Source organism: Sinohyriopsis cumingii, chromosome 2 (assembly GCF_028554795.1).
Source record: "Sinohyriopsis cumingii isolate HCF-2022 chromosome 2, ASM2855479v2, whole genome shotgun sequence".
Classification (NCBI taxonomy): Eukaryota; Metazoa; Mollusca; class Bivalvia; order Unionida; family Unionidae; genus Sinohyriopsis; species Sinohyriopsis cumingii.
In genome coordinates, this window is record NC_142962.1 from 5,216,659 (window position 1) to 5,427,650 (window position 210,992).

At 36.6% G+C, this 210,992-nt stretch overlaps 4 protein-coding genes across 5 annotated transcripts; 2 read left to right on the forward strand and 2 right to left on the reverse strand.

Moving 5' to 3' along the window:
• Window positions 1-53,472: 53,472 nt before the first annotated feature.
• On the forward strand, window positions 53,473-64,716 carry LOC149804270 (coiled-coil domain-containing protein 167-like). The gene is made up of 4 exons (XM_089938285.1): window positions 53,473-53,604; window positions 59,706-59,800; window positions 62,050-62,102; window positions 62,855-64,716. The coding sequence occupies exons 1-4, from the start codon at window positions 53,584-53,586 to the stop codon at window positions 62,959-62,961; spliced, it is 276 nt and encodes a 91-aa protein (XP_089794411.1). The 5' UTR covers window positions 53,473-53,583; the 3' UTR covers window positions 62,962-64,716.
• Window positions 64,717-65,357: 641 nt separating this feature from the next.
• On the reverse strand, window positions 65,358-76,357 carry LOC149804271 (uncharacterized). Its single transcript, XM_089938261.1, has 6 exons — window positions 76,245-76,357; window positions 75,252-75,511; window positions 73,763-73,887; window positions 72,860-73,014; window positions 69,478-69,651; window positions 65,358-65,913 (listed from the first exon to the last, which is right to left on the reverse strand). The coding sequence occupies exons 1-6, from the start codon at window positions 76,338-76,340 to the stop codon at window positions 65,869-65,871; spliced, it is 855 nt and encodes a 284-aa protein (XP_089794387.1). The 5' UTR covers window positions 76,341-76,357; the 3' UTR covers window positions 65,358-65,868.
• Window positions 76,358-76,439: 82 nt separating this feature from the next.
• Window positions 76,440-93,097, forward strand: LOC149804272 (protein Churchill-like). Of its 2 annotated transcripts, XM_089938276.1 has the most exons (5): window positions 76,440-76,554; window positions 82,568-82,709; window positions 83,247-83,317; window positions 88,189-88,299; window positions 92,689-93,097. In XM_089938276.1, exons 1-4 carry the CDS (start codon window positions 76,516-76,518, stop codon window positions 88,273-88,275), a joined length of 339 nt encoding a protein of 112 aa, XP_089794402.1. In that variant the 5' UTR covers window positions 76,440-76,515; the 3' UTR covers window positions 88,276-88,299; window positions 92,689-93,097. The 2 variants fall into 2 exon arrangements, with proteins under 2 accessions (XP_089794402.1, XP_089794392.1); XM_089938266.1 differs by lacking the exon at window positions 92,689-93,097 and having other exon boundaries at window positions 88,189-88,637.
• A 3,781-nt stretch (window positions 93,098-96,878) lies between these two features.
• Window positions 96,879-192,021, reverse strand: LOC149804273 (C-1-tetrahydrofolate synthase, cytoplasmic-like). Its single transcript, XM_089938250.1, has 24 exons — window positions 191,892-192,021; window positions 179,314-179,398; window positions 178,019-178,132; window positions 172,027-172,086; window positions 166,086-166,162; window positions 158,655-158,755; window positions 153,554-153,690; window positions 150,084-150,195; window positions 144,375-144,544; window positions 143,254-143,312; window positions 141,331-141,504; window positions 137,580-137,716; window positions 135,130-135,359; window positions 131,123-131,225; window positions 123,486-123,562; window positions 121,450-121,590; window positions 120,312-120,380; window positions 117,417-117,528; window positions 115,364-115,545; window positions 110,383-110,483; window positions 106,269-106,446; window positions 103,157-103,264; window positions 100,707-100,859; window positions 96,879-99,072 (listed from the first exon to the last, which is right to left on the reverse strand). The coding sequence occupies exons 1-24, from the start codon at window positions 191,924-191,926 to the stop codon at window positions 98,983-98,985; spliced, it is 2,805 nt and encodes a 934-aa protein (XP_089794376.1). The 5' UTR covers window positions 191,927-192,021; the 3' UTR covers window positions 96,879-98,982.
• Between the last annotated feature and the right edge of the window lie 18,971 nt (window positions 192,022-210,992).

The window sequence follows — 210,992 nt, forward strand, 5'->3', positions numbered from 1 at the left end:
AAAATCTTTTACATTATCAAATTTTGTCTGTAGAGGAAAATTCTGTGCGATGAGTGGTGTGTGAACTAGTGACTAAAACGTTTGGATTTGCAACTGGAGTACGATCAGTTCTGTGCAAAAAGTATACTTATTACCTCCGACAAAAGAGGGCATGAAAACGGGCTACCATGCCACAACCTTTATCACTCGTGATACAATAAAATTCCGTGGAAGAAGCTCAGTTACACTATTCAGACAGTGGAGGATTGCCAACACGTATTACACGAACCGTGTCTATTGAATTGGGGTCGACGTGTGGTTTGTGTCTTCGTTACTTCCTTTCTGGGATTTCGTTTACCAGCCGATTCCTTGTGGACTCTTTACGAACAGTACTTACCACCCACAAAAAACATGAAAGTGGTCCCTTAAAATTAGCACTAGAAATTCATTTTGTTCAAAGCCTTGCCTTTTCATCTGGATAATTCTCGACCTCTACGGGAAAAAAAGATTCGTCAATATTTAGGTCCCGAAGATGTGTATAACGACGTGTGTGTAGCTTGTGACTTACACCCCCATTGGACAGATGTCCGTGACTGGAACAGTTGGGGCTTTGAGGCTTGAACCAAAGAAGTGGCCAATTATGCCCAAGAGGTGTGATTCTCAATTCAAACATAGATGGAAAAAAGTAACTTTTAAACCAGTGTTAGTGACAGTGCCAGAAGAACCTGTCACCGAGGACAACCACTCCATTCAGGACAGAACTGTCATGGCCATTGCCAAAAGACCATTTCGGGAGGAAACCTGTGTGACTGTACCCAAAGTAGAGACTGTAAGAACATTACACACTGTCCCTAGGACACCTTGGTTGCCAAAAACATGTTGTACTGTGACTTGTTTATATTCCACTCTGATCGTTTTTGATGTATATTTTATCGTTATATTTAACCATTTGGCTTTTATGTATTTTTGTCTTTCTTGTTGTTCCATTTTAACTCGCAATAAATGTGTCCTGAAAAAAAGTATAAAAACTCTTGTCTTGTCTGTCTTCGTGTCAAAAGTGACATTCTCTACATTATGGCTACCTTTACTATCTCTGCTCCCTCTTCCTCCACTTTCAAAGTCATGGACGAGCACTTAGATCGTGCCAGTTGGAAGGCCTTGTATCTTCGCCATCCCTTTAACATGTTAATTCCTGCACTTAGTGGTTCAGACAAAACCGAATTTGTCAAACGTTTGATCGAACATAAAGATCATTTGATCGATCGTCCACCTCAACGGACCGTGTGGTGTTACAAAGAGTGTCAAACGGCGTACAGCCTCCTGCGAGAAAGTCAAGGTGATTCAATCGTGTTTGTGGAAGGCATTCCTAGCGAAAATTAAGGAATCGTGTCTGACCCCAGTCAAACCTATCTGGTCATTTTCGACGACATGTTAGGAGCAGACGAAGAAGAAATTAAACTGTGGTTTAGGCGCAAAGGGCATCATCGTAATGCCAGTGTCATTTACATTACCCACAATTTGTTTCAACAAAGTTAAGCCCATCGTACCAACAGTCACAATGCTCATTACGTGGTCTTGTTTGAAAGCCTCAGAGATAAATCGCAAGTGGAGTCTTAGCCAAAACAGATAGGACCGCCTTGACTGACCTATGCGTACGACGATGCTACTCAAACCCCACACGCGTATTTACTCGTGGATTTATCCCCCCCCCCATTATTTGCGATTGCGTACCTATCTGGTTCACCGCTGGTGCCAAGACGGAGAGCCTGTCGTGTACACGTCCTCGTCGTCCACTTAACAAAAAATTCGATAAAAACCTCTGACACTTTGGGTCTGTCTCATACAGCATCATCATGACGTCCCTTCAGTCTCATCTTCCCGTCAAATTGAATCGTGCCTTGTACGGCATCAGTCGCAAACAAAATCCACAAATACGTGCTCGTGTCTTAGAAGCGAGTCTCAAAGAAGTCTTATGATGGTTTACGGTGACAGCACGTCAATTACTGCAAGGTATCATTCACATTCCTTCTCAAACCAAACGCTTTTTTGAGAGAAACAAAGTATCCTTGACGCAACTGTCCGATCTCCGCATCGACACTCAAACCAAAAAGATAATCATTTTGAAACATGGAGGTAGCGGTTCTCTAGGAGGTGTCATCATTTACTCCCTCTTAAAATAGGATCCTAATGCCCCAGAAAGACTCCCCAAGAAAAAAGTCACTCCCAAAAAAGCCAAACAAACCCGAAAAAAGAAAAAGAGCAACTGTGTCAAGACCAGGTCACAACCCCAGAAAACAAAAAGCCCACGAAAAAAGAAAAAAGTCTCCGCAGAAAAAAAGCCCACAGAAAACAGCTTCTACCCGCATGAGACACACTTCGGCCCGCATTCGGAAAACACAACCTTCAGCGACGGTGACCGCGTCTCCAGTAGCCTCATTTTCTTCCACTTCTCCGTTGCTGGTAATGCCAGCCAAACCGAATTTGACACCCGTTCTTCCTCGTTTGATGAAGCAATGGAAACCCGCGTATCCAAAAACTCTTCCAATGGTGACACCCTTCTCCTCTTCAGCTGCAGTAAGAGCTGCTCACAATGTACCTGCCCCCAAAATCAAAGTCCAAGAGAGATCAGGCATGTTACAGAGTTTACTGGATTTGTCTAAGCAAGAATTGTATCGATTTAGTCAGTTGCGAATCCCTCCACGACCCGTGATGCCTGTCATCAAGTTGATACGACGTAAAGACAATCAGTGGCGACGCATTCCAGTATAAAAAGACCTGCGGTAAAGAATGGGAATCGGTGTTTTTGTGCTCCTGAACACCCAAAGATGTCACACAGCCCCAGAAGCCATTCATCTTCTAACCCCAAAGGAAAGAAAAGGAAAGGACTACCTCCTCGTTTAGTCAAACATGGAGACATGTTGTCCGTCCTGTCCAGAGCTTCTCCACCCATGCTAAAAACAACAACATTCAAACAGCTTCCAAAACGTCGTCGATACCGTGTGCGAATGTTGTTGGTGTTGGTGTTGTGTGGTTTACTCCATTTTTCATCACACGATGGGCTATATATGGCGGCCAGTATTAATGGTGGAGGAAGAACCCGGGAAAATCCCGGAAAGAACCACCGACCCACGAGAAGCTACTGGCAAGCTTTCTCACATACCCACATTCGCCGAATCCAAGACTCGAACCCACGCAGACAGAGGTGAGATGGCAGTGATCCGTAACGGAGAGCGCTTTAGACCACTCGGCCACTCGGGGCCCCGCGAATGTTATTTGAACGTCTTGAAAGGCAAGATACCTTTGTCTAAACACCAGAAAAATGCTTAGCCAAACATCGTCACGTTCTTCGCTAAATAGTTCAAAACTACTCATTCATTAGAAAAAGAAGATGTTGGTACAACGCGTAGGAATTTTGCCCCTATTGTCAGGACCCTTGATGAAAGGGGTATTGGGAACAATGTTTGGAGAACTCATGTGAGCAAGATAAAAAGGGAACAAGAAGATAAAAGGGACCTCTGGAGTCCAAAGATCTCACATTGGACCCCGCATTTGCCTCCCAATCTGAATTCGACCGAGATGTCCCAGTTACAACACGAATTACAGTCGTTGATGGATCGCAACGATTTGGCCGAAACAGAACAATCGCGAAAGTTCGATCAACTCTTGCAACGACTACAACCTTTTCACCTGAAAGCTTTAGACGAAACAGCTCTACCCACTCTGAAAGATTTTAAGGCCTTGATGAAAAGTTCATCACCATCACCACCACCACCACCCGCAGAGGTCAAGACAGACGCAGCCCCACAAATGCTCAAGGAAGAAGAGGTACGAGAAGTCTTTCAAACATAGTCAGCAGCTCCCATTCCCAGTAAGATTGCAGCGTTCTTGTTGACCCCTTCCCCCACTCACCCACGAGTTGAACTGAAAGCTTGGGTTAAAAAGATGATGTCCACTCCTCCTTCGACAAAAGTGAAAAAGAAAGAAGGGAAACCAGAAGTGAGAAAGGAAAAGAAGACCAAAGCCATCCCATTACCACCTCCACCGCCACCACTACCTTCGACTTTTACTCGGTATCACATCGGACACGTAAAGCCGTTTCCAAGCCACCATTTCGCCCCATCCAAAGTAGTATCAGCCAAAAGTGGGTGACTTATTTGGATTTTTAACATAGCTTTAACAATTATTCCAGTCATATCGGTACAATGTCTTCAGTGTGACAGTTTATAGTGATGTCTCGCACTGGGACATCATGCCGCAGACATGCATCATAGTGTCCCACCAAGTCACTTTATCCTGACATCGGCCGACCAGTCCTAACACTAATCTCTTAATGTTGCGCGTCAAGCGAGGGGTAGCTGTTAGTACCATTTTTGTAAGTCTTTGGTATGACTCGGCTGGGCATCGAACCCACGAACTTCCTCATCCAAGGCGGACGTCCTAACCACTAGACCACCGGAGTTGTGGGTGACTTATTAAAAATGGAGAAAGTGTTAGTCAGCATCTACTACGATTCATCCCATCCTGAAAGTTAAGGAGGAGTTCAGAAATTGTATCGTGCTGCCTAAACCCGTCTGAAAAGTCTCCGTTTACCTCAAATGCAACGATGGTTACAAGAACAAGCCACGTAAACTTTACATAAACCATTCGACGAAATTTTTCCAGAAGTCGGACCCGAGTGGAGGGCATCGATTATGAATGGCAAGCAGATTTAGCCGATGTTTCTCCTTTGGCCACCTACAATCGTGGCAACAAATATTTGTTTTGTGTCATCGACGTCTTTTCCAAATTTACCTGGGTCGTACCATTGACTTCCAAATCGAGCAGTGAGTTAGTGTGAGCCCTCAAACTGGTGTTGAAACAAAGCGGTCGTCACCCTCTTCGATTGCAAACCGACAAAGGCACCGAATTTCTGAACCCAGCTTTCCGAAAAGAATCAAAGAAACGTGACATTCAATTTTTTTTACCACCGTGAATCCCGAAACCAAAGCTAGCATCGTAGAACGTTTTCAACGCGCCTTGAAGAAACGCATGTGGAAATATTTTACGCATCATCACACTCTCAAGTACATCGACGTCTTACTGCACTTGGTCCAAGCGTACAACCGATCTTACCATCGAATAGTCGGACGTGCCTCCCAAGACGTAACTCCCGACAAAGACGAGACCGTTTCTGAGCGTCTGTTTGGTTCGTCGCCGATAGTGGCTGTGCCCAAGAAAAATCAAGTGTTGGCATCAGGAGATTGGGTGCGCAGTCTAAAAATTAGAAGACGTGAACGGGGAAATGTTAAAAGGAACGTTTTACTTGCCCGAGTTACAACGGTAACCAAAAAGGAAGACGAAGTGTACGACATCGAAAGCATTCTTGAACGAAAAACCCGTAAAGTCGGAAAACGACGTGTCAAAGTGCGTTGGAAAGGATATCTTCCCAGTTTTGATTCTTAGATCGACGCTTCGCAAGTCATCGACTATAAAAAAGAAGTGACCATCATGCCCTTCCACATAGCCTCAGCTACCGATACCACTTCAGTGACCACTCCTTTACCCAGTTCTTCTCTGCAAGATCTACAAAAACAACCCTTGTGGGTGTGGTATGGAGAACGTGTGTCTAAAACGCAAATCGTCTTTTTCTGCCAAATCTTTGTTGTGTATTGTGTCATCGGTGCGGCCATTGCCAATTTGAGTTTGCAGCAAGGAGACAAACAATTGTGTACTATTTTAATGAGCAGTTGCATCGGTTACCTTCTTCCCAATCCTTCCCTGAAATACTCCTCGAACGGAAACAACGGGAGCCTTGCTCCCAACGTTAGTCACCACCACAGCAACAACATTGTTGTTGCTGTTGTTGTGGGGTTTAACGCCATTTTCAGCATACGATAGGCTATGCGTGGCGGACAGTATTAATGGTGGAGGAAGAACCCGGGAAAACCCCGGGAAGAACCAATGACCCACGAGAAGCTACTGGCTTAGCTTTCTCACATACCCACGTTGGCCGAATCCTAGACTCGAACCCACGCAGACAGAGTGAGATGGCAGTGATCCGTAACGGAGAGCGCTTTAGACCACTCGGCCACTCGCCCCCCCCCCCGCCCCCCGTAACAATATCATTTTTGACGGAGACGCTCCTCTCACTTCGAGTGACTCCTCGGACAGCAGCAGAACTCTGGAAATATGAACAACAACAACCAATTTTACTTAACGTTACCCAGTGACAGTGCCATGGAGGTATTTCCCAACAAGACTTTGTGTTGTTACACGGCCAAATTACCCCAGACTATCCAATCGGATCACAAAACCCACTGGGAAGTAGCTTTGGTGGAAATGATTCAACCTACACGTATAAAAACATCACTGAAACTCAAAACACTGTTGAGGTCGAAGTTCTGGACGACACATTGCAACAAGCTATAATTAGCACTAAACACCAAAAATTCACTGTGAAACGACCAGTACCCAACACTGATCCTGTATTGAACATCTATCCGATTAAAATTAACACAGGCCATTAACATGTGGTGGACGAAACTGCTAATAGATTCAATGCAACATTTGACAAAGCCCTAGAAAAAGTGAACAAACGTGCCATCATTGAGTACCATAAAGTGGCTCGTGGCCTACTGATAAAATTTGAAAGTGAGGAAAAAGGTATTGGTATTAGATTTGGTCCTTAATTGTATGACATTTTAGGTGGAGACTTCAATATGGCCACGAATAAGACAGCAAAATGATCACCATAATAACCATTGCCAACAACCTGGATTTTGCATAATATTTTTTTCCCCCGGTAGAACTGAACCAATGACTGACTTTGATCTTTGTATACTCCGATGTGGTGGAGGACAATGGGGTGGGACATACCACCGTACCGTTACTGCGTGACATTCCTTTTAAAGTGGATTCTGCCACGAACGCCGATGAGGAAGGTGGAAACACCTATCACGTTCACCGCAAATTTGTACATCCTCACTATTTACTTGCCAGCAAGTCGTATTTTGACACTGTCAACATTACTATAAAAGGACATCTGAGGCAAAATATTGCATTCACCAAAAGGGTAGTCACAGTCAAGTTGCATTTTCGAAAGCGATTCCCTAACGACTCGTAATTCATGTATTCAGTGTACCGAGGCGTCGCTCGACAGAGAGGACATGGTTAGGAGATATGTTGAAATCAGCCCCGAATTGATGGCGACATGCAGATATCACGCCTTGAAAGATTCTGCATTGACGCACGGTAAAGAATTTCTCCAAAATGTCATCATTCACAAACAAAACCCAAAAGAAGCTTTCTTAAGAGCAGGCGAAAACGGCTTGCTGCAAACGGGCAAATACATATTGGGTCGACGAGAAACTCTTACAAATGCCCTGAAGGACAGAAATCCATGATCGAAGATCACCTGTTCCAAGGACAGTCATCCAAACGTTTAATCATTGGTATCGTTGAGAATGAAGCCTTACACGGTGCCCTTACAAATAATCCTTTCAACTTTCAGCACTTTGACGGGTCCAAGATCGAAGTCAGTCGCGATGGCAAGACCCTGTGTACCAGACCTTTAGAACCTAACTTTACCCAGAAGAATTACTTGAGATCGTACTTGCCTCTGTACGAAGCCACCGGACAGTTAGGGAACAACAACAGTCACGGCATTACGTACGATGAGTACGCAAGAGGCTATGCTTTTGGGGCTTTTTGATTTCACCCCAGACCAAGGCAGCGACGATGGACATTTCCACCCTATAAAATCCGGCCAAATTCGTGTGGAACTTCAGTTTGCAACCCGAGATCCTGATGTAAAGGTAAACGTCATCTTGTGTGCCGAATTCGACAATACCATATAAATCAACAGTTTGAGAGAAGTCATTCTAGACTATTAGAAGCAATGGAAGACTGTAAACCCTCTTTGAATAGTGGGTAATCTATGGAAATTTAATGGGAGGATACCGTGGAAGGAGAACCATCCACCAAAAAAGAGAAAGACGAAGAGGACATAATGATGAGGTACAGATGGCCAGAACAAGAACAACATTTAGTCTCCTGTTTTGCCAAACACCTGGCAGAACAAATTACAGAATTCATGAAGAGAAATTGCTATGGACGTCAAAACGATCGTCCCAGTCAAATTTAACATGTAAAATGTCTGACGCTGAGTCAAGATGAAAAATTGTACGAGTATCTGGACGAAACTTGGAGTCTCATCTTAGAAGTAGTATAAAGACTTGTGTGATCATTCCTCTCCTCCATTGATGACTCTAGAGATCCATCACATCGTAGCTGTCTTGTCTCAGAGTGCCGAGACGAAACAAAGAAACGGTTACTTCTCAGATATTTTCAAGCAAAAAGTTTGGATTGAATTGATAACTTATCATTACCTGTGAAGAAACAAAACAAGAAAAACAAAATAACACAAAAATGGATACATTGGAACTTTATTACCTTTTGAACCACATTTCGTATAGTGCTTCTTGGAATCATGTAGTGTGTGGTAAAGATGAGCTGCCTCATCGCAATCCTCAAGATCACGAAGCTTACGTCATCAAGACGGACGACAGTCATTTCACACGAACCAACTGGGTAGCCGTCTAATTTCCTAAAGAAGGTTGTGTGGAGTATTTTGATTCGCATGGATTGCTAGCTTTAGAAGACGACATCATTGACTTTATGAGAAGAAATACCCAGACGACACGATTCAATGACGTAAAATTATAAGGCACAGATTCCATGGTGTGTGGACAATATTGTGTGTATTTTCTTCATCAACGCAGTCTTGGATATTCTTTAGAACATTTAGTGGCTTGTTTTGATCGTCACTCTTCTAGAAACGATGACAAAGTAGATCAATGGTTTTGTGACCATTATGGTTATCTTTTGTCATTAGCTAGGAAGCGTAGTGTAAATCAATGGCCCAATGACTTCCATCAGCGGAAGTCTAGCTTGACTTCACAACGTTGTCAGCCTTGTCCAAAACTAGGTTGTTATTTGAAAAATGTTTGATTGTTTGTTTAAAAAATTGTTACTTGTTTTTTGTTAGTTATTTGAATAAAAAGTGTTGTGTTTTGAAAAAATGCGTATGTCGTTTGTTTGCAATTTTTCTGATTAACCATGCTCTTTGACTTCTCTCTATCCCTCACCCTCAAATCAAACTATCCTAGTGTTCCGACTCTAAACATTGTAGGGATGTTTTCTATCGCGTCCGCGCTTGAACGTTATAAAGAGAGTCAGTCTCCTGTCTGACCATCACTGAGTGTGTGCTGGGTCCAATCCCACTCTCCCTAGGCCTTACAATCAGATCGTTATGTACACATTAGTACCTCGATCTGACGGCCAATCAGTAAGTGTTCCGTAAACACATTAAAGCCTGGAGGAAGTGGCACCATTCCTTCCCACAGGAGTAATCAAAAAGGTGCATGTGGCATCATAAACCAGTGGTACATGCTCAATGCGAGCGCACACCACTTTAATTCAATTAATCAATCAAATCAATCTGTCTCACCATCATTCTCATTCAGATTTGATTCACGTTGAGACCGAGCAAGAAGCAACAGTGATGGAAATCAACACTGCAGTACAAAGCATGCCAAGCGTGGCTCCAAGATGGCTACAAGCAAACACAGTAATACCCGCACTAGCACTAAGGGCCGTTAAAGCTATTGGGTTATCTCTAGCTTCAAATTGGGGCCTAAGAGCTGGAGCAAGAAGAACAACATTATTACTGGTATGGGACTCTAACACTGAGGGAGCGAACCTTAATATCAGAGAGGGAGGCTTCAGTACAGCCAAAAGAAAGAAAAGCAAGAATAGTAACCAGAGAAGGAAACCTGCTCACAACGAGGCGGGTAGCCACTCCGTTACTCCTGCTTCTAACTTAGGCGGTACACAATGCCACAAACAACCGGTAAAGCGCCCCAAATGATTAGAACTACATCTATCGCAACCCAGACTAAGGATAAGCAGTTAAAAAAAGGAAGGACGCAGTAACACAGATGGACATATCCACAAGGGAGGCTACCATTATGACTGAGAAATTATCAACTCAGCTACTGGAAGAAGAAACAGAAGCGACGGAAGGAAATAATGAAGAGATTTTATCTGAGAGGGAGGAGCTTGAGAACTATTTCGGTACGCTAGGTGTACATGAAACCCTCAGTGACCCTAAAAAGGCTAAGAATTACATGAGCTCTGTAAGGTATATGGCGTAGAGGTCATGGCGTGGAGGTCACTGAGGACGAAGAAGAAACTGTCTCAAAAGCAATGGTTGTTTGCTCAACGCAACCTCTCTTCTCACTATCCTAAGGCTTACCAAGACTTTCCACTCAAGTTCCTTGTGAATACGGCAGGCCTACTAGCAGGAACGTATGGGTACGAGGCATTCCCTGAAAAGTCATACGAGGAGCACTATACGGCGGAGCAAACGTGGGCATATGAAAACCGCCGTAATAGGCCTACTAGCAGGAACGTATGGGTACGAGGCATTCCCTGAAAAGTCATACGAGGAGCACTATACGGCGGAGCAAACGTGGGCATATGAAAACCGCCGTAATACCTTCCGACTGCCGACATAAAAGCCCTTTTTAGGGCTCCAAATTGCCTCTTAATTTATAGGGAACCAAATTGGCTTGGTATCCCTCCTTGATAAAAATATATCCACAACAAACTTGATCCCTTTGACTACCACAACAAACTTAAACACTTTTATGACCTAACAGTGACCAAACTTTTAAATTTCGCTTAGACATATTAGTTAGATATGAAAATTTAGGGCAATTGTATGTACGTTATGTACTAGTATTAGATAAATTTAATAGGAAGTAGAAAAATATTTAGACGTTGGATTTGATCTAATTGCACAGGTGGCTAACACATTATTGGTATTGCTCTGTCCATTATATAACTGGACTCGATTTGAAATAAGTACGGGCTGGCGTTTTGGAGAGTACACAACGTTCATGTCTAGCTTGCCGAGCACCTTTTCCTCCTTTACCTAGCTCGGACAATCGTACCAGTGACGTAATGTGGGACTATTTCCACCCGTCACAAAACCAGGTGTCCTAATGTGACGTTATCGCTGCCGACCAATCGTAGAGGACGTTACATACTGCTTGGGTGAGTTCAATCGCAACCAAATCTCTTGATAAGATGAGTGTGTGTGGTTCTATTCCCTCTCGTGTAATAGCCATTCAGTCAGGTTGTTAAGGACTCTAATTAGTCCTACAATCTGAAGGCATGTTTAATAAATGTTCTGTGAACACATACAAGCCTGAGGGATGTGGCTCTCCTTCCTTCCCCCAGGAGCAATTAAATAGCACGCGGTGCGTGCATACAACAATTGCACATGTCCGGCAGGACGAAAGCGACTTTAATCCAACTAAGTAAGTAAGTACTGTCTGACCATCCATTGCTGACTAATCCTGCTATAAGATGTGCTCAAGACTAGCCAAGCTGAACGACGCCTACGTGAATTCACGTCGTGTTAGGCAAAATCTGATACATAAGCCTGAAGAGATAGAGAATTTCAGAATGTTGAAAGTGACTGAAGACCTGATAGAAGAGCTCATCAGAGAGGAAATCAAGAAAGAAAAGGAAGAATGGGCTACCCAATACTCTAGAAAAGAGATACTAATTCAATTGCCAATGGTATGTTAGTAAGTTAAAAATAGAAGTATGTCTATAAGCGCTTAGTTTGTTTGACTTTTTAGAAGTGTGTCTATAAGCACTTCGTTTCCGTAGCTCGTCAAAAATCAATCAGTATGTGACTGTATTTGTAGCTAGTGATTGTAAGTAAAAAAGTGAGTGTTTCTTTCAAGTCCGCGCCTTCCATGTTTTGGGGTAATGATATTGTCCTTGTACGCTTTGGTGTCAGGGGGTGTTTTCTTCCCGTAATTGCTCGACACTATGAAAGTGAGAACTCGTCAGTCTAGCTACCCATTGTTGATTCATCAGCTGTGAAGAATGAGCAGCAGACTCACAAAACTGATTAAACTACAGATGCACCTGGAAAATGCCAGGCGACTCCTGGATGAGCTGGCCATGGAGGCAGTCCAGGAAAGGGACAGGATACAAGAAGAAGAGGATAAAAGAAGAAAGAAGAGGAAAGGAAAAGAAAGAAATTATCCTGCCTCACTTGATGCTAAGACAGAGCTGTGAAGTTAAGCCCATGGTGAGGACACCTCCAGAGACACTTTCAGCACCACAGACACAACCAGAACAGATGCCTGTCGTCCCACAAATAGAGGTCTGGGACAACGAATTGCAGAGGCAAGAGCAGGAGCCTCAGCGGACTCAGGAGTAAAGAAGGCAGCATCCACGTGTGCAGAACAGGAGGAGGGAAGTCTTCGCGATCCCTCAAAGTGAAGACTGGGAGAGTGAAGCCAGTCAACCTCCCTCAGCGCTCCCAACCACACGCATCAATTGGGAGCAGGACTGGAGCAGACGATGTGTGTGTGGGGCTAGACCTGGGACGTGCCGACATTAAGTCGTGCATTTGGAGTTCTAAAAACAACCCTTCTCTGGGCTACCCAAATCTCTAGAAAAGAGACACTATTCAAGTTGCCAATTTGTGTGAATGTGGAGTAGTGTGATTATAAACACTCACTACTTTACTGATGTGATTGTGTGTGTGTGTGTGTGTGTGTGTGTGTGTGTGTGCGTGCGTGCGTATGGGTTTCTATGAGCTCACGTACGTTTGCGTGGATAGTAGAGTGTGTGCTTGAATAAGTGCGCATACGTTTGTGTGGATATCAGATTAATGGGTTTTGTAAGAGTTCACATATGTTTGTGTGGATAGTAGATATTGTGGTTTTTGATAGTATAATTTGGGTTTGATTTTTCTCCTTCTCGTGTGTGGATAATATATTTTGGTTTGTTTTTTATCCTTCCCCTGTGTAGATAGTAGATATTGTTTTTTTTTTAAATAGTATATTGTGGGTTTGTTTTTTCTCCTTCTCGTGTGTGGATAGTAGATATTGGGGTTTATGATAGTATAATGTGGGTTTGTTTTTTTTCCTTCCCGTGTGTATGGATAGTAGATGATATGTGAAGTGAGTGTAAGGGATGTTTTCCTTCACGTTCGTGCTTGACACATAAATTCAAAGCGTTCATTGTTCGCGCCTCGTTCATTCATTCCATTCCATTCCATTCAGCAAGACGATGTCGACCAGGCAACATCGTGGAGCACTCTAACATGTCGTCCGCGTGGCGGCTATAAGATTTACCACGAAGATAGCGGATAATGATGAACCACCAGCCATACATGGACTAATTGTATGCCCGGGACAGCCAATAACAGTGCAGGAACACCCTACTAGATGTGTTATTATACGGTTTGCATCATAACCTTCTTCTCATCTCTTGCTATGAGAAGGGATTACTAAGTTAAGAAATGTCTTTGCCCATGGAGAGAGAGAGAGAGAGAGAGAGAGAGATGAAGGAGTTCAGGCTCTCTAACAAGCGTGTCACTAATAACCGTGTAGATACGGCTACATCTTAGGGAATGGGGTACGGAATCGCTGTAATGTAAAGAGAGCTGTTCTGACTCGAGGAACGAGCTTTGTATTGATATATAATATACTGCATTCTAAAGATACATTTATAAAGCCTTTATATTTAGAATACACGAAATATTTATAAACTTACACTTTCCCATCGACCTTACCAACTTCATTTGTATAATTTCTGCGTTTTAGAATGTAATACAGATAGTTAAATCTCGATTAACTTCATGATATCCAATGAGTATAAAATTCAATAGTTGCGATTAATGCAACAATCATTTTGAAGAAATGTATTTTACTAAATTTAAAATAGAATACAAATTTGGAATTAGTTGCTAAACATTATTCATTATTATTTAAAGAATCTTTTATTTCCAAATTAAATCTAAACATGAAGTTGGCAGCGAATTCATCTTTTTCAATAATACTTACCACAAATACAATTAAACATACCATTATATTATAATATAAAATATAAAGAACTCATAAAAATGTTGGGAAATGAATTTTACCGTTAAAATCTCAAATATTAAAAAGTGTCCATTCTTTAACGAAGTTTGCGAACACAGACGATTCTTACCTGTAAGGAAAATACAGAGCTGTTCTGACTCGAGGAACGAACTAACCCTTCGTAAGCCCGCTTCTCTATTTATGAAGTGATTGGTTTCGTCAGTCCAGTCAGAACAAGACTCTTGACCTTTCCCAGGGCCATCGTGTGAACCATCTGCGTAACTCATCCATTATTGATTTAGCAGCTTCCCCCAAATCTAAATTTCTGACATTTAGATACGAGCGAAATGTATTTTATGCTGGCAATTGCTGATATTTATATACAAGCAAAATGTATTTTATGGATTTCTGCACCAGGAAATTATAAAAATTATAAAACTTATGAAAGAACAAAAATTGCCCTATGCAACTGCCAAATCAACTCTCCAATCGAAACGCACCGTGCAGGAAAAGGAACAAATTCCACAAATACCTAGTATAACTGTGCCAAACCCCCGAACAAAACCATAAGCCCGCCCCTACCCAAGCCCTCCATTATTCAACAAATCAGCTGACAACAGGAACCACCCGCTTGTCTTCAAGCATCAATAAAACAAAAACAGGTGGATCTTAAACCAAAAATAGTAGCCAAGGTTAACAATATTACTACTAAACCAACCAAATCAGACATATTGACCTTTATTCGGGAGGTTCGAAACCAAGCAAAAACTGAAATTGCAGACCCACCACTACCAAGCAATGCAAGTAACAAGGGCGAAAGTAATGCAGGTAACACAAGTGCGCCCCTACATGATCAATTCTCACATAACACCATTGTTCACTACTTAAAGGACCTCATGGTGGGAATTACATACATCGCTCAAAATTATCACACACCTTGTATCCCATTCTTCATGTTATTAAAAAACTTGTTGGAAAAACACCTCCGAACCAAACGCTAATATGACCCTATAACTTACTAACATAATTAATTATAACATTAGAAATGAATACAACTAGGAAAAAGAATATAATAATCTGGCAATAGAATAGCCGATAATTAAATATGAGTAAATCGGAATTAATGATCAAACTTCAACAATCTAAAATTAAACCTGATTTGATAGGTATTCAAGAAACACTTATCCATCAAAAAATAAAAATATACCAAAAATCCCGGTTTATTCAGCCAGCAATTTCACTACGAGAGATAATGAGCAAAGGGGTGGTTTAGACATCTTTGTCAGTGATACACTCCCAAATACATCATTTCAACAGCACCCTGTAGCCACAAATGACTCCAACAATCCCACACTCCTTGAGTATCAATCGATACTCATCCACAGTGGGCAATTTCTATTCGAAATTTTTAATATTTATGAGCCGGTGAAGCCTCATTCCGTCTCCGCTCTTAATTATGCTCAACTTACCAGCACAACAAATGAATACATGATATGCAGCGACTTCAACGCACATAGCAAAAGATGGGGAGGAAAGGACCTAAACAAGAGAGGCAAATTAATCGAAGAATGGATCACCAACAACAATCTGGTCATATTTAATGATGGTACTAAAACCAGAATTTCACCAGAGGATGGATCACTATCGGCAACTGACCTAACAATTTGCACACCCAGATTATCATCTATATCTAATTATGAAGTAGATAGAGATTCCACGTTGTGCAGTGAACATTTCCCCATAATTATTAATATTAATTTCACCAATCCAGCTGCCACTTCCTGTAAAGTTTCCAAGTGGAGACTAGACAAAGCCAACTGGCATTTATTCAATTCCTTGCTCGCCGGAATGGCTATAGCCAACCTGCGGGAAGACGACATTAACAAATACAATTAAAAAAATCCTTGAAGCGATCAATGCAGCCGCCACTCAAAGTACTCCCACTACTGGAACAAAAACACCGCAAATGCAAAACAACCGATCCTATGGTGGAATTACGACTGCAACAATATAATCAAGTAAATAAAGAAAACCCTCAACAAATTTTGCCATACAGGTCATTCAACTGATTATACAAACTATAAAATAAAATTAAAATAAGCAAAGAATATCATTAAAAGAGCAAAGGAAAAATCTTGGCAAAGTTTTTGCTCCACCCTTGAAATTAACCAATGCAATTAAAAACAGGTTTGGAATAAACTAAAACCAATGCGAGGCGCAGATAGTAACAGTTTTCCAAACGTCAAGGGTGGAATAACTGATAAAGAAAAAGCGGAACAACTAGCAATACACTTCGCTGGAATAAGCAAAAATGACAACCATACAGCCTAATTCCAAGTACATAGAATAACAATAGAGTATAAATATCCTTACCTATTTACTGACCTAGATCCAAGGATTTCTCCCCTAAACGAACTATTTAGCTTGGACGAATGGAAATCAGCACTTAAAAATAAGAAATCCACCTCCCCCAAGAAAAGATAATCTAGGATATGAAATATATAAGAAAATACCATCCAACATGGAAGAAATCATATTAGATTTGATTAATCAATCATGGCAAACAGGACAAATTCCCCACAAATGGAAACAGGCTACATTTATCCCGATCCCTAAAGCTGGCAAGGACCCCACGGAAGTATCCCTCCTACAGACCGATCTCTCTTACCGATACCATATGCAAGGTGATGGAGACAATGATAAGCAACAGACTCAAACATCACCTTGAAAGTAACAATCTTCTCTCACAAAACCAGTGTGGCTTCCGCAATAAAATATCCACCCTAGATCAACTAATAACGCTCGAGTCCCGTATCAAACTAGCTTTTAATGCTAAAAGAAAATGCGACAGACACCTCATGGCTATTTTCTTAGACCTTGAGAAAGCTTTCGATTTAGTTTGGACTGATGGCCTAATTGCCAAATTGAACCATTATGGAATCAATGGCAACATGCATAAATGGATTAAACCTTTTTAAAAGACAGACACATCAGAACAAGAAATGGGGCACATTATTCAGAAGAATATGTGCTAGAGAATGACACCCCACAAGGAAGTGTCCCGAGTCCGACCCTATTTAACATCATGATAAACGATCTAGAACGCTCTGTTGACCTCAGCAAAATAGACCTATCGCAATTTGATGACGACAGCGGCTTATGGAAAGCGGGCAACCCACACAGCCAACAACTATTAACAAAACTACAAGTCAGTTTAACCAATATCGGCAAATAGGCCGACAAATGGGGGTTCAAATTATCAGAAGGAAAGACAACGGGAATACTAGTCTCCCCCCATAAAGGATACAACATAGAACCAACAAACCTATATATCCAAGGCGAACCAATCAAATCTGAAAGAGTTGCAAAAATTTTAGGCATGTACTACGACCAACATCTCACTTGGGATCATCATATTACCGAATTATTACGAAAATGTAGCGGAGACCTCAATCTCCTGAAAAACATCAAAGGTTTACAATGGGGTGCAGACCAAAATACACTGGTAACACTTTACAGGGCCTTAATCAGATCCAGACTGGATTATGGATGCCAGATCTATGCATCTGCCAAACCATCAATTCTCAAACGTCTTGACATAATCCAAGCAAAAGCTATGTGTATATGTACAGGCACACTCCGAAATACCTCTAAAGAAGAACAACATATCCTAACACTTAACAGACCAAACATCTTTAACATTAAGGAGAGAAGAATTGACATTAAGATATGCAGCCAGAATTTCTATACAAAATCCGACCCATCCAACAAGGAACATCATTAACAAATGCAACATTCCATTTAGCCGGAGACTCGTCCCTTTCCCACCATCTGGGAAAACGATCCACATATTATGTAAAGAATACAACTCGACTGCCTTCGCGCAGAAATAATACGATATCCAGACCCTACTCCATGGTCAAGGAAAAAACAAAACAATTATCAACACCCTAGCAACAACTTTCAGATCCAAAGAAGAACATCCTTTAGAAATAAGATCAAAGATCCTTACTATATTAAACAATTCTTACAATGGTATTGTCAAAATATAAACATACGGGTCTAAATCAAACAACCCAGACAGAACTGCTGCATCACTCATTATCCCTGAAATGAATAACGAAATAGGAAGCCGACTCCCGGATAAATGTTCAATATACACAGCAGAATTCTGGGCCATATTTGAAGTAGTAAAGACAGCCTATCAACAGAGAATTCAGAAAATACTACTAATAAGCGACTCAGTGTGCTTAAAACACTGGAAACAGGCAACTCAAAGGGGCGTGAAAACCTCCTTAAAGAAACCTACTTAATATTAAACAACATGGAAAAACAAGACCAAATTGTAGAATTCGGGTGGGTTCCATCGCATATAAACATTCCAGGTAACGAGAAGGCCGACCAAGCAGCAAAGAACGCACTGAGCAACCTAGAACCAGCCCGCATCGATTACAGCGTCCCATAATTATATAGCATGATAACCAAAAAAATATATCTAAATGGCAAACACAATGGGATATATGCCCTAAAAGACGTGCGCTATACTCGATTAAAAAACACTGAGTCGCAGAACCAAAGCACCAAAAACAAATATCAAACATCATCAACGGATCATTAACCGAATCAATACAGGAAAAACCTTACTTGCAAGCAGTATGGGGATATATGTCCTGGCTAATTGTGGATTTGGAGCAAAATGCCCCAATTGCGCTGATGATGAAGACCTTAGGCATGTTTTCAATATATGTCTGAAATATGACGAACAAAGGAAACAATTGGTCACTACATTAAAGAAAATTGCTTTGTCAGATACCTACCCCGAACTTCTATACCAATCCAGTCCCAATCCCAATCAAACAAATGATGTCATGTTAATCTTCCTTATGGAAATTGACAAAATCAATAAAATATAAGCCAACGAATACATATACCAAGACCGACCTGACAACTACGGTGATTACATAATCAATGAAGTTTAGACACAGTTTTACAAGTAGGACTTAATCAATACATCCATACAACATTAGATTGTGCATTACCGGGCATCCCTCTTAGTGCGGCTGAGTTGGAAATTGGGGGGGGGGGGAGTAGCATATGGTTTACAGCCCGAGTAGGGGCGAGTACCACCAGTGCGCGGGCTGATGCTACACTTGCACCTATCACTCACTTCGGCGCCTTGAGCTATCCGGATGTATACTCTGTTAAGCAAAGCAATAGGTGATCAGTAATTAAGTAACCATAATTCATGTTAACATCTATCTGCTCTATCGGTACTTAAGTCAAGATGAATCGTCTTAAAATATACTAATTAAGACTGGCCAACAAATATAACAGTTATACGATGGCTTAAATTCCAGCCATCGGGGCCCGCTGCACAATGCGGCAACTAATTGACTCATAAACTAATTAGAAATGAGAGTAACAACCAAAATTTAGATCTATAAGGTGGCTAAAATCTCAAAGCCATCAAGACCAGCCACACACGGTTGTACCAAATTATAGAATTAGGAAATATGTCCTTAAAATATTTAACTATAAGGTGACTAAATCCCAGTCATCAGGCACCCCGCACAAGGCGGAAATATTTATTTTTAGAATAGAAACACCAAATATTACTCGATTAAATAATATTCCCATAAATAGATTAGGAGATTAATCTTGCCATATATATATATATATATATATATATATATATATATATATATATATATATATATATATATATATATATATATATTCTACAAACAGCACAAATGATTTTCCAAATTATAAATACGGCAAACGACACCATTTACTATTCGGAAATTGGGGCACAAAAATCGATACCGGATGTAGGGCTCATCCCTTCCACAGAGTCCGACCCTCTTTTGCCACCTCAAGACATTTACCATCTAGGTGAGTGCGTGTGGACCATTCCCACTCACCACTAGTCCCGTGAGACATTAATGTCTCGAAATCGGATTAATCAAATAGCACTTCCTAAGTGCATTAATACGTTGGGGGAAGTGACACCATTCCTTCCCTCTCGAAAAAAATCAACCATTCCCCATTCCCAAATGGTAAATTAAAGAGTCATACATGCCCGCAAGGGCGAACTTTACTATAATCAAAACGACCGACCTTGTTTGCGCCAAACTAAACGGTTATTTAACTTCATCGAGAACTTCCTAACTGACCTCAAAATTATAACTAGAGCTGGGGACACTGACTCTGACATATACTCACTCGAGAATGGTACCCCACACGGGAGCGTACTCAGCCCCACACTTTTTAACATCATGATTAATGACTTTGATCAAGATATAATTTCAAACCAGATAGAAATGTCACAATTTACGGATGACAGTGGAATATGGAGAGCAAGTAACCCTACAAGTCACACGATCATCAGTGAAATCCAAGATAGTTTAAACAATATAGATAGATGGGCAGATAAATGGGGATTTAAACTATCACATGGAAAAACTATTGCAGTCCTCTTTATAACCAAAGATAGTTTTAAATTCAAGTACCTCGAACTCACCATCCCAAATAAAATGATCGAATTCGTAAAAGTAGCACGATTTCTAGGCATGTATTATAATGAACATCTTAATTGGGGACACCACATAAATGACCTAGTAAATAGATGCAATAAGGATATAAACTTATTAAGGAACCTTAAAGGAACCAATGGGGATCCAAGCAAGAAACGCTGTTAACACTATACAGGGCATTAATAAGATCAAAATTTGACTATGGGTGTCAAATATATAATTCAGCTCCACACAGACACCTTACACAATTAGATCAGATACAAAGAAAAGTGCCGTCTGTATCCCTAGCTGAACTCCAAATCCTAACTGGAGAACTGCCCCCACACATATGAAGGTAGGAATTAACCCCAAGATATACAGCTATAGTAACTATCCACCCTATCACACACCCCACCCGTATAGCCATCAATAAATGCAACACACCTTTCAGTAACAAACGAGTAACTACCGTCCATGCAGAAACACTTATGCACCAATTGATTAACCAACTACCAGTTGAGGATTACCAAGCCGAATCAACAACAAGCTACGACACAACGGCATGGACCAATTTGAAACCATCAACTAACACACAAAACACGGAATTTGGCAATAAAAATGACCAGGAACTCAAACTTAAAACAATTATCACAACTGAAAGTATGACAAAATACCCTAACTCAATTAAAATATGCACTGACGGGTCCAAAATATCAGAGCCTCCCCCACACACCCCCACCCCGAACAGCAGCAGCAGTGGTAATACCCGAGCTGAACATTAAAATGGGCAAAAGGCTACCTAACCACTGCTCTATTTACACAGCAGAATTCTGGGCCATCCTGGAAGCCCTCAGATGGATTAAGGACAACAATATACCAAAAGCGGTGATTATAAGTGACTCGCTGAGCTTCATAACATCTATACTAAATAATAAGACTAAATCAAGAGAAAATTTCCTCAGGCAAACATACTTATTAATTAAAGAATTATAAAACAAAAAAAACAAAATTCGAATTCATGTGGATACCATCCCACATTGACATTCAAGGGAATGAGTTAGCTGACCAAATAGCGAAACAAAAACTAAATGAACCAACTCACATAGCCATTAATTACAGTGTCAGCGAACTCCAAAGCATAACCAAAAACTTTATTGAAAGCAAATGGCAGGAATGCTGGAACCAAAACACCAAAGGCAGGAAACTATACTCTATTCTAAAAGATCTAAACATGAATAAGAAACCACCTAAATTCAACAACAATGATAACAATAAAACATAACTAGGATCTATACCGGAAAAACCAAATTGGCCAGTAGCTTTGGGCAATACATAGGAAACCAACCCCACAACCCAAACTGCTACCACTGCCGGGTTCCAGAAGACCAGACACACACATATTTAACACCTGCATAAACTATAAAAAAAAGAACCAAACTAAAAATGGAGCAATATAAGATTGGATCCCAAGAAACATACTCAGAATTGTTCATGAATAATAACCCTAACCTTAATCTCACATATATAAATATAATTAACTTTATACACGAATGTGGGTTACAAAACAAAATATAAAAATAAATAACGTCACACAACTAGTACAGGCTAACAAACTTAAATATAGGGAATAAATAAGATCAGATGTATTTGACACGTCTTAGCGACCCGATTAATCGGCAAAGATATATGTCTTATCCAAATAGATTTAGCCTGGAAATAAACAAGTCATAACTAGTATTCAGGCTAAGAAACTCAAATTTGGGGTGGGTGGGGGAATAAGATCAGATGTCTTTGACACGTTTTAGCGATCCGAGTAATCGGCAAAGATATATGTTTTAATCAAATAGACTTAGCCGAAAATAAAACAAACACCTAACAAATCTAAGCACATAAAATAACACCCGACAAATAAGGCAACTAGGAACAGAAATAGGAAGGGAAAAAAAAATAATAAAAAGGGGAATTTGTTGTTTTCCACCCTTTTTCTTCCGAGAAAAGGAAAAAAATAGAAATCTTCGTTTTAGTTAAAAAAATAATTTCTTATAATTATTTCTCTTTTATATATTCAATCTAACCACTCATTTCCCCCTTTCTCTAAACAATACTTGACAACCTAGCATGCACGTAACACCACTAATACCTCTGGGAATACTCTAGCCGAAGGTGACAGTAATATATATACCACGAGAAATTCTAGGCCCCCAAAATTACAGCGTATAAGGTGGTACAACATCCAAAGTAGCAAAACTATAAACAACCAGTGACGTCGCTAGGGGGGTGCGGACCGCACCGGGTGACACCATCTCAGAGGGGTGACACCAAAATGAAAAATTGCAAATTTTACAGAGCACACACTGCTCGGTCTAGTCGGATTTCATAAGCGGATAACCGATCATAGTTAAATACATGACTAGCAGGCACAGGGTGCCACCATGCAGTCTGCAGAGCGTCTGGTGCTTATTTGAATGAGACTCAGAGCTGGTCGGAGCAAAATTTGGAGTTATTTTAAGAAGAAGAAATCCATGGTGGTAGTCTGGAGGGGTGACACCATGAGTTTACCGCACTGGGTGACACCAACCCTAGCGACGCCGCTGTAAACAACTTTAGGAAAGAAGGACCCCAAATTAGCATCTATAAGGTGGTCTAAACACCAAACACCATCAAGCCCAGCAGCACGAGGCTGCAAATAAAAAACAACAATTTAGACAAGTAAGACCCTAAAAACAGAATTCTTCATATAAGGTGGTCTCAAAAGTCCAAGACCATCAGGACCAGCCCGACAAGGTGGCAAACTTTGCTAAAAGCGGTCACCTAAAATACCTCTTCTAAGCTCAATTCTAAACTCAAAACAGCACAGTTTTTTAAAAAATTGTGTAGGACGACAATTTAGACCCAATACCCTGAAGTCTAGGAGCACCGACCTGTGACGTTGGAGCCGCCTTTCCACCCTCTCCTCCCTTGCCACGGTCAGACATCAAAACAAACAGCGTGCAGTGCACGCCCTTAATACTACTGAAAATTCAGTACCAAACATGTGAGTGTGTGATAGGTCCATTCCCACTCATACATACCTAAATGCAGCTTAGTAGCGACGACTGAATAGGTTGAGTGTGTGCTGGGTCTATTCCTATTCGCCTTCAAGCCCTCCAATCAGACAGTTAGAACCTCTTGTAAGGTCCACTGCCTGGCGGCTTTAATTAAAAAGTGCTTCCTGAGCACATAAATGCTCTGAGGAAGTGGCTCAAAGTCCTTCCCCTAGGAGCAATTAAATAGCCTAGCGTGCTGGCATAAAGCAGAGGTACGTGCTCGAAAGAGCGTAAACCTCTTTACTCCAGCATAGATATATAGTTGTTCGCGCCATTCAACATTGAATAAACGAAGATGGCAATAGAGTTGTTCAACAAATTGAAGAAATGTTGGTACTAGATCATGGATGCAGCCTATGTGGTGGAAAGAAATGGAAGTATCGAGATAGCCTGTGCTTTGTGACTAGCCCGAATGTAGCCATGGATCGGGTACAAGTTATGATAGAGGAGGAAGCAGAAAAGTTAAGAGGTTTCATTCAACCTCCATATGTGAGAGTGGGAACCTTGAAGAAGGCACTTGATGGTGTCATGAAAGTTAGGTGCTTTCTAGAAGACACATTGCATTGTGAGGTGGGGGCTGGACAAGCTAAAGAAAGGAGAAGAAATGATGAGAAAAGTGCTGGAAGAAGAGGTGAAGAAGTTTAAAGATAAATGGACTAAAGAAAGAAATGGCAACGAAAACAGAAAGAAAAAGAGGAATTTGAAAGAATGAATGTAAATTGGATGAAGATAATGAAAACTTTAGATTGATGGGACGTACTGACTGGAATCCAGAGACGGAAATGAAGAAGAAGAAAGGAATCATTGAGAAAGCGAAGAGATGGTGGAAGAACTGGAGAAAATAGAAGAACCCAAAGGCCCTTTTCAGGGCCACTCATATGCCTCGAAATATTTGCTTTCTTGCCTAATTTTTGTTAGTCGTTTGTATAGTTGTTTGTGTTTGTATGTTGTATATGTTATAATGTCTCTGTTGCGCCAAAACGTTCTTGGGATTTTTCCCGCTCTTGGTCCAGATGGAGGTCAGCCGCTTGCTACATTGTTGCCAATCTTCAGTACTGTGACGTCACCTTACCTGTAATGTATTTTCCTATTGTCGCTATATCGTCCCGGGGGTGGGTTGGGGGGGGGGGGGCTTGTAATGATAATTCCCATTGTCGCTATAAATCTCGTCGCTATATCGTCCCGGTGTGTGTGTGTGTGTGTGTGTGTGTGTGTGTGTGTGTGTGTGTTGTAATGCTATTTCCCATTGTCGCTATATCGCCCCCTTCACTACTCACCTTCAAATGCAAGAATTACGCACCAAAGCAACCCGTACTATAGCCTTTTTAAGACATAAACTATAAACTCTCTGACAAAATACTAAAAGAAACTTAGGTTACAATGGTATCGTTAGACTTATTTTAGAATATTCTTGTACATTTTGGGATATTCATTCAAATGTTTTAGTAGATGAAACCAGAAAAAATCCAGAAGTGAGCAGCTAGATTTGTTACCTCGGATTATGATTACACCACAGGAGACGACTCCGGTGGCAATATTGGTTATAGCGTCCACCTCAGATGCGGGAGGCCACCGGATCCAATCAACATTAAGTTGTTCAAATTTGAACACTGTTCCTACAAGGGGAGCACACAACTTGAATGGACTCATAAATAAGCAATGTTCCACTGCCGGTCCGTGTTTGTACAGATAATTTTCACTCAGATACACCTGTAATGGACTCTATCACAAAAAATGATTTGGGAGCTTTGCCCTCAAAGCAATGTTCCACTGCCGGTCCGTGTTTGTACAGATAATTTTCACTCAGATACACCTGTAATGGCTTCTCTCTGGTACGTAGTCATACTTGCAATGGTAAACTTACAAAGTATCCTTTTGAGGTCAGTTGTCTCCACCATTTTCGGCCTTTATACAATACACACCATAGGTTAGTTGGCATCACATACAGTGGGAGGCATCTCATGAAATTCAATGGATGTCACTTGGACAAAGCACTATAAAATCTGCTCGATCCGCTTAGGTGTAGATATAGTTATCATATCGGAACATTGGCAAGCGAAGATGAGGGAATGACTTCTTTAAACTCGTACGAATCGAAGTTTCATCATCTGAGTTTTAAGTTTTTTATTGTTTCGTATTGAAATGACTGGCAGTTTGTGAGAAGAAAGCATTGTAACTTTCAAAGTCAGATTTGCCATGTAATAGACGGGCATGGTACCCGAACAAGATGTCAGCAGCAATCTCATTTACTGGTAGATTGGGATGTTTAGCAGACTGCAAGTACAATTCCTTTCATCAATCAACAAAGCCTCCCACTCAACAGGAGCTTTTAGCTTTTCAAGTTCAATATTAGCAGCTTGTTGTGATGAGACAAATAAAAAAATTAAAGTTATAAACATTTATACTTTTGTGGAATATCAGTGTGAAACACAGGTTTTCTAACACGAATGTCTTCAGAAAGGATACTTTTTATCAAATGCAAACGAAACTATATCAATGTACTGTCAAAAATGAAATAGATAATGTCAACCAGATGCATAATATACTGTTGATTTTTTTTCACCCGTTTTGAAACAGTAGATATATTGTTAAAATGAAATAATATTACATGTTATACGGCGGTGGTAATGGTCAATGGATCTTTTAACCTATAGTTGTGGTCAGTTTATTTGACTAATGGTCTTTTCGTAGTGCCCAATTTATTGATGGGACAAGTATCAGAGAGAGAGAGAGAGAGAGAGAGAGAGAGAGAGAGAATTCTGGCCTCCATTTACAAAGGGTGTCACTCCTTGCGATTTTCGATGTGGGTGTTACATCGCTATTTTTTGGGAGGTTTAGGGTTCGAACTGTAGAAAGGAAGCCAGAACCTAAAGTAAGCAACGCAGCAATTCTGATTAGGCTGTCGAAAGCGGACTGTGTGTGTGTGTGTGTGTGTGTGTGTATATATATATATATATATATATATATATATATATATATATATATATATATATATATATATATATATATATATATATATATATAGCTTTTCTGTCCTGATAGAATGTCTTCCTTGTCTTTAATAGGTCATGGATTATAACAACTAGCTTCATCTTTCGTGGTTTTGGAGATCGGAGAGCTATTCGTGCTACCGAAAACCACGAAGGGTGCTCCATTGAACATTATACTTCCAGGAATACTATTTCCCATCGAAAAGTTTCACAGAGTGCAAACTTAGACTCTGACTGCATAATTTCTCTCAGTATGCCTGTAACGTAAGGGGCGTGGAATCTTGCTGGAAAAAAAATAGTTTTTATGTATGTACTGTATTGTTACCTTTCTTTATTATAATAAACAAGAAACACAGTAATATATTTGGTGTAATGTATAAATGCTGTGTTCATAAGAACAATGATCATCTCTACTAAAGATATACAGTTTGGGTTACAATAATACAATTCTAACAATTATAGTCTTTGTTAAAGGTGTACACAATCCAAAAATTCTGATAATCATCATCATTATTAACATTATGCAAATTTAAATTACAATTCTAAACAATGGCATTAAAAAAAATTACTCAAATTTTCAATCGTGATAAATGGACTCTGCAATAACAGAATGTTAATATTATAAATACAAATAAGTATGTTCACATATAACTATACTTACTAAAGTAACATAATGATTAAAACCAAATTACAGTTAGTCTCATTATTGTTGAAATATTCTCAAATTAAAGTTCATTACAGTCAAATATACATTTTTTATCTCATGAAAAGTTGTAAGAAATTGAAATCGAGGTTATAAAATATAAGTATACCATTACACATTTTTTGGCTAAACCTATCGACCGACCTAGAAAAGAATCAATTAAATCCTTGTAAAATAATATACTGCTGGTTAAGTCGTGTGAGTAGTATATGGGGATACTTCAGCGACAATGGAAAATTCATTACAGACCCGCCCCATTTTGGGAATGTTTAGCGACACGAATTTTCAGCTCACCCTGGGATTGTTTAGCGACAAGGGGAATTGAACATGGGGAATATTAGGACTGTATATCGACAAGGGAAAGTTGGGTTATTGTATACGGATAGTAGGAATGGAACAGGTGAGGTGACGTCACGGTACTGGACATTGGTAACAATACTGCAAGGGGCTGATCTCAGTCGGACCAAACAGCGGGGAAAAACCTAGAACGATTGGCCGGCCAGGACTGGAGGGACATAGACATGTATAATACATATAACAAACATATATAGATTGATGAACATCAGTCTATCACACCTAAGCTATAAAATCGAGTAAACAAATTTTTACGGCAAGAGAATAAATATCTTTTCGAGACCGTGGAGAGGCCCTGAAAAGGGCTTTTTGTATTCTTCTAATTTCTTCTTTTCCTCCACCATCTTCTTAGTTTTGTTATTGCTTCTGTCTTCTTTTTTCCTCCTCCTGTTTTTCTTCTCTTTTCTTCCTCTTTCTTCTTCTTCCCATTCTCCTCTTCATTTTCTATCTTTTAATTCCATTCACTCATTCGTATTCCATCCTCTTCATCCTCTTTCTCCTCTTTTACTTCTTTAACATGTCCTTTGATTTTCTTAGATGATTGTATTCGATCTTAACTCGATGGGAACTATAAGAATAAAAATCGTCATCCAGTTTGACCAGCATTTCTTCGATCATTCCCAAATTATCCAGAACGTCCTGCAGGTTCTTCATTTTATCAAGGTAGTTACTTGCCATCTTGGTTTATTCAATGTTGAATGGCACGAATGAATGAATGAATGATAAAAAAAAATTTAAGTGGCCTATGCATAGTTTGCTTTTGCGACTGGTTAAGTCTCGAATGTCGAGAATTTTAATTAGTCGGAACTGTAGGAATGGTGCCGCTACAGTTCCGTGTTTATGTGTGAGTGTCAAACTTCTTAATTGGTCTGTCTGGACAAGGCAAAAGTGGCAAGAAATTTAGGATCGGCGTTCAAACCCAAACAAACAGTTTCCAATCCGCCAACTAATAAGTGCGTTTTATTCAGTTCAATTAGTATTTCCATTCTTAGTTAACACCACATATTCCCAACAAAAGAATTAAGTTATTAGTTGAGAATTCAGCCCTCAATTAGATTTATTCAATCATGGTTGTACATAACAAGTTAAATTTCAACAAGAGTATTAAACTACCAATCATATTTGAGTTAATACATCGAACCTTAAAAGTTGCGAAACCAGCCAAAGAATTCAACCTCCAATCAGATGCAGCCTTCCATAATTAGTCTGTTCGAGTTAGCCCAAGTAGAAAAAATAGCCAAAGGTATCAACTTCAATCAAATTCGAGTCGACATATCTGATACATCTAAGCTGGAAAACCAACCAAAAGATTCAACTACCAATCAAATTCGGTTTTACAAAACTGATACCACCAATTATGAGTACGAACCAAAATTTTCAACTGCCAATCGTTTTAGTTTTACGTAGTTATTTCAATCAATTAATACACCGAGCACGCACTAACAGCCCTAAAACGCCAGGACGTACTTTTAATTTCAAATCATGTCCAGTTATACTAGTGGACGATAAATAAGCCCAATAATGTGTAAGCCACCTGTGCAATTGATCAAATATATTTAGTTAAAGAATTTCAAAAGTGACTCATACATTAATAAGTTGGAATTTTGTGTACTGAGTGTACATATGATATACTAATAAATACCAATCAGTGAAGGCAAATTGACTTATGTGCATTTTGAGTCACACATTGGATAAAAGAAATGTGAAATTTTAATGGCGGCTGTCGAATAGATCAAAGTAGGTTATTAGACAGAGATATTATCAAAATAGGTTATCGAGCCAAATTGAGATCCAGATACATTAAGGCAATGTTAGCAACCTTTGATTCTGTGTTCTTCTCTGTGACTGCTACTGTGGAACGGGTATCTTCCGGAAAGTTGGTTAGCTGTTCTTGGTATAAGAGGGTGAGCATAACTTGTATTTTCGGTGACGTCACTGGACTTAGGCCTCCCTTTTTTAAAAAGACAACTTTGTGTTACGCCTTCCCTTTAAACATCTCTGCTGCCACTTCTTTCTTCGTACAGCTAAAGTTGTTCTCTACCGCTTTATAGACGTGGCAGTGTCTATTTGTGTAGATTCTTATCAGCAGCATTTGGGGTAGGTTCTTTGCAGCGAGGAGGATAATTTTGCTCTTCTTAATTCCTTATTCTGTGCTATGGACACATTCTTTGTTCTGTGCGAATGATGATGATGATAAAGAATTTAAGTCGCCTATGCATCGAGTACTTTTGCGACTGGTTAAGTCTCGAACGTCGAGATTTATAATTGGTCGGTACTGTAGGAATGGAGCCACTACAGTTCCGTGTTTATGTGTGAGCGTCACACTTCTTAATTAGTCTGTCTGGACGTGGCAAAGGTGGAAAGGTATCCAGGAACGACGCGCAAACCCAAACAAACAATTCCAATCCGCCAACTATTAAGGAGCATTTTGTTAAATTCAATCAGCCCTTTCAATACAAATTTTTTTAAAACATTCCAGAGATTTTAAATCGTAATCAAATTTGGCCTAATGAACACGCACAATGTACAAAACCCACCAAAAGAATCCAACTCCCAATCAGATTTGACTTTACATATCAGATACCAACAAACTAAATGACAAACGCTCGACTTTATATTTGTCAAGCACGGACGTGAAGGAAAACATTCCTTACACTGACTTCACATATTATCTACTATCCACACAAACGTACGCAAACTCGTACAATCACAACATGAACTATCCACACAAAGGTACGCAAACGCATACAAACCCCGAATATACTATCCACACATGGAAAGGAAAAAATACAACATGTCCTTTCCACACAAACGTACGCGAATGCATACAATACAATATCTACTATCCACACAAACGTAGGCGAATGCATACAAACAGATACTCTACTCTTCACACACGGGAAGAAAAAAGAAAACCAAACCCCAAATATACTATCCACATAACGTACGCGCACGCATACAAACAGAGAGAGAGACACACACACACACACACACACACATACACACAATCACATGAGTAAAGAAGTGAGTGTTTATAGTCACACTATTCCACATTCGCACACATTGGTAACTTGAATAATCTCTTTTCTAGAGATTTGGTTAACCCTGAGAAAGGCTGTTGTTTGAGCTTCAGATACACCTGCTTAATGCTGACATCTCACAGGCCTGGTCCCACACACGCAACGCCTACTCCAGTCCTGCTCCCAACTGACATTTATTCTTGGGAGAGCGAAGGCGGGTTGAGTGGCCTCATCATCCGAGTCTTCACTTTGTGGGATAGTGAAGACTACCCTCTGTCTTCTCTTTTGCGATCGGGGGTGATGAGATCTCTTTATCTATGGCACTGGTACCGGTGCCTGTAGCTGACGTTGTTGTGGTTGTGGTGCTGTTTGTCGTGCTGGTTATAGTGGTGGAGAGTCCTCACCTCAGGCTTGACCTTACACAGAGGTCTCAGCATGAGATGAGGCAGTATCCCTCTCTTCTTTTAATTCTCCTCTTCTTTCTTTTTCTCCTCTTACTCCTCCTCTGTCATAAATCTTTCTGCTATGACCTCCATGGTCAGTTTATCTAGTTTGTGCCAGGCATACTCCAGATGCATCTGAAGCTTCAACAAATTCGCTATTCCACTACTCATTTTCTCGAAGTTGATACGTCAACGATGGGTAGCCAGACTGACGAACGCCCCCCTTTATATTTGTGAAGCAAAGACGTGACGGAAAACATCCCCTGACACTAAAACTTACATTGTCCATATCATCACCCAAAATCATGAAACGCGCGGACCTAAAAGAAACGCTCACTCACTTATTTTTACTTACAATCACTAACTACAAACAAAAACATAGACTACTTGACAAGCTACGGAAACGAAATACGTATAGACACACTTATATTGATATTTTTGACATAAAATAAAGAAACGAACTTCTTATAGACACACATCTATTTATTTTAACGTACAGACAAACACAAATACACAAATTTTTTCCAATTGAACTAGTATGTCTTTTCTATACTTTTGGGGTAGCCCTAAAATGGCTGTTATTTTTTTGTGGACGGGGATTATTGCAATCTTTTATCGTCTAAGATTGCGTCCCCGTCTGGCGGCAGGCTTTCCCACAGGATAGGGTCTGCTTCTGCGGAAAGAGAACGAATACTCCTCGTGTCCACACGAGAGTCTATAAAACCTCTGTCTGGTTCCTGCTGCTATTGCTGCTGCTGTTGCTGCTCTCTCTGCTCTCTTTTCTTATGAAGTCGGTACTTCTCCGTCCAATCTTCCTTCTCTTTCTTCATTTCCTCTCTGAAGAGCTCTTCTATCAGTTCTTCGGTCACTTTCAACATTCTGACATTCTCTATCTCTTCAGGCTTGGGTATCAGGCTTTGCCTGACACGATGTTGTTACGTGTGTAGGCTCGAATAAACAGTAACACAAGAAAGAGTGAAATAAAATAAGCTTTGAAAATTTTTAACAAATAATTTATGTCCTTGGTAAAACTCTGTAAAAAATGAGATAATAAGGACTTACGGTTTTAAGAATCAAATCTAAAAATAATCCAAGAATAATGCACGAATCCAGTTGTATAAGTCCTAATAATTAAATGTTCTAATGAATTCAAGTTCGAATCACGATGAAAAACCCCAAAATGGAAGGTAATAACCTATATTCTGTCCTTTTTGGTGTTGTAAGGACAACAGTTTTGTGTTATTCACAAAAGATAATCCGGTGTTTAAATTAATGAAATGTTTTTGTCCAAGAATTCTGTATGAGCACTCATATATTTCCAGGAAAAAGAATTATCCTTTAGAATACATATAATTCGAATAAAAATTAAATTATAACTCCAACTGACACAACAAACACTTTCCAGTGTAAAGTAAAAGCTTTGACTGACGACATGTCTCAATGAACAAAGATTATACAGTAACTTGAAACGCAAAACAAATTCCCGGATGAGGGACAACTTTCCAGAATCTTCGAGAAGTATTTACGTTTAAAAACACGTAGTCCCAGTATTGCCATAATAGAAACCAATCATTTTACTCTAAGAATATGATAAAAATGAAAGGTTGTTTACTTGTCTCAGTGATTTTTGAAATCAAGATCGGGAACTAGGTCAGCTTTAGGTGTTTACAACTGAAGAGTCAAGATCAAACTATTTTCTCAAAAATATCGATTCCTAGTAAACAAAACTACACTATTTTGAAATGTAATGAAATTAAAAATAATAAAAAAAATTAAAAACTTACAAACAATTAAATTAAATCAAATATAAATTAAACCAAATATACGTAAAAATGTAAATTTACATAAGCTTCGTTCAGCTTGTCTAGTCTTGAACATATCTTCATAGGAGGATGGGTCAACAATGGATGGTCAGACTGTTTGTTTTGTTTATTTACTTGGATTATAGTGGCGTGCGTACTGATGTACATGTACCACTGGTTAATGTTCGTACAGGGGGCTGATAATTGTTCCTAGGGGGAAGGAATTCAAGCCTCATCACCCAGGCGTTAATGTGCTCAAGGTGCACTGTTAATTTAGCCATCAGGTCGTGGGACTAAATGTCCCTAACGACCTGAATGAATGGCTTTCATGCGTGAGAATGGACTCAACACACACTCATGGTAAAAAGAGTTGGATTACAGTCAGATATCGACTGTTCCAGGTTTCGACCCAAGCAGTATGTGACAGCCGTTGTGATTGGTCGCTACGATGATGTCACATCGGGACACCTGGATTGACGGGTGGAAATGGTTCCACATCTCCATCAAGGTACAACAGGGCCGGGAGAGGCAATGAAGGAAAGGTATCTGGCAGCAGGCGCAAACGCACAGAGCCCTTAAACGTCAGCCTGTACTTAAACAAGTTTTAGTCCAGTTATTCTAATGGACAATAAAGAATACCTAATTAAAGATATGTCGGCTGGACTCTTCATCACATAATTTCTCAGCCTTCCTGGTTTCCTTGTACCGCCAAGTTGGGGGGGGGGGGGTGTCTCTATCTCGTGGTGTTGAGCCAAGAATTCGGCGGTATCTATTAGGGTTGATCTCGGATGTTGAGTATAAGCTTCGTTGTAGTTGTGGTAGAGTATTCGCCTACCATGGTGCCATTGTTTTGGCCAGGTTTTCTGAGTCCTGAGTGATCTCCATGCCACACAAGTGACAGTCTGTATAAATTCTTCAGCTAGAGTTTGGTCTACAATTGCTTCATTTGAACCAAGTGAGTGGAATCGCATTATGTCTGGATCACTATCTTCCTCAATTTGGCATGTTTTTCCTTTTGTCGCCCCTTCACCGGATTCCTTAGTTTCATCTTCTGTATTGGAAGTACGTTTACCTGATATCCGTGCTGTATTCAATAGTAATTGGATATCGCTAAATACTTGCTTAGTGCTGACCTGCTGGATTCTTGCGGGTGTAGTAGGAGTGGATGTTTTAAATTTCGGTGGTGGTGGTGTCCTACTCTTAGGTGGGCTGGCAACAACGCTTGCAAAAGTTACATTTTGTTGCTGCTGTTGTTGTAATTTTGCCAGATCGTGATCCGGCCTCACCTGGGCATTCGTAGTCTTGAGTCCGGCCCCTGTTTTATGTATCAATAGTTGATACAGCTGGCTCAGTGGACTGTTGGGGATTGTTGATTCCTATATTCGAAGATTATGTCCGGGGTAACTGGGATTGCATTGGCTCCCTTTGTTTCCTCGTGTTTCCACATCTTCGACTCTTGAGTCTACTGTTCTTATCTTGAGTGTCGTTATCCCAAATTAAGAGCACTGTAGCGCGATTCGCTTGCGCTATTAAGTTTCATCCAGATGCCACTACAAGGCCGTGGCCCTTGAGTGCATTCAATGCTTGTGCTGATATTAATCCGTCGCTAGCTCCATTAATACTGCTCTGTTCGCAGCAGACTGCTGGTCAGACTGTTGTTGAATTGAATTAATGTCGATTTCGCCGGTTTGGCATGTTCGACCTTTATTCCAGCACAGCTGGATGTTTAATTACTCCTGGGGGAAGGAATTAGTGCCTCATCCCTGAGGCATTTCTGTGTTCAGAGAACACTAATAATTTTTGGCCATCAGATCGTGGGACTAACTAGTCCCTAACGACCTGAATATAGGGCAGTCATGAGTGGGAATGAACCCAACACGCACTTATGATTGAAAAACTGGAATTCAGTTGCGACTGAACGCACCAGGTGTCAACCCAAGCATTATGTAACGTCCACTACGATTGGTCGGCAGCGATGACGTCACATTAGAACACCTGGTTTCTTGACGGGTGGAAATGGTCCCAAATTCCGTCAATGGTACGATGTCCGATCGAGATCTGGAAGGAGGGCCTCGGAAGGCTAGCCATGGATGTTGTGTACTCCCCAAAATGTCAGCCCGTACTTATTTCAAATCTAGTCCAGTTTGCTAATGAACAATAAAAATGCCAATAATGTGTAAGCCACCTGTGCAATTGATCAAATCAAATAAGTGTTTAAATAATTCATTCAAAGTTGGAATTTAGTGCACAGAGTGTACATTCGATATACTAATTAAATACCAATCAGTAAAGTCGTAATGACTTATGAATATTTTGTACATAAGTGTAAATAAGAGAATAAAAGTTTTGATGGTGGTAAAGAAAACAGTCAAATTAGGATACTAGAAATAGAGATATTATCAAAAGCAGTTTCCAGCCAAATGGAAAAAGCATGACTCCCTACGGCAATTTTGTTAGGCACTCGATGTTTTAAATTCGAGTGATCCCGGGGTCTTCAGATGCAAGCAGCGCCTGATTTACAACGATGCTATCACTCAGTCCCAATACATCGGCGGTCCCACTCTTGAAAGGGCCTCTCCCGAGGGACCCAAACCGTGACCGGACTGCTGCTTCCCAGCCTGGTAGGTAATGGCTAGTACACAGCAGTACTCTCCACTATTATTCAATAGTAGAGACCGTTGACAAAATAGTTATTATCGGCCAGCTTTCTTTGTTCTTCCGTAATTCTACAGGTCCCCGTGCTCGCTCATGTCGCATGAATTTCATGGAGCTAATGCAACTGACAAAGTACCAGTCTGAGGCTCTGAAGAAAAGGACCCCTAAATGGCGCAGTAGGAAACCTGATTCCATCCATCCCCAAGATATAGTTTTCCGGTGAAGTGGTTTAACTATACTCATTGCCGTCCCGGGCAAAAATCTTAGTCCTTGCATGGCTGGTGGCTCATCAGTATCATTCTTCGTGGTAATTTCCTAGCCGCCACGTGGACGGCTCCGAAGTAGAGCTGTCGATGTTCACCGGTCGAAGTCTTGAGCTGGAAACGAATGAATGGAATGACTGGTCAGACTGATGATGATGAAATTTGATTAGCGTCGCTTGCCAACATAGTGCATGCACGACGATTTAAATTCCGCAATAGAGGACTAACTAACTGTTCGAGGGGGACGGAAAAAGAGCCTCATCTCCCAACGCTTTAATGCGCACAAAGCGGGAGTAGGAGCAACCAAGTTCATGGTTTTTAGTCTGTATCATCAGAGTAGTAGGTTTAATACGTGCTAGCATAGTATGACTGAATGTCTGGTTGAGGGTAGGAAGGTAGGGGTATAAATAGGACGGAAGCTGATTCTGACATTCAGAGTTAATTTTGATCCCAATTTCCAGAGTAAATAGCGTCTGACTGAAATTTTAAAGATTGTATATGTGCTGTTGGATATAGTGAAGAAAGAAGGAAAGGAATAGTAATAGTAATTTAAAAAATTTAATATATATTTATATATATTTTTTTTAAATTTGTAAATATATATTGTTTTGTTTGTGATTAAGTTCTACTTTATTTTCGTAGGGTTTTTATTTGTATCATTTGATAGTGTATGGCTCTAAGTGGAGTGGAGTGAGGGGATGATCATAAAGGGTTAAATTTTTCCTTGTTTGCCAATTTCTTTCAGGAAAAATAGGATATTATTATATGTAGAATTGATGTTAGGGTTACTGGATGACAGGAATTCCGGGTAGGTTGTTGGAGATCCTATGTGTTTTTTATTTGTCTTAAAGATGTATAGTTGTTCTTGATATTTGTTGCAATCATTAAATACATGGTGTAAATCTTCCGGGATGGGACAATGCGAGAAATTCACGCATCTAACATTGTTAATATGGATGTATTTTCCGAAACTGCTGACCAATAATGTATTTCCAGTTTTGATTCTGTTGATAACTTTCTGGTTTTGTTTGTTGGCCAGAGTCGGCGCTTTTATATTCCTGGATACTTCATTTTGTATGAGGTAAAGCGTGCGACCTTTTGTACTATTGTCCCATTCCTGGTGCCATTTCCCTAGAATTTTATTCCTGATTATGCTATAGTATTCTTTGCAGCTGTACTGGAGTATGATATGGTTGCTTTCTTTAAGTTTGTTTTTAGCTTCTTGGTCAGCTTTTTCGTTTCCTGGGATGTTGATATTGGATGGCACCCACATATATTCCATTTTTCCATTTGTCTCAGTAACAGGTTGGTCTCTTTGACGAAATTGTCGCAGCAGGTGGAGATGACGGATTTCAGTTGATTTTAAGACACTTAGCGAGTCACTGATAATTAGTGCTTTGCGAATTTTGTTGATTTCACCCAATTAATGGCTTCAATTATGGCCCAGAATTCTGCTGTGTAAATAGAGCAGTTATCTGGGAGTCTAGCTCCAAGCTCTGTTTTTATTCCGGTACTACTATAGCGGCTGATATTCTGATAGGATTGTTTGTTTTTTATCCATCGGTGTAAATCTTAATATAATCTTGTTATGAGTTTTCTATGTTTAGAGAGTATTGCAGATCTTATCTTTAGAGGTATGTCATTTCTAGGTCCAATCCTGGTTGCGCTGAAATTGATATGCACTGTGTTGCATGTTCATGGTATGGGATCAGGGTATACGATTTGTTCAGCTTGTTTGTTTGGAATTTCAAGATTTTTGGTTAATTCGTGAATCTTCTTTCCTCCTGGTGTCTCCGGGACTAACTTACGTCTAAAGGGGATGTTACATTTTGCTACACAGATCTTGGTTGGGTGTGAGTCTTCATGGATCGATAATCTGGACGCATATGCTAGTAATAGTTCTTCTCTTCGTAGACAAGGGGGGGGGTGTCTCCTGTTAAGATTTGTATTTCCTCTCTTGTGGTATTGTTATGCACACTTGTGCATATTCGGAGGGCTTTTGCATGAATGTCGTCTAGTTTTTTTAATAGGTACGACTTCGACTAGGCATACACCTGGCACCCATAATCCAACTTAGATCTTATTAATGATCTGTATAGGATTAAGAGGGTGTCTGCTCCCCAGTTTAATCATTTAATGTTTTTGAGGAAGTTCAAGTCCAGGCTACATCTTCTAATAAGCTCCTGGATATGATATTTCCAGGTGAGATGCTCAGCAACGTACATACTAAGGAATTTGGTGACTTTTCGAATTTAATTTGTGCATCTTGAATGTATAGGATTGGGTACTTTATTTTGAGCTTGGTTCTAGGTGTAAATAGAATTGCTACCGATTTTTCGTTTGAGATTTTGAAACCCCATTTATCAGCCCACTTCCCAATCTGATTTAAGTTCTACTGGATTTCTCTTATTATTTTATTGCTGGCAGGGTTCCCTGCCATCCATATACCGCTGTCGTCTGAAAATTGGGATAAATATATTTTATTGAGGTCAACAGTACGCTCCAGATCATTAATCATACTACAGAAGAGGGTGGGACTTAGGACACTGCCTTGTCGAGTGCCATTTTCTAATACGTGGTTGTCTGAATATTGGTCCCATATTCTTGTCCTAATTTCTCTGACCGTGAGGAAGGTAGACATCCACTGATGCATACGGCTGGTCAGACTGTACTTACTTACTTAGTTGGATCAAACTGATTTTCGCTCCAATAGAGCATGTATCACTGTTTAATACACGCACAGCGTGCTATTTAATTACTCCTGGGGGAAGGAAGGAGAGCCACATCCCCCAGGCTTTTATGTGCCCATGGAACACTTATTAATTAGGCCGTCAGATCGAGGTACTATTTAGTTCCTAGCGATCTGGATGTATGGCCGAGGTGAGTGGGATTGGACCCAGCACGCACTCATTGCTAAGGTTGCATTGCTTTGCTGATTGAGACGAGTGGGATTGGACCCAACGCACACTCGTGTATTTGGCTATGGGGGCGTGCACTGCAAGCGTGATGTTTGATGTCCGGTCGTGATAGAGGAGAAAGAGGCTTATGGATCGGGAGGCGGTTCGTGGCACAGTTTGTGCGTTTCTAAGCTGCAGGGTATAGTTCTAAAAGTGTCTTCCTGCATAGTTTGGAGGATAACTCTGTGCTGTTTTAGAGTAGGTTAAAGATAGATAGCCAGTTTGACAGCCATGTGTTTTGATGTTGCCACCTTGTGTAGCGGGCCCTGATGGTCTTGGGTATTTGAGACCACCTTGGTTGGTATTGGTTTTTAGGGTCTTAGTATTCTAATTATTGCTGTTTTCGTTGCAGCTTCGTGCTGCTGGATCTGATGGTCGTTGGGTTTTAGACCACCTTATACGTGTTAATTTGGTGTTATACTTCCTTATGCAGAGAGTTTATTATTTTGCAGCCTTGTGCTGTGCGGGATCTGATAGTCTTTGGAGTTTAGACCACCTTATATATTGATAATTTGGGGTCGTTTTGTTCCTAATCTGTTTTGGTGTGGACGATCCTGATGGTCTGGGTTCAAGACCAGCTTATACAATCTGGTTTTGGGTCCTATCGGTAACTCTAGGTATCTGTTGATGGCTGTCACCATGGGTTTGTGTGAGTGAGTTCGTAGAGGTGTTAATTTTCATTCCAGATGTTGTTTAAGAGACAAGGAGACGGTTAAGAGTAGAGCAGGAAGGCAGTATAGATAAATAATTTTTAAAAATTTTGTTATTAAATCAAAAAAAAATTATTGAAATTTTTGTTTGTTTTTTTAAAAAAAATTTTCGTCTTGAATTCCTTATTTGTTTTGATTCCTTATCTTATTGGTTTGGAGTGAAAACTTGTTTTATGGTTGTTTGTATGTTATTATGTAGTCCTGTTTTAATTAATTCCTATTTTCCTATTTCATTTTTTTGTGGTCTTAATTGGTTTTTTTGTAATTTTTTAAAAATATTTTTGTTAGATTCGTCCTTAACTGGTTTTTATTATTCGGGCTATGAACGGCTGTGTCAGTCTGTAAACCCACGAGACCGAGCCGGCCGTCATAATTCCCAAACAGTGATTTGTAATATTTTTAACTGGTCTTTGATTTATTTTCTTAGATTTTTTGATTAGATTGGATTCGTGTATAAAACTTATATTTTCGAATGTTAGATTAATATTGGGGTTTGTGTTCATCAAGAATTCTGGGTATGTTGCAGGGGATCCAATATTATGCTGTTTAACTTTAAACTTAGCCCTTTCTTTTTCAAGTGTGTGGCAGTTGTTAAAAATATGCTCTAGGTCTTCTGGGACCCTGCAGTGGTAGCAGTTAGGGTTAAGTGGTTGTGGTCCTATGTACTGTCCGAAGCTGTTAGCCAGCTTGGTTTTGCCCGTGAGTATTCTATTTATGAATTTTTGTTCATTGCCTTTTGTTTTGGGTGGTTTCCTATTTCTACAGACTTCTTTAATGATGGTTTTTAGTTTCCTGCCTTGAGTGCTTGTGTTCCATAATTCCTGCCATTTATTGTCAATGAGGGTTTTAGATATGCTATTGAGTTCGCATATGCTATAATCTAGGTTGATGCGAGTGGTTTCGTTTAGTTTTTGTTTAGCTGTTATATCTGCCATATCGTTACCTGGTATGTTAATATGGGATGGTATCCACATAAATTCTACTTGTAAGTTATTATTGTTCAGTTTTTTTTTTAAACAATAAATTGGTTTGCCTAAGATAGTTTTCTCTTGATTTGGTGTTGTTATTAAGTATTGAGTTTATGACGCTTAGCGAGTCACTTATTATTACCGCTTGGGGTATTTTGTTCTCTTTGATCCATTTGAGTGCTTCAAAAATGGCACAGAATTCAGCTGTGTATGTGAAGCAGAGGTTAGGTAATCTTCGTCCTACTTTAATGTTAAGTTCGGGGATTACGTAAGCTGCTGCTGTTCTAGGTGGTTCTGTTATTTTGGATCCATCAGTGTAAATCTTAATGTAGTTGCAATATTTTGAGTTGATTACTTCTGTACAGATTGTGTTTAGTTTGAGTTCCTGTTCGTTTTTATTGCCATATTTCGTAATGACGGTGTTAACTAAGGGGTTGATGTTTATCCATGGTTCTTTGTCATAGTGATTTGCAATTTCTGCTTGGAGGTTGTCTATAGGAAGTTGTTCAACTAATTGATGGACTAATTTCCCTGCTGGTATGTTTTGTGTTAATTTAGTTCTAAAAGGTATGTTGCATTTATTTATAGCTAGCCGGGTGGGGTGTGTGTCGGGCTGTGTTGTTAGCCTGGCTGCATATCTGAGGGTGAGTTCTTGTCTTCTAAGGTGGAGCGGCAGTTCTCCAGTTACGATTTGAAGCTCCACTAGTGATGTGGATGGTAGTACTCCAGTGCAAATAATTAGGGCCTTTCTTTGTATGCTGTCTAGTTTCTTGAGGTTATTTTGGGGTGCCGAGTTGTAAATTTGGCATCCGTAATCTAGTTTAGATCTAATTAATGATTTATATAATGCTAGTAAGGTTTCTTGATTGGATCCCCAGGTGGTTCCTTTAAGGTTTGTAAGGAGGTAAAGGTCTTTATTGCACCTTTTGACTAGTTCGTTTATGTGGTGTCCCCAGTTTAGCTTAAAGTCATAATGCATTCCTAAAAATCGTGCTACATTTACGAATTTAATTTCTTGATTTTGGATGGTGAGTTTTGGAGACTGATTTTGTAATTTACGTTTGGTTGCGAATAATACTTCTATGGTTTTTTCATGGGATAATTTGAAACCCCATTTATCAGCCCATTTCCCTATTTTGTTTAAACTTGTTTGAATATCGCTGATTACTTTGTGGTTGGAGGGGTTTCCTGCTCTCCATAGTCCACTATCATCAGCAAATTGTGAGAGTTCAATTAGTTTTGATGTTAAGTTGGTGTCCAAGTCATTAATCATGATGTTGAAAAGGGTTGGGCTGAGTACGCTCGCTTGTGGTGTACCGTTTTCAAGTGTGTGTGGTTCAGAGTAGGTGTCGCCGACTCTGGTTGATATTTTACGGTCAGCGAGGAAGTTTTCAATGAATTTAAACATTCGACCTGTGATGGCGTAGTGGCTGAGTTTGGCTAATAAGCCTTTGGTCCATACAAGGTCGAATGCCTTTTCGAGGACAATAAATACTGCAATTAAATTCCTATCAGCTTTGCGTTTGGAGTTGAACGCTAATTTGATTGCAGTTTCCAATCGTATTAGTTGATCCGTAGTGGATCTTTTGTTTCTAAATCCGCATTGATTATCGGAGATTAAATTATTGCTCTATAGGTCGTGTTTGAGTCAGTTGGTGACTATGGTTTCCATGATCTTAAAAATGTTGTTTGTTAGGGAAATGGGTCTGTAGGAGCTAATATCGTTAGGGTCTTTTCCTTGCTTGGGTATTGGACTTACTATTGCGTGCTTCCATTTATCGGGTAGTTTGCCTGAGGTCCAAATTTGGTTTAGTAATTTAATAATTGTTTGTTTAATGTTATTTGGGATATTTTTGTATATTGTGTATCCTAATTGATCTTCCACTGGGCTAGTTTCGTTTTTGGCTTTCAATGCTAGGTCCCATTCGTAAAGAGATTACTATGGGTTCTTTCTACTTTGTCCCTGTGTAATTGAAATGCTGGGGTGTGGTTGGTGTTGCTACTCATATCTGAGAAATGCTGAGCTAGTCGGTCAGCTTTTTCTTTATTAGTAATGGCTCCAGCTATTTTTGGGGTGGTGTTAGTTTTCTTCCCTCTAATTGATCTAATCTTATCCCAGACTTGTTTGGTAATAGTTGTGATATTGATATTTGTGCAGTAATTATGCCAAGTTGATTCCTTTGCCTGTTTAATTATGTTTTTAAGGTTTTTCTCCTTTTGTTTTTATATAGTGAAATCAATAGAGTTTTTAGTGCGTTTGAATTTATTGAGGGCTTTTATCTTATCAGCGATGGCTTGTTTGCATTCACCATTCCACCATGGGACTGCTTGTTAATTTTGGTTAACACTAGTTTTGGGTATGTTGGTGGTGGCTGCCTTTATTATGGTATCAATCAGATTTTCGTAATAGTTATTAATATTATCATTTTCTAGGTTTTTGGTGTCTACTTTGCTTAGTGTTTCATTAAATGTGGTCCTATCTGCTTTTGAATATATCCATCTAGGGGTTCTTTTTAGCGAGTTGTATTGGACCGTCATCTGCAGGGTGACTATTACTGGAAAGTGGTCACTGCCCAAGGGGTCAGTTTGATCCACTCTCCAGCCAGCCACCTGGGTTATTGATGGCGAGCAAATGGTGAGGTCGATGGCGGACATGATACCGTTTTCTGGGTTGAGGCGTGTTTTTGTACCGTCATTTAAAATGGTTAAGTTAGATTCTGCGGTCCATTCTTCAATCAATTTGCCTCTTTTGTCCGTCACATCCCCCCCCAGCTCGTTATGGGCATTGAAATCTCCACAGATGACGATCTGATCTACTCGTTTGTGATCATTTATTTGTTTGTAAGTAATTAAGTTGGCTGTGCCTGATTTTCCCCCGGGTCATAAATGTTGAATATTTGTATCAGACTGGAGACTGCATCGCTTCATATGGTTCAAAAGCGGACGCGATCGAAAACACCCCTACGATTTTTCTTGTGTCAGAACGCTTTGATTGGTGATTTTAAGAAGAGAGAAAGAGAAAGGTCAAAGAGAATGTATAATAATAAAAATTGAAAGCAAACGACAGACACACTTTTTTCAAAACACATTTTTTATTCAAACAATAAGCAACCAACAATTAACCATAAAACATTTTTTCAAATAACAAACTATTTTTGACAAGGCTGACAACGTGGTGAAGTGAAGTGAGATTTCCACTGATGGCAGTCATTGGCCATTGATGGACACTACGTTTTCTAGCTGAAGATAAAAGATAACCATAATGGTCACAAAATCATCGATCTACCTTGTCATCGTTTCTAGAAGAGAGACTGTCAAAAACAGTCACTAAATGGTCTACAACATATCCAAGACTGCGTTGACGAAGAAAATAGACACAATATTGTCCACACACCATGGAATATGTGCCTTTTAATTTCACATTAATCGATGTAATCTTCGGGCTGTCCTTTCATTTCAAAATCGACGGGAGCTAATCCTGAGTCCTTGACAGAGAAGACGGAATGAAATTCGACCCATTGGGATTCTTGCAGCGTCATCATGGTGGGTGGCATGGCAAATAGATCCAGTCCCAAGTTGGAAAATGCGCAAGACTCTCTGTGAATCTTTTTCTTTCTTTTTTCTCTCTGTTTTATAATCATCAAAAACGTCTAAGTCTCGGACGCTTCTTCTTTTCTTGGTCTTTCTAGCTCTAGGGGTGTGAAGGCCTCTGGAAGGGTTCTTGTTCTTGTAACCATCGTTGTACTTGAGGTAAACGGAGACTTTTCAGACGAGATTTGGCAGCACGATACAATTTCTGAACTCCTTCGTAACCTGCAGGATGGGCTGGATCGTAGTAAATACTGGCTAAGACCTTCTCCATTTTTTAAAAGTCACCCACTCTTCGCTGATGTTCCTTTGGATGGGATGAAATGGTGCTTTAGAAACGGCTTTAATTGTCCCATGTGCCACGGGAGTAGAAGTCGAGTGTAGTGGTGGCGGTGGTGTGGTAATGGGATGGCTTTGGTCTTCTTTTCTTTTTTCACTTTTGGTTTATTTTCTTTCTTTTTGACTTCTGTCAAAGGAGAAGTAGACATCATCTTTTTAACCTAAGTTTTAAGTTCTTCTCGTTGGGGAGTTGGGGGGGGGGAGAGGGGTCAACAGGGACGCTGAAATCTTAATAGGAATGGGAGCTGCTGACGGTGTTTGAAAGATTTCTCTTATCTCTTCTTCCTCGGGCATTCGTGGCACTGCGTCTGTCTTGACCGCTGAAGGTGGTGGCGATGATGGACTTTTCAGCAGGGCCTTAAAATCTTTCAGAGTTGGCACAGCGTTTTTGTCTAAAGCTTTCTGGTAAAAGAGTTGCAGTCGTTGCAGAAGTTGACAGTACCTTTAAGATTTTTCTGTTTCGGACAAATCTTTACGATCCATCAAAAATTGCAATTCGTGTTGTAACTGTTTCTCGTCAAATCAGGATTGGAAGGCAAATGCAGAATTCATTGTTCTTGCCAACGATGGTATTTTATCCATCGTTTGTAAGGTACTAGAGCCAGTTTTCGTCCTTTCATTCGATTCCAAAGGACACGTCTGAGATCTTTTGACTCCAGAGTTCCCTTTTATCTTCTTGGTCCTTTTATCTTGGACCCATCGGTAAAACACCTCACAGGAGTCCTCCCAGCATGTATCCCGCTATTCCTTGACAAGAAGCCATACAATAAATCCTCTGCGTTGCACAGTCGTCTTTTTATTTTGACGGATGGGTACTTGCTTTTGAACCATTTGACGAAGAACGTGTCGATGTTTGGCTAAGCATTATTTCTGTTGTTTATACAAAGGTATCGTTCCTTTCAAGACATTCAGACAACATTCGCTAACGTTATCGATGACATCTTTGGAGGCCGATTGAATAAGTTGTTTTCGCATGGGTGAAGGAGCTTTGGACAGGATAAACAACATGTCCCAATGTTCAGATAAACGATGAGGCAGTCCTTTCCTTTTCTTTCCATTTTTAGCCAGAGAGCGGTGTGAACTTCTTTTAGGGGACATATTTTGGTTCAAGAGCAAAACATACACTGAAGTCCATCGCTTTGGATGCATCGTTTTATCTTATTTGTCTAAAAAGGTTTGAAAAGAAACTCATCCCATTTGGTTGCTCTTCTTTTTCGTTGGACGACGCGTCTTTTCAATGGGTAACGTCGATGCGTTGCTAAGTGTTTTTTTTTTCACATGACGAGACTGTCCTTGTCCCCCCCCACACACACACACTTTTGGGGCAGGCAAACGACGATGGTAAAGGTTTGTGGGTTTGTGGCTCTTTAAGGGGACATCTTTAAGCATTCAGGAGCACAAAAACATCGATCTACATTCTTTTCCGCAGTTCTTTTTTATACTAGAATGCGTCGCCACTGATGGACTTTACGTCGTATCAACTTGATGACAGGCATCACACGTCGATGCGGGGCTGGGGGAAGTCGCAACGAACTAAATAGGGACAGTTTTTGTTTGGACAAATCCAGTAAACTCTGTAACTTGCCCGATGTCTCTTGGACTTGGATTTTGGGGAAGGTACTTTGAGAGCAGCTGCCACTGCAGCTAAAGAGGAAGAGGGTGTCACCTCTGGAGAAGATCTTGGAGAAGCAGGTTTCCATTATTTCATCAAATGAGAAAGAGCGGCCGTCAGATTGTGTTTAGGAGGCATCACCAGCAACGGAGAAGTGGAAGAACCTGAGGCTACTGGCGATGCTGTAGGTTGCGCATTGCGAATGTACGGTTGCGTCCTGGCCGAAGTGTGTCTCCAGTGGGTAGAAACTGTTTTCTGGGGTCTTTTCTTTTCCTTGGGCTGTAACCTGGTCTTGACATCACTGGTCTTTGTCTTTTGCGTCCGTTTGGCTTTTTGGGGAGTGGTTATTGAGAGTGGCTATTTTCTTTGGGAGGACTTTGGGGGCATTGGGATCCCATTTAAGAGGGAGCGAATGATGACACCTAAAAGATAACCTCTAATCTCCAGGATTCAAAATGATTTTTTGTTTTGGTTTGAGTGTTGATGCGAGGATCGGCCAGTTGCGTCAAGGATACTTTGTTTCTCTCATAAAAGCGCTCGGTTTTATGTGGAATGTGAATGATGCCTTGCAGTAATTGACGTGCTGTCACAGAAAACCATCTTAATACTTCTTTGAGACTTGCTTCTATGACACGAGGACGTATTTGTGGATTTTGTTCGAGACTGATGCCGTACAAGGGAAGAATCAATTTGACGGGAAGTAGAGACTGAAGGGACGTCATGTCGACGCTGTATGAGACAGACCCAAAGTGTCCGAAGTTTTTTAAAATATATTTTGTTGTTGTTAAGTCCACAAAAGGGACGTATATACGACAGGCCCTCCGTATTGGCACTAGTGGTGAAACAGATGGGTATGAAATCGCAAATAATCGGGAGTGGTTGTTTTTAAATCCACGAATAAATATGCTTGCGGGTTATGAGTGTCATCTTCGTACGGATGAGTCAGCGAAGTGATGTCTTACTACTCCCAGTAGTTCTCTTTCAATTTATTTTGGTCTTCAGGAGTGCGTCAGCAGGAAGGATAGTCGCTAGCTTCTTGTTTCAGTTTCAAAAAGGCATCCACGTAGTCTGCGAAAATGCCTTTCTGAGTTTGGTCACCCTTGTGGTATTGTTCTGTCTTGGGAAAGCGGTAAATTTCGTAAACTAATATTAATTGGTATCCCAAGTCCAGAGCTTTAAACAATTCCACGCTGATCCACGTTCCCGTCAAGGCGCTTTCTTCCTGGGTGTGCTAACAAGGCTGGTCTTGATTGTACGTTTCTGCACAAGTACGGCACAAGAGAAACGTCATTTTCTTTGGCAATGGTGAGGTAAAACGGGATGGTACAAGTCCATGGGAGGAAAGACTTTACATTTAATCAATCCTTCGTATTGTCAAATGTTGTCCAGGTCGATGTGCTATGTCAGCAATTGCCTGTGCCCTGCGGGAAAAGCGACATTATTTGCACACGTAGGGATACAGCGAACACACGTCCAAGTATTTGATTTCTTCTCCTTTCTCCTCGTCAGCGTGGTAGAGCAAACAGGTGGCATTCGTCCGTTCTCCGTACAAACTGTTCCGCGGGTTCAGAGGGTCCACCAATTTATAACTTTCCACGAAGCATTTTAACTAGGGATCGGTTGTCTAACGCTGATCGTACTCATGTTCCCACATTTCCACCACTTGGTATCCTTTTGGTTCTAACTTCAAGCGCTGCTGACAGGTGGCCTGGTACAAGTCTTCCATGGTTCGTTGTAAAAACTGATTTTTGGTGTCACATTGAGGGCAGAAGAGAGGACATCCGTGTAATAAGTATCCGTTAAATTCGTACAAGATCTGAGGGTTTTCTAAGTCACAGCCATCCACCTAATAAGTTCAGATGGTCTTTTCGCCTCCCCCGTTGAGGGCGTGTTTGATCCATTTATCTTCCTTGTCGCACAAGTAATGTAGCCAGCGGATGGCTTTGACCGAGTATTGACGTTTGACAATGTTCGTTGTTTGAGGGCTTATGACAGCCAGGGTGTTTTCGGGCATGAATCGTTGGCGGTACACTAAGGAACACGCTTTGGCAGTGGTTCAAGCTTCTTTCAAAGGATCAATTCCTCCGTGCTCCATGGACAGTTCTTGAAATTTTCCACAGCAATTCCGTAAAATGTCCACGTTGGAAGGACAATACTTTAACATTTCTTCCTGAAAGTCGAAGGGGTCCGAGGCATGAATCTGGTACCAAGCGGAGAAAGTTCTCGTTGTTCGGTACGCATGTTGCTTGGGTCGTAGTAGGCAAATGGGGTAGAACGGCGTGTTGATTGGCTTCGGTATTGAAAAAGTGCAGAAATAGCCTTTGACCATTCCTGTCATTCTAAACGGTTTTGGCATTCGGCTCAAAGACACGGCCAAGTAACTCAGCGTATCTATAAATAGTGCTTGTCTCACTTGCAACGAAATGATTTTGGCTCCGTTCAAAGTCATTTAGGACGTTCGGTACTTTGTTCCGTATAGTATCTTAAAAGAAACTGTCCATCGCATCCAGAGAAATTGTAAGCCATCACCGTGGGAAGGCGATGGCAATCTCCGTATCGTTCGATGTCCTCTTGGGTCCACGTCTCGTCGATGGGGTCTAAGATCCATTGGCAAAATCGGTTAGCTTGTTCGGTCGCCGAAAGATTTTTTCACGTCCTCCAGGATGCTTCCTACAGTGAGGGCAATGACTAAAGATAAGTTCTTGGATGCACTTCTCGCACGCTCGGTGAGCCACACAAAAATTAGGAATTTGAATGCCAGTGTGTTACATGCATTCGAAATAGAAAAAGATGAAATTACCTTTCTTCTTGTCATCTTCATCCTCTTGTTTGCAATGGTAATTTTGAATGTAGCATTCGTGTTCCATCAAGGGTTGCATATTTAGATAACTCGCCTTGCTTTGTCTTACTCTGAATAAGACTCACAGAAGTTCTTTTGTAAATATCTACCATTATACTGTAAAGATATGTTTAAAACGATGTACGGTTATACCGTCTACTTGTATAATCGTGCACGACTTTATGAGGTGGTATTGTGGATGATGACACAGCGTCTAGTACAGCAATTACTTCATGGCCACATATTGGCGGATCGGTTATTGTCTGTGTTGATAATGCTGAATACCAGAATGGAATATTTTGGCACTCTGCCGACAAATTTTAGAAATTCATACGAATAAAAAAAATATTCCACGTGGATCAATTGTTTGGGGAACCCAATGAGCACCTGTACCAGAACTCATATCGAGATTAATGGTACCGGTTTCAACACGGTGTGGTTGTTTTGGTAATTGGTCACGCATAAAAACACCTCTGTAGCTCTTGATGTTTTAGAAGCATCAAGTAAATCAAAGCTGGACATGGAATGGAGACGCTTTACGTCTAACGAAGTCTCCCGGGAAGTCTAGGACCTTTTAAGTACCACCAGTGGAGAGTTCCTGGTAGTCTTATACCCTTTCTCTTTTTTGGTAAGTTTTTATTCCGTGACCTGTTGCTTTCTTTAGTGCCATCCCAGCAGCAATTCCAACAGCGCCAAGCGCAGCTGATTTTTCAACAGCTGGGGCTACAACGGCTACTAACGCTGGTATAGCTGCAAGAAGTGGAAATATACCACCCGTCTTGACTTCGTCTTTAATGGCACCCGCAGAAAGATTAAGTCGTACGCCTGTCTTTGATTGTTTGGCTTCACTGAAGTGACTGAGTTGACGTTCTGACAATGATAGTTTATTTTGACCACCTTGGATTTGTTCTTTTTTAGTTTATTTTGACCACCTTGGATTTGTTCATTTTTAGTGATATTTTTATTCCACAGTTCTTTGCTGATTTCAATTGAAGATTTTTAATCTGACATGGGGTCAGAGTAACACTAACATGATGATATGACATTATAATATCATAAGCGATTCAATTACATGTTTGGAAAACATTACATGTTTTCTTGGTGATCGTCCTACACGAACTCGAAGTGTATATCAACGATAGATTGCCTGAGTAAGTCTAAATGTTCCAACGAAAAGTAATAGATTGGATACAGCGTTGTAAAATCACGCTGAGATATCTGCAAACCAGAATTATCTGCAAACCAGAATCAACATTCTGATCACGCCCCATAAATGTCATCAACCAATGATAAGCACGTGCTACATGGGTGTGATAAAAACTCAGTAATACTTCTTCGGATGGTTCCTGATGCCCATTTATCCCTATAGAAACTTCACTAACTCCAAGCGTGTCAAATACCATTGGATTTCGTGTTTGTGCGTTTTCTCGTACATTTTCCTGAAATGCGATAAATATATGTCGCGGTGCAGAAACACCCTGATGTGATGCTATATGCCATGTAAACAAACCAGCAACTTCATTTGAAATACTGTCTGTTGTCATCGTCAACCATGACAATGTTGATTTACCACCTTGACTCATATAAGAGAGTAGACGTTCTTCCCCAGATAGTGTTAGAGTCATTACTGGCAACCACAGCGGATGTTTTTTTTTAAATCTTACTTAACACGCACCAACTGCGTCGGGTCGCCAGATTGCATCACTGACGTTGTCTTTTCTAACAAGTACAAGTGTATGCTTTGCTCCGAAAATAACCTTCTGACATGTCTACAAAATCCAAATATGTGTGATAGTTGAATCACAAATGAATCACAAATGAAAATACTTACTCATCATTTAACATTAATCTACGTGCCGCAAATCCAAAGTTGAATTAATCGTTCATTGATATTAATGCATCAGTAGGTCCATCCCCTGCAGCATTTCTTACGTTACCTATATTTACGTTTCTGCCTTCCGGATGATCAGATGTATCCTATGCAAACATCACTGACGGACCAGCTGATCTCGAGTAAACATCGCTGTATCCTGCAAGGCCAGTATCGTTGTGGCAATATCAAGAATTTCCAGGCATGATTCAATGGGTCTTCCGTCAATCACGTATATGGCACTTTTAAATAACGCCATAATACCATTTTAAGAAAACCAGGTCGATCACCAATTCTGATTCCTGTACCATCTGCTTGTAAAAGTCTACTTTCTACTTCATTGAATGCCCCAGCGGGTAAAAAGTTTCTACTCGTATCCTGAACTTGCTGTTCGATTCGTCCACTCTGATTTGGCTCTCCTGCGTCATAAGAATAATACTGATAATCGCGCACAGATTCATCGTTGAGAACTGGTGCATCCATGTCAAATGCTGGGTCAAATACACGTTTGAATATTTTATTATAATTTTTATCGTCTAACGCGAAGACCATTTCCTGCTATTAGACTATCAGTTATATTTTTTCTTTTTCTGACAGGGGTACACCAGCGATTTCTGCTAGTATTTGATTTGCAGCCTGATTGATTATTTTACTAACATTTGCAGACCTAACTTCAGTGCTGGGTAATTTAACTGGCTGCGGTTTTCGTCGTTTGTATCGTGCTATTCTCCTTGATTGCTGAGAATGCTTTAACTTTCATTGATAATTGTTTTGCATTTGGTATTGCTTTTGGGGCTATCCTTCTGAACAGACCCTGAATAACATCACCTAGTCCATCACCGTAGATCGCTTTTGTATGTTTGTAATCGTGAATTTATCACTGTGACCATTACAGGTTCACGTTGCACATTATGTATGATCATCTTATTTTAGTCATTGTATTGAATTGCATACCCTCAATCACTGTGATAATCATCGGCGATTTCATCGATGAGGGACCGATAAACATTAATGTCCATGATACGCCTGTAAATAATCCTTGACAACTATCGGCTGCTCATTACTAATTTCTGGGGGATTATTACCTGCTCGTCTTCCGCCAATAAGAATTTCTAATCGCTCAACATCGGCAAGGATATTATTGGGACATGGAGTAGCAAGACCACTTCCAGTTGCTCCTTCTTCCTCACTTGTTGTTTTATCTGCTTTTTTCTTCCATGCTCTTGATGCTGATTTCCTTTCTGCTTTTGCTTTTTCAAGTTGCTGCTTCGTTTTTTCTTCTTTTAGTCTCCTTTTTTGCTTTACTTTTCCAATATACTCATATACTGTATTGTTGAAGAGGTCAAAACAATTAATATCTTGCTCAGATCTGATTTGCGGTAGTGATGCGATATATATCCCCGAGTATTAACATATTCAGGTTTCATATACCTATTTCTATCACGATATCCATATGCGGCAATATTAATTACTTGGTTTGGTCTTTGCGGACATTACCTTCAGGCGTGAATGTATCTGTAATGTTAATTCTGACTCTTGGCAGAGGTTGTGGTTGAACCATTGTGGTTGAGGAGGTTGCTGGGGTGGTGGTTGAGCTGCTTGAAGACGGCCAACAATATCAACAGGTAATGTCTCAAGAGCCTTTTCAGCCGCCTCAGTTGCTGTAACAATTTTTTTTTTGTTGGTTCGACAATTGGTTTAAATAACTGTTCTGTACCTTGTGCAAATTCCACCCGAGACTCCTGACGAGCTTGTAATTGTTGTTTGACGGCATCACGAACAGGATATATTTCTTAATTGCCTCTAGTCGTTCTCGAGCTAATCTAGCTGTGTGAGATTCCATTATTGATATAATAATGATTTAATTATTCACACACTACAGCAGCAGGGAGGGTGCGACCAAAAATGAGTGTCCGAAAGTTAAACAAAACACACATACAAATCTGAAAATACGAACGACAAAAATAAAGTAATAAAATGAGCTTACCCAATTAGAGCCAATCTCGGTCGGTAAGAGACTTCTGTTTGGCGTTATTGACCTTGTTTTTTCATTTTTTTGTTGTTGAAAAATTGTACGAAGCTTTATTTTCAAAGAAGACTTGCTCCAAAATTGGTCTGTTCACCCTAGCTGCTGCTAAAGGATATTTTTATTTATTTATACAATTCAACAAAATGGATAATAGATATATTCAAAGTCCATAATACCCATCTTACATTATTTTAATTCTTGGTCCATTAATACATTTCCTCTCTATTACTGTAACTAAATATATTAAATAAAAACTTAGAGGAAGAAAGAAAGAAAAAAAAAAAGATAAAAGGTCAAGAAGCTGGAGACATAAATAAATATACTTATGCTTAGTTCCATGCCTATACATTTATAAAAAGATATATTTGTTATCAATGTATATATACTTTTAGTCCGATAAATCACCCCCTCCCCTCGCCAATGTGTTGATAATGATGGACGATATCAATTTCGTCACGGGTGAGGGATAGTCCTAAAACATAAGACACATCACCCAATAAACAGCATATGCTATGTCTTACACTGTAGGACTAGGGTGAGGGACTGATTTATCGGCTTAATATACTATATAGGCCTACTATGAGTTGTTGAAGATGATACCTAACTGCACATTCAAGTTGTGGTTCCGTTACAATACACCAATGCCATAAATTTTCATTTAAATGTAAATAGTTAAAGAGTATCAACACCAAACTGTACCAAAAATTTACTCAATTCCTGTAATTTCTTTTACATTGCAGTATTTTCGTCACCTATTCATTAGGGCTACCGAACGTTGTCGTGTTCTGGGAGATCGACTAGTAAGTGACCCTAAACAAGCTTCTGTATAACATAGATCAAAGATGTATAACGTGTGTCGTGTCTGGGTGGTTATTTAACGAAAATAAATTAGAAATTGACTTTGACCATCCCTACCAAATCAACATTATGCCAACAATTGTACGACAGGTAACAATACGATAGTGTCTGCAAACGTCACTGTACGATAGTTATTTCTGATCTCACTACAAGTATAGTTGCGACCTCGCCTGCAGTCTGCTAGTTCACAAGGGGTCGTTACAAAGATAATTTGGAGTATCCGTCCTTGAATAAAGGGATGGGGGTTCTAACCTGTAACAATATATGTTATATTGTTACAGGTTAGAACCCCCATCCCTTGATTCAAGGACGGATACCCCAACTTGTCTTTGTAATGAGCCTCTGTGGCTAGTTCTACAACGTAACACACATCACCGGCTATTTTTGTTCTGGACTTCTTAGTACTCTTATACTGAATGACTCAAGCTAGTCACACGATTATTTTGTTGTAGCACTAAAACAAAAACTACATGTGCTGTGACTAGCAGTCTGCTTGACTTTAATAGTCTAGTCGTACAATGTAAGACGTATTACATGTTATTTATGTTTTGGTGCTACAACAAAAATATAATGTGACTAGCTTGAGTCATTCAGTGTAAGAGCACTAAGAAGTCCATTCTGTTATTTATAATGTGGAGTGTGCAGTGTGTTATTTCCAGTACATGCGGAGTCATTGAGCATATTCCCCGATAGTCCTACATGCAGGACCTCGACGCTGATAATGATATTTATGTTTTGGGCATCTAGGTCTTACTGCCCAAATAACGGAGCTATATAGCCTGTTCTGATGTCATTTAACATTGGAATGACTAGTCAGTTTTTCAGAAATATCTCAATTACTTGGCAGCCCATATTGGCACTTTTCTACAAATTAAAGTCAAACTTTACTTACTCTGATGTCTTCTTCCAGCTACATTCAATTTCCCACATAAGCAAAAGGACATACTGTGTAGTGTGTTCCAATGTTGATAACATTGGAACAAGAAGTCAGATTTTCAGGAATATCAGCGCTTTTGTACAGATTAAAGTTATAAATTCAGTACACAAAGAATTTTTTTTTAGGCACATTCCATGGGGTGTTGACTTAAACTGACTAAAAGGTCAACTCTAAAACTGGGAGAAAAACCTCCCAATATTGGGGGTATTTCCACACCTACCTCCCGATCTCATAACATCTCCTGATTTTTTGCAGACAACTCCCGGTTATTACATTGTCTGTCAATTTTGATTTCTCAACAACAAATAAACCCATTCATAAATATATATACATCATATGCACTCCATGGATGCCATATTCTGTTTTATCACTTGTAAATACTGTTGTGGCGAAATAATTATTATCACACAATTTTTTTTCTTCTTCAGTAAATAAAATGTTAAGATTAAACATTATTGATGTAAATTTTAAAAAAATTTAAAAGCCTACAACAGTACTATAGTCAAATTTTTTAAAAAAAAATTGTCACCAATTACTTTCAGTCCCATAAATGATCACTGTGAATGCTGTGTTATTTCTTTGCAAACAAAATCGCATCTGCATGTCTGCCAAAGAAACTCGGCACTAAATACCTGGCATTCCTCTACCGTATATGTCAACTCTAATTATCATGATTATCATCATTAAATTTAACGAAGGAATAAAACAAAATAAGCCATGCAGTGTATGTGTCCTTTGAGAATTTCACCCTTATTGGACTTGGAAGATGGTAAATATTTATTGAAACAATCATTTAAAAAATGCCACGTAAAATCTCCTCATTTTAGGTCCAAATCTCACTATTTTATTTGTTATTCTCACTACTTGGTTTTTGAAAAGTTGACAGGTATGCTGGACTCCAGTTTCCACAAGCCCAGAATTTCCCTTTTATTAAATATTGCCACACAGTGTTGCAATAGCTACATTTTGAATATAAATTAATAAAAATGAATTACACCTGAATACTGTTCCCATAACTGAAATGATCATGCTTTGTATTCTATATATGCAGTAAAATCCAACTCCAAAGAAACATTGCCGTTGTTCACAAACTTGTGAAAAATATAATACAAAGTGGTTTAAACATTCAAGGCAATAATATGTTATCATTTTTTTTCTTAACATGCATCTGTCATCTCTTTTGAGTTGCCTATAATGGGTTGCTCCACTTCCTGATCCTACCTTTGCAAATTAGCACAATGGGTTCACCCATTGCAACCTTCAACACATCTCACTAGCTATTCTCAGCCAGTTAAGGTGAAACTTTGGTTTTATCCCTGACCTCTTTTTCTTTAACTGCTGCTGTTTAAACTGCCCAAGGGATAGTTTTATATCAGTTCCAATCATTTACAGATTACTGTTTATACATACTACATATAATCAGCTTAGACTGAAAAAAAATTTATTTATGTTTTTTTAAGATTACTGAAAATTGTGATTTCTCCAAACATGACTGTGTCTGGGGGGTATGGGAGTACAAAATCGTATCTTTAGCAAAGCTTCCATTTGATTAAAATCAGATCTAAATTTCATGTAGGACAGTGGTAATCTGATTTTGATTGTGCCATGTTATGGCATGTATGTCAACAAAGTACATTTACTCTTTTCATTAGCGCAATCAGTTTCCTCAGCCAAACCTTTCTTTTTCGACAAGCCCAACTAAAATTTGAGGGACCCTGGGTGTCGGGCTGTCAGATTTTTTGAGCACTGAGTATTTTAATCAGACTACAGTGATGTTTTTTTCCTAATAAATTCAAATTCACACACAAACAAATGGACATTTTCAAGTTCTGTTGGCCTACCTTTCAGTTGGCTGGAATGTGATGGAAGCCGGAAATATAAGAATACGCATTTTGAACGAAACGATGCTATCTAAACACTTTCTTCAATGTTAATATATTTTAATCCATTCATTACAGAAATATACTTCATCCTAACCCGATTTTGGCATTCTTGGTTTCCATCACATTCCAGCCAACTGAAATGTAGGCCAACAAAACTTTTAAAGGGGTCCATTTTCTTGTGTGAGAATTTGAATTTATTAAATAAAGATAACAGAGCAAGTAAAGTCTACTAAAACATTACGACTTTAATTTATAGAAAAGTGTTGTTAATGGCTGCCAAATGTGTGAGATATTCCTGAAAATGTGAATTTAGTTACAATGTCAGTTGACATCAAAACATGCTACACAGCGTCATTATTTAAACAGTAAGACCTCAATGCCCAAAATATAAATATCAGAGTCAAGGGCTTATATTATAGGACTAGCAAGTGGACCTGTTTTCAAGTTCCATTAATATACATTGCATTAGTCAGTTTAAGTTTATTTAACAAAACAAAGATATCTAATTGCTTTATACAGCATTCCATGCTCAAAGAAAGTGTTGCTTTTTTTGACACAGGCCCAGGGCTGGTGACTTAAAAAAAAAAATCACAAGCCCTGACTCCATTTTCTATATGCCCAAATTTTACCCATTTTTAGTATAATTTGTAATTGCTACAATTCAAATATAAGTACAATAAGGGGTTTGAAGGTAATGCAAGTGTCATTAAGTGTTTATCACTACATTCACTAGAGACTGGATGTTCAATATGTTGAAACTTGGAGTGAATCCTGGTCAGAACCAAGTGGACATGTCAATATGTTGTTTGCAGAATGTGCAAAGAATTAATTGCCTTTCTCCCACCTTTTTTGTTTGCTGCCATGCTTCACAAAGTAAAACTTCGTCAACCAGTTCTGAAATTTATTTTTGTTGGGCTTTGCTAGTGCTGTTGATAGCCAATTGCTTCTTATATCGACTTAAAAAAGTTAATCACACTTGAACATGATTATGACAGTTGAAATGATTATGCTTTGTGTTATATATATGCAGTAAAATCCACCATCAAAGAAATGTTGCCTTTGTTCACAAACTTGTCAAAACCTATAAACCTATAATACATATGGCTTAAACATTTTCATTCAAAGCCATGATATGTAATTTGTTTCTCTTCAAACATCTAGCTTCTCTGATTTACATATATTCGGTTGTTCCATGTCTTGATTTTACCTTTGCAAATAAGCATAATGGGCTCACCCACTGCAGTCTTCAAAAATATATCACTAGCTATTGTCTGATCAGATTAAAAAATATGTGAAATGGTGGTTTATAGCTTGACCTATCTTTGAATTACCACTATTTAAACTGCCCAAAGGATACTTTTACGTCAGCTCCAGTCAAGACTGTCTACCATTTATATATGCTACATGTAATGGCATATACTCTAAGTGTTGGGTTTTTCTATTTTCAAAGATTACTAATGTCAGGGGCTTTGGGAGGGCAAAATTATGTTATAGCATGATATGCCATGTTACAGTTTGATTAAAATCAGATCTCCACTTTACACAGGAGACTGGTAATCTGATTTTAATCAGATTGCATTGTGTAATGGCAGGTATGTCAACATCTTGAAAATACATTTCCACATTTCATCAGCATGATCAAAGTTTTCTCTGACAAATTTTTTTTTTTTAAGAATACCAGATGGGCCTGATCTGAAATTAGAGGGGCATCAGGCTATCAGATTTTTTGAGTTCTGACATTAGTGTGCATTTCTTTGTTAAAATAATTTTCAACCAGATTTGGCATTCCTTTCTACAAAGTGAGATGTCACCCCATATCATAAAGATTTGGGTGGACATCTTACATGTTAGGACTATAGTTTGCATCTAATCCATATATTCTGAATAGTAACGAACCTTCAGTCATTTACCCCGATATTTATGTTCTTTGACTTTATGTCTCGCTACCTAAATAAATGGTGTTGTGTAGTGTGTTTCTCCATCAACTGACAGGAACAAGAAGCTAAATTTTTAGGAATAACTCCTACACTTGGCAGCCCATAATGACACTTTTCCACAAATTAAAGTCTAATTGCTTTAGTTGGACTATACTTATGCTGATGTCTTTTCCCAATGGGTTCAAGTTCTGACACAAGCAAATGGTTGTATTTTCAAGAATTGTTGACCTACATTTGTCTTGAATGCAACTGAAGCAGGGAATGCAAAAATTGTTTAAGTTGAAGTCTGTTTCTTAATTGAAATTAATAAAAATATTTTGATATTGCAGAAAGCAGTTAGACAGACTTTTTGTTAAAGATCATTATCATCTCTTTAGCCAGTTCATCCAACCAGGACCCAAGATGGCTGGCTGATCCAAGGTCACCTTTAGAGATCACTGACATCTCATCTCTCTCTCACTGTTTGAATCTTGGTCTTGGTCAGCATCTTCAGAAATCTTGACATCTGCTTCATGTGGGTTGGTGGTTGTTCTTAGTGTTGCCCAGGGTTCTTCACCAAATATACTGGCTGCCATGCAATGTTCCCTCTAAGGCATGTACACTAGTGAGCACCGAACAAAGGCCACTGAGCAGACTGCAAAACCTACTAAGCAGATTTTTTTATGGAAATTTTATCCTCAGGCAGGGTGCGTCAGAGTGGGTGGGGGGTTACGAGTCACTTTCACACTGTATAAGCTAGAAACGGCATGCATAGTTCTCTCTGGAGCTTCACAAGAAATCAAAAGAATTATCTCTGCACACAGAATACATTTAGCTGTGCTAAGACATCAAACAAGCTGCGCGCGCGCAGCTGAGCAGGAACATTGCTGCCATGTATAGCCTTTCTTGTGCTGAAAAATGGTGTTAAACACATAACAGCAACAAAATCCATCTCTTCATTGCTGTATTGGCTTGATAGTATAGCACATAATGCTTGTTTTGCACTTTTGTAAACTCATGCTTGATTCCTAGTTATGATGCATGCAGAGTTATTAGGTCACCTGCCCAAGGTCTTGCTTGTGTCCAGTGTCGGTACATAAAGAGTGCATTACTCCATTTTATGTCTGAGGTTTCAAGTGTACCTCATATAATTTTCAGAGAATTTGTTCATTCAGAGTAATGCAAACAAAATATCTTAGGACAAGTTTATTTTAGACTGCAGTCTTATTCAACATTATACATGCAATGTCCTTACATTAAGATCAGGTCAAAAATAAAGGTTACTTAGCCATTTCAGTCAGTAAAATTCATTACAGCTTTTATGTTAACCCTTTGTATCTTTTAATCTTCAGAATTGATTCTTTCATCAAGTTGGATTTGGATATTATTTAGTTGCAGTTTGATCTGCTCACATGTTTTGGTCGACATTATTGAAGGGTATATCGGTAATTTCAGATTGAAACAGTTGAAGGCCATATCCAGAAGTGTGAAGATGCTTTGGACAGAATTGAAAGGTCCCTGCGACTTGAGGTTTTGACTGAGAGTCAAAGGTCAGATATTTGTTTAAGTTGAAGAAAGTAGCATAATTAAACTGCCTGTTAAAGTATTTTTTTGCTTGTACATGTTTCTTGTTCTTTTTGTTTCCACTTTGACAAATGTTGATAATTGATCTGCACATGTAGTAATCTTCTCTTTTGGGACTTGGAATGATTTCAGTGCTTGAATTTTTTTTTGTTGCTAATCCACTGGGTCAGTATAATAAATTAGTTTACTGCCGATAGTTGCTAAATTTCACTGTCTGTGCATTTTCATATTTCTCAGAATGCTTAGTGCAGAATGTTCTCAACATCACATTGTTTTAAGCCATATTTCAGTCGTTCTGATTAATTTTGCAAGATTTCTAGTACTTTTTTACTCTATTCTCTTGATTATATTTATGATCGTGCTCTTTGGTATCATTGTAAATTTTTTTTACATGTTAATGGTTACTGTGACCTTGCAGGAACTTCCAGTCTTTCCTATTTTGACCTCACAATGCAGTGAATGTTTATTAACAGTGGTCTGGAAATAATGTATATTGAAACAGAAAAAATGCCTTTTTCAAATTGGCCATGTTTAGGTACTAGCCTATGCGTGTATATTTCGATTAGAGCCTCATGACACTGAATTCACCATATGCAACTATGGCTACAACTTTATACCCTACATAATTTTAAATAATCATTATTGAAATTTGTGTATTGGCCATGATACTAGGCCAGATTGGTATGCATTCTGACTGTCCTGACAATCAGCACTGGCCCATATTTACGTTATGCATGGAAAAAACACATGGCCATTTATGTTGTGGACATTTGTTTTATCTCTTCAGAGGAAATGAACCCTATTCATATTTTGATATATATATATACAATGCAATGCCTCTTCTTAATTAAGGACAGTGACCAGAACAAATTTTCTGTACTGATCAAACAGATTTGTGAGAGCATAGTGATCTGTTAACAAATTCATTGTTTGTGGATTAGCAAAATGGCATTAATTTTGAGCCCTGCATATGGCATAGTGTTCGTTCTCTTTTGACAAATATTGTTTGTATTACTGGTGCTAAAAATAGTAGCAGTTCATGTGGTCTTAGTGAAATTAGTTACATTTTAGTTCTGTTGTATACATCAAGGGACAGAACTAAAATTTAGGTAAATATTTAGACCTGATATGCACTATCTTCCTTTGATGTGTTTCACTGGTGATAATATTTTAAACAATCATAGAAAATGCTTTCAAAAGGAATTAATCACAGTAACTCGTTAAATGTTTCAGTTGTTGATATAAATTCTATATTGACATGAAAAAAACAAAATTTAGAATAATACTGTCGAGATAATGTACAGAAGTAGGTTTCTAATAGTAAAAAGGATCATGAATGGAAACATTCTGAGTTATGTTCTTCAATATGATATTATGTAAATTTTTATCACTTGAAACCTGTAATCAGTACAAGGATTTTTTGCAATCACATTTTAGTTAATTATTTTATTGTGATTTCAAGTCTGTTGTTTTATAATGATTTTAGAACAATGCATCGGTCAAATGCTGTGAAACTTAGAGCTCTCAGTAAATGCTTCCAGCACATATTGGATCTTCTGACTGTGCATCATATGGTCATTTAATAAGAAGCCCAGACTGCTGATGATCTGAAATTGATTTCTGTGGATGTATTTTTCCGTTGCATATTAAAAGAAAGTAGTCACATAAGCAGAAATAATTAATTTGCATAATAATATCAGAGTGTGATGAAGACAAAAGATTAATAATTATAGAAAGCAAGATTTATATTACAGTACAGTTTTATTAATTTGCCTTGACTATAATATTTAATTACTTGCTAATAGACTAACCCCATCTATATGGACCCCAGTTTTCATATTAAGGCCCACACTGATGGTCCACGACTCTCAGTATCAAAGGTTTAAAGAGAGCTCTGAAATTTACACATATCGATGTTATGGAGAACATAAAAGATCTCTATTGACAAATGAGCTGTGATTCCAAGGTCAACTCAATGAGTTAATAGATCAGTTATAAATGACATGAATTGGTATTTTCAGAGGATGGAATACTTATTATTACTATAAAAGATATTATATATAATATTCACCTCTTAAAGGGGATACAATTAAGTTTTCTACTTGATCCTTATTTGCTAATCCTAGTTAGTTTTAATGTTTATATCTTGACTATAAGGTGTCAGATTAAAAAAAATTCTTTCAAATATAAAGATGACAAAGAATACTTTTTACAGACAAAATCTACTAGAGGAAGAGAAGCAGCTGAAGAAAAAATTGAAATCCCATGGTAAGTAAAATATGTAAAGAATAGTGTGATCGGGCATTGCAAATGTCAGTATGTAAATTACTGTTAAATATAAATTGGGAAAACATGGATAAAACAAGCATGTGATCTGTGAAAAAAGGATGCAGATGTCCAAGGTAAGGGTAAAGTCTGTTTCCTAAATTGAGATTTTGTATCTGTGGTTTTTATTTTTCCTGTTAACTGTTGAAATATCATATGAAAAATCATATCACTCTACATCCAACTGTCAAAATTATTTAAGAATATTAAAATAGTATATGCTACATGTAGATCATGGACATTATGTCTTCAAACAAGGAGTCCCGTAAATAAATGAGATTGACATTAGAGGTGGCTAAATTTGTCAGTATCATATATTGCACATGTACATGGATTATTCAATATTGATTAAGATTTAGCATTATTAATTGACATATAACAATATTGTGATTTAACATGCCAAACTGGGATCTGTATTTAAGAAAAGCTCTATCTTCCTGGATATTTCACAAAATAGGTAGTAACAGGCAAATATTTTACAGTAACTGGGGGATGGGGTGGAGTGAGGGCTACTCCAAAGGGTGACAAGGGGAGGGGAGGGGCACACATTGGCTGGTTTAGTTGAAATCATCAGTAAGTAAGATGAACAGTATAGACCCTGACCTGTGAGTACATTATTTACTCTTCATCAATAAAATATGCACATTGTAGTCATCCGAATATGGTTACTGTATCTTCTCATCATTTGTTTTCAGAGCAAGAACTTCGAACCCTCAGGAAAGAGAATTGGAAAAGCATGGTTGTATCTGTGATACTTTTAGGTGTAGTCTACATTTCATACACTTTCTTCTTCCAATCATGACATGGAACACGCAATAAAAGTTGGACCATAGCAGATGTTCACAATCCGGAAACAATGTTTTCATTAATTGTATGCAAGTGCCAACTTTTACCAATTAAAATAATGAAAAAAACCCAACTTCTTCTTATTCAGACAGTAAATCTGTAGAATGCTTTGCTCTTGTACCACCCATGTATTTTAAAATCCTAGCGAGACCTCTGCATAAAATTTGACATTTGACCAGATTGGACTGATTTAGGAAGGCCAGCAGTTGTATATAAAAAAAAAAGACTTTATCAAAGCTTTTATTATAGTTAAAGTCTCAATATTTCTCAAATGAATTGCCTCTGGAAATTACGTGGACACACATTGGAGATCATGGAAATGCTTAATCACGAATATGTGGACACCAACTGTTTTATCTGGGACACAGAAAATCACTTGCATCGAAGTCCTTTGTACTCAAGCAATAGCTGGGTGGCAATTCATAGGCTTGCCAGTCCTGCTTCAACCACCTGCTGAGTAGGAAAATGTACTGATCATTTCAGCTGTGCTGATATTCATGAGAGAATTCAGTGGCTGAAAGACCCCCATATATGCATGTTGTCATTATAAGAATACATCAAAAGAACATGATGCAATAGCTGGCAGCAAGTTCAAAGACTTTTACATTTGCTGCTTAGTGGTGGGAAAATGTGATGATATTTACAATGACTGAATTCAGAGGCAGAAAGACCCAGAGATGTACATGTCGTCATTATAAGAGTACATCAGATGACCAAATTTAGCATTCATTCTTGTGTTGGTTTCTGAGTGTAGCCAAATAAGTAGTGCATGTGACTTTGAAATCAAGACATGCTGAGAGTTAGACAAAATGCTATTTGCAAATATGAATATGTATTTTGGGGATAATTGGCAAATTGACTAAAACTGTAATGAGATTTACAAGAGTGCTAAACTTTATAGAACTGACAGTTTGGATGGAATAGTAGCCAAGTGTAAGAAAGTATGTGATGCCTGGCTTAGTGTTTGGAGTAAGACCTTTCCTTCAACTGACAAAATTCAGTCTCACTCTAATGGACAAATAAGAGCTATATGTCAGTGGTGGAAAATTAAACCACTGGCAACCACTGGTTCTTCTCATCTGGACATTTAGCCACATTAGGTATTTCCAATATGCTTTTGAGAGGGGACTGCAACTTTTACTGGTGGGACTCCTGTTTTTACCAAAATAGGAGTCCTGGACTCCTAGTGAGACCTCTGGGTGTGCATTTATAATGGAAATTAAAAAACAAATGAGATTTTTAGACTTTCAAGAAACAAAGGCAGAGAAGAAATATACTGTAATTTTGTTATTAAATTTGGACAATGGTCATTTATAAAAAAGATTAAAGAGCAGACGTTGAGGGGGGTTCTAGAAATGTACACAATCATTTTAATATCAAAGGCGAAGTGTATATAGTATCTAATTTATAGGAGCTTCTTGGTCTGTACTTTTTTTTTAATTTGATGTATTTCATCAAATGATGGAGCTGATAGAATGTTCATTTTTTTGTTTACATATTACTTTACCAATTGCTGAATAAAGAAGGTGACATTGTGATGTTGAGATAGTGGTAGGGCTTAATAATTTTTATACTAATGGTTAAAACCCAGTGTATTCATTTGTATTTTTACAATTTTATGTGGTGATCTTAGCTTGGTCGTGTACAAAGAAGAAATTTTTCCAGTGGTATTCTTGGATTTTAAAAATGGAAATAAAAAAAAGACTTGGTAGTGGCCTTGGGTTCTTTGCATGTAAAAGAAGTATTCATTACAACAGCAAAAGCATCCAGAGAAAAGAAGCCTATATACTGTGTTATTGGCAATTTAATATTTACAATTATTTATCCCATTTTTACATTGTTTAAATGACATTGCAGGCCTATCCTTTAGATTTCCTTAATCATATCCAGGCCCTGTTGTCACAAAAATTAAACTCCATGGTAACCATCTATAAAGTCTTTATATATCTACGTTTCCTGAATTGAAAATCTTTATCATTAATACTCCACAATGGGTGAATCTACTGACATGGAGTTTTCATTAAGGACATAATATGTTGTATTATATACAGTAAGTCATAGCTAATATATAATGTTGTGAACACACCATAGCTCTGACAATTAGGAACAGATTTTGACCAGATTCAGTATCCTGGTATGTCTTGTCACTATTTGATCAGAGGCCCAAACAAAATTTGGGTCAAGTTCAGTGATCATTTCTTGTCTCGTATTATTTCACTGAGCTCTGGATTCTGACCAAACTTAAGATTGTCAGTGCTCTTTGACACTGTTTTAAGGTTTAAGCTGCTAACTCAGTTTTCTTCCATTTTTATATATGTAATGGCTTGTGAACATGATAACACAAACAGGTAATATAAATGTATTTTTATCAAACCTGGCTTTTTGATACATACAAAGAATACCTAGAATGAGTTAAATGGACACTACTGGTACTGGAGACTTTTGAACTATGCTGTCAATGTGAATATGGCAATACAAAACAAATAGTAGCTACTGTATTGGTTTTAATCAGCCTGAGCATGTGGGTATATTTTTACTGTATCGGGGACAGATTCAGTGATTTTCTATCCATGACATCAGATTTAAGATCAAAGGTTATAACTTTAACTTATTTTGTTAAAATGTTAAATGAAATCTGCTATTAAAGAAATAAAATTGGCAATGTTTTTCAAGAATACTTAAGACGGAGAAAAGAAAGACTTTTTGTTGATTCTTACAAATTCTGTTCAGCCAATAGAATATCAGTCCATTTATGGCAGTCTTGTTTACTGTAAGTTCATAAATTGTAAAAATGTTCAGAACTATCTTGCCTTATGAGAAAAGGGTTTATCAGCAATAATCTTGACACATTATATCAATAAATTCAAACTGGCACAAATTTTTCTATCTGCTTCCTCTCTCTAGTACTCTGAAAAAGAAATGAAAGGAAGAATAGTAAAAACATACATGTAATTTCCACCTGATAAGGCAATGTAACCCACTGCTGCCATTAGGGTACTTAAAACTTATGACACAGTTCAAAATCTATATTTTTTCTTTCAAGATATCACTAAAATGTTTTAATAAAATAAATGATTTAAATAAAAGACTGGAAATATGAAAACTGAGGAACATTTGGAACTTGTATAATACAAAGGTACAGTTCCCCTTTACAACACAGCTATAAGATGGGTATGGTCAGAGTTCATTTCATTATTTAACATTGATACACAGCATAAAATACCTTGGTATAATGACCGATAAGACAGTCCCTTTTCTTGACCATAAACACCATTATAGTAATGAAGTACTGGACTCGAGTTGCAAAGTCCTAGTTTCAGTAACATACTGTAATGATCAGACTTCTTTTTATTTCAGTGTGGAACTGAAATTAATTCGTAATGCCATTAGGACTATCTTTGGAATGTATTGCAAGATTTTTTTCTCATTTCAAATGCATCAATTCATTATTTATGTCAAAAACAGATGGATGAAGCAATCTCAAAATGCCAAATGTTACAAAATATCTGCCCAGTAATTCAAAAAGCCTGTTCAGAAGTTACATTGACTTTAAAAGAAAATCATCTCTGAAAATGACATTGCAAGGATTTACAAATTTTAGAAAAGTCAGCTCAGTGAAAGCTGACTGGAAAATTTAACCTGCCCATGGGAAGTCTGAGCCTGCTCCAAACATAATATCCCCACATGAGTAAAGAAAAAAACAAGAAAGATCAAATATGGAATATTTGAAGGAAATCGATTTATATTTAGTTTAATATTTGTTCTCTTGTTATTTTTGTTGGCACTTTAAAACCATAAGATATTAATTAAAGAGATCCAAACATATATGTATGTAAATAATACATTTAGATATTTAGGTGAGAAAGGGTTAGAATGCAGATATAAGAAGAATAAAACAAGGTGATGCTCAATTTATGCCGTACCGCTCCGGTGGCCTAGTGGTTAGAGCATCTGCCTTGGATGTGGGAGGTCGTGGGTTCGATCCCCGGCCGAGTCATACCAGAGACTTAAAAAATGGTACTAACAGCTGCCTCACTTGGCGTTCAGCATTAAGAGGTTAGTGTTAGGACTGGTCGGCCTGGTGTCAGGATAATGTGACTGGGTGGGACATCATGCTACATGTCTGCGGCATGATGCCCCAGTGATAGACATCACTATAAACTGCCACATTGCAGACATCGTAGCGATATGACTGAAAAATTGTTAAAGCTACGTTAAAAATCAAAATCACATCACATCACAGCACACCAATTTATGCCTGACATCCTCTAGACAAACAAGTTAGACTTGCTCATAAAATAACGATAGCCTTAACTTCATGAGCTTTAATCTCACAAAGGAAATGTCCTCTCAGTGAGGACTGATGAGCTGTCTTGATAGTGAGAACAATGCACCTGGAAATGGTGACTGATGAAATATCTGTGGAAACTTCTTGATCCCAGGAGAATTTGGTATTCTCCTCTGGGTTCTTAGGGGTTCAGAAGAAGGTCTCTTCAACAGAGAAAAGCATTTCTTGATTCCAGGAGAGTATGGGTTCAGAACAAGACTTTTTTTTTAAATAAGAGCACTCCTCTAACCCAGGAGAAAGAATGGAGGAGATCAGTTTTCTTCCCACAGGTGGTTGAGTAGCATTCTCATCCACCTGCAAAGTCTGCTTCCAGGGGCAGTCCTATCACTCCCTTTGACAAGTCATGGGATGAAGATACCCATACGAATAGGTTTCCCCCTCAATGGTCAGACATGGGGTTGGAAAATCAGCTTCTCAGCAGTGAGAGTAGGATGATGTCCTGTTGGTCTTAGTGGACTCTTTTAAGTTGGCCTAGAAACTCTGGCTGAAACAGCTCCTCCTCCTCCCTTCAGATCCCTTGCCTTCTTCCATCCATCATCCCAGTCGGGAAAAGAGGAAGAGAACTGATCTTTTGATACTTCTCGCACAAAAGTAACGAAACTTCATTTTACAGTTCTGGTGTTAATGCTTTATCAAAACAAAGCAACTGTGCGAATACAAGGGTCTAATTATTATTTTCCTTAAGTCAACCTATTTCATGGTTAAAATCATCCTGAAAAGCATGCGTCAGTTAATAGATAGTATTTTATCAAGATTACAATAATGAATACTAATAAAGAGAACTAATCTGAATACTCATTTCAGCGTGTTTAATATGTAACAGATGGTGCTCATATTTAGATGGATGTCATACACTCCAGAATGACGTAGTAGATATGTTCTTTTACTGTATGTGCAAAGAATAACTCCTCCCACCCTTTGCCTCTGTGCTTTACAAAGTAAAAATCTGTTGACCTAGAGTTAAGAAATTTATCTTTCATGGGCTTTGCTTGCATCTGATGATAGTTTATTGCTTCCTGAATCACCTTCAGAAATTAAACAAACTTGGACACTATTCATTTGAACACTATTCTGACAACTGAAATACTTATATATGGAGTAAAATCTGACCTCAAATAAATGTCACTTTTCACAAATTTACCAATAGTCTTAAACACAGATTTCTTAAATATTCTCATTCAAGGGAATGACGTGTAATAATTTGTATTCTTCTTGATGCATCTAGCACCTCTTGATGTACCTGTAACTTAATATGAATTGGGTTGTTCCATTTGTGAACTTTACCTATGCAAATTAGCACATCAGATTCCCCCACAGCAGTCCTCAAAGGACTTGATACATCACCCTAGCTCTCATCAGAAAATTATGTGCTACATGAAATGGAGGTTTGTTTATACCTGACTTCTTTGACTTTCAATTATTGTATAAGCTGACCCAAGGATAATTCTACATGAACTGTAAGCAGGACTGTTTACCATTTATACATGCTACATGTAGGCATACACTGAAGTGTCCCCACCCCACCAAAGATTAGTGAAAAGTGTTTTTTTTATAAACATGACAGTCTCTGAGGCTTTGGGAGTAAAAAATCATTTTTTTCATTGACATGTCATGTTATGGAGGTATGCTGTTTTCTTGCATAAATACAAAATAGATCAGAGTAGTGTTTTGGAGGTAATAATGCCAAATTTATTGGCAATGAAAATAAAACATGATATGTATTTGGTCTCAGATATAACAAGAGAGCCTGCACTAAGTGATTCTGGCTGTTTGAAGTGTCTCACCTGCTGGGGGCAACTTGTCTGGGAAAATGTGAGTTAACCTGAAATAATGTTGTTTTCAGAGATTTCCTTCTTAAGTCATTTTTTGGTGCAATTGGGCAACTATCCTGCATATAGGTGCATCTATAACAGAATATTCGATATGTGTAAAACCATGGACATTGATGACAGCAACTAGATTGCATGATTGAGCAATGAGGCAAAGAAGTTATTCATGTTAAATACTATAGTTCCTTTAACCATTAAATCGTGTTTTCTCCAGTGTTATCTTTACAACACTGGAAGAACATAGCAAAGATCTTTAATATCAGTTTTAATGAAAGCATGTTTTTCACAACATTACCCTTCTTGTTGCTGTTGATTCCTTTCTCTTGAACTTCTGTTTTCTCTCTTTCCTTCTTTCTTTTTCTTTCTCTTTTTGTATCCTTTTCAAAATTTCTCTTTCTTCAAACGTTAAAACTTTTGTATGCCTACCCTTTTTCTTTTCTCTGAATTTTTCTTCATCCTCCACAGATGGCTGAAATGATGAATCATAGCCTATTGAGATGGATGCATATGTCAATAACTTGGTACAGTATTTAAAAAATGTAAATGAGGTTTCAGTTTTGATGATGATGATGATGATGATGATAAAAATAATAACTGTTAGTTGTAGTTGTTGTAATAACAATAGTTGATACATTTAAATATTCTGTACATATGCTGGAATAATTTGTTTTCTTTTGGAAGTTTCACAATACAATTAAAATGAATAAAAAAAAATTACAGGATTTCTTCACATCTATATGTACAGTACAGTGAATGTTTTGAAAACCAAACATTCTCCAATCTGGAATTCTCCATAAGCAGCCTATTTTGATTGGGAATGGATGTTTCTTCATGATTTCTTTGTTTCAAAAATATCTACAAATAATAGAGACATTTTATGAATCATTTTTGCAAATTTAATGTAAACCTATTTCCAAACACTGAATTTGTTAATCTTGCTACCTGTAAAAATCACATGTCATGAGGAGTGTCAACATGTTAATTCAAAAACTGGAAAGTGGTTGCACAACATATGTTAATTGGGTTAGAACTTTTAAGTATTTATCTATGAGTGATCTGTTAAATGAAGCTATATAATATAGGTGCAAAATAAATGACCTAAAAACTGTTTATTTAGGAAATGAAAGGTTCACAAAAGGTGTAATAACAAGCAATTACAAATGTGCTATGTTATATTAAAATACATTCATTAAAATTTGCCAATACCAGCCTGGTCAGCTGCTTCAGTGTGTCATTGGGAAAAGGCATTTAGCTACCACTTCCATGGTAGGATATAGCCAATAACATGTTAAATGCTTCATTATAAAACAACAACACAACAAAATTAAAAGAGAAATTATTTTTTAAACCAAACAAAGAGGCAAAACCAAATTATTCAAAATGGCAATAATAATTACTCCAAAATTATTTGAAAATTACTTCTTCTGCAAACAATTTCTATATACTTGTAAAGAAAATTGCAATCTGGTCATTTAATGGGTTTGTTGGCTATAGTGTATTTGCATGTTCACTGAAAATCATTTCTCAAACATTAGTCTAACTTAAAGACAAAGCTGCTATGATATTGCAATTGGAATCAGTTTCTCAGCCATACCCAAAAGAATGTGGGATTGCTTTCGGTACTGAAAATCTAGTCTCTGATATTCTAAAATAGAAATCTGAATACATTAGAGAGTAAGAGAACAATATATATGGCACCAAATTGAGGGTTGTCTGAATTTGAAACTCTAAAAGAATTTGCTTATGATTGTTTTGGCAAGCACAATCCAAGATAATTCCTATTTCAGGTCCATAGTACAGCAAACAGGAAAAATTTGCATATTGGTTAGTCAATCCTGAGTTCAAGGTGTCTGAATGATGGTTCGGTAAAATTCACAGTTTGTTATTACATTGCCTGTCTAATAATGCAAAAGCATTAGAAATGCAAAGGAAAGACTTACGGCTTTGTTAGTATGTAGTGCTACCAGGTAGAAAATTAAATCATTACTTATTAGTAAATGATTGATGCCTTTCTGCTTTAAAACCAAAAAGCAAAGGCATTTTGCCTGTGATGTGGAATTATAACGGAACACCTTGGATGGATTTAAAAATATTCTGTGACTGGATTTTAAGTGATGATTGCAAAATGAAATATGGAAAACACAATTTAATCATTATGTTCATGAAAAAAGCTGTGTCATAATTGTATAAAATTCATATGGAAAATAATAGATTGCACTTCTTGCCTCTAAATATTACATTGCAGCTACTGGATAAAAGAGTGATATGCACTTTCAAAGCTCGCTTCATGAAGTTAATGCTAAAAACCACTCGTAACCAAATAACCAATGAGTTATGCTGATCTATCACAGTGCCATATGCAATTCACTGGATTGACGAGTACTAGCCCCAAAAACAATTCAAAAATTTGATTTAGTGCTGAATGTGATGAGGATGACAACATACCATTTTGTGTGAAACTAAGAAAGCAGGATGCTGCTGACAATGCTGGTGATACTCTGTTGTCAGAATCAGTAATAAGAAGAGTTCATTGCTTGTGATTGCATAGATACTGATGCAAGTAAACTCACAGAAATAATTCCAATGAATGTGATTAAAATTTATGTCTCAAAATAAAGTGCTATTTCTCGTTCAGCAAATTTAGAACTTTGTAATTCACAAAAATGATTTGTTATCTTGAGAGTATACAAAAGTATATGATGGATAGTAGTAAGGTTCAGCAGTGTGTTCAGCATTATAAACAACATTAACTTTCTGAATATGTTGTACTACTAATGTGAAGATATATCTGTTTTAACTTGTACAGCTATGCTTGTTGAACTCATATAATATGCAGACTTTGTAAAAAAAATAATGGGACAAAATTTAAAAAATGCCAATTCCTTCCTCATAACATGTCCTCAAAAAGGCAATAGAACGCACTCTTTTTACAACTGGATATTTCCAGCAGTTCCATAAGTGTCCAGTTTTCAGAAGTTATGCTGTACACAAAATAGAACTCAATCATTTCACTAATCACATTCTAACATGCATATCTTTCTATGAGCTGCACAATTTTAAATGTTAAATCCTTCATGAAAGAATTCTACAAAACTGCCCATTGACAACATCATTATGATTTAATGAGTTCATGTTATACAATGTTGTAGGACAATTTACATCAGAGGTTCAACTTTCAGAAATATGTACAAGTGACCATATGTTTACATATAGTAATATTTAAAATTTGCTGTTATTGTCGAAACACTGGCCAGATAAATTAGTGTTAGAAATTCTAGGATTATTTCGGATTTAATTCAAAATACTGTAAGTTCTTTTTAAATTTGTCACTCTGTATTTTAGGAAAATAAATTGTTGGTTTTCATTTTTTTCTGTTTATTTAAGACCATTGAATCATAGTAATAACTGTAAATTTTGTAGGCTTTCAGTAATTGTGGATTTTGTAGTTGTGCCAAACCATGAATTTAAGCACAAAATGAACAAAAATGTAACTGCGGAACCATGAGGACTTTGCATTTCGAACTCCACAAATTTAAGAACATGAAAATAAATAAACTCAGATGGATACATCACCAACCATGATCAGGGTGAGAACCAATTTTTTCTTGAAAATCTCCAGTAAATATGAACTAGGAAGATTAGGAAAACATTCAGTATGAAAATATAATCCACTGTACCTGTAATCTAGTCTGTGTTATCTCTTCCTGCAGATTGACTGGTTCAGGATATGTGACATTCAAAAGATAATCCACAACTGTTTCATCACTAAGTTCAATATCAGTATACATATTAATTTGTCTGTCAACACTGTCAATCTGACTATGATCATCATCTGCAAAATATTTACAAATCAGAAGTATGCTTATTCATTTAACTAATTAGTTCTATTAAACATTAACTGATACAGTAATTGCAGCTTGGAATGGTATATAATGTGTATCTATGCTTCAAACTTTTAATCCATGAAATTCTCTGATAATTTTAGGACAAACAATAAGCTTAATATCTGATAAATGAACAACCTGGATTGAAGTAATATTGTATTTATATACTATCCACATCTAATTGTTAAATTTGTCATTGGTATCAATATGTATTACTGCTGACTTAAGTCAATCTGTTAAATTGTGTCTTATTTTTTTTAGTATTGCAGGACAAAAAATACATTTATTAATAAGCACATCACTACATTCTAATTTCATTGCATGCAAAGGATAAAACCTTTTAAATTTGTTTTTAAATTGTGATATTTGTCTGTAGTCTAGGAAATTTTATTAAAGTTGATTGAAAAACAGAAAATGTTTTATAAATCTGTAATTTGGTGAGAAAGAAAAATACAGTGAAACTTCCCTTAACCAAACAAATTGGGACCACACAGTTTGGCTGTTTTATGGATGTGGCCAGTATAAGAGTGTGAGCAGCCATACTGGATCCGAAATAAATGGTCAGTCTGCAGAAAAGCCAATTACATGGGAAGGGTGGGGGGGATTTAGGCAAATTTCACTGTGTTTAACTATTCTACAAAATGATTTTGTCTGTTTCTCAAAAAACAAGAATATATTTCGTGATTCAAAATTTACCAATTAATTCCAGTATATCTGGATAATCTGTTGATGATGTGGTGAAATTATTAAAACTTGGTGTCATAAAAACCTGTAATGGATTTATGATCATTGGTGTACTAGGGACAAAGTCATGGGCAGTGCTGAAATGAGAAAAAGGACATATCAAAAGGAACTTGGATTTAACAATATGTACAGTATTATCCTCTTTTAATTAGTAAATTAGTGGTTACCCTGCTTTTAGTTACCAAGACATAAAAGGCACTGCCCAGTTTTGTAATAATGTGAATTCACTATATTTCATGGGGCACCAATTCTAACCACAACTTAAAAGACCCAATGAACACTGATCTTTCTGTGGACAAACAAGGTCACCATCATCCACATATATAAGTACCCATGATAATGTTCCTTCTTAACAAAACCATTAAGGTTGATACCCACAGAAATTAACACATTCACAGTAATATTTTGCCTGAAATTTATTATTGGGAGTGTTAATGGCTAACTATAACGATTTTAAATTTTATATAATCTGGATTATAAATGGACTTTCTTTCTCCTCAAAGTACTGTTACAAAATGAATTATAGACCAAAATTCTTCATATTATGTTCGTTAAACTATAGCAAAATGTATTGAAATTCTCTTGTTTGTTACATTTTCCCATGAACATTTCAAATTTTAACATTTTTTAAAATTCTTTTCAAAAATCAAACCACTGAGGGAAGATCTTTAATTCCCCTTATAACTGTAAATATGACATGCAACTTTTTTGTTCTTCTCTTATAGTTTGCATTTTGGGAAGGGTAGGCAATCAAAATATAGTTAATTTAAAAAAAATACAAAAAACCTGTTATAAAACATGATTAAGGCCTTTAAAATTTTCAGTTTGTGACTTGTTTTGCTGGAAACTTTACCCTGTCCTACAGCAGTTTTACTTGTGCAACACTTTTGCTTAATACTGTAGGCTTAAATTTGCACTAGTGCATTCAGATAAGAATTTGTCAAAAGTTACTTGCCCTTCATCACCTGCAACTCTTATGAGTAGATACATAGAATGTTCAAGACCTGCTGTCCTTGCCAGTATACATCATATGCACCCAACTATCAGCAGTGTAGATATTAATTTGCCATTGCATGTATGATGAACCTAAAAATCTTGATATGTGCTACATATGTAACTGAAAACAGAAATGGAAGTAACGGTGCTGACTCTTATATGCATTTACAATATATAACATCTAAGTGTACAGTCTGCAGTTGTGCCTACATTAAAAACAGTAAAATACTCTAATTCTGTACCAACACAATCTATTCTACATGTGAAATTGTGGAATTCAAACAAATTCCTTAAGCCCTTGTGGCAAACAAGTTAATAGCATGTTCCAAAATAATGCTTCATATTTGCAAAGCCTATCATTACTTGGTTAAATCCTCCTTAAATCACAAAAATCCCCCTAAATGTTCTATTTCAGAACAAACCATGATCCACAGAGAGTTCTTACCTTTGAGATAGTTTTGCATTGATACATGGTGTGGGGTGCTCAAGTATTAGCCTGGGACAAGGTGTTTTGGGAGTAGATGGCTGACTGTAGCTGAGATTAATCAGTTGATTTAATCCAAGAGGTGGAGTTTTTGATGTAGTCTTTTTACACATACTAGGTGCAATTGGAACTTTGAATGGTTCTTGGAAACCACTTGATGTTAATATTTTCTTGTCATTATATTCAAGAAGTCTTCCACTTTCTACTGCACTCTCATATTCCTGAAAAATAAAATATTTGTTTAAGCTGCAACATGTGCTTAATAAACTGCAGAAAGATTATGAAGCAATCAATATGTACAGTATTGCAATTTTGGAGTGTATAAATAAAAGTACAGTAAACCAGTCTTGAAAGACCATTGCTATGCCATTGTCTCGAAACTAGATCTCAGTGCAGACATTTATTTATTATAGTATTATGATCTGTTATGAAATACCACCTGTCTTGAGAGATCATGCCTAATTTTTTTTTAGGAAGGGTTGGTTTTACAAGACAGTTTATACAGTACATTTATTCTTATATTCTTGCAGGTTTTATAATCTTGCGGTAAATCATATTTCCATAATTTATCAAATTTAGTGACAAATATCAGTTGTTTATTGCAGCAATAACAAAAACAAGTAAGTTATCAAAGAATCCGTTTCTGCATTGCAAACAGCACCATCTACAATTATTGCGATTATGCAACGCCGGTCTATAAACAAATCTATGTTGTTCGTGCTTGATTATTTTGGTAGAATTTAGGGACTTTGATATTGATGCCAGCATATGATTTCCTTTAATATGTTGCTTTCCATTTGTTTAAAATAATTGCCCCTGCATGTTTTAAACAAAAGTCGATTTGCAACAACAAGAACAATGAACGCTGAAGTAGGATATCGGATATATATATGCTTATATTTAAAACTGAAATTAAAACTGGGGCTTTACAACTATGTATTCATAAATGTAGACCTTAATTGTATTTTCAACTTCATCAATACAAATTTCTTCCAAAGGTCGATGGGTTAAACCTTTTAGAAACGTCTGTTCTATTGTAGGAACTTTCATCCTTAAACCTCTTTGTAGCGTCGTCTGCTAGGATCCAAGCACGAGCTACGAAAGCAGTAAGGGTATTCCGAATGTATGGATACACAGTTGGAACGTTTCGGACTGGAGTGCTTTAACTTGTGAGAAAAATACTTCCTGTAGCAAGGGAGGAGGACTTTACTTATCCTATGTCAAGATGTGTTTGCAGTGCTTAAAGGAAAATTGTCCTGACAGGGTACACGCTGTTTATAGTTATTTAGATATTTGTGAAACATTTGTAAAAGCTACCTTGTTTTCTGGTGTAATTTACAATATTTAATGTATATCGCGAAAAAGATGGTAAATCCGAATTCGTCAGGGATCACGTTCGTTTAGTCCAATTGGCCTCAGACCATCCCACCTCAATTTAAATATTTCGTTAAAATGTAAAAATATCTAAAATGGAGTGTAAGGGTTAGAGGAAACTCGGACTAAACGCCATTTAGCTCCCCAGTTGTCAGGGTCGACGTCTATTCTGTTTCTAGGTGATAATTAGTCTTACAATGTACGAAGTATCACATGTTACATGTATTTATGTTTTGGAGCTACCAAAACAAAAATATCATTTGATGAGTTTTGCATTGTAGGACTAACCCCTTCTCCCAAGCAGCATTTAACTGGGAGAAGAGGTGTGTCTTTTATCCATAGTTTTCCGGTTTTGGGGGTCAATTTTTTTCAGACCTTATCTCTAGGTTATATATTTAAAAAGTTGGAACTTGGGGTTATTTTTCACACCCAACAATCCAGATGTCTCAGTTGGTGTGGAAAAAGACAGAGGAAACTTGGACTGTGTTTTAATCAAGGAAACAAAATGGCAAAAGAATAATTCTTCATTCTTACCTGTCTCCCATGGGAGCTTTTATGATTTATGGTTGTAATTCAACTCTCACAGTAAATCTATGGAAACACTGCGATATTTAAAAATTAAATAACTTTAAATTTCGAAATGCTTATTATTAAACTTGTATTTCTCAGTATAGATCCATTCTTAATGCAAGCTTCTATGATAACCATATGTTGCAGACATTGAAATATGCTAATGAGGTATTAAAAGAAAATTATACATGTAATATTTTAAAAATGTCAGACAGTAACTAATAACCATTTACAGTAGTAACATCTTATTGTATACTTGCAAATCAACAAATTAGAAGAAAAAAGACCAAACAAAAAATGCATAAAGAATGTTGGCATTGATAAATTGAAAGGAGAGGTAGATAAAGGACTTTTAACTCCAGCTTGGGTGGTATATATTTATGATAACCAAATAAATACCAGAAATGTAACAACTTAAAGTGAAGACAAAAGTATTGATCTTTTAATGGTAATTATGGAAGATCTCATTGACCTCAACCAATTGTAAAATTATATGTGTAATATGGGTCAATATTCCAATTGTAAGGGGTTACCCATTAATAACAAAGTTATATGTGTAATATGGGTCAGTATTCCAATTGTAAGGGGTTACCCATTAATAACAAAGTTATATGTGTAATATGGGTCAATATTCCAATTGTAAGGGGTTACCCATTAATAACAAAGTTATATGTGTAATGTAATATGGGTCAATATTCCAATTGTTTGGTTTCTATGAGTATCATATTTTGTACAGTCTAAGAGTAAATATTTTTCAGTTTCTGGTAAGCAGCATGAACGGATATTGCAAGATGACATGATTTTTGAAAGGATCATCATTTAATAAACTACAGCCAAGTTGAAGTCTATTGTGCATAATATGTGTTAGTCTTTCTCCTTAATAGAAAGGGATTGGGACTTTTTCTAGATTCATATTTAGGTGTGATTTTAAAGCATACAATGAAGGGTTGTTTGAAATTTCCACTGAGAGAAATATTTCATTCTGCAATAGACTTTGATAAAAAATGAACTGTGGTAAAGATTGTCCTTTCAAAGGGTTTTAGGAGTATTGTTCCATCATTAAGTTGTCTATTACTTGCCTGCTGGACACTTGATGGGATCTAAGCCTGCACGTGTCTTGGAGCCATATCCTGATACATTTTTAAAAAAAGTTATTATTCTATATTTGTGGTGAAACTCTTTCACATTTTGTCTTTTCCAGAGTTCTAGCTTATGATGTGGATTTTGTTGCTCCACAAATGCTTCAGCGTGTAATTTTTTTCTATTTCCTCTTTTTCATATTTGGTGCAGTTATCCGAGATAATATCCCCCATACTCCAAAACAGGTCTTGCACAAGTGAAATAAAGAAGTTCTAATGATTTTCTGTCAAATTTAAATTTCAGCATTCATAGTACTATGTCTAACTTTTTCCATGCTTTTGTAGTTATTTCCATTATATGTATATGCCAAGGTAAGGATTCATTTATCTTTAGGCCCAAGTGTTTATGAAAAGTGCCATACCTTATAACCATGTAAACAAAAGTTTTGGGTGTTATTCCCTGTGAGATTTTCTGGATATGGTCATCGATTCTGTTTTGTTTGGATTAAAATCAACTAACCATTGATCAGACCATAAAATGATTTTAAACAGGCCTTCATTCAAGACACCAGCAGCCAGAGTTGGGTCCTCAACAATGATTGACAAGACTGTATTATCAGCAAACTGCCTTGTACTAGACTGTATATCAGTGATAATGTAATAAATGTAAATTTAAAATAGCAGTGGTCTAAGTGTAGATCCCTTGGGCACACCACCCCAGACATACTGTTGGACTAAAGTGCAATCCTTCTATTACTGCATTTTGCATCCTGTTTGAGAGATCATTTTCAACGCATTCCAAAAGTCCAACACCAATTCCAATAATTCTTAGCTTATGAATTAAACCTTTGTGCCAGACTTTACTGAAGGCTTTGCTAATATCACATACTACTCTAATTGCATGCATTTTGCCTTCGTCAACCACCTTGCAAAAAGAATTGTACAAATCACACCATTGTACAGGAGCTCAATCTTTTAGAGTAAAACCAAATCTGTGATAACCAAGAAAATTGTACATTTTTCTAGTGTTTTGCTCAAGCAGCTTAGTAGTGAAATAGGTCTGTAATTTGAAAATTCATTTTTGCCCCTTGTTTATGAATAGGAATACCATTAGTCTTTCCCCATAATAGTGGAAAATATCATGATTTGAGTACATTATTTAACAGTTTTGATAAATGTCACTTTAATATTTGAGTGCATTCATTAAGCAACCTTGCATAGATGTTATCAGGGCCTTACAAATGTGGACATTTGAAAGAAACATCTACCGGTACATCATTTATGCCAATGGGAATATTATTAAGGCCAGTGTCAGAAAAAGGCAGGGTAGTGGAAGTACAATATTATCTACCAATGATTGTTCAGAAAAATACTTATTAAATTTATTAAAGAAGTTTGCTTTTTCACGAGTAGTGAAAATATTAGTTATTATATATCAGAAATGGATACCTCAATTTGTTATATTACTTTGAAAATGCATTAATTATATTTCACCATACTTTTGGACTTATATTGACATCCTGGTTGTTGTTGTTAAAGAGTTTAAGGCCATTTTTCTGCACATTTTTCTGGCCAGGATATCTGATGGAGGGAAAAACATAGGGAAGGCTTCTCGCAAGCTTTCTCACATACCCACATTGGCTGAACCAGAGACTCAAACCCATGCAGGCAGAGGTGAGATGATGGTGATCTGTAACAATGAGTGCTTTAGACCACTCAGCCTCTCAGAGCCCATTTGACATCTTGGAGTTTATTAGCTAATTTGTTAAAATAATAAAAAAAAATAGACAAACATTCATACATATAATTATGCTGTTATAAGGATATACAATTTATCAGTTTATCAATTTATTAAAAAAATATACAATTTTATATAGTGCATTGGTATCTAAAGTGGTGTTCTATAAGCAAAAATTGGTTTATTTTTGTAAAGTGATTTTACAGTTTTTATTTGATAAATTTAGGAGACTCCAATATTTATTAATTTTAAGGCCTATATTAGGTAATGAAGGATTATGTTGTATAGGGAAAGGAATTATATTTTTCTCTATTGTACATTTTGCTGTGTTTAAAACCTCATGTTGAATAAGATTACAGGCTTTGTTCAGCGCAGAATCAATTATATGTGTATGATAATTTCTATTTTGTAAATATGTTTTTAATTTATTCAATGAATTTTGTAATTGACAATCATCTGAAATAATGGGTCTGTATCTTTTTGCCTGGCTATATGGTATACCGTTTTTACATGACATGGGATGACATGAAGAATATTCCACATATTGGTGGATATTAGTTTCCTTGACATGAATATTTGTAGAGATAGTGTTATCAATTTTTTTTAAACATTTACATCTAAAAATGAAACATGCATACTAGATGCAGTATAAGTAAATTTAATCGTTGGGTGAAAATGATTTCGGTGAACAATGAATTGTTTGTCAGGTCTTCAGTTGAATGGTTCCAGATCATAAATATGTCATCTTAAAATCTAACCCAAACAGATGGATTAAACTTTTCATTTTGAAGAAAATCTTTTTCTAATTTACCCATGAAAAGGGAAGTGTATGAAGGAGCCATAGGACTATGCATTGCCATACTCATTATCTGGATGTAATTCGTATTATTAAATTGAAAATAATTATTTTTCAAGATATGTTTTATTATTTTACAAATATCTTCACTAGATAGTGTGCTATTATTAGGACTGTTATCAAGAAAATATTTACATGCTTCAATACCATCTATATGTGTGGAATGTTGGTATATAGAGATGTTACATCTAATGATACCTGGATAGAATTATCAGAAAGCTGTGGAATAGACTTCAACTTTTAATGAACTCATTAGTATCTTTAATGTATGAAGGAAGTGATTTCATTGTAGGTTGTAAAACACTATCAATAAATTTTGATAGGTTTTCAGTATATGAGATAGGTTTTCAGTATATGAATTACAACCTGATATAATGGGTCATCCTGGATAATTTAAAGGTAAAATGTAGAATTGAGGTGTACGTATGTTAAGACGGAGAGTATCAAATTCCTCATATACAGAATTATTATTTTCAGCGATCTCATTAATGCATGTTGAAATTTTCAATTTAATTTCTATTGATGGGCCATCATTAATATGTTTGTAGTATTTTTCATCATTTAATTGACTTTCAACTTCTTTAACTTAATCTTCTTGAGTCATAATAGTGTTTGATTTATCAGCCTTTTTAATCACTATACTGTTGTCTTTCATTAGATTATATAAAGATTTAATTTCATCCTTAAAAATATTACTATGGTATTGCTTTTGATGATTACCAATTAATATCTCTTTTGTGATCATGTCAATATAAAAATCTAAATAGGAATCACGTCCACTAGGTTGTGTAAAAGATGATTTAATTGTGTTAGGATAACTCATTTTTTTTAGAATGAAAAGAATCCAGTTTACATTCTGAATTGTTGTATGCTTTATCATAAAAACTTTTAATTTTATGCATCTGGAAAATTAAAAAAAAAAATTCAGCTAATTTAAGTTTATTGTGATATTTCAGTTTGGGACAAAATTTTAGCCCTTTGCCTAACAGTATATAGTCATTATCAGATAATCTTCTATATGAGAGGTTTAATGTGGTTTCTTTACCTCTCTTAATTTGTTTCCTTTGCCTTATTTTTTCCAGTTTCATCTACTTTTGAATCAGTGGAATCTCCTGTTCTTTTGTCTTGTGATGTCGTCTTTATTAGTCCTTGTAAAATCTTTACCAGGTTTGAGTTGCACAGAATTTTTGGCATTTGTGTTGTTTTTTATACCCCAGTTAGGTAATTTGTTAAAATAATAAAGTTTGGCACCTCATATGGTACTTATAAATCAATTTCTAGCAATTTGGCCCAGTGTTAAGAAAGATTCATTCTTTCAGCCAAACAGAGGATTCTTTTCTGTTGTCAAAATAAATTTCTAACATGACTGTGCATCCAGGGAGGATCTCTCAAAGTAATAGGTAATATACAGTCCAACTTTAATTAATGGTACTACCATTATACAGCATTATAGACATTAGACACTGGAAAAAAGGAGAATTGTGAAGATGTAAAATAGAACAAGTAAAAATATGGTCCAGATAGTTCACTGGTATTAGACAAGTGGCTGTATTAGACAAGTGGCTGTACAGCTATCCTCAGGGTTAAGATTTATGGCTTTCTTGTTCTCTGAAGAGTATCCTTATCACCCCCAACTGGTATACTTTATTTTTACTTTTAGGATACCATATGCCTGGACACTGGATCCTATATGATGAACTTTGCTGGATGTGCACAATGCCAGGCTTGTGAGCCAATAAAAATTGTGAATGTTCAGAGAACAGAAGATGAAGATAATGATGAAGAATTGGTTACTTTCCAGCGTAAGTTGGCTAAAGAATAGTTTTATATTGCCAGTGATTTGCCTAACACAGAACTAGCTTTTTAAACATTGGTCTGTTTACTCTGATCCTGTCTTGTGCCTGTTTAATTTGTTTGGCACAAACATAACTTGTTATAAATTATGTATTAAAATATGAATGTTATGCTCTTTGTATTTTTTGACATAATATATTTTAAGTGATTGAATCTTGCACAGATTTGGTTTCTGAAAAAAAAAGTTGCACCTTTAATGCAAAAAATAATCACTACTCTTTTGAGGCCATTTTAAACTACATACAAGGGAAGACACTGGATTTTGTTGTGGCAGCACTGTAAATTCTGCAATAGTTATGATGCAATTCAGGACAATCAGTATTATGTATCCAAAATTATGAGATGTAATTTGACTTTGAAATTTGACATTTTAAACATAACATTTTTTTAAAAGTTTTGTTTTACATTTAAAACAGATAATTCAAACTTGTGGATCATGTTATTTCAGGACACAGTATTTTACACTGTGCATTTGTTCTTTTCAGATGTGTGCCATGAGTGTGAACATGTAATAGCAAACCATGAATACACATTTAGGGTTGTTGATGAATATCAGGTGAGGTTTATTAATTTTCATCAAGCCCACATTATTGGGAAGCAAGATAAGCTGTTATATTTCTGGGAGCAGTGTTGTCAACATTTGGGGATTTTGGTTAAGTTTTGCATTTTTGTATATTTCCTAAAATGCACTGAGAGAGTCTCATCATACTTGGTTTTTATTATAATGAAGCTAGACATTCTGTGACATTCTTCATCACTCCTCTGATATGTTTCTTTGAGTCAGGTCACAGTAATAGTATTTGGAATTTGGTTAAAGATTTTAGCCCACATGGCCATATTTAAGCTATTGGTATGGCTCAGCATCCATAGTGCATGGTCTCTCATTAGTCAACCATCCATCAACAATTGATTCTCAACACTGATCTGATTTCGACCACAATTGGAATATGGGTTTAAATCACAACAATCTCTGATGGGTTTGATAATGAGTGAGATCCATGCATATTAATGAGGTGATATTGCAAAGGATTGAATAACCTGGTTACCACTCTGTTTCTGATCTGGTTTGTTCAAACTTGGAATATATATTTATGCCATCCAGATCATGGACAGGGTCAATAATAAACAAGTTCCTCACATACCAAGCAGGTGATATCGCATTGGTTGCACCAGTTACCACTCTGAAAGCCGTAGTTTTGAACTGATTTTGATCAGACTTAGAATATGGGCTTGCATCATCAAGTTTATGGATAGGTACAGTAATGAGCAAGATCCAAGCATAATGATGATGTAATGTTGCATCTGATTGCCTGAGTTTGTTATCACTCTGGAAGTTATAATTGCTATAGTATTTTGATCAAACTTGGAATATATGCTTATATCATCGAGATCTTCAAGACTTTTGATAATGAGGGAGTGCCATGCATGTTGACAAGGTAATCTTGCTTTGGTCAGCAGAGTTCATTACCCTTGTGGGAGCTCTAATTCAGATAAGATCTGGACCAAACTTAGTATATATCTTCAGGATCTGGGATAAGTTTGAGAATGAGCAAGATTCGTGTATATTAATAAGGTGCTTCTGCATTCAAGTTTTTGCCACTCTGGAAGCATTGTTTTTGATCTTACTTTCATCAAACTTTAAATATTTTCTTAGTTTATATGGTAAAAATCATACATGGGTTTTGCTGAGCTTGTTAACTGTTACCACTGTAATGACTATATTCTGATCCAGTTTGATCAAACTGGGTGAAATGGTTTAAATCATTACAATCTTAGATGAGTACAACTATGAGCAGAAACCATGAATATTAATGAGGTGATCTGCATCTGATTGGTTGATCTTGTCATCACTTTAGCAGCTCTTATTTGTGATCATTTTTTTTGGTATTGAACCAGGTAAATAAGTCTTATATCATCAAAATATGTTTTATCATGAGAATGATCAAGATGTGGAATAGGTGATCATGCACTAGACTGCTTCTTACATGTACCATTTGAGAGACTGTATTTCTGACCCAGTTTCGATCAAACTTGGTAAATAGTCCAATATCATCAGGATGTTGGACGATTGTTAGGATGAGCATCACTGATGCTTATTTATGAGATGATCTTGTATCTAATTGATTGGTTACCTAGTTATTACCACTGTATTTTTTTAATAGGATTTTGATGAAACTAGGTAACTTATGTATCATGATCTTTGTTAAGTACAATCATGTGTAAACTTCATGTAATATAATGATGTGACTGTGCATCTAATCAGCTGAGCTTGTAAACAATCTAACAACTACGTACCTAATAATGATTTCTTTAAACTTGCTAAATAGTTTTATATTATCAAGATATATGAGTTTGATTGATTAGGAACAAAATCTCTGCATTGCAATGAAGTAATCTTGTGTCTGATTGGCTACAATTGTTACCATTATAGAGATCAAATTCCAATGTGATTTTTCTTCACCTTAAGCTTTTATTATCATTGTCAAATACTACAGTAATTAAGATTCGCAATATGTTATTGAATATTTTTGCATCAGACTGGTTGAGCTTTTTACCAGTCTAGATCTAGAGACTTGTTTTCTTCCATTTTTACTAAAACTTGGTAAATGGTTTATATAATAATCATTTTGGATGACACAGATTTTAAGCAAGAAAATCGCATTTTAATTATGCCTTTATCTTTGGAAAATGTTTTTATCAGGAATTAGTAAAATACTGTGGTTTCACTATTTTTTCACAGGATATCAAAACTTGTTGATGCTGTGGTTTGTCCAAGCCCTCTTCCACAAAAAATGAGCCAAATGTTATCAAGCACTAGCATTAATGAAAAATGAAGGAAAATGATGCACTGATGTATAAAATCAGATTTAGTACTTATTAACATCAGCCCTTCATTATATTGAAACTGTTGTCAAAAATACTTGCATTACAATGTTTTGCTCCCTTTATTCTCTGCAGATTTAACCACAGTTGTGATCCATCTGAATGAATAATCCACATAAAGCATAGATAATACAACGTATGTACTTAATTACAAGTAGCAATCTTTTCTTTTAAAATAAAATCCCTCATAATACACATCGAATTTTATCCATGCATTTTCAGTCCAAAAAAGGAACACTAAAACTGTTCCCTGATGCACAAGTGTTAATTAAACACCATGTATGTACACAAATTACAGCATGGTACTAAAGCTCACACCACTGATTTTCTGACAAAGCCAATCAATAAACTTTCTCAATCAAGTCACATGGTATAGTACAAGTCACACAGGTCATGTAAGCACATTTACTGATGTAAGTTTTAAAAATAATTTTATTGTTAAAATTGAATCATAATGTAGTTATAACAAAGTTTATTCAGTCTTGAATTTTGAGTGATCTACACGTTAATTGTCATAACAAAATTTCCAGACAAAAATTATCGATCGCTATGGACTTTTACAATAGCAGTTTGGCATTACACTGGGTCAAGAAAGTCAATATTAGGTTGAAATATTACTAGTGCAGGGGAATCAAGGTATGACCACATGAACAAGAAGTTGTGTGCATCTTTGTTTATCTCCTGTATGGAAGTTCAACTGTGAATGGGGTAGAGGAGTAACATACATTAAGTTTTATTCTTAGCTTGTACATATGATGTTTCTTCAAAGTGATAATTTAGCATGTTGTAAAATTTAACTGAAACAAATCTGAATTGAGTCATTTTTCTAGTCTTTTATGTGTATGAAATCTCATAATTGTATGGAAAAAATAGGTATTATGTATGAATTGAAAAGGTTTGACATACCATACAGAAGATATATATATACCATACAGAAGATATATACAAAGTTAAATAATTGCCTCCAATTTATTGGACTTGTTGCTGATTTTTTTTCCTGCAGGTGTTTACCCAGATTATGTTTATAAATGATGACATTGTCATGTCTCTGTTTATGTTTGTAGTACAACTTTTTTTCAAATGCTGGTGCGTTCCCTCTTGCATCCTAGCGTGTGACAAAACCGGTTTAAACAAGACCACCCCACTTGCTTGACTGTACCTACAAATGTCTGAGTATGTTATCATTGAATTTGCTGTTAAGCATTTTTGATGAATTTTTACAATCTTCAATGGAATTTTTGATGGACATGACGTGAAATAAAGTGAATAAACACCATTTAAAGGTATGTGTAATCAGATTCTCCAAAATGACACCTGTAGCTGCAAAAAGTAACTTAGAGCACAGCATGTAAATGAGCCATGTGACTTGTACTATACAAACCGTTACCATGTAAATAATCTTGACATTTCAAAATTGTACAAGTCTAGTGTTCTCAAAGCCACAGATCAGGCCTTTGTACATTTTTCTGGGAGACACTTTCCACCGTTACAGGTCAAAGGTTGCCTCCTACTGCTGACTAGGGTGGCCACAGATGGAACTAAAAAATACTGGACACTTAGTTTCACACGGGCAAGAATATATTAAGAAGGTGCCATGACAGACCAGCTGAAAACTGGACTGTAGGGTATACAACTGGGTGAATGACTACCCTCCTGCTGACTGTATTGAGCAAATGGCAGTTGATCACTTGTAATGTTAGGTACATATATGGAATGATGACATTGTCCGTATAACAGGATTCATAGAACATGCTGATAAGAACAGTGCAACAGTTTAAGTAAAGGATAATATAGGCTTGATATTGTTGGCTGCATTGTTTCTGTCTGATGTTGAGCACTAGGATGAAAATAAAGGATTGATTTTGACAGGTGTTTATGCTCATACTAGTATTCATTTAACCATTCTTACAGCCAGCATTTGTTGTTTGCATTGTTTGTTCTTATGTAGTTTTTATTTGTGTAGATGTTAATCCCTGAAATAAAATACCTATAAATATTTGAACTTTGATGAAGGCAAATCAATAAATTTTCTTTTCATAACTACAAAAAATCATTATAAAACAGTTCATTCCCTGATGTGCCTGCTTTCAAAAGTGACAAGATCATTTGTAGAAAATGTGTGTTTAGGTTTTGGTTAATGTGGTTTCACTTGTTTTTATTTCTTGAACCTTTGATTAGATTATCGTCTGAGTGGGATGAATCATTGCCAAGACAATTCATTCTGCAGCATGCTTACTAACCCTTTTTACCCTATGTCAATGTCACAGTCATAGGAGATTTACATTGGGTTTAGCTTAAATTTTGTCATTTTCTTACATTTTAAAAACTACTTGATGTATTTTCTTCATACATTACATGAATGATTGTGAAGCCAAGACAAATTCATTCTGCCATACACTCATCTATTCCTTTTAAGTATATGTCTTTTACATGGAGGCAGCATCTGAGACTTATTTTACTGTGCACCAGTAGATTTAATTTACTTACTTTTATCTTCAGTTTTGGTTTATAACTTCATATTTTTTATCAACTTGTATATTGCAGGTATATCAGATGTATTGTGCTTTGTGTGGACATGGTGAAGATGAAAGGAGTATCATGCCTTGTGATCCCAGAGGACCTAAAGACTAAGATTTAGGGACAATTTGTGCACATGTATGTGTTGTTAGTTGTCTTTGCCATTTGTGTCTATTAATATGATTGGGAAAGTGGTCACATTTATTTATTCTTAACATTTTAATGCTGGATGACCATTAGTGTGATTGGGGAAAATGTCATAAGTATTTATTCTTCACATTATTAATGCTTGATGATTGTAGTAGATATGTATAATTAGTGTTTTTATGCATTTATTATATAAATCAAAAAGTTATTTTTTAAGCCTAACTGTTTAAAGCATCATGAAAATTGTCAGTACAACACAATGTCATGTCCTGTCTGAAATTGATGTTTAATGTTATGCAAAAAATGGAATTAAAGTCGATTTTTGCTCATTAATAGTTTATGCTTTTCAGAATAAAATACATGAATAGTCTTCATGGAAGAGACTGGTATAAATTTATTGTTCTGCAAAGTCAGCCAAGTTACAGTGAATACTTTTATGAGGTGATCAATAATTCTCTTAAGTCGGAATTTCAAGTTCCACCAGATATTTTCAACATTGATATCTGTGCTTTGCTAGGGCAGTGTCAAACATAACATTAATATCTGGGTTTCGTGAGGACAGCGTCAAACATAACGTTAATGTCTGGGTTTTGTGAGGTCAGTGTCAAAGATTAATATCTGGGCTTTATGAAGGCAGTGTCAGACGTTAAAATCTAGACTTTGTGGAGGCAGTGTCAAACATTAAAATCTTGACTTTGTGGAGGCAGTGTCAAACGTAACGTTATTGTCTGGGCTTTGTCAGAGCATTATCAAACATAATGTTAATATCTGGACTTTGTGAGGGCTGTGTCAAGCATTATGTTAAAATCTGGGCTTTGTGAGGGCAGTGTCAAATATAACATGAATGTCTGGGCTTTGTAAGGGCATTATCAAACATAATGGTAATATCTGGACTTTGTGAGGGCCATGTCAAGCATTATGTTAAAATCTGGGCTTGGTGAGGGTAGTGTCAGACATGTTAATATCTGGGGTTGGTGATGGCAGCGTCAAATATAATAATGTATGGGCTTGGTGAGGGCAGTGTCAATCTGGGCTTGGTGAGGGCAGTGTCAAATATAATATTAATGTATGGGCTTTGTAAGGGCAGTGTCAATCTGGGCTTTGTAAGGGCAGTGTCAGTCTGGGCTTTGTAAGGGCAGTGTCAATCTGGGCTTGGTGAGGGCAGTGTCAAATATAATATTAATGTATGGGCTTTGTAAAGGCAGTGTCAATCTGGGCTTTGTAAGGGCAGTGTCAGTCTGGGCTTTGTAAGGGCAGTGTCAATCTGGGCTTGGTGAGGGCAGTGTCAATCTGGGCTTTGTAAGGGCAGTGTCAATCTGGGCTTGGTGAGGGCAGTGTCAATCTGGGCTTTGTAAGGGCAGCGTCAATCTGGGCTTTGTAAGGGCAGTGTGAAGCTGGGCTTGGTGAGGGCAGTGTCAATCTGGGCTTTGTAAGGGCAGTGTCAATCTGGGCTTTGTAAGGGCAGTGTCAATCTGGGCTTTTTGAGGGCAGTGTCAATCTGAGCTTGGTGAGGGCAGTGTCAATCTGGGCTTTGTAAGGGCAGTGTCAGTCTGGCTTTGTAAGGGCAGTGTCAATCTGGGCTTTGTAAGGGCAGTGTCAATCTGAGCTTGGTGAGGGCAGTGTCAGTCTGGGATTTGTAAGGGCAGTGTCAATCTGGGCTTTGTAAGGGCAGTGTCAATCTGGGCTTTGTAAGGGCAGTGTCAATCTGGCCTTGGTAAGGGCAGTGTCAATCTGGCCTTGGTAAGGGCAGTGTCAATCTGGGCTTGGTGAGGGCAGTGTCAATCTGGGCTTGGTGAGGGCAGTGTCAAACATAATGTTAATGCCTTTGTCAGCCTTCAACTGATAAATCTTCAGACTTGTGAGATAGGCAGTCAGCATCCTAAAACTAGCAGCTCCAGTTGGTTAAGTGTTGTGAGAACATGCCACAAATGCTTATCCAGAATATGGATATATTTATCACTTTTCAAATGGCCATTATTTTCCATCAATGCATCAAGCAACCCAATAGCATCACATATATGTAATCTTGTTGTCAAAGTTTTGTATGGCTGAACACTTTTGGTGAGAAAGACACCTTTGATTTTGGAGATAAAAGATCAAGATTACTGTGACCTAAAGAAGAAGTTTTTTTTTTCTCTTCATGATTAACTTTAATTTATGTTGACAAAGAAGTGGTCCATTGGATTTGGAGTTGAAAGGTCAACTTTCATCATCACTGCGACTAAACTTTTATTCCAGAGTAAGTTCCTTGACCAACTTTCTGAATGGCTTGCACTTGGCGTAATAAAGACAACAAAATTCTCGGGTATAAAGGCCATCAAGACCATTGGTCAGTAATCATCAATTGACTTTGCCTTGTAGTGCCTAGAGGGGCATTAAATATAGGTTGGGCATCATTCATGGTACTCCTGTTTCTGTATGATTGTATTTGCAAGTGCACATATAGACATCAGATGCTGCAGTGTTCCAGATGTGTAGATATGGGCTTGAAAAGTATTCATGGCAGATATATGCCTTGCCTGTGACCTACATTTAGTGAGATAGTTGTGTACTCAATAGTGTACATCTACAGGGGTCATGCTACCAGGTGAAGTGGGAGACTATGTTGCATGAAAAATGTAAACTTCACCTTCTTCTGTTAGGAAAGTGAAAATGACTTTGCTGTAATATTTTTTAATATGTACGACTGACAAAAGTTTGACTTTTGAGATGCTCCCTTGCTGTAGCCTCGATAGTACTGACAGTGTTGTGTTGTAGCCCATGGTGAAATGTATTTATGCCATGTTGATGCCAATTAAGCTGACAACTCTTGCACATTAAAGGCAACTGACCATTAACCCTTTTCCAGGCAATATACTACTGCTCGATTCCCTGATGAAAATATGTCAACTTCTGTTTCAAAATTTAACCATTAATATGTAAATGGTAATTTTTCTTTACAGACTATAATTGGTGAAGAGCACTAATTTTGTTATTATCAGTTTTAAACCATAAGTAAACCTGTAATGCCAGACATTGCTCTATGAAATACCACTTTGTTAGGTTGTTCATTTTCATAAACAATTGGGCAAAATAGATTAAGGAAAATATATTGAAAGCAAAGTCTAAATATTGTGTAATAGACGATTTAGCTAAATATATAATCATGTAGTTCTGAAACATGAGACAATGCAATGTTGGGGAATTTTTAAAAAAATGCTTTAAGGTCAAGGTTGTTTACTGACATCCTTCATTTTTGTGAAAATACAATAAAGATATTGAAGCAATATTATCTAACCAGTGCATGTCATTACTACCAGTATATAAGCAAATAATAAAACCATAAATTTACAGTCCTATAAATAGATTGTGGAGAGAAAATCCCATGTTAAAAATAGATACGTGGCACAATACATGTTTTTGGTTGTGTCGATTCAGTTGGGGTATGTGATTTGGATTTTTAATGTAGTTTTAACAGTTTTTCAGTCATATCGCTAAGATGTCTGCAGTGGCAGTTTTTAGTGATGTCTGGCAACGGGGCATCATGTTGCAGACATGTATTGTGATGTCCCACTCACATTATCCTGACACCAGACCGACCAGTCCTAACACTAACCTTGTAATGCCAAGTGCCAAGTGAGGAAGCTGTTAGTACCATTTTTGTAAGTCTTCGGTATGACTTGGCTGGCGATCGAAACCACGACCTCCCATATTTGAGGCGGATGCTCTAACCACTACGCCACCATAGCTGTGTCGCTCCAATTGGAATGGAGCATCTAGTTCAGTTGTATGCTTCACTGTGTTGTCTATGATTAGTTACAGTAACGTTTTATCAGCAGCTGTGAAATTATTATGAACAGTGTGGCATGAAGTCACTCACATTTGCTCTATGTACATGTTACAGGGGTTGTTTCAAAAAGTAGTTTAGAAATCTTTTCAATTTTATACAAAAGTGGTAGTTTATTAAGCATTTTTACAGACTTTCAATTACAGCAATCTAATCTTGTTACTCCATTCAGTTAAAATTAATTACAATGCATAGTTTCTGTGCTCTGTTAAAGTCATATGGCTAAAATACCCAGCATGTATGAATACAAGTATATGTGTGTGTGTGGTTTAGATTTTAATGCAACTTTAACAATTTTAGTCACATCACTAAGATGTCTGCACTGTGGCAGTTTATAGTAATGTCTAGCACTGGAGCATCATGCCACATACATGTAGCATCATGTCCACCCACAGTATTCTCAGTCACGGCCGGGAGAGTTAGTTGCGTAGTTCCATGCATAAGCAGTCTGAAATTAAGCCAATATTTACCAAGCATTTTGAACAGAATCTTGACATGTTTTCAGCTTCATTTGCATGATTAAACTTATAATTTATATATATATATATTTTCAGTATGATTGGGGTGTGTGGGGTCAAGTGACCCTCCTTGACCTATGCTGCGTGCGCCCATGCAACCCAGTCACATTGTGCTGACACCAGGCTGAGCAGTCCTAACACTAACCTCTTAATGCTAAGATCAAAGCAAGTTGTCTGCTAGTACCAATTTTATAAGTCTTTAATATGACTGCATGGTTTAGAACCCACAACTTGCATCTGAGGTGGACGTTCTAACCACTTAGGTCTCCCGAGCAGTCCAATACAAGTATGAATATAATGGATATGAATATAATAAATTTTTGACACTAACATAATCAGTTTATAATAAACATTTTTAACTTGAAAATAAAGTAATGCTTAAAGCTTATGTTAAATGCATACTGAAAAATAAAGGACCTAATTAAAAAAAAAGTGAAAAAAAAAACAGTTTCTTGCTTTGCTTCCACTTTTTCCAGTTTAGCTCCCACTTTATCATGCTCTGTCCAAAAGAAGTGACTTCTCCCTTAAATTCATGTCTAGCTTGACCCCTGCATCTTCTCACAAAGATGCAGAATAATGCAGTTAACAATGCCTAGACAACTGACCTTAACACACTTCATTTAAGTTCCTGAGAAGATATAGCTCAGAGTGACCTAAATGTTCTTTTAAAGATGCATCTACATAGAATTTTGCAAGGTAACAATGCCTGAGAATGCACGTTATATGCCCACCCCAGAATTGTATTGTCCTCCATGTAGATAAAGGAAATTTTTGGTCTGGAACCATTTTTTTCCAATCTCTCAAAAAGTAAGCTTGTCCTTTGACCCCCAAATCTAGTTCCTCTCAGTCATAAAGTTTTGTAAGGGTTTGTGACATAGAACTATGTAGTGCAGAAAGCATTTTTCTCCAATCATTTACTGACCCTGACCTAAAAATAAATTTGCATCCACAAAGGTTGGTGATATAGAATTTGTTCTTGTGCGGAAGCACCTTTTTTCTTTCACTCCGTGACCTTGCCCTCAGCCTCAAAATTAGAAGGCTTTATCTTTTTACCACAAGTGCAAGCAATTCATAAAGTTTGGTCTGTGTCGGTTTTGTAGTGCTACAGTTATTGTGCAGAAACCATTTTTGAAAAGCTTTACTGATCATAGACCAGAAGAGCTTGTGGATTGGTTTTTCATCTCTGTCATCCATCTGTCCTTTAGGGCCTTTGTTATTCCTTGTGGATTGGTTTTTCATCTGTCCTTTAGCACGTTTGTTATTGCTACTTCTACTTGGAAGATTAATATGAAACTTTACACAAATATTCATCTCATAATTTAGTTGGGCCTAAATGAAAATGGTGTCACTTTGGACAGGCAGTACGACTCCCACAATAGCCGTCTTGAAAATATTATCACTACTCCTCCTGAATTGAGGGTCATATCTACATGAGGTTTTCAATAAAAGACATTGGTCCCAAATGAAAATTGTGTCAATCTGACATCAAGTATGGCTGCCATCTTGAAAATGTTATCACTACTCCTCCTAAATTGAGGGTCATATCTACATGAGGTTTTCAATAAAAGACATTGGTCCCAAATGAAAATCGTGTCAATCTGACCTCAAGTATGGCTGCCATCTTGAAAATGTTATCACTACTCCTGAATGGATTCTAGAATCAAAAAGAGGTCTTCAAGTCAAAATGATGCCAATCTCATGACTAATATGGCTGCTAAAGTGGTCATTGTGAAAATCTTCTTGTTTCTACTTCTCAGTGGATGGTCATATCAATATGGGGTTTTCACCAAAATATTAGTTGGTCCTAAATGAAAATGTCCAATATGGCCACCAAGAAAATCTTGTTATTGCTATCCTGAACAAGAAGTCATATTGTCAGGGGATTTTCACCATAAGATGTTTATGATATCTGGTAGGTCCTAAATCAAAATGGTGCCCCTCGCACATCCACTATGGCCACAATCTTGAGAATCTTACGATTGCTACTCCTCCTGAATGGATGGGTTGTACCGACATGGGCAGACTTTTTGTGATCTCTAGCTGGTCCTGAATGACAAGTGGCTGAGTAGTCTAAAGCACTCTCCGTTACGGATCACTGCCATCTCACCTCTGTCTGCGTGGGTTCAAGTCTCGGATTCGGCTAATGTGGGTATGTGAGAAAGCTTGCCAGTAGCTTCTCATGGGTTGGTGGTTCTTTCCTGGGTTCTTCCTCCACCATTAATACTGGCTGCCATGTATAGCCTATTGTGTGCTGAAAAATGGCATTAAACCCTACAACAACTACAACCTGAATGACAATGACCTCCTTTATGGCCACCACAGTGACTATCTGGAAGAATTGCAACTCGTAAATGGAAGGTCATTTTGAGATGCAGCCAGTTTGCTAACAATAGCAGAGATTGTTTTAACACTTGGCCATTAAAGGGAAGAAGTGGTCTTATCTTGCAATTTTTTTTCTGATTAAAAGCATCAGTCCCTTTGAGGAACTCAGTTTCTTTTGGTCAGTGACTTACACATTCCCACCAAAAATCAATAGGCCTTCTTACCCTTGTTTTTCATCTGGTACTAATCAAACTTGGAATACTGATTTATATCATCATTATACACGAGGGATCTTTACATATTAATGGAATTTGTATCAGATTGTTTGCACTTGTTCTGATTCAGCTTGGAATAAATCTGTATATTGTCAAGATTTGACAAGTCAGATGATAGCGAAATACACTCATAATGATATTATCTTGCATCTGATTGAGCTTGTTAAGTCAACACTTCATATGTGATTCTTCTCTCTGACTTTGAATGTATAATAAAAAAATGAAGCTCTCAAACCAGTCTGATAACAAGCAAGATATGTTTATTAATAAGCTGATCTTTGCATCTGATTATCTGAGCTTTTTACCATGCTGCAAGTCATATTTCTCATCCCATGATCAAACTTGGAAATGGGGATTTTATCATGAGCCTCATGGATGAGTCTGATGATGAACAAGAGATACACATATTAATGAGGTGATCTTACATCTAAATGGTTGATCCTTTTACTCTATAGACTAATTCTGACCCAGTTTTGAGTACACTGGTACCAAATGGACTTAAATTATCAAGATATCCAATAAGTTAATAATGAGCACAAGCTGTGCATAATGCAATTCAGTGGCTGAAAATAATTCCAAAATTTTAGGCATTGTAATAAGGTTTCTTTCTTTTCAAAAACCATTTTCTTTACAATATGACAGCAATGAATGTAACCAATTATATCTACTACTGTACAGCACCAGGGTTGTACTATTTGCAGAGTTCTCTTTGCAACAACTGTGAAAACTAGATATAAAAAAAAAGTTTTACAAGATTCATAGATTTTTATGCATTAATTAAATTAAGCAAATTAATGCACCTTAGAGATTAAAATGAATTTTGTAATTATATGTGAGGAAAAAGTATAAAATACAAATATTGTGACATAAAATGTACAATTGCAGACAAGCATAAACTATGTGCAATGTTATAATGTTAGAATTTCTGTACACAGACAACTCTTTGCAAGTAATTTCTTTTTTTTTCTTCTTCAAATATTGATTTTCCTCCATTAAGAACATATTTCTGGTAAAAACCACATATATGTTTATACATTTATTTGCAGATATTAAAATCTTGGCCACATCTTAAGTTCCTAAATATATGGAAACAACATGGACATGAAATGGGGCCTGACATTTGCTAGTATTGCTGTTAAAGTGCCTGAAATACCTGTCATTTATAACACTTTTTTGGGGCATTTCTTAAATTCACTGCAATTATTTGGAATTTATATTTTGTATTTCAAAGTTTTAATAAAAATAATATACCTGAATTTTCCCCTAAATTTAATTACCAAGAGTAATGAAACCCATAGCCTAAATAGTTCAATTTATGTTAAATTCACAAATTAAAGCTTCAAATGTAAACATAGCTTTTAAAGATCTTCAAAAAGATTATGCATATTAATTGTGCCTATATCCTAGACATGGTTTTTTCAGACTACAGTAAAATAGGCAAAAGCAAAATGATATAAAGTTTTTGGAGTTCATCTCATAGGTCATAGTTTTTACAATACTATATAAGCCTGCTTAGTGAAGAGGTGAACTGTCAACTAAGAATCTGGTGAATGGCATCAGACCTTCTTGGGCATCTTCTTTCAGTTATTAACCTTGACGTTTTGTGAAAGCATACAAAACAAAATGAGACCATTTTTTAAAACTTTAATTACATTAATTTTATACTGTATACAAAATGTAAATCACTTAAATGAATTTTTTGATCCATTATATAACTATACTTCATGAACACTGGATCCAACTATGACACAGATGATCAGGAACATAACTGCTTTTATTGTTGTATGTACAATAAATTTATCCTAGCTGTCATTTTTCTAGTTACAAGATAATGCATTCTGGGATGTGTACAAAGTTTGAAAAGGGTGCAAGCAAAACAATGAATTGTGATGACTACCTTTACAAAAAAGATTAGTGAATCCACCACTATTCTCACTTGAGGTATGAATTGTGATAATTTGTAACAGGTCTAAAGTAAAGTGCCAATTACAATGTTAAAATCCACTCCTTAAGGAATGTACACTATCTTCAGCTTATTTAATATCAAATATTCACTACAAAATATGTAACAATGAGAAAACAAAATGCAGCACTGGACTTGGCAACTTAATTTCTTTGCATACATGCTTTATAAAATTATCCAGCCAAAAAAATCATGAAAAATCATAAATATGGAAATGAACTTTGCAGTTTTACTGTTTGTATATCTCTCTGACAATTTCAATAGAAAATCCTCAAAAATTCCTGAATTACTGCACAAATACAAATACATCAATACATATATGATCACATGATGAAAATGAATCACTAAAACAGTAATGTGAATGTTACACATTTTTTCAATATCAATAATGGGAACCTTTCAAAACTTGAAACTAGCGCAATCGATGAGAAAAAAAAAAACATTTCTACAATGAAAATGCGGACTAACAAGATGCAGTAGACCTTCTTCAGCAAATGATATTCTAAAGGAACTGGTCCTGGGGAATGTCCAATATGGGCTCTTTTTTAGTCCATATGATGGTAACTGTTTTTACAAACTGGGTTTTACTTCATTTTGTCTGAAAATGTTGTACCTATTAAAATATGTTGTTTTAATGGATGTTTTTCATTAACTGGGCTTGAAAAAATCCTTAAAAGTAGTGAAGGGTTATCGAAAAATGTCTATTTTTGCCTATTTGAAGTAATTCATATCCATTTATGGCACTTGAATAGACAACATATTTAAGCAACTCCTGTATTATGTTAACATTTCCATCATCTCAAATGACTGTATGGTTCTCAACTATATGCAAAAAGTTTGCTTTTCATATGCAAAAATAATATTTTTCTCTAATCTTTGTCAAAACTTCAATTAAAACTAAAAAAAAGAGTAAGTGCAACGTTTAGCAACATTTCTAAACATGTACACCATTTGTAATAACTGAGTCACTACCATTTAATTTATATGATAAGAAACAGCTTTTACCTGTCAAGGTTATTTGACAGCAAATTGCTTTTAAAATGTGCATGCCATACCTTACTCAACTTGTGGTTATGTCATCTACATACGTCACTTTACTAAACTGAAATTTCATTATACTTTGTGAGCATCTATGTGGAGCTAATGATACTTAAACTCTGTCTTACAATGTGCATTATGAAAATATGTTAGCAATTCCGACTATTTATTACACAATTACAAGCTGTGGATATTGATCCTTAATTAACCATAATGTCCATTTTTTGCTCAAGTAGAATTTCTTTAATCCCTAATAACAATACAATTCATAAATGCCATCTCTACCACTGCATAATTCATACTCTAATGCTAGCCCTGACCATTACCTTTTAAAGTCAGTCACTGTGACCTAATTAAAACTTCAGTGAGTAGTGCCTTCTCGAGATGCATATGTAAATAAATTTCAAGGCTACATATGCATTTCAGAAAAATGGTACAATGCAAATACTAACAGTTGACGCTTATGACATTGCCTACAACAACAGTAACACTGTAGGACATGACATGCCCATGTCTTACCTGTACTTCACAGGTAAGACAATAAATTCCAATACAGTTTTAGCACCTCCTGATCCACTATATACATACTTAGTGTAGCACAAACTGTAATATCATAAATATTTAAAGTAGGATGTTGATGATTTAAGACAACACACTGTCTCCCTTGCACCCTTGCAAAAGAAATGTCCTAAATATTTATACTGTTTTCATTCTCTGAATGTGATTTTATGGTTATGACAGGCCAACAATCTCCTCAGTCTCTGGGTCGATGTCAATGTCGTAGAAACATGGGCGTGTTGGAAGACCTGGCATTGTGCTCATCTAAAATGAAAGGAAAATCTTTGAGTTTTATATAACTTAGAAAGCTGCTTATTTTACTTATAAATTTACAATTAATGAGTCATTATCTCAAAGAAGCAAATATACAAAAAGGATTGCTAACATTTAAATTCCTCTTTTAATTTCCTCTCTCATTTTAATAAATTTCCAGAAACTAAAAGATTGGCAAATTTAATAAACTATCTTTAAAAGTGGTATGACCTTCATAAAACTGAAGTCGGAACACATAAAGGTTGCAGATGTGTCCATATTTGGGCAACATCAGAGATGCTCCCTGGATTTTATTATAAGGGGGATTTCCCCCCTTGTCCCAAAAGTAAGTGGGGGCAGTTGAGCAAAATAGAGGGGGAGGAGGAAATGGCCATACTTCATTATTTACATAACACTTCAATATCCATCTCACTTCTTTACTTATCCAATCTGTAAGACCCCTATTAAAATCAAAATCTTTAAAATATGTTGCCTCTAGTTGTAAAAGTAAAAATCTGTTCCTTGTTTCTCAGCTTAATTGGTTTCATATCTGCATATCAATATTGTTCTGTACTGTGAACACACTTTCACAGCTCACAGGAACACATGCTCTGCCAAAGTCCAACTTTCTTGAATTAGCACTCTACTGACTACAAGGCCAGATTCACTATTCCATATTGCTGTATTAGGAATTTAAGTCCATTAATGCTATAGTCTACTTGTTCAAACAAAGGTATTTTAATCAAATAAATATCTTTACTGTCTAATTTCATTGTTAGATTCTAATTGATTAGATTTTATCATAACCTTTATATTAGGGCTAAATAGTTTTGTAGCACATGATCCTGCCAGGATAAATTGTGACTAGAAAAGAAACGAAAAGTGCACTCTACTTTTAAATTGTTTGTAATTTAATTTGGCTTGTTTGTCTGCCTTTTCTACATTAATCTTGAAATACTGCTGAAATGAGGGGTTGACTGTCATGCCATCTGTTTTGGTCCATGCAGCATGTACATCAGATTCAAATTTAACGCCATTTATTGGTTCAAAATCACTCACTGGCATCTCCTTTAATACTTTCCCAGTTCATATAATCTGATAAACATCCTGACTTTAAAAACAAATTACCTTAATTACTATGATCAGCCAGCATATCCCAAGCTAAATCATCATCTATTGATTAACAACACTGGGAATCAGCCATTTTGGGTCTTCTCGATAGCCCATATTATAAACACGCATTTGTAAAACATCCTTTATGCAAGGTTCAAACTTTGACACAAAGCTTGCTATGGGGTCCAATGTGTAAATAATTTATAAAAAAAACATTCATGTTAAGCCAAAGAAACCAGATATGTCAACAGTTACGACAAAATACACTTTGCAACAAGAGTTTCAATAACTTTACCATTTCTACAAGTCCTTTAAGGGTGAATAGCTGAATAAAATGTTATACTGCGCAGAGTACATTTTCATATGCACGACTTAAATTAATTTGCGAGAGTTCTCATGATCACAGCTTTCCAAGTGCACAAATTGGTAGAATTTTTGCGTGAATCATGCAATCGTGTGCCCTGGGAGCATCTCTGCAACATGTTACAAGTCCAAGTAAAATCATGCTGAATACTATTCTGAATACAACTTACAGTTCCTAACAGAGGATATATAAATCCAGCCCCTATGCTGGCTCGGACTACACGGATGGGGACAGTAAAACCTGTTGGGCGTCCCTTCAGTGCTGCATCATGGGATAGGGACAGGTGAGTCTTCGCCATGCAAATAGGAAGGTCATTGAAACCCTGTGAATGAAAGGGCAAAATTTAATGAAGAGTAGAAAATTATAAAATGCATTGCAGTGTTTCTCCTCATGCCAATAAGCTGTATTGTTATTGCTGCAGGAACATGTCAACTCATAGGCTGTTCATACAGCTATATATTTCTACAATAAACTCACAGGCTTTTGATTCAGCTTTCTGTTTCTACAACAAAACTCACAAGCTTCTGATACAAATTTCTAGTTCTACTACAAACTCCTTGGTTGTTCATACAACTTTCAAGTTAAATACAAACTATAAGTGTCCTAGTACCACTACATCTCCATGAACAGCTTGTCAAAATAATTTATAACAGCAGTCCATCATGCACTCCTGGATTACTATTGACATGGCAGAGTTATTGCTTTGTGAATTGTACTGACCTTCATTAATGAAATGCATGACATAGAATGTGGAATCACTATACAGAGTGTGGAGAGGTTGGAATGCACATACTTGATTTCTTTGAGTCCCCTCATTCAAATGAAGCTATTTAATTGAACACACCCAGAATTGGTCTTGGTCACTAAGCCATTTGACACAATAAAAAACGCACAATTAACATTTTGATTATTCAGACTCAGCCTGGCAGCTTAAAACTGGGGAGTAAAATGCCCAATTTATTAAATTCTTAATTACAGGTCTGAGTATTATTATAATACTATGCTTATATGAAACACCTCAATAATTTGTGTTCTTGTCTAATGTTTTTAATGTTCTGAACTTGAAACATTATTTCACGTGTACACCTACAGCTTCAAAAATGTCTTGGGAGAACCCAGAGGTGTGCTTAAACAAGTTGGCATTTCAACAGTTCTTTTCCATTTTTATTGGAAGGTTATACTTACTGCATTAGGATTCAGTCTGAAGCAGATTACTTAAAAGTTGTAGAATTATATAAAAAGTCATTCATAATGACAGCATAAATTTATCATTCTGCATTTTGTTTCTTCAGAGCTCACCTTAAACGGGGTGATTTTTCTACAGAAGATCCAAACAGAAGGAATATGTCTGACAATATTGCTGATCAATTTTTTGTAGCATAAGTTTCATGGGAATTATATTCAACCTAAAAAGTAACTGCACAAATCTGTATATCCTGAACACACTAAACTTATAGAAGTAATTACAGATTGGTATATCCTGCATACCACTTACATTTAAAGAAGTAATTATACAAGTCTGTATATCCTGCATACCACTTACACTTACATAAGTAATTACACAAGTCTGTGTACCCTGTTTACCACTTACACTTACATAAGTAATTATACAAGTCTGTATCTCCTGTTTACCACTTACAATTACAAAAGTAATTATACAAGTCTGTTTACCACTTACACTTACAAAAGTAATTACACAAGTCTGTATACCTTGTTTACCACTTACACTTACAAAAGTAATTATACAAGTCTGTATCTCCTGTTTACCACTTACACTTACATAAGTAATTACACAAGTCTGTATACCCTGTTTACCACTTACACTTACATAAGTAATTACACAAGTCTGTGTACCCTGTTTACCACTTACACTTACATAAGTAATTATACAAGTCTGTATCTCCTGTTTACCACTTACACTTACAAAAGTAATTACACAAGTCTGTGTACCCTGTTTACCACTTACACTTACATAAGTAATTATACAAGTCTGTATCTCCTGTTTACCAATTACACTTACAAAAGATATTATACAAGTTTGTTTACCACTTACACTTACAAAAGTAATTATACAAGTCTGTATACCCTGTTTACCACTTACACTTACAAAAGTAATTATACAAGTCTGTGTACCCTGTTTACCACTTACACTTACAAAACTAATTACACAAGTCTGTATACCCTGTTTACCATTTACACTTACATAAGTAATTACACAAGTCTGTGTACCCTGTTTACCACTTACACTTACATAAGTAATTATACAAGTCTGTATCTCCTGTTTACCACTTACACTTACAAAAGTAATTATACAAGTCTGTTTACCACTTACACTTACAAAGTAATTATACAAGTCTGTATATCATGTTTACCACTTACACTTACAAAAGTAATTATACAAGTCTGTATACCACTTACATTATTAAAGATCTTTAGGGAGAAGCAAGTTGTAAGGAAACAATAATTATGTAGATTCTTTATTTCTTCCCTTTAAGTGACAACCACCAAACTGTTTGAAAATATGTGTAGTAAGTTTAAGTCCTAAACTGTCTTTCTTGGGGTCTGGTGGGATAAAGAGGGGAAATCATTATATGCACATTTAGACTTCTTTTTACCTACCTGTTTCTTGTACCTATCTATCTGCTCCTGGGCAGCTGGGAGAATGTTTATACCATCTGCTCCATAAATTTCTTTAGCAATGATTGAAATTTTCTCCTCTATTGGAAGCTGCCAAGAGAAGGGAGTATTTCTATTATGATTTTGTAAAGTATTCAAAGAAATTCATGACAATCCATCAGAATACATATAGCTCAAATGTTTGAAATGACAACATAAAAAACCCAACAAAAACAGACAATATGAAAAATAAATATATCCATTTCAATTCTTATATGATGACTGCAGTGTGACAGTTTATAGTGATGTTTAGCAATGGGCATCATGCCACAGACATGTAGCATGATGTCCCACCCAGTCACATTATCCTGACAAACAGCCGACCAGTACTAACACTAACCTCTTAATGCTGAGCGTCTAGCAAGGCAGCTGTTAGTACTATTTTTGTAAGTCTTTGGTATGACTCGACCAGGGTTTGAACCTGTGGCCTGCATCCGAGGCAGATGATCTAACCACTAGGCCACCGGAGTGGTCTCTATAAGTGAGTATATACAATATACAAATGCATGTATCAACTGGTGGACAGAAATTGTTTCCATGATGACTGCACAAATATAATATGGACAACACATTGACTACACAATATCTAGCACAAGTACTGTTGTAGGGTTTGACAATATATTAGAACAGTACTGGCTATATGGTGCCAATTGAAAATAAAGTATATAAATAAAAGGAAGAAGCTCGAGGAAGATAAGGCATTACAACAAAAAAAACCAACACAATAAGTACGAAGTAATGAAAGTTAAAAGATAAAGGTGTTAAAGTTCTGTAAAATGTGTGCAAAATAAAATCTAACCACAAAATCCTTCAAATATATGGTGCAAATTTGATAAGTGAACTGCATTTCCTCAAAAAGTCCATGACTCTCTCATGTGGTGCATAATCATAAAGTTCCTGAATTGAATAAAATAAAATAAACCTGACTCACAAGGCAGAAGTCAATACATTCAACAAGAATATCCTTCATTACCTGTGGAAAATGGCATGGGTTCACTCTGGTGTGATGCATGAGTCAGGTATGTGTCTGATATGATCAGCACATTGTTCTCCCTGCTCTTCAAACAGAATAGTCAACGTAGTGAAACATTTCTCAATATGTTTCTATAGAGCAAGGAAAAGTCTGCCAACAAATTCAACATATAGCATTTTCAAAGAATTATGTCAGGTGTAAGAATAGCCCATAGTGGATGGAGGTAAAAGCACAAAATTATGAATGATACTTGTGAAGATATATACTCAAAATATGATGCCCAAGAATGCCTCACATTGTTCACCTGGCATACATCTGCCTAAATGCAAGAGCAGTTAGCCAAGATTAAGTAGAATGCTTTGCTAAAATTTCTTCCAACAATGCCGTTGACTGCGTAATATTGTGAAAACAATGGTTTCAAGGTTTCTTTAACTTTCCTACCATCAACCTTCTGAGGACACATCAGCATCATCTGTCCAGTGTTGAAAGGCTCCTATGCCAAGACAAACTGGCTCAAGGTTAGTCAAAATCTGTTCAAAAGAATTTTCAGATAAGTTGTGTAACTGCTTTTATCTTTGACCATGGATTGACATCAGTTGTACAAAATCTTTAAAGTCCTCTATGACAGGATGCTGTCACAATTTGACAGTGTTGAGCAGTATTTGAGAGGAAGTTGCTTAAAGGTTTGCTACATTTATTAATGATGGCTATATTTAATGACAGATCAGCATAATTTTTACACAGTTTGAGTGCAATCTGAGAAATCTAGTCAAATCATGTTAAGCTGTTTTAGTGATAGGTTGTATGTTGTTTTTATCTTTTTGTATGGGTGGCCAAATTTGATGATGGATCTGGATCATTTGTACAAATTTTAATTCATGACTGGTTGCTTTCTCTCAAATTTTATTTCATGACTGGTTACTTTACAAATTTTACTTCATGACTGGTTGCTTTCTGTTAAATTTGACAAAATCTGTTAAGTGGTTTTCAGAAGTTTATGCTGTATTTACTATCTGTTGTAATATCTGATTTGCAAAAATTTTACAAATTAGAAATCTCTTCACTGCAGAAAACTGCCTAATTGGGTCAAATTCTATATTTGGTCTTTAAGAAGTCATTTAAATGGTTTTCTGTTTTTAGTAAAGTGTCTGTATTTGAAAGCAGATTGGTATATGTTCCATCCTGAAAGCCTTCTTACCAGGATACTTTTTGTCAGATTTGATAAAATTCAGTTCTGCAGCTTTTAAGATTTCATTTAATGGATGTTTACTACTTTAGTAACAATAGTGATGACAAGAAACTGCATTAGGGCCACAATTTATCTTGGATATCATGACTTTTAGTGAACAGCCCATTTTGATATGACCATCATATTCATTAGAAAATGCAATAACAAGATTTTCAAGATGACCACAATAATATGACTGTTTAGGAGTAGTGATAACAAGAAGTTTCAAAGATGTTTACCATGGAAGCCATAATGGAGGTCACATCATCATCATTTTCATTTTGGAACAACAGGACATTATAAAAAAATGTCTTACCCTAATACAAATCTGACTAGGCAGCCAACAATACAAAATACTTTTATTCAGACTGTTTGACTTCTGCAGTTCACACAGGAAAGCTAAACCTGAAACTGCCTGATTCCTACCCTTGATCAGTCTATCAATGTAAGACATCAATTCTTATAAATATAATGCGTGTATGTGTAAGGTATGACATCTTACTGCATAATCAATCAGTGCTATTTAGTATGTTCCACTGTCATCTGACATCGGAACTAGAGGCCAAATGTTTAAGAATATCTCAAAGTAGGCAGCTTATAAGGATACTTCTGTACAGTTTGGTCTCTGTTAACAGCCATTTTAGTCTGTTGAAAAAGGATGGTAGCTGAGGAATGCCAAAATCAACTGAAGATGGGATACTTTTCTATTATGAAATGAATTCCTCCAATCTCATTTCATTGATGTCTTGCACTGTCATGAAAAACCCTTGACAAGCATGAAATTCAACTGAAAGAAAAAGTGCCCAAAATGTACGTTTCAACCATTTTGATCTTGAATATTGATGTTCAATTACTTTGACATCATAGAGAAACTTGAAGTTGCTTGGTTGCCTTGTGGCCCTGTCAATTGCCTCTGCTAATGCTACTGCTCCTGCCCCGCCTTCTGCCCAGTGATTACAGATAACTGCATCAAAAGCTCCAGCTTCACGGGCCATCTTCTGCACCAATTCAAGCTCTGCGACTGCGTCAGTTCTATAATAAAAAGAATTTGCTACTGGTATCTGCTGCTTTTATATCTGAGAAGATGAAAGCTATATATAATCACCAATATGAGAATTTGCTACTGGTATCTGCTGCTTTTATATCTGAGAAGATGAAAGCTATATATAATCACCAATATGAGAATTTACTACTGGTATCTGCTGCTTTTATATCTGAGAAGATGAAAGCTATATATAATCACCAATATGAGAATTTACTACTGGTATCTGCTGCTTTTATATCTGAGAAGATGAAAGCTATATATAATCACCAATATGAGAATTTACTACTGGTATCTGCTGCTTTTATATCTGAGAAGATGAAAGCTATATATAATCACCAATATGAGAATTTACTACTGGTATCTGCTGCTTTTATATCTGAGAAGATGAAAGCTATATATAATCACCAATATGAGAATTTGCTACTGGTATCTGCTGCTTTTATATCTGAGAAGATGAAAGCTATATATAAACACCAATATGAGAATTTACTACTGGTATCTGCTGCTTTTATATCTGAGAAGATGAAAGCTATATATAAACACCAATATGAGAATTTACTACTGGTATCTGCTGCTTTTATATCTGAGAAGATGAAAGCTATATATAATCACCAATATGAGAATTTGCTACTGGTATCTGCTGCTTTTATATCTGAGAAGATGAAAGCTATATATAATCACCAATATGAGAATTTACTACTGGTATCTGCTGCTTTTATATCTGAGAAGATGAAAGCTATATATAATCACCAATATGAGAATTTACTACTGGTATCTGCTGCTTTTATATCTGAGAAGATGAAAGCTATATATAATCACCAATATGAGAATTTGCTACTGGTATCTGCTGCTTTTATATCTGAGAAGATGAAAGCTATATATAATCACCAATATGAGAATTTACTACTGGTATCTGCTGCTTTTATATCTGAGAAGATGAAAGCTATATATAATCACCAATATGAGAATTTACTACTGGTATCTGCTGCTTTTATATCTGAGAAGATGAAAGCTATATATAATCACCAATATGAGAATTTGCTACTGGTATCTGCTGCTTTTATATCTGAGAAGATGAAAGCTATATATAATCACCAATATGAGAATTTACTACTGGTATCTGCTGCTTTTATATCTGAGAAGATGAAAGCTATATATAATCACCAATATGAGAATTTACTACTGGTATCTGCTGCTTTTATATCTGAGAAGATGAAAGCTATATATAATCACCAATATGAGAATTTACTACTGGTATCTGCTGCTTTTATATCTGAGAAGATGAAAGCTATATATAAACACCAATATGAGAATTTACTACTGGTATCTGCTGCTTTTATATCTGAGAAGATGAAAGCTATATATAATCACCAATATGAGAATTTACTACTGGTATCTGCTGCTTTTATATCTGAGAAGATGAAAGCTATATATAAACACCAATATGAGAATTTACTACTGGTATCTGCTGCTTTTATATCTGAGAAGATGAAAGCTATATATAAACACCAATATGAGAATTTACTACTGGTATCTGCTGCTTTTATATCTGAGAAGATGAAAGCTATATATAATCACCAATATGAGAATTTACTACTGGTATCTGCTGCTTTTATATCTGAGAAGATGAAAGCTATATATAATCACCAATATGAGAATTTACTACTGGTATCTGCTGCTTTTATATCTGAGAAGATGAAAGCTATATATAAACACCAATATGAGAATTTACTACTGGTATCTGCTGCTTTTATATCTGAGAAGATGAAAGCTATATATAAACACCAATATGAGAATTTACTACTGGTATCTGCTGCTTTTATATCTGAGAAGATGAAAGCTATATATAATCACCAATATGAGAATTTACTACTGGTATCTGCTGCTTTTATATCTGAGAAGATGAAAGCTATATATAAACACCAATATGAGAATTTACTACTGGTATCTGCTGCTTTTATATCTGAGAAGATGAAAGCTATATATAATCACCAATATGAGAATTTACTACTGGTATCTGCTTCTTTATCTGACATGACAGCTATATAAAAACACCAATATGAGAATTTACTACTGGTATCTGCTGCTTTTATATCTGAGAAGATGAAAGCTATATATAAACACCAATATGAGAATTTACTACTGGTATCTGCTGCTTTTATATCTGAGAAGATGAAAGCTATATATAAACACCAATATGAGAATTTACTACTGGTATCTGCTTCTTTATCTGACATGATATCTATATAAAATACAAATTTGAGAATTTACTACTGGTATCTGCTTTTTCCCCCCAAGAAGATGAAAGCTATTTAAAACACCAGTATGATAATTTATATATTTGATAATAAATAAGAATAGATTTTATGAAGATGTAAGGTGCATTAATTCTGTACTGATATTTCTTTTGATAAAAATACTGCTTGCATGGGCACCACTATCATTCAGTATAATAAGGATTAACTTAATTATTTATTTGTTTGGCACAATGACCTGCAATGAAAGATGCATAATACTTTATAAACGTTATATCAGTTTAAAATCAGAACATTTGTAAAACATCCTTATGCCCCTCCTCTGTCCCCCCTCCAATCTGTGCCAAAAATGGTCAAGTCTGTTGGGGTAAAAAAGAATCTCAGGACAATTTTAGTTGCATAATATATATATATATATATATATATATATATATATATATATATATATATATGGTTAATGGGCTGGGATCTAAATAGTTTCAAAGTTGTAAAATGTCAACTGTTTACATGTTGTGAACCAGGTGTGAAAATTAATTTTAATCCATAAACTTAAGGAATGTGGTTTAGAACTAAAGCCATTATGTGAAAACTATTTTTTTCGGCCACGGTAATGCTGACCATTTAAATTTTGATCATAAAACTAATGGGCCCCTTCCTTGCCACAAGTGCAAACCATCTTCAAAATGTAGTCTACATGTGTGATGGAATCATGTCACTGCTCAAAAGCCATTTTTCTTTTTTCAACGTCTGTGTGTGTGTGATATGGATTTTAATGTAGCTTTAACAATTTTTCAGTCATATGCTAAGATGTCCGCAGTGTGGCAGTTTATAGCGATGTCCAGCACTGTGGTATCATGCTGTAGATAAGTCTTTGGCATGACTTGGCCAGGGTTCAAACCCACGACCTCCAACATCTGAGGTGCATGCTCTAACCACAAAGCCAACAGAGTGGTCATCTCTTTTCAGTGACTGTTACCTATAACAATTTGACACCAAAATCAATAATAGGCTTCTTACTTAGCAAGAGAAAGCCATCCATGAAGTTTAGTGTAAGTTGATTGAACAAAACTAAATTTATTGTCTGCAAGCAAAAAATGTTAACAGATGGATGACTGACTGAATGCCATAACACTATATGCTCCACCACTGCATATCAACAGCTCACCCCCAATATTATACAAAATTTTTAAGTGTCTGTCTTGAACAGTGTTGGAGTTGTCCAACAAAACCTTAAAGTTTTATACAGAATTATACAGGGGCTTATAAAGAATTATATAGAGGCATAAGTGCCCCAACCCTACAATCTTTGCCCACAGGTGATAGATCAAAATTAAAAATACTGCATCTACAGAATGGACCCAGTCCTAACCCAAGGTTTTAAGTATCTATATGGAATGGTGCAGAAGTTCCTGGTATTCAGGCATGTCTAGTCTGGCAGGACCACAGTATTCTGCCTTTAAATTATAAACTTTAAAAAATGCAATGATAATAATTAATTTTTTATTGAAGCCTTAGAAGAGCTCATAAGAGAACCCAATTTAAAAGCAAGCAAAAGCACATTTAATGATTCTAGCTCCATTTTAAGATCACAAACATCAAACATTCAATAATGATTAAGTATACATGCAAAGGAGTAACTTGATGGAGAAAACGATGTTTCATGCTTACTCGAATCTGTTAATGGCCACCACAACAGGAACACCAAATTTATTGGCATTTTCAATCTGCTTCTGTAGGTTACAGCAGCCATTTGTCACAAGCTCTAGGTTCTGTAAAACATCAGTGATAAAAAAATGTGGCAACATGGCAAAGTGCAAATAAACATGATAACTCTTGCTATGCCAAAATTTTACATTACTGACAACTGATTAGAGTTCTGCTCAGAATCAATTTTCTTGCATGTTATTGTGAGTCATGATGCCAATATATGACATTTCTTTTTCTTTTCTTTTCTTTTCTCCTAAATCTTCTGCTTCTGTCACCTGCCCCCCTCCAAGAAAAGAGGCCAGAGACCATTCACCTGGCAGACACCTGCCTAATAACAGCCAAATTAATAGCCAAATGCAAAAGCATGTGGCCAAGAAATCTGGCTCAGCTGGATACTTTCTGCAGAAATTTCTTTCTGAAAAAAATTGTTTCAAGATTTTCCTACTTTTCTGTATGCATTATCTGAACATGAAAGGGCTTATGTCAAGACGTTTCCATAAAATTTGGTTAAATTTTGTAAAAGCATTTTTTTAAAAGTAGAACCCAAAACTTTTAAGTTTTCTGGCAGCCATATTTGATAATGCCCTTTATTCAACAACATGGAAGAACTTTAGGTAAGATAGACAAGAATGCTTTCTGTACAATCTGGTTAAATATTGTTAAAGAATTTTTTAAGAACTCAATTGGCCTCATAACCAGGTGAGATAAAGAATCTTTACACTGCTTTAATACTGCCGCAAAAAAAGTGACAAATCTCTTGTTAGCTATTCCTGCAGGAAAACCAATAAGTATAATGCATTTTGACAGATAGTGAAGATATACACTAGTCCAAAAAGAAATGGGTTGTCAGAGGAAAGTAAACTTTCACTATGCAAAGTGACCTTTAATATGGAAAAATAATAAAAACCAATTCTTACTGCCAACCAGGTCTTGATCATCTCTGTGTTGTAGCATGCCTGGACAACTCATGAACCTGCTTATAACATGGGAGCTGGGTTGAATCCCATTATTTGTTTTAAACAATATCCCCAAAACGGCTGATATTTGATGAATGTGAATACATTTATCATCAAAACTATACCATGATAAATCACTGGTTTTATTGTCAGAAATGGCAGTTAGTGCCCTCAACTCGGAATCAACAACATGAAATTCACAGCTTTCAAAAAAGTCATCTATTTTTGTAGATTTTCTTTAAAACTCCTGTTTGTCAGAGTAATATAAAATCATAAATATATGATTAAATTTCTATTAATTAAAATGCTAGTAATGCCAACTGGTGACAACACTTTAAAAAATAAACAAGTCTTGTAAAGTGAAATTCATATTTTCATTTACTTGAACATTAGTTAGTGCAGTTATCATATGTGATATGCTTTCTTGTATCTATCAAGTTTCAATGTTGTTGTTTCTCAAATTAAATATCCTTCTTTTTTTAAAAATGGTTTTATTCTGAATCTAAAATAGCACTAGAAAGTTGTTGTTGTTCTTGGGTTTAACGCCATTTTTCAGTACAAGATAGGCTATACATGGCGGCCAGTATAACTGGTGGAGGAAGAACCCTGGAAAAGCCAGGGAAGAACCACCAACCCACTAGAAGCTACTGGCAGGATTTCCCACATACCCACGGTAGCTGAGCGTTGGACTCGAACCCACGCAGACAGAGGTGAGATCGCAGTGATCCGGAACGGTGAGCGCTTTAGACCACTCGGCCACTCGGGGTCCCGTACTAGAAAGTGTCTAATCACATAGAAAATTGTGCCAGATTTTAATCAAAACACCTTATGGTGTGACTTCACTCTGCGCCATTGTTGCTAAATAAAAACAAGAGAACCTGGAGTTTGGGTGCGACTTAACCTTTCAAGAAGAAATGAGAATAATGTTACACACCAGCTGGATTAAGCACATGAATGCTCATTGTAAAATTCACAAATTCAAAATCATCTAGTTTACAATGTAAGATGCCTTGCCTGATATTTTTGTTTTGGAGGGCACAACATATTATGGCCTCAAGAATGGCCTTGTGTAGCATGTTCCCAAGTCGACTGACAGGATACCAATTTTAATACCTAAATATTTCAAGAATTACAAATAATTACAAATAAATAAAACTGCAACTTTTCCTGGGGGGATTCTTATTTTTATCAAAATAGGAGTCCTAGACTCCTAGTTTTAAAATCTTAGTGAGTCTCCCCCCTCCCTCCCCCCTCTCTGTGTCAGACACGCAGCTTACCCTAGAAACTTGGAACTGGCACCCATTAACATCTTGTAAAGACCCTATACAATTTAAATGTGTGGATCCTCAGGACGCCATAAAATAAAACTCTAATGGAAGCCTTGATGTAAAATGGATACAAAAGTGATCACAATGTTGGACTTGTGTCAAGGCAGACTTAAAAAAAAAAAACAGTAGCTTATAGTTGACTGATTTTTGAAAAGGTAGCCAAAAGCATCCATGTATACAATTTAGCAACCAATTGAACAGAGGCACAACAACATACCGTGGAAGTGAAGTTTGTAAATATTTAACTGACAAAAAAAAGACCTATAATGAATAAACATCAAAGTTTAGAATTAAAATGAATGCAGTTACTAAGATATCAAATAATAAAAGAAATGTTCAAGCCTAATGAATTAACTTGAATATGGTAGTTGATGTAATACTTATCAAAATGCTTCCATTTATCAAGTTTCTTGTCCAGAGAACAGAAAGTTGCCAAAACTTACAGTTATGTCAAAACTTGCGCCGAAACTTTAAGAAAAAGGCATGTCCTTGAATGTGACCTACACCCAACTCCTGCCTTTTATGCAATGTTGCAACTCATTCCCTGTGAGAATTATTAAATTTTATTGCCACAAAAAAAACCTCCAAAAAAACCCCTATGACTTTGTGCTATGGAATAGACATAAAAATTCATAAATTACACAAATTGTGAATTCAAAATATGATAAATTTTATTGAGTTTAATCATTTTGTATTCAATCAAATTCAAGAAGCTTTGGCAAAATTCAAGTTTTTCAACAAATTTAAAGACTTGCCAATGTAAATACAAAATTATTTTTAAATTTCAAAGTAGTTCAAGTTTTTTTCATGGTTGTATAAACCATGCATGTAACCCAAAACTGTGATTCTTTTAAGTCAATATCATGGGTTACATCCCTTGCTTTCCTTAGGAAAGCAGATGGGTATTTTAAAGGAAAACACTGATTACACTGCATACAATTTGAGAACTATTTCTAACTGCATTCAATGCAATTAATATGTTCAAATCTTGCTCACAGAAATTTCAAATTGACTAAGTTTACTCAAAATCAGATAAAAATACAAAGATCTCCAGAGACAGAAAAAAGCCAAGTCAATCAGATACAATATAAATCCATTATTATGAGTTGATATTGCTAATCATCAAACTTGATATATGCCCATCTTGCAAGTTTGTTTAAAACTGAATGAGAAATAAGGATTCCAGAATGGTAGCATATCAGCCAATCAGATGCAAGATCACCTAATTATTACACATATATATCATTCATTACCAAACTTGTCTGTGACTGATGATTTAAGAATATATTCCAAATCTGACCAAATCAGATCAGAAATATGGCCTCCAGAGTAGTAAAAAACTCAGCCAATCAGATGCAAGATTACACTAACAATATGCATGTACCTTGCTCATTACTGAACTTGTCCAGGATTTTGTTGAGTCTAGGCTCTTACAAAAAGTAACAGGAAAAAAGTGAAGACAAAAATCTTTGTAAAATTTAACAAACAATTTATTTCCCTGAAATATCAAGTGAAAAAAATGAGAGAAAAAAAACTTAGGTTTTATGAATCAAATCCAAAAATAATCCAAGAATTAAAAAAAATAGAACTCCTAGTAATAAAAGGTTCTAAATGAAACAGAATTCAAATCTCAATGAAATCCAAAAAGGAAGACGATGACGTCTATTTTAACCTGGGAAGTGCTGTTGTGTCAACAGTTTCTTGTTGAATCACAGAAAATATTATTCCAGTTTTGAATTCAGTGTAACTTTTAATAAATGTTTTTATCGAAGAATTTTGTAGAAGTACTTGTGTATTTCCAGGGAAAATAATCACTTGAAATTCAATAAAATAAAATTTCAACTCAAACTGGTCACAACATGTCTGCAGCCCGACTAATCTCTATAAAGACAACAGTTGTAAGACTAACTACAACACAAAACAGATTCCCGGATGGAGGTCAAGAGTTCATCTTTCCAGAAGAAATGGAAGTTTGTTACATGATAATTATCACATCATCCAGGTATGGCCTTGACTTAACTTGACAATTCTTACTCTAAGAAAGAATAAATTCAAATAAAAAAAGTTGTTTACCAAAACTAATACTGGTACTGAATCAAGGTCAGAAACTAGACAGAATGTTTCTATCATTAGGTGTTTATCAGTAACAGTCAGGTCAAACAGAACTGAACTGAATTTCTGGACAAAGTCAAATCAAGTTACATTACAATAGCATGTAATGGAATAATTAAATAAATTAAGGCTAACAAACAAACAATTAAATTAAATCAAACATAACAATTTTGATAGCATAAACATATATTCCAGACAGAGCACCATTATACCATGATGGGCCAAGTGAGCTAAAACTGAGACCACATGCACTATTACATGGATTGATGGATACGACCATAACAAATATCTGGTACAAAAACTTTACATGTCCAATCTTAATATGTCTATGTAAAACTGTCCCTTAACTTTCAGTAAATGTATTCATTTTTGCTTCTCTATATTGCAGGGAGTTACCTCTTTCCATCATTACCTCATGTTCTGACTGTCCCACACAGACAACACATCCGACAGGTCTAGCAACTAGACATGTTTATATTTGCCAGTAAAAATTGTCTTAAAAAATGCAGACTTTATCTGGTAAAGAATGTAATATTTATATGTTACCTCTTCCCTATATTCCTTTGGCAGAGGCAATCCAGCAGTGACAGTGGGCCCTCCTCCATGAGTTTTGATGGCACGTACTGTAGCAACCAGACAAACAGCACTGGGAACAAGACCAGAGTAACGGCACTTGATGTTGAAGAATTTTTCCATTCCAATGTCTGCTCCAAATCCTGCCTCAGTCACTGTCAAACCATGTAGATTTGCAATGCTTATTTACAGTAAATTTCTCCAGAACCAAGTAAATATGTCTGTCATTGTCAAATGATTCAGATCTGCATGCACATGCTTATTTGCAGTAACATTTTTTTAGAACCAAGTTGTTTTATCCATCAGCCAAACCATGCAGATTTGTACATTCTTATTTACAGTAAATTTCTTCAGAAACAAGTAGCTATGTCAGTCACTGTCAAACCATGCAGATTTTCTACATGCTTATTTACAGTAAATTTATACAGAAACAAGTAGTTATGTCTGTCACTTTCAAACCATGCAGATTTGTACATGCTTATTTACAGTAAATTTCTACAGAAACAAGTAGTTATGTCTGTCACTTCCAAACCATGCAGATTTATATATGATTATTTACAGTAAATTTCTGCAGAAAGAAGTAGTTATGTCAGTCACTGTCAAACTATGCAGATTTGTACATGCTTATTTACAGTAACTTTCTACAGGAACAAGTAGCTATGTCTGTCACTGCCAAACCATGAAGATTTGTACATGCTTATTTACAGTAACTTTCTACAGGAACAAGTAGCTATGTCTGTCACTGCCAAACCATACAGATTTGCACATGCTTATTTACAGTAAATTTATACAGAACCAAGTAGTTATATTTCCCACAACCATCTTCATTTAAGAGTTGTTCTATTTAGACATACATGATACCCTGGGAATGCTGAAAATTTATGCCAGGGTACACTGATTATTCAAAGAGTTCATATAAAAATGATACAAATTTCTTAACTGCATCTGTGTGTGCGACTACTTCAGAATGAAAGTGCCTTTCCTGGGTGCCCAGTATGTTTTACTGTAACAGCACCAATCTATTAAGACTGGTTGTGGTTGGTGTCTTTAGTAAGTTATTCTTTGTATGTTACTTGGTGAATTGCATCCTGGGTAACAATTACTTTTCTTATTCACAAAGCAAAAATGCTAACCAACATATATTACAGAACCATGTGTATTGTCATGCAAGTCCAAACAAATAGGACAATAATTAGTTCTATGTATATTTATTGAGCTTATGCCTGACTTAGACATATACGTGTAAAAACTGGTTTAAATATCCAGAAACTGTTTCCTATTAAAATGCTGTTTTGAAGAATCAAGACTGGTTTGGTTTTGTATGTTTAATGCTATTTTTCAGCAGATGATAGGCTTTACATGATAAACAGAACCACTGACCCATGGGAAACAAATTGCAAGCTTTTTCAAATCCCCTCATTTACCAAGTTAAGCCTCGAACCCACAAAGATAGAAGGGTGATCTGAGTGATCTGCAAGCACATCAGACCACTGAGCCATCTCAGGCCCCATGGGAGATGAGCTAAATACGAGTTTTTGCTGCTGAAATCCAGTCCAATTTTCATTCAAATCATGGCTGCAATAGTGACTTTCAGTAAAACATATGCCTGTAAATGCAATGTACTACAGGTGACGAGTGCACAATATGACATTATGAGTGCATTTAGATATACAAAATGTGGTCATAATTACAAAGAAATGGATCAGTAAAATCAATGATTATGTATAGTGAAACCTACCCAATTAGATACCACTTTATAAAGAAATGCCTCATATTGGACACTATTAACCCTCTTGTTTTCATTGACATTTACAACCTCTAAAAAGAACACCTTTAAATAAAGGATAAAAATACTGGTCCATCAGGTACCTTTACATAACATGTTTCAAGGTAGAAACAGACAGGAGCTTTCTTGAAAAATGTACAAGTCAAAGAAATGCTGGATTGTCTGTCTGACAAGACACCCAGTGCATGTACATCATGTCAAAAAACTAAAGGACAGAAAATAACTGAAGCATATTCTTACCAACAAATCCATTTTCACCCACAAGTTTGAGTGCAATCTTGTCTGCTAGAATGGAAGAATTTCCATGAGCTATGTTGGCAAAAGGGCCAGCATGGACAAATACTGGAGTACCCTACAAAGAAAAATATGTTCCATGTAGATGCAAAGGTGTATTTTCAAGACAAAAGTCCATTACTGTTTATCAATAATTAGGTATCTAAAACTAACTGCATAATTCACAACAAATATATTGAATCTGGCAATCCATATCTGACTTTGTAACTCTCTTGGGAAAACCTTGTATCCAAATTGAACCAGTCTGGTTTGGTATTACACTCCCTTGATAACTCAGCCATTATAACTCATGAACCTGCTTATAACATGGGGTCAGGCATGAATCCCATTTTTTAAAACCAGAAAAGACCCCAAAAATTGATCCCTATTTGTTGAACTTGAAGAAAATCGCGATCAAAAATGGTAACGGAAACTTTGATGTATTGCTTGTTTTATCATCAAAAATGGAAGATAGGACCTGGAAATTCAATCAACACTATGAAATATCAAAAATTTAAAAATAGGTAATACAATTTGTTACATTTTCTTTCCAAACGACATTCCAAGTACACTGCAATTAATGATATGTAAGGAAATTTAGATCAATGAAAATGTCAATTACGCAGAGTGGAGGCAGTACTTTAATAAATACAAATTAAATATTTTTTTATCAATTGAAATTTGTGTTCTAGTTCTATCTTTCAGTTCCTTTTAAGTGTATTCATCATAAAATGCAATGTGCCTCTTGAAATTAAACGTGAAATGAGTCAATCTACCGTAACAGCTATGTCCGCAAGTGTTTCTCTGAGAACATAATTAGGTGCCGACCTTGTTTTGATAACTGACTTCTGGAAGCATTGTATTGTTGCACTGAATTAAAAGCTGGCCTCCTTTTTATTGTCACGTTAATTACATGTTCTGAATCAAATAAAGGAGGTGGGATAAAAGAAAAGTTAAAAGGAATGAAAATCCAACAAACTTAAAATCTAGCGGCCCTGGTCGTACGTCGGGTGAACTCACTTCATTTGATCAATCAAACACTTATAAATATTATTGTGCATGTTACATAAACTGCCTTAAATTAACCAACTCTTTCATTACTGTGATCAAAGATAACAAGGCAGCCAAGCGAAATGAATACTCTGTAAAATAAAGAGCTTGATTTCACAGATACATTCCATTGTCGGCAAGCGAGTTTTGGAGAATTCTTAAACTGGCACTTAGAGATATCCTCAAGGATGAAAAGAAGTTTCATTATTACTTCCAATGAAATCACGACATCAGTATTGTACTAACTGAACAAAATAAAAATTGAGTTTCGATGCAGACGATTGTCACGCGAAATAAATGTCACATGTTTTTGAAAAAAAAAGGAATCTTGTTTGGTGGTGTATCAACTGTTTGTCTAGTTCCCTGCTCTTGGGACTCCCGATTTAGCAGGATAATATTAAACACCACTACGGGAACCAGACTCATCAAGAAAACAAAAAGCAGTGATGTAATACATAGATTTTTTCGCATACACGTGATGGTTGTTGAAACCAGTTGGAACAATCTTTCATATGTTGGACATTTTGAAAATAAATGTTATTTAAACAGAATACTGAACAACTTCATTAAAAAGAGCACATTATTAAAAATTATTATCGACGTGGATGTAAAATGAGGATTCAGTCAATGAACAGCCCAGTTCCCTAATGCCGCTTCTCTGCCCCGCCTCCTCAGTTTCTTGATGTCAAAGCAGTTTTTTCCAATTTCTGGAGGTCCCTTGGTAACTCGCGCCTCGCTTATAGTGCAGTCTATGTTTGTGGACCCCGTTGTGCGCGAGTGTACTGTGATACTGAACTTGAATCAAATAATGACGATGCTAGGTAAGTCTGGTTTGGTATTACTGTACTAATGAACTTGAATCAAACAATGATGATCATAGGTAAGTCTGGTTTGGTATTACTGTAATAATGAACTTGAATCAAACAATGATAATGCTAGGTAAGTCTGGTTTGGTATTACTGTAACACTGAATTTGAATCAAACAATGATGATGCTAAGTAAGTCTGGTTTGGTATTACTGTAATACTGAACTTGAATCAAACGATGATGTTAGGTAAGTCAGGTTTGGTATTACTGTGATACTGAACTTGAATCAAACAATGACGATGATAGGTAAGTCTGGTTTGGTATTACTTTGATATTGAACTTGAATCAAGCAATGATAATGCTAGGTAAGTCTGGTTTGGTATTACTGTAATACTGAACTTGAATCAAACAATGATGATGTTAGGTAAGTCTGGTTTGGTATTACTGTAATAATGAGCTAAAATCAAACAAACATGATGCTAGGTAAGTCTGGTTTAAGTCTGGTTTGGTATTACTGTAATAATGAGCTTGAATCAAACGATGATGCTAGGTAAGTCTGGTTTGGTATTACTGTGATCTTGAACTTGAATCAAACAATGATGATGTTAGGTAAGTCTGGTTTAAGTCTGGTTTGGTATTACTGTAATAATGAGCTTGAATCAAACGATGATGCTAGGTAAGTCTGGTTTGGTATTACTGTGATCTTGAACTTGAATCAAACAATAACAATGCTAGGTAAGTCTGGTTTAAGTCTGGTTTGGTATTACTGTGATAATGAACTTCAATTAAACAATGATGATGCTAGGTAAGTCTGGTTGAAATTATATGTGGCTTGCATACCAGGGTAGAAAAAGAAACTTCAGGGAAAGAAATATTTTAGGCAATAATTCTTTTTCATGGCTAGAATACCTTCTTTCTGTTATAGCTGAGAATAATATGAACCCATGAAATGAAAACAACACATACACCTCATTTCTAACATAATGTTCATTTTTTTCCAATTACCTCAAGTGTTTGCATAAGGTTTGGTTTAATTGCATCCTTCATCAGAACAGCTAGTGCACCACACACTCCCTGAAAATAAATAATTGCAACAAATTCTATGAAATACAACAGTGCAAAATACAATATGTAATAGTGTAAGGGTTGTTCTTAATGGAAAGTTGGTCAGAAGGAACGTATTGTAAATTTATATATGGGTGGTGTGGTAATGCAGACCAGTTCAAGTGTTCTGTGTAAACTAGTCATCTTAAAGTATGTTCTGAAAAACGTTCTGGAACAGCCCTTACAGCAAAGGTAGCTTTAAATCAACCATAAGATGTCCAAGTGGACATGTGATCGCACATCTGGCTGACATCTTTTTTTTGCAAGTAATAATAACCATACTGAATGGCAGAGTAACATCATTTGTGGCAATTTAAAAAATCTTATGCCTGGAAGCACTGTGAAATTAGTTAACAGTGATCATATTTGATGGCAGAGTCACATGAACTTTACAAACTGAAAAGGTTTTCATGCCAAGATTCTTTCGATTAAAGTTGGTCAAATTCTGCTCAGTGTTTTTTGACAGCAGGACTTTTCAAATTTTTTCTATATTTATTAAAGGTAGCCATATCAGACTTAGATGACAGATTAGAATCATTTGTAAAAATTTGAGAGGCCTTTATGTCAGAAGTATTTTACTGAAAACCACATGCTGACATAACCATCTAATTAGATAAAAAGATTTTAAAGAAGTGACACCATTTTCATTTAGGACCAATTAAACATCACATAAGGTCTTTTTAGTCAGAATTCCACATCAATATGACTTTCCATTCAGGAGTGGTGATAACAAGATTTTCAAGATGGCTGCAAGGGCAGTTATAATGGACATAAGAGTGGTACCATTTTTGTTTAGGAGCAACTAGACATTATCTCAGTTTAAGATTTTTTGGCAGTGGAATGAAACATTAAGAATGGTTAATGTGTGCAAATTTACATCTGTTACCTATACATGTATTATCATGTAAAAGTAAAACTGACCTTGTATACAACTGCTGAAACAAGACCAATAAAAAACAACGCTCATGTGTTTTTCTTTAATATAATAAGGAATAATTTTCTATAAAGGGCATACAACTTTGTTTTTGATCCTCCTTACCAGATCTTCAGCAGTGATTGGTACCCCATCTTTACTGCTGGCTACAACCATCTTGCCCAGTCTCTCCCTCATATCCTGAAGACTGGTTGTTAGTGCCAAGATGGCCATGATCTCACTGGATACAGCAATATCAAACTGACACTGGAACACAATATAAAACCAGTCTTTAAATTACATTAATACATGGTTGTAATAAACTACTCAGGAACCAAAATTTCTTTTCTGCATTTATTATTTATTATATCCATACTACAATTGTGTTTATTACTGCTGATCTGATACTAGAATTCACTTTTCACCAACTGTGAATTCATGGCATTCATTATTATAAAAGCAAATTTTTGTCTTTATTTCCACATACATCTTATTTCCTCAATAGCCATGTTCCCCAATTTCACTTTTCAGTTACAGTTCTTTAATGAAGTTATTGCAAAAATATTTCTTAAGTTAATTTTTCCTGCAGTAAATCGTTCACAAAATGCAATAAAAATGGATGATTTAATATTGTGTTTATGTTAGCAGATAAATACTGGATAAAAATGCATGCTATTATTCATTTTTTATTATACAGAGAGACTAGACACATAGAAGTTTGTAAAAATTGGAATCCTGTAAATAATTCCAGACCTGCCAACCCTAAAAAGACTGTCTCGGTGAGGCCGTTGATATTCTCCTAAAACCTTGACTAGTTTTCAGTAAGGTGTAATACAATATTATAAACTGCTATTGAAAAGCTGGAAAACGCATTTAAAAAATCGGTCTTCAAAACATGCAGAAAAGGTAAACATTATGCTCGACTGAAAAGTTTGTAAAGTACATGCAGACCTTATTTACCATTAGTACAGCTGCATAAACGTCAGTTCAGAACCCTATGCATCTCAATGGCTTGTTGCTTTCTCTCAACTTGACGTAATTCTTGTAATTCTTTCCATTTCACATGATGAAACAAGATCTCCTGAGGAGACGTACTCAAACTGACACATGATGTCCAATAAACATAAATGTGCCCCTTCCTGCTTTTATTCACAAGAATCTGAATATTCCTTTTCATTTTCTGAGCTGTGTATTAACACTTTTTAAGAGGCTTATTTTCCCTCTTGTCTTCAACATGCATCACCTGCTGGACACCACTTTAAAATAATTCTATGATCAACAGTTTGATCATGCAGATGCTCTGCATGAACAAAATATGTGCAGTTTAAAGCATCGGAGGTACTGCTGTAATGTTAGTCTGGATCCCTTACTATAACTCCACTAATTCTAGCATCAAACCCAGATCTAAATTAAACAAGGATGAGCCAATTATCCCAATTTTATGGCAACAATAACTTTTTTGTAGTTTTTGCTTTATTCTGTAAGTTCGTATTTTATGGGTCATTTTCATGAGACTTGAGGCAAAATCAAAGTGGATGCCAGGTCTGTAGTTCCCATTATATGACATTTACACAGACCTGATAAACCCAATAATCACCAAGGTCAAATACTGATTTGTAATGAAGAATAATACTTTGTATTTCCCTACACATTTCTTTATCTATGTAAATCCATACAAATGCTTTGATTTGATTTGCAAAGATTATATCAGTTTACAAAATCTGGTTCCACTGCTTGACATTTAACTCTCAAAAAGCTTTAAAATGTTAGTAAAAACTGGAATCCCATAAATAATTCCAGACCTGCCAAACCTAACAAGACCAGCTCAGTAAGGCACTTTTAATTCATAACAGTAGTTTTGAAGAAAAGTGCAAGTGAAACATTTAGGAAGACAAGTTAGATGGTTTTGCTCTCAATTCAAGAGAGTACAAACCCAAACATGATCTCTAATAGTTTCTGATGCAAAACTGAATATAGTTATTATATTCATTTTCTGTATAAATCCTTTTTAGAACTAGGTTCAAACTCAAATACAATATTCTTTTCGTCTTTCCAATCACTTGTATGTGATGAATTACTGTTTGCTTTGAAAAACAATGATTTGTACCTGCAATACAAACAGTAATTATTATTATCTGCCTTTTGTCCTGATATAATTTTACCTGTCTAGTATGTCCCTTCTCCTCTGAACCCTGACCAATTGTGATCAAACGTAAAAATCTGTCATTGGTATCCATCACTGTAATTGAACAAAATAAAATAAACTGAAAATATTTAGCAATAAAAAAATAAAAATCAGTAAAATAATTATATTTGCAACTGTCAATCAATAACACTTTTTGTTTTCCAAAAAATGTTATTTTTTCCATAATTTTTTGTTTCAGATATAAGCATGAATCTACATTCATTTTTAACACAGAAATTAAGTATGAAAATCTAAACAAAAAAAATAAACAAAATAAATTCACCCAGAATACTATTATGATATTTTATGTATGAATTCAGGCATAATGTTTTTGTCAGGGTCCAAAACGTACCAAAAAATTATTCCTTCTGCGCTCAAAAGCAAAGAAGTGAAAAATTGAAACCCAAGTAACCAAACCTACAATATCATATTAAGCTATCCATCAAGTCTCACAGGAAAGAAAATTACATTTTGCACATATATTAATGAATAAAGCATACTCAAAAATCATTTACATCCATGAGAATCGGTACAGATTTAACTGAGATTGGTCAAAGAGTTTGTTCATTAAATAAAATCAAAATAAAACAAACATGGGATGAACCTTGATTTTAATTTTCAAGACAGTGAAAGCAGCAATGTTATTCTGAAGCAGGTTGGAGAATCAAAGGTGGCTCTTTACTACTAAAAGAAATTGTGATGTCAAGTACTGAACAGCAAATTAAATTACATTCCAATAAATAAAACACAAGAAATAAAGATCCGATTTGCTCTACGTTATTTTTGTCACAACATATCAACTGAAACTAATTCTTATATATACACAATCAGCACACGACTGGGTAAAGGCATTAGTATTATCCACAATGAAAGTGTTCAACGCAATGTTCTTGATGAAGATTTTGACTTCAATGGTTTTCTCTTTAAATCAAGAATGATATATTTTTCACAATTTCTTTATGGTTAAGAATTGATGTTGTGGTACATTATCATAAATTTTCTTCAACCACTTAACATAAAAACACGTCTCACTGGGTGGGAGTCAATATAAGACTTAGTTCCACTGTCAGTGGACACTGGCACAGTATGGAATTTTCTTAAGGTTAACCCTCATGGAGGTATACACAAGTCAAGTATGTGTATCCAATATGCATTCAACACAATACCACCTCGTTTCAGAAATGTACTCCACCCTGTTTTCGTTCTATATGTTTTGCCAACAAGGAAGAATATTTACAAGTGAAAAAGTCAACATTTTAATTGGCACCATAGCCTGTATTGTGCTGATATATTATTAGTAAACATACCCATCTACCAAACTGCCAACCTATGTTCCCCATTTCTAAATGCACTTACTGGAAATGGCTTTCTGCCCAGATTATAACGTAAAGATAATGGAAGAATTTTGTGGTAGCAATCAATTAATTAACCCATGTTATGCATAAGATGTAGGTCACAGTAGCCCTTCATTGGTTTTAAGGGCGTAGGAGAAAAAGTTGCATGCAATTATCAAGTTTCAGGATCGGAACATAAACAACACCAACAAATTAACTTTTAACAAAAACATTTCCACAAAGCTAGTGAGGCATGAAATAAAGGTCACAGAAACCTCTTTTTGCAATAGGATGTAATACTTATCACATGCAATCACTACCCAAGTTTCATAATTATAGGTAGGATATTAGGCACATAACATGCCAAAAACTCTGGTCATCAGTTAAATGCAAACAATTAACTAACGTCAATTGTGACAGCAGGGGAATCCAATTTTAACTACTGTGGTCAAAAATCAAACCCTGTTTGTCTGCCTCACAGTCAGGTACACATTCACCACCTTACCTTGACATTCTTTCTTGAATGTCACCCAGATTCACATCTCAGAGTGTAAAAGGGGCCCCGAGTGGCCGAGTGGTCTAAAGCGCTCTCCGTTACGGACCACTGCCATCTCACCTCTGTCTGCGTGGGTTCGAGTCCAAGGCTCGGCTAGCGTGGGTACGTGGGAAAGCCTGCCAGTAGCTTCTCGTGGGTCGGTGGTTCTTCCCTGGGTTTTTCAGGGTTCTTCCTCCACCATTAATACTGGCCGCCATGTATAGCCTATCGTGTGCTGAAAAATGGCGTTAAACACTACAACAACAACAACCACATCTTAGAGTGGAACAAGCCCATTCCCAACCGGGCCACCAGCTATTGAGAGTTTGACAACTTTAAATGTATAAAAGGGAAGTCAAATTCCAACTATCTTGGTTGAGAATTGAGACCTGTTTGTCTATCTTGCTGCTAGGCATGCATATTTTTAGACTGAAAGGTCTGGATCAGCTAGACCAGTTAGCAAGTGGCCTCATCTACATAGACCAATGCACAAAAAAGATTAAATGTAAGCCACCATAAACATCTACCGTTTTAAGGGTGTTGTAATAAGACTGATGCCTATCATCATCAATTTCAGGACTCTAACATAACAGTGCCTGAGAAATGAAGATCAAACATAAAACTTTAAAGCAAGTCAGCAAACCATAAAATATGGACTATGGACCAAAATGACCTACTTCTGAAAGGAGGGAGTATAACATATCAGGATGAATCCTCACACAAGTTTCAGAACGGCCAAGTGGTCTAAGGCATTGCCCTTACACATCACTGACATCTCATCCCTGTCTGCATGGGTTTGAGTCTCAGGCTTGGAAACGTATGTGAGAAAGACATACTGCTTCCACATTTCATGAACTGAAAAATGGTATTAGACCCATAACAACAAAACACGCCAAATTTCAAGATTCTATATACAATAGTATGCACACATCATGTCAAAAATCTGATCTCAAGCAAATTGCAAAACTGGAGCCCAAGTAAACATAAATGTAGGTCACAGTGACCTATGTAGTTTAATGATTCAAATGTGAACAGTAAAAACACAAAGTTTTACCAAAGTCAGTGGCATGTGAAATATGGGCCACAGTGACTTACATTGAAGACAAGGATGTAGTACTCAACAAGAAACATCCTCTCACCAAATTTCACAATTCAAGGTCTAACTGTATTATACAGGAAGTAAAATCCATGTGGTCATGAGTTCAATACAAAAACTGAACACAAGCCAGTAAAATGTAGGTACTGAAAGATATGCATACAATTATCTTGTTGGACGATTCTTGAGAAATAAACTTAAAACAATGTTTAACCAAAGTCAGTGAAGCATGAATTATGGGTCACATTGATCTAGTTATGTGATGAAGGTGTAGAATTCATCAGGATGCATCCCCTTACAAAGTTTCATGAATCAAGGTTTAACAGTATGCAGGGTGCATAAATCCACAGAAAATTTTGAATAGAATCAGTACAAATGGCATTGATTGAGAAAAGATTATGACTGCTGTGCCTGTTTGTGTGGAGAGCAACTTGTTATGGTTCTTATCATATGAAACCTCCCAGAACATTCTGCGATCATTTATCTATTGGAGGATGATATTCTATTATATGGACATGGGTAATACACCCTGGAAATGGTAAGAAATGCAGTTGCAACAGGCAATTTATTACAGATATTAAAAACCTATTTGTTGAGCCAACATAAAAACTTGACCCATGTCAATAAAATGTGAAATGTGCATCACAATGAATTTCTTTCTGGAAATGGTGTGGTATTAATAGAAATGCATACACATCTAATTTTATAATTAAAGCACAAAAAAAATCCAAATTCACCAAAGTCAGTGAAACATGAAATGTGGGTCACAGTGACCAACTTTTGCAACGATGATTTAGTGCCCATCAAGATGCATCCCACCAAGTTTCACAATTCCAGGTACAACATTATTTATACAGTGTGAAAAAAAACACTGAGCTAAACCACCTCCAACCTATTATTTAAGACCCAGGAAGAGAGAAAGGTTGAAATTCAGTAAGGGTGTCACTTTTATCTCTGATGATGCAGAGGATGGGGATAGCACAAAACAAAATATATACATCAGCATTTATGCATTTATACAGAATTCTGCTGATTCTTTGCAAGAAATACTGAAACTTAAGAAACCTTAGATCAGTCAAATAAGAATAAACAGTACATGATATGTCACCTGCAAAATAGTTTTCATGCATAAAACTCTCTACTCTTTGTAACTGTGGCTTGTATAAGACCTGTCCCCAGTTTCACTTAATTTATCAAAAGGTTTCCTCAATTCAAGATTTGAATTTTGTTTATAGTTTAGATCAGGGGTCTCAAACTCAAACCACCCTGAGGGCTGCATGAGGGCATTTTTGATGGCCCAAGGGCCACACCAGATTAGTCATCTCTCATGAAACCTTGTGATGCCCATCATTTTGCAGGCCACAGTATACAGCATGGCGGGCCGCATGCGGTTTAGATCATACTGGGTTTATGGTAAGAGGAATGTATCATAGAATGGACAAAACTAACTCAAAAGTTTTCTTGTACACTTAAAAGGGTCTTCTTTATTTTTTCAAAAAAGTAAATAAATTTCTCAAAATTTAGGAAATCTTCAAATTTTCATTCAATAAAACGACTAATTTCAAAAGAACATATGATATTGTGAATGTAAATTTAATATCTGATTCCTACCAAATGATAAACAAAAATTTCATTGTTCCAAATGATGGCAATCACAGAGATATTAAAATCTCAAGACAAGTCTGTGATGTGCGTTGAAATAAATAAGCACAATAATATACATTAAAAAGCTGTATCTGTTTACGCACAATGTTAATGAAGGTCATGTCAACAATTTATTTGTATGTACTTATCTAAAGAGAATTGGCAACAGTTCTGATATTTATGATTATATCAGCCAGATATTCAAGTGAGACAAAATGTTGCCTGAAGGAAAGTGGAGGCATTTCCTCCAATCTGCTGAGGAGGTCTAGCCACCCCCAGGCTATAATAATGGAAGGAATTTGGATCCTGAGACAGAGAGAGAGAGGAAGTGGATTCCAGCAAGAGACACTGGGGTCTAAACATAATTCTCAAGGTATCAAATATAAACTGGTTTTTTTTTTTTTTTGGGGGGGGTTAATGCAATCTTTCAGTGCATGATAGGGCTATACATGGTGGCCAGTATAGCTAGTGGAGGAAGAACCTGGGAAAACTCCAGTAAGAATCACAGACCCATGGAAAGCTACTGGCAAGCTTCCTTACATATCCACATTAACAAAGCTCGAGACTTGAACCCATCCTGACAGAGGTGAGATGGCAGTGATTGGTAAAGCTGAGTGCTTTAGAAGACCTAGGGTCCCCAATATAATCTCAAGCAAAATGTAATGCATGGATTCCCACTTAGCATAGATTTCAATCCCAATCCGAACTGCAGAGTGTGTCATTGGTGTGTCCAAAAGTATTGTCTATTTTACACTCACTGTTGCTACTCAAAATTCTGATAAATGTCCTGCATGTAGACAGTCCTGCAATAGCTGATAAATGTCCTTCAAGTAGACAGTCCTGCTAATATCTGATAAATGTCCTGCATGTAAACAGTCCTGCAATAGCTGATAAATGTCCTACATGTAGACAGTCCTGCAATAGCTGATAAATGTCCTGCATGTAGACAGTCCTGCTAACTGCTGATAAATGTCCTGCATGTAAACAGTCCTGCAATAGCTGATAAATGTCCTGCATGTAGACAGTCCTGCAATAGCTGATAAATGTCCTGCATGTAGACAGTCCTGCAATAGCTGATAAATGTCCTGCATGTAGACAGTCCTGCAATAGCTGATAAATGTCCTGCAAGTAGACAGTCCTGCAACAGCTGATAAATGACCTGCATGGAGACAGTCCTGCAATAGCTGATAAATGTCCTGCACTCCAACACTCACCCCTTTTGTCAAAAAAGGCATATGGCGGACTTTAGAAGCCAATCTTTGTTATTGCATTTCATCTCGACAGCATGTTACAGCAGCAGTTATTAAAGGTCAGGGTCACATGTCAACCAAGAGATATCACTAAAACAGGACTAGATTTTGCTTCTGAACGATTGAAATGGGTTTTAAAAAAAACAACAAATAACGTTGCATAACAACACGTGCCAGACACAAGCGTAATTCTTGAAAAAAAGTGGGAATATTCCTGGTTTAACCGCAACAACTTTTTTTATATATTAAAATAATGTTCATAACAATATATCACTGGCATGACCAGCTATGACATTCTACCCCGTATCACTGTATAAAAAATCAATGAATCCTGGCTAGCGAATATAGGGCTATGTATTCTATGGCAGTTAAGAGGCAAATGAAAGAAAACTTCCATGTACATAAAAGTGAATGTTTTGTTGATCAAATCTGCTGATCTGATGTTAGAAAGGAAGTTAAATGGAATTGTAAGGATCAGATGATCATGGCTGGGTATTTATCGATGTGTAAAATTTCCCTAAACACTCACAAAGCAAATCAAGTTCTGCAATAGCTGTTAAATGACCTGCATGTAGACAGTCCTGCAATAGCTGATAAATGTCCTGCAATAGCTGATAAATGTCCTACATGTAGACAGTCCTGCAATAGCTGATAAATGTCCTGCATGTAGACAGTCCTGCAATAGCTGATAAATATCCTGCATGTAGACAGTCCTGCAATAGCTGATAAATGTCCTGCATGTAAACAATCTTGCAATAGCTGATAAATGTCCTGCATGTACACGGTCCTGCAATAGCTGATAAATGTCCTGCATGTAGATAGTCCTGCAATAGCTGATAAATATCCTGCATATAGACAGTCCTGCAATAGCTGATAAATGTCCTACATGTAGACAGTCCTGCAATAGCTGATAAATGTCCTGCATGTACACAGTCCTGCAATAGCTGATAAATGTCCTGCATGTAGATCGTCCTGATAACAGCTGATTAACATTCTGAATGTACAGTCCTGCTAACAGCTGATTAATATTCTGAATATACAGTCCTGCTAACAGCTGATTAACATTCTGACCTGCCAAAGCTAACAAGGTTAACCTAACATTAACATACAGTCCTGCTAACAGCTGATTAACATTCTGAACATCAGTCCTGCTAACAGCTGATTAACATTCTGAATATACAGTCTTGCTAACAGCTGATTAACATTCTGAATAGTCCTGCTAACAGTTGATTCACATTCTGAACATACAGTCCTGCTAACAGCTGATTAACATTCTGAATATACAGTCCTGCTAACAGCTGATTAACATTCTGAATATACAGTCCTGTTAACAGTTGATTCACATTCTGAACATGCAGTCCTGCTAACAGCTGATTAACATTCTGAATATACAGTCCTGCTAACAGCTGATAAATGTACTGTATAGTCCTGCTAATCATCTTTTAGTTGATCTTTTTGCACACATGCATGCACGCACCCCCACCCCCACCCCAGGCATCATGTTGCAACTAAAATACTGGAAGGCACATGTGTGCTTATTTGCCATATTTGCTTATTTTCAAACAAGCACTTATGATACGGACTCTACAATATGTATTTGATCTTGCCACAAAATCTTAGCATTATCAACAAAAATGACACCACCGCTGGTGCCATTACATAAAAGTGATACCTGTGTTTGGCAATTTGTTACTGCATGCAAAACAGAATGAAAGCTTAAAAATAAATATAATGAGAAACAGCTATCAGAGCTACCTCTTTGCCAGGTAATGGTTGATGGATCAATGTCAAGACGCACAAATTTCTTCACCTCCTCTGGGGTAAGATCGTTAGGTTCCAATTTATCAATGCCCAGTTTCTGAAACATATTGTATTCTGATGCTTAATACTAATGCAATTATTCAATTATTATCCACAAATAATAATGGTATAAACAATATTCTCTAGAAGTCATCTGAATCCATTTCATAAAAATATATTTTTAAACCATAGGGTACTTTACAACTCCCAACAACTGCTAAATCTAAGGTCAAATGGAAAGTCTGGAAAAAGTCTCTCCTGTATGACTTGAAGTTTGCTGGAAATACTGCATCCATGTTTATCTAGCCATGATTCTAAACCAATAATAATGTTGGCCCTCGGGAGAGGTGATCATATTGTTAAGCATTCCCTTTTCCCGGGCCCCTTTATTGACTGACAGTTGATGACTAGGATTTTCAGGGTAAGTCAGGTGCAAGTCTGGTGTGACCGTATATCATGGAGGTGCTCCACTGGTTGAGTGGAGATAAAGTAGTAGTTGGATTGTCTCACTGTCTGCTTGGGTGCAATCACTAAGGAAGTGACAACTGTTGCTGGTAGGAAAAGAAAAAAGTGTTGAATATTCCAGTATAGAAATTTGGCAAGCTAGATTGAATACATTCCTAGCTTACAATGGACAAGGTCTTGAATATGGCATCTGGTATACCCATACATTGTTGATGATGCCATACTTTGTGTGAGTCACAGCACACAAAAGGTGTTGTCCATTTACAGGCTCTGGAGTAATGAATAATATCTTCAAGTGCACAATAAAAATAGTCTGGACAAGGATACAGTTTTTTTTGGGGGGGGCAGATGTTCTTAACCTATGAGAATTATGAGTTGATATCGTGGATAAGTTTAAAAGAAACCTATGAGAATTATGAGTTGATATTGTGGATAAGTTGAAAAGAAACCTATGAGAATTATGAGTTGATATCGTGGATAAGTTGAAAAGAAACGTATGAGAATTATGAGTTGATATCGTGGATAAGTTGAAAAGAAACCTATGAGAATTATGAGTTGATATCGTGGATAAGTTGAAAAGAAACCTATGAGAATTATGAGTTGATATCGTGGATAAGTTGAAAAGAAACCTATGAGAATTATGAGTTGATATCGTGGATAAGTTGAAAAGAAACCTATGAGAATTATGAGTTGATATCGTGGATAAGTTGAAAAGAAACCTATGAGAATTATGAGTTGATATCGTGGATAAGTTGAAAAGAAACCTATGAGAATTAAGAGTTGATATCGTGGATAAGTTGAAAAGAAACCTATGAGAATTATGAGTTGATATCGTGGATAAGTTGAAAAGAAACGTGAGCAAACATGGCAAACTAACACTGTTATGCTGGACATATTGGATGTAAGCTCAGCACCATTTTCATTTAGGACAAATTAAATATCATTAGAAGTCATTTGGTGAAAACCCCATGTTATAATGATCATCCATTCTGGGGAAGTAGTGACAACAAGCCTTTTAAGACAGTTGTTGTGGTGGCCATATTGGATTGATGACTGGCACGATTTTCATTTGGGACTTGGTGAAATCCCCATTTCATGATCCATTTAACAAGTTTGGTTTGGTTTCTTTTGGTGCTTTACAGCACAGCAACACAAGCAGTTTATGTAGGCTAAGGCAACTTAAGTAAAGTGCCTTGCCCAAGGACACACCGCTGTAGCTGACCTAAGCTGTTCCGATGGTAGGATCTGAACTTAAGTCCAGCACATTAACCACTGAGGCTCCCCCATACTGGATGTAAGCTTAGCACCATTCAAGTGTGTGCCTTTATGGATTTTAACATAGTTGTAACAATTTGAGTCATACTGCTATGATGTCTGCAGTTTATAGTGATGTCTAGCATTGAGGCATCATGCCACAAACATGTAGCATCATGTCCCACCCAGTCACGTTATCCTGACACCAGGCCGACTAGTCCTAGCACTAGCTCTTAATGCCGAGTGCCAAGCAAGGCAGCTGCTAGTATCATTTTTATAAGTTACTGCTATGACTTGGCCAGGGTTCGAAACCATGATCACCCACATCTGAGACAGATTCTCTAACCACGTAGGCCATCAAAGCTGTGTACATTTCATTTAGGCCAAAGTAGAAGTCTTTTGGTGAAAACCTCCATGTCATAATGATCATCCATTTTGGGGGAGTACTGACAAGAAGACAGTCATCATAGCAGCAATATTGGATCTATTACAGGCACCATTTTCATTTAGGAAACATGAGGCATCATAAAAAGTTTACTGGTTAAACACCATGCTCATTCAAATTTTCGTTTTTTTTATTTCAAAAGGGAAAGAGATAAATATGTACCTATGTATCTGCTATTTACTTTTAATCAATAACAAGTAGCAGCTTAAATATTTGTTGACAAAATGTGTATTTATTATTCTATGTTAACCCATTCACCACTGAAGATTCTTTTCATTTTCACGTGATACGAGGGTAGCAAACACATTTTTGGGGTTACTTCCGAATGCATCTAAATACATCTGCTTTGAAGAAAGTTTCACTGAGCTGGATGACTAGGTGTATAAAAGACAATTCTGATTGGCTATTTCGTTCGTGCATGTTCTGAACAGTACCAACTGGAATTTTGGCCTAAAAAATTGGGCATGAAAAATTTGGTTTTCCCCACTTTGTTTGTAATACAAGAAAAAGCCTAAATTTTTTGGTACCACTGCAGAGCTACATCTGTCCACTTTTCTGTAATACCACCCACTTTGATATGGCATAAATGATGTTGATGTTAAAGAGTTCAGAAATATGGTACAACCATCATGACACGTAAATATGGCACACATAAATATGGTACAACCATCATGACACGTAAATATGGCAAACATAAATATGGTACAACCATCATGACACGTAAACATGGCACACAGAAATATGGTACAACCATCACGACGTGTAAATATGGCACACAGAAATATAGTACAACCATCATGACACATAAACATGGCACACAGAGTTACTGAGTTAAAATGTATCGCTGATATTCTATGCTGTGCATCTTTGGTATTCTATGTTAAAATTAATCCCTAATATTCTATGTTAAAATAAGTCCCTGATATTCAATGTTAAAATGTTTCCTGATATGCTATGTAAAAATATGTCCCTGATACTCTGTGTTAAAGGTAAAAGATTTATTATTTAAAAAAACCCAAAGAAAACCTTACATCATGGATATCCAAATGCACAAATATAAAATAATACTTTAATGACACTTGGATTCAGATCATATTTCTAAAACAAATAATGCTATTTTACCAGGATGAAAATAAAACATAAGCTAATAAAATTATAGCGCTTCAACTGAAATAGGGATCATTATTTGTTTTAAAGGAAGAACAGGGATCATTATTTGTTTTAAAGGAAGAACAATCTACTCTGCCTCAATCATGCATACTTTTGTAAATATCTGGAGTGGGCAATCAAGATTTAATGGGTCTACAACAATTTTCTACGATTTATGAAAGACAGCAGAAACTAGAGTAAGATCATAAGAATTCCTTTTCGCTATTATTTGGAAATTGACATATTTCCATCAGACACACATGGCAGCACAGCAATTTGAATATCTCTATGGCAGAGGATTGGTCCTCAGAACTTGTGCATCATGGTATTAATCTCAGCATTTCATTTATTATCTATGAACTAGAATCAATGATTTGAACAAACAATAATCTGAAATAATACCTGATGTTTTTGTATTGTTATCATAAATGATAAGAGCTGAGACAAGGTACTGTCATTAAACAAAATAAAGAACTGATCTGCTGCATTATTTGAAACTTTTTTTGTAATGATAAAAATTCTGACCACATTCTGATAGGATTTATGTTCACAATGTTGAGTTTAGATCACTAAAGTTTACCCACCAATAAAACAACCTGTTACAGTGTATATTTTAAGAAATTAGATAAACAGCCTCACTGTCACATACCTTTAGCCGTGCCAGCTGTATCTTAGAAAAAGTGCGTTTCCCTTTAACATCTGGAACCAGACGCTTGTAGAGGGCGTCATTTGACTGCGTTGCCTCATGGAACATCCTGGCATCAATCTGAGCAGCCAGGAGATTATTAGCAGCAGTGATTGCATGAATATCTCCAGTAAGATGAAGATTGAATTCTTCCATAGGAATCACTTGAGAGTAGCCTCCCCCTGCTGCCCCACCTGTCAAGTTCATAATATGCAAAGAAATATAACTTGATGGCAAAATTGGCAAAATTTTTCTTCAAAGATTAATTATTACAATCTGTTAATTCAAGTTTGTACTCTTAGCCATGTTGCCACTAATCCTCTTCTGAGTCTGTGCAATAAATGTAATGTTATTGTGTCAACCATTTAAGCTAGCTGCCTAAAGAACAGTATACAATGGCTCAAATGCTCAGGTAACAATCAGGAGTTCACAACTATTTAGATCACTATCTTAGATATAAATTTGACTATAATTTGACAGTCCACAAGAGATAATTAGATTTGCTTTTACTAGATTATATGGTCATGCTGATGTGTGTATTCCTAATCAGTTCGAAATTAGAGCTAAAGTGAGATTCACCGTCAATCTTACTGTTCTAAGAAAAATCACTATGACTTTTTGACTGTAGGGCTAGGCCTCGTTCATTAAATGCAGTGATGGACCATAAGTGAGTACATATGCTAATACACTCCACCTTATGTCAAGGATATTAAATTAAAAAAACAGACTTCACCACAACTTGTAGCTATTAATGTAATCTTAAACATCAAATTTTACATCGAATTTTTTGCACCAAAGTTTATGCATTAATATGCTAACTATGCAAACCTTTACCAATGATCAAAGTAAATGAACTGGAAGTCTCTGCTGAAAAATATTACATGTGGAAATCACTGATTCACACAAGTAAAAGACTGGTCAAGTCTCCTTGTGAATTATGACAACTGAAATTTCATTGGTCAGATCTAACAGAAAACTGCCATAAAGAGAAAAGAATAAAACTCGATATTTTCCGAAAATTCAAACACTGGGAATGTGTTGTGAAATAGACATTTTCACTGTTGTAGTTCACAAAATGTCATGTTATCATGAAATGGTCTAAACATGATCCACCCCCAACCTCCCCAAGAGGTATAAGCATAATTATTGCTATTGTAAGTGGCAAAAAAACCTAATTTGGTCATAAAAAGTGTAATCCATGCATTACATGCCCAACTACAGCACACATGAAAAAGATACATTTTTACTATTAACCTGTTTCTGCAGCTGGTCAAAGTTCTTGTCACAAAGGGCAAAATCTGTATGGATTAGAAACAGAATACCAACACAACATATGCTGAAAAATTATTTATATTCTGCACTCACTTCGATTAGTCTACATGTATAACTTTTGCTGATTTTTGGAATTCTGCAATGATCATGGTCAGGTGTTCAGAGTGCTTTATTACATTACTTTCATATTCTTTTTTAAAATTTTATTAAGTGTTCATTTGTTCTTTTTTCTGATCATACATATTTTGAAATTTGAAAAGATTTTCCATCATACAACATTTACAACTCACACTGTAAAGTGTTTCACTTAACATCTGGTGATGTTTTCTTTATGTATAGACAAGTCACTAACTAACTAGCTTAACAAAAAAAGAATATGTTAGGCAAAGTTCACATATGGGTCATATATAGTTGTTATAAATAGTAAATAAGGAAAATACTTTTATGCTATTCTTATGCAGCAGTCATCTTTTTAAGAATATTCTCAAACTTAAATGAGTGGAATTAAAGGGATGATAATAAAAATGACATAAACAACTTTGTATTGCTTTATTTTCATTTTACTTTTTAATGTGCCCAAAAATTGTAATCATATACCGTCTAGCATAAAACATAATTTGGTGAAAAAAGTTGAACAATTACACCAAAAGCATAATGGCTGGCAATGATCCGAGTCCAAACATAGGTCCCTGTGTGGGTTGCAAAATATTTTTCTTATTACAAACATAGATCCCTGTGTGGCTGCAAAATATTCTTTTGATTAAAAAAATAGGTCCCTGCATGGGCTACAAAACATACCTTTGACTCCAGCAGTAGGTCCTTGTGAGTGCTATAAAACATACCTTTGACTCCAGCCTTAGGTCCTTGTGTATGCTCCTAAACATACCAAATGTAGGTTCCTGTGTGTGCTCCTAAACATACCTTTGATTCCAAATGTAGGTCATGGTGAGGGTTCCTAAACATACCTTTGATTCCAGATGTAGGTTCCTGTGCGTGCTCCTAAACATACCTTTGATTCCAAATGTAGGTCACGGTGAGGGTTCCTAAACATACCTTTGATTCCAGATGTAGGTTCCTGTGAGGGTTCCTAAACGTACTTTTGATTCCAAATGAAGGTCCCTGTGAGGGGTTCCTAAACATACCTTTGATTCCAAATGTAGGTCCCTGCGAGGGCTGCCTCACACAAGCAAAGACATTCTTTCCTAAGTGGGCCCCTAAGGCCTGAGTCAATCCTATAGTCGTGGTGCTTTTCCCTTCTCCAAGCGGTGTAGGTGTAATACTGTAAATGATGATGATGTAACCATTAGGGATGTCAAGTATAATAAATATGTCGATTAAATGTTTAAATTACCTGCTGAAGTCAATATAAGGTGTTTTTCTAGCAATTTTATAACACCTCATTTACGCACTTTAGAAAATGATTAATGTATTTTTGGACTGCATTTATTTTCTTTATAAGAATTGTAAATTGGTGATAGGCAAACAAATTATATTGGAAGGACAATTTTAGTCAATTTCCATTTTAAACGTCCATATTCATTTTTGTAGCACCAAATGCTAATTTACAGTTTCATTCTTCAAAACAAATAATGCCCAATTGCATTGTGATATTGGGGTCACGTGAAATTGTAGGACAAATTGCTAGTGTCACATGCTCTCAGAACAGTGGAAATGAGACTAAAAGATTTGATCTCTGGAATAAACTACCAAATTTAATTAAATATGCAATGACAAACAGCTGCAATCTTTTTTGAAAGACTCTGATCTATTCAATTAAGAGAGATTAGGAGAAATTGCTTTTTACAAAATACTAAAATCTACTCCCTTGAGGGAGGTTAGACAAAACTGCTCTTCATGAAAGACTCAAATCTACAAATCTGAGTGGAATGGAATAACAGTTGTTAATGAAAGACTCAAATCTACTCATTTGAGTGGAATATGGAATAACTGTTGTTAATGAAAGACTCAGACCTATAAATCTGAGTGGAATAGAATAACTGTTGTTAATGAAAGACTCAGACCTACAAATCTGAGTGGAATGGAATAACTGTTGTTAATGAAAGACTCAGACCAACAAATCTGAGAGGAATGGAATAACTGTTGTTAATGAAAGATTCAGACCTACAAATCTGAGTCGAATGGAATAACTGTTGTTAATGAAAGACTCAGACCTACAAATCTGAACGGAATGGAATAACTGTTGTTAATGAAAGATTCAGACCTACAAATCTGAGTGGAATGGAATAACTTGTTAATGAAAGACTCAGACCTATAAATCTGAGTGGAATAGAATAACTGTTGTTAATGAAAGACTCAAATCTACAAATCTGAGAGGAATGGACTAACTGTTGTTAATGAAAGACTCAAATCTACAAACTGAGTGGAATGGAATAACTGTTGTTAATGATAGACTCAGACCTACAAATCTTGAGAGGAACAGAATAACTTGTTAATGAAAGACTCAGACCTACAAGTCTGAGAAGAACGGAATAACTTGTTAATGAAAGACTCAGACCTACAAATCTGAGTGGAATGGAATAACAGTAGTTAATGAAAGACTCAAATCTACTCATTTGAGTGGAATATGGAATAACTGTTGTTAATGAAAGACTCAGACCTACAAATCTGAGTGGAATAGAATAACTGTTGTTAATGGAAGACTCAGACCTACAAATCTGAGAAGAACGGAATAACTTGTTAATGAAAGACTCAGACCTACAAATCTGAGTGGAATGGAATAACAGTTGTTAATGAAAGACTCAATTCTACTCATTTGAGTGGAATATGGAATAACTGTTGTTAATGAAAGACTCAGACCTACAAATCTGAGTGGAATAGAATAACAGTTGCTAATGAAAGACTCAAATCTACTCATTTGAGTGGAATATGGAATAACTGTTGTTAATGAAAGACTCAGACCTACAAATCTGAGTGGAATGGAATAACAGTTGTTAATGAAAGACTCAAATCTACTCATTTGAGTGGAATATGGAATAACTGTTGTTAATGAAAGACTCAGACCTACAAATCTGAGAAGAATGGAATAACTGTTGTTAATGAAAGACTCAGACCTACAAATCTGAGTGGAATGGAATAACTGTTGTTAATGAAAGACTCAGACCAACAAATCTGAGAGGAATGGAATAACTGTTGTTAATGAAAGATTCAGACCTATAAATCTGAGTGGAATAGAATAACTGTTGTTAATGGAAGACTCAGACCTATAAATCTGAGTGGAATGGAATAACTGTTGTTAATGAAAGACTCAGACCTACAAATCTGAGTGGAATAGAATAACTGTTGCTAATGAAAGACTCAGACCTACAAATCTGAGTGGAATGGAATAACTGTTGCTAATGGAAGACTCAGACCTACAAATCTGAGAGGAATGGAATAAATGTTGTTAATGAAAGACTCAGCCCTATAAATCTGAGTGGAATAGAATAACTGTTGCTAATGAAAGACTCAGACCTACAAATCTGAGTGGAATGGAATAACTGTTGCTAATGGAAGACTCAGACCTACAAATCTGAGAGGAATGGAATAAATGTTGTTAATGAAAGACTCAGCCCTATAAATCTGAGTGGAATAGAATAACTGTTGTTAATGAAAGACTCAGACCTACAAATCTGAGTGGAATGGAATAACTGTTGTTAATGAAAGACTCAGACCTACAAATCTGAACAAAATGGAATAACTGTTGTTAATGAAAGACTCAGACCTACAAATCTGAGTGGAATGGAATAACTGTTGTTAATGAAAGACTCAGACCTACAAATCTGAGTGGAATAGAATAACTGTTGTTAATGAAAGACTCAGACCTACAAATCTGAGTGGAATAGAATAACTGTTGTTAATGAAAGACTCAGACCTATAAATCTGAGAGGAATGGAATAACTGTTGTTAATGAAAGACTCAGACCTATAAATCTGAGTGGAATGGAATAACTGTTGTTAATGAAAGACTCAGACCTACAAATCTGAGTCGAATGGAATAACTGTTGCTAATGAAAGACTCAGACCTATAAATCTGAGAGGAATGGAATAACTGTTGTTAATGAAAGATTCAGACCTACAAATCTTGAGAGGAACGGAATAACTGTTGTTAATGAAAGACTCAGACCTATAAATCTGAGAGGAATGGAATAACTGTTGTTAATGAAAGACTCAGACCTATAAATCTGAGTGGAATGGAATAACTGTTGTTAATGAAAGACTCAGACCTACAAATCTGAGTCGAATGGAATAACTGTTGCTAATGAAAGACTCAGACCTATAAATCTGAGAGGAATGGAATAACTGTTGTTAATGAAAGATTCAGACCTACAAATCTTGAGAGGAACGGAATAACTGTTGTTAATGAAAGACTCAGACCAACAAATCTGAGTGGAATAGAATAACTGTTGCTAATGAAAGACTCAGACCTATAAATCTGAGAGGAATGGAATAACTGTTGTTAATGAAAGATTCAGACCTACAAATCTTGAGAGGAACAGAATAACTGTTGTTAATGAAAGACTCAGACCTATAAATCTGAGTGGAATAGAATAACTGTTGCTAATGAAAGACTCAGACCTACAAATCTTGAGAGAGGTAAAGGCAAACCACTCTTAAGTCAGGCAAGATTACAGGTCAGAATTCTTATCCTCACTTCATGTTTGGGCTCAAAATTTGCACTGGCATGGTAGTAATATGCTAGGTGTTAGTGTGCAATGCAATTAATTAAAGTGATGTTGGTGATCACACCTTACATATGAAGATCATAATAAGATTGAAATCTTAAAAATAACACATTTATGTTAATTTAACTTTAGTACCAACAAGGGGATTACTCTCAGGTCCATGTAGTAGCTGTAAAAATTGACATCTGAAAAGTTAGGATTCTAAGTCTTACCCTGTTACCACCACATATCTGCCATTTTTCTGGGTCTTGAGACGATCCAATACTTTCAAAGAGACTTTTGCTTTTTTCTTGCCATATAACTCCAATTCATCAGGCAGCAGATTGATCTCCCTTGCCAGCTCATCTATTGGTTTAGGATTCTGAGCTTGTGCAATGTCTATATCACTGAATCAACATTTATTGTCAAAAGAGAGTCATCCATTGATTACAAATTATTGTGATATCTGTTTATAAATGCTACTGTTCTTTATGTGTATGGCATGCGATACCATTAAAAAATATACTAATTAATGCAAATTTCAGATAGTCAATTTTAATTTCTAAACATAAAAAATTTCCAATCATAAAAATGTCAGAATATGTCTGAATTTGTGATACTGACTGAAGTTACTTGTGAAGTTGTCTCTATTTACATTAGCTACAAAAACCAAAACTTTACAGATAACTTGGCATAACATTTTTATCACACATAAACATATTACTGACACAAGGTGATACCTTGACATTCAACCTGATCCAAATGCAAATACAACATTATTGTAATAGATATATTTTATTGTGATTACTTTCCTTTATATGAGACCATGCCATAATGCTAGACAGTGCCATAATAGCTACACTAGCAGGTGGTGTTTAATTTTGGCTGGTAAGATATGAGGACTACTCAGGGATTAAATGTCCACTTGTTCATATGTCCTGAGGAGTGGTTGGTGGCTTTATGCAACCATATCTATGAAGGAAGCAAAAATCCCATCCTGTGTGTCAGAAATTAAATTCTGACTAAACAACTTTTAAAGTTTATCATAAACTGAAACCAAATCTGTTTTTAAACTTTTGTTACACTCTATGGTCTTAAATTATGTAACAGAATGAAGCAAAACCAGCAAGTTTAGTAAAATCAACAAATTAATTATTTTCCTATAATACAAAGTGACAATTCAACATCCACTTACAGTACTGTGAATTAAATACCAAATAATCCGAAATGTTCTATCACAACTCCAAAAGTATAGAATGTTCTGAATTAATGCCAATAGACCTGAATGTCTTGATGTATCACAATTATATAATTCAGAATGTCTTCAAGTCTTCATAAATCCAAAAGTAGTGTTTTAGTTCAAAAAGTCAATGAGTACTTTGCAACTCCAAAGAATAATTTAGATAAATAATTATAAGACTTCAAGAATTATATCTTAGCACAAATGCAAACACGATCATAGATTCACAAACACAGATATGATATAGGAATGAATAATTGTTTACCGAATGCTATATATACTAATTTTGCTTTTCTACAAAACCAAAGAATTTCCAAGGAAAAATCCAGACAAAAATCAGGTAGACATTACCCTCAATCATGGGTAAATATGAAGCACACAATATAGACATATGTAACACTTTACATTATGAAAAAATAAAGTTTGCTATTTTCTGGCATAATTTATCAATTTTTAAAGTACATGTCCAATGAAATTACATCACTTACTGCCATCTGTCCAGCAAAACAAGCAACAATTTTTTAAAAAGATTAAAATCTGCTAATCATAATTTTAATGCAACTTGTACTCCCTACATAAAGCTGGGACAAAATGTTATATTATGAGCCCCAAATCAACAGGTGCACTTCTTATCTCAAATGTAAGCCATTTACAGAATATGGTAATTGTACCTGGTATACAAATAGTTATTGTGTGGAAACTGTTCATTCTTTCAGTTCCTATGACCTAAAGGTTTCTTTCTTGCCACTTAAAAGTTTGTCAACAGTAGATGTTCAAGAACTAGATTTGTTTGATGGAAAAGAAACTGGAAATAGATGGATGGATGAACAGACATTATCATGACAAAATATACTCCATTTTACGGCAGATACATAACCAAACTGACACCAAGATGAAGACAAATATGTTTGCTTACCTGGGTACAGGTTTCTTCAGGGAAAGAGGAAGAGGTCTGAAGTTCCAACTGTCATTAGCCTGTAAACAAGTACATATTTCATATTTCTTTATGTGATGATATACACCTACTGAATATGACTTGCAATAAACCTGAACAAAGGCATTACTGTTACTACCACTAGAGGAAAAGTAATACACATGTTTTGCAATCTGATAATTTCAGGCTCAAGAAAAATCAATGATAGCACACCTATGATACAGATAAATAAAATATGCTGATATCCCATTATCAGTACAGAGTATAGGATAGCCATGAAATGCCTTCATGTCATGGCCATGTTGATCCTGCTATACAGGAAGTTTGGTTTTCAAAAAGACTTAAAGGACTTTGAAAATGACATTTTTTTGGTACATCTGATCTTCTCACAGGGACACTAATTACAGCAATCAATAATGACACACCTTCATAGATTGATACCACAGGGGTAATAGAACCACAAAACTTTGTGAATTTCCACCCAGTTGTTTGTCAATCATGGTAATAAATAAATTGACTGAGAAACAAACATATGGCGGGTATCACAATATCACCTGCATGGGAATAATAAATCTAAGTCATAAGAATAAAAATAAATAAAACAAAATTTTTCATCTCTGTGATTTAATTTCATGACACATTTATCCGAAGACAAATAAATGCAACAAGAGAAAAATGCCATCTATGTAGTCTCATTGTCTCTTGAAGGAAAATCTTCAACAGCACGTGTAGGTTTTATCTCTTGTCTAGCTCAGAAAGTGACAAATCTGACATGTGATGTGAAACTGAATCTGATAATGTTACTAACGGTAAGTAATCAAATGCAAACTCCATGAAATTGTGATAACAGATACAATGTGTTTAGTATATGAAATAAGGTTTGTGATTTTATCACAATAGTGTCCTTGATTGTGAAAATAAGCAGCATATCTCTAAAATCTTTTTAATTGCTGCCAATCATACTGTTCTTATCATCACTGAATATTCCTTCTGTCCAGAATTTGCAATATGGTTTTTATTATTCTCTCATTGGAAATATGAATATTGTAGAGCTGTATTACTATTAACAGGGTTAAAATTGTATGATTTAAAGTGTTCATTACCACAGCACTCAGCATAGATTTCTTTGCCTGTTCCACTGTGTTCTGAAGCAACATAGCTACTGTCATTGGACCTACACCTCCAGGAACTGGGGTGATCCAAGATGACACCTCCTTGGCTGATTCAAAGTCAACATCTCCAACAAGACGCTTCCCTGATTTCTTTGTCTCATCTGACATGTAGACAAAAACAGAGATGTGTCCACATGATATAGGTGATGCAAACTGAGAAGAACAAGAATTCAGGTATATGCATTTAGATGAATATAAACATGCAAAAAAAACTGGGGATGTATGAACGTATATAAATATGAACATGCGAAATAACATTTAAAATGGATAACAAAATTATTATTATATGTTCTTTTTTTTTGCCATTAACTTTATGTCGTCAAAATTATACAGTATTTCTCCATACTGCACTGCTTCATACTGCATGATGTGTCTAAAATTAGTATCTTGTGTAAGGACCTACTTTTTATTGCAAATAACATATGCTTATGTAGCAGATGCCGGAGCTTTTAATTCATTAGAAATGTCTGTGGATGAAACAAATAAGCAGCTTGATCAATCTGAAAAAAGAGATGATAAAGTTGATGATGTGGACGAGTTTACTGAGTCACAAAAGAAACTTTTAACCAAGCAAACAAATGAACATGGTATTTGCAATGTCCACAACAAACACGAGACATGCAGTATTGAAACCACCATTCTGATCATCTATTCAGCAGAAATATTCATAACAATTGGCAAATCAAATGTTTCAGACTCTATAAAAAATAGCATAGAATGACTTATTAAGGAAAGGTGCTATACCATCTCCCATTAATGTTCATTTTAATGTCTGAGCATTCGATTAAAAAAAAGCAACTGACAAAGGCAGGATTTGGTAGAAAAGCAAGAGCCTCAGGGCCAATTTGCCAAGATGATAATGAAGCCTTATTTTCCTCTGGTTAAATCGGCTCCCACACCCAAGCTGCTTTTCAATTTTCATAACTTTTCTGACATAATGTTTGGATTCATAGTGCAAGTTACATGGGTCATGTACACTGGGTCCTTCCAGCAAAGAGCATGCAAGTCACATGGGTCATGTACACTGGGTCCTTCCAGCAAAGAGCATGCAAGTCACATGGGTCATATACACTGGGTCCTTCCAGCAAAGAGCATGCAAGTCGCATGGGTCATGTACACTGGGTCCTTCCAGCAAAGAGCATGCAAGTCATATGGGTCATGTACATACTGGGTCCTTCCAGCAAAGAGCATGCAAGTCACATGGGTCATGTACATTGGGTCCTTCCAGCAAAGAGCATGCAAGTCACATGGGTCATGTACACTGGGTCCTTCCAGCAAAGAGCATGCAAGTCACATGGGTCATGTACACGGGGTCCTTCCAGTAAAGAGCATGCAAGTCACATGGGTCATGTACACACGGGATCCTTCCAGCAAAGAGCATGCGAGGCATATGGGTCATATTAACCCCCAGCCTATCTTTGTGGGACATGGGCATGGAATGGGAGGCAGGAATCTGGCAATAGCATCAGGTATGTATTGCACCATTAAAATTAGTTTTACTCCCTACCAAAAATGGAATTTTAAGATTATACCTGTTGCTATTGCATATGCTGAATTTTTCAGTATGGTGAGACATTAGATGGTCTCACAATTTGTAAACAATATACAAGCACAAGGAATTCTCTCTCATTGAAGGGCAGGAGACTACTGCAGCATGGAATCCACATGGACCACCTTTCGAGTGATGATAATTGGGCTGAGAGAGAAAATGCCCTCACTTTGATGGGCTAATGAATAAAGGTAAAAGGAAAAGAAGGTAACTGTGCTAAAAGATGAATGAGTTAAAGCCAATAGGGTAGGAATTGATCAATTCAATTTTCATCAAAGACAGGTCCCTATCTGTAAGAAACTTGAAAGCTCTCTAGATAGTTGATGCAATCCACATAGAAAATGGTTGAGGCTGAAGTATCAGTGGAACCTTTATTGGAGAGGAAAAGACACTTCATACTCTTCCTTCTCCCTTTAGAGGCTGTCTAATAAAAACGTAGAACTGGACACAAAAGTCTATCTTGATCATCTCTCGCACAGATATAGCCAAAACTGGAAGTAGAGCAACTCAATTTTAGGCATTAGAGAGCAAAATATTGGTCTTTGCAGTTTTGAATTACCTGATCAGGTCTGCATAATGAGAATATGTCCTGATGGCCAGGCCTTTAGGAAATATGAGCACTGAAAAGAGCTGCTCGATACCCTTTACTAGTAGCAACCGAGCTAAGAAGAAAACTGGCCACTGCACTCATAGAGGGACAGCTAAGACTGACATATCTTCTACAACACCAATCATAAAAATTTCTACATTTGGCATCATATTCTCCTGGACTAGATGCATTTGGCAGCTGAGATCGAATATGTTCCTTTGTGGAGAGATCATCTGAAATAAACCAAGCATGAAGGTGAAGAATCTGTGAGCTGTTGCATAAGAGACAGACCCTGTGCTGTGACAGGAAGTCCCTCCTCTGAGGTAATGTCCTAGAGTGATCTACCAGCAGATCAAGACAATTGTTGAACCACAACTGCCAGGCCACAGAGGGGCAACTAAAATGAACTGAGAAATGTAGTGCCTGACTTTGTGTAGGAGCAGTGGTATCATCCTGAAAGATGGGAAGGTGTAAGCAAACAAACTGCCCAGACCCTCTTCTTGGGAACAGGAGAAACAAAAGTGGAGCTTGTTGTTTAGCTTGGTGTCAAACAAGTCAGCCAGAGGAATTCCCCTAAGTTTAAACAGGGAATCTGCTATGGCTTGGTGGAGTGACCATTCCATAAGTACCATCTTCCCTTTCTTTGACAGATTGTCTGGCAAAATATTCTTCCTGCTCGGAATGTGGCAAACTTAAAGGGTAATTCCTTTTGAAGTATCTCTGTGAAGGAAGTTCCGAACCTCTATGCAGAGATATGGTACATGTGTCCCTCCTTGTCTCCTGAGGTATGCTACCATTGATGTGCTGTCAGGAGACCATCATGCAGTGACCTCTTAATTGGTGGATATAGCTCTGAAGTCCTGCAATCATCTCCAAATTGTTTGACGTGGAGGGAAGATTCTTCCTGTGAACATGAAACCAGAAGAATCAGTCTCTCTGGCTCTAGAAGGGCATCCCACCCTGAATATGACACATTGTGAACAGGTAAAAATAGATTTAGGGGTGCATGGAGATAATGGCCAGGAAAGTCCCAAATTATCCACCAGATCAGATGATGGTGGAAATCCCAACCAAGAGAAATTGGATCATTGAAGGGATCCCTTTGTGGCTTACATGCAGCTAAAAGGAGATAATGAAGAGAATGCAAGTATAGTCAGCTTAGAGCAGTGGTTCTTAACTCATGGGTCTTGAACCAAAATTAAGTTGCCATACTGTTTAACATGGGTCGCTGAGACCAACCTTAATTTTAACTTTCCTGCCCAGATGGTTTTCAACATTTGATTTGTGTTGAGGATAACACTACAAACCTAATCTGGGTCACTACCAAAAAAGATTAAAAACTGCTGATCTAGAGGAGTGTGTGTGCGTGTGTGTCTGATTTGGATTTTTTAAATAGCTATAATAATTTTTCAGTCATATCGCTATGATGTTCGCAGTGTGGCAGTCTGTAGTGATGCCTAGCACTGGGGCATCATGTTGCAGACATGTAACATGATGTCTTACCCAGTCACATTATCCTGACACCAGGCCAACCAGTCTTAACACTAACCGTTTAATGATGAGTGCCAAGCGAGGTAGCTGTTAGTACCATTTTTGTAAGTCTTTGGTATGACTTGTACTGGGATCGAACCCATGACCTCCTGTATTCGAGGTGGATGCTCTAACCACTAGGCCACCGGAGAGGTTGCTGGCCTAGAGGAACGAGGTCCACTGCTGAGTTCAAGGTCCACTGCAGCGAGAGAAAAAGATGAACCTGATAATGTGGTCTTTACTCTCAGTGCCTCCAACAGGAACATGATCATGTCTACTCTGCCCTGAAGGAAACATACTAATATCATGTTTGCGAGGAGATTCATTACAATATAGGCAAAGTCTTGAGATGGAGTGAGGTCTGATTTCTCAAAATTCGGCAGAAGACCTAGCCTGGTTGCTATGGAGTGAGACAGATCTATTCTGAGGAACTATAGCTGGCCATTGTAAATCAACCAATTGTCAAACTATTGTTAGATCAGGATACCTAGTGACCTCAACATGAGTGAGAGTGAGTCCTAAGGCTGTCAACCCTTGTCTTCAAGAAAGGGGGAATTGCTTGAGAACTTCCTCCCTGGACCTTCTCAGCATACCCTTTTAGGGCCTGCTTTCCAAGAGGGATCTCTGAAACAGTTTTGTTGCTTTGACTGAGACTGCACAGCTTTAAAGAAGTGGGCCAATGGAGCTCATGTGCAGTTAGGATGAAATTGCATCTTGGTTTCAAAAAGCCAGGAGCTGATGCAAGGGACTGGTGTTGATGGTCCATCAAATCCCAAGTAGATTGGGAAAAAAGGATAAGAGAGTTTACACCTCCAGAAATGTAGGCCTCAGAAGGTTCTTGCTGTGCTCTAGTAAACCTTGGAAATGCCCAAAGCAACATACCTGCAGATGTGGAAAAGCTCCTCTGACAAAGCCATAGACAAATACAATCCATACCTAGAAGATTTTGCCACTGCTTCCAACAAACGATCCAAAGGCAACAGGGATTCCTCTTTCAACAGGCTGAATAAGGCTGCTGAAAAGAGGTCAGCATGCATGGCTACAGTTACTAGAGACCCAGCCTTTTCCTCTAAGAATTCCAGAGCTTTAATTGGAAGGCGTGCTCAGGTCACAACAAATATCCACTTCAGCTGAATCCAAAGTAGACAGTTTTGTGAGCAAGGATGAGGTGTGAATCTTATAGTTAGAAACAGCTACCAAGATTCACAACATGGGGGGGGACCATCCCTTACAGTGTCTAGCAGAATCTTGACCCTTGCTAAACTCTGAGAGAACTCGGTGACTGTAACTGAATGAGGAAGTTACAAGATCTGGTCAAGAGTTTCCTCAGAAAGGTTTTCCAAATCAGAAAGAATTCTAGTCACCAGAACCTGAAGGTGTGGGTCACAGGTCACTCCGCAAGAGGTGGTAAACATGTATACATATAAACTATCTTTTATGGCTAACCCAACTCTCTGCTAATTGCCCTTAGACCTGTCATATATTTACACCCGTTGAACATGATGGTAAATCACTGAATATTTTTTACTGGTTTCATTGTCCTTAGTTGGTTGTTTCTAAATGAGAAAAGTAATTTATTTAACAAAATACTGATAGAACAAACGTGTGGAAGGACAGTAGCAAAACAGTATGCTATCCTTTGAGGCATAAAAAGAAAATATTCAAACATGTGGAATAGTTTCAATTTTTTATATTAACAATAAAATTCTTTATCCTATCTGCAATGTTTTTGTACACAAACTATTTTCTCTACTGTTCTCTGAATATTTAAACTAACTTCAAGGAAGATCAAAACCTTTTAGAAAATTTAAAGAAATTGTCAAATTTTTTGTCATATTTCATTTCTGATACATATACACAGTACATTTGGTATGATAATGATTTCATAATATATCCATAAACAACCATACCTTACTAATCAATGATGGTGAGCCACAAAACTGTAAGATACACCGAGAAGAATTCTGATTACCTTGAACATAGTTGATTCCACAGTCTATTACAACAGCTCCTGGCTTCAGCCAATTTGCCTTCACAAATTCTGGTTTCCCAATAGCTGCAACTAAAATATCTGCCAGCTTTACCTGTGAAAAGGAAGAATTTAAAGGACATTTTTGGCTGGTACTTGTATACACTGATTGTGGAAGGAGTCTGTTTGTCCAGAAGAAGACTGGTTGCTCATTGCTTGTTAGAATTTTTGGTTGGTAACAAAAACAAAATCCAAGAAAATATTTATCTCAAAAATACAGGCTGTCTTTAAGCATGCTATTTAATACCCTGCTCTGAAGTAGGAAGTTTGTGACTTACCCTGCTCAAGACACGATCCTACACACAGTAATTCTTATGCATGGGGTTTAACATTAAATCCTACACACAGTAATTCTTAAGCATGGGGTTTAACATTAAATCGTACACAAAGTAATTCTTAAGCATGGTGTTTAACATCCAATCCTACACATAGCAATTCTTATGCATGGGGTTTAACATTAAATCCTACACACAGTAATTCTTATGCATGGGGTTTAAAATTCAATCCTACACACAGTAATTCTTATACATGGGGTTTAACATTCAATCCTACACACAGTAATTCTTAAGCATGGGGTTTAACATTAAATCGTACACACAGTAATTCTTAAGCATGGGGTTTAACATTCAATCCTACACACAGTAATTCTTATACATGGGGTTTAACATTCAATCCTACACACAGTAATTCTTAAGCATGGGGTTTAACATTAAATCCTACACACAGTAATTCTTAAGCATGGGGTTTAACATTAAATCCTACACACAGTAATTCTTAAGCATGGGGTTTAACATTAAATCCTACACACAGTAATTCTTAAGCATGGGGTTTAACATCCAATCCTACACACAGTAATTCTTAAGCATGGGGTTTAACATTAAATCCTACACAAAGTAATCCTTAAGCATGGGGTTTAACATTCATACTTGTGAACATCTCATCTATTTTTTCATTCATATAAATGCCACAAATATTAATAGTTCTAAATAAACCAATTCTGACTGTCACTCATTTGGGTATCTACACCACATACTTTGCATTGAAATATGTGTATGTACACCACATATTTTACATCAAAATATGGGTAAGTACACCACATATTTTACTTCAAAATATGGGTATGTACACCACATACTTTGCATCAAAATGTGTGTATGTACACCACATCCTCTACATCAAAATATGGTTATGTACACCACATACTCTACATCAAAATATGGGTATGTACACCACATACTCTACATCAAAATATGGGTATGTTCACCACATAATTTGCATCAAAATATGGGTATGTACACCACATACTCTACACCAAAATATGGGCATGTACACCACATACTTTACATAAAAATATGGGTATGTACACCACATATACATCAAAATATGGATATGTACACCACATACTCTACATCAAAATATGGGTATGTACACCACATATTCTGCATCAAAATATGGGTATATACACCACATATTCTACATCAAAATATGGGTATGTACACCACATATTCTACATCAAAATATGGGTATGTACACCACATATTCTACATCAAAATATGGGTATGTACACCACATATTCTGCATCAAAATATGGGTATGTACACCACATACTCTACCTCAAAATATGGGTATGTACACCACATACTCTACATCAAAATATGGGTATGTACACCACATACTCTACCTCAAAATATGGGTATGTACACCACATACTCTACACCAAAATATGGGCATGTACACCACATACTTTACATAAAAATATGGGTATGTACACCACATATACATCAAAATATGGATATGTACACCACATACTCTACATCAAAATATGGGTATGTACACCACATATTCTACATCAAAATATGGGTATGTACACCACATACTTTGCATCAAAATATGGGTATGTACACCACATACTTTGCATCAAAATATGGGTATGTACACCACATACTCTACATCAAAATATGGGTATGTACACCACATATTCTACATCAAAATATGGGTATGTACACCACATACTTTGCATCAAAATATCGGTATGTACATCACATACTCTACATCAAAATATGGTTATGTACACCACATACTCTACCTCAAAATATGGGTATGTACACCACATACTTTGTATCAAAATATGGGTATGTACACCACATACTTTGTATCAAAATATGGGTATGTACACCACATACTTTGCATCAAAATATGGGTATGTACACCACATACTCTACATCAAAATATGGGTACGTACACCACATATTCTACATCAAAATATGGGTATGTACACCACATACTTTGCATCAAAATATGGGTATGTACATCACATACTCTACATCAAAATATGGTTATGTACACCACATACATTGCATCAAATTGTGGGTATGTACACCAAATACTTTACATAAAAATATGGGTATGTTGGTTGTGCAGAATGTAAAAAAAATTACTTTTCCCTGTTTTTTTATTTTATTGGCAGAGGCAACAGACAGTAAAATCTTAAAGAAGGTAATGCATATGATTTTTCATGTAAACAACAGGTAATATAGATACACACTTTGCTTGAAATTGTTTTTTTTCAACCGTTATTGTTATAAGCAAAATTTATACTTTGACAAGATTACGTTAAAATATAACTATGTCTTACTCTAATACATTACTGTGCCTTTGTCCATACTTTAAACTATACCATATTTGCAACAAAAATGTACATCTCTCTCATTATAATACATCTCATTATAACACAATTCCTGATATAGCACAGTACTACTATGGACCCAATGACCAAATTCATACCAATATATAACAATAAGGGTTGAAAGAAAACCAATATATAACAATAACGGTTGATAAAACCCAATTTCAAGCAAAATGTATATCAACAATTCCTTTTAAAAACACTATTATTCAACAAATTTGGACCACTGTCATTATGCCTTGGTTCAATAGGCACCGCTCTTCTCAAAATATTGCAGTATTGGAACAAATGTGGCCAACTCTGCATTGCAGTTTGGAACAAAACAGTCTGTGATTATGGACCCCAACTACCATATTATAACAAGGTAGAGCTGTATAAATACAAAACACAGTCTGTGATTATGGACCCCAACTACCATATTATAACAAGGTAGAGCTGTATAAATACAAAACACAGTCTGTGATTATGGACCCCAACTACCATATTATAACAAGGCAGAGCTGTATAAATACAAAACACAGTCTGTGATTATGGACCCCAACTACCATATTATAACAAGGTAGAGCTCTATAAATACAAAACACAGTCTGTGATTATGGACCCCAACTACCATATTATAACAAGGTAGAGCTGTATAAATACAAAACACAGTCTGTGATTATGGACACCAACTACCATATTATAACAAGCTAGAGCCATAAATGTGCAAGAACACATTAAAGCTTACAATATTGGCCAAGTCAGCAGTCTTCGAGTGACACTGTATGACTGTAGCATGATGCCATTTTAGGAGATCTGACATTGGAGATCCAACAATTTTACTGCGACCAATCACTACAGCAATCCTTCCTTCTACCTTCTCTCCTGCAAAAGTCAACAAAAAAAATGTTAAGTCCTTGACCATAATGTTTATTAATAGGCATGCCATCTAATTAATTTGTGTTCTTAATAAGTAAATACAACAGAATTCAGAACCAGGCTTTTACTTTGTGGTTTTAAAATCCATGCATCGGCAGACCAAAATATTATAGGTTATGGTTTGTTTTATGATACAACCCTGGATGTATGAATATTTCCCTTTGTTAGTCTAAGTTGTTCAAGGGTTGTAACTCTGTAAATAGACAAAATCTTGTAATAATCCAATTCATGTAACTTATTACATTAAACTTCTCAGGCAATTTAGGCTGCCTTTGAGACAACACATTCTGATGATACAGTGTTCAGGAGCTTATGAGCAAACACAGGTTCTGTCTATCAACATCTGCAAGTGAAATACAAACAGTATCTGCCCATGATTGAACATGAACTTCAAAATGAGAGTATTTTGCAACATATATAAATGAATGGACTTATGAATGGATACTATCTCTCCAGTCTTCTCACCTTGTCATCATACCCATCATCACACAGTGTAAACAACAGAAGTGTCTAAATTGTTTATAATATTTCAAACAAATATGTAGTCTAATGTTATTGATGTATAGAAACTTCAAATTATGATGGTCAGTAATCCATATTTACCGAAGTATTTAATATGCATGAATTTTTTTCTTCTCTTGTGTGCAAGGTCACAGGATTGATTCCTGTAATCCCCACTGTTATTTTTTAATGACCTCAGTTTACATCTTTGTGGTCCCAGTTCAACTCAGTTATTTTTTAACGACCTCAGTTTACATCTTTGTGGTCCCAGTTCAACTCACTGTTATTTTTTAACGACCACAGTTTATATATTTGTGGTCCCAGTTCAACTCACTGTTATTTTTTAACAACCTCAGTTTACATCTTTGTGGTCCCAGTTCAACTCACTGTTATTTTTTAACGACCTCAGTTTACATCTTTGTGGTCCCAGTTGAACTCACTGTTCCAGCATCTGCATGAATATAAGGACCTGATTTATGATTTGAATTTTTATCCAATGTCTTCATGGTGAGGTAATAAAATTTCAATCAATGACCATTAAAACTGAGCTGTTACTGGGAAACCATGGACAGTAACTAACACATATTACCTAATTACCCCCCACACACACACACTGGACATTACATTTTCTAAAATGGGGAGGGGGCATTTATTAGAGCCAATAATGAAAACTACCACCATTGTACAGATTACTTAACTGACTGACAACAGTTAGGGTGATTTTGACATTTGAACATTACAGAGTGTATCAAATCTGTTGACATAGCAACACTATCCAGCAAGGGGTCAAAGCATGAATTCACAGCTAAATCCGACAGTAGCTAATATGCTTAAATATTCACCAACAGACCGTGTCATGAGAACTGAAGTACCTTTTTCAGCAATTTTATTGCAGAGCACAATCTGCCATTTTTGCAGCTGCAGCTTGTTTTGCAAATCTGCATCTCTGACACCCCATAAAAGCATTGTAGATGCAGAAAAATCATTTCTGATGCTGACAAACATGCACCAAATTTTTCACAGAAGTTTGAACAACAGTACCGTCTAGTCTCCAATAAGTGCAAAGATCTGGACTACTGTAATGTAATTTGGGGTAATACCTCTAATTCAAACATAAGACTCCAAAAGAGGGCTTGCCATTTAATTCTAAATCAAAGTATAGACAATTTTCAGGATGCAATGAAGTATATAAAGGTTTTAACAATACATGAAAGAATATAAAGTATCCTGAAAAGCCATTCCTGTCTATCTAAGCAATGTCTTTCACCAAAGAGACGCTGATGGTACTCCAAATTTAAGGTCCATAAGAAGTAAAAATTACAGTATATCAAGGCCAAAGAAGGAATTGTTTAAAAAAAGTTTTCAATGTAGTGGTCCACTGGTATGGAACAACATTCCCAGTGTCATAAGCCAGGCTCCTAGTATTTCTTCTTTTCATAATCAATGTCTTAAATGGATGAATGTGTGTGTGTGTGATTTGGATTTTTAATTTAGCTTTAACGATTTTTCAGTCATATCGCTACGATGTCTGCAGTGTGGCAGTTTATAGTGATGTCTAGCACTGGGGCATCATGCCGCAAACATGCAGCATGATGTCCCATCCAGTCACATTATCCTGACACCAGGCCAACCAGTCCTAACACTAACCTCTTAATGCTGAGCGCCAAGCGAGGCAGGTGTTAGTACCATTTTTGTAAGTCTTTGGTATGACTCGGCCAGGGATCAAACCCATGACCTACCGCATCCAAGGCGGATGCTCTAACCACTAGGCCACCGAAGCGGTCTTAAATGGATGAAATCTTTAGAAAATTGAACCATTTTAATACTAAAAATACCACCTGCTCTTCTGTAATTTTGCATCATTTTCATAGTTGAATTTTTCAATACAGGGTGATATTTTATGTTTTATATATGTTTATGTTTTCACAGATGCCTGTGCATGTGCTCAGGGCTTGATACTTTGAATTTTAAAATTACTTAATTGCTTAGTGTCAAGAGAGACTCTTCTCTTCATGTTGTATATACTGTATACACTATACATAACAGATAGATGGCCTCAAGGTAGATTAGTTCTGTAACTGAGTTACCTTCTCTAAATAAAGTCTTTATTATTATCCCAAAACAGTAAAGTATTAAGCCATGTCTTTGACCTTGACAATATAACCCCATTATGGTACGCTACATACCTTCTTGCAATGATATATTAATATAAAATAAAAGTTTCGATCCCTAATCACACTTGGCTCTAGTGTTAAGGAGTGGAAGGGAAAATCTGATGGAAAACTAAAAATATTGAGCTGTGACCTTGACCCTGAAGATAGAACCCCCACCCCACCCCATATGAGACAATTCCTAATAACTATGAACAAATGTACTAAGTTATCATACATGCCAAACCCTGGCGAGGAAAAAGAGTAATCTAAGTGAACAAAAAGAGTAATCTGAGCAGAAAAAGACTACTGCAAATATAACATAATAAAATTCAATCAGTATATGTACAAAATAATTTATTTACCCCTCTGGTCTTTTACCATCAAATACTGCTTCAAGTTTTAATATATAGCACTTTGAGCTTTAAAAAACAACAGACTCTCATATTGTATTTCAAAACACTTTGTACCAGATGAGATTATGAATGTTTTGCACACCAGAAGAGCTATAAGTGCTAGGTTACAGAGCCTGGATCTGAATTCACTTTTATTTTTGTTAACAATACTGAACAATATCACAGAGTCTGCATTAGAATGGTAAAGAACCAACATTCCTTTCATAACCTGACAAAGAAGAGGAAATTTATATCTTCCAGTCACTGGGTCATTTAGCTGGGAAATAAGGTGCCATTGCATATCAGCTCTGTCCACATGAAGTACATCATCAGGTAGAATGCCAGCTTGATACTTCAGGGATTCTCCTTCTAATTTATCAGCAGCCTTTCCTACTGCAAGGTGCATCATCTGACAGGGACAACCTGATATGTACAATGATGGCGACATTTTTCAAAATACAGAATGCAACTCCTTTATGAATTCCAGTCATCACTGATGCATTATCAGCTGAAAACCCCATACAGTTCTGCCAACTTATGTTTATTCAAAGCAATATTAAGCAAATGAAAAATGTTTTCTCCAGTGGAATCTACTGTTAATTTTGATAATGAAAGAAGAGCATTCTGACTTTGCCCTTTTCATTGTCAAAGTCTCTTACACAGACTGGGTACAACTTTTTGTCATCATAATCACTGTTCCTATCTGCTGCAATAATAAATGGCCCAATTTTCATGACTTCTTCAATTTTAAGTGAATTATCTTCTGCTACACACCTAACAACATCTGATGATTTTGTTCTTGCACATATTTTTTTGCAATCAGAATTTTGGAATCAGGAAACATCGGTCTGAACAAATGACGAATGTAGTCTTCTGTAGCTAAGGGTAGTCCATGTTCTATTAAGAACTCGGTAAATAACACCTCTGCATTTATAAAATTCATGTCCAAAATTTAGTTCTGCTGTAAAAAAGAAGTTACCTTAGTACTGGAGTTAGTAAAACGAGCCAATTCAAGGTTTCTTTGTTTTACCACGATGACCAATATTAAAATTCTTTACACACAGCCTGCATTGGGTGTGAAGCTGCCCTAGAATGGAAAACTATTGTGTAATTCATGTATTCATCTTTGAATTGGTTTTTCATCTTTTTCTAATCCATCTGTGAAATTATTTGAAAATTCTTTTTGCTCTATCACACGCATTGACTAGAATAAATATGACTTGACTTTTAGCACCAAATCCGTACAAACTAGTACTGTATCAGATATGAATTTGAATAAAGAATCTGTGAGCAAAGATTAAAAATTAGAAAACCAGTCTGTTCTCTCCTAACCAAGCCATACAACTGCTATAAATAGAAACCGAGGTCAAAAGTATGACAGTAGAAACCAGGATGTTTCTTGGAAGTAGGGCAGCTGCTATAAATAGAACATAATACTGTTAGGAAAGTTCATGCAAGTCTATGGACAAAAGTAGTTACATAGAAGCCGTCTTTTCTAGAATACAGTCTGAACGATTAATGGGATGTTTAAAAAAATGAGAAAACAAATTATTAATTTTTTGTGGTAGGGGAATATACCAAAAATGAATAATCTGAATACATTTATGTGTAAGGCATAATTTAGTGGAAAATAAGCATAACGATTACGCCAAAAACATAATGGTTGGCATGTATGAATTATATCTCTTACTCTCAAATGGCTTGAAAGAGCAGAAATAAAAGTTTGACATAAAGACGTACTGTGTTGCTTTTCTCCAAAGAAATGACCATGTCACATCTAAGGCATCTGCAGTGTATTGTGCAAGTTCTTAAAACTCGCTGTCCAATCTATGCAATATTTAAAAAAATTTCACCAATAACCAACCTGTTCTCTGGATCAGCTCCAGACATCCTCTTGGTGTACAGGGTATAATACAGTTGTCCAGATCTCCACGAGACAGCTTTCCAGAATTTTCAACATGAAGTCTGTTGAAATGAACAAGAAATATTTGAGATACAATGTCTGAGTTGAATTAAAATCAACATGGAGAGGGGGATGTAACTTCATCATATGAAATGTCCAACTGACATAAAAATCTGCAATGTATTATAAGACATGCTTGTCATTTGCAGAAACAGCAAAGGATAGTCCTTACATGAGACTTCAGACGAATTTTGTGGTCTGATAATAGTTTTAAGCATTGTATTAAGGCATTATTTTTATAAAAATACTTCATGGTTCTTTGTTTGACTAGAATCTCACAAGAGTGCACATTGTGTATCACAATCTCTGGTTATTTATCATATTTCTAAATAGCTTCCATGCAAGCAGATAGCTTCATTAATATTTCTAAAATATCTCAGAGCACCTAAAATGGTCCAGCCTTATGCCCAGGGCCTGTTTAAATCTTACATGGGCCTCTCCTCTGAAAACAATTTTTTATAGGCCTGTAGATTTATTTTTAGATGGTACAAATAAGTAGAATGGACATAAAAATCTACAAGGCAAGTATATGGGACATAGAACTCTTTAAGACAGGCAGACAGGAAATAAACCTCTTCAGGGCAGTAAAAGCAGACAAGAAATAAAGTTCTTCAACACAGGTAGACAGGACATAAAACTCTTTAAGGCAGGTAAACAGGACAAAAAATTCATCAGGGCAGTTCAAGCAGATAGGACATAAATCTCTTCAAGACAGGTAGACAGGACATAAATCTCTTCAAGACAGGTAGAGGACATAAAATTCTTCATAACAGCTAGACACTCCTCAGGAAACATTGCCCACAACTTTTTAGAGCAAGAAAACAAAACAGGAAACTCGTCAAGGCATGAAGGCAGAACAGGAAAATCTTTAAAGTAAGAAGGCAGAACAGGAAACTCTTTAGTGAAGGTAGACAGGAAATAAAACTCATTCGGGCAGACACAAAACTCCTTAGTGCAAGCACATTTTTTGCTGGGCAAGTGCTTCTTCAAAAGCCATTTGACATTTGTGTGAGGAAAAAGATTATGGAGCACTGAATATGCACATTATCAATGCAAGATAACTTCATTAATATGTGCACAAAATGCAGTCAGACATTTTATACCAGGATGTGATAGCAAACCCAACAGTCAGCCACTGATATAATGATTGGCAAGTCTAAAGACCTGCACATGGAGAAAATCTTATTATGTATGCATCTTACTTAGAAAATAAAGTATTCCAAGTTTCAGAAGCTGAAATGCTTCTACTGCAAAGAGGCTTGCCTTACAAATTGATTGGGGTCAGATGGTGTGAAACTGATGACTGAAAATGAAAGAAACATGATACTCGAGGAAAGTGCACTGATTCTTCTCAAGATTAATCGTGTTGTTCACATTTGAAAATTGCCCTTTTTGTTATATCAGGATAACTTTCTCTACTATCTCTAAAATATAGTAAACCTGGCATGACAAAAATCATCTCCCTCTTTCTCTCTCTCACAGACACACACACACACATTCACCCTCTACATAGAGTAGATGGACAAAGGGAAGCAACTCTTACAGGTTACCTAACCTTCCTATCTGCTAGGCAGTTACCTTTATACCAGATGTACCAGTGTTTATTTCAGCAAAACCTGAATGGATGTTCGCAGTGGAGGCAATGGTGGGAGAGGTCATTTGTAATGCAGGAGCACAGTAGAATCATGATTGCTTGGCAAAAAGGATTAATTTTTCCTAATGTTAGTTTAGCATGATAACAGACAATTTGCACACGTGCACAGATATCATTATGGGATTCTGCACTTGATTATAGTCTCACCATGAAAAGATTCCATGGTTAATCCAGCAAAAGTGACATTCAAATATGTATGTAAAGTATTGCTTTCACAAATGGGGAGTGATCACTGTCTGTACAGCTACCACTAACGCAATATGATTCAGCAAGGCCATGTAATGCAAATGGAAGGTACAGAAGGCAGACTGGGTGTGCCAGTCACATGACTCCTCATTGCCCCGAACTGAGACATTACTTTTAAGGCCAAGTTTGTGGAAGTCACTCATATTTTGTGCGCTGAAATCTTAAAATATATCTGATCCTGTGTGAGTTCAAAGTACGTATTTTAATAACTCTTTGGCCAAGCACTTGTTGGGTTATGTCTTGCATTCCTGCCTTCAGTGGTGGGAATAGTCTTTAACAGTTGCTGCAGATACTGTCCATTATCTCGGGTAACATCTGAGGTACATACTGGGTACTACAGCTTTGCTTCTCTCAACAGAGCGATCAAAGAGAGGAAGCAAATAGTTACTACACTCCCTCACCCTGCTTGTTGAAGTCAGCATTATCATAAATTGCAAGTATTGCATGATACATGTTTCAGTAAAGGGAGAAGACAGTGGCTAAAACATAGACAATTTTGGCCATGTCAAAACCCAGGAAAGATTCCATTCTGTTCCTGGAGGGACAACTCCGTATGAAGTAGTTGTCCTCCCTTGATAATGAGGCAGGCAGTAAACTGGTCCAGCCGGGAATGAATTGGACTTAATATGACCTTGCATAAGTATGTAAACCAAACATTGTCAGGACCATGTACCTATGGACAAGTTCCACCCTTTAAGAATGGCTTTCATCTCCATGAGGTTGATATGAAGAGCATTCTCTTGAAGTATTCACAGGCCACTGACCACTGCAGCTGACCACTGCAAGTCCTATAGTAATTGTGCTTTTCAATACAGTAAAATGGCAATGCAACAGGTCCACTATTATATTTAGTGGGCAGTGGAGCTTAAGAAAATTCTTTGTCTAAACATCATCTTCTTTGATGCCATCTTCAACATATGTGCTACATTTTTGGTGCATTTGAGGGAAAGACAAAGTCAATGTGTTTAAAATTCCACATCTAGATGGAAAAAATGTGGAGAAGGTACGAGTTCCAACTTCTCAACACTGATTATCCACCTTGAACTGCGAATGAGCAATGTGTGTGTGTGTGTGTTTGATTTAGATTTTTAATGTAGCTTTAAAAAAAATCAGTCATATCGCTACAATGTCTGCAGTGTGACAGTTTATAGTGATGTCTAGCACTTGGGCATCATGCCACAGACATGTAGCATTATGTCCCACCCTGTGACATTATCCTGACACCACGCCGACCAGTCCTAACACTAACCTCTTAATGCTGAATGCCAAGTGAGGCAGCTGTTAGTAACATTTCTGTAAGTCTCTGGTATGACTCGGCCGGGGTTCGAACCTGCGACTGCCCGCATCCGAGGTGGACGCTCCAACCATTAGGCCACTGGAGCGGTCCAAATGAGGGATGAAAGGCCGTTCTCATTGTGAACCAGAAACCATACTTACAAATGTTTTTTGCAGTATACCATCCAGGAACACAACTTTCTCCATGGGAGACATCAAACTGGGATATGATATGGTCTAACATTTTATTGAAGGTCCCACTTAAACATCCACCACACAGCATGGGAACTAAGTTGCTCATATTGTGAACCAAACACCAAACTTATTTCTGAAGTGTCATTATGTCCTGAACTCTTAGTGAAGGTCCAAGGGCTTAGATTGAGGCCATATGAATCAGAATAAAGAAGGACATATCAGACATGTCAAAACTGATCATGTACTCATCAACTCTCAATTGCAGGTATCAATTGCCACTGGACTTCATAACCAGAAATATTCTGCAGTATAAGCCCTGTGTGTGCAGTTTTCATACACGTAAACTGTCCTTTACATGCAGTTTTCATACATGTAAACTGTCCTTTACAAGCAGTTTTCATACATGTAAACTGTTCTTTACATGCAGTTTTCATACATGTAAACTGTCCTTTACAAGCAGTTTTCATACATGTAAACTGTCCTTTACATGCAGTTTTCATACATGTAAACTGTCCTTTACAAGCAGTTTTCATACATGTAAACTGTCCTTTACAAGCACTTTTCATACATGTACACTGTCCTTTACAAGCAGTTTTCATACATGTACGCTGTCCTATACAAGCAGAAATCAAGGTTTTCGTGTGTAAAAACATTTGTCTTAGGGAATCGCTGGAAGTTCCTTCATGATGGGAGAATAATGGAAGTAGATGGATTCTGATAAAAATATTGGGAGATCCTATGATACAATTTGGATCACCCATTATTCTCCAAGAATGGTTAGTCCAAATCAGATGAAAATTAAGTTATCTGGTGTCTCAGGTGGGCCATTGATGATTGAAGGAAGGCCTGGGGAAGGAGAAAATGTTCCCCTCTCTCCCCTCAACAAGACTTTTTACCAGTGGGGTCAGAAAAGCAAACGTCTCACCAAACAGAAGCTCTTGTATTACTGGAATCATGAATGCTTTAAGTAAGTTTTGCAATCTTTAACAACTGTGGCAAGATCCATAATGACGAACCCAGAGGGCATGAATAGCCAGATGAAAGTAGATAAAGTAACTAAAGATGAAAATTAGTGTTTGTCCCACTTGTTTTAAAATGGGAAAAAGGACTTGTCCTAGACTAGTGCCCATGATATCTTTACTTGTCCAACTTAAAAAATGTAAAGTCTGCGATGTCAGGCTAACAGATTGGATCAGCCCTGGTAGCCAAGCATGGCAGCCAAGCATGGCATGCCTTTTCAAGGCAGAATCTGATTAAGAGCCAGCCATATGATTTTTGAAATGCTGTCAAAAGGAGTGTCTTATTAACTATTACCGTAAACTGATAAACACCTGCTGATGACTCAATAATGTCAAAAGTGTGACATTAGAGGAATGGTATGGCAAATTTTTAGCATGCTGTACATGTTTGAATAATAGTTAAATGCAAGACTCGCTGTGTTATCTGAAGCTATCACTGACTGATTAGATCCACATATCAATCAAAATAATTGCTGATGTTGCTGTTTGTAGACAGTACAATTAGTGTTTTCTGGGTCAGTTGTGTACCTGGCTTGTGTATCTGATTTATTGACAGTACAATTAGTGTTTTTTGGGTCAGTTGTGTATCTGGTTTGTGTATCTGGTTTATGGACAGTACAATTAGCGTTTTCTGGGTCAGTTGTGTACCTGGCTTGTGTATCTGGTTTATATACAGTACAATTAGTGTTTTCTTTGTTAGTTCTGTACCTGCCTTGTGTATCTGGTTTATGGACAGTACAATTAGTGTTTTCAGGGTCAGCTGTGTATCTGGCTTGTGTATCTGGTTTATATACAGTACAATTAGTGTTTTCTTTGTCAGTTCTGTACTTGGTTTGTGTATCTGGTTTATGGACAGTACAATTAGTGTTTTCAGGGTCAGTTGTGTACCTGGCTTGTGTATCTGGTTTATGGACAGTACAATTTGTGTTTTCTGGGTCAACTGTGTACCTGGCTTGTGTATCTGGTTTATGGACAGTACAATTAGTGTTTTCTGGGTCAGTTGTGTACCTGGCTTGAGTATCTGGTTTATATACAGTACAATTAGTGCTTTCTTTGTTAGTTGTGTACCTGGCTTGTGTATCTGGTTTATGGACAGTACAATTAGTGTTTTCTGGGTCAGTTGTGTACCTGGCTTGTGCATCTGGTTTATGTACAGTACAATTAGTGCTTTCTTTGTTAGTTGTGTATCTGGCTTGTGTATCTGGTTTATGGACAATACAATTAGTGTTTTCTGGGTCAGTTGTGTACCTGGCTTGTGTATCTGGTTTATATATAGTACAATTAGTGTTTTCTGGCTCAATTGTGTACCTGGCTTGTGTATCTGGTTTATAGACAGTACAATTAGTGTTTTCTGGGTCAGTTGTGTATCTGGTTTATGGACAGTACAATTAGTGTTTTCTAGGTCAGTTGTGTACCTGACTTGTGTATCTGGTTTATAGACAATACAATTAGTGTTTTCTGGGTCAGTTGTGTACCTGGCTTGTGTATCTGGTTTATGGATAGTACAATTAGTGTTTTCTGGGTCAGTTGTGTACCTGGCTTGTGTATCTGGTTTATATACAGCACAATTAGTGTTTTCTGGGTCAGATGTGTACCTAGCTTGCATATCTGGTTTATAGACAGTACAATTAGTGTTTTCTGGGTCAGTTGTGTATCTGGCTTGTGTATGTGGTTTATGGACAGTACAATTAGTGTATTCTGGGTCAGTTGTGTACCTGACTTGTGTATCTGGTTTATGGATAGTACAATTAGTGTTTTCTGGGTCAGTTGTGTACCTAGCTTGCGTATCTGGTTTAAAGACAGTACAATTAGTGTTTTCTGGGTCAGTTGTGTATCTGGCTTGTGTATGTGGTTTATGGACAGTACAATTTGTGTTTTCAGGGTTAGTTGTGTATCTGGCTTGTGTATCTGGTTTACGGACAGTACAATTAGTGTTTTCTTTGTTAGTTGTGTATCTGTCTTGTGTATCTGGTTTATGGACAGTACAATTAGTGTTTTCAGGGTCAGTTGTGTATCTGGCTTGTGTATCTGGTTTATAGACAGTACAATTAGTGTTTTCTGTGTCAGCTGTGTACATGGCTTGTGTATCTGGTTTACGGTCAGTACAATTAGTGTTTTCAGGGTTAGTTGTGTATCTGGCTTGTGTATCTGGTTTATGGACAGTACAATTAGTGTTTTCTGGGTTAGCTGTGTATCTGGTTTGTGTATCTGGTTTATAGACAGTACAATTAGTGTTTTCTGGGTCAGCTGTGTACCTGGCTTGTGTATCTGGTTTATGGACAGTACAATTAGTGTTTTTCTGGGTTAGTTGTGTATCTGGTTTGTGTATCTGGCTTATGGATAGTACAATTAGTGTTTTCTGGGTCAGTTGTGTACCTGGCTTGTGTATCTGGTTTATATACAGTACAGTTAGTGTTTTCTGGGTCAGTTGTGTACCTGGCTGTTGTTGATATTGTTGTGGGTGTTAACAGACATAAAATTTGTGTTTTCTGGGTCAGTTTGGCATCTAGCTTTGCAGTTTAGCTTGGATTTCAGACAAATTCTTCTTGATCAATAACATCCAAATACATATCTGTGCTTGCAGCACTTATAAAGCAAGTATACTGACATTAAAAGTGGCGTTTTGAACAAAATAATGAAATAAGGATTCTGTTTTTCAAAAATATGTAAAAGTGGGTTTTGTATCTTTGTGTGTGTAAATGCATGTGTATGCTGTCTCTGAAAAAAAGTGAACAATTTTAATTTCCATTGGGAAGGTGGCGTAGGAGAGGGGACTATTGCAGCAATAAATGTCTACACAAAGTTCATAAATTTAGGATACCCTGGATGACATTGAAAACTATAAGTTAAAGTGATAATCACAAGTATGCAAGTGTCATTGTGGTTGTGAGTCAACAGTGCAGCAAACTAAAGATACATCTTAGGTGAGATAAATGTACATACCCATCCACATCTTTTTCAGGACATATGGTATTGGTCACTAAGTGAGCATCTATTTCATTGATGGAGTCCAAAGGAAGCTGGAAAAGATAGACAAGAATTCAATTTACAAAAGATAGTTGAAGTTCAGCACCGTATAATGAAAAAATAGCATGGACACACACATAAACTGGGAAAACTGTTAGGTAGAACTAACATTTTTAACTGCAAAAATTGTCAATATTTTTTCTGCTTATACTTTGTAAACACTTAACATTAGAATGTGAAACCAATTACTATAATTCTGTATGCAAACTACATGAATTTGAAAATAAAAATAATGTGAAGGATATATTTACATGCTTAAAAAAACAACTGAGAAGGAGTTAAATTCACAGCCAATCTTTTAGATCAAGATTGGAAACAATGTGGCTGAATGATCTAGAAACCATGTGCTTACATAGCTGAACAGATTGTAATTCTGGAGGTCATACTGCGGAGGTATACATTGAGGTAAGCCGAGTAAGGTTGCCCAGTCATCTGCAATGGAACCTAATATTAGTGTAAAAAAGTTGGTAAACTAGACAATATCTCTGCCTCCTGGACAACAGAATCATTTGTAATGGATGCATAGATAGGCAACCTAGGGCTAAGCTGGATCCCATATTGAGCAAACCCAGCAGCCAAAGAAATTCTTGGGCAGGTAGATCATCCCATATAAGTACTGATTTTCAATGCTCATTCCTGAGGGAGTCATACTTTCTTTACTCAGTGCTTAACTCCATACCTAAATGAACAAAATGTTGAAATGGTATCAGGTCAGATTTGTCCTTGCTGACAAGGAAACCAAGGTTGAGAAGGAAAGTAATAAGGGATATCATGTCTTGCTCCAAAATATAACTAACCTCATGTTTTTGTAGAATGTAGTCCAGGTAGTTGATGTTGCCACCATGGAGTTAGTCTGGACAATGGCCAATTCCAGGTCCATCACTCATGAGAAACCCAGTGATTGATGCTGAATCCAACTGGCAGACTGTGTTCACTGTAAGCAAATTGCAGGAGCTTACTGGAAACTGTGTCAATGGGGACATAAAGGTACACATCTTCCAAGTCCTCTTTGATTGCATAGTCTCCATCCAGAATGGCATTTAGAGCCTATTATGGCAATCTCTTTGTTGATTGCCTTAAAATTCCCTTCATTGTAGCTGAGACTGTGAATAATGAAAATTGGTCTCCATGGTGGCCTCTTTGAGGATTTTCATCATCCTAAACATTGAAAAGGAGACTAGATGATAAAGGTTGCAAGCAGAGCTTGGCCTTATGATAGTCTAATAAAAGGTAGAGTAGAGAGCACTACATTGCCTTGTTAGGTTCACGGCTGTGTTAAGCATTGGCCCAAAAACATCTGGCAGCTCTGTTTAAGATATGGGCCATTCTGGAAACATACTCTAATTGCATGTCCTGTGGGATTCAGAGTGGGAGAAGATAAGATATGCCGTGTTCCACCAACTGAAAGATCATCATAATTACAAGATCCAACGTAAAGCCCATGACCACTATGTGTCATTAAAAACTTATAATCCATGTGTACAGAAGATGCCTTTACAATCTCCAAAGCTGTGATACCTCATCTGACTGCTGAGACATCCATATGGAAAACTGGTGTGGTGGACTTGAAAAACCACAGACTAAAGTTCATGGGAAGGCATCTTTTTTGAGAAAAAGAGTTGGTTAATGCTGGGATCTTGTAATTGACAATATAAGCAGTCCAGGATGTCAGTAAGTCTGCCATACTGTGGAAGTAATCTGATAGTAGATCCTTTCTTTTAAGTTAATAATCAACTAATGCCAGGACTTTAGACAAGGCAGCTGTTGTAGATGCAAAGGACAAAATTCTGGTAGCAGAAGGAAAACTTCTTCACTCAAAGCCTGCAAGACCGAGTCTTCTCTCATCAAGTAATATCTAATAATGACAAGGGGACTTGTGAACACGTTTTGTCACCTTTAGATAAAAGTGCTGAAACCAACAGTTGTTGTGCCACCTGCAAAGTACTTGGAGAAGAATGTTGAGGTAAATGGTTAACTGACTCATTCAAAGTCCAGAGTTAGAAATGGTGACTTCCAAGCTGTTGATAAGTACAGCCTCCCACTGAGTGGCAAAGGCTTGAGAACAAGTGAAGCGACATCTCTTGGATACTGAAGCACGAAGCTGGTCATCAAAGGGAGTGCCAATCAGCACTATGCAGGCAAGACTGATTCAAGAGTACTTGTATAATCTAGGTTTGTGAGTGTGCGTGATTTGGATTTTTAATGTAGCTTTAACAATTTTTCAGTCATATTGCTACGATGTCAGCAGTGAGGCAGTTTATAGTGATGTCTAGTGCTGGGGCATTATGCCACAGACATGTAGCATGATGTCCCACCCAGTCACATTATCCTGACACCAGGCCGACCAGTCTTAATACTAACCTCTTAATGCTGAGTGCCAAGTGAGGCAGCTGTTAGTACCATTTTTATAAGTCTTTGGTATGACTTGGCCAGGGATTGAACCCACAACCTCCCATATCCGAGGCGGACACTCTAACCACTAGGCTTGTGAAAATGGGCAAAGATCATCCTTTTTCTGGTGGCTGATAAAGTATGATTGATTATGGTCATGATCCATTACATTCAGAGGTATCCGGTAGAGTCCAGTCATGACAGAACAAGGCCATCTTCATTGACATGATGTTGTCAAGTTCTTAAGACAGGGATGGGATACAGGATAATTATCCACATAGCCAGTCCATAATTCTGATGGTAACTGAGACTGTTTGTTTGCTCTCTATCTTACTACCCAGTAAGTGAATTGTTGTCAAACCCTAGAGTGCAAACTAATGGCGTCCTCATCCCTCGAGGTGCACATTTGCACCTTCCCTTTGAATATCGATAATTTTGCCACCCATTGACCTCTGTCCATAATATGCAAGTCTGTCCTGTATACGCTGATTGTCAAACAGAGTAAGCTACACATGAAGGGTAGTTGTCAGTCTGGCCCATGGTCTAAATCTTTAATACAAAATAGAGCAGACATTATATACAGGTGTAGCACAGCAAGCACATTGCTTATGAACTTTATGGAGTGTATGTGCAAATATACACACTATGACAATTACCTGAAGGGATGCATATGGGCTGTCCTGACAGGCAGAATCAGAGAGTCACTATTACATGACAATAGAGTAACATCTCAAATTATAACAAAAATTACCTGTAGAAAAGTCCAATTGAATGCCGAAACAGGTAAGATCACCGAAGCATAGTTTATAGTAACTATAAAGTAGATGATGTGAATAAAGTATGCATAGAAAACTTACCTGTACATATTCAACTGCGAAAGGAAGAACCCGGGAAAACCCCGGAAAGAACCACCGACCCACGAGAAGCTACTGGCATGCTTTCTCACATATCTACATTGGCTGAATCTGAGACTCGAACCGGCGCAGACAGAGGTGAGATGGCAGTGATCCGTAACGGCGGACGCTTTAGACCACTCGGCCACTTGGGGCCCCGATACTTATGAAGTGGACACTCTAATATCATTTGTAACAGAATGTTACCTGTAGCAAGGTCAAAAGATGGACTATACAGGTAAAATCAGTAGAGTTGCATATATTAACTACGAAGTGGACACAATGCCAAGACGAGATAACATAGAAAATGACAAAAATTATACAGCAATATTAGATATACTATACGAATTTTCTGTATCACACACCAGACTTGCACCTATTTAAATACACCTGTAACAATGTGAGGGGATGCAATCATGTCTCATGCAGGTTCATGCCAATGGCACTTAAGTGTGTGCAAAAGGCAAATCAATACAGAAAAAAGCCAAACACTTTGTTCTTGAAAACAGAAAGAAAAGAAAAGTTTGAAAATTAAATCTGGAGAACAATTCTCCAACTTGCTTTCAGGTAGAAAACAAAATGCTTGTATGAGGATTGCAAGGTCACTCGGTCTGTAGAAAGCATGCTACTTGGCACAAGCAGAAGTAGTAACTGAAGTAATCACTGGATTTAGCACCAAGCCGTGTAACAAAGGGAGATCACTCTAACTACTACCTAGGTAGGCAGATGACTTGTAGCTTGCTAGCTAAATCATTTTAGGCTGGGAGGGCTAGATTCATGAGGTAGTTTTAGTTCTCCAAAAGTATTATGATTGGCTATATGTATCAAAAGAAAAAATTAAAACAAGATTACAATGAACATCATATTACGTACACATCCCATGTTCAACAGTCCTTTATGTGGGCCCAAGCAGGGACATGGTTGACAAGTTTCAATAACCTGTACATTTGGTCAAGGTATGTGGTCTGGAACAAAATTTACGGTGCAGTGCCACAATTTTCTGATCAGACTTACCATGACCATTACCTTTAGACCACAGAACTTACTGGAGGTTTCTTTATTACTATATGAGCAATGTGTGTGTGTGTGTGTGTGATTTGGATTTTTTAACATAGCTTTAACAATTTTTCAGTCATATTGCTACGATGTCTGCACTGTGACAGTTTATAGTGATGTCCAGCACTAGGGCATCATGCCACAGACATGTAGCATGATGTCCTACCCAGTCACATTATCCTGACACCAGACTGACTAGTCCTAACACTAACCTCTTAATGCTGAGCGCAAGCGACGAAGCTGTTAGTACCATTTTTGTAAGTCTTTGGTATGACTCGGCCAGGGATTAAACCCATGACCTTCCGCATCTGAGGATATTATTCTATAATAAAATGGTAATCTACAAAACCCATTTTTCCTGAAACAACAGTGACTTTCATCTTTGACATTCTGACCTCAAAATGAATATGCCATACCATGCAAGCTCTCCACGAACTCGTGAACAAAGATTTTAACAGGAAATTAAAAAAAACACTTGTCTTCTTTCAGTCACAACAGCCTTGACCTTTGAATTGCTGCTCCCAAAAACAATAGGCTTCCCCAAATGCAAGCCAACCACATAGTGTGATACAAAAGTAATACTACTGTGCAGAAACAACTGTGTTTTTTTCAGTCATAGCAACTTTGCCTTCATACATTTAGACCCTGAAATTAATTTCTTCCTTAGCCCTAATGCAAGCCATCAACGAAGTTTAGACCACGTTTATGATGTAGAACAAATGTTACTGTGTAGGCATCATTATCAATTTCATTCAGGTGATTAATATAATATTTACCAAGTTTCATACATTAAAAACTGCTAGAATAATTGTGCCAAAAAGACTGAGCCATACAATGCAGTATGTTAGAAATTGTGAGAGCAAAACAAATTGTCAATATGCAGGTAATGACTGTAATATCAAGTTTCATGGCAATCCATTAAAATCTGCAGATTTATTGTGTCATACACTGCAACAAGTCAAAAAGAGCAATAACAAAATCTGCATAAGCAAACTGATTTGTTGATATCCACATTTTCAGGTGATAACAATATTATCTATAATTTCAACAAAAACTGCAGAACTAATTGCATTCACAAGTGCTAGATGGAGGACAGAAGGAAGGAAAGGTGGACATACAGATGAATGCCAGGATTACCAAATAGTCCTCCAGTGGAGATAAAAATTAAGTTGGATCTCTTCCCAGTTATAGGACTTATTATGAATTAATCACCAAATGCAACATTTTAAGGCTGGATTTGTTACTTTGTAAGACTCGCTATCCATTTATCAATTAAGCAACTGAAAATATAGGTTTTTGTTTAATCTATACTTTTTTCTTCTATTTTTTTGACAAGATATGGAGATCATCTTTGTGTACATTGGAAGTAACTTTAGAAGAGTTTTTAATTTTTCATGTCTTTATAGTTGGCATTGGGCATTTCTACTTGATTTTTAACAAAACGTTATTTCCATGTTACATACAGTGTGTGAAATGATTGCCACAGCTCAGTAAGTTGCTGCTATGCTTTCTCTTACCTGTACAATAATCCCATGTACTTTTGGATCAGCATTAAGTTTCTCAACAGCCTTGATCACCTGGAAATAAAGCAATTTTTTAAGTTTATGGCTGTTGTCAAAACATTTAAAGAAACAGTAACATTTAGTGCTCTCCATGGCTCAGATTTGCCATGAGGTCGCTTTAATAGTTGTGAAACAAATATGAACCTGGTAACAACAAAACAAAAAACAAAATCTGAAAGAGCAGGCACTTGCTAAGTGTGAAATGTAGAACAGAACCTACAAAGCTAGCCCATTGCTACTGCATTATTAAGGTCATAAGGAAGATAATGTAGTCTGACCATTGTTATCTATACTTTTGGTCCAGGAGTGTGGATTCCATTTTTAGATGGAGCTATAAATATGTTGTGTGCAAATTTAATTTCAATCTTAATAATGAACTTGTTTACAAGTGTTGGGGTAATTTCAGTTTGGATGCTTGAGTTGTGTGACATACGTCATGTGGAGATGTATTGTGAAATATGTCATGTAGAGATGAATTACAACTTAGAATCATAATAGAGTCACGGAGATGTATATAACGACAGGGTTGAGTAATTATTCTGATTCCTATTTCCTAGTATTGCTCTCGTTTCAATATCAATCTGCAGATGTATTTAATGCTGTGGAATCATTTGGGTTATTCGCTGGAATTACAAAATGCTTTTCTCTGCTACGGTTTATGACCATAGAGTTGTAACACCATTAAGATTTTCATTATATCATTTGCGAATTTAAAATGTGTAACAAAAATTACATTCTATTAATCATAACTTGCAATGGAAAGTAAAAGTGAACATTCCTTGCCTACTAAATATTTGGTTGAACCAATAAATTCTGAAGTAAACAGGTGTCAGTTTCACCACTGTTGTTGGGACTCTGACCCAGGGAATCAGCTTTCCATAAGCTGGAGTGTGTGTGGGGGTGAGCATCCTTCTATTCTCAGTCACTTCTTACCATCAGCTATGCCCTGTCAACTCTAATTTGCATCAGTGGATTTATTCACATACTAAGCTTACAACCTTTTCAAAACTTAATACTGCTTTAACCACAAAAAATGCAAGTTTGGGCAAATCCAAAACATAGACCCTGCCACTGACCATTACTTTTTGATTTACTAAAGCTCCAAGTAATCATTCACTTTTCTTAATTCAAGTCCAGATTGTGGCCCCTAAAAGTGGACCTAAAGTGAATAAAATATTGGTATTATGCCTGCAAGGCATCAATGTGTAGTCTTCCTGTAACAAATCATAAACTCAATCTTCCTGGACTGAATGATACATATGGCAACTTGATCAACACCTTTTCTTTGTGGAAAGATTATTTGAGATGAGCCATGTGTGCTGGTGGAGAATCTGTGGGCTTTTGTGTAGGAGGATGTACTTGTTTGTTGTGACAAGAGTTCCATCCTCAGTTGTAAGTGCACCATCAGATCAAGAAGATTACTGAAGCATGATTGCTGGGGCCACTATGAGCTGTGCCGTGGTGTGTTCAACTTTGCATAGGACCTGTGGGATCATCCTGATGCATGGGAAGACATAAGCAAACAGACCATCCCACTTCAGGAGGAATGCATTCACAGCCCGGGTCCTCTGGTCAGGAACTGGGGAAACATAAATGGGGATCTTGTTGTTCAGCTGGATCTTGTTGTTCAGCTTGATGGCAACAAGTCTTCCTTTCATTGAGGAAATATTTCTTCTTAGGTTGTCCAGAGAATGAGGTTCCTAACCTCCACAAAGAGAGAAGACGCATGTGTGCTTCCATGCTTCCTGAGGTATGCTACCATCAACACGTTGATGGAGGAGACCATCATGCAACTACCTCTTGTTTGGTGGATGCATCTCTCACTGCCCAAGATCACTGCACTCACTTCAAATTGCTGATGAGGAGGGTTGATTCTTCACGAGACTGAGATCAGAAAATTCAGTTCCGCTGGCTCTAGAAGAGTGCCACAACCTTGAATCTGCTGAGGGGAATGCATGGGAAAGAAACTGGTCCTGATTTGTCCACCAATTCAAATGATGGTGGAAATACTGACCCTGTGAAATGACAGCATTCAAGGGATCCCTGTGTGGTTTCCATGCTGCTAAGAGGAGATAACAGAGAGGATGCAATTACAGTCTGCCTAGGGGAATCAGGTCTATGGTGGAGTTTAAGGTCTCCCACAGAGACAAAAAGATGAGCTGACAACAGTCTATTCTCTTAGCAACTCAAATATGGACAGGATCTTGTCTGCAATATCAAGGGACACTAATTAACCTTCTGTTTTTGAAGAAATTCATCCCCACATTAGACAAAATCTTGAGATGGATTGAGCTCTAATTTCGCTAAGTTTGGGAGAAGATCCAGCTTGGTCACTATGGACCAACAGCGAGACAAAGTCTAGTAAAAGGGACTCAAGACTGCCAATCCTTGAAATACTGGAGGACTGGGATACCTTATGACCTTATATAGACTGCAACTACTCCCATGACTCTGTTACATGCTCTTTGTGCAGAGGCTGGGCTGAACAGCAGAGCTCAAAATTGGAAGACCTCTCCAACAAAGCAAAACCAGAGAAGGATAGGGATGTGGAGGCACACATCCTGATGACTGATGGAGACTGCCCAATCACTAGGTCTTGTGGTATTCCCAAAAAAGGCTGTGTTCTCCATCTTCATTGGTTCCTCCAGTGGAAATTTGTTTACGACAGAAACATCTATGATTAGGTGGTACTTTCCCCCTTCTTCAGAACCAGCAAAATCATGGAGTAGAAAATTGTTCTCTTAATACCATCCCTACTGCACCCTTCTGTAGAAGGGAATGAACCTTTAAGTGCACCAATTTGACAAACCAGTACCTTGATGTGCACCAATTTAACTGGCAAAATCAAATGGGGGACCTTACCCGAGGGAAATCTTGGAAACGAATCCAGCAATTCTCCCTTCGGCAGAAAGGACCCAGAAATCGACCATTGTGTCTGACCAAACCTGTGAAATGTGGTTTAGTCTAGCTCCAATGGGAACCAAAGGAAAGAGGCATGCTCTGCTACAGAGGGAGCAAGTCCACAGGGCTGCCCACTCTTCTCCATAGGAATGGGGAAAGGGACTTAGAACTTCTTCCCTTGGCCTTTGCAGCACACCTTTTTAGGGCCTGGCTTCTGAATTATGGTTGCTTTCTTGACTGGGCCTTGCAGTTTTTAAAGACTTTAGCTGATGTGACCTAAGGACAGGCAGGATGACTTCCCTTCATGGGTGGTGGTGGTGGGGCAGCCCTCAGAAGATTCTTACTGTGCTCTTGTCAAACCATGGAAGTAGTGATAAGGCAATGGACAAGGACAACACACTGGTAGAACTTTTTTCCATCTTCCAAGAAGCGATGTAGAGCCATTGTCAACAGTAATTCCTCCTTTATTAGGCTAAATGAGGCTGCAGAAATGGGGTCAGCATGCGAGGCTAGAGTTACTAGTGTCCTAACCTTTGGTTCTAAGGATTCCAGTGTTTTCAGTAGAATGAAATCCCAGGACACCACAGAAATACCCTCTTGTGCTGCTTTAGCATCCAAAGTGGATGGCTTAGGGGGCCAAGAAGGGGTACGATCCTCATAGCTAGATGTAGCTACCAAGGGTCACAACATGGAGGAGGTCACAGACCAACCTCTATATTGTTTAGCAAAAGCTTGGCTCTTGTTAAACCTTTGACAGAGTTCTTTGATTCTGAAGAAATAAGGCCAACTGCATACATTTGGTATGGAAATAACCATTTCATTGGGGGGAGGGGGCATTTTTTTAAAAAATTGGTATCTTTTTTTCTAATTAAAAGGAAAATGAGGTAAGAGTAAGGTATTTTTTCGCAAATATGAACAAGACAATTGCTTTCAAGTTTTTCAGTTGGAATGTTAAACCTGCACACACACATAAACACACAAAAATTAAAATGGTCTATCTGTTCCTACAGAAATTAAAGCAGCAGCCATTGCAAGCTTCCTATAAAATATCAACAGGAATTAGCATGAAATGAATATGTCATTTCTGGCAGAGGAAGGTGTCATTTTTATTATATGAAGCCATCTGACTTGGAATATTCTATTTAACAATCCAAATAATAACCTAGCAATTAACTGCAGGTTTCTTAAATGTCTGCAATTAACACATATTTTTTGCTGAAATCAACAATGATGTAGACAAATTGTAATGATTTCATGATTAATCCCTATATTATCTATTCTTGAGCAAGGGGGGACAACTCTAGCTTTTGAAAATAACATTGGACCTATAGCCAAAAACAGGTGTATTTTAGCACCACACCTTGTACTCACATGATAACTTCTTGCATGGAATTATGGGTATTCATGCAAAACATAAAACTAAATCTTGTGTTTCTGGCTTTATTATAATTTTAGTGTACACTGTAAGGTGAATAGAGGAACAAGAAAATGTTCAAATTGTATCTGAACCTCTTAATTTGCCAAATATGTGCTCAATACATACATTTTTAGAAAGTGCGACATTTATTTTTATAGATATTTAAATTTTTTTATTAATGTACCTTTTCTGACAATGAATTTTCAATCAAGTAGGTCCAACTTGTCACCAAAAGCAAAAGTAATACCTTAATATATTAACTTTGGCACCTTCATTCTTATGGACTGTAAACAAGTTACACTGCAAAAGTATGTCAACTTTTGGACCAAAATCAGCACAACGTATAACAATTTTGTAACATTGCAATAACTGGATATGTAATTTTAATAGAACTGATTGCCAACTTGAAAGGATTACAACTTTTGGGCTAATGCTTTAGCATTAACCTAAAGAGTTATAAACAGGGATTAACCCCTTTGCCATCTTCGGGATGTGTTAAGTATTTTATCCATGGTTAATTTGCTACTGTTTTTATCAATGGTTAATAATTGCTACTGTTTTCAGATACAAGAACATGTGAATTTAAACAATGAATAGTAACACACGTTTAGATTCTTTGACTCACCTGGAGAATGCTTTCATTTCTGAGAAAATGAAAGTGAGGTGAATTCTAATGTACAAGTGGAGACAACTTACCCCAAATTACTGTACCTAGGAAAAATGTGGACACACATTTTCATTGTCTTTTATTCACTTGTACACATGTATGAATATCACATTTATTTAGTTTAAGGTATTGTAAAAAATGTAAATATTTTGCAAATTCCCTTTTTGTTGATGGGAAACCTGCTGATATCCAGACGTTGGACATTTTGAATCATGTTGTTTTTCAATTTGAACTTTTGGTCAGCTCCTGGAGTATCTTAGGTTTCTGGGGTGGAGGAAATATAAACGTGTAATAATGAGACCCTGGCAACAACAAAATTTTTTTTACTCCCTTGAAGACTGTAGCTAGCTTGCCTTGATGAATGACGCCTGTGTTTTTTAATTTGCCATGAAATGCCAACAATGAAGGATCACAACAAATGCCCCTTTGCTATTGCAGCAGAAACAGCAATTAATTGAACAACAAAGAATGAATCAGAACTGGTAGCTTGTCAAAATAAATTATCAGAAAACAGTATTTGTTCACTTTCGGACCTAGGGATTCTGTTAATCTGTCCCAAACACAAAAGAGCAGTCATATTACCAGTTTCCTTATAAAAGAAAATTTAAGAATTTTTCCATGCCTTTTGAGACATTTCTCAATTTTTCCCCACATTTTCAAGACCTGAAAAAGCAAGTTTCAAATTTTAGACCGTTTTCATATTTTCAGACCTGCGCAGGAATTCTGCAAAAACTAGGGCAGTATAAAAACTTCTTCAACTTCACAGAGGTGAGCTAAAGAAAAGGAGGAATTTTCTTCACAATAAAAGGGAGACAAAATGAAGTACCCAAGATGAGCTTTAAAATTAGCTGTGCCTGTCATGCTTTCAGTGTATTTTTGGGGGAGTGAATTTTTGTAGAAGCTAGTCTGAATCCCACAACCATGAATAGACCCTGCCACACGTTATGGTAAATTTACATTACCTCAGCCTGTGTACTGGTTTGTGGCAGATTGATATGCCATGCTGACACTCCTATAGCAGCTGCATTCTTCAGTTTCTGTCCTATGTACACGTTGGAATCTTCTCTGCCCCCTACCTGTCGATTTGGAAAAAATTAAAACCTCTTAAGTTTTATGGTCTCCTCTTGCATACAATCACCACCCGTTCACAATAATAAAACAAATTATCCATGATATGACCTTGAAAGTTACCTTTCTGGCATCATGATATCCCCAAAGAAATCCAGACAGTTTAGTCTTGCCTAACACTGACCCCAAAACATCACCATGATGTGACTTTGCCATTCACCTTTAAGATTTTGGTCCATCTGTCAGTTAAAATTTCCCCAATTTTCCTGGTAGACATATCTGCCTAGCAAACCAAAATGATGAGACAAGAATCCACAAACTTTTTCCAAAAGCTGATGTGGCCTAAAAATGTAACAAGGCCAAAACTGTTTTGTCTCTATTATGTTACATTTGTGTTGTCAAAACAAAAATCAATCTTCCATTGGCTGCAAACAGCCACATCAAGAACCTTAAACTTTTACAAATATAAAACTTGCAGCCCTCTTCTTTTACAATACTATAGTAATTTTTGTTATACTGTTGCATTGATCCATCTTTGTGCTTTTAAATTTGAACTGGCTATTTTAAATGTGACAGCTATACAACATAATGGTCTTGCCAGAATACAACGAAACAGGTAAGATAAAGGCATCACTTTGCCAGTTGCTAGGATCAGCTACACATGAGGTAAGCTTGTCTAAAGCTTGAACATTAGTAATTTCCCATACTCAAGAGCATATATACTTTTATAGTTCAAATTTTTTGGCATTATCACACTGCCTTCATCAGCAACTAATGTTGATCATGTGACCTATAATGGTTACATGACACGAGGAGACTGGTGCAGATTGGTGTTAATTCAAATTATTAAATACTTTTTATGAAGGAGAAAAATTACAGTACTTGTATGTAGAACTATTACAAATAACATTTACAGCAAAGATATAAATGTGATATAACTATAAATCAGTAAAACTAAATCTCACCTGAACAATTGCTAGGCCAGGCAATATAACTATAAATCAGTAAAACTAAATCTCACCTGAACAATTGCTAGGCCAGGCGATATAACTATAAATTAGTAAAACTAAATCTCACCTGAACAATTGCTAGGCCAGGTGATATAACTATAAATCAGTAAAACTAAATCTCACCTGAACAATTGATAGGCCAGGTGATATAACTATAAATCAGTAAAACTAAATCTCACCTGAACAATTGCTAGGCCAGGCTCAAAATCCTTGAATTTGGTCTTGAGGGCTTCTATCTCCTCCTTCAGCTTATTTCTGATGTCTCTGTAAAGAAAAAAAAACAACAAATGAAAACATTTTCTTAAATACCATACAATTTGGTTTTATTACTAAACTGTAATTTTTCTTCAATATAAGTTTGTTCTACTACATTCTTATATATAATGAAGCATTTTTCTTATTTTCCTTCCAGACTCTACATTATTGACCCAACAAATATGCTCCAAACTGACAACTTTTGCAGAAAGACTTGAAGTGCTTACTGTATGCCTAAGAAACACACAAGCAGAAATAGGATAACAAGGCTGTGAACAAACTATAAACCTCAAAATAAATTCCCCACAGAAACTTAAAAACCAAGAAAGCCAACAAACAACAAATTGACCGGCATATTACATAAAGTTCATATGGTTACAAACCACAGACATATAAAAACAACTCAAGGACTATCCAGTTTGTGCGCACGTAACTTCAGACATGACCAAAGCTGCAAACATGTACAGTTGCAAAGACAAATGATGCCCATTATCTGCAAGAATATGTCAGAGACTAAATTGTTCCCAGTTTGGCCACCTTTAAAATCTGTCAACCAAAATGCTGGCAAAACCACAGATTTCACAAGAGTCACAGCAACAATAAAATCAGTATGAAACCTGCCAACAACTACAATTCCACTGGACATTCAGCAATAAAATCAATACAAACCTTGCGAACAACTACAACTCCATTGGATATTCAGCAAAAAAATCATTATGAACCTTGCCAACAACAACTCCATCGGACATCAGCAATAAAATCAATATGAAACTTGCCAACACTACAACTCCATTGGACATTCAGCAATAAAATCAATATGAACCTTGCCAATAGCTACAACTCCATTGGACAATCAGCAATAAAATCAATATGAACCTTGCCAATAGCTACAACTCCATTGGACATTCAACAATAAAATCAATATGAACCTTGCCAATAGCTACAACTCCATTGGACATTCAACAATAAAATCAATATGAACCTTGCCAATAGCAACAACTCCATTGGACATTCAACAATAAAATCAATATGAACCTTGCCAATAGCTACAACTCCATTGGACATTCAACATTAAAATCAATATGAACCTTGCCAATAGCTACAACTCCATTGGACATTCAACAATAAAATCAATATGAACCTTGCCAATAGCTACAACTCCATTGGACATTCAACAATAAAATCAATATGAACCTTGCCAATAGCTACAACTCCATTGGACATTCAACAATAAAATCAATATGAACCTTGCCAATAGCAACAACTCCATTGGACATTCAACAATAAAATCAATATGAACCTTGCCAATAGCAACAACTCCATTGGACATTCAACAATAAAATCAATATGAACCTTGCCAATAGCTACAATTCCATTGGACATTCAACAATAAAATCAATATGAACCTTGCCAATAGCTACAATTCCATTGGACATTCAACAATAAAATCAATATGAACCTTGCCAATAGCTACAACTCCATTGGACATTCAACAATAAAATCAATATGAACCTTGCCAATAGCTACAATTCCATTGGACATTCAACAATAAAATCAATATGAACCTTGCCAATAGCTACAATTCCATTGGACATTCAACAATAAAATCAATATGAACCTTGCCAATAGCTACAATTCCATTGGACATTCAACAGAGTTCCTTGAGATGCTAGTAATTGAGCCTATCCTCAAATGGACTCGTACTGAACACACATGTAAGGAACAACACCCAGTCTCGCAAATGGGAATAGGCAGAGGTGGGAATCTGGTTTTAAAAAAAAAATCAGGCATCAGTTTATGACCCGAATGCAAATCTTTGCAACGATTTTTAATCATGTAAATACTCCCAGACACGTTAGGTCAAATTGATGTTGTTATTATTATTATTATTATTATTATTCTCTTTCCCATTCTCATGATGTATTTCCTACACTAGTTTCTCCAAATTACTTTACCAGGGCATAACATTTAGTACAATTTGTTGTTTCTCACTACTCATGGTTTCTGTCCTTTTCTTTAGCCTGGAATTAGGTCAAATAAATTTGGTTCTCCAATCAGACAACATGGATTTATCTGAATCACCCCATCTTTATTTTTGCATTATCAACTTTTGCTGTTCCAACTCAATATAGACATGCAGTATACACATTTTTACATTGCTTTCATCTCATTTATTTTTAATTATTTTTCTTTTATGAAGATTTCACTGTCAATGAAAGTTCTAACAACCACCCTACCCCACCAAATGTTAGTGTTAACCTAAATTTGAGTCTCACTTGCCATCTATTGTCCTTACTTTAGGCAATGATTGATGAACCCTCTTGCTTCTGACTTGTTGAGGGAGGTTTGTGTATGTATGGAGAACCTGTCTTGTATGACCACTGCTATAAAATGTCACCTGTCTTAAAATTTAGTGCTCTAGCCTGTAACTTTTGTTGGTAGGGTGGTGGTGACTCAAGACAGGTTCTATTGTGTATTGGGGACTTTTATTAAGAAATTAAACAGTCCAAGTACCAGGTAGTCTAAGTTTATAAAATAAACAAAGTCCATGGATCAACACCTATTTTGCTGGGGGGAGGGTAATGTTGGGCAAAGGTTTCCAGGAGCATGTCACAATGTGGTTGTACCAAAGCAACAGAGACCTAATGAAGAAGAGTCAAGTTTGCTTTAAATGTTTTTAATCAAATTGTTTTGTACAAAACTCATACTGATAACTCACATCTCTTGTTTTTCTTTTCAGAGGACCTTGTGGCATTTGTCTTAGTGACAAATGAATACTGCAAAAGCAATGTTCTACTAAGAGAAAATATCATTCTAGGAATAACAGATAAGTCTATTTTTCTTTCTAACCGCTCAGTATTGAAACCATCTCTGATGTTCTTAAGATAACATGATAAATTTGGTAAAACCACCACCACCACCAACTCCCTATTTTCTAGTGTCTGAGTTAACATATTAACAAGATAAACAAGACTTTTAATGAAAACTCCATGTCAATATGACTATCCATTCTGGAGGTGCAGAGATAACAAGACTTTTAATGAAAACTCCATGTCAATATGACTATCCATTCTGGAAGTGCCAAGATAACAAGACTTTTAATGAAAACTCAATGTCAATATGATTACCCATTCAGGAGGTGCAGAGACAACAAGACTTTTAATGAAAACTCCATGTCAATATGACTACCCATTCTGGAGGTGCTGAGATAACAAGACTTTTAATGAAAACTCCATGTCAATATGACTATCCATTCTGGAGGTGCAGAGATAACAAGACTTTTAATGAAAACTCCATGTCAATATGATATCCATTCTGGAGGTGCAGAGATAACAAGACTTTTAATGAAAACTCCATGTCAATATGACTATCCATTCTGGAGGTGCAGAGACAACAAGACTTTTAATGAAAACTCCATGTCAATATGACTACCCATTCTGGAGGTGCAGAGATAACAGGACTTCAATATGTATGCAGAGATTTCAAGACAGATGTGACAGCAGCCATGCAGGGTGTCAGTGGGGAACCGTTTTGAATTTGAACCAACTTGTCAGATTATAAGAAGTCTATTAGTGAAAACCTCAGGTATAGCACCATTCCAACTATCAAATAATCATGTCTTTGGTTTATATATGGTTCAAAATCCAATTTGCTGATCATAAACTTGCCAATAACCTTAATAAAGATGATTCAGATTTCTCATTCAAGGCAATGATGTATACCTAAGTTCTGTTCTTCAAGATACATCTCTTTAATTTACCTAACAAGTTGTCAGACTTATGTACTAACAAGTTGTCAGATTTGTGTACTTTATGCATGCAAACTAGCCTAATGGGCTCTCCCACAGCACTATTCAAAGGTCTTGACACACCATCACCTTAGCTATTGTCAACTAATTACCCAGTAAGCAATTTGTGAATGGTGCTTGTTTATGTGTGACCACCTTACCTTTTAATTGCTTTTTTGACAATCAGCTGAGGATAGTTTAATTTGACTGTTTACAGTTTATACATTCTGCCACATGTCAAGCTGGTCAAGATATATCTTCATTTCTCTCACAATCCATTTTTTTTGCTTTTGTTCCTAACATTACCAGAAATCCTTTCTGACAGACAACCATGTACGGTGGAGTGGGAATCCAAATCCTGTTTTTCATGTGACACATTGTGTTAAGTCAGGTCTGAACTAGAGCATATTCAACAACTGCATTGCTCACTTCACTAGTCTCCAGCTTCTTATGCAAACAGGGGCAGGCAGAAAATAAGTTCAGACACAAGTGACCTTTGCCCTCTTTTCTAACTAAAGATATTTTGGCCATATTTTATCTTTACAACTAAACTTTTAATATTTTTTTTAGTTTTAATTTTAGCATGTAATAGACACTGCACTACTAGTATTGTGCTGACATATTGTGAACCCACCTACCTATATGTATCTCCACACCTACCTACATGTATCTACACACCTACCTACATGTATCTACACACCTACCTACATGTATCTACCCACATACCTAAATGTATCAACCCACCCATGTCCTACTGTGACAGGGCATCAAATCATAAAAGAATAAAAAAAGGAACAGGATTTTATTATAAAATACTAGTAGCAATAAGAGCAGATTAATGTTTCCTTTTAATTTATTAAATAAGTGTTATTAAAATTAGCCTGAAACTTCATTACCCTCGTCCACCCCTGGAAGTCCAATTTACTGGGTGAAGGTCACAGGTTTTGAATAACCTTGGAGTGACAAACTCATGGTCAATAATTGCCTTGATTAACCACTATAGGTAAGGTCTCACATACATTTGCATGTAGTCCACTCACCTAATTCTTATACTAATTCACTGATACAATATACAGTTAACCTGTTACGGGTTACATATCACAATGTATATGGACAGCTTTCCACTGATTATACATTTGTTCCAACTTCTAAGCAGGCTAGAATGTATGCAGCATCAATGAATCAATTTTGATCATGATCACTTAATTCATGGTAGTAAAGCATAAAAAGGGGGCCCTCAGGCGGCAGTGTTCTAGTGCCTGAATTACCGATCATTGACACCTCTGTCTGCATGTGTTTAAGTCTTGGACTTGGCCAATGTGGGTATGTGAGGAAGCTGCCAGTAGATTCCCTTGGGTCAGTGGTTCTTACCAGGTTTTTCCCAGGTTCTAATTCCATCAGTTATAGTGTCTGCCATGTATAGCTTATCAACTGTGAAATATGGGTAGTACCGTATTTACCGTATGTTTTCGGACACCGTTTTTTTGGGGGGGAAATATAATATTTAAATGCCCTGTAAGTTTTCGGACATTGCTCTGCTATAATTTTTTCTACAATTTATGTTTTCGGACACAATCTAGGAAGATCTGCCACTTCGTTTTATTGTAAAATTCACAGCGTGATTACCGTTAATTTAACTGATACAAAATTTGCTTCAATTGGTAGCCAATTATTTATTGTGATCATGAACTTCCATGAACTAATATAATTTAAATTTTTTAATCGTATGTATATATGTATGTATGTAGCAATATCAAAGAATGAAAAGAAATATGATTTAATGCTGTAATATATTTAAATATATTATTCAATATCAAGTAGCTTGTCCACAGCCTTTTGTAGGTCCTCGGGTGAAAAGCCCTCAAATTCTGTATCACTATCATCATAAATAATGTTTAATTGTTTGTCATTTCTGATCAGCACATTTTCATTTCCGCTCAGATTGACACTGATGCCGCACACCTTGAAAGATTGAATTATCATTGTGCACTTTTCCTTGAATGTGTCCATGGCATTTACAACCCAGTCCAATACAGTCTGTTTGCTGGCTGTCTTGATCCGTCCATTGCTGCTTTCATTAGATGATATTAATGCATTCGTAGCATCCCTGATGTATTCTGTCCAGCTGCGGCAGAGGTAGCTCTTGACAGGTTTATTGATGCTCACATCAAGAGGTTGCAATGTGCAGCCTCCTGGTATTATTGCTGGCACAACATTTCCGCGCCACAACTGTTTCTTCACGTCATCAGTGATGTGAGCCCGGAACGAGTCCATAACTAATAGTGATCGCTCTCTTCTGGTGAATGGCAAATAAATTTCTTCAATCCATCACAGCATTAGCGTTTCGTCCATCCATTCTTTCTCTTGAACTGCGATAATCCACCCTTTTGGTGCCTTCAGATCTAGCTGTCTCTTTCCCTTGAAAATAATCATTGAGGGTAATACATCGCCAGAACCTGCAATGGCTAAAACGACAGTAATGTGTCTCTTCTCCACGCCAGTTGTACGAATCAGAACACTTTTCATTCCTTCTTTGTCCACTGTTTTCCCTGGCACAAGAACAAAGTACATCGGTGTCTCGTCCATGTTAACAATAAGCTTATTGTCAAACTCGTCCTCCTCACGTCTATCCATCACAAACTTGTGGAATGAAGCAATCTTTTCTTCCAAATCCTTGGGTACACGTTGGGCAAGAAAGGTCCTGCTTCTGAGCACAAAATCATGTCTTTTCATGAAACTCTCTCCCCATGAACGACTGGCATGGAATTTGCTCTCCGGAAATTCTGTTGAGACAATCTCCTTGGCATATATACATATTCCCTCAACACTGACTGGAATTTGTAAGTTATGCTGAGTGAGCACCCATTGAGCTATCTTATTATCCATAGCTTGTCCATAAAAAATGGGTTGTCCACACTTAGGCAAATGTCCGTTCAAGTTCAGATCAGCAGAAAAGTCAATTTTCATCCAGGTACTCACCGTGGATTTCGGAATCTTGAATTTTTCTGCTGTAGGTCTAATTCCCAGACATTTTGCATTGTTAACGATATCCTGCTTTTGCTTTAATGTATAATGTTTATAGTGACCACGTACAGAACCGGGTGGAGCACTCTCAGGTTCAAGATAATCAGACTCATCATTTACAGCAGCTTTCTTCGAAGGCGGTTCTTTTGTGATGCATCCTCAGAACCACTAATTTGAGGTTGCTTCTGTGGATGGCCTACTGGCCTCTTTGGAGATGATTTCAGCAAGGGAGAGTCCCTCCATGAACTAGGCAGTGCCTCCTCGCTTGTTGCATAACGTATGATAAACTTATCCATCAAAATTATTACAGTACTAACAATATTATGTTTCACAACGACAGCTATCCAGTATATAAACTTTTGAGTGGTGGGTATTTTATTTATACTTTATATTTTAATAGTTTGATTGGCTAACAAAAATATGATTGGTTGTCAGTGTAGACATTGTTACACACGAAACCACTTCAAACAGGTGTGACAGTTATGGGTTTGATTAGAAACCATGACCCCTGCTTTTTATCACTAAACAATACATCGGAGAGTCGGAATGGATCAGTAAAATTCATTGGCATTGTGCAACAAAACAAACCCCTTATCCCTGAGGCATTATATACCAAGGTTTAAACATAGTTACTGTTCTACAGGGGGGTAAACCTCTTTGCAGACGATTAATATTGATTGTGGGCGCTAAATGTTCGGTACTTCATGTGCTCTTTTAATGAAATCCAGATGGCTGCATTTTATTTCTAAACACACCTGTCAAAGAAATCCCACAAGTTTTATTATTAACAATTATCAACTAGACACCTTGAAATCTCTGACATACCGGTACATGAAAACAATCTTTGAGCAGTCGATTGTTTTGAGTCAGCAAGCTCTACTCATTTTGAAGCTACCCTCGGCTAGGTGGGGAGAAAAAAAAGAGAGAACCACAACAAATTGATCACCTTTATTTATAAAAAAAAAATGCTGACATATTAATCACGCCGACTCGTATATTGCAACTTGCTTGTTATTTTTACCCTTCCTATAAGTGCATACAACACTCACCCCATCTGGAGCCTCTCACCTTAATGCTCTAAGATTAGCCGTCATACATGTACCGGTATTTCTACTCTCGATACTAAAATGTTTCTGTCATAAATATCTTAAAAATTATAATTCCAAAATCTTTTTATTTAGTTTGCATTAATATCTTAATTACACAGAAATTAAGCTTGCGTGTGTTGGTAATGTAGATTTTAATGATCACCGATTAGCAGAGGGTTAAACTGTGGATTGCAAGATTTGTAATATGGCGGTTCTTTTGGAAAATACACACACAATCGTGGCTCTAATACATGTATGGCTGTGTCTTCTGGTGGATGGATACGTATCACATAGACAAAATAGGCAAGTAATGCCTGTTTTTCATTCAGTATCCTTTCCGTGGTGCTTGACAAAATACTTATTTTACTTCATGGCAGCACGTCGTCATGCGAGCTAACGGTAACTTTGTTACAGACATGGGGGGGGGGAATAAATCTATCTTCAACTCTATGTTTTCGGACACCTAATTAAAGAATTTTATATGTATCTGGACAACAAAAAAAGTAATTATTTGTTGCAGTCCAAAAACATACGGTAAATACGGTACTCATCAAGTTGCATCCTCTCACCAAATTTGATGATTCCAGGTACAGCAGTATTATGCAGCAAATCAAATAGCAATGCAGTCATGAACTAAATGCAAATACTTAATACAAACCAGCAAAATGTTAAATATAGGTCACAATGACCTTTTGGTGTGAGGATGTGTTATTAACAATGAGGCATATAAAATGTCTAGTTTAGTAGTGCTTCAGACTAAACCCAATGCAGAGACGAATGAAATATAAGTCAGTGACCTACTTTTGTAATACAGGTACAGTACTCATAATAATAAATAATGAGGACTTTGTATAGCGCCTAATCTTTAGAAGCTCTAAGCGCTTTACAACATTAGACAACACCTATAAGATAAAAAACATAATGATATGATTACAAAAACAAACACCATGAAATTAGAAAACATCAAGAAACATCCCCAACCAAATTTCATGAATCGTGAAAGAACCATTTGTATACAGCAGGGCTCTCAGGGACCCGAGATTCGAGGTCAAATATGCACGAAATTCTCAGAGGACTTGTTGTTTCTCCTATAATGCATTCCAATGACATGCCACATTTACCCCCAGAATGTTTCCCCCATTTCACATTACAGCCAGCCATGGACAAGCTACAGAATAGCTAAAGATTAGACTTGAATAAACAGGCAAGAGGCCTTAATCCTTATCATTGTAATTATATTGTAGAAAGAAGGATACTCTGATAAAATTCAAAGAAACCACATTCTACTGGGTACATATATAAGCAACTGCGATTAACTGGCAAATAAATGATGTCTTATTTTGTTGTAATGGTCTTTAAATTAAATTGTGATGACGTGATTTTGATTTGGTCAGTATGTTCAAATCAACAATATATAATAATAATAATAATAATAATAACTGCTAGTTAAGTACATGATTTCTACACAGCACTACAGTATCAGTTGAGATTTTTTAAAAGTGCAGAAAAATGTGTAGACTTGTAAAAACTATTCTGCAAAACCTTTTTTCATTATTCAGGAAACAAACTTGTAATGAAAATAACATTAATGCAAACAAAAGAAAAAACAAAATAAGAAAAAATTCCATTCGACTGGTGATATCGGATTATCATATTTGTCTTGGCAACAGTTCAAATCTGCAGTCTCAAGCTACATGTATTTAGGTACCATACATGTACCAAGACTAATTCATTATTTCTATTACCTTTATTCCTTAGGGTCTATTCTTAACACTGTTTACTAATTAACATATTGATGTAGAACCAGTTTGTCTCGCCTTTTTTCACACATGTTTGTGGTATATTTTTTATTCCTTCATTGTTTCATTTATTGATAATTAAAGTTTCTAATAATAAGGTACATTGTAATGCAGGCTGTTTAATCCTTTTAGTTTCTTTGGTGGGAATGGGGCCAAATCTTGTTAGGAAACACCTGATAAAAAAAATGTTAGTCCTTATTTTATCTAAACCTCATTGTCAACCAAAAGGTGTAAGTAAACAATTCATTATTCATTGTTGCCAGCAGTATTTGGTTGCATAGTTGTTTATATGCTAATAAAAATGGCCTATATCTGGTCTCCCTAAGGCATCAGGCATAATCAAATTACTGGGGCATATCAAGGGAGCAAGGCTGTTCACAGGGAAATGAAAACAGTCAACAAGTTATCACTTATCTTGCAATAGCAGTAAAAATCAGATGAATACCCTCTGGTTTTGATGCTTGGAATTTAATTTCAACCCATTTTTGCTGCATGGAAATTTCCAGCCTGTGCATTTTTATGGTGCATGTTGATGTGGAATGGAACACTTGTCTTAATTACCCTTATTACCTCCAACATAATTTCTGACAGTGATTGTAGTCATATTGCACAAGCCTATAGTTGGAGCATAATTATAGTGAACACTGTATTCATAAATAAACAGCATAACTAGTTGTGATTGGTGCATTATGTACAATTTTAAGTTTCTGTCAAATTTTACAAAAAATGTGAGTCTCTTGTAAGAATATGTTAATTTTCATCTAGATTATATTTTGTATTTTATGACTTTTTATAATGTGATACACATCACTCAAAATGTACTTCTTTGTGACAGGATAACTCTTACCCTATCCACTTCCACAATTATCTCTCTTAAATGTAAATGAGTACTTAGTTTTGTCCTTGTCAAATTAACAATCTAATACTGCACTGTACATAACACATACTGAAGTAGCATAGAAAGTTCATATGTAAAACTCCTCAGTTTAAACCATGGAGAATGATTTGGGCCAAATATTAACTATTTTACCTGCATAGCAAGGTAAATTATGTATAAATAGTCAGGTCTCTTAAAAAATAACTGGGTAGTATGATTATGTAACAACATCTGCAGCTTTTACAGTCAAATGACAGTGTGCAGCATTCAGCCTAGTTTGTACTTGATCATACCTGTAGGCCAACTCCATCCAAAATATCCACTTCAGCATCTATTTTTGACATGTTTCTCAAGGCATTTATACAATGACCATCCAAATGAATATGGATGTATGAGGACACAAATAAAGTTAATAACTGTCATATAATCAGATTCTAGAAATTGACACCTGAAATAGCTGATACTGAACACTTATATGACCTGTGTTATAGGTCAATATGATGAAAACTCCAACAAATTTCATAAATTTTGTTTAAACCCTTTCATGAGGAACTTCAAAATTCAATTGACATGTCCAAAAAACATTATAATTTGTGTGAAAATGCAACTTTTGCTATGTGTATTTAACTTGTATTGGTTGTAAGTTTTTTTTCTCTCCATTTGTTCTGTTTTCTATAACTGTATTTTGGAAATTACCTTGTGCAAATTCAAGTTTACTGTGTACCTAACTACAGCCACTGATGTTTTTATTTTGTAAACATAGTTAATATTTGTCTAGGAGTGTGGGTTAAACATTAGGATCATTATCAATTAAGTTAAAGATGTTAATTTGGGTCTAGGTCTAGGATACTGGAATTCCCCCCAATAAGTACCTGATGTTTTCAATGGTCTTGATTATAATATTAGTAACAGATTTTATGTGTTTACAACTTAGAATTTTCTAGAAACTAACTCTGAACCTACATACTAGCTCTACCTTTGTGTCTTATTTAAGTTTATTTGTATAATCTTGTTTACTTCAAAAATTCTTCATTCTTGCAATAACATCAGCGACAGAATCAGTCTTACTATTGTTGTGTTCAGTATTTTGTTTGAGTGAAATTATTTATTCAAATTATTATTCACTGAAAAAAAACAGTGCTCTTCAATAATATTGTTGGCAGAAACTGGTGATATAACTTTTTGGACTATTTGGGATTTAATCTGCAATCCTGGAAGTTCTTTTTAAATTTTCACTTTGTAATCTAGGGAAATAAATTATTTTTTTGAATATGATAAATCTTGCTGGTTTTCACTCTTTTCTGTTACTTAAAGACCACAGAGTTGTAATACATTCTAAATAGAGATAACTGCAGACAAAAACTTGTTAATTTCAAAGTTTCAAATTTAGAAAGAAAACATTCTTTACAAGTATAACCACTAATGAGAGAGAGAGAGAGAGAGAGAGAGAGAGAGAGAGAGAGAGAGAGAGTCTTTCCACTGAGTTTGGCTGCACTAAAATGTATCCAACTTTAAATCCTAATTTGCAAACCAAATGTAATTCATATCACTCGTGTTGCTCTACTATCCTATAAAACTGGTCAGCTAATCTAGATCAATGCTATTTTTAGCTAACATTTATCTACAGACAGAACAAGTCTCCCTTTCATAGAAGCAGTAACTGTATTTTTTTTTGACAGTTTGTTTAAGAAACAAATACATAACAGTGCACTATGTAGGTAAATATATGTCTTAACTATAAAGAAGAGCATTTACATTATTGTGACTATCCAGTTTGGTCCATGCAGACCAAGTGGCCAACTGCTACATGTAGTACAGTAGCCATTCAAATTATTTTTCTTACCATTTTAGTATTTTTACTACTAAATGTCATCTCATAAGATGTACAAAACCTTATTCTTAACTCCATATTAAACACATGGCATACTCAGAAATGTCTTTTCCACTTAAAAGCTTAGCCATTTTCAATGAATTAAGTCCACCGCCTCTTTGCTCCGAACGTCAACTTGACCTTTACGATTCACCACGTGTGTCCAACAGAGATACACGACAAGGTAGATAACTATAGCTGGTTTGTAACAGCACGTATGTTTCGAACGGAATATCACTCGGACAATTCTGTCAATTTGAGGGAAAAGACAAGACAAGCTCCGATTGATGTAAAGGATTGACGTTGATGCCTTCGGACAACATCAGCTATTTCCTCGAGACAAATACGATCCACAGGATTGACCTCGAAGATGAAAGAGAAATAGAAAACGATACGGAAAATGAAATGGATGTAATCAATGGGACAGACATGGAATTGACAAATTTGGGCTATAACATTGAACTAACAAAACCTGAGAGAGAAGGTGGACCAAACACCAAAGAGGTGACCGATGGGGCCCCTGTGCCCCCACTCGCCCCAGACACTCAAATTTTAAATTAATATATCTCACATTTAAACAAACATAAATTTATAATAATATTACTACAAACGCTTGGTATCAGTTTTAAATAAAGGAAAAGAACAGAGTGACCACCTGAAGGAAACAGAAATGGAGAGAAAAAAACTTCCGAATAGCATCAATAAATACAAGTGGACTAGATAAGGGAAAAATAAACAAATTAATAGATTTAAATGAATATGATGTAATATTGGTTCAGGAAACAGACAGCAATTTTTTTAATGTATTTAAGACAAAATTAGAAGAAGAGTTGGATGCAATAGTGATTACTAATAATTGTAGAAGTGATGACATGGGGGGGGGGTAGCAACTATAATTAAAAATAGGAGGGGTTTAAATTGGGAAAGGGTGGATAAGGATGAAAATTTCAAGGGTAGGATGATTCACATAAAGCTGAAAATAATTCATATTATTAACGTCTATTTTCCAGCAACTAGATATAAAAAGCATGAATTTATTCAAAATGTACACAAATATTTAAATGATCACACAATGGAACCATGTATTATAGGGGGTGATTTTGACTGAGTGGGGACGATATTGACAGAATTGGAGGCTTAACAATAAATGATTTAACTGCAAAATGTATAATGGAAGAACTTATACAGAAACATAAATTAAATGATAATATACAGAGAAACAAATTTACTTAGGACCGAATACACATATGAGTATAAAAATGAAAAAGCTAGTAGATTAGACAAGTTCTATGTAACATGTTTTCAGGATAATCTATATAAAAATGCAAAAATACATGATTTTAAAATTTCTGATCATAACTTAATAAGTCTCGATTTTAAAATACTAAGTAAAACAAAATGGGGGGAAAGGAGTATGGAAATTAAACAATAAAGTCTTAGAAGTAGATGATTTTGAAGAAGAAATACAAAATGAATTAGAAAACTGTAAAAGATTTGGTAACAGAGATATAATTACGCATTGGGATATTTTAAAAAATAAAATTAAAAAATTGGCAGTATATCATTCTATAAAAAGGAAAACACTACAAGAAATGGAAAAGCAAGAAATTAAAATTCTTCTAAAAGGAAAATTACCAGAGGAAAAGATAAAGCAATTACAAAACTGAAAAAATCAATGATGAGGAAAATAGAGGGTTTGAATTCAGAGTGGGAAGATACAGTACCATATACAAAAAAGCAAATGGACTATATAAAAGAGAGGAATTAAGGAGGGGGGAAAGCAACTAGAGAAAATAAATGAAAATGGGAGGGAAATAACAGGGAAAAAAGAAATACTAGGGAAAATTAAGGATTTTTATACCAACTTGTATACTTCACAAAACATTGATCAACTAACTATAGATGAATATCTAAAAGATATTATATGTGATAAGATATCATCAGAACATAGTGACCCATGTGATGATTTCATATCAGAAAATGAAATAAAAATTACAATCAGTCAGCTAGCGAAAGGGAAATCCCCAGGGAAAGATGAACTTGCGGCAGAATTCTAAAAAAAATTCCAAAGTGAGTTAGCACCGATTCTGGAAAATTTATATAATAACATTCTTTTAAAAAATGACATGATGATGGAAACAATGAGAGAAGGGTTAATAACAGTTATATACAAAGGGAAAAGAAGATAGGGAAAACCTAAAAAATTGGAGACCCATCTCCCTCCTAAATATAGATTACACGATTTTAAGCAAAATTTTAGCAAATAGAGTTAAATTATGTCTAAATGAAATCATAAATGTAAACCAGTCGTGTGGAGGGAAGGGACGAAATGTGCAAAATATCTTAAATATAAGAACGATAATTGATTATGTAAACGAGACAGGTCAACAAGGTGCTATGGTACTTTTTGACCAAGAGAAAGCTTTCGACAGATTGGAAAATAACTATACCCAAAAGGTATTAGAGAAATTTGGATTTGGAATTAACTTCCAAAACTGGACTAAAATCCTGTACAATGAAATAACAGCTAGAGTACAGGTAAATGGCGCTGTCACGGTTAAATTTGATATTCAAAGATTGGTGCAGCAAGGATGCCTACTATCTATGCTATTATACGTAATAGCAATTGAAATACTAAGTATCAAATTATGGAATAACAAAAATATCGAAGGTGTAAAAATCCCCAATCTGAAAGAGGATTTCAAAATGCTCCAACATGCCGATGACTGTACTAACTTCATAAAAGACCAAAATTCCTATAAACACCTGCAAAAGGAATACGAATCATTTGGAAAAGCAACAGGGTCGCAAATAAATCATGATAAAACAGAAATACTAAAAATAGGGAACTGGAGGGGAAACCACCCCGGTTCACCACAACACTTGATCAAGGTAACTGTTAAAGCTTTAGGAATCTTCTTTAGGAAAAACGAAGAAATAGAAAACTACAAAAATATATACAAAAAAAAATCAAAGAAAATATCGAAATCTGGGCACTAACGCCATTATGCATAATGGAGCGTGCACAGGTAGCAAAAACATACATGCACTCTAACATGAACTATATAATAAACTCCGTAGATTTAGAAAATAAAAATTTAGATAACATAGATAAGGAATTTATAAACTATATATGGAACTTAAAGACACATTACGTCCAAAAATCAACATTATATAGAGCCAGAACAAAAGGGGGCTTAGCCTTACCATGCCCCATTAAAAAAAGTATATACAAATATTATGAACAGATTCAAAAGACCACCGACAATACCAAAAAGTCCATGGGAAGCCCTAAACATATATTGGTATGGCTTCACCTTAAGGAACAGGCAAGATATTTATAAAAATAACAAGTTATGCAAAAAGTTTGAAGTACCTAGACATTTCAGACAAACAAAAGAACGTTTATGCGAGTTTAGGGACAAAACGGAACTCTGGGAAAAGGACATATCTAAGACATATGACTGGATTAGGGAATATGAAGCAAAAACTAAAAGAAACAAAGTAGAAGAGGAAAACATCCATATAGATTGGGACAGAGTGTGGAGGCACTGGGTCAATATCGGATCAGTTAAAATACAAAGTCTCATATTTAAATATTTGCATAATGTGTGGCTAACAGGCGAGACTACCTTGAAAAGAAGGCTGATTCGCACAGTATCAAATGTCCCATGTGTAAAACATCCAACTTCACCAAATATCATGCCATGGCACAATGTGAAAGAAGGAAGGACGACTGGATTAAACTGATTATGGAGATATGTAAAAGAAAAGAGAGATATCAAAGGAAACATATTCTATATTTGGACGGGAATTTCGACAAAAAAAACAATAATTAAGATAACAGATTACATTACCAAAACAAAGATGGCCTGTGGCCAGGTAATAACAATTACAAAATAACTAACATAGGCCATCATAACCGATAGAATTATTTAAAATTCAAAAATTATGGACTAATTAAAGTCAGTTAAAATCACTTGATATCTCTCAAAAATTATATATAAAATGGATTTACCCCCCCCCACCACCAAAAAAACAACAACAAACAAACATATAAATGTAATATGCCGTTACACACTAATAAATTTTCATGTGTTTATATACCAAATACCAAACAGGGAGTAGGGGTAAGAAAGGGGCCTTGGTATAGCACTCATTACGAGCGCTAACGCAAATGTGGGCTAAGACCTCGTTCCCACCCTGATCTTGGAGGTTGCTAATATATCGTTAAACACATATTAGTTTGCATGTGTTTATATATAAATATCAAACAATCCTTAGGGAATATTCTCCTTACCTTTAAATATACAAAAGGACAGGGTATCTGAATGGGGAAATTAAGAGGTAATGACGTAATGGGGCTATATCACATGGCACCACGCAAAGTGGAAAGGCCCTTAAAAGAGCCTAAGAAAAACACCCCATGTGTTCTACATGCAAAACACAAAAACAAACACAACACCTCTACTTATTTCTAACTGTCGCTCTCTCTTAACTACACAGCTCCCGTACCGTATTGTTGACTAATATAAATTGGAATTTTGGCCAAAAAAATAATAGAGGGGGCCAAAACTTGAGTCGGGTGAAATACGACAAATAAATAAAGTATGGACCCTCACTCGAGCACAGCCCGCCTCATTTCAAAATTATGCGATGAGCGACACATATAAGCACGCACATAAAACACTTGGGTTTTTTTCTATTGACAATAGTACACCGCTCAGTTGCCCTTTTAAAAATGATTAATAAAGTATAATAAAAAATAAAATAAAAACTAGTACTAAAGCAAACTGGGGAAATTTGACTGATATACTGTCTCAACACGGAAACTAATATAGCATTCACACGCATAGCGATACAAATATAGCAAGCACAAGACTAAGAAGACCTTGAGCAAAGGTCACAAACATGAACTAGGGGAGCGAATTCAAGCTAGGTGAAAGAAACTTGGCACGGATGAACAACCCTATAGATAACACTAGGAAATAATAATACCCCATCAAAAAATTAAAATAATTAAATTTTTGATTGAAAATTCTTTTTGTAAAAATAAAACAAGCAACATACCTGGGGAATACACTTACACATAAAACACTTTTCATTTTTTTTTTGTGTTGGAACAGGGGTGGGGGGGCATCTGTCTGGTGCCCCCAAAAAAAAGAAGAAGAAAAAAAAGAAGATGCTATTGAAGACTGTGAATCCTGATATAATTGACAAATGTTGCAGATGGTCTGTCTTGGTCTGTGCTAATGTACAGTCAGTATTTCCATATAACAGATAAGGTTATTTCATGTTGTCAGAGATTTTGCCGTACTTTATTAATAAAAAGTCAGACTCCTGTGGTATTTCAACACTTATAAAAAAATCAGGTCAAGCAAGAGGGCCACACATAACTATCAACGTTGTTGTTGTGGGGTTTAACGCCATTTTTCAGCACAAGATAGGCTATACATGGCAGCCACTATTAATGGTGGAGGAAGAACCCGTGAAAAACCCCGGAAAGAACCATCGACCCACAAGAAGCTACTGGTAGACTTCTCACATGCCCATATAGGCCGAACCCGAGATTCGAACCCACGCAGACAGAGGTGAGATGGCGGTGATCCGTAACGGTGAGCGCTTTAGACCACTCAGGGCCCCCCACCATCAACATAAGACAAACAGTGGGGGTTGGGTGCGTGAGGTAGCGGAGCATCTGTTGCGCAGCATAACAAAAACAAATGTTAGGGGGAAGCAGAGCGGGCCGCTTTTTCAATTTTTGTGTATTTTTGCTGAAGAAAGATTTTGGAACTCAACACCGTCGAATACAGGCATTTTAGCAGTATGTACGGTGGTCAGATCAACATGACTTCTGTATCTGCTTAATAAATTGGGTCATACATTCTTTAACAAAAGTGGTTACATCAGCTAATTCGTGATTTTTTTTAAAGCAGATTTATGCTGGAGTTCATCATTTGGATAGACACCAACCAACTTCGGATAAAGAACATTATCATGATAATTTAAGGGAGATTTATAACCATGAATTAAGTGCAGTTCAGCAGAGAGGGTGAACAGACTCTAATTGGTTCACTCTCCGTTTCGCAAAATAAGCCTTCCTGGAAATCGCAAAAAAAAAAAAAAAAAAAAAAAAGATCACAAACTGAGTGTAATGTAGGAGACTTTACCCCGTTGATATAGTTAACAAATTTCCATCGTGTCCTCGTTGCTGCTATCAATTAAAAAAAGTTATATCAAATAATGACAAACCTCGGAGAATCTTACACAACTAGATTAGCTCAAGAGCGATTAGAAACAATAAAAAAAAGTATATACCGGTGAGAGATTCTGTCAAAGAAAAACTGCAAGCAAGACAAGAATCTCAGGTTGAGTTCGCAGAAGGTACAGATCAGTTATTTAGACCCATTACAACGGATACTGAAAAAATAGCGAGAGCTAAGAAAACAAAAAAGATTTTACGAGATCTTCCGACTGACATAGCTGCAGCTCAACCTCCACCTGTCGGTAAAGAAATACTTGAAGGTACTGGCAAAATTCATACTCAAATCGCTGACATAAAAGAAGAACTTGCACCTAAATCTAAACCAATAAGAGAAAATATTGAATTGATTGCAAAATTTAACGAAGGTGTTATTAAGCAACTCAAAGAAATTAAAGAAAACGATTTACCTGCTGTGACATTGGCAGATATGGCACAAAAAGACAAGATTTTAAAATCAGAGCATGTTACCATAAACAACGATAATTTCATCAGGTGGATATATCATGCATACTACAAAAAAAAAAAAAAAAACAAGCCAGAAATAATGATCCAAAATTTACGAGATTTGTGAAAGAAATACAAAGACTTGTTACTTGTCCTAATTATATTCTCGAGGACGTGCAACGGTTAGAAATTCTGATTGGGGGTAAATGAGCTGGAAATAATTCTCCGGAAATAACCAATGAAGCAGCCGATATTTGTCGACGATTATTTCAAGGCAGTATCATGGACATTAATGTTTATCGGGAACTTATTGATGAAATCTTTGATGACTATCATATTGACTAGATGTTATCGCGATTAGATAAATGAATAACAAATAAGATGATTATACATAATGCTCATCGTGGACCTGTAGCGGTTAGGGTGATAAATTCTCAATTACCAACCTATAAAACAACTTACGGAGATGGACTCGGTGATGTTATTTAGGGTTTATTCAGAAGGATAGCCCCCAAAGCAATACTGATCGCAAAACAATTAATAATGAAAGCTATTGACGTTGTTCGTGATAAAGCTCCTGGTGCTATTGGTAATGTTGCTACAACGATTATGGGTCTAGCAAGATATTCAGATGATTATACTAGATCAGCTGGTCCAACTATGATGTTCGCCAAGGATAATGCTGACCATCCTGATGGGAGACCTGATATTGTAGGAACTTTGCCAACAACGCTGACGCTGATGTGTGGCCGATGGTTCATAACAATCCAGATTACAATTTAGGATTTAGAACATGTCAATTAATGTTGAAAACTAATCGTAGAAGATTTTCATGTGCAATTCGACTGTCCCACATCTTTGGATTTTGCAGAAATGTCCAAAAGGTTATTTTTGGAGCTAAACATACAGTTGTACTTGTGCGAAAAGGTGATGATAATGATGCTATATGGCGAGAAGATGGTGCTGCTGCTGGTAAAGTAATATTATCTAAACTTCGTTGTGGATTCCGGTAATGACTCCATCACTCGATAAAGAACGACATCTACTTTCTTTTATGGATCAAGGCGGCAAATCGATATTATCATGGTTAACAACAACTACCGATAGTGTTCAAAGTGAAATCTTGGGTTTATTTACATGGCATATATCATCACAGCAGGGTGTTTCTGCACCAAGGCATATCTTCATTGCTCTTCAAGATGTTGAGCGAGTAAACAATCAAGAAAGAAATCCAATGGTATTTGACAAACTTGGTGTCATTAAATATCTTTAAGAATAAACGGACATCAAGAACCATCAGAAGATATATTATTAAATTTTAATCAAAATTATGTAGCACGTGCATATCATCGTTTGAGGACATTTATTGGATGTGATCAAAATATTGATACTGGTTTGAAAATATCACAGTTTGATTTTACAACGCTGTACCCGATTTATTACTTTTCGCTAGAACATCTTGATTTAGTTAAGTAATCTGTCGTTGATATACATTTTCGAGCTCGCGTATCTGCATTGCATGAAATTGCAGCTGGTTTATGGTCCTTACAGAGCAATTGCTGTTATACTTAGCGATAAATCAATGTTACTTGAAGGTGTTGGTGGGCGAATGAGAGTCATTGATGCCCCAGTGGAAAAGATGTAGACAATTAGATCAATCGCGTTAATTATAAATGTCATATACTGTCAATGTCACTTTGACTCCCGGTCAGGCGAAAAAATTACAATAAAAAACGCAAGTATATGTGGGGTAGCAATAACATTAAAAAATGAACAAACTACTAATGGTGGTCCAAATAAGTTACCGTTGACTAAAACTCAACTAAAACATTTCAATAAAGCGCGAGAATCAAAAGACGGAGTTCAACTTGATTTAGCTCCAAGTGCTGTCTGGTTAAAACCGGTGGCATATTTCCACTTCTCGCAGCAATACCAGCATTAATTGCTGCTGATACCCCAGCTGTCGCAAAAGCAGCCGCGTTAGAACTGCTGCTGGAATGGCATTAAAGAAAGCAACTGGGAAAGGAATTTTACACAAGGAAAGCTTAAAAAAACAGATCATCACGGACACAAAAACCAACAAGGCACCCAAAAAGTCAAATATGCCTCAGCCGGGTCGTCTAAGACTACCAGTGGAACAATACGGAGCGGGTCTAAGACTTCCGGGAACTCCACCATCATGGTACCCCAAACGTTTTTCAGAAAAACAGACTGTTTCACAGATGTCAAATTTTGATTTACTTGATGCTGCTAAACAATTAAATATAAATATTTTTAGAGGTGTTGTTATGCGACATCAGTTACGACAACAACCAAACAGCGTTGAAACAGGAATTATTAATCTTGATACCAGTGATGGTCCAGGAACGCATTGGGTTGCTTACGCGATTGATCCACGTGGAATTGTTTATTTCAATTCGTATGGGTTAGCACCTCCAGTTGAATTTCTAAAATATATCGGTAGAGTACAAAGTACTCTGTTTCAAATTCCAGTTTGGTACTCAACACTACCAACACAAACATTAACCGATCCACCAGTATGTGGCCGTGAAGTAATTAATGTAATTGACGCGTTATCAAAATCAACCAAACCACCTCACAAAGTTGTGCACGAGTATACTGGAAACAGGTTTGTTAACTCATCGTTGTTTTAAACAGCCCTTGAAGATAATAATGGTTGATATTTACGGAAGATCTCTCAGCGAAAGTAAAGGCAAAAAATGTGATGATATTGATTTATCAAAATATGTGACTAAAGATGAAATCGATAATCTTTTAAACTTGTCCGGGATAGACCCATATGAGGTTGTTATTTTTCAGGATCGATATGGCAAGCTAAAAACCAGCAATATCCGATGCAATGATATAATTCGATGAGTACTCGGTGCGGTCACGGATAATATCCCTGTGTATACTGACAGCGGAAAAATCAGAGACTCGTGTATATCATTTAATACCATCGGAGATGAAATCACAAAAAGTGTTGCTAATCGTTTAAAAAATACAGGTGACACAATGACAGGTGAACTCAACATGAACGGATATAAAATAGTCGTGTTAAGAGATCCAACAACTGACGAAGATGCTGCGACGAATAAATATGTTGACGTCAACTACAGCACCGTTGATGGTAAATTATCCACGTTGCGGGCCGAGTATGATGTTCACGTAAGCACGTTTACAACATTTGATACAATTAAAAAAACACTCGAAGATTTCGTAAGTGGAATTCCTGAGATTGTTAACAAAATTAGTCTGATTGAAATCCCACCCGGAGTAACTCCGGGGCATATTACTAACATAGGATACAAAGTAGCATCTGGATTATCAACATTGTCACAGCAAAATAAAATTCTCAAACATACCACAACAGTCACCGGTGTGTACAGGCTGTCTGTGTTCAGTGCTGAAAAAATTGAGATATTTACAACGTATCCATGGCGTCATTCAACTGATAAGTTTTCTGGAGTTGTGTCTATCATATCAAATAGCGGAAACAAAGAAACATTTATACTGGAAGCAGCTGATAAGAAATTAACTGCAACATCTTACTGGTGGTGTATATAATTTGTAGCTGAAACACCTCATTTGGTTACTGCATAAAATAATAATAACATTGACAAAGTCAACAACAGCGTCAACAACAACATTAAATGTTCAACAATATATATATATGATCAAGTACGCGAATGGCAATCAGAGTTAAAAACCATCATTGACCAGTATACGTTAAAAGTAAAAAAAATACAAGCGGCGTGTAGTTGCTTTGGATGCTATAGTTTATTCAGTATCTATGTTAGTTGCATCCACCGGGGTAGTATTATCAGTGCTAACGCCAGTAACAACTGCAGTAGCAGTAACAATATGCGTTTCATCATCGTCTGCCATCGCTGGTGTTTTTAATATTATCGCGAAAAAGATATCTACGTGCACGAGCACAAAACTCGACGACACAGTTGTAAAATTAAACACGGCAACAACAGCATATTCTAAATTATTGTCGCTGATATCATCAAGCCTCGACGATACAATGATATTAGATTCCGAATTTGCCGTAATGGTTAAGATATACAATGAATCCACCATTTGAAAGAAGAAAAAATAAATAATAACAGAACTACTTCAGCAAATAGCCGCAAATACAACTCCGGCAAAAACAATAATGATAACAGTAAGCTCAACCATGCCTGAATTTAGTATTAATTTTCCAACTGCGATTCCGGTAAGCGAGATCGCGTTAGCACAGTTGCGAGTATGCCATAGTTGGTCAAATATCAGATCAAAATCATTTGGTGGATTACAAATGAATAATTCGTTTGTGTTTGCAAATAAAAATAAACCCGATGGCACACCCGACTGGAACGTTGTTGAAATATCGGGTGCTATCAAATCGAAGTTATCAATGAGGAATTACAGCGCAGAATAAAAAATATCACAGGAAAGGAATCCAAGATAGCAATAACAACCCATGAATCAACGCTATCATCTGGGATCGAGATAAACTCTCCCAACTACGCCATGTTAGGATGGCCTGAAATTCCACCCGAAGTTTTGCAGCCGCCACCTGAACCAGCAAAGTCTGATTTCATCACGGACAAGAAATCATACCACGAAACTACTCTACCCTTCCCATACAGAGAACAACTACGTGATATAAAAACTGCAACGTTGACTGGTTATCCTACCTTCATTAATAAGGACGATGAAACTTGGAATTTTTTTGCTGGACCAGCCTCCACAGGAGGAGATAGATATATGAGTATTCGTCTAGATGAAATTGCTTGATTTTTCAGAGTTATTGATCAAGACCAAAAAATACAACGACAGCGACTACAGCAACGTTTCCAAGAACATCTTTTTGATATAGCAAGTTCACGCAGCGAAATCATTAAACAAATAAAAATATTAAATCAGCTCGTATCTGACATGGAATATATTAACCAGCGAGCAATTCAGTTAACAATTAACCTTAAAGATAATAATAAACAACGATTTTTAATTGCATATTTGATAACAGAAACTGATTTAAAAATTTTAAATTTCCCGGGTATAACGCAACAGAGTTAAGAAAATCAGTCAACAATATCATCGATGAGTTCTTTTCTGAAATACTTGAACAATTGAGAAAAACACTACCGCCGGGCCGGCAACTATTCTCCGATACAACAATAATCCACACGGAGAAGGTCATCATGTATCTCTGGAAATCGTAAATATAACTCCAATGGTCGCGGTCAATCTTATGTGTGATGTAATTGATGGAAGTTACAGCACAGACACAACAATATCAAATCAAGCGCAGAAAGGATTTGTTCTTTATTCGTTCACACCGAAAGAACCACCCAGATTTCTGATTGTACAAGAACCGATCAATCCGGTCTATCTATGATGTCATAATCCACTGTTATCAAGAATAAATTTCAAACTAACTGACCAGTCCGGGCATTTGTTGGATTTAAGAGATTTGAAACGCTTAGTATAAATTTATATGTGAAATCTTAAGATTTCCGATCCTAAAAATCTTTGATTTTCAAATCTAAGAGTGTTATCAAGGAAACAGCACCAAAAAAATCATTCTCCACGAAATCAAACATGGATATTATTTTTACTTTCATTATCCTTGACTGTCAAGAAGTCTAACTTTCGTTTATATTAGACATAATTTTTCTTAATTGCCTCACACGAGTATTAATTATCTTCTTTGCTTCATATTCACAAGATAATACTGATCTAATTCTTTCAATTGCATGAGAGAGAGAGAGAGAGACAAATTCTTTGACATCACTTTCTTTTATTGTAGCTAGCGATTGAGACATCGCCAACTAAAAATTTTTTATAAATCTGTACTGAGATGGTAAAGTATATCCTCTCTCTTCCTTTTTAACTTGCAATATCTCAAAATCAGAGATAATTTTTTCAGGATTTAGTTCATCAGATATATTTATGCTGTCGCGCTCTAATTTTTTAATAGCAGAAATAACATCATTGATATTTTCGTAATTCATTATACAGTATATTATATATTTAAAAGAAAATATTTTACACCAAAACACGACACAACCCCACATGAATCCCTAGCATATCAAATGATATGCTAGCAGGCTCAGAGGCACGGAAACACAACCCCCCCCCCCCCATGTGAACTCCTAACATGTCAAACCACAGTCTAGAAGGTTAAGGAGGGCATGTTTACAAGGACCAAACATACCCCATATAAACCCCTAGCTTACCAAATTATATGCTAGCAGGCTCAGAGGAATACATAAGGACAGCACAACATGTATGTATATAACGTTCCCTATATGAGCCCCTAGATTGCCTTATGACATTCTAGCGGACTCAACGAGTACATTTAACTTATCATAAAGACTGTATAAAATATATATTTACATTATTTACCGTACCCTCCCTAGATTGTCTTATGACATTCTAGTAGGTTTGACGGGTATTTACAAGGACAGTACAACATATATATTTACATTATTTACCGTGCCTCTCCTAGATTGTTTTATGACATTCTAATAGGTTTGACGAATATTTACAAGAACAGTACAACATGTACTTTTTAACTATAACTTATGTTAAGGACAACACAACATGTACTTTTTAACTTAATTGTAAGGACAGCACAACATACAGAGGTCTTTTCTACATTCAACAGATTTCAGCACACACACACACCCTCCAAAATCAACCGCATGGATGCAAAAGAGCACCACGCCGTGGTGACGACGTTCGGAGAGTGTGAATTTTTTTCTACTGAAATTCGAGCTTGGGGTGAACCCACATTTATATATCAAATCGCGAAACATCGCCTACGTCGACAATAGGCCGGTCACTGGATTCGAACTCAAAACGTCGAGAACGACAATTCGGAGTTTTACCAATGCGCCACGGAACCTTGTTATTGATATGTTTCAGAAATTATTATACAGTTACTTTTGTATTGCAAGAAAATAGTACAGTTACTTTTGAATTGTAAAAAAATAATACAACTTGAATTTAGTTCTACTGAACAAGTCAGATTTGAAAATATATTTATTTCTGGATAAATATAATACCTATAAAATAGGAAATTATGTGTATGTTTTGGGGAAAAACAAGATGGCCGCTATCGCTTAACCGGCTTGAAGCAGCTGTTCCGTTTTTTGGTGCCGTTTTCATGATATTTGTGCTTGTTGCCTGTTTTCATCTTCGCTATTGTTTTCATTATGTATTGGCTCTTAAATTCGTATGTGTTTCTTGATCTCCTTCTTTTGGAAATGAGAACAATTAGATTTTTTCTCAGCTGTCTGGCTCCACTGTTTTTGAACAAACCGCCTTCACGTGATACTCGCTAGTCAACCCGTTTATGCTATGATGGACCCTCATTAATTGCTTTAAATGATCTCTCCTTGGCTCTCCACAATACATTGTGCTCTAGACTAAACGAACTGGGACTACATTCATCATTACCTAAATGTAAACAGAAGCGAAAAAAAGAAACGTTGTTTCAAAGCTGTTCGGCGTAGAACAGGAAGAAGAATTCCAGTTATCTCCCTTATTTCGGCTCAATAATTTAAAAACAATTCGACCTTTAATTTAGATAACCTAATTCAAATCCCTTTTAATTCGTCAACCTTTGTGTCAGCTATCCAAGAAATACCTCTGCGCATTGCATTATTCAATGCCCAGTCAGTAGGACCACCGGAAAAGCGCACAGAAATAGTTAATTTTATCAACGACCAGAATATTGACGTATTTCTTTCTGACAGAAACATGGCTAAAAACATAAGGCGATGAGCCCGATTGTGCGGATCTAACACCCACTGATTACTCCATCAAGTCATTCCCCCCTAATTCTCGCGGAGGTGGAATTGCTGTCATCACAAAGAATTCCATGATAAAACATCTTAACCACACCACAACATTCAGTTTCGACCACACATCGCTTGAACTAGTCCAAACCACACTCACACTGGAGCAAAGGTCAGCCCATTTTTTCTGCCTATACCGCCCTCCTCCTAGTAGAAAAAACAAGCTGGCTGACTCTCTCTTTTTGGACCAGTTTCCGAATCTCCTGGACTATGGAAATTCGATAGGTGGCAACCTGATTATTCTTGGAGATTTGAACTTTCACTTTGACTGTCCCGGAAACTCAAATAAATCAAAACTCGTAGATTCCATTAATGTTTTCAACCTCAAACAGTCAGTTAACCAACCCACCCACAAATATGGTCACATTTTAGACTGGATTCTTCATAGACCTGATGATAACATTCTACGGTCCTCCCCGGTATCCCATGACCTTGCATCAGATCACCTCTGCATTATATGCCATTTCGACGTATCAGTCCCTAACCCTCCACCTTTATTTGCTACTAAGAGAAACCTCCGTATGATAAATAGAACCAAACTAATGCACGACATCCAAGCTAACCTAACCCCTTTCTTACCTCCTACCGCAAAACAACTCGATAACTGCCTGCGTTCATTGCTTGACAAACATGCTGCAGCAACCAAGTGCAGAGTATCAAATCAAAAGTGTTCTCCATGGTATAGCAGTGTTAGGGACCAACTTCTCACTGCTAAAAGAGACCGCCGTAAAGCTTAGAGGCTTTGGCTTTCCACCAGACTCACTATTCATAAGCAAATCTATGAAGCCGCTAAGAAGAATGCCACAAATATAGTCCATGAGGCGAAATCATCCCACTACAGTACTAAGATCATGGAAAGTTCCAGCTGCAAACAGCTCTTCGAGATTACTAACAAGCTAACGTCAAGGAACAAATATACACCACTTCCAACTACCTTCTCTCCAGTCGACCTTCCGGATATGTTTGCAAATTTCTTCCGTGACAAAGTACAAACCATTAGAGATAAGCTTGACACCACAATTTCAATTGACTCGTCGTCACCATCCAGTTGGGATACAGAAATTGAGCGGCAACAATTAGCAGCATTTGAACCTGTCTTTATGGATTTCGTACGTACAATACTGATGAAGAGTGCACCAAAGTCATATGAACTTGATCGAATTCCAACATCACTGCTGCTTGAGTGCTTAGATCCAGTATTGCTTTCACTAACTGGTGTTATTAATACCTCTCTTTCATCTGGGGAATTCCCATCATTTTTCAAAACTGCCATTGTAAAGCCTCTGCTGAAGAAACCAACACTACCGCCAAGTTTCTAATCTCCCATTCATATCAAAAATCTTAGAAAAGGTTGTTCTATCCCAGCATGTATCTCATCTAAATTCAAACAGTCTTTTCAGCAATGTACAGTCTGCATATCGCCCTTGCCACAGTATTGAAACTACTCTTCTAAAAGTAGCTAATGACATTCTATCTGCATTGGATAGCGGAAAGATTACAGTCTTCACCCTCCTTGATTTTGTCTGCATCATTTGACACAATAGACCATGATATATTACTTCACCATCTCCAGCATGTATTTGGCATTCATGATACAACCTTACTGTGGTTCAAGTCCTACTTGGTCAACAGGACACAAATTGTATCTGCAAATGGAATACCCTCCAGCTCAGTTGATCTATGTTGTGGTGTTCCACAGGGGTCTGTTCTTGGACATGTTCTCTTCATTCTGTACACTCAGCCGCTCTCAAAGTGACCGAGTGGTCTAAAGCTCTCCGTTACGGATCACTGCCATCTCACCTCTGTCTGCGTGGGTTCGAGTCTCGGATTCGGCTAATGTGGGTATGTGAGAAAGCTTGCCAGTAGCTTCTCGTTGGTCGGTGGTTCTTTCCATGATTTTCCCGAGTTCTTCCTCCACCATTAATACTGGCCACCATGTATAGCCTATCGTGTGCTGAAAAGTGGCATTAAACCCTACAACAACAACAACAACAGCTGCTCTCAAGTGTCATAGATCATCATCCAGTGTCTCACCAATTGTACGCTGATGACAACCATATATACAAATCTAGCCACCCAACTGAAATTGATGCTACCATCCAAGGTGTAGAGAGGTGCATTTCTGATGTGAAATCATGGATGACATGTAACAAGCTGCAGATGAATGATGATAAAACTGAGGCCATTCTGATCACAACACAAAGACTTTCTCATTCACATCCTTTACCTCAAACAATAAATATCAGCAACACCAACAATAAATTCACACAGTCAGTATGAAACCTAGGTGTTACCCTGGACAGTACTCTCACATTGCACCAACATGTCATGAACATATGCAAGGCTGCATATCTTGAGCTGAGACGCATCAGCTCCATTCGCAAATATCTTTCAGCTGATGCCACTAAAACACTTGTGTGTTCATTAGTACTTTCAAGACTGGACTATTGTAACTCAATTCTGTCTGGTTCATCTCAAAATCTACTCCAGAAACTTCAAAATGTTCAAAAGACAAATGTTTGGATCATACTTAAAGTACCACGATCAGAGCACACCTCCCCGCTGCTCTGTACCCTACACTGGCTATCCATTCGATCCAGAATCAAAACAAAATTTGTTCTCTGTGCTATGTTTCACTGTCGGACTCTAGTCCGACATACCTATCCGACCTCACCCATGTGTACACACCAGCAAGATACTTACGCTCTCACTTCTGACAATCGTATACTCATTATTCCCACTATGAAAACAAAGTCATATGGACAGCGTACTTTTGTATACCAGGGCCAAGCAACGTGGAATGAATTGCCCATTGAACTTAGACACAAAGACACAGTGATCACATTCAAGAGTGCTCTCAAAACTCACTTATTTCGACTGCAACAACAAACTTAAAGACCTAATAACGTTTCCTACCTGAAATATTCTCAGGATGTTTTTATGTTTTCTAATTTCATGGTGTTTGTTTTTGTAAACATATCATTATATGTTTTTTATCTTATAGGTGTTGTGTAATGTTGTAAAGCGCTTAGAGCTTCTAAAGATTAGGCGCTATACAAAGTCTTCCTTAGTATTATTGTTTTTATTATTATTATTATTATTATTGTGTAATCCTCTGAAAGTCAAGGGAGATAACTCTATCATTTTTTGTTTACACAATCGCGGCAGAGTCATCTCCGTTATCTGTATCTTAACATTATTGGGACATATGAGAATGAAATCCAGTTTTCATACAAGTATGCAAAGGTCGATTTTTGTATTTCATCTGCAACGTATTGCACCGATCTGGAGTTAATACCGAAATACTTACCAGCCGCGTTCACTGACTGAAATATTATCTCTTCGCCGGTCTCTATATTGAAAGATTTAACCGCCTTTCTTGAAATAGTGTTTAACCGACCAGTATTCCCCCGTGCAGAATTATCACACTGTGTGATAGCTTAAATATACTGTAAAGAATTATTAAGTTTATTTCCGTCAGTATGATCGATCACAAGATCGTCTTTGATCTCCCCGTAAAACACCTCGAATACAAATTTATGTAATACATTTTTCCCAACATTAAATCTAAGATAACCAGTATTAACAACACCAACTGGTTTCTTCAGCTGATAGTGGCTGATTGTACCATCACGAGATGCTTCATAATTCTTGATGACGGGATGTGGGGCAAATTCTTTTTGCTCCATTTATATGTAATATTATTTGTTTCAATTATAATTTATCTTCAAATCTTGCTATGTAGTCTTCGTTTTTTTATAACCTTATCAATGACCTTGACAGAGTCAAGATTGCTATTTTTCTTGTCATAATACCGCTTCAATTCTCTCTATCGCATACCACCACATTGCGCACATAGCTGTGTTTTTTCTCTAACTCCAACACCACACCTTAAACACGGCTGTGGAGCAAGACTTCCTCGTCGTACGCTTTGCAAATGTCTACCGCAGAATTCACTCACGCAGGGTTTGTTACAAGGAGTTGAAGATCCTACCATCAACCACTTTCACTGATTTCGTAATTGAGTCATCGTATAAACATATATATATATATATATATATATATATATATATATATATATATATATATATATATATATACTTGTCTGAAATATAATATGGAAGAGTTTGAGAGATTATCCACAATCAAGCCTTGGAAAACTTCCAGATTCGATTTTGACAGACTAACCCCTGACCTGCGGAGACGAGCTCCGACTGATCTGATTAATATTATCAGGGATACTAAAAAAGAATTTCGTGATGATGGGGCATCTCACGTGTGGTCGACATTCAAAATTGTACGCGATGGCGTCATTGATGCTCCAATTGACGATACGCGGGCGAAAACGATTATCGATTATATCAACGGTGAGAAATATTTTTTCAGAATAAAGTTTATTGTGCTAGCAGATTCCGCTGAGTGGATTATCCGTGATAAACGTGACCCTGTCCTTGCTAATGGAAAAACTGTTGTGTTAAGTAAAAATTCCAAGCCAGGAACGCTGAATGGCATTGACAGACCATATTACGTTCGAGGGTATCCCGTAACCGCGGTTGTTTATGGACTTTATCAGCTAAATGATAAACCCAACAT

What these genes read in the sequence shown, in the direction of transcription:
- LOC149804270 (XM_089938285.1), top strand. Translation starts at nt 53,584, where the DNA reads ATGCCAACAATTGTACGACAG. An exon ending in TGCCAACAATTGTACGACAG is followed by an intron (nt 53,605 to 59,705) that starts GTAACAATACGA and finishes CGGTAATTTCAG; the next exon opens with ATTGAAACAGTTGAAGGCCA. An exon ending in GTTTTGACTGAGAGTCAAAG is followed by an intron (nt 59,801 to 62,049) that starts GTCAGATATTTG and finishes TACTTTTTACAG; the next exon opens with ACAAAATCTACTAGAGGAAG.
- LOC149804271 (XM_089938261.1), bottom strand. Translation starts at nt 76,340, where the DNA reads ATGAAAGTTCCTACAATAGAACAGACGTTTCTAAAAGGTTTAACCCAT. An exon ending in AGATATACTGGAATTAATTG is followed by an intron (nt 73,015 to 73,762) that starts GTAAATTTTGAA and finishes AATATTTTGCAG; the next exon opens with ATGATGATCATAGTCAGATT. An exon ending in AATCAACAGCAACAAGAAGG is followed by an intron (nt 65,914 to 69,477) that starts GTAATGTTGTGA and finishes TTTCTTTTTCAG; the next exon opens with AGTACTAGAGAGAGGAAGCA.
- LOC149804272 (XM_089938276.1), top strand. Translation starts at nt 76,516, where the DNA reads ATGTGTTTGCAGTGCTTAAAGGAAAATTGTCCTGACAGG. An exon ending in AGGAAAATTGTCCTGACAGG is followed by an intron (nt 76,555 to 82,567) that starts GTACACGCTGTT and finishes TTTTACTTTTAG; the next exon opens with GATACCATATGCCTGGACAC. An exon ending in AGAATTGGTTACTTTCCAGC is followed by an intron (nt 82,710 to 83,246) that starts GTAAGTTGGCTA and finishes TGTTCTTTTCAG; the next exon opens with ATGTGTGCCATGAGTGTGAA.
- LOC149804273 (XM_089938250.1), bottom strand. Translation starts at nt 191,926, where the DNA reads ATGGCTAAGCTTTTAAGTGGAAAAGACATTTCTGA. An exon ending in ACCTTATGCAAACACTTGAG is followed by an intron (nt 117,529 to 120,311) that starts GTAATTGGAAAA and finishes TTTTCTTTGTAG; the next exon opens with GGTACTCCAGTATTTGTCCA. An exon ending in CAAAGGAATATAGGGAAGAG is followed by an intron (nt 110,484 to 115,363) that starts GTAACATATAAA and finishes GATGTTTTACAG; the next exon opens with AACCTAGAGCTTGTGACAAA.